This window comes from Oncorhynchus gorbuscha, linkage group LG16 (genome assembly GCF_021184085.1).
Source record: "Oncorhynchus gorbuscha isolate QuinsamMale2020 ecotype Even-year linkage group LG16, OgorEven_v1.0, whole genome shotgun sequence".
NCBI classification, from domain to species: domain Eukaryota; kingdom Metazoa; phylum Chordata; class Actinopteri; order Salmoniformes; family Salmonidae; genus Oncorhynchus; species Oncorhynchus gorbuscha.
The window spans coordinates 54,070,938-54,322,181 of NC_060188.1; the positions used below are offsets into that span (position 1 = coordinate 54,070,938).

At 42.9% G+C, this 251,244-nt stretch overlaps 3 protein-coding genes across 5 annotated transcripts; 2 read left to right on the plus strand and 1 right to left on the minus strand.

The window, feature by feature from the left end:
• Positions 1-76,754: 76,754 nt before the first annotated feature.
• Positions 76,755-189,607, minus strand: LOC123999771. Its single transcript, XM_046305796.1, has 19 exons — positions 189,540-189,607; positions 161,593-161,680; positions 134,009-134,110; positions 123,234-123,370; positions 99,413-99,584; positions 97,456-97,641; positions 96,921-97,056; positions 94,491-94,588; positions 90,082-90,201; positions 89,518-89,594; positions 89,013-89,188; positions 88,325-88,595; positions 84,383-84,465; positions 84,068-84,259; positions 82,588-82,688; positions 82,118-82,252; positions 79,413-79,627; positions 77,879-78,627; positions 76,755-77,328 (listed from the first exon to the last, which is right to left on the minus strand). Exons 3-19 carry the CDS (start codon positions 134,087-134,089, stop codon positions 77,270-77,272), a joined length of 2,988 nt encoding a protein of 995 aa, XP_046161752.1. The 5' UTR covers positions 134,090-134,110; positions 161,593-161,680; positions 189,540-189,607; the 3' UTR covers positions 76,755-77,269.
• A 1,313-nt stretch (positions 189,608-190,920) lies between these two features.
• Positions 190,921-198,114, plus strand: tmem218 (transmembrane protein 218). The gene is made up of 3 exons (XM_046307431.1): positions 190,921-191,586; positions 192,243-192,345; positions 197,517-198,114. The coding sequence occupies exons 1-3, from the start codon at positions 191,477-191,479 to the stop codon at positions 197,649-197,651; spliced, it is 348 nt and encodes a 115-aa protein (XP_046163387.1). The 5' UTR covers positions 190,921-191,476; the 3' UTR covers positions 197,652-198,114.
• Positions 198,115-202,817: 4,703 nt separating this feature from the next.
• Positions 202,818-235,636, plus strand: LOC123999644 (roundabout homolog 1-like). Of its 3 annotated transcripts, none has more exons than XM_046305606.1 (19): positions 202,818-203,190; positions 210,792-211,118; positions 219,614-219,771; positions 220,651-220,771; positions 221,291-221,429; positions 221,685-221,812; positions 223,494-223,609; positions 223,828-224,059; positions 224,275-224,396; positions 224,900-225,071; positions 226,641-226,841; positions 227,245-227,287; positions 228,317-228,432; positions 229,010-229,345; positions 229,452-229,553; positions 229,856-229,997; positions 230,752-230,865; positions 231,176-231,531; positions 234,066-235,636. In XM_046305606.1, exons 1-19 carry the CDS (start codon positions 202,995-202,997, stop codon positions 234,350-234,352), a joined length of 3,408 nt encoding a protein of 1,135 aa, XP_046161562.1. In that variant the 5' UTR covers positions 202,818-202,994; the 3' UTR covers positions 234,353-235,636. The 3 variants fall into 3 exon arrangements, with proteins under 3 accessions (XP_046161562.1, XP_046161561.1, XP_046161563.1); XM_046305605.1 differs by having other exon boundaries at positions 202,819-203,190; positions 230,629-230,865; XM_046305607.1 differs by lacking the exon at positions 202,818-203,190 and adding an exon at positions 204,917-206,160 and having other exon boundaries at positions 230,629-230,865.
• The last annotated feature ends 15,608 nt before the right edge of the window (positions 235,637-251,244 follow it).

Here is a 251,244-nt window from a genome sequence, read left to right on the forward strand (position 1 = left end):
AGCCCTCTGTTAATGCTCCTCACTCCCCACCCTCTCTCTTTCTCGCTTTCTTTCTCGCTTTGATTACTGCGATGTGATGTCTCATCTAGTGAGAGAATTTTCTCCTTGGTGAAGACCCTTTAGCATTTGAGTGTCGTTTGTTCACACGTGCCTCACTGTTGGCAGCGCTAGGCATCTGCCATCTCAAACATTGAAAACAACGTTAGCATTACCACAAAGTCCCTTCCAGTTAATTTGCATGTGTTTGAGTGATGGCACTAAATTGAAATGAGGATCATTTCTCTCTTTCTGACCACTCAGCCTCATCGCCTTACAAATGTAGCCAGACTCTGAAGTAATGTCTTAACTTTCTAAAATGTAATTTAAAAAAGACCACATGAGTTTAGTCACTTTTGGCTTGTCTGTTTTTTAGATATCGTCAGTAAATTTGTGGCATTGTTGCAAATAAATCAAAATGAGTCCAACATGAGTGCTTAGGGTATCAAGAAGGTGAGCATATGACAGTGCACAGAAAGGTGGTTAGTGGCAGAAAGGAAGGTGTAGAACAATCTAAACCTTTTGTCAGGATAATGTCGCCGGAGGGGGTTGCTGCCGTTTTACGGGCTCCTAACCAACTAACAAACGGTGCTATTTTGTGTGGTTTTTTGCAACTTATTTTGTACATAATGTTGCTGCTACCATCTCTCATGACCTGAAAGAGCTTTTGCATATCAGAACAGCTGTCACGACTTCAGCCGAAGTCGGTCCCTCTCCTAGTTTGGGTGGCGTTCGGCGGTCGACCTCACCGGCCTTCCAGCCATTGCCTATCCACTTTTCATTTTCCATTGGTGTTGTCTTGTCTTCCCTCACGCCTGGTTTCAATTCCATCAATTACATGTTGTGTATTTAACCCTCTGTTTCTCCCATGTCCTTGTCGGGAATTGTTTCTTGTAGTGCTTGTGCATGGTATGCTGGTGATTATCGGGTTTTGTTTGACCCATTTCATGTATTGTTCTGTTGACGGTGGTTTTATGTTGATTAAACGACACCGTTGTAAATCAGATTTACTCACCTCAAACTGGACAAAGATTTTTTTCTTAAATGAGTCCGACGCAAAGGATATACTGCTTCTCTGAGACCTAGGCCAATTCCTGTCATTTGCATCTACCATCCGCTCTATTTGCCAACGTGCAATCACTTGATCTTCGTTTGAGACTATCCTACCAACGGGATATTAAAAACTGTAATGTCTTATGGATAATATACAGTTGGCTGGGTTTTACGTGCATCAGCAGGACAGAACAGCTATGTCTGGTAAGACAAGGGGTGGGGCTCTGTGTGTCTAATAAAACCTCGTGTGGAATGTTTAATATTAATGAGGTCTCGAGGTATTGCTTGCCTGAGGTAGAGTACCTCATGATAAACTGAAGACCACACTATCTACCAAGAGAGTTTATCTATATGTTTCGTAGCTGTCTATTTACTGTATAAGGCCATACGCAAACAAGAAAATGCTAGAAACGTTGCTTCTAGGGTCTTTAATTCAGGCAAACTTAAATCCATTTGATCTCATTTCTACCAGCATGTCACATGTGCAACCAGAGAGAGAAAACCTATAGACCATCTTTACTCCACACACAGAGACGCAAACAAAGCTCTCCCTCACCCTCTATTTGGAAAATCGGATCATAATTGTATCCTCCTGATTCTTGCTTATAAGCTAAAATGAAAGCAGGAAGTACCAGTGACTTGCTCAATATGGAAGTGGTCAGATGACACAGATGCTACTCTACAGGACTGTTTTGCTAGCACAGACTCTAACATGTTCCAGGATTTATCCAATGGCATTGAGGAGTATAGCTCATCCGTCACCGGCTTCATCAATAAGTGCGTTGACGACAACGTCCCCACAGTGACCATATGTACATATCCCAGCCAGAAGTCATGGATTCGCACCAAGTTAAAGGCTAGAGCTAACGCTTTCAAGGAGTGGGACACTAATCCGGACTCTTTGAAGAAATCACGCTCTGCCCTCTGACAAACCATCAAATAGGCAAAGCAACAATACAGTCGTGGCCAAAAGTTTTGAGAATGACACCAATATTAATTTCCAAAAAGTGTGTTGCTTCAGTGTCTTTAGATATTTTTGTCAGATGTTACTATGGAATACTGAAGTATAATTACAAGCATTTCATAAGTGTCAAAGGCTTTTCTTGACAATTACATGAAGTTGATGCAAAGAGTCAATATTTGCAGTGTAACGGCTCTCTTCTATCTCCTCTGACGAAGAGGTAGAACAAGGATCGGACCAAAATGCAGTGTGATGATGATTCATGATATTTTAATGAAGGAAAACCATACATACAGAAACTACACAAATAACGAAATTAAATAACGAAAACCGAAACAGCCCTATCTGGTGCAAACACAAAGACAGGAAAATCACCCACGAAAAACAGAATATGGCTGCCTAAATATGGTTCCCAATCAGAGACAACGATAATCACCTGACTCTAATTGAGAACCGCCTCAGGCAGCCATAGACTACGTAGACACCCCACAAACCCCTAAGACAAAAACACACCACAATAACCCATGTCACACCCTGGCCTGACCAAACAAATAAAGAAAACACAAAATACTAACACCAAGGCGTGACATGCAGTGTTGACCCTTCTTTTTCAAGACCTCTGCAATCTGCCCTGGCATGCTGTCCAATTAACTTCAGGGTCCTTAATGAATGCAGCCCATTCTTGCATAATCAATGCTTGGAGTTTGTCAGAATTTGTGGGTTTTTGTTTGGCCCCCCGTCTCTTGAGGATTGACCACAAGTTCTCAATGCGATTAAGATCTGGGGAGTTTCCTGGCCATGGACCCAAAATATTGATGTTTTGTTCCCCGAGCCACTTAGGTATCACACCTGCCTTATGGCAAGGTGCTCTATCATGCTGAAAAAGGCAGTGTTCATCACCAAACTGTTCCTGGACGGTTGGTAGAAGTTGCTCTCGGAGGATGTGTCGGTACCATCCTTTATTCATGGCTGTGTTCTTACGCAAATGGTCTCAGGATGCTTTACTGTTGGTATGACACGGGACTGATGGTAGCGCACACCTTGTCTTCTCCGGACAAGCTTTTTTCCGGATGCCTCAAACAATCGGAAAGGAGATTCATCAGAAAAAATGACCTTACCCCAGTCCTCAGCAGTCCAATCCCTGCACCTTTTGCAGAATATCAGTCTTTCCCTGATGTTTTTCCTGGAGAGAAGTGACATCTTTGCTGCCCTTCTTGACACCAGGCCATACTCCAAAAGTCTTCGCCTCACCTGCCTGCTGCCATTTCTGAACAAGCTCTGTTTCTGGTGGTGCCCCGATCCCGCAGCTGAATCAACTTTAGGAGACGGTCCTGGAGCTTGCTACCAAATACTAATTGAGTGTATGTAAACTTCTGACCCACTGGGAATGTGATGAAAGAAATAAAAGCTGAAATAAGTAATTCTCTCTACTATTATTCTGACATTTCACATTCTTAAAATAAAGTGGTGATCCTAATTGACCAACCACAGGGAATTTTTACTTAGATTATATGTCAGGAATTGTGAAAAACTGAGATTAAATGTATTTGGCTAAGGTGTATGTAAACTTCCGACTTCAACTGTAAGTATGCTTACATTGCATGGATGCAATATCGGCATTGCTTGCTCGTTGAGGTTTTAGGCTGGGTTTCTGTATAAGCACTTTGTGACATCTGCTGATTTAAAAAGGTGTTTATAAAAAAATTGATTGAATTTTAGGTAATATGACAAAATATACAAATGAGGAGTAATTTGTTCGGAGGACCTATTGTTCGCTCGTGCGAGATGAATTAATGTACTTTATGTAGGTGTATAAATGCTTACATATGGTAAAAATGCAATACTGTAATTTATCGATTGTGCATTCCTTAAAGTTATTTTAAAGTGTTAACAGATTAAATATCAAAACAAGGATGCAGTGGTGGGATAAAAAGCACCTACAAGGACATTGAGGAGAAAATCTGTGTCACATCACTTACACTTTGTCACCATTTGGAGAGAAAATTAAAAGGTGCACAGAGTATAACCACCAAACATTATTTTTTGTTTATGGAACGAGCAAGTTGTTTTTTTGCGTGTTTGATTAACCCACTGGGCATTGAAATTAGGTTGTCAGCCGAGACAGTGTATTTGGCTCAACCTAGGAATTTGCTCTGGGAGGCAACAGCTGTTCTCAGGTGTTGGATATGGCGATGTGAATGCAATGGCTAACATCAACGTAGAAAAAAGGTTGTTGTCCTTAATATCGTTTCATAGAGGTGTACTTTATTGGGACAGGCACAGTAGTCTTTGCTAACTGAGTAGTGAAAAGCTTTCCAACAACTGCTGACCTGTTCCATGTGTCAAATCCTATTTTATTGGTCACATACACATATTTAGCAAAATGTAGATTCCACTTGTACTCACAATTGGCTCATTACATATTAAATCAACCACCCCTTTTTTGATTGATTTCATATGGACCTATTAGTCGTTGCCATGGGTTTAATTGAAATAAATATAATACTGAGAATTCATCAAAACACAAGGCGTCTAAACAAATGCACTGTATGTTTCTTCCTCCTTTTAGGTTCATACCGATTCACCCAAATCAGAGAACAATATGGCTGCTTAATCTTTTGCCAATAAAACATGGCCAAAGTGATACATTTGGAAAAGGATCCAGAATCTTTCCAAGGACGGAGGTTTCACAAACATGGAGATTGCTCGATCCCTCTGATCTGATGAACTCACGAAACACATGCTTAGTTTGTAAATGATGTCTGAGTGTTGGATTGAGCCCCTGGCTATCTGTAAATAAAATAAAAACTAGAAAATGTGTCTGTCTGCTTTGCTTAATATAAGGAATTTGAAATTATTTATACTTGTACTTTTACTTTTGATACTTAAGTATATTTTAGCAATTACATTTACTTTTGATACTTATATCGTATATTTTAAACCAAATACTTTTAGACTTTTACTCACGTAGTATTTTACTGGGTGACTTTCACCTTTACTTTAGTAATTTTTTATTAAGGTATCTTTACTTTTACTCAAGTAGGACAATTGGGTAATTTTTTTCACCACTGATTTCACAAAAGGGCACATGGTTAGCCTATTACCTTTTCGAAGATATAGGGATTTAATCCGACGTGTGGAAGATCCGCGTTATAGAAATGTTAAAGGTCATTTCCAATTAAGCTGACATAGTGTTTAGCATGTTGTCTTGTGACAACATCCCAACGCTGTCACCATACTATATGTCAAACAACTACTTTTTGTGGGTTTGTATCAGCTGTACAGTATGATTGACTTATTGACTTATTTAGAAGATTGCTGAAAGAAAGTGTTAACAATATGTTAACGTTATAGAACAAACCAGAAAACCTTGACTTTTAGGCAACGTAATAGTAAAATTAGTATAATGAGGACATTCTTAATCACTAAAGTTTCATATTTCGATTTCAAAGTGATAATTTGCTTAGACCACCATGTGTGACACAGGACTCAGCAATAGATTTTTATGTCTGAGGAAAGGTAATTTTTTTCGCCATTATCTGGTATTTTCTACAAGCATTCTTAAAAGGGTTCTAATTGCATTCCTAGCTGAATTCCATTTATTTTTTGTTAAAACACCTGGAGCATGTTTAATGAAAGAAATTGCTTCAGGGGTTACGGCCGTCGAAAGAAGTGTACCAAAGTGCAGCGTGGTGAGCATGCATATTTCTTTTTATTAGGATGACACCAACAAAAACAATAAACAATACAAAAATTACAGTGATGCTTAAGGGCTATGTGCCACAAACAAAGTTAGCTTCCCACAAAGAAAGGAGGGAAAGGGCTACCTAAGTATGGTTCCCAATCAGAGACAACGATAGACAGCTGTCCCTGATTGAGAACCATACCCGGCCAAAACATAGAAATACAAAATCATAGAAAAACTAAACATAGAATGCCCACCCTACATCACACCCTAACCTAACCAAATAGAGAAATAAAACTGCTCTCTAAGGTCAGGGCGTGACACAGGGGTGTTTTCTGACCTGCTTAGTTATTATCATTTGATACCTGTATTAAAAGTATTGATGGATGGTCTCCTGCACACTTACAGAATTAGTTCAGTCTATAGCCACAAGCAAACATAGTCCCAGACCTTGTCAATTCACTACAGACTCAGGGAAATGGACATGCCATCATGTCTGGATAGAGTTTATATCATTAATATTAAATGTGTTGATGATACCATTACAACCCTTTGCTTAACAACTACATTTGGAGCTATTACAGTGAGCCGAAAGTTTCATTTGGAGGAAAGGCAAATTCATATAAGGGCCTCCTCCCCCAGTAGTAATGGAATTTTCCACTTACTCATTTGGCAACATCCAAGGCTTTCATCACATTGGCCAGGTGGAAAGAGTGCGATCTGACGGGGGGATATATTTCCTGCTGTATAATTTAGAGTAAGCAAACTACTTGGGTCAATATGCATAATTCAGTAACACTTTACTTGACATGGTCATAACCATGTCATAATATATAATAACTGACATAACTTGTCATAATATGGTCAAACAACTCTCATGTCCCATATTTACACATGTTGTGACAAGTATTACATTATTTTAGGACTGGTTATGACACCTATATAAGAGTGTCAAAACCCACATTTATTCAAATGAGTTATTTCCCTGTCAAGAAGTTTCCTTTGGTTTGAAAGTTTGTTTCTTAAATCCTTTGTTGTTGTAATCAATTCTTTACAGTCATGCTTTTTTCATCAACTTGTAGCAAATACACTTTATGACACTGTCATGAAACATTATGACGAGCCTGTGCCACTTTACTTGGACTAAGAAAATACACTTTATGACCATCATAATGCCAGATCGCGTACATGCCCTTATATCAGTCTTCACTGGGGGCTCCTGAGTGGCGCAGCAGTCTAAGGCAATGCATCTCAGTGCTAGCGGTGTCACTACAGACCCTCGTTCGATTGCAGGCTGTATCACAACCGGCCGTGATTGCAAGTCCCATAGGGTGGTGCACAATTGGTCCAGCGTTGTCCGGGTTAGGGTTTGGCCGGGGTAGGCCTTCATTGTAAATAAGAATTTGTTCTTAACTGACTTGCCAAGTTAAATAAAGGTTCAATAAAATGTTAAAAATAAAGGGTGCCTTGTCCTGCTCCTGAAATCTGCTTCTGCATTCATCCCAGTCATCTGTAACAGAGCATTGTGGGAAGTGCATTTTTTTATTTTTTTATTTTATTTCACCTTTATTTAACCAGGTAGGCTAGTTGAGAACAAGTTCTCATTTGCAACTGCGACCTGGCCAAGATAAAGCATAGCAGTGTGAACAGACAACACAGAGTTACACATGGAATAAACAATTAACAAGTCAATAACACAGTAGAAAAAATGGGCAGTCTATATACAATGTGTGCAAAAGGCATGAGGAGGTAGGCGAATAATACAATTTTGCAGATTAACACTGGAGTGATAAATGATCAGGTGGTCATGTACAGGTAGAGATATTGGTGTGCAAAAGAGCAGAAAAAATAAATAAATAAAAACAGTATAAACAGTATGGGAATGAGGTAGGTGAAAATGGGTGGGCTATTTTCCTATAGACTATGTACAGCTGCAGCGATCGGTTAGCTGCATGTCTGACATCAATATGTTCGCAATTACAGTGATAATTTTACATGGTCAATTTTTATTTAATTTTTTACTGTAACATAAACATACTGTTGACACGAAGGTTATGGTGTTTTGCCTTATGTGGTAGGTTTTATTCATTAAGGAGAAGTGTTTCTAAAGTTCCATGTATAACACTTGTATTTTCATCAACATTTATGATGAGTATTTCTGTAAATTGATGTGGCTCTCTGCAAAATCACTGGATGTTTTGGAACTACTGAACATAACGCGGCAATGTATACTAAGATTTTTAAAATATAAATATGACCTTTATCGAACAAAACATACATGTATTGTGTAACATGATTTCGTATGAGTGTCATCTGATGAAGATCATCAAATGTTAGTGATTAATTCTCTCTCTATTTCTGATTTTTGTGACTCCTCTTTTTGGCTGGAAAAATGGCTGTGTTTTTCTGTGACTTGGCTCTGACCTAACATAATCGTTTGTGGTGCTTTCGACCTAAAACCTATTTGAAATCTGACACTGGTGGGATAAACAAGTTATGTATCCTTAAAATGGTGTGAAATACTTGTATGTCTGAGGAATTTTAATTATGAGATTTCTGTTGTTTTGAATATGGCGCCCTGCACTTTCTCTGGCTGTTGTCATATCGATCCCGTTAGCGGGATCTCAGCCCTAAGAAGTTTTAACCAATGTGTCGGAGGAAACACCTTTCAACTGACGACTAAAGTCAGCCTGCAGGTGCGTGGCCCGCCACAAGGAGTTGCTATGATGAGCCAAGAAAAGCCACCGCCAGCCAAACCAAGACCACAATGGGCCAATTGTGCGTCGCCCTATGGGACTCACAGTCACGGCCGGTAATGACACAGCCTGGGATATAGTGACGCCACAACACTGCCCCACTCGGGAGGCCCTTGTTTCCATCACTTTTAATAGTTGTTTTAACTATCCCTAACCCTAATCTCAACCCTAACACTAACCCAGTAAATGAACCCACTCGCATGTAATAGAATAATGAGATATTCTGGCAAGTTTTTCTTACCCGAGTCCAATGAACTCATGGATGTCTCTGCATGCAGTTCAAAGGAAGTTTCATGAGCCAATGCTAACTAGTGCTAGCACAATGACTGTAAGTCTACCGGTACAGCTACCTTAATTGTAAACATTTATTTTTTTTAACCTTTTTTCTACTAGGCAAGTAATTTAAGAACAAATTCTTATTTACAAAGACAGCCTACTGGGGAACAGTGGGTTAACTGCCTTTTTCAGGGGCAGAACGACAGATTTTTACCTTGTCAGCTCAGGGATTCAATCCAGCAACCTTTTGGTTACTGGCCCAATGCTCTAACCACTAGGCTACCTGCCGCCTTAAAAAGTTGGCACGTCTCTTTACAGAGCTATAGCTATTAATTGAGTGTGTAGCACTAAAGCTAGCCAGCTTGCCAATTGGTTATAGACAGGACCTGAGTCCACCTGAATCCCTGTTAGATTGAAGAGAGATTTCCATTGTAAAGGCAGAGCATGGGTTCCAGATGCTTAAATCAGCGTCCACAGCCATTTATAATCCAGACAAATAATGGGCAGAGGTGCACCATTTAGTCCTGGCAGAGCCCTGGCAGATGGCTGCTCCAGAAACCCCATCTGAACACAGCACAAAGCGATACACTAATCACTTCGAACAAGTGCAATAAATATTTACAGTATGCCAGTGTGTCAGATGCTGTCACTTTTTGCACTCACTCACTCACTCACTCACTCACTCACTCACTCACTCACTCACTCACTCACACAAACACACTTCATGCTTGTTCTCTCACTCTCGCTCTTTCTCTTTATTTCCCACATACAAACACACTGTTCCTGCTTGTTAATTTGCAGCCCCAGTTAATTTGACACTTCACACTAACATTGTGTGTAAGGATACACAAGGGAGATAGGGTGAGTATCACTCACTGTCATTCCAAAGGAGTCAAATTTCAATGCAGTCTGTTTATTGCCTCTTCTTTTCTACCGAGAACCAGCATATTTAAGCTAGCGGCAAGCAAAAAATGTTCTCTCTAATTTGTGTCTGCTGAGCACAAACTTGAACATTGTGAACACTGTGAACACTCAGACATTGGTCAAGTAGGCTACTGTGGCTATTTGATCATACCAGAGTGACCTACCATCAAAAACAATGGAGAAAATATATCCAATAACATTTTAACATGGAAATAGCTGTTCTATCATTCAGCCTACAGTAGCAGACAATGTGTGGTGGCCTTCATTCCATGAGAAAAAAATAATTTAAAAAACATGCAGGTTTTGACATTAACCTCTTGATCCGCTTGTCCTTCAGACAAAATGTTGAAAATATTATTGTGTTGTTTGATGCAATAAACCACTTAACAAAATAAAATGCTTTATTATTCCAATACCACTGTTTCAAGGAATCAGATAAATTATGCTACCCTCTGCCTATTGGCTACTGTCTCAAAATACAACACTGCCCCTTTAAGACTGCCCCTTTAAGACAAAAAAAGAGCTTGTTACCCGACTTGCTATTCAAAATGTACACGTTTTGTGCTCTAGTAGGAAGAAATCACTCCCCCCATTGCTGATTAGAAATTATATATAACTGGGCTAATAACTCACTAACTAGCAAAGGATATGAACAAATGTGCACATGTGGCTACATGAAGCTCTCGCTTTGATCTCAAAACAAACGCATCTACTCACCACTGCTCATGCTGTAAACTCAGTACAGTTCAAAGTGAATGGCACAGATCCATATGGCAATGGTCTATTTGCATATACTGTAGGCCTACGGCAGCTCTGATTGGTTATGCCATGTCTGTATAGAGTAAGGGCTGAGTCATTTGTCAATGCAATAGAATCATACTCCAATGTGTCTGCCTCCAACAAAATCTCTTGCGTAGTTAGTTTTGCATATTAATTAAGTCTTGCATAGTTTGTTTTGTTTTGGTATGTTGCATTGAAACTGGCTAACATTGCGTTGATTCGATCACAATTCCCACAGTAAAGAGAAATGTTGATGTTGAGATATGTTAACTAAGGGGGAAAAGTTGAGTGAATTTCACGCATGCAGGACAACGAGCACAATTGCCTTTTTTCAATGGCTATTTGAATGCACAGAGATAGCGTCACAAGATCCTGAGGCCCATTCTCGTACAATTAATCCTCCTCCATCACTTCATGTTTCAGCATGATAATGCACGGCCTCATGTCGTAAGGATCTGGAAGTTGAAAATATCCCAATTCTTCCATGTCCTGCATACTCACAAGACATGTCACTCATTGAGCATGTTTGGGATGCTCTGAATCTAATTGTACGACAGCGTGTTCCAATTCCCGCCAAAATACAACAGCTTCGCACAGCCATTGAAGAGGAGTGGGACAACATTCTACAGGCCACAATCAACAGCATGATCAACTCTATGCGAATGCGATGTGACGTGCTTCATGAGGCAAATGGTGGTCACACCAGATACGGACTGGTTTTATGATCCACACCCCTAACTCTTTTTTAGGTATCTGTGACAAACATATTCATATCTGTATTCCCAGTCATGTGAAATCCAAAGATTAGGGCCTAATTAATTAATTTAAATTGACTGATTTCCTTATATGTACTGTTACTCAGTGAAATCTTTGAAATTGTTGCATGTTGAATTTATATTTTTGTTCTGTGTATATACAAATATACAGTGCATTCGGAAATAATTCAGACCGCTTAACTTCTTCCACATTTTGTCACGTTATTATTACGCCTTATTCTAAACACAATACCCCATAATGACTAAGTAAAAACAGTTTTTGCGATTTTTTTTGCATATGTATAAATACAACTACTGAAATATCACATTTACATAAGTATTCAGACCATTTACTCAGTATTTTGTTGCAGCACCTTTGGCAGTGATTACAGCCTCAACTCTTCTTGGGTATGACGCTACATGCTTGACACACCTATATTTGGGGAGTTACTCACATTGTCCTCTGCAAATCCTCTCAAGCTCTGTCAGGTTGGATGGGGAGCGTTGCTGCACAGCTATTTCCAGGTCTCTCCAGAGATGTTTGATTGGGTTCATGTCCGGGCTCTGACTGGGCCACTCAAGGACATTCAGATACTTGTCCCGAAGCCACAACTGCATTGTCTTTGCTGTGTGCTGGGGTCGTTGTCCCCAGTTTGAGGTCCTGAGTGCTCTGGATCAGGTTTTCATCAAGGATCTCTCTGTACTTTGCTCTGTTCATCTTTGCCTTGATTCTGACTAGTCTCCGGCCCCTGCCACTGAAAAACATCCCCACAACATGATGCTGCCACCACCATGTTTCACTCGTCTGAGTTCTTTAGGTGCCCTTTGGCAAACTCCGAACGGGCTGTCATGTGCATTTTACTGAGGACTGGCTTCACTCTGGCCACTCTACCATAACGGCCTGATTGGTGGAGTACTGCAGAGATGGTCCTTTGTCCTTTGGGAAGGTTCTGCCATCTCCACAGAGGAACTCTGGAGCTCTGTCAGAGTGACCATCAGGTTCTTGGTCACCTATCTGAGCAAGGTCCTTCTCCCATGATTGCTCAGTTTGACCAGTTTGGGAGCCAGCTCGATGAAGAGTCTTGGAAGTTTCCAAACTTCTTCCATGTAAGAATGATGGAGGCCACTGTGTTCTTGGGGACCTTCAATACTGAATACATGTTTTGGTATCCTTCCCCAGATCTGTGCCTCGACACAGTTCTGTCTCTGAGCTTTACGGACAATTCTTTTGACCTCATGGCTTGGTTTTTGCTCTGACATGTACTGTCAACTGTGGGACCTTATACTGCCAGGTGTGTGCCTTTCCAAATCATGTCCAATCAATTGAATTTACCATAAGTAGACTTCAAGTTGTAGAAACAACTCAAGGATGATCAAGGGAAACAGGATGCACCTGAGCTCAATTTCAAGTCTCATAGCAAAGGGTCTGAATACTTATTTTTGGAAACATTTCTAAAAACAACCTGTTTTCGTTTTGTCATTATGGGGTATTGTGAGTAGACTAATGAGGGAAAATTATTATTTAATCAATTTAAGAATAAGGCTGTAACGTAACAAAATGTTGAAAAAGTAAAGGCGTCTGAATAGTTTCCGAATGCACTTTCCACTTGGCACAGCCGGCAGCTCATGAGCATTAGGCTGACCAGGGGTCAACGGCTGGCCACCGGTTTTCTGATTGGCTGAGCTGAGGTGGCACAAATTCACATTAAAAGTCAAACGCACATCATCAAAGAGTTAGACCCGCTCTGACTCTGTCAGACACTCAAAACAAAAAAATATTAGGTTGTTTGCCGAAAAAGTTAGAGAAACCAAAAAAGGCCCTTAAGGTCATCACTACTAAATGTTTGAAATTAACCAATTTATTTGCTAAAAGTTTTGGTTCGGCTGCTCCGAGTGCTGTGTCTGTGAGAAATGACAGATCCTCTGCTGTAGTGCAGTCAAGGTACTGTAGGAAGAAAACAGAGAAAGACACACTCATGCACACTGACACAGATCATGTAGCCTACTACTGCCTGTTAGGCCTAATACTTTTGTCTGTATGTTGTATAATTAGGGAAGGGGGGACATTTAGACACTAGGTTAATTATAATAGCCAGTCTAACGACTTGCTAAATTTTAACACATAGTTAAGGCAATAGCCATCTACTAGAGTTGTGATCACAAGTCAACTGCAAGGCTCTCCAGAGGGTGGTGCGATCTGCACAACGCATCACTAGGGGCAAACTACCTGCCCTCCAGGACACCTACAGCACCCGGCATCACAGGAAGGCCAAAAAGATCATCAAGGACAACAACCACACAAGCCACTGCCTGTTCACCCCACTATCATCCAGAAGGCAGGTCAGTACAGGTGTGTCAAAGCTGGGACCGAGAGACTGAAAAAGAGCTTCTATCTCAAGGCCATCAGACTGCTAAACAGCAATCACTAACTCAGAGAGGCTGCTGCCTAAATTGAGACCAAATCACTGGCCACTTTAATAAATGGATCACTAGTCACTTTAAACAATGCCACTTTAAATAATGCCACTTTAATAATGTTTACATATCTTACATTACTCATATCATATGTATATACTGTATGTTATACCATCTATTGCACCTTGCTAATGCCGCTCGGCCATCGCTCATCCAAATAATTATATGTCCATATTCTCATTCACCCCTTTTGATTTGTGTGTATTAAGTAGTTGATTACTTGTTAGATATTACTGCACTGTCGGAACAGAAGCACAAGCATTTCGCTACACTCGCATTGTCTGCTAACCATGTGTATGTGACTAATAACATTTTATTATTATTATTTTAAAAATTATTATTATTAGGCAGTAGATCAGCTTAAATATTGCAGATAGATTGTGGCTTCTACCAGTGTAATTGTCTGCATAATTTCCAATCCCCCATATTATTTTCCCCTAACCCTACTTCCAGCTTATACATACTTTATACATTTTACGGACACAGTGTCACGGGACATAGTCGTGGAAATGACCGGACCAAAGTGTAGCGCGGTAAGCGTAGATTTCCATTATTTATATAAATGTAGTCAAGAAACATAGACACAACCGTGAAGCTTACTAGGGCTATAGTGCCACTGACAAAGTCAACTACCCACAAATTACAAGGTAAAAAAGGCTGCCTAAGTATGATTCCCAATCAGAGACAACGATAGACAGCTGTCCCTGATTGAGAACCATACCCGGCCAAAACATAGAAACAGAAAACATAGAAATAAAGAAACTAGAATGCCCACCCTAGTCGCACCCTGGCCTACCCAAAATTGAGAATAAAAGCCTCTCTATGGCCAGGGCGTGACACACAGTCAATTTTACATTAGTTCTCTTTTTGTTTGCTTTTAGTCCCATCCTTCAGCCTCTCCCATCTATCTCTGAAGACCATCCCGTTTTGATTTCTTGCTGCCATATATTGTTCCACTGTGCTGTCATGTTTCACAAAACCTTTCTAAACCTTTCTATTATCATATATTCAACATATTGTTTAACAATTGTCTTTAGCCAACACCATGTATTACAATTAAGGTCTATTCGGGGACTGAAGTATTTTATGAATATTTATTTGTTTCTAAATCTGTCTCTTCAGCCCAGGCAGTGAGTTTGAGCTTTAGAAACAAGTGACTCTGGTGTCAGATTACATTACATAGCTACTGCACTGAAGGCTGGAAAGTCCTGCCTATCTCCTGCTTATTTTATTGGCTGAAAGGCACTTCACATCTTGGCAGAAAGTTATGCATATGTGAGCACATGTGCACAACACTCTCAAACGAAGCACAATGCTGGAAATCTATCCACATCCACATAAACCAGTCCCAACAATGTTCTTTGACAAACACAGGATGTATATTGAATTCATATAACAGAAAGAGGGAGAAAGAGAGAGAGCCTGACAGGTCCTTAAAATGTAGCCAATGTCTACAGCCAAAACATTCAGGAAATGTCAGTGTGTGTCTCTCTCTCTCTCTCTCTCTCTCTCTCTCTCTCTCTCTCTCTCTCTCTCTCTATGTTTTCTTCAATTGAATTATATGTAGCCTAACATTTAAACACGTATCTAAAGTGGGCAGGGGGGGCAACACACTTGAAATGCAATAAAATTCCACAACTACCTAATAGACTCAAATATAAGTAATGGAATAGAGTAAGAATATATACATATAAACATTCGGATGAGCAATGACCGAGCGACATAGGTAAGATGCAATAGATGGTATAATAAAATACATTTATTTAACCTTTAAAATATAGTATATAAACTCAGCAAAGAAAGAAATGTCCCTTTTTCAGGATCCTGTCCGCAATAGGCTGTAAGAGGCTGGACTGAGGGCTTGTAGGCCTGTCCAGCCTCTAACAGTCAGGGTCTGATGTGGCCACCAGGCCTACAATCTCTCAGTCCAGCCTCTCTCTGCCTATTGCGGACAGTCTGCGTACTGATGGAGGGATTGTGCATTCCTGGTGTAACTCGGGCAGTTGTTGTTGCCATCCTGTACCTGTCCCGCAGATGTGATGTTCAGATGTACCAATCCTGTGCAGGTGTCGTTACACGTGGTCTGCCACTGCGAGTACGATTAGCTGTCCATCCTGTCTTACTGTAGTACTGTCTTAGGCGTCTCACAGTCCCTACATTGCAATTTATTGACCTGGCCACATCTGCAGTCCTCATGCCTCCTTGGAGCATGCCTAAGAAACGCACACGCAGATGAGCAGGGACCCTGGACATCTATCTTTTGGTGTTTTTCAGAGTCAGTAGAAAGGTCTCTTTAGTGTCCTAAGTTTTCAGAACTGACCTTAATTGCCTACCTTCTGTAAGTTGTTAGTGTCTTAATGACCGCTCTACAGGTGTATGTTCATTAATTGTTTATGCTTCATTGAACAAACATGGGAAACAGTGTTTAAACCCTTTACAATGAATACTTAAAAAGGTATTTGGATTTTTATTAATTATCTTTGGAGGAGTTTAGACAAAAATATTGGCATAAATGGTTAAAATGTTTTCCGTACAGATTGTAAATCTAAGGGTGGTGGTGTTGCTGTATACCTAAAAGACAAGTTCTCAGTGGTCATTCTGACTTCTGTTACTCAACCTCAGCAATTTTAATATCTGTCTTTGAACCTAAACCTTGGCTCATTTTTAAATATTGTTGTATCTTGTTCTTTTATACCTCCATCTGCTACTGTTGGCTCTATGGATTGTATTTTCAAATTGTTACCACAGAACGTCAATTCTGAGTTTGTCCTGATGGGTAATCGGAATCAGGACTGGTTACATGATATATCTAGCATTGAATGGAATTAATCTCTGATGTTGAACTAGCCTTTTCTTACTTCCACAACGCATTCCAGGAAGTATGCAATAGGCATGCCCCGTTAAAAAAATGCAGGATTAAGGGCAGAGAGAACCCTTGTTTTACTAAGGAAGTTACTAAAATCATCAGGAAAATAAATGTTATGTGGGCTAAAGCAAGGGGGACTGGTTCGGCAGATGATTGGATGGCTTTTAAAAGTCTTTGAAATATGAGTGTGGCTATGATTCGTAAATTGAAAGCAGACCACTACCTGAAATCTACTTCTGTCACGCAGGTGAAAGAGGACCCAAAAGCGACTTGGCGAAAACAGAGTCTTTAATCCAGTAAAGTAAATACAATCAAAAAACACAACTTTCACTCGAAATGACGAGGACAAACTGGAGACTCGATCTTGAACAGCAGGTGAACAGCAGGTTGCCTCGGGAAGGCACTTGAACCAAACAGACTCAGACACCTGCTCACCACGCAGCATCTGAGGAAAACACGACACGACAGGGCGATACACAAACATAGCACGGTGAATTCTAGACAAGGAACCGACAGGGCAGAAACGAATAACAAGGAGAGAAATAGGGACTCTAATCAGGGAAAAGGATCGGGAACAGGTGTGGGAAGACTAAATGATTGATTAGGGGAATAGGAACAGCTGGGAGCAGGAACGGAACGATAGAGAGAAGAGAGAGCGGGAGAGTGAGAGAGGGAGGGGGGAGAGAGAGGGATAGAAAGAGGGAAAGAACCTAATAAGACCAGCAGAGGGAAACGAATAGAAGGAGAAGAACAGGGACAAGGCATGATAATCAATGACAAAACATGACAGTACCCCCCCACTCACCGAGCGCCTCCTGGCGCACTCGAGGAGGAATCCTGGCGGCAACGGAGGAAATCAATGAGTGAACGGTCCAGCACGTCCCGAGACGGAACCCAACTCCTCTCCTCAGGACCGTAACCCTCCCAATCCACTAAGTATTGGTGACCCCGTCCCCGAGAACGCATGTCCATGATCTTATGTACCTTGTAAATAGGTGCGCTCTCGACAAGGACGGGAGGGGGGGAGGGAAGACGAACGGGAGTGCGAAGAAAGGGCTTGACACAGGAGACATGGAAGACAGGATGGACGCGACGAAGATGTCGCGGAAGAAGCAGTCGCACAGCGACAGGATTGACGACCTGGGAGACACGGAACGGACCAATGAACCGCGGAGTCAACTTACGAGAAGCTGTCGTAAGAGGAAGGTTGCGAGTGGAAAGCCACACTCTCTGGCCGCAACAATACCTTGGACTCTTAATCCTGCGTTTATTGGCGGCTCTCACAGTCTGTGCCCTGTAACGGCAAAGTGCAGACCTCACCCTCCTCCAGGTGTGCTCACAACGTTGGACAAACGCTTGAGCGGAGGGAACGCTGGACTCGGCAAGCTGGGATGAGAACAGAGGAGGCTGGTAACCCAGACTACTCTGAAACGGAGATAACCCGGTAGCAGACGAAGGAAGCGAATTGTGAGCGTATTCTGCCCAGGGAGCTGTTCTGCCCAAGACGCAGGGTTTCTGAAAGAAAGGCTGCGTAGTATGCGACCAATCGTCTGATTGGCCCTCTCTGCTTGACCGTTAGACTGGGGATGAAACCCGGAAGAGAGACTGACGGACGCACCAATCAAACGACAGAACTCCCTCCAAAACTGTGACGTGAATTGCGGGCCTCTGTCTGAAACGGCGTCTAACGGGAGGCCATGAATTCTGAATACATTCTCGATAATGATTTGTGCCGTCTCCTTAGCGGAAGGAAGTTTAGCGAGGGGAATGAAATGTGCCGCCTTAGAGAACCTATCGACAACCGTAAGAATCACAGTCTTCCCCGCAGACAAAGGCAGACCGGTAATGAAGTCTAGGGCGATGTGAGACCATGGTCGAGAAGGAATGGGGAGCGGTCTGAGACGACCGGCAGGAGGAGAGTTACCCGACTTAGTCTGCGCGCAGTCCGAACAAGCAGCCACGAAACGGCGCGTGTCACGCTCCTGAGTCGGCCACCAAAAGCACTGGCGAATACAGAGTCTTTAATCCAGTAAAGTAAATACAATCAAAAAACACAACTTTCACTCGAAATGACGAGGACAAACTGGAGACTCGATCTTGAACAGCAGGTGAACAGCAGGTTGCCTCGGGAAGGCACTTGAACCAAACAGACTCAGACACCTGCTCACCACGCAGCATCTGAGGAAAACACGACACGACAGGGCGATACACAAACACAGCACGGTGAATTCTAGACAAGGAACCGACAGGGCAGAAACGAATAACAAGGAGAGAAATAGGGACTCTAATCAGGGAAAAGGATCGGGAACAGGTGTGGGAAGACTAAATGATTGATTAGGGGAATAGGAACAGCTGGGAGCAGGAACGGAACGATAGAGAGAAGAGAGAGCGGGAGAGTGAGAGAGGGAGGGGGAGAGAGAGGGATAGAAAGAGGGAAAGAACCTAATAAGACCAGCAGAGGGAAACGAATAGAAGGAGAAGAACAGGGACAAGGCATGATAATCAATGACAAAACATGACAACTTCAGCCAATTTAAATAATCCATCCAAATCTTGGCAAGTAGTGAAAGGTTTGGAGTGCAAAAAAATGATACACAGCTTCCCAAATAATTTTTGGTAGACACACAGATTGTAACTGAGAGAACCTCCATTCTGAAAGCCTTGAATCAGCATTTTGTTTAGATGCAGGCAGTTTATTTTTAAAAGGTCAAAGGTATAATTGAGCCCCCTGTGAATTTACCTGACACCCCTGTGCACTCCTTCACCAGGTTCTCCTTTTCATCCTTCTCTGTTTCAGAATTGTGTAAAGCCCTGACAGAAATTGATGGGAAAAAATGCCCTGGCCCTGATGAACTAGACCCCCGCTTCCTACACCTAGCTACAAACATCATTACTCCCCCTTACCATGTATTTTTAACCTCACACTTGATGTTAAGGAAATCCCCAAGTTATGGAAATCTGCTTTTGTACTGCCTCTCCTGAAAAGGTGGAGATCCTTCGCTACAACTATCGACCCATATCAAAATTGTCTGCATTGTCAAAGGTACTGGAGTCCTTAGTTAGTCAGCAGCTAAAGGCCTACTTCCAAGAAAACAACCACCAACAAATCGAATGCAACCAGGTTTTAGGTCTGGCCACAGTATTGTTTCAGCAACATTGAAGGTTTTAAATGACATCCGCTGTGCTCTTGACAAGAAGATACATTGTGTGTCTGCCTTTATTGATTTGTCGAAGGCATTTGACACTGTGGACCATGCTGTGTTAGTGCAAAGGTTAAAATGCTGTGGAATTACTGGTCATGCTCTAGATTGGTTTATGAATTACCTATCAAATCGTACACAATGTGTAATGGCGGATGGTTGTAAATGTGAGTCCATAGAGGTGTGCTCAGGTGTTCTACAAGGTTCTATTTTGGACCCACTGTTGTTCATTTTGTATATCAACAACATTGGGGATCTTATTGAAACAACAGATGTTAATTTTTATGCAGATGATACTGTTCTTTATTCAAGTGGTAGTAGTTTAACTTTAGCTTTTGAAAATTCCCAAAGAGCATTTAACATCATACAACAGAATCTGTATGATTTAACACTGGTTCTAAATTCAGGTAAAGCAAAATGCATGGTATTTTCAAATACCAGACATGTTACCAATCATGTCATTGCTACATTGGCTGGACATACTAAAGAGCAAGTCAAAGTGTACACATATTTGGGTGTGTGGGTTGATGATAAGCTGAGCTTCACTGTGCATGTAGAGAACTTGATAAGGAAGTTCAAGCTGAGAATAGGTTTTGGTTTTTCTTTGGAGGCCAGGAAAGACCTGGTACGATGTACATTGCCGACAGTTTAGATTTTAGTGATGTTATATATATATACTGTTATCAGGTCTCAACCACAACAATGGCAGTACTTAATTCAGTGTACCATGCAGCCCTTAGGTTCATTGCAAATCAAAAACATCTAACACATCATTGTGATCTCTACGGTGCTGTTGGCTGGTCGTCATTGATCTTGCAAAGGCTTAAACACTCATATACAGGCCATATTAGGTAAAATGCCTCTGTTGTTTTTCATTGATACTGATTGTCTTTGCTAAGCCATTACAATTATAACTGGCTATACTGATTTCACCATTTACCATAATGAGATAAAAGTTTCAATGCTATGTATCATTATTTATTTGTAAACTTACCATTAAAAAGTACCATGATGATTGAGTGTCCACATAGCTGTACCATTATATTTGCACTGCTACTGAGTAAACCTTTAATTGTTCTCCACTATTCCACCTGCTAAAACCTCCCCCCATCCCAAGTTGGGTTGTCGTCCCAGTGACTGGCAGACAACCCCTGTGAACCTGGATCCTAGGGCCTTTGAGATATTGGGACCCGTCCTTTAAAAAGAGCACACAGTGCTACCTAAAGAGCACAAGCAGATTAACAGCCAAAAGCATTTCCAACACCCTCACCTCTATTGTATTGTATACTGTTATTTAAATAAATATTCAAGATTATTTTTACATTTATATATCTCTTATTTCCACAATTAACAAATAATATGCATAATAATGTAGGCACTTAAAAATCATTTGTATTAAAATGTATATAAATAAAATAAATACTAAAACATACAATCTATCTGCAGTGAAGCCGCTCAACATTTACATTACATTCAGACATCCAACAGACCCCCATCCAGAACAACCTACAGGAGCAACCAGGTTCAAGCACCCCGCCCAAGAGCATGTCAACAGTTCTCCCACCAAGTCAAAGACGGGGACCAGAACCAGCGACGTATCATGTGCGAATGTGTATACAGTTGTAGCTGTTAGAGAAGGCATGCAAAATTGAGCAAGAATGGGGAGATCTGCTTAACCAATGTCAAGTCCTAGCTGATGGAGCTCAGATACACCCCCCTACCCTGAAACACACACACGCTGGTCCCCCATTGTGACCATTTTCCCAAGCATCTCTGGGCAGTCATTTTTTTGTATTATTTTGTTCCGCCAGGGCCACAATAATTTTCCCGCTTCTCGGATTGTCTGTGTGTGACCCTCTCCCCATGGGTTACTGCAGCTAGTGTTGCCAGCACTGCCATTACCTGGGTGGGAGTCTCCACCGGAATTCCCACAGGCTAGTTACAAGGTCGTCAAGGTTCTCAATAGCAGCTTTCAGAAATTCCTTGTATATTATGCTCACCCACCCGGGGTGACCAACCCTGCTAGGCATTCTCAGACTCTTGAGGGGGCGGTGCTGCTTTCGTGGGTCTCTGACCATGTTTTTCTTTCTGTCTTGGCTGGAAATAGGCTAGTTGCAGTAGGCCTTTAGTGTGTGGGTCGATCAGGTGGGTGTCTAGGGTATGGCGTTGGCGACCGTTCCATCATGATAGGACAATAAATAAATAGACTCGATTTGTAATGCATTTTAAAATGTATATCCCATATCTGCACCGATTTGAAAACTCGGTCACAACGGTCACAGGCACACATGGGCCTGCATTTGCAACCATTAACTCACCACACTATTCCAATCAGAAAATCATATTCACCCGCTCATACATACATACATACATACATACATACATACATACATACATACATACATACATACATACATACATACATACATACATACATACATACATACATACATACATACATACATACATACATACATACATACATACATACATACATACATACATACATACATACATACATACATACATACGTACATACGTACATACGTACATACTGTGCCTTCTATGTCCTCTGTTTTCTTTGTTTTTATCTCTACCATGTTGATTTCTACCTCATTTCGGGCTTTTGAGTACTTTTGTGTTCCTGTTCCTAATATTGGAAAATGTATTATTTCAATAATTGTCCTTTCTTCTATAGCTCTCTTATCTATAGAAGTACTATAAATAGAAAATGTTGAATACTATCTTGAATGGTGTAGTGTATATGTAGTTAATTTCTTAATCAATTGTTGTATTTTATTGTTGTCCTGTTTTTTATTACATACCCTACCATGGATAGTATTGTTACATTATTTGACTTCTCTATTGGAACTTTGTATTATTTACAATATCCATGGCGTAGTCTTGGTGTCTCAGAACAGTTGGTTATCAATGTACATTTTATCAGCCAGGAGAGCTACATGTTTCCCTTTTATTCTACTCACTTTGAAGAGTCGGTACAGAACTTTGCGCCGTTCTGCAATTTCATTCAGGAACTGTTCATTCATGCCTATTTTCGCGCCAGCGAGTCTAGTATTGCATATTTATTGATTACTCCATTGATGGATTTAGAGCTTGCAAGAAAGGCATTTCACTGTATTTGTGCATGTGACATTAAAACTTAATTTCAACCACCTAATATAAAATGTATGTTGAATTTCATATTTGATTACACATATTTAACCTTGTTTCAATGTAGTAAAAGGGTATGTTTCAATCTGGTTCCTTCGATACACATCTGTCAAAAGGGATTTGTCTGGGGACTTCGAGTGCCATCCGGACCGGAATGATGGAGGCTCACATGTACGCCATATCATCTTAAGTCAGGTCCTATCATGCATTTATTTATGACCTTGTCCTTGTCTGGACAGAAATCCAATCAGCTTTCTGAAGGTTTCATCTCAGCTTTGCCTCATTTCATGTGAAAAAGTACAAAAAGTCACAGAAAGAGATTTGGAGTGAGAGACAGAAAGAGAGAGGTGCAATAATAATTGTTGAAATATACAACACTGGTGCTCATTTAAATATTTTTAACTGTTATTTGTGCATGGAGCAATAATGGGTTTCACCTCAGTAATTATCTTCATAAATAGAATAATGTCTGGGTGTCAAAATGTGGTCACCTTAACAACAAGATGTTTGTGGTGGGTCAAAATAGAGTCATAAATGAAAGGGAGATACCTAGTTAGTTGTACAACTGAATGCCTTCAACTGAAATGTGTCTTCCGCAATTAACCCAACCACTCAGAATCAGAGAGGTGCGGGGGGCTGCCTTAATTGACTTCCACGTCTTCAGCGCCCATGAAACTGCCTTGCTCCTGGGCAGATCTTTACCTTGTCAGCTCTGAGATTTGATCCAGCAACCTTTTGTTTACTGGTCCAACACTCTAACCACTATGCTACCTGCATTTTAAATTAATAATTTTAGTCCTCTGTATAGTTTCTATGTAAGCTATCAGATAATTAAGTATCATCTCTGCATTGTGCTAATGGGCTCGATCTCCGATTGGCCACACAACATTCCATTCATCTATTCACATGGAATAATTAAGTGTTAGCTTGGTTTACCCCTAATTAAGTAATATTCACCCCTGGATAATCTGTATGTTAAACTGGTTCGGACTCTCCAGTCCAATTATACTGTTAATCTGGCCAACTAAATGAATCACTGACTATGCTGTAAATGCAATGCAATGCAGTTTTCCCTTATATGTGAAAATGCTTTAAGCACCTGGAAAAGTGCTATATATTAAAACCATTAGTTCAAATATAATTGCGAGGAGATTAATATCAGCCAGTGACGTTTTAGGGCAGTGCATCATATAAATGCCTCATCATGGCAGGGTAAAACATGGCCACGGTGACCCAATATTATGTTAATGTTGCATCAGAGGCCTGACCTTGCCTGGTTACCTCATTTGTTAAACTTACACAGGAATTTTTGCACCTGTGTGGGGCACTAAAAGGTAAATGATAGAAAACCTGCACACGGTTGAAGGAATAGGGTAATGGGTCAAAAAGGAAGCTTAAAAATGTAATCTCTAGGATATGTAAATATAAAGAGTCCTTCATGTCTATGAAGTCGTGGGGTGATTAAATGATGTATCACATTTTAAGGTATGACCCAGGTGCAGACAGTGTTGAAGAAACAGAAGTTTATTATTTTAACAGCGGCAGGCAAAGGACAGGTCAAGGCAGGCAGGGGTCAATAATCCAGACAGGGTGTATGGCACCGGAACAGCAGGAGTCAGGTCAGGCAGGGGTCGGTAATCCAGAGAGGAGGCAAAGGTGCAGGCAGGCTCAGGGTCAGGGCAGGCAGGAATGGTCAAAACTGGGAAAATAGAAAACAGGGACTAGAGTAAAGACAGGAGCAAGGGAAAACACTGGTAGGTTAGAACGAATAAAACAAACTGGCACAGACAGACAGAAAACAGCTGGGGAAATGAGTGTTTTCCTGAGTTGCAAACAGGTCCATCTGTACAGGTGCATCTAAATATATACATACTCTGGACACCGACATTGCTCGTCCTAATATTTCTCTATTTCTGAATTCCATTCTTTCACTTTTAGATTTGTGTGTATTGTTAGCTATTACTGCACCGTTGGAGCTAGGAACACAAGCACGTCTCTATACATACAGAGCATTCAGAAAATCTTCAGACCCCTTGACTTTTCCCACATTTTATTACATCACAGCCTTATTCTAAAATTGATTTCATATTTTTTGCGAATTTATATATTAAAAAAAAACTGAAATAGCACATTTACAAAAGTACTCAGACCCTTTGCTCAGTACTTTGTTGAAGCACCTTTGTCAGCATTTACAGCCTTGAGACTTCTTGGACATGACGCTACAAGCTTGGCACACCTGTATTTGGGGAGCCTTACCATGAGCGGTTCCTCCTCAATTAAGGTGCCACCAACCTGTATTTGGGATGTATAGAAATGATGGACAGTATGTGGATAGACTATATAGTATATCTGAATAATCCATGGATAGGATAGTATATGTACAGCAATAGTTGAAAAGGATGGACTTGACTAGAATTCAGTATATACATTTTAAATGGGTTAAACAGTATGTAAACACTATTAAAGTGACCAGTGTTCCATGTCTGTACATAGGGTAGCAGCCTCTAAGATGGATGGTTGAGTAACTGGGTGGTAGCCGGCCAGTAACAGTGACTAAGTTCAGTTCACCAGTCCGACAGTTGAAGTCAGACGTTTACCTACACCTTAGCCAAATACATTTAAACTCAGTTTTTCACAATTCCTAACATTTAATCCTTGGAAAAATTCCCTGTCTTGGGTCAGTTAGGATCACCCCTTTATTTTAAGAATGTGACATTTTGGAATAATAGTAGAGAGAATGTTTGGTTTCAAATTGTATTTCTTTCATCACAATCCTTGTGGGTCACAAGTTTACATACACTCAATTAGTATTTGGTAGCATTGCCTTTAAATTGTTTAACTTGGGTAAAACGTTTTGGGTAGCCTTCCACAAGCTTCCCACAATAAATTGGGTGAACTTTGGCCCATTCCTCATGACAGAACTGGTGTAACTGAGTCAGGTTTGTAAGCTTCCTTGCTTGCACATACTTTTTCAGTTCTGCCCACAAATGTTCTATAGGATTGAGGTCAGGGCTTTGTGATGGCCACTCCAATACCTTGACTTTGTTGTCCTTAATCCATTGTGCCACACCTTTAGTGTATGCTTGGGGTCATTGTCCATTTGAAAGACCCATTTGCGACCACGCTTTAACTTCCTGACTGATGTCTTGAGATGTTGCTTCAATATATCCACATAATTTTCCCACCTCATGACGCAATCAATTTTGTGAAGTGCAACAGTCCCTCCTGCAGCAAACCACCCCCACAACATGATGCTGCCACCCCATGCTTCATGGTTGGGATGGTGTTCTTCAACTTGCAAGCCTCCCCCTTTTCCCTCCAAACATAACAATGGTCATTATGGCCAAACAGTTCTATTTTTGTTTCATCAGACCAGAGGACATTTCTACAAAAAGTACAATCTTTGTCCCCATGTGCAGTTGCAAACCGTAGTCTGGCTTTTTTATGGTGGTTTTGGAGCAGTGGCTTTTTCCTTGCTGAGCGGCCTTTCAGGTTATGTCGATATAGGACTCGTTTTACTGTGGATATAGATACTTTTGTACCTGTTTCATCCAGCATCTTCACAAGGTACTTTGCTGTTGTTCTGGGATTGATTTGCACATTTTGCACCAAAGTACGTTCATCTCTAGGAGACAGAATGTGTCTCCTTCCTGAGCGGTAAGACGGCTGTGCGGTCCCATGGTGTTTACACTTGTGTACTATTGTTTGTACAGATGAACGTTGTACCTTCAGGTGTTTGGAAATTGCTCCCAAGGATGAACCTGACTTGTGGAGGTCTACAATTTATTTTCTGTGGTCTTGGCAGATTTCTTTTGAAATACATCCACAGGTACACCTCCAATTGACTCAAATGATGTCAATCAGAAGCTTCTAAAGCTATGACATAATTTTCTGGAATTTTCCAAGTTGTTTAAAGGCGCAGTCAACTTAGTGTATGTAAACTTCCGACCCACTGGAATTGTGATACAGTGAATTGGAAACAGGAGACAAAGGGCTGTGAGATATGGTTTCATTCTAGACACAGGAAAGGTAGAAAGTATACAGAGTGTACAGGGCAACAGAGGACAAACAGCAGAGGGCCTAATGATCTGCGTGGGGGAAAGGTCTCAGCTTCAGGGGTGTAGCCGCGGGGCTATAGCGGCATACCAGCGCATCTGGCTTGACCTTCTTGGATACCTGTCGGTGCTGCAGAAGCGAAGTTGCCCGGGCCTTAGTGAACCCCTCCTGGAGGTCCTGGTACTCCGCGGGGCTGGCAGAGAGGTCCGGGGCAATTTCCATGCCCCCAGGAAGATGTCCCAGGGCAGGCAAAGCTGACTTCACGCAATGAGTGTGGCAGAACAGGCTCAAGCCCACAATGGCACCAGTAGACCAGTCAATCAAGGGATTGTGTCGCAGGAGCCAAGAGAATCCCAATACCACAGGAACCTGCCGAGACTAATTTCGCAGGAATTGGATCATCTCGCTGTGGTTCCCTGACACTCGTAGCTTGATGGCGGTGATATGGTGGGTGACCAGGCCTACAGAGTGTCCGTCCAGCGCTCTAACATCCATGGGAATGGAAAGAGGTTGAGTGGGGTGCCCAGCTTGACGCCAGGATGACGTCCATAAGACTCATATCGGCCCCCGAGTCCATGAGTATCTGGAGTGACTTGGACTGGTCCTCCCACCACAGAGTGGCATGGAGAGGGGGGCGAGTAAGGGGAGAAGCAAATTTGTGCTTAAGACCCACCATAGTACTCATTACTACAAATGAGATAGGTCTCCTGAAGGGAAAGGTAGACACATAATGACTGGCAGTACCGCAATACAGACACCTCTGGGTTTTAAGTCTGTGTACGCGTTCGGCTGGAGACAGCCGAGCACTGCCAAGTTGCACCGACTCAAAAAGAGGTAAATCGTAAGTCTTCCTAGGCTCTTGCAGGAACTTAGGTAAACTCGGATCCTCCCGGATCCTCCCGGGTGCTTCTGGAGTTCATGAGATGCAAAGTGGAATCCTTGAGTGAGCGATTGGAACTGCATTCAGAACTCTTCTCCCTCCTACGTTCCTGTAGCCGTCCATCGATCCGGATGGTTAAGGCGATGAGTGAGTCGAGATCCATTGGTAGTTCCTGGGCTGCAAGCTTGTCCTTTACTTCCTCCAATTACTTCCTAATTCCAGCCTCCAGACTGTGTAAGGGCTATTTGACCAAGAAGTAGAGTGATGAAGAGCTGAATCAGATGACCTGGCCTCCACAATCACCCGACCTCAATCCAATTGAGATGCCTTGGACTGCAGAGTGAAGGAAAAGCAGCCAACAAGTGCTCAGCATATGTGGGAACTCCTTCAAGACTGTTGGAAAAGCATTCCAGGTGAAGCTGGTTGAGAGAATGCCAAGTGTGTGCATAGTTGTCAAGGCAAAGGGTGGCTACTTTGAAGAATCTCAAATATAACATGTATTTTGATTTGTTAAACACTTTTTGGGTTACTACATGATTCCATATGTGTTACTTCACAGTTCACTATTATTCTACAATGTAAAACTTTTGACTGGAACTGTGTGTTTTTTAAAAAGGCAGTAAATGAGGTTAAATGAACTGTTTCGTTGCCAGACAAGGCTACGCTGACAGCCAGTTGTAGCAGTAATAAGGATTCACTCCATGCTGCTGAAAAGGAAGCTCTGCTGTTGAGACAGCTTTATGTGGGCCTTACATTTTGTGGGAAGTATTTGCCACTGTTATACTGTAATGCATGTATTGTTTAGTGTTGTGTAAGTGGCTTTGCTGGCATGCATAAAAAACAAACAAGAAATGTTTTTTGATTTATATGCTAACATCGCCACTGCAATTAAACAATCTATGTAGCCCAACATAGATTTCAGCACCCAAAGAAAAGCTTCCAGTTACACAGGGTAAACATAGGTACAAAGTAGGTGTTAATAATGCCAGTATCAGGTGTGAAGGTAAGACCCCGATGCAGACAACGTTGAATTAACAATGGTTTAATAATCCAACAGGGGCTGGCAATAGACAGGTCAAGGCAGGCAGGGGTCAGTAAACCAGAGGTGAGGCAATTATACTAGACAGCAAGCAGGGTCAGGGTAGGCAGAGGTCAATACTCTTTGTGGTCTGTGTTTGAAATTCACTGCTCGACCTTACAGATAATTGTATGTGTGGGGTACACATACAATTCCAAAACATGTTAAACACCATTATTGAACACAGTGTGAGTCCATGCAACTTATTATGTGAGTTAAACACATTTTTACTCTGGAACTTATTTATGCCATAACAAAAGTGTTGAATACTTATTGACTCAAGAGATTCCAGCTTTCATTTTTAATTCATTTGTTAAACATAATCTAAAAACATTATTCCACTTTTCCATTATGGGGTGTGTAGGCCAGTGACAAAAAAAAACACAATTTTATACATTTTCAGGCTGTAACACAACAAAGTTAGGAGAGTCAATACTCTCTGAAGGCACTGTACTGTATATATGGACAGAGTTTAGTTTACTTAACAAACCAAACCCGAATCCTAACCATTAGCTAGCATGCCTAAACTTATCCTATACCGCAACCCTAACCATTCTCTAGCAGGCCTCAACTAAACCTATACCCCACTCCTAACAACTCGCTAGCATGCCTCAATTGAATCCGTAGCGTTGATGATCTGCTCTGTAGAGCAATTGGAATTTCCGATTGATGTTTACTGTAAATGCAGTCTCTGCGAATGCAGGAACACTGACTTTACATTTCTGTCATGCTGTAGCACAGGTCCTCAGCGGTATGTATTGAATTGAGCCTTAATTAACCTCTCTCTGTTGATGAACCTGGCTATATGCATGTACTGTATGGGGTCTGACTTGAAACTATGGTTAACAGGCATTTCTTCAGGGTGTTATTTGTTGTTGATTATGCTCATCCAAAATTAATGTGGAGGACTTGTAGAAGTGCAGAGTGGGAGGGGATGTCTAGGACAAAATAATGACCACTTTTCTCCACATACTTCAAACTTTCCTTTTCGCCCTGGAAGAACTTCAACTACTTTGCCAATGAATAAATAATGGTCTAGAGAGTTCTGCTAAATATTACAGAGTCATTCATTCTGGCCAAGGGAAAGAAATGCAATCTATTTCTCAAATGATCAATTACCCCTTGTAATAGGTTATTGTTTTATGGCTTACTCCCAAAAGCCCGGATATTAATCTAAAACAATAGTCTATCAGCGGGATTTAAATTAATTATTGGTGCCTTTTATTAACAACCATGCTAATTTCCCCTTCTCTTGGCTGTGATAACTCACGTGGAACAATGGCCTCTGTTCTTAGAGCAAATACTGAGGAACTGCCGTTCGCTCATATTCCATTCACTAACAAACCACTTAGTGTTGACATTTCAACCCAGTTCTTCTAGTCAAATATGTTCATTTAATTTATTGTTATTTTCCATTTCCTTCTCATTGGAAGTCCTCAACGATGTGCTTTACAAGAAATGGAAGGCCCCACAAATATGGTGAGACTTTGTGCTGTGCCAAAGTTTCCAGAACTAATAGTACCAGGGGGAGATTATGTAAACAAAGCATAATAAGAAGGAATAATTAAACATATTAATTACTACGGCAGATAGCTTTTGGAATCTTACCCATCGAGATAAAGCAGTATTTGGTTGCTAAAGCCTGCAGTAGAACAACTGAGTTGTGTCACCAAGAGCAGACTGATAGAGTGAACCAGGAAACAAGTCAAAATACTGGTTCCTCCAACTCAAAAACAATATGATGAAGGACAGGCAATATGGTGCCAACTCCACCCAGCCTATATATCTAGTCTTCTGTCAAACTGATTTAACTTGACAAGGGATTTCAGATCAGGTAGTATATACAATATTGAGTTGCTGTGACCAATTGGTACAATTTTGATTCCCTAAAGCATATACTTCCCAGTCAAAACACTTTGCACATATATTATGACAAAATGCTGTTTGTTTTGGCCTTTGGCTCTTCGTGAGCACAAATCTTTTTGTGGAGGCAAGTCTACGTGCCTTCGTAGGTGATTGGTTCAATAGTACTACTCCTAGAAGGAATGGGTGGATTCGATTATGCTGAGCGACCAGGCACCGGTCAATGGGCAAATGGAATAGCAATCTACGCCGCTCGGTCATGTTTTGAACATGGCATCATCGTCCAGAAACCTACAACATCTATTTTCCATAAAATATATTTGAACTTTCAAACTGGTATTCATTGGGAAGGCAGATAAAGTGTTTTTATAAAAATCAAATCACTTTTGTATGTGAAAACACAGAATCCTACTCATTACCAAGTGCTTAATTACGTAAATTTTGTTTTGAGCTAACTCTGCCTTGGGCTTTGAACGGGGCGGGCAGTGCAAAACACACCTACCCAGGCACCCAGTCCAGATTCATCGGAATCCCCTCAGTCGGAACTATGGACGGGATTCTTCAATGAAGTGTTTGTTGTCGTTCAATGAGAGACAACTAGATTTCATGCAATTTTCTTCACTCGAGAAATACTCCAAACATCTTAGATGTAAATTTGCGTGACTAAGACCTCCTTGGCAAAAAATGAATGACATGTTTCTTGTTCTATTTTTAGGAAGTGTTATGTCTGTTGTTGCTACGGTGGCTCAAGAGGGACAAACCAACAGTAATATTGCTGCTTTTTTCTAGTTTTTCAAGGCAAGGTCTTGAGGACGTATGCAAGCACAGACGTTCACTTTGCAAAGCCGAGGTCTGCTATGAACAAAATGAACCTATGTATGCGGACGCTTTTATGTTTCCATAAAATCTCATTTTAAGCAGGAAGTACCTAAAGCAAACAGAACAGACATATTACCGGAGTGGTAACATGGCAGTGTGACTGCAGAGACTGTGCACCATTATCCAGGCCTCCAACAAATGTGCACAACTGCGAAACCCTTTTGTTTGTATGTTTAATTGGTAGGTACATAATAAAGTTGTATTGATTACACCTGTCCAGTCACAGAGATTCCTCCTTTGTCTACCCCACTATATGGCCTTATAGGCCTTAGCCCAAATATATTGTTGATGCTTTTCATATCTTTACTATCATTAAGGATCAAACTTCAGGTTATCCACACAGCCAAAGATCTGGCCAAGTAGAGATTCACCAATACTGCTTCATATGTACATGGAAAAGAGTGTGTCAAGTCATTGACACCTACTCAACAATATAAGCTGGCAAGTCGCTTAAAGATACAGTCCCAGTACAGTCTTTATACTGATATTTCGCTTGTTTGATTGCCTTGCGGAGGGAATAACTACACTGTTTGTATTCGGCCATATTCCCAGTCACCTTCCCATGGTTAAATGCAGTGGTTTGCACTTTCAGCTTTGCGTGAATGTCACCATCTATCCACGGTTTCTGGTTTCTGGTTCCCAGTGCCATCCGTTTTGTCACCAAAGCCCCATATACTACCCACCACTGCCACCTGTACGCTCTTGTTGGCTGGCCCTCGCTTCATACTCGTCGCCAAACCCACTGGCTCCATGTCATCTACAAGACCCTGCTAGGTAAAGTCCCCCCTTATCTCAGCTCCCTGGTCACCATAGCATCTCCCACCTGTAGTACACGCTCAAATCAAATCAAATCAAATTTATTTATATAGCCCTTCGTACATCAGCTGATATCTCAAAGTGCTGTACAGAAACCCAGCCTAAAACCCCAAACAGCAAACAATGCAGGTGTAATAGCACGGTGGCTAGGAAAAACTCCCTAGAAAGGCCAAAACCTAGGAAGAAACCTAGAGAGGAACCGGGCTATGTGGGGTGGCCAGTCCTCTTCTGGCTGTGCCGGGTAGAGATTATAACAGAACATGACCAAGATGTTCAAATGTTCATAAATGACCAGCATGGTCAAATAATAATAAGGCAGAACAGTTGAAACTGGAGCAGCAGCACAGTCAGGTGGACTGGGGACAGCAAGGAGCCATCATGTCAGGTAGTCCTGGGGCACGGTCCTAGGGCTCAGGTCCTCCGAGAGAGAGAAAGAAAGAGAGAATTAGAGAGCATATGTGGGGTGGCCAGTCCTCTTCTGGCTGTGCCGGGTGGAGATTATAACAGAACGTGGCCAAGATGTTCAAATGTTCATAAATGACCAGCATGGTTGAATAATAGTAAGGCAGAACAGTTGAAACTGGAGCAGGAGCATGGCCAGGTGGACTGGGGACAGCAAGGAGTCCTCATGTCAGGTAGTCCTGGGACATGGTCCTAGGGCCCAGGCCAGTTGAAACTGGAGCAGCAGCATGGCCAGGTGGACTGGGGACAGCAAGGAGTCATCATGTCAGGTAGTCCTGGGGCATGGTCCTAGGGCTCAGGTCCTCCGAGAGAGAGAAAGAAAGAGAGAAGGAGAGAATTAGAGAACGCACACTTAGATTTACACAGGACACCGAATAGGACAGGAGAAGTACTCCAGATAAACAAACTGACCCTAGCCCCCGACACATAAACTACTGCAGCATAAATACTGGAGGCTGAGACAGGAGGGGTCAGGAGACACTGTGGCCCCATCCGAGGACACCCCGGACAGGGCCAAACAGGAAGGATATAACCCCACCCACTTTGCCAAAGCACAGCCCCCACACCACTAGAGGGAAATCTTCAACCACCAACTTACCATCCTGAGACAAGGCCGAGTATAGCCCACAAAGATCTCCGACACGGTACAACCCAAGGGGGGGAGGAACCCAGACAGGCCGACCACAACAGTGAATCAACCCACCCAGGTGACGCACCCCCAGGGACGGCACAAGAGAGCCCCAGCAAGCCAGTGACTCAGCCCCCGTAACAGGGTTAGAGGCAGAGAATCCCAGTGGAAAAAGGGGAACCGGCCAGGCAGAGACAGCAAGGGCTCCAGCAGGTATATCTCTCTAGTCACCCCCAAAACCAATTATTTCTTTGGCCGCCTCTCCTTCCAGTTCTCTGCTGCCAATGACTGGAACGAACTACAAAAATCTCTGAAACTGGAAACACTTATCTCCCTCACTAGCTTTAAGCACCAACTGTCAGAGCAGCTCACAGATTACTGCACCTGTACATAGCCCACCTATAATTTAGCCCAAACAACTACCTCTTTCCCTACTGTATTTAATTTATTTATTTATTTTGCTCCTTTGCACCCCATTATTTTTATTTCTACTTTGCACATTCTACCACTGCAAATCTACCAATCCAGTGTTTTCAAATCAAATCCAATCCAATTTTATTTGTCACATACACATGGTTAGCAGATGTTAATGCGAGTGTAGCAAAATGCTTGTGCTTCTAGTTCCGACAATGCAGTAATAACCAACAAGTAATCTAGCTAACAATTCCAAAACTACTACCTTATAGACACAAGTGTAAGGGGATAAAGAATATGTACATAAAGATATATGAATGAGTGATGGTACAGAGCGGCATAGGCAAGATACAGTAGATGGTATTTGAGTGCAGTATATACATATGAGATGTGTATGTAAACAAAGTGGCATAGTTAAAGTGGCTAGTGATACATGTATTACATAAAGATGCAGTAGATGATATAGAGTACAGTATATACATATACATATTAGATGAATAATGTAGGGTATGTAAACATTATAATAGGTAGCATTGTTTAAAGTGGCAAGTGATATATTTTACATCATTTCCCATCACTTCCCATTATTAAAGTGGCTGGAGTTGAGTCAGTGTGTTGGCAGCAGCCACTCAATGTTAGTGGTGGCTGTTTAACAGTCTGATGGCCTTGAGATAGAAGCTGTTTTTCAGTCTCTCGGTCCCAGCTTTGATGCACCTGTACTGACCTCGCCTTCTGGATGATAGCGGGGTGAACAGGCAGTGGCTCGGGTGGTTGTTGTCCTTGATGATCTTTATGGCCTTCCTGTGACATCAGGTGGTGTAGGTGTCCTGGAGGGCAGGTAGTTTGCCCCCAGTGATGCGTTGTGCAGACCTCACTACCCTCTGGAGAGCATTACGGTTGTGGGCGGAGCAGTTGCCATACCAGGCGGTGATACTGCCCGACAGGATGCTCTCGATTGTGCATCTGTAGAAGTTTGTGAGTGCTTTTGGTGACAAGCCAAATTTCTTCAGCCTCCTGAGGTTGAAGAGGCGCTGCTGCACCTTCTTCACGATGCTGTCTGTGTGGGTGGACCAATTCAGTTTGTCTGTGATGTGTACGCCGAGGAACTTAAAACTTACTCCCCTCTCCACTACTGTTCCATCAATGTGGATAGGGGGGTGTTCCCTCTGCTGTTTCCTGAAGTCCACAATCATCTCCTTAGTTTTGTTGACGTTGAGTGTGAGGTTATTTTCCTGACACCACACTCCGAGGGCCCTCACCTCCTCCCTGTAGGCCATCTCGTCGTTGTTGGTAATCAAGCCTACCACTGTTGTGTCGTCCGCAAACTTGATGATTGAGTTGGAGGCGTGCGTGGCCACGCAGTCGTGGGTGAACAGGGAGTACAGGAGAGGGCTCAGAATGCACCATTGTGGGGCCCCAGTGTTGAGGATCAGCGGGGTGGAGATGTTGTTGCCTACCCTCACCACCTGGGGGCGGCCCGTCAGGAAGTCCAGTACCCAGTTGCACAGGGCGGGGTCGAGACCGAGGGTCTCGAGCTTGATGACGAGCTTGAAGGGCACTATGGTGTTAAATGCCGAGCTGTAGTCGATGAACAGCATTCTCACATAGGTATTCCTCTTGTCCAGATGGGTTAGGGCAGTGTGCAGTGTGGTTGCGATTGCATCGTCTGTGGACCTATTTGGGCGGTAAGCAAATTGGAGTGGGTCTAGGGTGTCAGGTAGGGTGGAGGTGATATGGTCCTTGACTAGTCTTTCAAAGCACTTCATGATGACGGAAGTGAGTGCTATGGGCGGTAGTCGTTTAGCTCAGTTAGCTTTCTTGGGAACAGGAACAATGGTGGCCCTCTTGAAGCATGTGGGAACAACAGACTGGGATAGGGATTGATTGAATATGTCCGTAAATACACCAGCCAGCTGGTCTGCGCATGCTCTGAGGGCGCGGCTGGGGATGCCGTCTGGGCCTGCAGCCTTGCGAGGGTTGACACGCTTAAATGTTTTCCTCACGTTGGCTGCAGTGAAGGAGAGTCCACATGTTTTAGTTGCGGGCCGTGTCATTGGCACTGTATTGTCCTCAAAGCGGGCAAAAAAGTTATTTAGTCTGCCTGGGAGCAAGACATCCTGGTCCGTGATGGGTCTAGTTTTCTATTTGTAATCCGTGATTGACTGTAGACCCTGCCACATACCTCTTGTGTCTGAGCCGTTAAATTGAGATTCTACTTTGTCTCTATACTGACGCTTAGCTTGTTTGATTGCCTTGCGGAGGGAATAGTTACACTGTTTGTATTCGGTCATGTTTCCGGTCACCTTGCCCTGATTAAAAGCAGTGGTTCGGGCTTTCAGTTTCACACGAATGCTGCCATCAATCCACGGTTTCTGGTTTATGTTTTAATGATTGCGATGGGAGAGACATCTTCAATGCACGTTCTAATGAACTCGCTCACCGAATCAGTGTAGACGTCAATGTTGTTGTCTGACGCAATACGAAACATATCCCAGTCCACGTGATGGAAGCAGTCTTGGAGTGTGGAAACAGATTGGTCCGACCAGCTTTGAACAGACCTCAGTGCGGGAGCTTCTTGTTTTAGTTTCTGTCTGTAGGCAGGGATCAACAAAATGGAGTTGTGGTCAGCTTTTCCCGAAAGGAGAGCGGGGCAGGGCCTTATATGCGTCGCGGAAATTAGAATAGCAGTGATCCAAGGTTTTTCCAGCCCTGGTTGCGCAATCGATATGCTGATAAAGTTTAGGGAGTCTTGTTTTCAGATTAGCCTTGTTAAAATCCCCAGCTGCAATGAATGCAGCCTCCGGATAAATGGATTCCAGTTTGCAAAGAGTCAAATAAAGTTTGTTCAGAGCCATTGATGTGTCTGCTTGGGGGGGAATATATACGGCTGTGATTATAATCGAAGAGAATTCCCTTGGTAGATAATGCGGTCGACATTTGATTGTGAGGAATTCTAAATCAGGTGAACAGAAGGACTTGAGTACCTGTATGTTGTTATGATCACACCACGTCACGTTAACCATGAAGCATACGCCCCCGCCCCTCTTTGGGTTTTTTTGGGTCGCCGGCTGGGATCCATTCCGTTGTCCTGGGTGAAAGGCAGAACACAGGATCCGCTTCGCGAAAGTCATATTCTTGGTCGTACTGATGGTGAGTTGACGCTGCTCTTATGTTCAGTAGTTCTTCTCGACTGTATGTAATGAAACCTAAGATGACCTGGGGTACCAATGTAAGAAATAACACGTAAAAAAAAACAAAAAACTGCATAGTTTCCTAGGAACGCGAAGCGAGGCGGCCATCTCTGTCGTCGCCGGAAGTTCCAATATTACTTGCTATATTGTATTTACTTTGCCACTATGGCCTTTTTTGCCTTTACCTCCCTTATCACACATCAATGCAAAGTGGGCATTCCCCTGGCCCAGATGGCTACCCAATCGAATTGTACAAGTTTTCTGCTAAACTGGCAGCCCTCCTGTTTGAAATGTTCAAAAACGACCAGGGCCAGGGTGTTTTACCCAATCCCTGACAGAGGCGTCGATCACACTTTTGTTAGAACCCGCAAAGATGGCTCATACAGACCGAACTCACTTTTAAATGAAGATGTAGAAATAGTAGCGAAATTGCTTGCCTCTTGAATAGAATCCACTTTGACAGACATCATATCAACGGATCAGACGGGGTTTATTACCGGTTGCCACTCCTTTTCTAACATTTGACATCTGCTTAATGTCATACACTCTCCTGCATCTTCGGACGTTCCTTAAATTCTTGTTAATCTAACTGCACTGTCCAATTTACAGTAGCTATTACAGTGAAAGAAAGGAGATGAGAGTGCAATTTTCAACATGAAAAGCTATTAATAAACAAATTAGGCACATTTGGGCAGTCTTGATACAAGATTTTGAACAGAAATGCAATAGTTCATTGGATCTGTCTAAAACTTTGCACATACACTGATTCCATCTAGTGGCCAAAATCTAAATTGCACTTGGGCTGGAATAATACATTGTGACCTTTCTCTTGCATTTCAAAGATGTAAAAAGAAATGTAAAAGAAGGGTTGTTTTTTCTTTGTATTATATTTTACCAAATCTATTGTGTAATATTCTACAACATTCCATAAACTTTAAAGTGTTTCCTTTCAAATGGTACCTGAACCTCGGCAAGACGGAGCTGCTCTTCCTCCCGGGGAAGGACTGCCCGTTCCATGATCTCGTCATCACGGTTGACAACTCCATTGTGTCCTCCTCCCAGAGCGCCAAGAACCTTGGCGTGATCCTGGACAACACCCTGTCGTTCTCAACCAACATCAAGGCGGTGGCCCGTTCCTGTAGGTTCATGCTCTACAACATCTGCAGAGTACGACCCTGCCTCACACAGGAAGCGGCGCAGGTCCTAATCCAGGCACTTGTCATCTCCCGTCTGGATTACTGCAACTCGCTGTTGGCTGGGCTCCCTGCCTGTGCCATTAAACCCCTTCAACTCATCCAGAACGCCGCAGCCCGTCTGGTGTTCAACCTTCCCAAGTTCTCTCACGTCACCCCGCTCCTCCGTTCTCTCCACTGGCTTCCAGTTGAAGCTCGCATCCGCTACAAGACCATGGTGCTTGCCTACGGAGCTGTGAGGGGAACGGCACCTCAGTACCTCCAGGCTCTGATCAGGCCCTACACCCAAACAAGGGCACTGCGTTCATCCACCTCTGGCCTGCTCGCCTCCCTACCACTGAGGAAGTACAGCTCCCGCTCAGCCCAGTCAAAACTGTTCGCTGCCCTGGCCCCCCAATGGTGGAACAAACTCCCTCACGACGCCAGGACAGCGGAGTCAATCACCACCTTCCGGAGACACCTGAAACCCCACCTCTTTAAGGAATACCTAGGATAGGATAAGTAATCCCTCTCACCCCCCTTAAGATTTAGATGCACTATTGTAAAGTGACTGTTCCACTGGATGTCATAAGGTGAATGCACCAATTTGTAAGTCGCTCTGGATAAGAGCGTCTGCTAAATGACTTAAATGTAAATGTAAATGTTAAATGGTACCAATAATATGTATATCCTTGGTTCTGGGACTGAGCTACAGGCAGTTAGATTTGGGAATTTTAGCCAAAAATTTGAATAAAGGGGATAATCCTTAAGAAGTAATTGGCTCTTTAGATGCGGAGAAGGAATTTGACAGGGTAGAATGGGAATATATATTCTCTGTACTGGGAAAATGTGACTTTGGTGCAAACTTCCTTTTCTGGTTCCGACTGTTGTACTCATCACCCAAGGCATCAGTACTTACAAACAAACTTTGTTCACAGTATTTCCCATTATCAAGGGCCACACACCGAGGATGTCCAATGTTCCCTCTGTTATTTGCCCTGGCGATAGAATCCCTTTCTATAATGCTAAAGGACACACCCTCAATACGTGGTATCTACAGATGGGGACTAGAACACAACGTTTCCTTGGATGCAGATGATATATCTCAGACCCTAAAGTGTGTGTCCCTAATATAGTGGACCTACTAGGTAGGTTTGGTGTGTTTCAGAGTTATAAATTGAATTTCTCAAAAAGTTAATGTTTTCCTATTAATGAACTAGCATTATAAAATCCACGGGATACTATTCAATTTTCTATGTCCAAGACTAGCTTTAAATATTTAGGGATCAATATCACCCGTAGCTTGTCTTCCCTCCATGACAAGAACTTTATTCCCCTGATTAGCAAACTTAAACTGGACTTTCAGAGATGGAATATTCTCCATTTTACTTTAGCTGGAAAAGTTAATTGTATCAAGATGTGTGTGTGTATATATATATATATATATATATATATATACTGTACACACACACATATTATATTCTACTGTATTTTAGTCAATGCCACTCCGACATTGTTCGTCCTAACATTTATATATTTCTTAATTCCATTATTTTTCTTTTAGATTTGGGTGTATTGTTGTGAATTGTTAGATACTACTGCACTGTTGGAGCTAGGACCACAGGTATTTCACTACACTTGCAATAACATCTGTTAAATATGTGTATGTGACCAATGAAATGTGATTTGATTATGGACACTCCTCTTATGCCCCACTCAGTCTTATACAGTTTAAAAGGTACTTCATCGTATCCATTTCAGTAAGGCCAGATTGTCCAAATTCTACCCAAATATTGATGGTACATGTGACAGGTGTAAAAGCTTCTTGGCGGACTTGACTCACATATTCTGGTCCTGTCCCCAAATCCAGGGCTTAAAAACAAAAGTGTCATCGTAAGCTCATGATTCAAGTTTTTCTTTCAAATCCACAACTTGCGTCCCTCCACAGCCTCATAGAGGATCTAGATATTTGATCTACCTCTCTGGATTACAACCAAATTATGATGTGTACTATATTATGTGTTGGATCACACAAAAAAAAGAGTAGTTTGCCAATAAAATGATGGTGAAGTGGACATACTCCATATTCATATCCCAAAATAAAGAAATTATCTCACTACAATACATTTTAATAGAAAGCTAAATAGATAAATAGATAAATAAATAAATAGATAAGATCTTGCTACTTTGTGGAAGATTTTTAACACAGGGGACACTTGAAGTCAATCTTAAATAAATCATTGTTTATTGTCAGTGCACTGGAGAGTCTCCAACCAACTCAATGCACCATAGTACACATGTCAATCAGGAGATATCCTGGACAGACCCAGCAGTTGTCCTATATACGGCTATACACAGGTAAGTTATATTTGCATGATTTATCATAATTAATTTATCATTACCAACAACTCACAAATCTGCTCCTCTCTAAGCTGAGACCTTGATACTGAGATATTGTTTGCTTGTTCTCAAAACATGGTCTGGGCATACTGCCCAATTGCAGCTACTGATAAGTGAGGATTTGTACAGTCGGCTACTTGCATGAACACAGAAATTGGTTTATAGAACAGCACATGAATAGAACACAGGAATTACAGTAGGATGAAAAAGTATGTGAGTCCTTTAGAATTACCTGGATTTCTGCATAAATTGGTCACAACATGTTATCTGAGTTTCATCTAAGCCAGAACAATAGACAAATAGTCTGCCTAAACTAATAACACACAATTATAATTTGTTATGTCTTTACTGAACACAGCAAGTAAACATTCACAGTGAGGGTTGGAAAAAGTATGTGAACCCATGGATTTATTAACAGGTTTACCTCGTTTGGCAGCAATAACCCTCGTTTGGTAGCAACAGTGCTGAAATCTCTACATTTATAGACAATGTGTCTTACCGTGGACTGTCTTTTAGAGATACTTTTGTAACCCTTTCCAGCTTCATGCAAGGCAACAATTCTTAATATTAAGTCTTTGTTCAAGGCATGGTTCACATCAGGCAATGCTTCTTGTGAATAACACATTTTGTGAGTGTTTTTTTATGGGGCAGAGCAGCTCTAACCGAAATCTCTAATCTCGTCTCATTGATTGGACTCCAGGTTAGATGACTCCTGACTCCAATCAGCTTTTGGAGAAGTCATTAGCCTAGGGGTTCACATACTTTTCCAAACCTATACTGTGAATGTTTAAATGATGTATTCAATATAGACAAGAAAAATACAATAATTTGTGTGTTATTAGTGTAAGCACACTGTGTTTGTCTATTGTTGTGACTTAGATGAAGATGAGATCAAATTGTATGTCAAATTTATGCAGAGATCTAAGTAATTCCAAAGGGTTCACATAATTCTTCTTGCCACTGTATTTATAAGAAAAGCACAAACATAAAAATTCCCATTACACTACCATGGAAAGGCAAATACCTGTCTATTTGTGGAAAAATCACCCTGATTAACTCTTTAGTCATATCCCAGTTTACCTATTTGCTTATGGTCCTGCCTACACCTAATGACTTGTTTTTTAATGGAGATATCCCTAATTTTCTCCTACGTCTTGGAAACTCGCCGTATTACAACAATAGCTATAGGCTGACCACAACGCTCGCGTTGCATGTGCGAGAGTTGCAAAATAAATGTAGAAATCTATGTTATTCAATTATTGCATCCACACTGCTCGCGTGCGTCAACAAGCTTCTGCGTTGCCATGGGCTAAAATAGAAGTCCTTTCTATTTCTGACGCAGCTCCCGCTGCAAGTCCTGCCTCTCCCATCTCCTCATTAGTTTATAGAAGCAGGTACCCACGTGCTATCTCCTCATTGGTTATACCCACGTGGGTGATTGAAAGATTAACTGTGTTGCCGGTCAGTGTAGTAATACTATGAACGTTTAGATGCCAATCACCATATAAGTTCAAAGATGAAAAAGACTTGAAGGAGGAAAGATGACTGGAAATGTTTCGGTTGACCGTTTTATGAGTGGAATAATTGTCGGAGTAGAGGACTTTGTGCATTTCAGGTAAAATAACAACTCAATGTTTATATCCCAGGACAAATTAGCTAGCAAGTGCAAGCTAACTAGCTAAATTGCCATGAATGTTTAATGCTTTTCGACCTGTTCCCAAGTTAATGTAATTGGTTCAGAGTTTGTTTTGATATTTTAACCTGCGTGTCGTGATTGCGTTTGGTATAGGGGGACAAAATAAATGTATGCACGATGGCATGCGATGGCACACGCGCTCAGCCAGTTTGGGTTCTGTGTTATTTTCAAACAACTCTCCCCCTCTCCCCCTCCCCACCCCCTTTCTCAACAAGTCTACAGTCACTCCCCTTTGCATGCTCTCTCCCTTTCATTCTAAAAGGTGTGGATTTGCTTACATAGACATAGCTAGCCAGCCATTCCATACAGCTACAGCAGCAGACTACTAGCTAACCACTGGACACATATAATGTCGAGTGAGGAGGTGAAATATAACGTTCAACTCACAAAGGTATTTGTATTGTAATACCATATGGCAACGTTGTGCAATTTGTCAAGTGTCCATGTTGTGTTCTGTCGGGCCCCTTGCTAGCATTGCTTAAAGTTTCATAAACCAAAGCTAGTTTGACACAATTGCAGCTACAGCTAGCAACAGAAAATGGTTTAGTTTTATCCAATTTGCAATAAAAAGTAGTGTTTGAATTGGCTTTGAATTAATCGTAGACCTTGACCATACATACTGTATGAGAAATATCACATTCTGCCTTACTGATAATAGGCTATGTGTGCATCTGTTCATTCACAAATTCCTCATCAGAGAGCTGGATGATGCAGACAACAGGGAGGTGGTGAGGCTGATGTTTCAGCCAGAGCCAGGGTTGTTTTTGATGTCCTAGATATTTACCGGTGACGGAATGGTGAGCCACCACTCACACATGCAACTTAGTGCACCTGTGGCAACTGCAGGGAGATACCTTCAGACAGAGAGAGGAAGTGTTACGGTCAGGGACCAGACCTCTGTGTAAGCCAGCTGCCACATTTCACCCATTACTGCCTAGACAATGGATATTTACATTTGCACATGCGGTATATAGTTGACGTGTTGGCAGTGGTGTGAGTTTGTGATGTAGTAGCATGAAAACAGAGCTATCCCCGCCCGCATGGTGCCGTTGTTACAGGAAACAGGATTGTCACCCCCGTATGTTGCCCTTGGTGCAGGAAACAGAGCTACCCCCCCCCCCCCCGCATTGTGGCCATGGTGCAGGAAATAGGATTGTCACCCCCGCATGTTGCCCTTGGTGCAGGAAACAGAGTTGTCGTCCACAGGTCCTGTGGTTGGAGAATCAGGGACAAGAGAGAGCGCTTGGGCATGAGGGAGCGTGCGTGAGAGAGCTAGACTGTAAACAGCAGAGTAGTCAGCTGCTAGCTATTTGTAGATAAACAGATGCAGTAGCAGGGACAATGTTTTTTTACATATGTTCTACAGAACAAGCATCATCATCATTAGTATTGGATCTGGATCAACTCGACCCGAAAAGAGAAGTGAGAAAAAGAGGTAAGTGTTGGGGGTCGCAGACGACTTGCTGATTCCAGCCTGAGGAGCTAAGATGCAATGTGAACATGATCAAATGCAAGTTAAACCTTAGCAACCAAGAAAAATGCTCAACTGAGAAATGGCTAAAACAGAAACTCAGAATATAACCAGATCAAAAACATATATGGTCGAGAACCTTGTCAGTTATCACCTAACAAGAAATAAAATATGTATGTGCCAGCCCAGACATAATATACACCCCTAGAGGCAGGTAGAGCCCCATGAACACAGGGATGGGAGGATTAGAGGAGGGTAAAGAGGCCAACAATATATTGTATGGGAGCTATGGCTGACAGGTGGTCCGGGTAAGATGTAGCAGCATAGGTGGATCAATGGATCTAGCTGTGTAAAGACCTCTATAGATTTAATCTGAACTGTTTAAAGGTCCACTGTCATCACATGATCAACCCATTCAAATAACCTAACATGTACACCACTGATCACAATCTAAATCAAAATAAGGTTCAGGTTTGAAGCAAGGGGTTTGAGGAGGGGGATGGTATGCTCTATGTTGTTTCAATAGGCTAGAATCAGGTTGTCACTCTCGTATTTTGTCTTCTAACCCAATGATTTGTTGCCAAGTTGGGATGCGTGATGTCACTTTTTGTGAAGAGCCTTTTAGGAGGAGCTGCTTGACAATTTGCACGGGGCAATCGTGTTATGATGTTGGGGCTTTAATTAAGTAATGTGCTCTCAAAGTAAGGCCATGTTTACAGAGCAGCCAGGGAGGACTCCCTCTCGTTGGTTGATAGTGGGGTCTTTAGAGGTACAGCAGCAGGGGTCTTGGTCCATTATGGGCTTTACTGTTAATCTAGAGATGTATTCCAACAGATAAGTCAGACAAAAATGTAATTCTTACTTTGAGGGGCAAATCATTCTGTTGTGCAAAAAGCCACTTTCAAATTCTGTCATTGTAATGTACTTGGTGTATAACGGTGTGTCTGTGGGTCGTTCCCTGGCTTTCTCACGGGGTTGCTGAGCTGGAGGAGGTTTCTGGAGCTCTTGCATAGTCTCAAAGTTCACCCAACGCTAGGGGGTTGGGAAAGAATGAGGAATGTGAATGTTTATTATATCGATACTGTGAAAGGATAAAAATACAACTATTCATTGACTGCATAGGTATCATCTCCTACAGGCTTTGTTTTAACTCACTCTGAGGTCTGATATCTACCTGATATTCCTGCTTTCAGTTTTTTACTTACCTAGGCCTCTTCTCACTTGTGATTGCGCAAGTCCCTCAGTGGTTGGCCGAAGAATAAGGGGTAGGTGTCCAAGTCTTTTAGGGTCTTTGGCCCTCTGGGTTCTTCTCCTTGGCATCTCGCCAACGGATTCCAGCCTCTTCCTCAAAATAAAAATTACTTTCAAGGACATTCAAGGACATTTAGTAAGGTCACAGATGTTGCAATCTGAGTACAACAGAACTAATATGGTTGTGCATCACCTCCCTCAATGGTTTCGAGAAAGGAGATTGGATGGTTTACAATACACTGCAAATGCACTTAGAGGTTCCTGTTTTACATTCAGTGGCTAAATATTTGTTGCATCCCATGTCCTTGCCTACTTGTCAACCGTATGGTAGAAGAAGGTCCAGGGTCACTCCCATCGGACCCTCTTCTCCAATAGGTTTCTCAAAGGAGGCCAGGAGAAGAGGTTGTAAGCAATTCAGGAAATATTCATTTAGAAAGACTGTGTTTGGCCAATGTGTGAGTGCGAACGGGTGTGTGGGGCAGACTTGAAAAGTTATGTTGTTCTAAACTTCCTTCTCTAACCTATCGACTTCAAATAGAGTGGGGACTTACATCTTGGTTCCATCTGCGTTCTGCCTGGCTGGTCTGTCCTTGTGAAAGTTGTAGTCTAGTGCTGCCAGCAGTGTTCTGGCCTCAGACTGGTGGTGAAAAGGAAAAACGCTTGCTGGCGTACAGCAGAATATGGCTCTGGTAGGACTCAAGATCAGCTGTTGATCTGTAAAAAAAGAAGAAAAAAAGAAAAAAGGACACAGACAAGTCATAATGAATGCATCATGAAATCAACTAAATTGTAATCTTCCTTTGGCTGTGTGCATGTCAAACATCACAGTAATGCAGGGTTCCCCAACCATCTCCTCTGTGACCAATAGACCAATATTTTTATACATGTTCTGGTGGTCCCTGAGGACAGTAGTGCAGTAATGGATAATGGACCATTATCTGTAACCAATTCCTAAATAGGGGGAAGGATTCTTGAGAAAGTATGTAACCCACCTGAAGTTCAGGTATTTATGAAGATCCTTCAGCCACCTTGTGTTGAGGACAATGTGTGTGAGAACCTGATGTGCTGGAGAGACATTTTTGATTCATTCCTTGGTGTAGTTGTCCCCCAGGCAGTCACAATGTCCCAGTGTCCATGTGTGTTCATTCACCACATGGTGAATACCTCTCCACAGATCCTGAAACATACAATCGCAATGGCAATTACAGTCTGGCCTGTAATAGTAAATCGAACAGACACAAGAGTTCAGAGTGCAGAGTTCTGCTGCTTTCTTTATTCTGAAGAATGTATTTTTTTCTCTCTTGTTCAATTGTCTATTTTCTTGTTCACACTTTAAGACATTCACATCAAACAAGTGCACACTTTAAATAACACAACATAAATCCACTTTACCTAAAGCGTAATTCAAACATGTTTCACAAATGACCGTGTCTTACTGGATGATTTCACATGAAAACCACAATGTATTTCACATTCATACACTAGAAACACATATATGAAGACAAAAAAATAACTGAATGTTTTTCTATATATGGATACCAATTGTCACGTTCTGACCATCGTTCGTGTGTGTTTTCCTTGTTTTAGTGTTGGTCAGGACGTGAGCTGGGTGGGCATTCTATGTTGTGTGTCTGGTTTGTCTATTTCTATGTTGGGCCTGATATGGTTCTCAATCAGAGGCAGGTGTTAGTCATTGTCTTTGATTGGGAACCATATTTAGGTAGCCTGTTTTGTGTTGCGTTTTGTGGGTGATTGTTCCTGTCTTTGTGTTTGTGGCACCAGATAGGACTGGTTTGGTTTTTTCACGGGGCTTGTTTTGTAGATTGTTGTATTTTCATCTTTATTAAAGATGTACAAAACTAACCACGCTGCATTTTGGTCCGCCTCTCTTTCACCAGAAGAAAACCGTTACACCAATATAGAAAACTGACAACAATATATTCAGCTTCAAGATAGAAGCACCTCCATAAATTGTCTCTCTCTCATGCACCCGCACTGTCTGCACTAAAAGTCCACTCTCCAGACTGAGCATGCTCAGCCAGTTTACCAGCTCATGAGCACAATTTTACACAAAAGTAAGCTACACAGTAAACATAGTCTCTGTGACTTGAAAAACAAACTCAGAAATCCCTAACGTGATTCTTTATAAAAATCTCCAAGACAACATCCAGTACAAGTAAGCTACTCAGTAAACATAGTCCCTGTGACTATGTGAGCATATACTCTCACTCATTGTAAATCACATTCTTCTCTCACTCAGTTTGACACAAAAACAACACAAAACCTTTCCTAATGTGATAAAACCTTGACAAAGTTGTTAAATAGAATGTTATTGGGAGTTCTGTTACAGTAATAGTAAAAAGAACGGACACAAGTTTACGTCTTATTGTCCACAGTGCAACATCGCAATCTATTGGTCTGATGGACTACTAATGCTAAATCATGCAGATTATGGTTTAGGTTTAGTCTATCTAGATTCATCAAGACAAAAACAAACAAATTGGTAAAAAAATAATAAAGGGGTGTCTATTTTTCATGACTTTGTTTTCAACCCATTACACTCCCCTCCTTTTGATGTCTCCTGGCATCTATTTGTTTGTCTGTCTATAGTCAAGTCAATTTATAGTCCGTGTCTAGCATGTCCAAACAAATGGTGTTCCTTCGTGCCAGTAACCTCCTTGTAACACTAGATAAGTCATCGTGTTTCCAGGCATCATGTAATAATTAAGCACAACTGCATTTGCTCCTTGTCTCCATGACTGGTATGACGGTTGTCCCAGACTCTCATTGCTAAACATTTCTCTGGGCCTTCCAGTTCACGTGGACCTTCTCGCAGGTAGAACTAGAACAACATCTTGCAACTTTGTTGGGTTCTTGTCACTGTTTCTGGTTCGAGGTTGAACAGTAGGTCGATAGGAAGGCGTGGGGCTCTGCCATACAGGAGGAAGAATTGTGAGTATCCTGTTGCCTCGTGCCTTGCCCAGCTCAGTGACATTTCTTCATGGGCAGAGATCATTGTTTCGACAGCTTTTTCTTTTACATTCATTTCATCACTCAGCAGCACACTGAGATTGACACCATCAGTCTGTTCACTGTTTTCTCTGATGAGTTCCTCTAAGACATTCAACCCTTGTAGTGGACAGTCTACACAGCTCTGACTAACTAGCATTGGCACTTGTATGGCCATGTTTGTCACGTTCTGACCTTTATTTCCTTTGTTTTGTCATTATTTAGTATGATCAGGGCATGAGTTGGGGTGGGCAGTCTATGTTTGTTTTTCTATGATTTGGGGATTTCTATGTTTCGGCCTAGTATGGTTCTCAATCAGAGGCAGGTTTCATTAGTTGTCTCTGATTGAGAATCATACTTAGGTAGCCTGGGTTTCACTGTTTGTTTGTGGGTGTTTTGTTTCTGTGTTTTTCACCACACGGTACTGTTTCGGTTTTTGTTCGTTTCACGTTTATTGTTTTTGTATCAGTTGTGTTCATGTTGAGATTTTCTTATTAAAAGAACCATGGACACTTACCACGCCGCATATTGGTCCTCCGATCCTTCTCGCCTCTCCTCTTCAGATGAAGGTGGAAAACCCTTACAATGTTCCGATCTTTACTACTCAAAAGCTCCAGGGACACTTCGATCCAAAGGGGACAGTAGTGCAGTTTGCTGCAGTCACGTGGAGCCGGCCTTCAGCTAACAAAGTCTCAAGGGGTTGGATGTCAACACTTGGCAACGCGTTCTCTACCCAGGCCCTCACTACAGTGTTAACCTGTTGAGTTGATGTTCCTGTGTGTGGACGTGTAGCTGGTTTCTCTGTCTTCACACAGTTGATTTGGAGTAGGGATGTTTTGTTTGCAGCAGTCACTGTCTGTCCCTCGCCATCGACCTGGACCCGTTTCCCAACGTCTGTCTTGTTAGGCAGCCGACAGCTCTATGTCCTTCTTGTCCACAACGTAAGCAGTGAGGGCAGCTTTCAATTCCCTGCTGGACACAGTCTTGACATTTACCCTTTGTGTGGGCCCTGTCTGTCGTCGTTGTTCTGGATGGTGGTAAAGAGGCATATCTCGGTGCCTCTCTTGTCGGTGCTCTGGAGGATAGGTGATGGGCATATCCCTGGGCTTCACCTCTTGTGTGACCTCCGGAGGGTGGGGGATGTGTGTACCCCTGGGCCTCACCTGCAGCAGGTTTAATATTTTTTCTCCAGGTTTTAAGCCAGTGCATTCACTGTTGAGGTCAGCTCCTGGATGGCTGTGTGATTGGCCTTCACTTCACCATCAACCTGAGTGGGGGAAGAATGGTCACAATGTTCACTGTCCCCTTGTTGCTGAGTTGACATTTACTGATCTGTGTCTAGCACTGCGACCTAGACGTTTCTGTCTATCTGCTTCCTCACTGGCTGATTGTGTTATCTGCTCGAGGATTAAGTTCGCCGGTCACACTACAATCAGAGGTATATTTCTTGAGGTCATCTCTGATTTTAGTATATTTTTCACTGAGCCCCGGGTAAAGTGTGTTAAGGAACACCCTGTACCAGCTTCTTGTCATAGTCAAACTCATCACCACTCTGCTGTGATGTGAACTGTTCACTCTGTTTGGGCCCCATGAGGGCTACATCAGTAACCCTCATCAACCCAGATACCTGTTCTGTAACCAGGTGTGCTGCATGTGCTGACCCATTGCTCACAGTGACTTTGGTTGTTGATGTGTTGTTGTCGGTTGGTGTACTGTCATTGTCAACCAACCTCTTTTGACCATGGGTTTTTTATTTTATTTAATGCATCATATTGCCATTGTACTATGGTAATGCACAATTAATAAATATGGTATCATATGATAATTATTGGTACCATTTAACATAATTGTGCGTTACCATGGCACAATGTATAATGCAGGTTAAAACCATGTTATTTCCATGATCCACATCTACCATGGTGTAAATTATGCAATACCATAGTATTATTTAGGTGCATAGCTGTACCCTCATACTTCAAAACTGAAACCATGGTACATTTCCAAGATTCAGATTTATACCATGGTGTGAATGACACAATACCATGGTAATATTTAGGTACAATGGCAGTACCATGGTAGTATCATCAAACTTCAAAGCTAAAACTATGGTACATTTTTGTAAAGGTAACATTGAGTTGCACTCCTTTTGCCCTCAGAACAGCTTCAATTCGTCAGGCCATGGACTCTACAAGGTGTCGAAAGCGTTCCACAGGAATACTAGCCCATGTTGACTACAATGCTTCCCACTGTTGTGTCAAGTTGGCTGGATGTCCTTTGGATGGTGGACCATTCTTGATGCACACAGGAAACTGTTGAGCGTGAAGAACCCAGCATTGTAGTTCTTGACACACTCAAACCGGTGCGCCTGGCACCTACTACCATACCCCATTCACAGGCACTTAACTATTTTGTCTTGCCCGTTTACCCTCTGAATGGCACAAATACACAATCCATGTGTAAATAGTTTTAAAGCTTTTAAATCCTTCTTTGACCTTAACTGAAGAGGATTAAACAGGTGACATCAATAAGGGATCATAGCTTTCATCTGAATCCACCTGGTGATGGAAAAAGCCGTATAAGTTTTTTTTAAATTATATTTGACTTGTCAATGTAAATCCAAATGTGTTTTCCACGTAGATTTCACCTCACAATAGGTTGACAAATGATGTTTAAAAAACATGGATTTGTGTTAACAGTGGGATATAAATTCCCTTCCTCAAGGATATGCAGATGTGTAAATCAAACACACTTCTGGAAGCACAGAAAAGCCACCATCTGCAATGTGTGAGGTACATTGACTTGCGAAAGTATTCACCTCCTTTGACATTTTTCCTATTTTGTTGCCTTACAACCTGGAATTAAAACTGATTTTTGGGGGGGGGTTGTATCATTTGATTTACATAACATCCCTACCACTTTGAATATGCAAATTATTTTTTATTGTGAAACAAACAAGAAATTAGACAAAAAAACGGATAACTTCAGCGCGCATAACCATTCACCCCCCCAAAGTCAATACTTTGTAGAGCCACATTTTGCAGCAATTACAGCTGCAAGTCTGTTGGGGTTTGTCTCTATAAGCTTGACACATCTAGCAACTGGGATTTTTGCCCAATCTTCAAGGCAAAACTGCTCCAGCTCCTTCAAGTTGGATAGGTTCCGCTGGTGTACAGCAATCTTTAAGTCATACCACAGATTCTCAATTGGATTGAGATCTGGGCTTTGACTAGGTTTAAAGACATTTAAACCACGTGAGTGTTGCATTAGCAGTATGCTTAGGGTCATTGCCCTGCTGGAAGATGAACCACGGGCCCAGTCTCAAATCTCTGGAAGACGGAAACAGGTTAACCTCAGGAATTTCCCTGTATTTAGCACCATCATCATTCCTTAAATTCTGACCAGTTTCCCAGTCCCTGCTGATGAAAAACATCCCCACAGCATGATGCTTCCACCACCATGCTTCACTGTGGGGATAGAATTCTCGGGGTGATGAGAGGTGTTGGGTTTGCTTCAGACATAGCGTTTTCCTTAATGTTCAAAAACCTCAATTTTAGTCTCATCTGACCAGACTACCTTCTTCCATATGTTTGGGGAGTCTCCCACATGCCTTTTGGCAAACACCAAATGTGTTTGCTTATTTTTTTCTTTAAGCAATGTTTTTTGTCTGGACACTCACACAGCTCTGTGGGGTGTACGGCTTAAAGTGGTCCAGATACTCCAATCTCTGCTGTGGAGCTTTGCAGCTCCTTCAGGGTTATCTTTGGTCTCTTTGCTGCCTCTCTGATTAACCTGTTAAGTCGACCCTCTACCTTTTCGAACATTCTGTTAAAAATCGCGCAACATTTCAGCGCCCTGCTACTCAGGCCAGGAATATAGTATATGCATATGATTAGTATGTGTGGATGGAAAACACTCAGACGTTTATAAAACTGGTTAAATCACGGCTGTGACTATAACAGAACGTGAGTTTCATCGAAAAGTGCAGGAACATCTGATCACTGAAAATGGAAATAAATATCCATCCGCGACTTCAAAGAATTGTTCAAAGTGAATCGAATTACATGAGACCGAGGTTTCAGTGCCTACAGCTTCCACACGTTGTCTAGAGTCTTGTCATTTGATTCGCAATTGATTCTTGGTATAACCAAATCAAGGGAATCGATTCCCTCCGGTCTCCGACCGGATGTTTTGGTCGAGCTCTCTCATTTTTTTGAAACAGACACCTATAGAATTGACATCGCCTCCTGATGAATTTTATCGCTTATTAACGTGTACTAATACCTAAAGTTGCATTACAAAAGTATTTCGAAGTGTTTTGTGAAAGTTTATCGTCGACTTTTTGAATTTTAAAAAATGACGTTACGTTATGAAACGCTATTTTTTTCCGTTTATCACACAGTCTTCATAGATCGATATCTAGGCTATATATGGACCGATTTAATCGAAAAAAAGACCCAATAGTGATTATGGGACATCTAGGAGTGCCAACAAAGAAGATGGTCAAAGGTAATGAATGTTTTATATTTTATTTGTACGGTTTGTGTAGCGACGACTATGCTAATTATTTTGTTTACGTCCCCTGCGGGTCATTTGGGGTGTTACATGCTATCAGATAATAGCTTCTCATGCTTTCGCCGAAAAGCATTTTATAAATCTGAATTGTTGCCTGGATTCACAACGAGTGTAGCTTTAATTCAACACCCTGCATGTGTATTTTAATGAACGTTTGAGTTTTAACTAATACTATTAGCATTTAGCGTAGCGCATTTGCATTTCCAGAGCTCTAGATGGGACGCCTGCGTGCCTGGTAGGACCAAGAGGTTAATGCCCTCTCTGCCTGGTCCATGAGCTTTGTTTGGCAGCCCTCTCTTGGCAGGTTTGTTTTGGTGTCATATTCTTTCCATTTTCTAATAATGGATTTAATGGTGCTCTGTGGGATGTTCAAAGTTTCTGATATTTTTTGTAACTCAACCCTGATCTGTACTTCTCCACAACTTTGTCCCTGACCTGTTTGGCGCTCCTTGGTCTTTGTAGTGCCGCTTGCTTGGTGGTGCCCCTTGCTTAGTGGTGTTGCAGACTCTGGGACCTGACACTTAGATTGCACACAGGTGGACTTTATTTAACTAATTATGTGACTCCTGAAGGTAATTGGTTGCACCATATCTTATCTAGGGGCTTCATAGCAAAGGGGATGACTACATATGCACGCACCACTTTTCATTTTTTGACAATTTTTTGAAAAAAGTTATTTTTTTATTTTTTGAAATCCAAATAAAAATCTATTTAAATTACAGGTTGTAATGCAACACAATAGGAAAACTTTTGCAAGCACTGTAAAGCCTTAGTCTCAGCACAACAAAGTCAGTGTATGGCCAAGATCCCATTAGGGTGGCATGTCCTTAGGCAATGGTGGCGTGGTAGTATGGCAGTGTGTGCAGAAGTGACCTCTTTTTCCATGTGGAACACCCCTCTCTGGTGGTGAGGAGGAGAAATGCATTTATCATCAAGCGCTGGGTGATATGTCCCATAGTTGTTGTGGAGAGTGTGTGTGAGTCAATATTATAACAAAAAAAGTAAAACTGTTTGTAAGACATGTCTGTATCCTAACTTGAGATTGGTGCCCAAATCTTCCATTGACACCAATGCAGGATTTATGCAAACATCAAAATTCTGCATGCATATTTCAAGTTAGAATTCAGTCCCATAATGAGCTCATGAAATGCCTATTGCTCTAAATAAAAGAGGAAAAGTTCATGGTTAAATTGGATACTAAATTATTATGGCTTTACGCAATGACTTCAATAAAGCATTATTGTACATTGTAAACACATTCACATGCATCAAAAAGACTTGCAGCAACAGTAACAGAGGCAAAGTGTTTGCCAACGTATCTGTCTCCCTTTATCAGCTTGAAAATGTCACCTGTTTGACCCTCTTTAATGTGTGCTTTACTGAGAGCTTGCTTTACACAGAGATTAACTAGAGTCCTGTCCCAAAACTCATAGTAAAATGTATGAATGTCTGATAGATAGCAATGGGGAGTATTTGAAATGGTTGAAAATCCCAATAATGGCAACCTTTAAAATTAATCCTGTCAGGCTAGAATGACCGAATGTGAGCATGCTTCCCAGAGGACAATATCACAACCATTACAGGCATACTTTCCCAAGCCCCTATCAATGTAGAACATTTTTCAAGAAAGCATTACTGTTGGACAGAGGCAAAATCATTTCAGGACAAATATGCTTTTTGTTGAACTAATGTAATTTAGCTTGAAGAGGATAGTCCCTGGCGTCCCTGATCATAGCCTGGCACAACCAATTGATGCTTATGTTAATATATTGGATTCAATGGTAAAATATGAGTGTCACAGGGTTAATGCTTATGCCAATACATTGCAGTCAATGGGAACATTTAGCATATTTCTGACCGGGGGACCATCATGACCTGGGGGCCACATTCGGTCTCCAACATAGTCCGGAGGGCCGCACTGATAATTGGTTATATTTCCTTGCCATCAAAATTGGCAAAAAATAGTCCTCTATCCATTCTTTACGGAATATTCGATGCTCCCTGACCGTCTAGTGATTGTTAGCGAACTGGACAGTCAAGAAACTGCTTGAATATCCAAAAAGAAGTATTCACACCCCTTAATTTTTCCACATTTTGTTGTGTTAGAGCCTGAATTTAAAATGGATTACGTTTAGATTCATTTTTTTCACTGGCCAACACACAATACCCCCGAATGTTAATGTGGAATAATATATATATATGTTATATATATATATATATATATAACAAATTAATTAAAAATAAAAAGCTGAAACGTCTTGAGTCAATAAATTCAGCTTAAAGCTTAAAGTTCAGGAGTAAAAATTTGCATGACAAGTCACATAAGTTGCATGGACTCTGTGTGCAATAATAGTGTTTAACATGATTTTTGAATGACTACCTCATCTCTGTACCCCACACATACAGGACGTAGAATGTATGCACACATGACTGTAAGTCGCTTTGGATAAAAGCGTCTGCTAAATGGCATATATTATTTATTATTATTATTATATTATCTTTAGGTCCCTCAGTTGAGCAGTGAATTTCAAACACAGTTCCAACTACAAAGACCAGGGAGGTGTTCCAATGCCTCACAAAGGGCACTTATTCGTACATGTATATATAAAAAAGGCCTTTGAGCATAGTGAAGTTATTAATTAATTACACTTTAGATGTTATCAATACACCCAGTCACTACAAAGCGACAGGCGTTCTTCCTAAATCAGTTGCCGGAGAGAAAGGAAACCACTCAGGGATTTTACCATAAGGACAATGGTGACTTTAAAACAGTTACAGAGTTTAATGGTTGTGACAGGAGAAAACTGAGGATGGATCAATAACATTGTAGTTATTTCACAATACTAACCTAATTGACCGAGTGAAAAGAAGGAAGCCTATACAGAATAAAGCCTATCCAAAACATGCATCCTTTTTACAAAATGTCACTAAAGTACTGTAATACTGCAAAAAAATATAGCAAAGCAATTAACTTTATGTCCTGAATACAATGTGTTATGTTTGGGGCCAATCCAATACAACACATTACTGAGTACCACTCTCCATGTTTTCAAGCATAGTGGTGGCTGCATCATGATATGGGTAAGCTTGTCATCGACAAGGACTGGGCAGTTTTTGGGGATAAAAAATGTATGTAATGGAGTTAAGCACAGGCAAAATCCTAGAGGAAAACCTGGTTTAGTCTGCTTTCCACCAGACACTGGGTGTCACAGACCCCTCAAGAACGTTCATTATGCACACCTGGACCCTATTCCCGATGATTAGTAATTGTATAAGTGTGTCCTTGGTTTACCAGTGTCCTATTGTGACAATTTCCATTGGTGTGTGTGAGTATCTGTGCTGTGTGTTTTGGCTTTCGTGCCATTGTGGATTGCACAGATGATTACGGGTCTCGTCCCGTGTGTTAATCATCGTGTGCTTGTGTTATTTATTCAAGGTGCTCCTCGCTCTTTTGTTTGGGTTTCAACTGTCATGCCCTGATCTGTTTCACCTTTCCCTATGATTGTCTCCACCCCCTCCAGGTGTCGATAATTTTCCCCAGTGTATTTATCCCTGTGTTTCCTGTCTGTCTGTGCCAGTTCGTCTTGTATGTTTAGTCAAGTCAACAGGCGTGGTTTCCCCGTACTCCTTTTCTATTTTCTTTTGTCAATCTTCCCGGTTTTGACTACTGCCTGACTCTGGACTACTTTTCTGCCTGCCTGATCATCCTGCCTGCCCTGACCTTGAATCTGCCTGCCCTTCGGTACCTGTTTTGACTCTGAACTGGTTTTGTCCTTTTGCCTGTACACAAACATTCTCTTCCCTACCCCTTTTTAGATGGATAAACGTTGTAAGACTCCAACCATCTGCCTCCTGTGTCTGCATCTGGGTCTCGCCTTGTGCCTTGATATAAAGGCTGTGTTTTGTATAGTGTTTGTTTGGTTTTCGTTTACATGGCACGCTATAATTTGGGTCCATAAAAACCCCTATTACGCATTCCTGTGCCTGACTCCCGATCCCTTTATACCAATGTGACACGGGGATATAAATGCACCTTTCTGGAGGACAATAACCTAAAACACAAGGCTAAATCTTCATTGGAGTTGCTTACCAAGAAGACAGTGAATGTTCTTGAGCGGCCTAGTTACAGTTTTGACTTAAACCGTCTTGAAAATCTATGGCAAGACTTGAAAATGGCTGTCTAGCAATGAAAGCAATCAATGTGACAGAGCTTGAAGAATGAAAAAAATAATATTGGGCAAATATTGTACAATCCAAGTGTGCAAAGCTCTTAAAGACTTACCCAAATAGACTCACAGCTGTAATCGCCACCAAAGGTGCTTCTACAAAGTATTGACAGAATACTTATGTAAATTAAGTAATGGCAGTGGTGGAAAAAGTATCCAACTGTCATACTTGAGTAAAAGTAAAGATACCTTAATAGAAAATGCCTCAAGTAAAAGTAACCCAGTACAATTCTACTTGGGTAAAAATCTAAAAATATTTGTTTAAAATATACTTAAGTATCAAAAGTAAAAGTATAAATAATTTAAAAGTTCTTATAATAAGCAAACCAGATTTATTTATTCACAGAAGGCAGGGGCATACTCCAAGACATCATTTACAAACAAAGAATTTGTGTTTCGTGAGTCCGCCAGATCAGAGGCAGTAGGGATGACCAGGGATGTTTGGTTGATAAGTGCGTGAATTTAACTATTTACCTGTCCTGCTAACCATTAAAAAATTACTTTGTGGTGTCAATGTAAATGCGTTCATCCACCTCTGGCCTGCTCGCCTCCCTACCACTGAGGAAGTACAGCTCCCGCTCAGCCCAGTCAAAACTGTTCGCTGCTCTGGCCCCCCAATGGTGGAACAAACTCCCTCACGATGCCAGGACAGCGGAGTCAATCACCACCTTCCGGAGACACCTGAAACCCCACCTCTTTAAGGAATACCTAGGATAGGATAAGTAATCCTTCTCACCCCCCCCCTTTAAGATTTAGATGCACTATTGTAAAGTGACTGTTCCACTGGATGTCATAAGGTGAATGCACCAATTTGTAAGTCGCTCTGGATAAGAGCGTCTGCTAAATGACTTAAATGTAAATGTAAATGTATGGAGTAAAAAGTACAATATTTTCTTAAGGAATGTAGTGAAGTAGTCAAAAATATGAATAAAGTACACACATCCCCAAAAACTACTTAAGTAGTACTTTAAAGTAGTTTTACTTATATACTTTACACCACTGGATAGTGACAAGACAAAAGATTGAAGTGCCTTTGAATGAAGTATGGTAGTAGGTGCCAATTGAGTGTGTCAAGAACTGAAACGCTGCTGGGTTTTTCACGCTCAACAGTTTCCCATGTGTATCAAGAATGGAAGCATTGGAGTCAACATGGGCCAGAATCACTGTGGAATGCATTCAACCACCTTGTAGAGTCCATTCCCGACAAATTGAGGCTGTTCTGAAGGCAAAAGGAGGTGCAACTCAATATTAGAAAGGTTCCTAATGTTTTGTAGACTCAGTGTACTTCTACTCTATAGGCCTACTGCATTGGAATACCCTAGAGCAGTCTTTTCAAACATCTCCTTAGGGACCCCCAGATGTTTCACATCTCATATAACGTAGATTCCATTATGACTGATTGTTTTACATACGTTATCAAATCGAATCAAATCAAAGTTTATTTGTCACTTGTGCCGAATACAACAGGTGAAATACCGTGAAATTCTTACTTACAGGCTCTAACCAACAGTGCAATTTTTAAGTTGAAGAAGTAAAAATAAAAAAAGTTATTAGGTGAACAATAGGTGAGTAAAGAAATAAAAATAACAGTAAAAAAACTGTGAAAATAACAGTAGCAAGGCTATATACAGTAGCAAGGCTATATACAGTAGCGAGGCTATATACAGTAGTGAGGCTATATACAGTAGCGAGGCTATATACAGTAGCAAGGCTATATACAGTAGCGAGGCTATATACAGTAGCGAGGCTACATACACACACATACATACAGGCACCAGTTAGTCGGGCTGATTGTGGATGTATGTACATGTAGGTATGGTTAAAGTGACTATGCATATATGATAAACAGAGATTAGCAGTAGCATAAAAGTGGGGTTGGCAGGTGGTGGGTGGTGGGACACAATGCAGATAGCCCGGGTAGAAAATGTGCGGGGGCACCGGTTGCTCGGGCTAATTGAGGTAGTATGTACATGAATGTATAGTTAAAGTGACTATGCATATATGATAAACAGAGAGTAGCAGCAGCGTAAAATAGGCGTTGGGGGAGGCGCACAATGCAAATAGTCCGGGTAGTCATTTGATTATCTGTTCAGGGGTCTTATGGCTTGGGGGTAAAAACTGTTGAGAAGCCTTTTTGTCCTAGACTTGGCACTCCGGTACCACTTGCCATGCGATAGTAGAGAGAACAGTCTATGACTGGGGTAGCTGGGGACTTTTACAATTTTTTGGGCCTTCCTCTGACACATCTGGTGTAGAGGTCCTGGATGGCAGGCAGCTTAGCCCCAGTGATGTACTGGGCCATACACATTACCCTCATTACCCTTTTGAGGATCTGAGGACCAATGCCAAATATTTTTAGTTTTCTGACGGGGAATAGGCTTTGTCAAGCCCTCTTCATGACTGTCTTGGAGTGTTTGTACCATTGTAGTTTGTTGGTGATGTGGACACCAAGGAACTTGAAGCTCTCAAACTGCTCCACTACAGCCCTGTTGATGAGAATGGGGGCGTGCTCGGTCCTCCTTTCCTGTAGTCCACAATCCTCTCCTTAGTCTAGGTTACGCCTCAGTGTTGCTTGCCTCGAAGCGAGCATAGAAGTGATTTAGCTTGCCTGGTAGGCTTGTGTCACTGGTCAGCTCGCAGCTGTGCTTCCCTTTGTAGTATGCAATAGTTTGCAAGCCCTGCCACATAAGATGAGCATCGGAGCCGGTGTAGTACGATTCCATCTTAGCCCTGTATTGACGCTTTGCCTGTTTGATGGTTCGTCAGAGGGCATAGCAGGATTTTTTATAACCTTCCGGGTTAGAATTTCACATCTTGAAAGTGGCTTTTAGCTCAGTGCGAATGTTGCCTGTAATCCATGGCTTCTGGTTGGGGTTTGTGCGTACCATCACTGTGGGGATGACGTCCTCGATGCACTTATTTATAAAGCCAGTGACTGATGTGGTGTACTCCTCAATGCCATCGGAAGAATCCCGGAACATGTTCCAGTCTGTGATCTCAAAACAGTCCTGTAGTTTATCATCTGCTTCATCTGACCACTTTTTTATAGACCGAGTCACTGGTGCTTCCTGCTTTAATTTTTGCTTGTAAGCAGGAATCAGGAGGACAGAATTGTGGTTGGTTGGATTTACCAAATGGAGGGTGAGAGAGCTTTGTACCCGTCTCTGTGTGTGGAGTACAGGTGATCTAGCATGTTTTTCCCTATGGTTGCACATTTAACATGTTGTTAAAAATTAGGTAGAAATGATTTAAGTTTCCCTGCATTAACGCCTCCGACCACTAGGAGCGCCACCTCTGGGTGAGCGGTTTCCTGTTTGATTATTTCCTTATACAGCTGACTGAGTGCGGTCTTCGTGCCAGCATTCGTCTGTGGTGGTAAATAAACAGCCACGAAAAGTATAGCTGAAAACTCTCTAGGAAAATAGTGTGGTCTGTATTTTATCACAAGATACTCTACTTCAGGCGAGCAAAATCCAGAGACTTCCTTAGATTTCGTGATCCAGCATTCGTTTATAAATATGCACAGACCCCCCCCCCCTCTCATCTTACTGGAGCTCACAGAAAACAAGTTTCCAAACCACATATAAAGTAGATTCCATTATGACTGATTGTTTTACATGTGTTATACATTCATCAAGAAGTGACTGATGTCACAATTCCAATTTATCACACCTTTTTGCCTCTAAACACTGATAAAGGCATAATATGAAACTGGAGTCGGGCTCATGAATACACCAGTGTTTCCTAATAAAGCAACTCTGATTGTTACGTGTCAAACCTGCCGAACCCAGGTTTTTTGACATGACCTTAACCGGGTTCTTGCCCTTACATGGCACCTACTTAATTTCCTTTAGAGCTCCTGTTCTGTTATCAATCAATGGGGGTCAGGCGAACGCTGAAAGAGGGGAGAGGGAAACATTCTCACGTTTCAGAGTCGTGCTAAACAGCTGGTGGTATTTGAGTCACGGCTGTCAACTGTTGACTGACTGCAAGGTCAGATTATTTTCTTACACACTAACCAATAACTGACGTGCTTTGCTTTGACACTTGAAGGCACCTCAGCTGCCGCATGCTAATGCTTGAGTCACAAAGTGTCTGGTGTTCTGGCAGGTGAGGTGAGATCGGGGGTAGCATAGGCTTTAAGATTTGACATTTAGAGGGGAATTTTTACTTTGCCCATTAGGGCCACTGAGTTGTTGGCACATGTACAACAAACTCCTCTCTGATACATTGAAGGGTTAACAAACAACAGTTTTCTGTACTCACTAACTACTGTAGTGCTGAGTTATCATGACATGTTGTGTGTCTTTGAGTTTGTTTTGTGAGTACCCCAATCACTTCTTTACCTTGGGGATCTGTCTTAATTTAGCAGTTTCCTGGTAACAAGGTGAGCTGTAACGATTTGGTCAGGAGCTTGGAGCTGGAGGTCACTCCGGTTCCCCCATCCTCTTTCCTTTCCTCACCCCAACTGTTATAATAACGGATTAAGGAATCATTACAGCGATCTAGCTGTAGCAACAGAAAACAGTGACCGAGTGCATTCGCCATTGGAATCCTCATTCAACATGAAGGCAGCATCCATCATTCCCATATGCTCGTTATTATCCCACTCTCACTGCCGACCTAAAACATCAATCTTAATTGGATATTAGCGTGACCGCTTGCGACGCTCGCCCCCATAAACCATAGATCATTGACACACACAAAAGCAACAAACAGACGATGAGAGAAAATAATTGGCCAGCATTATCCCCTCTCAGCGTCGATGGATCGCTTGCTCTGTGTTGAGGGAGGAAGGGTAGGCCAGAGAGATTTGGCCTAACATTAATTGTCTAATGGCACTCATTCAATCAAATGTGTTTCAAGCAAGTGTTTGGTACAATGTGGTTGTGCTGGTATACTGCAAGCTGTAATAGAGTATGTGCCGCTACATCGTCAGAAAATAATCAACTGAACGATCATTTATGTTTGTGCTCAGTGGGATCTGGCTCTATAATATAATGCTTGTAAATGTATAACATTTACACACACACACACACACACACACACACACACACACACACACACACACACACACACACACACACACACACACACACACACACACACACACACACACACACACACACACACACACACACACACACACACACACACACACACACACACACAATAACATGTTGTTCCTCACAAGTTATACTTATTTAGTTTGGATAAATATCAAAACAAGCTCATCCGTGATGCAAGATGCAATCCTGAAGCCTTAGAAACCAACTTGCATCATCCTCCCTGTTACACTCAACTGTAAGTAATACAAAACAGAAATACCCATAATGACCATATCTTTGTCCATTTGGATCAATGAAAAAAATGCATTTTATAACCCCAGAAAACATCAAGCAGTCTTCTATCTCCTCCTCTTCTGTAGCACACTGAGACTCCCCACCTGGTGTTTCGGAGAAGAAACTCCTAATGATCCATCTTTTATAATTGGACTTTCACAGGTGCACTTGTCCACGGTTGATGTTGCATTAGTTATTCACCCACTTAACTCCAAAAGAGACCCATTCTGTCAAAAAGCCTCCAGGCAACCTGTTTCACTTTTTGTCTTCCATGAAACGAATGATGTTATTTGCTGTGTCGCCCTGATATGTGTTCCTTCATAGCTGTGTGACTGACATGCAATGCTGTGACTGGCATCTGGATGAGCACAGCTTGCTTTGCCGTCTTCGGCGCTGTGTATTGCGATCCATTGTCCGCAGACCCAGTTGGCATGGAAGACGAATTTCATGAATTTCTATCTTTGCTCTCTCTCTCTCTTGCTCGATCTACCTCAGCAGTGCACCATGTCAGTCTTTCAGGGGTTGTAATTCTGCATGGTTTTGTTCCTTCCTGAACAGTGCAACTGTTGGCCCAGAGAGTTCTCAGACCTGGTTTCCAAAGTCCATATGAGTCGCTTATTTTAATGTCTAGAGCAAAAACCAGCAAACCCCGCGACTGTCAAGAATGTTTTAGAAATGACCTTTCTTCGTTTTTTTTTTAAATTGACTCTAACCTCCCTGTGATAAAGGGGAAGGACAGTGTGTGTTTGAGAAAGGAATGACAACTGTTACTTTCTTCTTATAGCTCAGATTATATTCAGTCCTAGAAAGAAGTAGAATGCACAATAAATACATATTTGCACATATGATCTGTGTATATATATCAGTAGAAGGGGGGTATTTTATTTTATTTAACCTTTATTTAACCAGACAACTCAATTGAGAACCTATTCTCATTTTCAATAACAACCTGGCCACGAGGCATAACTTTGCAAAATTGAACAGGACAAAACAAAATTACACAACAAAATGAAATAAAACACACTATATAGGCCTACAGAGGAAAGGTACAATTCATCAAATATACAACAATGAGAAATATTCACAGATTTAATGATCAGCAGGTAGATTGAAGAGATAACATGCTCAGTTAATATGTTGTGGTGGGGTGAATGTGTCCCCGGGGCAGAATTAGTTTGACTCCCTTGCCTTAACCTGTCACCATTTGTAAGGTTTTTACATGAGTTGCCCAGAAAAGGGATTGATTTCTCTGTAGTTCCAAGTCGATGGTTTGTAGATGTTCAATAACTTTCAACTAACTACTGACCTTAACCCTTATCCTAACCCTAAACTTAGCCCCTATACGTATTTAGTCAGCCACCAATTGTGCAAGTTCTCCCACTTAAAAAGATAAGAGAGGCCTGTAATTTTCATCATAGGTACACTTCAACTATGACAGGCAAAATGAGAAAATAAAATCCAGAAAATCACATTGTAGGATTTTTCATAAATTTATTTGCAAATTATGGTGGAAAATAAGTATTTGGTCACCTACAGACAAGCAAGATTTCTGGCTCTCACAGACCTGTAACTTCTTCTTTAAGAAGCTCCTCTGTCCTCCACTCGTTACCTGTATTAATGGAACCTGTTTGAACTTGTTATCAGTATAAAAGACACCTGTCCACAACCTCAAACAGTCACACTCCAAACTCCACTATGGCCAAGACCAAAGAGCTGTCAAAGGACACCAGAAACAAAATGGTAGTCCTGCACCAGGCTGGGAAGACTGAATCTGCAATAGGTAAGCAGCTTGGTTTGAAGAAATCAACTGTGGTAGCAATTAATAGGAATTGGAAGACACAAGACCACTGATAATCTCCCTCGATCTGGGGCTCCACGCAAGATCTCACCCCGTGGGGTCAAAATGATCACAAGAACGGTGAGCAAAAATCCCAGAACCACATGGGGGGACCTAGTGAATGACCTGCAGAGAGCTGGGACCAAGGTAACAAAGCTTACCATCAGTAACACACTGCGTCGCCAGGGACTCAAATCCTGCCGTTTAAAAGTTTGGGGTCACTTAGAAATGTCCTTGTTTTTTAAAGAAAATACATAGTTAATGTTGTAAATGACTATTGTAGCTGCAAACGGTAGATTTTTCATTGAATATCTACATAGGCGTACAGAGGCCCATTATCAGCAACCATCCCTCCTGTGTTCCAATGCCACATTGTGTTAGCTAATTCAAGTTAATCATTTTAACCTGTTGCGACGAGCAATCCCATATCCGGGAGCGTAATTATAGCGTCAAGCTCATTACCATAACGCAACGTTAACTATTCATGAAAAACACAAATGAAATGAAATAAATATATTGGCTCACAAGCTTAGCCTTTTGTTAACAACACTGTCATCTCAGATTTTCAAAAAATGCTTTTCAATCATAGCTAAGCCTAGCATTCAGCAGGCAACATTTTCACAAAAACAAGAAAAGCATTCAAATAAAATCTTTTACCTTTGAAGAACTTCAGATGTTTTCAACGAGGTGACTCTCAGTTAGATAGCAAATGTTCAGTTTTTCTAAAAATATTATTTGTGTAGGAGAAATATGCTCCGTTTTGTTCATCACGTTTGGCTAAGAAAAAAAACGAAAATTTAGTCATTACAACACAAACTTTTTTCCAAATTAACTCCATAATATCGACAGAAACATGGCAAACGTTGTTTAGAATCAATCCTCAAGGTGTTTTTCACATATCTATTCGATGATAAATGACTCGTTGCAGTTTGGTTTCTCCTCTGTTCAAAATGTAAAAATGCACGCACCTGGAGAATACGCAATAGTTTCGAAGGAGGACACCGAGCGGACACCTGGTTAATGTAGTCTCTTATGGTCAATTTTCCAATGATATGCCTACAAATACGTCACAATGCTGCAAACACCTTGGGGAAACGACAGAAAGTGTAGGCTCATTCCTTGCGCATTCACAGCCATATAAGGAGGCATTGGAACACAGCGCCTCCAAAATCTGGCTCACTTCCTGTATGAAATTTAATCTTGGTTTCACCTAAAGCATTATATCTGTGGCACTCACAGACAATATCCTTGCAGTTTTGGAAACATCAGAGTGTTTTCTTTCCAAAGCTGTCAATTATATGCATAGTCGAGCATCTTTTCGTGACAAAATATCTTGTTTAAAACGGGAACGTTTTTCATCCAAAAATGAAATACTGCCCCCAGAGGTACAAGAGGTTAAAATGCAAATTGATCATTGGAAAACCCTTTTGCAATTATGTCAGCACAGCTGAAAACTGTAGTGCTCATTAAAGAAGCAATAAAACTGGCCTTCTATAGACTAGTTGATTGTCTGCAGCATCTGTCAGGACTTCTAACGAAGTCGATGCCTCTCCTTCGGGCGGTGCTCGGCGGTCCATGTCACCGGTCTTCTAGCCATCATTGATCAATTTTTCATTTTCCATTGGTTTTGTCTTGTCTTCCTACACACCTGGTTTCAATCCATCCATTACCTGTTATGTATTTAACACTCTGTTTCCCTCATGTCTTTGTCAGGGATTGTTTGTGGTTCAGATTTCGTGTTGTTCGTATTGGTGCGCGACGGGTCCTCGTACCCACTTTGTTTTATATTATTCATAGTTTTGGAGTTATGTTTTGTTTACAGTCATTAAACAACTCCATTTCATTAAGTTTGATTCTCCTGCGCCTGACTTTCCTGCCACCTATACACACTACTCTGACAGCATCAACATCTGTGGCTTTGATTACAGGCTCAAAATGTCCAGAAACAAAGAACTTTCTTCTGAAACTCATCAGTCTATTCTTGTTCTGAGAAATGAAGGTTATTGCATGCGAGGAATTGCCAAGAAACAGAAGATCTCATACAACCCTGTGTACTACTCTCTTCACAGAACAGCGCAAACGGGCTCTATCCAGAATAGAAAGAGGAGTGGGAGGCCCCCGTGCACAACTGAACAAGAGGACATGTACATTAGTGTCTAGTCCTCAACTGGCAGCTTCATTAAATAGTACCCACAAAACACACGTCTCAACGTCAACAGTGAAGAGGCGACTCCGGGATGCTGACCTTCTAGGTAGAGTTGCAAAGAAAAAGCCATATCTCTGTCCAGTGTCTGTGTTCTTTTGCCCATCTTAATCTTTTATTTTTATTGGCCAGTCTGCAATATGGCTTTTTCTTTGCAACTCTGCCTAGAAGGTCGCCTCTTCACTGTTGGTGTTTTGCAGGTACTCTTCAAAACAAGGACATTTCTAAGTAGACCCCAAATTTTTGAACGGTAGTGTATGTATATATATTTATATATAAGCGCTACAGAAATGTTCTTATTATTTATACCATGGCATTGTTGAATACTTGTTTCTGATTGGCTTGAAGGGCATTCTATAGCATGCATTATTTTCCTTCAAACAACGGGTGGGTCTCATCCTGAATGCTGATTCATTAAAACCGCATTCCAGCCGGTGTCTATTTAACAAGTTACCACCAGCTACATTTATGATGTTTACTCTGGTCCATCTCACTGTGCAATCCACTGTCTCATCAACCCTGCCAGGAAATGTATACACTTGATCTTCACTATAAAAAGCATACAGACATTATCTCCCATTTCTTTTAGACTAGCATTTGGTTTTCAACAGCAGAGATATGTATAAACCTTGCTGTCTGCCTCTCCGATCTTTTCAATATTGAATTGCGAACTCCACCGTCCCATATAAAGCGATTGTGTCTGATCGAGACAGACAGCAAATTGAGCTGGTTGTCATAGCAACATACACATCTTTTTTTCAGTTGACTGGCTAAATTGATCCTTTGTTGCGAAAACTAAAATGGATGAGTGGAACATGACTATGGATGAATGGGGAAAGAGATGGCAATAATACCCAGTCATGCAGATTTGGGGTATATTGAATGACCTAGAGAAAACCCACAACAACAAAAAAGACAATTAAGAAAGCAAACTGGGCTGTGTGGTGCTTCGAGGGCTGGCTAGCAGAGAATAAAAAAGTTGTTGACTTCAAAACAGTCACTAAGGAGGGGTTTAACATCCTCCGACAGTTTTATGGAAATGAACGACATGGGAAGGAGGATGAGTATTGCAGAAGTAGCTACCTGGCACCTGAGATACCTGGCACCTGAGCTACCTGAGTAAGCTCAACTGGTTTATAAATGACCGACTCATTGGCCGTAGCTGGTGCCTTATGAAGGACACTGAATATACCACCACCACAGCTAAGGCGGCAATGAAAAGATATCACAAACAGCCACCCTCCCATCACCGATAAGGACATGGCCCAGCTCCAAAACTCCCAATCTCTGAATCCCGGTACACCAAGTGGTCTGGTCCAGAAAGTGTGGTTCGACCTCCAGTTACATCTGGGTCAAATAAGAAAAGCCCAACTCATTCCTCGTAAAAACAGACGAGAACGATCTAAGGTATGTTGTTCATAGCCAGTTTGTATTATTTCTAAGTTGCACTCGTAATTAAGCTACTGGAAAACATTATTATAACAATGCATTCTCCCTTTCAGATACACCACTCTCGCATATAATGAGGCCACAAAGAATCATCTAGACCCAAGGGAGAGGGGCAGGGAGGCCAAGAGGGGATTCATGTTTTGAGCAGCTATGCCCGGTGGCGTCAGGAGAGGAATATCTATCGAAATGCCCGGAGAACACCGTTGCATTTTTAAATCCACCCAAGGAGAGGAGAGTGTATCGGAGACTCGATCTTGTACACATCAGACTCGATGGGCATGAACTATTTGGCAGCACTTCTACCCAAGATCTGCAGGGCAGCGGGAACAACTACATACACAAATCACAGCATCAGGACCACGAGAGTCCAGGAACTGGAGGGAGATTTATGTGAGGGAGATTTATGTCAGTGAGTGGGCACCGGTGTAAAGGTTCGCTCCATAGCTACCTGCGTCCTTCACTGACAGACAGAAAACGCTGGAGCAACATCCTGGCCAAAAACAAAGAGAACAATACAGCACCATCAACACCCAAAAGGCTGAAGCAAGGCAGCAGAAGTAGTAACACAGACTCTGACAGATATTTCAACCAATGCGCCATCCAGGGGAATGTACATAAATAAATACATGTGATGTACGATAAGTAGCTATAGCTATGTCAGCTGTGGTGGATAACAGAGGTGAATGTACAGTTTCATTGACTCAAATCAGCTCATATGAATGTCATGGATTGTCTTTCTTTGTCTGAACAGTGTCCTGAAAAGAGAGCACATTTTCTCTGCCAGGCAAAGTTGTGCATCGTAAGCACATTGTTATGGATGTATCCAAATGCATCTAACCAGAAAACTGCTTAAACAAATGCAAATGCAACTACTTTGCTGTTATTCTGGCTGCACCTTTTGATGTGACTGTAAGTTAGCCGTCGTTGGCTAGCTAGCAAGCGAGGGATAAGAACGTTGCCAGCCAGTACGGCAATGGAACATTTAGAATGAACGACTGGGTCGCCTCTATAGATACAGAACAAAAAGACTGAAGAACTGGGCCGCATCTCTAGCCTAGGGTTGCCAACTGTCCCGTATTAGCTGTGAAGTCCCTTATATTGCACTAAATTGGTTTGTCCCATATGGGACCTCCCTTGTCCCATATATTCACCCAATCACAGTATAGCATAAACGTGCCATTTCCTGCAAAGTCATTTCTGTTGTTGTTCATTCGGTTTGGCATATTAAGGAAATATGGATAAACCCGTCAGTGGTGACTCGACGAAAGCTTTCTGTACTTTATGCCGTCGGGACTTCTCAATTGGCCATGGAGGGGAGAATGACCTAACTCAGCATGCATCTACAGAAATGCACAAGAAGGCCACGCTAGCTAAGGCACGCCTGCGATCTGCTGTCAGTGGATATTGAGACAATTGTTTTAAAGATCCAAAGCCACTTGTCAGTATCTGCTTCCCAAAGAGAGGAACTGCTGGCATTTTTTGCCTTTGTTGACATGGAGTGGCATGGAATTCTGCAACATGTTTGCACATGATGGCTCTCTCTTCATCCAGCGTCGATCGTCTCCTGCAAAGCTGACCAGCTCTTACTTCATTCTTCAGGTCCCTTGGGGAGACCTGTCCTGTGGCACTGAAGAGTATTTTTGAGTATGAAGAAAAACGGAAGCTGCTGAGATTTATCTGTGCTTTTTCCACAACATGGGGTGTGTTTTTGACCAACTCGTAAAAAAGCTGGAGGAAACAACGCTCTGCATCACAGATGTTTACGAGGAAGTCCAAAAGTTCAAAATGACGATGCTTCAGCAGAAACAGGAAGATAACAGACCAAGCAGCTGATGGACAAACAATTGTCAGCACAACGGTCCAAGCAGCAACAGGACTTTGTGAAGTTCTATGACACTGTCATTACAATACATTGACAAGTGGCTTGATTTCTCACCAAAACAATGTAATGATGAAACTGAAACCGATTGTCCTCTATGAGGAGCTCTCCTTCACTGACCTGGAGCAGGTGGGTGTTGCCCTCAAAATGACAGAGACAGTCAGTATGGACCAACTCTAATAAAGAGTTTTGTGCTAGCCTGGAGGAGATACAGAAAGCCAGACAGGATACCACAAAATCCACCAGTGAGAAGTGGGTGGCAGTTTTCCAAAACCTAAGGAAAGCCAACTTGATCAACATATTCAGGATTGTCTCATTTGTCCTCGGTGTGCTCGGCTCAAATGCCTTTGTAGAGAGGATTTTCTCTCTGATGACCATTAAATGGTCAGACTAAAGAAACAGATGCAGCACGGAGCTGATCAAAAATGAACTTCAAACATCTGTGAACTGTGACTTGTCATGTAATGACTTCTCTCTGGCTATGCAAAAGGACAAAGGACTGCTTGAATCAGTCAAGAGCAGCAAAAATAAGTAGACTTGGTGAGTGACTCATGTCCCTCTTTTCCTCTTATGCATTTTCTTTTGTTGCTGTGAAGGTCCAAATTGTGATTTCTTTGATCATTTATTTTGAGGTTTATTCACATAAGTTTACATAATGATACAGTTTTAGTAAAGCTATAGACTAAATTGAATATACAAATGTTTTGCCTTTCCAATTGAATAAGAATATGAACACTGTATATTTATGATCTAATCAGGTCATTACAATAGCTACAGTAGTTGCCTTGGTAACCGAACAAACTGACTTGCTTACCAAACCATCAGTCCTACTGTAGCTTGCCATTATGAAAATCTAATTCAACAAGGCCAATAATGTTTTCAATTCTAATTTATCTTTCAAAAGCAGCTCAAACATAGAACATGTAAGAATGAACTATTGCCATTGAGTTCTACCGTGCAAATGTACAATGTGTTAAATTTAAGTGATAATGCCCTCGAAGCCTGTGTTTGGAGGATACATTGGCACGGTTGTTGTTCGTCGAGGGCCTCCAAACCGTGCAAATATATCCTCCAAACACCGGCTTCGAGGGCATTATTATCACTTTTATACAACGGGTTACCAACATATTCAAAATAATGATTGACATATTTTCATTAAAAACGTTAGATTGATGAATTTTTCATGCTATTTCATCCTTCCACAAGATATAGTCCCAACACAAATCTAGGGTTGCTAGTAGGGTTGCCAACTTTCTCACCACCAAATAAGGGACAAAAGGTGGCGTGCCAGTGCATGGTGCCACAGCGGTGTGGGCATGGTGTTGTGTGAATAAACTTGCTAGCTACTTCAGTGGATGTTACGTAGAATGTATGCACACATGACTGTAAGTCGCTTTGGATAAAAGCGTCTGCTAAATGGCATATATTATTATTATTATATTATGTTTCTAGTGGCAAATGTATTAAATTATAGCCATGGTATAAAAGGGATAATCAACTCCGGGCTCTATGCGTTCTCTGGAAAATAATGCAATTCTGTGGAAGGTCAGTTGCACTCCGCTAGCGCTTTGTGGAACACATCTTCCACGTCTTTCATTGTTTTCTATGGAACGCATAGCCCCTTGTTGATTATCTCTTACATGTACCTAAGTGCCTAATGGTAAAGATAACAGAGTGTACAGTGCATTCAGAAAATATTCAGAGCCCTTGACTTTTTCCACATTTTGTTAAGTTACAGCCTTAATCTAAAATTGATTAGTTTTTCCCCCTCATCAATCTAAACACAATACCCCATATTATGGGGCCCATAATCACGAAGAGAAAACAGTTTTTAAAAAACATTTTTGCAAATGAATACAAAAAATATTAAATCACATTTACATTAGTATTCAGTCCCTTTACTCAGCACTTTGTTGAAGATCCTTTTGCAACGATTACAGCTGCAAGTCTTCTTGGGTATAACGCTACAAGCTTGGCAAACCTATATTCGGGGAGTTTCTCCCATTATTCTCTGCAGATCATCTCAAGCTCTGTCAGGCTGGATGGGGATCGTCGCTGCACAGCTATTTTCAAGTCTGTCCAGAGATGTTTGATCAGTTTCAAGTCTGGTCTCTGGGCTGGCCACTCAAGGACATTCAGAGAATTGTCCGGAAGCCACTCCTGCATTGTCTTGGCTGTAATGCTTAGGGTCATTTTCTTATTGGAAGGTGAACCTTCGCCCCAGGTTTTCATCAAGGATCTCTGTACTTTTTTCCGTTCATCTTTCCCTCGATCCTGACAAGACTGCGAGTCCCTGCCGCTGAAAAACATCCCCACAGCATGATGCTTCCACCATCATGCTTCACCATAAGGATGGTGCCAGGTTTCCCCCAGACATGACGCTTGGCATTCAAGCCAAAAAGTTCAATCTTGGTTTCATCAGAACAGAGAATCTTGTTTCTCATGGTCCCATTGCCACAGAGGAACTCTGGAGCTCTGTCAGAGTGACCATCGGGTTCTTGGTTACCTCCCTGACCATGGCCCTTCTCCCCCGATTGCTCAGTTTGGCCAGGCGGACAGCTTTGGGAATAGTCTTGGTGGTTCCAAACTTCTTCCATTTGAGAATGATGGAGGCCACTGTGTTACTGGGGACATTCAATGCTGCAGAAATGTTTTGGTACCCTTCCCCAGATCTGTGCCTTGCCACAATCCTGTCTTGGAGCTCTACGGTCAATTCCTTCGACCTCATAGCTTGGCTTTTGCTCTGACAAGCACTGTCAACTGTGGCACCTTATGTAATCAATTGAATATACCACAGGGGACTCCAATCAAGTTATAAAAACATCTCAAGGATTATCAATGGAAACAGGATGCATCTGAGCTCATTAGCCTACCTCTTTCTCTATTGTTGCTACATTCCTTCCTAGCTTAAATAAGTAAATAAAATACATTTAGTTTAATAAAAGAACATACGCTTAGTTGTCTGTCATTCTAATGACATCCTTGAATAGTATAGGACTATAATTATATGCAGAAGGCTTTCACTTCTTTTCTTCACCAAGATTGAATGGTTATGGGTCTAAATATATAACTGCTAGCCTACCACCGTCACACGTTCGCTCTTCTTTCAAACTACACGTGAGTTCTAATGGCTGCTGTATTTAACGTTCAGCAAAAAAAGAGCTTGCTTCCCTCTTCGAATAGTCTAACGTCCAGCAAGCTATTCTAGTCGAGTGTATGACCATGTGTATAGTGCAAAGGGATTGTTAGCGTGCATAAATGATAAGGATGTTTATTATGCAGGGGTTTTTACTGTGCGTTCCATGGTGTGACAGTCACAACGTGTCAGTACCAAAAGGCAATAGGGATCTTTAGGGATCATACTCCTGCGGCTATGGCTGCACAACTAACTTATTGACATATTGGCTGAGTCCCAAATGAGCCTGTGGGGCCTAGTCAAAAGTAATGCGCTATATAGGGAATGGGGTGCCATTTGTGACACAACCTATGACAGAGTCTCTGCAGGATATCTGACATTGCAGTGCAAAATGCCATTGCAGCACTCCTCCCTCCAAACCACATTGGGCAGCAACAATATGATTCTTTATTCAACTCCTAAAATATCAATCCTGGTTTCCCAACCCTGGTATTTATCTATTCTTAACCCTATAAATGAGTGAATGTGGAATGTGCAAATTTTGGTTTTGAATCACAGTCATGATTGGGTGTAGGAAGATATCATTAATTTAATATAATTGTATGACACATAACAAAGTGGAATCTCAATTCAATGGCTCAGACACAAGAGGCATGTGGCAGGGTCTACAGTCAATCACGGACTACAAGAAGAAACTCAGCCCAGTCACGGACCAGGATGTCTTGCTCCCAGGCAAACTAAATAACTTTTTTGCCCGCTTTGAGGACAATACAGTGCCACTGACACGGCCTGCAACGAAAACATGCGGCCTCTCCTTCACTGCAGCCGAGGTGAGTAAGACATTTAAACGTGTTAACCCTCGCAAGGCTGCAGGCCCAGACGGCATCCCCAGCCGCGCCCTCAGAGCATGCGCAGACCAGCTGGCCGGTGTGTTTACGGACATATTCAATCAATCCCTATACCAGTCTGCTGTTCCCACATGCTTCAAGAGGGCCACCATTGTTCCTGTTCCCAAGAAAGCTAAGGTAACTGAGCTAAACGACTACCGCCCCGTAGCACTCACTTCCGTCATCATGAAGTGCTTTGAGAGACTAGTCAAGGACCATATCACCTCCACCCTACCTGACACCCTAGACCCACTCCAATTTGCTTACTGCCCAAATAGGTCCACAGACGATGCAATCTCAACCACACTGCACACTGCCCTAACCCACCTGGACAAGAGGAATACCTATGTGAGAATGCTGTTCATCGACTACAGCTCGGCATTCAACACCATAGTACCCTCCAAGCTCGTCATCAAGCTCTAGACCCTGGGTCTCGACCCCGCCCTGTGCAACTGGGTACTGGACTTCCTGACGGGCCGCCCCCAGGTGGTGAGGGTAGGCAACAACATCTCCTCCCCGCTGATCTTCAACACGGGGGCCCCACAAGGGTGCGTTCTGAGCCCTCTCCTGTACTCCCTGTTCACCCACGACTGCGTGGCCACGCACGCCTCCAACTCAATCATCAAGTTTGCGGACGACACAACAGTGGTAAGCTTGATTACCAACAACGACGAGACGGAGGTGAGGGCCCTCGGAGTGTGGTGTCAGGAAAATAACCTCACACTCAACGTCTACAAAACTAAGGAGATGATTGTGGACTTCAGGAAACAGCAGAGGGAACACCCCTCTATCCACATTGATGGAACAGTAGTGGAGAGGGTAGCAAGTTTTAAGTTCCTCGGCATACACATCACAGAAAAACTGAATTGGTCCACTCACACTGACAGCGTCGTGAAGAAGGCGCAGCAGCGCCTCTTCAACCTCAGGAGGCTGAAGAAATTTGGCTTGTCACCAAAAGCACTCACAAACTTCTACAGATGCACAATCGAGAGCATCCTTGCGGGCTGTACGGCAACTGCTCCGCCCTCAACCGTAAGGCTCTCCAGAGGGTAGTGAGGACTGCACAACACATCACCGGGGGCAAACTACCTGCCCTCCAGGACACCTACACCACCCGATGTTACAGGAAGGCCATAAAGATCATCAAGGACATCAACCACCCGAACCACTGCCTGTTCACCCCGCTATCATCCAGAAGGCGAGGTCAGTACAGGTCCATCAAAGCTGGGACCGAGAGACTGAAAAACAGCTTCTATCTCAAGGCCATCAGACTGTTAAACAGCCACCACTAACATTGAGTGGCTGCTGCCAACACACTGTCATTGACACTGACCCAACTCCAGCCACTTTAATAATGGGAATTGATGGGAAATGATGTAAATATATCACTAGCCACTTTAAACAATGCTACCTTATATAATGTTACTTACCCTACATTATTAATCTCATATGCATATGTATATACTGTACTCTACATCATCGACTGCATCCTTATGTAATACATGTATCACTAGCCACTTTAACTATGCCACTTTGTTTACTTTGTCTACACACTCATCTCATATGTATATACTGTACTCGATACCATCTACTGTATGCTGCTCTGTACCATCACTCATTCATATATCCTTATGTACATATTCCTTATCCCCTTACACTGTGTATAAGACAGTAGTTTTGGAATTGTTAGTTAGATTACTTGTTGGTTATCACTGCATTGTCGGAACTAGAAGCACAAGCATTTCGCTACACTCGCATTAATATCTGCTAACCATGTGTATGTGACAAATAAAATTTGATTTGATTTGACAATAAATATATGTGTGGTGTGTAAGAGGAGAACAATCTAGTATAGAGTTAAAAAGTTTAAGCATTCAAAATGTCAGGGAAGACGAGCTCGACAAATGTTTCTACTGTTAATTACAAAAAGTGCACAGGTGCAGCAAATATTTCTGCACAGATTGCTTACATTTGCACCTTTGCATGTGTGACTAAGTCAAGCATTTTTTGGAGAGTGAGCACATTTAATCACAGATGTAGGATCTTCATTTGATCACCCTGTTGCAGGGGAACTTTCCTGCAATGCAAAATCTAGTGTATTTGATGTTTAAGTTTCCCTATCAAACCCTACAAAAATGTCCATTCATTATAATCGTTCCTTATCCACATAATAATTCACATTTCTAATTTATTTTCCTGCTTGAGCAAACTGCCACAAATTAAGATCCTGCTTCTGTAACTACTCACAGTTTTTCTATTTATGAGGCAATTAATTTGCAATATGATTCACTGGTGGTAAGGAAAGGTTTCCACCTCATTAGTGATCCACCGAACATCAGAATGTGCTACAGCAGTTGGACAAGAAATGTTTCACTCACACGAGCTGTTTAACACAACAGTCATAAAAATAACTTTATTCATTACATTTGTATCTGACATAGAGCATATCAAATGTTACCTGTAGACGTTTCACAGATAGAACTTTACCTTCTGACAAATCACAAAATCTAACAAGTACAGTACATAGCATATCCATAAAGGACAAATAGGAAATCTGTGGTGGAAATTAAGTTGAGTCCCAACGACCCAAAAGCTTAGTCATACATCAAAAAATGACATCGCTCAACTCAACCACGCTTTTCATTCTAATGGAGGCTTTTTGGAACAATTTCTCTGAGTACAGAACACCGTCCCTCACTTCTCTCCAGGGTTAAGTCTTTTTTAACTAATCTTCTAAACCTAGCTATACTGAACAAAAATATAAATGCAACATATAAAGTGTAGTTTTATGTTTTATGAGCTAGAATTAAATATCCCAGAAATGTTTGAGTCACAAACAAGCTTATTTCTCTCAAATGATGTGCACATCCCTGTTAGTGAGCATTTATACTTTGCCTATATAATCCATTCACCTGATAGGTGTGGCATATCATGAAGCTGATTAAACAGCATGATTATTACACAAAAAAAAGCCACTCTAAAATGCAATTTCGTCACACAACACGTCACAGATGTCTCAAGTTTTGAAGGAGCATGTAATTGACATGCTGACTTCAGGAATGTCCACCAGAGCTGTTGCCAGAGAATTAAATGCTATTTTCTCTACCATAAGCCACCTCCAACATTGTTTTACAGAATTTGGCAGTAATTCCAACCGGCCTTACAACTGCAGACCCCATGTAACCACTCCAGCCCAGGACCACCACATCCGGCTTCTTCACCTGCGGAATTGTCTGAGACCAGCCAACCAGACAGCTGATGAAACTGAGGGGTTTTATGTCAGTAATAAAGCCCTTTTTTTGGGGGAAACACATTCGGATTAGCTGGGCATGGCTAACCCATGGCCGCACACCTGCCCAGTCATTTGAAATCCATAGATTAGGGCCTTAAACATATTTAAATTGACTGATTTCCTTATATGAACTGTAACTCAGTACAATCTTTGAAATTGTTGCATGTTGCGCTAATATTTTTGTTCAGTATATTTTTCCTTCATCCACATTGATTGGTGTCACATTGATGTCCATTGGTGATTTAGTCATTTTTACATGGTCCAGTCTCCTTCAACTCATGGTACCCCTGGTGGTTTGGCTCTGTAAGGAGACAGAGAGGGGAGTTAGGAGTGGAAAGAAAACACATTGTACCTGATCTCTTGCAGTATTTCCTAATAAAATCCTCTTTTAGAAGAATAGGCTGTCTGGTCATGGGAAAAACTCTCTAATAGTTATTTATATTAGGCCTACTGGCATAGTAGTTCAACAATTAAAATAAACCATTTGTGTACAATTAATATTTGTGAAAAGCATATCTGTATCAAAGCTACTGAGAACATATGGTATATTCCAATGTTCCCTAAGTGTGGATGGAAAAGTTTATATCAAACCTGCTATCTCAAGTCAAGTCCATTATTACTTTTGCCTCCTCATTTAATATTCAATAAGAGTATAGTGGCTATTCAATGAAAACTGCTTACACCACCATCCGGTACTCAGTCAAAGTACTGGAGCAGACTATTTCATTTCAGCTTCATCTGCAGTCTTGCAGTGATTCCTCATTTTATCATTTTCTCAACATCCCAAACGATATAGACGAAGAAGACCACTAACAGAATACGTTTGAGAGTGTAGATAATAGTTATGGTACCCAGACTCATATTCTCCTCCACCAGTGGCCTGGACTCTGTGCAATTGACAGCGTTTCCCCGGGCCGCTCCTAAGATGGTCATGATGTCCACCAGGTTGAGCTTCCCTTCCTCCTGCAGCTCCTCCACGTCCTCCTCCAACTCCTGCGCCATCTCGGCCCTCTCCTCAATCTCCTCCTCCGTCAGCATCCTCACACCCTTCATGCCATTACCCTTCCCGATCTGCGGGGGTGCCAGCGAGCATATAGCCCTCAGTCTGCCATAAGATTGCAGGTGCACCACGTTAGCGCGCAGAAACAGTAAAAGAACGTTGAGGTCGTTGAGCGGGCAGCCCAGTTTGTGACCACTGTTGAGGCCCAATGCGGGGAGAACCTCATACACCGACAATAGAGCCGTATCCCAGCAGAAGAGGCGGACCAAGCTGAACAGCACGATAGGCACCAGCAGGACATAGATAGCGCCGTTAGCCACGCTAATCACCTGGAAGACCAGTTGGCCGGTCATCTTGCACTGGACCAGCTCGGGAACCCAGTTTTGGTCACGCAGCAGGCCCGTGCGGACGAAGCAGCTGAACTCGTCCCGGAGGAAGGCGGACAGGTGGAAATAGACGAGGTAGAGGCAGGAGGCCGACATGAAGGTGAGCAACAGGAAGCCGCGGAGAAAGAGCATGCTGACCAGGAAGTAGGAGCTCTGCTTGCTCTGCATGTACCTCTCCAACAGGGGGTACTCGAAGTAGCGCTTCCTCTTGGCCCTGAAAGAGACCATGAAGGAGATCGGGTTAGAGGACAGACGGCTCAAGCACGCTTTCATGTTATTGGCTCTGTTGTATGAAAATGGAGGTTGTATGAGCATCTAAGGCATTAATAGTATTCAAGATTTAAATAGTCAATAACATGACTGTAGTTGAAGCTAAACCAGTGTCTTGTTTTCAGTTTCCATGGGAATAACAAACACCCGGGAACGTGATTGCTACTCAAACGTCTTCAGAATCATTATAGACATCAATTTAAAGGTGTGCTTCCCAGCAGGTAATGTTTGTGAATATATTATGACCACATTTTGTGAAGTTTTTGTTCATTTGGGTTTTTTTCGGCTGTTCGGGCTCACAAAATCTGTTCTGGAGGCAAACCAGAGACAGTCAGTCATTCAAGGAGAACTCTTTTTTTGATTCACAATTTTTTTCATTGATAAATACTGGACCAAACATCTTAGTTAGATGTAAAATTGTGCAACTAAGATCTCCTTGGCAAAAACAGCTACATTTATGACAGACTTCTTGAGTTATCATACATTAAGTCTGACTATTTTAAGGAAGTGTATACTGGCAACGGCTTCTCAAAATGCACAAACAGTACTTTTACTGCTTTTTTCTCATTTTTCAAGAAAATATATTTTAACGGAGTATGCAAGCACACACGTTAGTTGCCAGCCAAACTGAAGCAGGCTAACACCTTAAGCCTGTTGACTTCCCCTCTTCCCCAGTCCAAAATCCTCCCTCTACCTGCCTAAACAAATCTCTGCCACACCCACTCTCACCTCTCAAGCTCGGCTTGGAATGTGAGGGGGTTCTGGGTGTTCTGTCGCATCTCCAGGATGCTCTGAGCCAATCGTATGGAGCGGTTGTAGGACTTGTCCAGCTCATCAATGATGAAGAGCAGGTCAGAGCCCAGCGATGGCATCACGAGGAAACGCCAGATGAGGGCAGGCAGGTACATCAGCATGGTCATAGCCAACAGAGAGTAAGGGAAAATCTGGGAGGGGGGGAGAAAGAAATGAAGAGAAAGGAAGGGGATCGGAGAGGTAGAGGGTAAGAGATGATGACAGAGAAAGGATAAAGAGTGAGAGAGAGTGAGGTGAAGAGAAGAGAAGGAGAAAGGGAAAGAGTAGGAGGGAGAGAAGAAGAGTAATTTACAGACTACATTTTAAATGTTTAATGAGAAAGATTAATTACTTTTAATGGATGCTCTTTAATGTGACATTAAGGAAGCAAGAGGCACTTTCCATTCAAAAGTAATGATGGTTAGTGTACAAAGTAATGGTAAAAATCCAATGCTATCCCTATCGCTCTCTATATCTACTCACAACCTCGCTTAATTTTGTAGTGGAAGAATGAGAGAAGGTGATACTCGCGACTGGTGACTTCCAGTCTCCATTGTCATGTTTGGATTGTTTCAAGAGTTCATAAAGAACTACACATTTTGATATGTTTCATTGTACTGTAAGTGCTATGGATTTATTGTTACAGTGAAGCAAGCTGTTTTATTTTGTTTATCGGATGGCAGATAGTTTTAAGAGGAGCGCTCTTATCATTTAAATTGAGTTGGTTAAATTTCGAATCTGGGTTTGCTCCTGTCTTATGTTATTACTAGCAGGAGTGCAAAGAAATGCTAATTCAGGTTGGGCATGAGTTTCTGCTTGAATTTGGTTAAAAGGGCAGTACATTTTCTCATATTTTGAGAACTTGCTACCAAGCTCCTGTGTGTATCACTTAGTAAATGTATAATTTATTTCATGTACACTGTAATTGTTTGAGTGTCAATTCTTTAGTAACTAAAAAATCCTATTAGTTGAATTGAGTAAATGCATTCCTCGTTTGAAGGAGTAATTATTTGATTGACTATACACTTATAATTTAATACATCTATTGGTAGTTGCTATTTACACTATACACTACACATGATTGGGTACCACCTTGACATCTCTGATCTGCTTGCCTCAATAAATTATTTCTAGAACATTGGTTGTCAGGATTAGCTATGTGTATCTAATCTCTTAAAAATGATATGACGGTGAAAGTTAGACACATGTTCATTGTAGTCTTACTGAGAGGTGATGTAAAAGCTTGCTACCTTGACTAGATTCCTCCAGAAACGTACACGGCCTGTTGCCTTTTATTCACGTAATATTGGAGTCAGATTGATTAATGTAGTTTCTTATCGGTCCTTCTGTAGCTCAGTTGGTAGAGCACGGCGCTTGTAACGCCAGGGTAGTGGGGTCTCCCGGGACCACCCATACGTAGAATGTATGCACACATGACTGTAAGTCGCTCTGGATAAAAGCGTCTGCTAAATGGCATATATTATTATTATTATTATATTATTATATTATATATTATTATATCCGGCATAATTTCTACATTTTGGTTGGATCATTTCCACACCCTTACAAATGGTGACCTCATCCGGTTGATGGGAATTTCCGTGACACTACAATTTCCCACAATGAAACACCTAAAACGGTGTACTGTGCTACGTCAGAAACACACACACACACCCCCTCTGTCACGACTTCCGCTGAAGTTGGTCCCTCTCCTCGTTCGGGCGGCGTTGGGCAGTCGAAGTCGCCAACCTTCTAGCCATCGCTGATCCTCTTTTCCTTTTCCTTTGGTTTTTATCTTGTCTTGTATCACACCTGGTTTCAATCCCACCAATGACACGTTGTGTATTTAACCCTCTGTTCCCCCTCATGTGTTTGTCGGTGATTGTTATTTGTGTTTGTGCACGTTTGTCCGGACGTGTGTAGGGTATTGTGCCCATTTGTTATATTTGTTATGTTTCCCGGTGAGTTTTTGTCCAATAAACTGCGCCGCTGGAAACACAGTTTTCTCTCCTGCGTCGGACTTCTCTGCCGCCAGGACACACCCCCCTTACACCCTCACAAGCTTGTGACACAGCTCCTCATCAGCCGCTTCTGAACAGACTGCCCACCAGAATGCACATCAAAATATACCAATGGACACAGCACATGGCTAACTCCATCATTATACCCATGAGGTCCATGTCTTACTTGGACAGCCCAGTACTGATAGAACCTCTTAATACATATTTTTTAAACCCTTCTAAAAGTGCATGTCTGAGCTTTCAAACGAGTTGTTAATGGCCTCAGTAACAGAAACCTCCGATTGTTCATGTCTTGTCAAAGTTTAACAGCGTTCGGTCTGGAGAAATCTTTAGATGTCCCTTTCAAAAAGACATTCGGTTTCTCTCTTAAGAATGTATTGCCAGTGCATATTTTTGAATTGGGAATCTTCCAACAACATTGCCAAATACAGGTATAGCCCACAAAATGCCTCCGGTATACCATTGACTTCACCCACTTATTTTACACGGATGTCATTTATCACCTGACAAAGAGCAACTATTTACAGTAGTTTTATGACATTTTTTCTCCAATTCCTGTGCCACATTAAGGTGTGTGCAATTGTCTCTCGTTCGAGCATGACAGAACACAGCAGGCCTTACCTTGTGCACCCAGAGGGATCGCTCCTCGAACTTTCCATCTGTGTCAAACTCATGGTGCATCAGGGAGTCCCAGCAGTACGTGTCAACATAGGCTGCCTGCCTGGCTGTGAAGTTGTTAGGTGGGAAACAGCTGATCTGCCTATTTTAAGCTCAAAAATTGCCTGGCTGTGAAGTTGTTAGGTGGGAAACAGCTGATCTGTGGGCCTACAAGAAAAACAAATATAGATTTGAACTATTTTAAGCTCAAAAATTGCACTGGTCACACACCGCAGAAAGAGAGAGAGAGTTTCCATAACGTGCCTTAAAGCTTTTCAGAAGGTTCCCTTTTCCAGAAGCAGAAAGGTTAGCCCTAACAAATCGAAATCATATGCTTCTAAATGGAAACTTTTAAACAGGGTGGTATTACCCTCCTAATGTGTGGGTCTTTTTCAGAACAAGCCCTGCCCGTTCCACCATACAGATGGCTTTACCACAGAGTGGGTCCACACCCTTCCTTTCAGCCCATCTCCTCTACAGCCGTGCTGGGAGTGCAGGGCAGGGCGACAGGCAAAGGGCCACTTCAGAGAAAACGCTGAAATAAACACAGGACACCCTATTTTTATACACAGACTCCAAATCTCCACATCTGCGAGAGTCTCCTAAAATAAGCCAACCCAACCATCCAGTTGCTGACTGGGCATGCAGTGTTATGGTATTACAGATAACTGTACATGGATGGGTTACATGCAGTGTTATGGTATTACAGATAACTGTACATGGATGGGCGTTTGTGCGTGTGTGCGTGACACTGAGATAGCTGGGGACATGCTGTGTCCAAAATGGACGATGTACTACAAGACCGTCAGGTTACAAGGGAACACAGACGGCAACAAAGCATGTTCCTTCTACCACTGGGCGACAGTTTGACAAAGAACCCCTATTGCCATCCATATTTTGCTTGTTACCCATTGTACAACAAGGGATCCTTCTCACCCAGCTATTTGTAGCTGTGGGCAGAATTCTTGGCTCCTGCAGCAGGTGCACACAACAGAGACAACGGAGACACTGCCAACCAGACAAAAGAGGAAGCAGACAACAAACCAAGCGAGATAAGGAGAACCAAGAGCCATCAACCGTTCCTAGTCTGTCCCTCGTTTTGCAACATCTCCCAGTTAATTAGCATATCATTTCATTTGACTTCGATAGAGAACTGCAAAAGGAGTAGGTTGCCAGTAATTATCAGGCAACACGGCACTTGCGAATGCTGCTCTCAGTCATCCTCCTGCCAATTAACATCTGGAACGGCTGATTATTGACCAGCTCGACGGGAAGACGATCGTTAGCTCAATGTCAATGAAAGGAAATAAACTTGCCTGTATTTACCCTGTTCTGTGTGCCACTATCACACACATTGTTGTGTTAGTATTATTGTTGCAGTTGACCATGGTTGGGGTCCAGTACATGTCAACTCAAGTCAGAAAACAAATGGAAATGATATGAATACATTGAAAGAGACCTTATAATTCATGAAAATCGTTACAATGAACCTTTTGAATAGTTGATAGAATTGTCTCCTTAACCCTTAAACTACAACCAGGTCCGTTTGAATATCCAGTGCCCCATGTGCCCTCCATTCACAAAAGTGCTGTGCAAACAATGGTTTGTGACTGAATCTGAATCACTACCTCCCTTGACTAACTAAACACAGATTCTCACGCCCGTACAGTAAAGGGAAAAAGGCAAATGAGAAGAGACTAGAGAGAGACATGTGAGTCAGAAAAAGAAAATGGAGGAATATTGACCCAATGATGCAGTGGACAAAAGAGGCATGAGAAAATAGCAAAAATAAACACAGAAAAGGGAAAGAGAGGAAAGGAAATAATATCAGAGAATGTAACAAATGTGATTTGCCGCTAAACAAGAACTAGAAGAGAGCGAGAGAGACGGAGAGACAGACAGAGACAGACTGACCGATGGAGATTTCGCGAGCGAAGGCCATGGACACCAGCAGCAAGGGCAGCCCCACGGACACAAACTTGATGACCCTGTCGAGCGGCAGCTCCAGCTCCAGGTGCCCGATATGGCTGCCCCCGGCGCCGTCCCGGAGCAAGGCATCCGACAGCATGGCCTGCGCGGCTGCATTAGCGATGGACATCTTGACGCCTAGAGATGTACAGGGAAATGTTGGATTTACTCCCAACTGAGTCCACTGAGACCTGGGAGAACTGAGTTTTACACTAGTAGAGAAGGTTTTTCGTTGTTGCATGGGCCGGATTAAATCCAGACTGGCAAACAGAGTCCACTGAGACTTTATAGCACTGAGCCCTAGAGCATGAAGGATTTTAGCATGGGGCGGAGTCCCGTCCCAACTGGCAACCAGGAGCTCCTGGGTTGGAGTGGAACCAGGAGTTCCACTACTATTATAGTCTTGATATCCAATCTGAGAAATAAACTGTTTAAATTTAGCTAGGAAAGCCAGTTAGGAACAAATTCTTATTTACAATGTCGGCCTACACCGGCCAAACCCGGACGACACTGGGACAATTGTGCTCCACCCTATGGGACTCCTAATCACAGCCGGTTGTGAGACAGTCTGGATTCAAACCAGGGTGTCTGCAGTGACGCCTCTAGCACTGTGATGCAGTGCCTTAGACCGCAGCGGCACTCGGGAGCCCCAAATAAAACTGGTATTCAATGTGTGAAGTAATCATCGTAACTGTATGCGAAACTATGGCAAAGGATGAGAAGAGAAAATAGTTTCTCAGATATTTTTCTTCAATTGACAATACTGTAAATACCAAACATGCATCAAAGTACCTTAAACCATTGGTATAAGTACCACTTATTCTACACATCTCTATCTCCCTAAATATCAACAGCCTTTCAATCATTTCCATTACACATCTTCTCCAATACAATGATAAACAGCTTCCATGTTACCGTCAATCCGCTTGCTCTTTCCAGTGACCAGTGACTGCAGGATGGAAATCCAGTAAGGAAATGCAGTGAGACAACTGAACCAAACGCCTCTCTGAAGACCAGAGCTGTGTTGGCGAGGCCCTTAAGTTGTCCGGGAGGGCCCTGCAATATGACAGGCTGGGACTGGGCTGGCCTGGGTCCTGGGTCTATGGATCTAATTACTGCTGCTGTATGCTAGTGCCCAGATGGCAGTGGTGTCTCCGCAACTCCACAGATGGCAGTGGGCTGGCTGCTGTGTGGTGAGGTGTGTCTGGGGTGGGAGGAGGGAGTGGCGACTGTGTGTGTGTATCTGTACTTACGTGTGTGTTCACGCTCGTGTGTGTGCATATGACACACTGCCCAGCCTCTTCACTGAGGTCCCAACCATGCTCGACTGCCATGGCAGCAGCCCACTTCAAACAAGACCCAAGCGCCAGTGGCTTTTCCTGTCTCTGTCATTTCCCCTCTTATTTATACCTAAGGTTGGCTCCAGAACTGCTGCTAGCATAAAGTATTGAGAATGGTAGTTACAGTTAGGCCCTGTCTGCTACAGCTATTTCAGTGCTGCTGCTAGGATGGATAACTTCAGAGGAACTGAATGACTGGTAACTAGTGCAATGTACAACAACTTGCCATACCACAACTACCCTAATGGCAATCATGGAATGCTTGGTCATATGCAGTCCAAATACAGATACAACGATTTTAGGAATTTGGGGTATTTTATTACGTGTGTGTGTGTGTGTGTGTGTGTGTGTGTGTGTGTGTGTGTGTGTGTGTGTGTGTGTGTGTGTGTGTGTGTGTGTGTGTGTGTGTGTGTGTGTGTGTGTGTGTGTGTGTGTGTGTGTGTGTGTGTGTGTGAATGTCTGAAATCAATGTATAGCGGCCATCTACAGAAGATCCTAGACTTGTATCATATTCAGCAAATGTTTTTTGATGCTCTCTACTTACAGTACATGGGTCACCCAAATGTAAAGGTGGGAAGACATGTGGGTGGTACTCCAGCAAGACCAAATCACAGGTTTGATTAACAACCAGAGGGTGGGAAAATAGAGACATGACAAGGACATGTGGGAGGTTGCTCTACATTGAGGCCGTTTAGTCTGAGCTTCATCTGTAATTTTGTGGATAACTGTGGTTATTGTCTCATATAGAAGTGGTCTTTCTTGTTTGAAAAGCAGAGGCCCAGTGTTGGGTGACTGTCAGCATGCAACAGGTACTGTGGCTTGGGTGAACTTTCCTGACAGGAGTAATGGTGTAAGATTAAACAATGCGCAACAGACACAGATTCAGGACAATTTATGTGGGGTATCTTTAGCCCTTTAACAGTGTGCAGTTGTTTTTGATGTAATTTGTACTATTTTGATTGTAATACCCAATCTGGCCACAGGGAGGAGAGGTAGGCCTGTAACGATACTCACAAAAGTGTCTATAGTAAGCTGATTGAGGCTGCCCTAATATACACACTGTGTGTGACCACTGGCATATGCACACACTTCCTGCCTCAGAAAGGATACTCAAACTTGAAGCTTTATCTATTTTAATTATAAAAAAATGTCTATTGAAACAATAGATTATGACAACAATGTGCACAAACCAAAATAATGAAATCCCTATTGTCACTTGTTCTGGAAGAAACATTTAAAAAATAAGCAATCAAGAATATGTATAATTAAGCAATAAGGCACGAGGGTGTGTGGTATATGGCAAATATACCATGGCTAAGTGCTGTTCTTAGGTGTCTGGACACAGCCATTAGCCGTGGTATATTGGCCATATACCACAAACCCCTGAGGTGCCTTATTGCTATTATAAACTGGTTACCAATGTAATTAGAGCAGTAAAAATAAATGCTTTGTCATACCCGTGGTATACCACGGTTGTCAGCAAATCAGTATTCAGGGCTCGAACCACCCAGTTTATAATGAAGAACATACTTCACAAAGACCAATCTCAATGAACATTCAAGAACAGGTTTTTCTTTTCTAGACATCACATCGGATAAAGGGTGGCTTAATTTTGTGGATTTCATTTAGCATAAAAGAGGGTTGAAAATAGTTTTCACAGTTTCTTCAAATCCTTAACGTAAAACATAGAGAATCGTTTCAGGAATTTAACTCTTCCCTTTAAATATGCAGGCTGTCCCTTTAAATTGTCTTTTTCTTGCAAAGGTTTTCACTTAAAGATGTTAGCTCTTTGAACTGAGGATTCAATTCCATTTCTCTCCATGTCGGTATGTTTTTCTTGAACTCATCGAGACACTGTTACTTTGTAATGTGAATCCTCAATGTGAAATACAGTGTTTCTTTCCAGTCTTGAGATTTTGTCACCTTGATTGGCCATCAGTAACTTCGATAACTCGGATTCACTCAAGCGTTTTCTCAAGTGCAAGACCTCCAGACCATCACAACAGTTACTTTGTGCCTCCTACGAAGGAGCCATTTGAGCCGTCTTCTGAAAGCTGTCAGAACATTGTTTATAAATATGCAAGCCTTCAGCAATGTAACGCAGACGTCAAAACATCTAATATACATACTTTGTGCAGTTTTTGCTCTTGGCCTCAAAGAATTAAACGTTTTTTTTTTTAAATCATGCCCCGAAAACATCCATTTTGTTGCAGCGGAAAAATCGCTCGTCATCAACATTGTGAAAATGTGTGTGGAAAACATAATGACAACATCGTGTTTATGGAGTCGATCTGAAACGGACTAAGGCTTGGATGATTCCAAAGCATGGAACCCAACGTGAGGGCCAGGTATAGACCTACAGTACAAGTTCACAATCAACTCACATACAGCAACTCATAGTTGTCGTTGTTTTGTCAGTAATAAAACATAAGAGGTTTGGGGTGACCCACTAGTCCACAGAGCATGGTGTCCATTCTAGGACACACAATTTATGGTGACCATTTTAGGACAACTTCAGACCCCTAATCCTCATATAGGATCTTCCTTCTTAAGAGTTCTGATGGGACGGATCTGTAGTTTCTAGACAGACATCCATGGTAGAAAAAACAAAAGGCCCATTCCAGGTGTGACTGTTGCCTGAATCTAGGGGCTGGTCAGGGGTCAAGATTGAATGGAGGTGTGGTTTGTGGAGGAAAGTATGGTCTGAATCGTGTTCATTAGGGCACCCGTAACAAAACAAATTTCTTAGTGGAGAAATCCAGGTAGTCCCTTTCTGTCTCAGTCTGTTTTCTTCTGTTTTGGTGACTACTGAACACAACCCAGGTGTCAAAAGGTCACATTGTCCTTTAACACCTCTCATTACTCTAGCCCCTCTCTATGCTCCATGCCCAGATCTCTCCTTCCTCCGCCGCCAGATATACGTCTCCCTCCCTCGCTCTCTTCCTCCTCCTCATCTTCCTCTTCCTCCTCCATAACTTCCTCTTCCTCCTCCTCCTCCTCCTCCTCCTCCTCCTCCTCATCTTCTTCCTCTGTGCCATCCATGGAGTCGTCGGTTCCACCCAGCATTGCTTGCTGCATGGCCAGGGTGGCTGAGTCAGAGGACAGGGGCTGGAGGCTGTCCAAGCCTAAGGGGTCTGTATGAGGAGAAGGAGAAGCAGGCAACGCAGGGTTTACACACTAAGAAACACACAAACTTGACATAACAGCCTCCGATAACTGCCTCCGATTCTATATCCCTCTCATCAAAGTATGCACTCATTCACCCCCCCCCCCCCAACCCCCTAATGCGATTAAAAGGAATGCACTGGTCTAATGTGGTGGAATCACTATAGCCCATGCCAATATTCAATGTATTGTATTGCTTTTAAATCCACGAGGATGAGTGCGCACACTATCTATGCAGATTGATGCAAAATTATTACCTTGATAAAGTAGGTTGAAATAACAAGGAAACTATGTTGAAATATCAAAGAGAATCATGATGACTCAACCATTCTTCAGCCAGAGTTTTGAAACAGGCAAATAGACATTGACATGGTTTAGGGACGTACTGTCAGCGTTGTTAGAGTGAGGTCCATGTGTCTGCAAGACGCCAGCAACAATGGAGTCTGGCCAGAAGCGCTGGGTTGGACGGTGTTGGGACTTCATCTTCTTAGCCTTGGGAGCTGGGTCTGGGTTACTGGCATCCAGCATGGGCTGGAGGATGCGCCTGCGAGCGTTGATAAACCTAGAGAGAGAGAAAAGAGGGGGGGGGGGGGGATGCAGGGGGAGAGAGGAATTGGAGGGGTAAAGGGAAAGAGACAGTGTGAGAGAAACATAGACAGACCTTTTTTTCTCTTTAAGAGTGTTGTACTCTATGATACTGAGAACATTTCTAGACCAGTAGATGGCGCCACTATGTTGTGAATCACCATCAGGTGATAAAGCATTGCACTGAAGTTTGAACTCATCAACATTCACACTGAACATTCAACATTTCTATTGATTTCATCCATACTTTTAGCCAGCTGATTTTCATCTCCTAGTGCATTTGCAGTAGTAGTATTACAATCTTACCAGTTGTTGACCTGTAATAATGTCAGATTTGTTTGTCCTGCAATCTGTCTTTTCTCGTCCTCTGTTGGGTAAGGATGCTACACAAGGGAATGATTTAAGATATTTAGGAAGCCATCAGTAAAGTTTAAGGAATTTCAATTAGTTGTTTTGTGAATGAAGAGTTCAAACTCTCCCCTCACCCCTAAACTCTCAACTTCCCTAAACCTTTGACCCATGCCCCAACACCTTGTATTCTCAGGCCTTGGCCAGAAACAATCCTTAGCCCCTAAATCGAATTATTCATAGCCTATCTGTGGGAGTGGAACTACCATATTGCTTATACCTATTCAATTAATTCATGGAGATATTCAATTCATTAATTCAGATCACTACAAGTGCCTACGGGGTAGAAGCTATGTGGGTTGTTTCTGGATGAGGCCTTCAGTCATACACAGCTACAACCCTGACATTATTAGCTCTAAACCCTTCACCCTGATTTTAACAATAACTTTCTCTATAGCTTAACCAAAGGAATAGGGATGAATATTAGCTCTGTTGCTACTGTAACTAATGTTGCTAGCTCACCATGAGATGCTGAAAGAGCCAGGAGCGCATGATGTTGGTGGCGTGCTTGGGCAGGACCCCTCTCTTGTTCTTGTGCTTCTTGTCATCACTGTCCAAGAGTGAAGCCAAGTCCAGGTTTACCTTGGATGGAAGAGAGGGATGGAGAGAGGGATGGGGTGTTATTGTTGCCACGGTAACAAAGAGACAGTGCCAATTATCCATCTCTTTGGCAAGGGCAGAACCGCCCTCTTCACCATCGCCATAGCAACCGAATTTGAGTAATGATACTTAAAATAAAAGGCGAGAAAGGAACGTTGATTCACAACACCCTTGACTCAGAGAAATCTAGGAGGCCGGTTTGATCTAGCTGAAAGAACTACGATGGGAAATGTGCCTAGAAAACCTGGCAAATTGTGCAAAAACAAGAAAGTACAAGTAGATAGCTTGTAACAAAAACTTTGGCTTTGATAAGAGTTTTGTTCCAACTCCGTGGGTGGTTGAGAAAATTATGAAAAGGCACTTATTCAAGAAATCTCAGATTTTTGTTTTACAGTATAGTTGGGTGGGGAGTACTCAGTGGCAATTAACTAGTTTAAACCATGTGCATGCACACACTGGTGTCAAGAAAACACAACATGCATGGGCGCGCATACACACACACACACACACACACACACACACACACACACACACACACACACACACACACACACACACACACACACACACACACACACACACACACACACAAAGACTAATGGTTCTCTATAGCTCAGTTAGTAGAGGATGGCACTTGCAATGTGTCTGCTAAGTGGCATACAACATTTAAAAAAGGCATATACAGTGGCATGAGATCACTATGCATGAATTCCAAAATGTCTTTAATCTAATATTGTTCACCTCTGGTCCACACACAAAATACATATTTCCTATTTCCATTGGCGCAAACAGTATCAAAGTGAGGATCCTTCATTCATATTTAACAACCCATTTGCAATGCCTAAAACACTTTCGAGGCAAAAATATGAAGATTCAATCTGGACCACGAATAAATTGGCAGGACAAAATGCCTGAATAGATAAATAAATATACTCAGCTAAAAAATATTCTTAATAATTTCATGCAGGCATTGGAAAGTCATGAAAAAGGAATGGCTTCCAACTGATTCTGATATACAGTGCCTTCAGAAAGTATAAAAAGGATCAAAAGATTTAATCGTAATTTTTTGTCAATGATCTACACAAAATATTCTATTGTGATAGTGGAAGAAAACTGTTTTTTTTTTGCAAAAGAAAACATGAAAAATAAAACACAAATATTCAGTATCTTGATTAGATAAGTATTCAACCCCCTGAGTCAAAACAAGTTAGAATCACATGCGAGTGTTTCTGGGTAACTCTCTAAGAGCTTTGCACACCTGGATTGTACAATATTAGCACATTATTCTTTCAAAATTCTTCAAGTTAATTGTTGATCATTGTTAGACAGACATTAAGTATTGTGATAAACCTTTGAGCTGATTTTAGTCAAACTGTAACTAGCCCAATCAGGAACATTACATTTTGTCTTCGTAAGCAATTCCAGGGTATATTTGGCTTGCATTGTAGGTTATTGTCCTGTTGAAAGGTGAATTTTCTCCCAGTGTCTTTTGGAAAGCAGACTGAACCAGGTTTTCCTGTTTAGCTCGAAACAGATTATTTTCTATCATAGAAAATTCCCTTGCCAATGACAAAGAAACCCATAACATGATGCAACCATTTCTTTGCCACATTTATTGCAGTTTAACTTACTGGAATTAAAAATAATTTGGGGGGGTTTGTATCATTTGATTTACACAACATGCCTACCACTTTAAATATGCAAAATATTTTTTATTGTGAAACAAACTGTAACGTTCGTCGTTGGGAGAAAGAGAGAAGGACCAAGGTGCAGCGTGGTAAGTATTCATTATGCCTTTTATTAATGAAAACGAATACTCCGTCAAAACAACAAAATGGTAAACGAGAATGACACGAAACGAAACAGTCCTGTCTGGTGACATACACAAAGACAGAAAATAATCACCCATGAAACACAATAGAAAACAGGCTCCCTAAATATGGTTCTCAATCAGGGACAACGATTGACAGCTGCCTCTGATTGAGAACCATACCAGGCCAAACACAGAAATAGCAAATCATAGAAAAACTAACATAGACAACCTACCCAACTCACGCCCTGACCATACTAAAACAAAGACATAACAAAAGAACTAAGGTCAGAACGTGAAACAAACAAGAAATAAGACAAAAGAACAGAAAACTTGAGTGTGCATAACTATCCCCCCCAAAGTCAATACTTTGTAGAGCCACCTTTTGCATCCATCATTCCTTCAATTCTGACTAGTTTCCCAGTCCCTGCCGATGAAAAACATCCCCACAGCATGTTGCTGTCACCACCATGCTTCACTGTGGGGGTGGTATTCTGGGTGGCCCTATTTTGGCACGTTTGTTGTGGTGCCGTATTCTTTCCATTTTTTATGGGTTTAATGGTGCTCCATAGGATGTTCAAAGTTGCTGATATTTTTTTGTAACCCAACCCTGATTTGTACTTCTCCACAACTTTGTCCCTGACCTGTTTGGAGAGCTCCTTGGTCTTCATGGTGCCGCTTGCTTGGTTTTGCCCCTTGATTAGTGGTGTTGCAGACTCTGGGGCCTTTCAGAACAGGTGTATATGTACTGATATCAAGTGACAGATCATGTGACACTTAGATTGTACACAGGTGGACTTTATTTAACTAATTATGTGAGTTGTTTTATATTTGTATTCTGTACAGGCTTCCTTCTTTTCACACTGTCATTTAGGTTATTATTGTGAACTAACTACAATATTGTTGATCCATTCAAAGTTTTCTCATATCACAGACGTTAAACTCAGTAACTGTTTTAAAGTCACCATTGGCCTTATGGTGAAATCTCTGAGCGGTTTCCTTCCTCTCCGGCAACTGAGTTAGGAAGGACGCCTGGAGTGACTGGGTGTATTGTTACACCATTCAACGCGTAATGAATACATTCACCATGCTCATAGGGATATTCAATGTGTGCTTCTTCTTCTTTTTTACCCATCTACCAATAGGTACCATTCTTTGTGAGGCATTGGAGAACGTCACTGGTCTTGATGATTGAATCTGTGTTTGAAATTCACTGCTCAACTGAGGGACATTACAGATAACTGTATATGTGGGGTACAGAGATGATGTAGTCATGTTAACCACTTTTATTGCACACAGATAGTCCATGCATTTTATGTGACTTGTTAAGCACATTTCTACTCCTGAACTTATTTAGGCTTGCCATAATAAAGGGGTTGAATACTTATTGACTCATGACATTTCAGCTATTCATTTTTAATTCATTTGTAAACATGTATAAAAACATAATTCCACTTTGACATAATGGGGATTGTGTGTCATGTGACAATTAAAAGAAAATGTAATTCATTTTAAATTATGGCTGTAACACAACAAAATGTTGAAAAAGTCAAGTGGTGTGAATACTTTCTGAAGGCACTGTAAATATATGAAACACACACACACACACACACACACAGCATAAAATAAGCCTTATTACAGGTGCAGCTGGGGTGTCACGTGGAAATCCCTCCCCCTATCCCCCTCGGCCCTGGGAATTTGTGTTCCGGAAAAGCGGGGTTGAATTAATTGGCGGCACCAAGCCGGGGTATCATTACCGGGAGCTTGTCGGTGATGTAGCTACGGGGCTGCACTCTATTCCCAGACCACGTGTAGAGTGCCGCCTCGGCTGGGTCCTGGGTATTCACTGAGGCCGCCGCTGTCTGTCAAACACAGAATTACCTGCCTGGCTGACACTGTGGCTTTCTAATATGCCTGCAGAGCAGAGCACCCCACAGTCTACTCCGTAGGCGAGCATACGGGTGGTCTGACAGTCTGACTCAAATATTGACCACCTATGTGAGGTTCTTCAGGGCATGGGGATTGCAGGAGTTTAAAGGGACATGCACTCGCAAAATCTGACATTAAGAGCTTTCATTGCAGGTGTGTTGGACTTCAAATTAAAATAATCAAGTCACTTGTTTATTGTACAAACATTTTGTCAAGGAGGAAATGTTAGCACATAGGCAAAAGGCTGAAACGTTAGCATAATAAACAAGTGATACCTTGCAAAAACAGTGTGCTGAAATGTCATAAGTTTACCAATGATATGTTAGCTATTACACTATTACTCTAATATAGATTTCACACTGTCGTAACATGTTCATAACAGAGAGGCCCACCACTTGATGACAGCTAATGGCAAGCACAAACAATGATATGCATGACAGTGAGAGTATTTGGAGTTGTTAGACATGATCCATCTCTACATCTTATGGCAGAAGAGGCAGGTAAATGCTAGAAGAGCAGCTGACGGCCTCACCTGTGAATTCTGGATCTGGATGGTCCCCTGGGAGAGTCCCTGGGTTAACACCTGCCCTTGCGACGTCACCATGGCAACCGGCTGATACAAGGTGCCACCTGAGGGGATAATTTGCGGTCATAAGAGTCGAGTGGCTTCTTCTTCTGTGAAAAGCAGTCGGCCTTGCACCATTTCGGCTCGAGAGCTCTATTATCTAACCCTACCAAAACAATAACAACAACAACAACATGTAAACAAGTAAGGCAAAAGCACATCGGTGCGAATGAAGCACGAAAAGAAAAGCTGTATTCTTTCATGAGTTGTTCTTTTGCTACTAATTAGCACTAATTTTGATTCTCTAATCACGGGTATTAATTTGAGCTTTGAATGTCTTACGATCAAAGAGAAAGATGGAATGAGATTATTATTCTGAGTTGAAAGGGATTTCTGGAGGGCAGGGGTAACATTTCGCTGTACATAATAACAAGAAACCCAGCCACACTTTTGAGTGATATACACTACATTACCAAATGTATGTGGACACCTGCTCGTTGAACATCTTGTTCCAAAATCATGGGCATTAATATGGAGTTGGTCCCCCTTTGCTGCTATGACAGCCTCCACTCTTCTGGGAAGGATTTCCACTAGATGTTGGAAGATTTCTGCGGGGATTTGCTTCGATTCATCCACAAGAGCATCAGTGAGGTTGGGCACTGATGTAGGGTGATTAGGGCTGGCTCGCAGTCGGCGTTCCAAATCATCCCAAAGGTGTTTGATGGGGTTGATGTCAGGGCTCTGTGCAGGCCAGTCAAGGTCTTCCACACCGATCTTGACAAACCATTTCTGTATGTACCTCGCTTTGTGCTCAGGTGCAGTGTCATGCTGAAACAGGAAAGATCCATCCCAAACTGTTTCCACAAAGTTGGAAGCACAGAATTGTCTAGAATGTCAATATGTGCTGTAGCGTTAAGATTTCCCTTCACTGGAACTAAGGGGCCTAGTCCAAACCATGAAAAATAGCCCCAGACCATTATTCCTCCTCCACCAACCTTTACAGTTGGCACTTTACATTGACAAATGTAGTGTTCTCCTGGCATCTGCCAAACCCAGATTAGTCCGTCGGACTGCCAGATGGTAAAGTGTGATTCATCTCTCCAGAGAACACGTTTACACTGCTCCAACGCATTTCCGAGTCCAATGCGAGTCCAATGGGGGCGATCTTTACACCACACAAGCCGATGCTTGGCATTGTGCATAGTGATCTTAGGCTTGTGTGCAGCTGCTAGGCCTTGGAAATCCCTTTCATGAAGCTTCCGACAAACAGCTCTTGTGCTGACTTTGATTCCACAGGCAGTTTGGAACACAGTAGCGAGTGTTGCAACCTCGGACAGACAATTTGTATGTGCTTCAGCACTTGGCAGTCCTGTTCTGTGAGCTTGTGTTGCCTACCACTTCACGGCTGAGCCATTGTTTCTCCTAGAAGTTTCCACTTCACAATAACAGCACTTACTGGGGCAGCTACGCAGAGGAGAAATTTTACGAACTGACTTGTTGGAAAGTTGTAATCTAATGGCGGTGCCACGTTGAAAGTCACTGAGCTCTTCAGTATGTGTGTCACGCCCTGGCCATAGAGAGGCTTTTTATTCTCTATTATGGTTAGGCTAGGGTGTGACTAGGGTGGGCATTCTATGTCATTTTTTCTATGTTTTTTATTTCTATGTCTTGACCTGGTATGGTTCTCAATCAGGGACAGCTGTTTATCTTTGTCTCTGATTGAGAACCATACTTAGGTACCCTTTTCCCCCACCTGTTTTGTGGGAAGTTATCTTTGTAGTTGTTCAGGGCACAGAGCCCAAAGCTTCACGGTTGTTTTTTTGTTCGTCGTTTTGTCGGCGTCATTTTTAAATAAAGTTCAAATGTACGCTTACCATGCTGCACCTTGGTCCTCAACTCATTCCAACGACGATCGTGACAACGTGCCATTCTACTGCCAATGTTAGTCTATGGAGATTGCATGGCTATGTGCCCAATTTAAAAAAAAACTTGTCAGCAACGGGTGTGGCAAATTTGTAGGGGTGTCCACATACTTCTGTATATATAGTGTAGAACACCTTCATTAACTCAAAATGTATTTCCATAATTATATGTCAACAGCCTCCATTTGACGTAGGATATGATGTGACCTACCAGCAAGCAGTTGCTGAAATAATAATAGATAAATACTTAATGCAAAACATTGTGGCTAAAACTTCTCTCACCCTAATGTTGTTTAAATTTTAAATGTTGTGCATGCAGGGTAGAACACTTTGTACAATTTGTACATACACTGCAATTGTTTCTACCTATGTCACTACAATGTAGAGGTATAAAGGACACTTGTTGTATGATGTAATATCAGGGAAGGTGAGGTACCCATAGAACTGGGTTGAGGAAGGTGGAAAGGCTTCTCACCTGACACCACCTGGGAGTTGATGGTAGTCATGGCAATGTTACCCTGTTGCAGGGTCCCGGTGGGCATCATGATGCCCGAGGAGTTGACGGAGCTGGAGACTGATGTCATGGACGGAGAGGATGTCTGGAGGAGGTCCTGGTGAGGTCAGAGGTCATAGGAAGAGAAGGAACCAGTAAGGGTGTTGAAAAGGGCCGTTCAGGATGTACATACGACTAATACAATTTGAAACTTGAAACATGAAAGTACTGAATGTTGCGGATAAAAATGCCATGAACAGAGCTGATTTCTTAGTGCTACATGTAGGAGACATATCTGTTCTTCAAAATGTATTTCTATCCATACGTTACACAATGTACTAGACTAATTAATACAGCTCAGATGTTTGGACACAAGTATAATGGTCTTTCAGAAAAACACTAAAACATAAAAAACGCAGTTGGCTCCTTCAAAGTGCATACCAGATACACTATGTTTAGAGTTTGTACGTATGTGCATGCGTGCACCAGTGCGCATATGTGTAAGTGTCCGCATTACCTGCTGCAGGCTGAGCGAGGTGTGCGAGGGCGAGTAGGGCCCGCCCAGGTCATTGCGAAGCAGGTTGTCGCTGTGCATCTTGGTCTTGAGGCAGGTGATGTAGCGGTTGCAGAAGTCCTTGCAGAGCTCGTTGACCTTCTCCAGCTCCAGAAGGTGGATCCTCAGCACCTGGATGGCCTTCACCATCTCGGGAGGGAGAGAGAGAGAGAAGAGGAATATATGCAAGCTCAATGATTGGGGAAGGAAGGACGCTACATGCTAGCCTGAATGTTAGTCTAGATTGGCTCAACTTCAGCTAGCTCTATTGTTGATTTCTCCAATTTTAGAAAGGTGTAACCTTAGCAGACCTATGTTCAAATGCATTTGTATTTGAGTATCTGATAAAAAATATATATTTTTGGTGTGTATTTCAGTATTTACAAATACACAGCCAAAATCATGTACTTTTATTTGAGTATTTGAACGGTTATTTGATCAATTGTATTTAAGAGAATTTTCAAATACATACTTCAAATACTATTTTCAAATATCTGGATAAATGCATGGGAGTGTATTTGAGGCAGTGTATTTGAATTGTTCAAATACTTTCCAAATGTATTTCCAAATACATCAACATTTTCAACTTCTTGTCTTTTCAAATAAAAATATATCTGAACACTTACTTCAACTGTATGTGAAAGTATTTGAGATATTTGAAATAGTATTTGAACCCAGGACTGAACCTGGTCACCTGGACGGCCTTCACCATCTGAGAAGAGAGAGGCAAAGCCAGCAGGCTCAATGACTAGGGAAGTAGGCTACATGCTAGCCTGAATGCTATGCTCGCTCAACACTGGCTAGCTCCATGGTTGCCTTCTCCAGTTTGAACCAAAGGTAAATAATAATATTGTTTCTGGACAGCCCCCTCATGTGCCTTACAAATTATGTGCTAGCCCTAGTCAGTCTCTGAACGTTCTAAGATAGCCCTTGACATAACACCTGCTAATCCATGAGCCCTCTCAAAATCCTTCACTATGATCCAAACTTTGTCCTTTTTCCAACCAGGCTTCTCCTCCCAGTGCTCACTCCCTCAAAGTCAGCATTCAAGGGCACCAGAATGGGGCGGAAAAGTGCTTGGCCAAGGAGGAGATAAATCTGCCAATTAACTGCCGCTTGTTTAATCGGGAGCCAAGTGCCATCTCGGCCAATCAGCTTCAGCATTACTGTCCTGTGGAAGAGTTAGTGTGTGCCAGGGCCAGTCCGCGACCGGCACCTCGTAAAGCACACAGATGCGGGGTTAATTGACTGCCGCACCACTTGTCGGCCGAGTACCCCCATAATGATGAGAGCCGACCTTCCATCTCTCCCTCTCCCCAGCCACCTTCCCTATTTCTCCTAATTTCTAATTACTGCTAGCTGTCACGGAAGTGTGGGAGGGAAAGATCATGAGGGGGGAGAGTGGGAAAGGGGAAAAGAGAGAGAACGGGTGAATATATAAATAAATATTCAGAGAGACAAAGGAGATGGAAGGGAAAGGGGTAGATGTGTCTGCATGAGAGAGAGAGAGAGAGAGAGAGAGAGAGAGAGAGAGAGAGAGAGAGAGAGAGAGAGAGAGAGAGAGAGAGAGAGAGAGAGAGAGAGAGAGAGAGAGAGAGAGAGAGAGAGAGAGAGAGAGAGAGAGAGAGCTAATTGATAGTCTAGAAGAGAGAGCCATGTACATGTAGGAAATAAGACAACTTGATATGAGTGGGAAATAAAGCGTATGTGAAAGGGATATGTAATGACTGCCTCCACCAGTAGAGGAAGCAAGTCATCCTCAACATTAGTAAGCTATGTTAGACGGTTGAGATACTTCTTCAACCTGAGGATGCCGTTAAGACTATTGAGGTGCCTCCTCAATGAAGAAGTCATGCTAGACTATTGAGATACTTCAAAGCCACATTAGATTATTGAGATGCCCCCCAGGCAGGGTACTAACCAGGTTGTCCAGGTCGGGGTCCTCGCTGAAGAATGGCTTGTGGTCCTGCTCCTGCTGATGCACAAAGTTCTCAATGTCCACATCGAAGCTGGCAGAGGTGATGCACTCAGAGCCCTGGGTGGCCTGCTCACACTTCTCAAACAGCAGGGCCAACAGTGGGAATAGGGGATGTCTGGAAGGATAGGAGAATACAGGAAGTAATTAGACTTTATAACTGCTCTGGCTGTATCTTGATTGCCATATAAGAAGTAGTTCCAGGTGCAAAGATTTTTTTTTAAACTCTGTTTGAGAAGAGGAAATGTTGTTTGTTATGGATACTGCTCTCACTGTATCGGTATTTGTGGTATGTGTATCATGTTTACAGTCTGAGGTCGACAATGCTCCTTTTAAATGCAATGTTCCTGAGTTCTCTGAAACCACATTCACAGTAAAGGCTCAACTCCAAAATGACCATTAAATGGGAAGACTGAAGTTTGATGTTTTGTTGTGCATTGTGTTCGTGATACAGTATTGTTGTACTGCAACAATTTTCTATGTCTTGCACCCAGGAAGCGCATAAGCAAGTTCACTTGATTGTTAACTCCACTGACAAATGCAACAGACAAAGCAAACAGTACGACACTGAGATGATCTACTGCACACCCAGTCGCCAAGCTCAGTAAAGGTGCAGGAGTAATCCGCTGGGCACACACTGGTTGAATAAACGTTGTCAATGAAATGACGTGGAACCAACGTGGAATAAATGTTGAATTGATTTCTGTGCCAAGTGGGAAATGCATATGATTGAGTGAAAACGAAGCCTCCACACACTTCAATCAGATGCAATTAAAACGCTGAAATTGCGTCTGATTGAAGTGCACGCAAACTCCCTTTTCACCTCCTGACAAGCAAAACAAAATATCACTGTGTTATCAATAGTTTGGATTATTGTTGCAAAAGTCCCAAAAAAATCTTGCTTCTGATTCTGTAAATCTTCAAACCATGAATTCTGAAAACCTGGGGCTTTTGGGAGTTCTTGGAATTTCACAACCCTAGTTTGGGATCGTTTTCTCATATTCCCTAGGACATTTAGTTCTGGTATGAATCAATATGAAGATGACGTTAAGTAGTGATGATATGGTCCATTGCGAAAACAGTGAATGTCACCTACATTGTTACCATCTGTCTTTTATGGCCAATGTCACAAAGGTCAGACCACTCAGTAATATGGTTCAATGATCCATCTGCAAATCCCCCTCTGTTTAGTATAGTAGCTCCAACTTCTGCAACTCAGGCAATAATGCCTGTTCAATGTTAAGGAGCGAATATACAGTATATCAATGAGTATCAATGTTTTGTCAGAATTCAGAGTTGGACAAAGTTTATGGATACTTGCGTAGAATTAACTGGACAGGACTAAAACAGAGAACAATAGCAAATAGAATAGAAGATAAAAACATCTTAATCCCTCCTTAATAATCATACAAATGCCAGGAAAAAGCCTTTGAATGTGCAAAACTATTCAAACACTAAGAAGCACTTCATCAAGCACACTATAGTACCAATAACCTTTATAGCTTTGCGTATTTCATGTTGTAAAACCCAAAATAGCAGAGGCACCTCATAACATGAAACAACATGACAATTCATTAAAATCTCCCCAAAAAAACATGACCTCCCTGCATCTGTCTCTGTACTAAAGTGGTGTGCGTGTGTTTTGTGTGTGTTGGTCTGTGCCTACGTGTAAGCATGCATACATCCATCCATCTGCGAATGTGCACGCGTGTGTGTGTGTATATGTGGCGTGAGAGAGTAGGTAGGTAGGGGGGAAGTGGGCATGCAGCACACGGGGCTACTCTAGGATGCTGGGAGAGTGGGCCCCTGCTCTGGCTCTAACCCATGGCTCGCAGCCTTTAATAGCCCACTATATTAGACTCTAATCTGCCTGATCCCAATTTAATGCGGCTCCCTCGGCCAGACGTGAGACGAATACTAAACAGGCGGCCATGCGCAGAGCGCTGAGCTGCAGTCCCCCCGGCCTCATTCACGGGGCGTGCGAGAGAGAGAGAGGGAGAGAGAGAGAGAGGGGTTCGCTATAAGTGCCAACTACTTCCTCCCTCTGAAACCGCACACAGAGGAAGGGGATGAAGGAAAGAGAAGATAGAGGATAGGAGTGGGGGGGGGGGCAAGGGAGAGGTGCTGGCTGCAAAGGGGTAATATGTTCATCGTGGCTTGTTTTTCAGGTCCTATGCTATGGCAGGTGTTCAATTATTTAACTTGCTGGTGATCTAACGCACAGTTCAGACGACGAACTTATGGTGAGTGGAACTGAATAGAAATGAAGAGCGGGCTGGCACGGTTGAGAGCTTTTCATGACATACTGATTGGTTTCATACAACCGATCTCAACACTACAGTTGGTTTTGGGTCGAATTGAGGCATAACGGCGACCTCTTCTGTGCTAAAGAACCGACAAAGTTTATTGCACTAAAAAGGTAAAGACCAATCGCATAACTGTGCAGCGCAGGTGTTAATGTTTGAAACTGAATATGATCGGTTAACGGTGTCGCGGTTAACGGTATCTTCAGATTTCAAAACTCCCTTTAACTAAGGAATCACAAAGCGTCTTCTCATCCCTAAAATAAACCATGAGTTATGTTAGCGATGGCGATATTACTGTGCAGCGCAAACGTTCTATTTTCTCCCGAGATTGCAAAGTAATTCATATGTTGATGTAGTGCCCATCCGTTATGAATGCTTCAACCTCTGTGTTGAGAAGTCATGTTTTTACCGTCAATTGCTGGTTCAAAGAGCACCGAAAACTATACTAACCATGAATATAAGCCTTTTAGCATTTCTGCCACCACAGAAACAGACCCTGGGTCTGTTCTAATGCGTCTACATGTGAATCGAAGGGAAAAATAGTCTTTTCACGCCATTCTGGTTGGTGGGCGATGCTATACATAACGGTGGGCGTAGATTTCAGTGGAATCCACACAGTATCGAGAACAAGCCAATAATTTGCTCATGTTCGGATCTTTTTAACACACTGCTAAGCCATAAAGTACAGTTTGGCTAAACTTAACTACAGTAATGGATGTTGCAGTTTGATCAGGGAGCCCCAAAGATGAAGTAAACAAATGTAAATCGTTGAATTCACATTTATGTTTGCTATTTCATGCAGTCACAGAATAGAAAGATGCTAAACAAAAGAAAATCGCATTGTTTGAAGTTGAGAGATATCACTCACGCAAAGTAACGAGACTGGTTGTGTAAGTATGCCTCCAGGATAATATGGTAAAGTTGGTCTCATGTATAGAACCCCAAGAAATAAATACGATTTTTCAAAATCCATCCGATTAGCAGTTTTTAATGAAGCCAGCAATGCAAATAATTCATCTCAGCGATTGGCAGGTATTATTGCATGTTGACTAACCAATCACAGTGAAATTTGATTAAATCTCACATACATTGTTACCTTCTGTCTTTTATGGCCACACACATCAGTTGTCTATATTTAATTCAGGTAAATTTAGTAGATTGACATTGTTTGTTGGCTAGCAAATAGGGGCCGCTGTTTTGGCATCAAATGAAGATAGATAGAGAGGTGATTCCAAGTGGTGCAGCGGTCTAAGTCACTGCATCTCAATGCAAGAGGTGTCATTTCAGTCCTTGGTTTGAATCCGACTGGGATTGGGAGTCCCAAAGGGTGGCGCACAATTGGCCCAGCATAGTCCAGGTTTGGCCGGCGTAGGCTGTCATTGTAAATAATAATTTGTTCTGACTTGCCTAGTTAAATAAAAACATGAATTCGGAGAATGGGGTATAATTTATAGCGACCAAAGTAAGTTGTACTTCAAAAAACCAAGGCACTCTTGTGGAAAAGTTCAAAGGCCTTTATTTTAGTGGCTATTGAATAGTAAAAAAAAAAATTCAATACACCAACACGTTGCGGCTCACAGGCCTTCTTCAGGGAGCATAGCAGTGACGGGTGAAATTAATGACCAGAAATTAAAGGGGAGTGGAGAATATTAACCAATAGATGAAGAGAAAATTAAGCAAAAGTATGCACTAATATGAAAGTGCATTTGTAAACTATAAGTATTAACCCACCATAGTTTAAGTTATGAATGAGGTCCCAGGCGGAGGGTTTCCAGTTGAAAGTGCATGTGCATCGGACAGTCCTTGAGCTTTGAAAACCACGGCCACTGTAATGTATACCACCGCCCACGGAGTGAAGAGAGTTTGTCCCAATCCGAGGCCATGATTGTGCTTCCGTTGTGGGTGTTGTAGAGAAGCAACCTTTATTTGCATGCAATTAACATATATCAATATGCATGACCATTCCTCCCGACACTGGGAGCACTGCTCTGGCGCGCTGTATGAAACAGAGGTGTGCTTAACCCATTCCACGCCCAAAGAGCAAACTATTGTCAAAGGTCTGACGGGGTGAACTACCACTGCATGGTTTCAGAAAGCACTCTATCCACGCTCTTCCAAAGAGTATTTTTTAGTTTGGTGAGGCGATGGAGCGGTGAACTAGGGCTAAGATATCTAAGTGTTATAGACAGTCATTGTCTTATGATAGTAAAAATAGGTCCAAGTATTGAACTAATCTAAAATGAAAACCCAGATAAATATAGGAATTTATCATGTTATTGATTCCAATAGAAATGTTTGTTCCCCCTTCCTCAGTAGTGCTTTCTGTAAACACACAGACAGGCGCACATGCACACGCGCACGCACATGCAAACGCACACGCACACACACACACACACACACACACACACACACACACACACACACACACACACACACACACACACACACACACACACACACACACACACACACACACACACACACACACACACACACACACACAACTGATGTAATGGAGATATGATGCCTTGGGGCTTATTCTCATAACCCCGGAGCATTATGGGTACACAATAGGTTTTATTGGCCGCCTGGCCCACACCTACAACACCACAGTAAGAGAAAAACGGTTCTTCTCCACAATGGGTCTGGATTTGCATCCCTTGCCGACAATCCATAGAATGCGAACATATTGTGACCATTCGGATTGGTCCTAGAATCTGATGGGTTGGGCCAGAGCTGGCCTACATGATCAACTTTGATACTCTGATTGGTTAGATTTGTTAGAGATGATCCAATCGCTGATTAATTTGTTTTGTACGACACTCCTCATTTTGAAGTCACACAAACAACTTCTCGGATGGCAGTTTCAGACTGAATGTATGTAGCAATTGATAGAGCAGCGGAATTCAGTTCAGGGTGAGTTGTCAGGCAAATAAACAATAGCAGTAATTACACAATTTAATCCTTATTTTAGATGGATTTATTAAATGGTAAGGCTCCAGGCACATAACCGTCATGGACCTTTTGCCTCGTTTAGGATATTTTCCCTGGTTTTGGACTTTTTACATGGTTCTACGTTCAATCAGCTGCTCAGGTCAGTGCAAATAAATGTAGGCCTACCAAGTAATAAACATGAAAATATTTTCTCAGTTCTATTGAATAATGTGTCACATTTTGTTTCCCTTGATTTAATGGTCACTATTTTGGTACTTCTGTATGCCTTAACCCAAGCTGTGCAAATTCGGAGCATTTAATTTCTTATTCTCATAGCTTGAATGGAGGCTACACAGTTTCATGCTTAGGGAACAGACAGTGGTAGATCAGTGAGTGGATCGGACTTCGGTGAATGCTGTATAAGTCTTTCTGATACTAAGGATGTCCTAATATGGACACCATTTAGCCCCACATCGAGAACACCAAAAAAAACAGCCAGTCTCTATCTGCAGTGCGACGGAATGGAGAAGGCCGACGGGGGGATCGTTACCCGGGCCATAAAAGAGCCATTTAAAGGACGGAGGGAGTGAGCGTGGAGTCAGTCAGCACAAAGTCTCTCCTCCTGCACCAACCGAGCCACGACAAAAACACCCCACCGAAATGGTCCTCCATGAATCACACTCGCACGATACGTGTTCACTTAAACATTAAGGTTGGGGAATGGTTATGAAAAACCTACCCTTTATCTGCAGTATCATACGTGAATCAAAGGCATGGGGGTGCATCTGAAATGGCACTCAATTTACTATATTGGCACCCTATTCACTATATAGTGGTCCAAAGTTGTGCACATAGGAAATAGGGTGCCGTATCGAACGGTACCATGCTCGGATACTAATTGCGTGTTTGTGGCCTTGCTGTCATTAGCAAGGGCGTATGCCTTCTGAGTTTCTATACTTTCGCTTATCGATCTGTACTTATAATTGTGGGGACTTATTTATGCCTAAGGTCATTTTTCAGTCCTCCCTCCATATACAATGGAAGTAAATCTGTAAGCATAAATACCTGTAGTACCTGTGGTAGAAAAAAAAATTCAGAAAAACCATGTAAAATTAAAGTGTTTCCGTAATTGGACAAAAGGTGCCGCCCCTCAAGAGCAACCATGTTTTGATATTCCAATTTTGTTCTCTGCCACTGTTTTTGTTGGGGAGCTTTTGGCAACCCACCCAGGGGGTGAAGAAGGTTAGAGGAGGGGGTGGCTCTATCTGTGTGTTCACCGTGTTTGCCATTCTAATCAGTCCTGCCATATGCCCGGGCGCTTTATTAGGACCCAGTTTGTGGTAGGAACCACGCTGTGTCTGCTCTCGACAAGGCCCTCTCCCCCAGGCTACATGTCTGAAGCACACCCTGTACACATACACGTGCACACACGCAAGCATGCACACTCACACACAGTGAGTTTAACGGCAGCCCATCTCTCTGCCTCCTCCTTTTGCTCTTTTACTTCCTTCCTTCTGTCTTGTCCTCCCACCTCCCTTCTGTATTTCTTCCCACTATTTATTTCTCGGTCTCTCCTATTCTCTCTTTTGCTCTCTTTCTTCCCTTGTCCATCCCAGGGGAGAACGACTGAAAGTTCAAGGCCGGCATTGTTACCAGAAAACAGGATCTCCTAATTTTCCATAGTGAATGGAAAAATGTCGATCTTCGCAGTTAACCTTTGTGTAAATAAAATAAAAATTCAAAGACAATCATGTTAACAATAATTGCTTCTAATACACCAATGCATGTTCTATAACTGATTATTTTAAGATCACACAGAGGAAGTTATAAGGATAATTGGGTTGCTAATGGCAGCCTGCATATCCCGGTCGGCCTTCAACTTTAGATACTCAATGAGAGGGGCAGCACTGAGCTGGCCTGTAACGCCACTTCCTGGAGTAGCTCCAACTACACATGTTATCTCTCCATGAGACGCCATCTTATCCAACTTCATTTGGCTTCAATGTCCTATTGAGTCTTCACATAGGAATGAATGGTGTCACATTATCGATGGCTTACTGATTGGTGCTGATAGAGATGGCAGCTTCGCTTCTAGTCCTTAGGAAACTGTGCAGTATTTTGTTTGTTTTGTTATTTTGTATTATTTCTTACATTGTTAGCCCAGAAAACCTTAAGTGTTATTACATACAACCGAGAAGACCTATTCGATTACAGAGAGACGTCAACTTACCAGCACAACCAGCACTACGCTTTGTCCCAAAGCAGATCATTTGTCTGCGCCTCCCAGGGCATTTGAACTGATTCCAGAGGCCGACCCAAAACACAGCTGGAGGAGAAGGTGCCAGAGTGGTCTTGTAGTAAGGCTTCGGATGGGCGCACACCACCCACCGCTTCTGAGTATATTACTCGCTAATGTCCAGTCCCTAGTTAACAAAGTCGATGAAATCAGGGCAAGAGTTGCATTCCAAAGAGATATCCAGGATTGTAACATGCTCTGTTTCAAGGAAACATGGCTATCTGGGGACATGCTGTCGGAGTCCATACAACCAAAGGGATTTTCAGTGCATCGCGCCGATGGGAATAAAGATCTCTCCGGTAAGAAGAAGGGTGGGGGTGTATGTTTCATGATTAATGACTCATGGTGTAATTGTAACAACATACAGGAACTCAAGTCCTTTTGTTCACCTGACCTAGAATTCCTCACAATCAAATGCCAACCATATTATCTCCCAAGAGAACTCTCCTCGATCACAGCCATGTATATCCCACTGCAAGCAGACACCAAGACAGCCATCAAGGAACTTCACTGGACTTTATGCAAACTGGAAACCATATATCTTGAGGATGCAGTTATTGTAGCTGGGTATTTTAACAAAGATAATTTGAGAACAAGGCTACCTAAATTCTATCAGAATATCGATTGCTCGTATCGTACACAAGCGAGACCCTCCTACAAGGCCCTGCCCTGCCCTCCTTTTAGAAAATCTGACCATGACTTGTTGCTCCTCTCCTATAGGCAGAAACTAAAAAAGGAAGCGCCCGGGCGTAGGTCTATCCAACGCTGGTCTGACCAATAGGATATGTTCAGGTAGCCTCAGATAATAACATTGACGTATATGCTGACTCAGTGAGCATGTTGTACCCACTGTGACCATTAAAAACTTCCCTTACCAGAAACCATGGATTGATGGCAGCATTTGAGCAAAACTGAAAGCCGTATTTAATCATGGCAAGGTGACTGGAAATATGGCTGAATACAAACAGTGTAGTTATTCCCTCTGTAAGGCAATCAAACAAGCAAAGTGTCAGTATAGAGACAAAGTGGAGTCGCAATTCAAAGGATCAAACACGAGACGTATGTGGCAGGGTCTACAGACAATCACGAATTACAAAAAGGAACCCAGCCCTGTCGATGGACATCGACATCTTGCTTCCAGACAAATTAAACAACTTCTTTGCACGCTTTGAGGACAATACAGTGCCACTGACGTGGCCCGGTACCAAAGACTGTGGACTCTCCTTCTCCGTGGCCGATGTGAGTAAAACTTTTTTACACATGTTAACCCTCGCAAGGCTGCCAGTCCAGACGGCATCCATACTGTAGTCGCGTCCTCAGAGCATGCGCAGACCAGCTGGCTGGTTTGTTTACGAACATATTCAATCAATCCCTATTCCAGTCTGCTGTCCCCACATGCTTCAAGATGGCCACTATTGTTCCTGTTCCCAAGAAATGTAAGGTAACTGAACAAATTACTATCACCACGTAGCACTCATATCTGTCATCATGAAGTGCTTTGAGAGACTAGTCAAGGATCATATCACCTCTACCCTACCTGTCACCCTAGACCCACTTCAATTTGCTTACCGCCCCAATAGGTCCACAGACGATACAATCGCTATTACACTGCCCTATCCCATGTGGACAAGAGGAATACCTGAACGTTGTTCATTGACTACAGCTCTGCATTCAACACCATAGTACCCTCCAAATTCATCATTAAGCTTGAGACCCTGGGTCTCGACCCCGCCCTGTGCAACTGGGTCCTGGACTTCCTGACGCGCCGCCCCCAGGTGGTGAAGGTAGGAAACACTATCTCCAATCCGCTGATCCTCAACACATGTGCCTCACAAGGGTGCGTTCTCAGCCCCTCCTGTACTCCCTGTTCACCCACGACTGCGTGTCCATGCACGCCTCCAACTCAACCATCAAGTTTGCAGACGACACAACAATGGTAGGCTTGATTACAAACAATGACGAGACAGCCTAGCAGGGAGGAGGTGAGGGCCCTGGGAGTGTGGTGTCAGGAAAATAACCTCTCACTTAATGTCAGCAAAACAAAAGAGATGATTGTGGACTTCAGGAAACAGCAAAGGGAGCACCCCCCTATCCACATCGATGGGACAGCAGTGGAGAAGGTGGAACGTTTTAAGTTCCTTGGTGTACACATCAACGACAAACTGAAATGGTCCCCGCACACAGACAGTGTGGTGAAGGCTGAAAAACCTCAGAAGGCTGAAAGAATGTGGTGCACAATTGAGAGCATCCTGTCGGGCTGTATCACCGCCTGGTACGGCAACTGCACCGCCTACAACCGCAAGGCTCCTCCCTCCAGGACACCTACAACACCCAATGTCACAGGAAGGCAAAAAAGATCATCAAGGACAATAACCACCCGAGCCACTGCCTGTTCACCCCGCTTCCATCCAGAAGGCGAGGTCAGTACAGGTGCATCAGATCTCAAGGCCATCAGATTGTTAAATAGCCACCACTAGAGCACAGAGAGGTGGCTGCCTACCTACAGACTTGATATCTTTGGCTTTAATAAATGGAACACTAGTCACTTTAATAATGTTTACATATCACGCATTTCACATCTCATATGTATATACTGTAATGTATACTGTATACTTCACTATCTATTCTTTAATAATTATTGCATCTTAGCCACTCTGTCACTGCTCACCCATATATTTTATACATTTACATTTACATTTAAGTCATTTAGCAGACGCTCTTATCCAGAGCGACTTACAAATTGGTGCATTCACCTTATGACATCCAGTGGAACAGCCACTTTACAATAGTGCATAAATCTTTTAAGAATAAGGGGGGGGGGTAGAATGATTACTTTATCCTATCCTAGGTATTCCTTAAAGAGGTGGGGTTTCAGGTGTCTCCGGAAGGTGGTGATTGACTCCGCTGTCCTGGCGTCGTGAGGGAGTTTGTTCCACCATTGGGGGACCAGAGCAGCGAACAGTTTTGACTGGGCTGAGCGGGAACTGTACTTCCTCAGTGGTAGGGAGGCGAGCAGGCCAGAGGTGGATGAACGCAGTGCCCTTATCCCTCACACTGCCTCCTTAAACCATAATATTATCCCAGTCCCTCACACTGCCTCCTTAAACCATAATATTATCCCAGTCCCTCACACTGTCCCCTTAAACCATAATATTATCCCTCACACTGCCTCCTTAAACCATAATATTATCCCAGTCCCTCACACTGCCTCCTTAAACCATAATATTATCCCTCACACTGCCTCCTTAAACCATAATATTATCCCTCACACTGACTCCTTAAACCATAATATTATTCCTCACACTGTCTCCTTAAACCATAATATTATCCCAGTCCCTCACCCTGTCTCCTTAAACCATAATATTATCCCAGTCCCTCAAACTGCCTCTTTAAACCATAATATTATCCCAATCCCTCACACTGTCTCCTTAAACCATAATATTATCCCAGTCCCTCACACTGTCTCCTTAAACCATAATATTATCCCTCACACTGTCTCCTTAAACCATAATATTATCCCTCACACTGGCTCCTTAAACCATAATATTATCCCTCACCCTGTCTCCTTAAACCATAATATTATCCCTCACACTGTCTCCTTAAACCATAATATTATCCCAGTCCCTCACACTGCCTCCTTAAACCATAATATTATCCGTCACACTGTCTCCTTAAACCATAATATTATCCCTCACACTGTCTCCTTAAACCATAATATTATCCCTCACACTGTATCCTTAAACCATAATAGTATCCCTCACACTGTCTCCTTAAACCATAATATTATCCCTCACACTGTCTCCTTAAACCAAAATATTATCCCAGTCCCTCACACTGTCTCCTTAAACCATAATATTATCCCTCACACTGACTCCTTAAACCATAATATTATCCCAGTCCCTCACACTGTCTCCTGGTTTTGTTTTACGAACATATTAACCATAATATTATCCCAGTCCCTCACACTGCCTCCTTAAACCATAATATTATCCCAGTCCCTCACACTGTCTCCTTAAAACATAATATTATCCCAGTCCCTCACACCGACTCCTTAAAACATAATATTATCCCAGTCCCTCACACCGACTCCTTAAAACATAATATTATCCCAGTCCCTCACACCGACTCCTTAAAACATAATATTATCCCAGTCCCTCACACTGTCTCCTTAAACCATAATATTATCTCTCACACTGCCTCCTTAAACCATACTATTATCTCTCACACTGCCTCCTTAAACCATAATATTATCCCTCACACTGCCTCCTTAAACCATAATATTATCCCAGTCCCTCACACTGTCTCCTTAAACCATAATATTATCCTTCACACTGTCTCCTTAAACCATAATATTATCCTTCACACTGCCTCCTTAAACCATAATATTATCCTTCACACTGTCTCCTTAAACCATAATATTATCCCTCACACTGCCTCCTTAAACCATAATATTATCCTTCACACTGTCTCCTTAAACCATAATATTATCCCAGTCCCTCACACCGTCTCCTTAAACCTAATATTATCCTTCACACTGCCTCCTTAAACCATAATATTATCCCTCACACTGCCTCCTTAAACCATAATATTATCCTTCACACTGCCTCCTTAAACCATAATATTATCCCACACACTGCCTCCTTAAACCATAATATTATCCTTCACACTGTCTCCTTAAACCATAATATTATCCCTCACACTGCCTCCTTAAACCATAATATTATCCTTCACACTGTCTCCTTAAACCATAATATTATCCCAGTCCCTCACACTGTCTCCTTAAACCATAATATTATCCTTCACACTGCCTCCTTAAACCATAATATTATCCCTCACACTGCCTCCTTAAACCATAATATTATCCTTCACACTGTCTCCTTAAACCATAATATTATCCCTCACACTGCCTCCTTAAACCATAATATTATCCCTCACACTGCCTCCTTAAACCATAATATTATCCTTCACACTGTCTCCTTAAACCATAATATTATCCCTCACACTGCCTCCTTAAACCATAATATTATCCTTCACACTGTCTCCTTAAACCATAATATTATCCCAGTCCCTCACACTGTCTCCTTAAACCATAATATTATCCCAGTCCCTCACACTGCCTCCTTAAACCATAATATTATCCTTCACACTGCCTCCTTAAACCATAATATTATCCCTCACACTGTCTCCTTAAACCATAATATTATCCCTCACACTGCCTCCTTAAACCATAATATTATCCCAGTCCCAGTACTTATATATTCTCATCCCATTCCTTTACTAGATTGTGTGTATTAGGATTTTCTGTGGAATTTGTTAGCTATTAGGTTTTGCTGTGGAATTTGTTAGATATTAGGTTTTGTTGTGGAATTCTTAGATATTACCTGTTAAATACTGCTGCACTGTCGGATCTAGAAGCATACGCATTTCACAATAACATCTGCTAACCATCTGTATGTGACCAATACAATTTGATTTATCCATTCATGTATACAGTCATTGTTGGTCCATCCTCCCTCCATCACCTGCAATGCGGGATAGATGGGCAAAGCCAGCACAGGGTGTAGTGTCTGCGGTATGTGAGATCTGAAGTGTGTGTGCGTGCATGCGTGTGCGCATATCTGCCTGCGTGCTTGTATTCTCTGTCTCTGTCACAGTCCAGTTGTAGAGAGCAAGTGGGCTCATGGGAGACGGAGGCAGATGGGCTGGTGTGTCACCTTCCTATCATCAGAGCGTGACACTTTCATTGATCCAGTTAAGCCAGTGTAATCTTTTAATGTTACTCATTTCAAGTTATAGTTTGTATTCACCATTCAAACTGTCCAGGCCGTTTAAATCTATTCAGTCATATCAGCTGTGGTCGTTAATGTTCCTGTGATTAACAATATCGAAAGATGCTTACTTCCACAGGTACCCAGTTCTCTGTATCCGTAACAATATCAAAGTTAAAATCGCTTGAGAAACTCCCTCAAAAATATCCTGCAGCCCTTCCTCTCTCAACCTTCTCAGTCAAGTCAAACGGCGAGGAACCAAGCAGAGATCAGACTGACCATGCCAATAAACCACTGGGCTCTGACACAAACACCTTTTAGCCAGCCCGCTGAACTCTCGAAGGGAAGCCTTTTTTTTAAGGAACACGGGTGGCTAGCTTTGCGCCATCAAACAGCGCTGGGCGTTAAGGATGGTGGGAGCGGTCAGACGGGAGACAAAATAGCGGTGAGAGCTTCACAGCGGTGAAGGTAAACAGACTTTATGGTGCATTACGGAAGTCTGTGCGCAGACATCCTGCATGCCCCATCCCAGGGCACTGTCAAATTAAAAGTGTTCCCATAGTGTATGATACGGAATGTCTCTGCCTCGCCGCTGCGCCACTTTGCTCTGTGGATGCACACACGTGTGTGCTCGCTAACACACAAACACACACACATACCCTCTCATTCCTCGCTTCCCTGTGAATCCGTCCACCCACTGGAGTTCAATAAGTGGCAGCAAACACACACTTCAAATTGCATTTGTCACATGGTGTAGTCTTTGCCATGAAATGCTTACTTACTAGCCCTGTCCCTAAAATGTAGAGTTAAAAATTAAGAAAATGAACAAACAAAAATAGAATAATAGTAACACAATAAATAACAATAACGAGGCTATGTCTCGGGCGGATCAGCATTAGCAGGTTTCAGCCAAGACCCACTACGGTTTAGAGAGACACACCACATACAGGGCTTTGGACTGCAATTTAGACCCATTAGAAATAGGATGGCACCAAGGTCAAAGGGTGAAAATAAAAGTGTTATAGCATGTAACGCTGTTTGCTTTCCATTGAGGATGTATGACAAATATGGGACTTTTGTGTGAAACAGAGTTGTGGTTCATTTTGTCAACCATTATGTACTGTGCCTTCAGAAAGTATTCATCTCCCTTGACTTATTCCACATTTTGTTGTGTTACAGCCTGAATTCAAAATGGATTAAAACATAATTTATTTTTTTTACAAACATATACCCCATAATTTTTTTTATTTTACTAGGCAAGATCAAATGAATCATCCTTTATTTGTCAGTGCGCTGGAGAGGTTCAAGCTCTGTAAAGTTGATTGCTGATCATTGCTGTACAACCATTTTCATTTTTTGCCATCGATGTTCAAGCCGACTTAAGTCTGTCGTCTTGGTAAGCAATTCTGGTGTATATTTGGCCTTGTGTTTTATATTACCTTCCCGCTGAAATATGAATTTGTCTCCCAATGTCTGTTGGAAAGCAGATTAGCTGATTAGCAGATTAGTGATTAGCTCTATTCTGTTTCTTTTTATCCTAAATAAAACTCCCAGCCACCACCATGTTTGAAAAATATTGAGAGTGGTGCTCATTGATGTGTTGTGTTGGATTTGCCCCAAGCATAACACTTTGTATTCAGGACATAAAGTTAATTTCTTTGCCAGTTTGTTTGCAGTTTTACTTTATTGCCTTATTGCAAACAAGTATTTTGTACAGGCTTGCTTCTTTTCACTCTGTTTTTATTCTGTACAAGCTTCCTTCTTTTCACTCTGTCATTTACGTTAGTGCTGTGGAGTAGCTACAATGTTGTTGATCCATCCTCAATTTTTCCTATCACAACCATTAAACTGTAACTGTTTTAAAGTCACCATTGGCCTTGTAATGGGAATTGTAATTTTTGTGCCTTTTCTTATAACTAATGTATGCATTTTATTCATGTGCTGTTCTAATAAACAATTTCTGTGTTCATGCAAGTGACTGACTTAACGAATCCTCACTTATCAGTATCTACAATTTGGAAGTACGCCCAGACCTTGTTTTGAGAACGAATGAAAGATTTCTCCGTTTTAAGGTCTCAGCATAGAGAGAAGAAGCCTCGTGAGGTATTGGTCTGTGACATGTTATGAACCAGTATTGGTCAGTCACATGAATGAAACAAAATGGTAATGATTAATTAATTATGCTAAATCATGCAAATATAACTTGTCTGTGTATAGCCATATATAAGACAACTGCTGGTACTTCCCATGGGGAGCTCCTGATTGACATGTGTACTATGGTGCATTGAGTTGGTTGGAACCTCTCCAGCGCACTGACAAATAAAGGATGATTAATTTAAGATTGACTTTGAGTGTCCCTGTGTAAGAATTTCCATGACCACCTCATGGTGAAATCCCTGGGCAGTTTCCTTCCTCTCCGACAACTGAGTCAGGAAGAACGCACGTATCTTTGTAGTGACTGGGTGTATTGATACATATATTATGGGGTCTTGTGTGTAGGCCAGCGACATAAATACATTTTAAATTCAGGCTCTAACACAACAAAATGTGGAAAAGCACTGTAGATTTCAAGTTCACTGCATGTATTTTAACTTCTTAATGTACAGAACATTTTCTCAATATACCCACCCATGAAGGTGGAAGTAGTTGCCACATTGATTCTGTGAGATACTGTGTGTTCCTGTTTTCCTCGTGAAACAAGCAAACAAACAGTTCATCTAAGTTTTACTACTGTTTTACATATCAAAACAAAGTAGCTAAAATCTCCCCAACCAACATTTCACTTACAAAGACGTACACAACAAATAAAAAATATGCCTCTCGTTCAGCCTCCATCAGTTGGGCATAGTGGAGAGACCTCTGGAAAACAGACCGCCTGCTAGCTCGCTAATAAGACAAGCCCAATCTAGCGCTTCTTCATCGGGAGCTTCGTAACTCGTTAGGCTAATTACAGCTATCACAAGTTGATTCCGCCTGTAATAATTAAGCGACGACTCGTCAAAGAGAATAGAGGAGCTAGGCAGGTTCTCCGCGCGCAACAAACTCACTATCCAGGCCATTAGCGAAAAGAACTGACGTGTGCACAAACATTAATAAGCGAGAGATGCTGCAAACTTCCTGGATAAATTACAGGGATGCTAATTCAAACTCTGGTATCACTTTGAAAACTTTCCAACCCCCCAAATGGCGGCGGAGAATTGGAACAGTGCGGAACAGGGGAGGAGCAGCTATTTTTGGATTGAGAATGTACAGAGAATGCATCATTGACAGTAGTGGGAGGGAGTCGAGACAATGGCTTTTTGGAGGCTACATTTGACTCATTGAACACATGCTTTAAAGTTGCGTATCAAGTTGCGTATCTTTTATTAATTATAGCACAGCATTTTGTCATCAAGGCCATCCAAATATAAAAACAAGCATTCTGTCTTTAATCCAAGAAGGTTTCCAACATGTGTTCATCAATTGGCACAAACAGAATATGTTAATTTCTTATTTGATTTAACCCACAATATATCTGTCGAGTTAGCTTTTGTCATTGCAGCAGCATGTGTTGTGTGTTGTGCTGCCGCATGGTGTGAGCACACTGCAGGAGATGATCAATAAAGTGGGAGACAGGAAGCTGTCTCCTCCGCCTGTGGATGTTTAGAATGTTGTAAGGACATTTGGAAGTGTCAAAGAGGAAGAAAAGGCAACGTTTTGAAGCCCCTTTTTGCTTTCAGTTTGATATCCTTCAAGTGGTAGGGTTAGCGGTCTGTGTGCGTGTGTGTATGTGTGCATGAATATACTGTACGTGTGTGTGTGTGTGTGTGTGTGTGTGTGTGTGTGTGTGTGTGTGTGTGTGTGTGTGTGTGTGTGTGTGTGTGTGTGTGTGTGTGTGTGTGTGTGTGTGTGTGTGTGTGTGTTCATGTGTGAGTTCATGTGTGTGTGAGTTCACGTGTGTGTGAGTGCGAGCCCGCCTGTGAGCCCGCCTGTGAGTGTGTTTTCAGGAGGGACTATAATGAGTGAACAGGCAGCGTGAGCCTGGGGCTAAGTGTCTTTTCCAGTGCCCACAGCCCCTCTCAGGCTGGCTGCTCACATCAAAGAGAAGCCTTGTATCTCAGAGGAGCTTAGAAATTCTGCCCCAGGCTTGGCGAGGCCTTCACAGCACTCGCCTAAGGGGCCTGAGCCGGCCAACCATGGGGCCGAGAGCACACTCAGACAAGAGCAGTGGATAACCACACTAGGGGAGAGCCAAGGAGCCAGGGCAGTGAGCCGAACAAAGAGCATGCAGTGTCATCATAGAGTTTGCTGAAGACTGTATTGGGGGGAAGATGTATTTTTCTTGGTAGCACAAAAATAGCGGTTTGTTGCTGGAGCATGATTTCTCATTGGGAGATTGCTAAACATATTACACATTTCTGTGTTCTGTGAATAATTTTCTTCATTAACAGATAATAAAAGCCCATTATGAAAGTACATTATCTTCAAGTGATGAGTTGGGAGAGGAGGATGTTTTTCAAAATGTATGTTTAGTTTTCAGTTGGCAGCAACTGTCATGTTTTGTCATTGATTATCATGTCTTGTCCCTGTGCTTCCCCTTCTATTCGTTTCCCTCTGCTGGTCTTATTAGGTTCTTTCCCTCTTTCTATCCCTCTCTCTCCCCCTCCCTCTCTCACTCTCCCGCTCTCTCTTCTCTCTATCGTTCCGTTCCTGCTCCCAGCTGTTCCTATTCCCCTAATCAATCATTTAGTCTTCCCACACCTGTTCCCGATCCTTTTCCCTGATTAGAGTCCCTATTTCTCTCCTTGTTTTCCGTTCCTGCCCTGTCGGATCCTTGTCTAGAATTCACCGTGCTGTGTTTGTGTATCGCCCTGTCGTGTCGTGTTTCCCTCAGATGCTGCGTGGTGAGCAGGTGTCTGAGTCTGTTTGGTTCAAGTGCCTTCCCGAGGCAACCTGCTGTTCAAGATCGAGTCTCCAGTCGGTTCTCGTCATTTCGAGTGAAAGTTGTGTTTTTTGATTGTATTTTACTTTACTGGATTAAAGACTCTGTTTTCGCCAAGTCGCTTTTGGGTCCTCTTTCACCTGCATGACAGAAGGATCCGACCAAGGAATGGACCCAGCGACTACAGACGCTCGTAACACTGCCGTCGAGATCCAAGGAGCCATGCTCGGCAGACACGAGCAGGAATTGTCTGCTGCTCGCCATGCCGTGGAGAACCTGGCCGCTCAGGTTTCCGACCTCTCTGGACAGTTCCAGAGTCTTCGTCTCGTGCCACCTGTTACTTCCTGGCCTGCCGAGCCTCCAGAACCTAGGGTAAATAACCCACCTTGCTACTCCGGGCAGCCCACTGAGTGCCGCTCCTTTCTCACCCAGTGTGAGATTGTGTTCTCTCTCCAACCCAACACATACTCTAGAGAGAGAGCTCGGGTTGCTTACGTCATTTCACTCCTTACTGGCCGGGCTCGAGAATGGGGCACAGCTATCTGGGAGGCAAGGGCTGATTGCTCTAACAAATACCAGAACTTTAAAGAGGAGATGATTCGGGTTTTTGACCGTTCAGTTTTTGGTAGGGAGGCTTCTAGGGCCCTGGCTTCCCTATGCCAAGGTGATCGATCCATAACGGATTACTCTATTGAGTTTCGCACTCTTGCTGCCTCTAGTGAGTGGAACGAGCCGGCGCTGCTCGCTCGTTTTCTGGAGGGACTCCACGCAGTGGTTAAGGATGAGATTCTCTCCCGGGAGGTTCCTTCAGATGTGGACTCTTTGATTGCTCTCGCCATCCGCATAGAACGACGGGTACATCTTCGTCACCGGGCTCGTGGAAGAGAGCTCGCATCAACGGTGTTTCCCTGCTCCGCATCGCAACCATCTCCCTCCTCTGGCTCAGAGACTGAGCCCATGCAGCTGGGAGGGATTCGCATCTCGACTAAGGAGAGGGAACGGAGGATCACCAACCGCCTGTGCCTTTATTGCGGAGTTGCTGGACATTTTGTTAATTCATGTCCAGTAAAAGCCAGAGCTCATCAGTAAGCGGAGGGCTACAGGTGAGCGCAACTACTCAAGTCTCTCCATCAAAATCCTGTACTACTTTGTCGGTCCATCTACGCTGGACCGGTTCGGGTGCTACATGCAGTGCCTTGATAGACTCTGGGGCTGAGGGTTGTTTCATGGACGAAGCATGGGTTCGGAAACATGACATTCCTTTCAGAGAGTTAGAGAAGCCTACGCCCATGTTCGCCTTAGATGGTAGTCATCTTCCCAGTATCAGATTTGAGACACTACCTTTAACCCTCACAGTATCTGGTAACCACAGTGAGACTATTTCTTTTTTGATTTTTCGTTCACCTTTTACACCTGTTGTTTTGGGTCATCCCTGGCTAGTATGTCATAATCCTTCTATTAATTGGTCTAGTAATTCTATCCTATCCTGGAACGTTTCTTGTCATGTGAAGTGTTTAATGTCTGCCATCCCTCCCGTTTCTTCTGTCCCTACTTCTCAGGAGGAACCTGGCGATTTGACAGGAGTGCCGGAGGAATATCATGATCTGCGCACGGTCTTCAGTCGGTCCCGAGCCAACTCCCTTCCTCCTCACCGGTCGTATGATTGTAGTATTGATCTCCTTCCGGGGACCACTCCTCCTCGGGGTAGACTATACTCTCTGTCGGCTCCCGAACGTAAGGCTCTCGAGGATTATTTATCTGTGTCTCTTGACGCCGGTACCATAGTGCCTTCTTCCTCTCCGGCCGGGGCGGGGTTCTTTTTGTTAAGAAGAAGGACGGTACTCTGCGCCCCTGCGTGGATTATCGAGGGCTGAATGACATAACGGTTAAGAATCGTTATCCGCTTCCCCTTATGTCATCAGCCTTCGAGATTCTGCAGGGAGCCAGGTGCTTTACTAAGTTGGACCTTCGTAACGCTTACCATCTCGTGCGCATCAGAGAGGGGGACGAGTGGAAAACGGCGTTTAACACTCCGTTAGGGCATTTTGAGTACCGGGTTCTGCCGTTTGGTCTCGCCAATGCGCCAGCTGTTTTTCAGGCATTAGTTAATGATGTTCTGAGAGACATGCTGAACATCTTTGTTTTTGTCTATCTTGACGATATCCTGATTTTTTCACCGTCACTCGAGATTCATGTTCAGCACGTTCGACGTGTTCTACAGCGCCTTTTAGAGAATTGTCTCTACGTAAAGGCTGAGAAGTGCTCTTTTCATGTCTCCTCCGTTACTTTTCTCGGTTCCGTTATTTCCGCTGAAGGCATTCAGATGGATTCCGCTAAGGTCCAAGCTGTCAGTGATTGGCCCGTTCCAAGGTCACGTGTCGAGTTGCAGCGCTTTTTAGGTTTCGCTAATTTCTATCGGCGTTTCATTCGTAATTTCGGTCAAGTTGCTGCCCCTCTCACAGCTCTTACTTCTGTCAAGACGTGTTTTAAGTGGTCCGGTTCCGCCCAGGGAGCTTTTGATCTTCTAAAAGAACGTTTTACGTCCGCTCCTATCCTCGTTACTCCTGACGTCACTAGACAATTCATTGTCGAGGTTGACGCTTCAGAGGTAGGCGTGGGAGCCATTCTATCCCAGCGCTTCCAGTCTGACGATAAGGTTCATCCTTGCGCTTATTTTTCTCATCGCCTGTCGCCATCTGAGCGCAACTATGATGTGGGTAACCGTGAACTGCTCGCCATCCGCTTAGCCCTAGGCGAATGGCGACAGTGGTTGGAGGGGGCGACCGTTCCTTTTGTCGTTTGGACAGACCATAAGAACCTTGAGTACATCCGTTCTGCCAAACGACTTAATGCCCGTCAAGCTCGTTGGGCGTTGTTTTTCGCTCGTTTCGAGTTTGTGATTTCTTACCGTCCGGGTAGCAAGAACACCAAGCCTGATGCCTTATCCCGTCTGTTTAGTTCTTCTGTGGCTTCTACTGATCCCGAGGGGATTCTTCCTTATGGGCGTGTTGTCGGGTTGACAGTCTGGGGAATTGAAAGACAGGTTAAGCAAGCACTCACGCACACTGCGTCGCCGCGCGCTTGTCCTAGTAACCTCCTTTTCGTTCCTGTTTCCACTCGTCTGGCTGTTCTTCAGTGGGCTCACTCTGCCAAGTTAGCTGGTCATCCCGGTGTTCGAGGCACTCTTGCGTCTATTCGCCAGCGCTTTTGGTGGCCGACTCAGGAGCGTGACACGCGCCGTTTCGTGGCTGCTTGTTCGGACTGCGCGCAGACTAAGTCGGGTAACTCTCCTCCTGCCGGTCGTCTCAGACCGCTCCCCATTCCTTCTCGACCATGGTCTCACATCGCCCTAGACTTCATTACCGGTCTGCCTTTGTCTGCGGGGAAGACTGTGATTCTTACGGTTGTCGATAGGTTCTCTAAGGCGGCACATTTCATTCCCCTCGCTAAACTTCCTTCCGCTAAGGAGACGGCACAAATCATTATCGAGAATGTGTTCAGAATTCATGGCCTCCCGTTAGACGCCGTTTCAGACAGAGGCCCGCAATTCACGTCACAGTTTTGGAGGGAGTTCTGTCGTTTGATTGGTGCGTCCGTCAGTCTCTCTTCCGGGTTTCATCCCCAGTCTAACGGTCAAGCAGAGAGGGCCAATCAGACGATTGGTCGCATACTACGCAGCCTTTCTTTCAGAAACCCTGCGTCTTGGGCAGAACAGCTCCCCTGGGCAGAATACGCTCACAACTCGCTTCCTTCGTCTGCTACCGGGCTATCTCCGTTTCAGAGTAGTCTGGGTTACCAGCCTCCTCTGTTCTCATCCCAGCTTGCCGAGTCCAGCGTTCCCTCCGCTCAAGCGTTTGTCCAACGTTGTGAGCGCACCTGGAGGAGGGTGAGGTCTGCACTTTGCCGTTACAGGGCACAGACTGTGAGAGCCGCCAATAAACGCAGGATTAAGAGTCCAAGGTATTGTTGCGGCCAGAGAGTGTGGCTTTCCACTCGCAACCTTCCTCTTACGACAGCTTCTCGTAAGTTGACTCCGCGGTTCATTGGTCCGTTCCGTGTCTCCCAGGTCGTCAATCCTGTCGCTGTGCGACTGCTTCTTCCGCGACATCTTCGTCGCGTCCATCCTGTCTTCCATGTCTCCTGTGTCAAGCCCTTTCTTCGCACCCCGTTCGTCTTCCCTCCCCCTCCCGTCCTTGTCGAGAGCGCACCTATTTACAAGGTACATAAGATCATGGACATGCGTTCTCGGGGACGGGGTCACCAATACTTAGTGGATTGGGAGGGTTACGGTCCTGAGGAGAGGAGTTGGGTTCCGTCTCGGGACGTGCTGGACCGTTCACTCATTGATGATTTCCTCCGTTGCCGCCAGGATTCCTCCTCGAGTGCGCCAGGAGGCGCTCGGTGAGTGGGGGGTACTGTCATGTTTTGTCATTGATTATCATGTCTTGTCCCTGTGCTTCCCCTTCTATTCGTTTCCCTCTGCTGGTCTTATTAGGTTCTTTCCCTCTTTCTATCCCTCTCTCTCCCCCTCCCTCTCTCACTCTCCCGCTCTCTCTTCTCTCTATCGTTCCGTTCCTGCTCCCAGCTGTTCCTATTCCCCTAATCAATCATTTAGTCTTCCCACACCTGTTCCCGATCCTTTTCCCTGATTAGAGTCCCTATTTCTCTCCTTGTTTTCCGTTCCTGCCCTGTCGGATCCTTGTCTAGAATTCACCGTGCTGTGTTTGTGTATCGCCCTGTCGTGTCGTGTTTCCCTCAGATGCTGCGTGGTGAGCAGGTGTCTGAGTCTGTTTGGTTCAAGTGCCTTCCCGAGGCAACCTGCTGTTCAAGATCGAGTCTCCAGTCGGTTCTCGTCATTTCGAGTGAAAGTTGTGTTTTTTGATTGTATTTTACTTTACTGGATTAAAGACTCTGTTTTCGCCAAGTCGCTTTTGGGTCCTCTTTCACCTGCATGACAGCAACTGTCTATTCACTTAATTACTCTTACAAGGATTTCCTAATTGTGATACTGCACTTGAAAAGATCATTCCTTACACATTATGTACCACACAATAAGTTACACAAAACCTAGTGCCCTGGAGAAAGTACAGAAAACCAACCATCATCGTGCTCAATCTTACCTTAGCATTGTGTGTGTGTGTGTGTGTGTGTGTGTGTGTGTGTGTGTGTGTGTGTGTGTGTGTGTGTGTGTGTGTGTGTGTGTGTGTGTGTGTGTGTGTGTGTGTGTGTGTGTGTGTGTGTGTGTGTGTGTGTGTGTGTGTGTGTGTGTGTGTGTGTGTGTGTGTGTGTGTGTGTGTGTGTGTGTGTGTGTGTGTGTATATATATATGCCTGTTTGTGTGTGTGAGTGTGTGAGTCCATGCAGGAGTGGGTGCGTGCGTCTGTTTAAAAGTGTCCTGGTTCTCAAAATCTCCTCAGGGGGGTTTTGCCTTACCACTTTTTGGAGAGCTTAGTTTGAATTAACTAACAGAGAGAATGTACAGTATATAGCACAGAAAATGTACAGTATATTGCACAAATGTATGCTTTGAGACCACGTCTTACCTGTAAACGGCCCGCTTATCTGACTCCAGCTGGGCCTGGGGGTCAAGGGTCACATTGATGGGGGTATTCCCAGTTTCTGAGGATGCTGAGATGTGGACCTGTTGGGCCTTGGAGTTCTGTTGGGTGGTGCCCGTCATCTGAGGGCAGAGCAAACAGAACCACAGTGAACTTCAATACATAGAACGGTAGGCCTGGTCCCAGATCTGTCTGTGCATTAGCTAACTCAGAACCACAGTTAACTGCATAGACTGGTAGCCTGGTCCCAGATCTGTTCATGCAATCAGAACCACAGTCAACTACATACACTGGTAGCCTAGTCCCAGGTCTGTATGTGCATTAGTCCTCTTCTGGCTGGGCTTTCTACTTAGAAAACTGGTTTTGTGTTCCACTATCTCATCTCTAGCAGGCACACACACACACATTGTCAGATACTGTGAACTACATGAGAGTGGATAGACCACCAGCTTGATTTTTCCGCATGGCCTATGAAATATGTGTGTTTTATTTTGATGTGATGGTCTGGATGTGTACAATGCATCTCTTCAATCGTGTCGATCCCCTACCCCCACCTCTTTCTCCTTCTCCCACCCCATCCCCTCCTCTCGTCTCCTTTTCCCCCTCAGCCTTTGGAGAGAAGGAAATGGGTCCTCCATCCCCCCTGTGTTGGTTTGGGGAGGAAGCATCTTAATCTCGGCTCCAAATGGGAAATAAATTAGCTTCTTCACACTTAACTAGCTCTCATTTGCATTTTGTTGCCTGCACTGACTGTGGCTTGGGAGCTCTCCCCTGTCACTAATCCTCTGGGCGGAAGGAGGCAGTGGTAGAGTGGAGACAGGGAGGGGGATGGTGAGGCTCTGATTGAACCTGCTCTACTTCCTTCTCTAGGATACTGCTTAGTTAGGATAAGGTTAACCTGTTACTCCTACCCCCTACTTTTTCGAACATTCTGTTAAAAATCGCGCAACATTTCAGCGCCCTGCTGCTCATGCCAGGAAAATTGTATATGCATATGATTAGTATGTGTGGATAGAAAACACTCAGACGTTTATAAAACTGGTTACATCACGGCTGTGACTATAACAGAACGTGCGTTTCATCGAAAAGTGCAGGAAAATCTGATCACTGAAAATGGAAAAATATATCCATGCGCGACTTGAACCCATTGATAAAGGTGAACCACATTTAATGGGGCTGAGGTTGCAATACCTACAGCTTCCACACGTTGTCTAGAGTCTTGTCATTTGCCTACTATTTGTTTCTTGGTCAAACAGACAAGGCAGCGCATTTCTTCCGGTCTCCGACCGAATATTTTGGTTGAGATTTACCCGGACATTATTTCCAGACGGACAGCTAAAGAATATACTTCGCCTCGTGATCAATTTGATCGCTTATTAACGTTTAATCATACCTAAAGTTGCATTACAAAAGTATTTCGAAGTGTTTTGTGAAAGTTTATCGTTGACTTTTTTTATTTAAAAAAATGACGTTACGTTATAAGACGCTATTTTTTTTTGTTTATCACACAGTCTTCATAGATCGATATCTAGGCTATATATGGACCGATTTAATAACAAAAAAGACCCAATAGTGATTATGGGACATCTAGGAGTGCCAACAAAGAAGATGGTCAAAGGTAATGAATGTTTTATATTTTATTTGTGCGGTTTGTGTAGCGACGACTATGCTAATTATTTAGTTTACGTCCCCTCAAATCAAATCAAATCAAATTTTATTTGTCACATACACATGGTTAGCAGATGTTAATGCGAGTGTAGCGAAATGCTTGTGCTTCTAGTTCCGACAATGCAGTGATAACCAACAAGTAATCTAACTAACAATTCCAAAACTACTGTCTTATACACAGTGTAAGGGGATAAAGAATATGTACATAAGGATATATGAATGAGTGATGGTACAGAGCAGCATACAGTAGATGGTATCGAGTACAGTATATACATATGAGATGAGTATGTAGACAAAGTAAACAAAGTGGCATAGGTAAAGTGGCTAGTGATACATGTATTACATAAGGATGCAGTCGATGATGTAGAGTACAGTATATACGTATGCATATGAGATGAATAATGTAGGGTAAGTAACATTATATAAGGTAGCATTGTTTAAAGTGGCTAGTGATATATTTACATCATTTCCCATCAATTCCCATTATTAGAGTGGCTGGAGTTGGGTCAGTGTCAATGACAGTGTGTTGGCAGCAGCCACTCAATGTTAGTGGTGGCTGTTTAACAGTCTGATGGCCTTGAGATAGAAGCTGTTTTTCAGTCTCTCGGTCCCAGCTTTGATGCACCTGTACTGACCTCGCCTTCTGGATTATAGCGGGGTGAACAGGCAGTGGCTCGGGTGGTTGATGTCCTTGATGATCTTTATGGCCTTCCTGTAACATCGGGTGGTGTAGGTGTCCTGGAGGGCAGGTAGTTTGCCCCCGGTGATGCGTTGTGCAGACCTCACTACCCTCTGGAGAGCCTTACGGTTGAGGGCGGAGCAGTTGCCGTACCAGGCGGTGTTACAGCCCGCCAGGATGCTCTCGCTTGTGCATCTGTAGAAGTTTGTGAGTGCTTTTGGTGACAAGCCAAATTTCTTCAGCCTCCTGAGGTTGAAGAGGCGCTGCTGCGCCTTCTTCACGACATTGTCAGTGTGAGTGGACCAATTCAGTTTGGCTGTGATGTGTATGCCGAGGAACTTAAAACTTGCTACCCTCTCCACTACTGTTCCATCGATGTGGATAGGGGGGTGTTCCCTCTGCTGTTTCCTGAAGTCCACAATCATCTCCTTAGTTTTGTTGACGTTGAGTGTGAGGTTATTTTCCTGACACCACACTCCAAGGGCCCTCACCTCCTCCCTGTAGGCCGTCTCGTCGTTGTTGGTAATCAAGCCTACCACTGTTGTGTCGTCCGCAAACTTGATGATTGAGTTGGAGGCGTGCATGGCCACGCAGTCGTGGGTGAACAGGGAGTACAGGAGAGGTCTCAGAATGCACCCTTGTTGGGCCCCCGTGTTGAGGATCAGCGGGGAGGAGATGTTGTTGCCTACCCTCACCACCTGGGGGCGGCCCGTCAGGAAGTCCAGTACCCAGTTGCACAGGGCGGGGTCGAGACCCAGGGTCTCGAGCTTGATGACGAGCTTGGAGGGTAATATGGTGTTGAATGCCGAGCTGTAGTCGATGAACAGCATTCTCACGTAGGTATTCCTCTTGTCCAGGTGGGTTAGGGCAGTGTGCAGTGTGGTTGAGATTGCATCGTCTGTGGATCTATTTGGGCGGTAAGCAAATTGGAGTGGGTCTAGGGCAGGGGTGTCAAACTCAAATACCCAGTGGGCCAAAATGTAAAACCTGAACAAAGTCACGGGCCAACATTGAACAAATTAACCTTTTAATATGGACCCAAACAAGTTTTGCTTTAACATTGAATATGGAACAAGCATCGCTTATTACCATACAATATATAATTTAATAGTGGAGACATGCAAAATCGAATTTCAAATGAAAAAACACATCAATGGCATTCATTTATTAAATAAATAAAATGTAAATAAAAATTGTATGCCTCTTTTCTATTTGCAGCCTTCTGATTTAAATACCAAAATAATCTTTTTCCACTGGCTAATAATTTTACAAATAAAATGATAATAAATCAATCAACCATTCAAGCCCATGCCTTGTAGCAAGAAAAAGTGCATAAAGAAAACGTTAATTATTGCACACTGGTATAATCTGATGTGCCCAAGGCAGATACCTGGCATCTCTTCTTGGATGCTAGTTCATCAATGTCTGGGCTCAAGCCCTGAGCAGAAGAAATCCTCAGTATCGAGCGAAGATGTTCATCAGTCAGACGTCTCCTGTGAGTTGTTTTGTTCATCTTCATCGAGGAGAAAAGTTGCTCGCATAGATAAGTGCTGCCGAACATGGAGAGCATCTGAGCAGCTTGGGTGCGGAGCTGAGGCATTGTGTCAGGGATGAACCGTGGAAACTGTGCGGCGCCCACAGCATCATACTTTGACTTCAGCGTGTCGTTGCACTGGAGTTCAATCAGCTCCATTTGGATGTTGGTTGGTGCATTTTCCACATCAACTGCGAAGGGATTACTAAGCAGTTCAAACTTGCATTTCTGGGCATCGAAGTCGGCAAATCGCCGGCTAAACTCAGCCGCGAGAACACTGAGTTTTTCAGCAAACTGTGCGCATGGGAACACGGCGGTAGAAATCTGCGCTTTTATGGATTGGCAACAGGGAAAATGGCAAGGGTTTCCTTGCAGCATCTGATTCTCCCACAGGCACAGTTTAGTTTTGAAGGCCTCACTGCAGCGTACATGTCTGTGATGATGCGCCCCCGCCCCTGAAGTTGCAGGTTCAGCGCATCGAGATGGCTCGAGATGTCACAGAGAAAGGCCAGCTCACACAGGAACTTTTGCTCCCGGAGCTCTGCTGTATCCTTCCCTTTGGTTTCCAGGAATTGACATATTTCCTCACGCAGCTCGAAACATCTGTTCAGTACTTTTCCTCTGCTTAGCCATCTCACCTCTGTGTGATACGGCACGTCTGCGTATTCCGAACCACACTCCTCCAGAAAAGATTTAAACTGGCGGTGATTTAGACCTTTGGCTCTTATAAAGTTAACTACCTGTGTTACTGTGGTCATAACATGTTCCATCTTTAGGGCTTTGGCACACAGTGCTTCCTGATGTATGATGCAGTGGTAAACAGTTAGCTCACCTGCACAGTTCTCTTCCCGCATCTTCTCCCGAACCATGCCCACCAGTCCACTCTTTTTACCGCACATCGCTGTCGTTAATCCAACGAGTTTATCCCACGGCAGCTTTATTTCAGTTACACATTTGGAAACCTCCTCAAAGATTTCCTTTCCTGTGGTTGTGCCATGCATTGATTTGAATCCTAATAGCTCCTCCGTAACACACAGATTTGAGTCCACTCCACGGATGAAGAGTGACAGCAGAGCAGTATCAGATGCATCGCAGCTCTCATCCACAGCGAGGGAGAACGCAACAAAATCTTTTCCCTTTTCCATCAGCTGGTCATACAGATTGGTGGCAAGATCACATGTGCGATCAGCTACTGTGTTCCTACTCAGGCTCACGTTTGAAAATGCTTGTTTTTTCTCTGGGCATACGAGGTCACAAACCTTCATCATGCACTTTTTCATGAACTCTCTGATCTCTGCTGCCACTATATAACTAGCCTTTACAGCAGCCTCGCTTTGTGATGTGGCTTTTTTAAACATATTCTGTTGTAAAACCAAACTTCTTTTCATCTCCTCTACTTTCTGGCTCCTTTGAGTCATGTCCAGGTCCTTGTATTTGTCATGGTGTTTCGTTTCATAAAAGACAAACAGGTTTGTCTTTTACATATGTAAACAGATATTCTGCCTCCCACTTGTCCAGAAAGCTCCTGTTTTCTGCCTTTCTTTTCGCCATTTTTGGGAAGGGTTAGCTCGCTGACAGTTGTAGCGTCTATGTTGCTATGACTACTGTCACAGAGGAGAAAGCGTTTCTGGGTCCTGTCCTGATTGGCGCGCGAAAATAGCAGAGCATTATGGGATTCGTAGTATTAGTGGTGAATGCGCTGTATAATACCGGCGGGCCAGCTCTAGTAGTAATTTGGTATTGTCTCACGGGCCAAATATAATTACCCCGTGGGCCAAATTTGGCCAGAGTTTGACACCCATAGTCTAGGGTGTCAGGTAGGGTGGAGGTGATATGGTCCTTGACTAGTCTCTCAAAGCACTTCATGATGACGGAAGTGAGTGCTACGGGGCGGTAGTCGTTTAGCTCAGTTACCTTAGCTTTCTTGGGAACATGAACAATTGTGGCCCTCTTGAAGCATGTGGGAACAGCAGACTGGTATAGGGATTGATTGAACATGTCCGTAAACACACCGGCCAGCTGGTCTGCGCATGCTCTGAGGGCGCGGCTGGGGATGCCGTCTGGGCCTGCAGCCTTGCGAGGGTTAACACGTTTAAATGTCTTACTCACCTCGGCTGCAGTGAAGGAGAGACCGCATTTTTTCGTTGCAGGCCGTGTCAGTGGCACTGTATTGTCCTCAAAGCGGGCAAAAAAAGTTATTTAGTCTGCCTGGGAGCAAGACATCCTGGTCCGTGACTGGGCTGGGTTTCTTCTTGTAGTCCGTGATTGACTGTAGACCCTGCCACATGCCTCTTGTGTCTGAGCCGTTGAATTGAGATTCTACTTTGTCTCTGTACTGACGCTTAGCTTGTTTAATAGCCTTGCGGAGGGAATAGCTGCATTGTTTATATTCGGTCATGTTACCAGACACCTTGCCCTGATTAAAAGCAGTGGTTCGCGCTTTCAGTTTCACACGAATGCTGCCATCAATCCACGGTTTCTGGTTAGGGAATGTTTTTATCGTTGCCATGGGAACGACATCTTCAACGCACGTTCTAATGAACTCGGACACCGAATCAGCGTATTCGGCAATATTTTTATCTGACGCAATACTAAACATGTCCCAGTACACGTGATGGAAGCAGTCTTGGAGTGTGGAGTCCGCTTGGTCGGACCAGCGTTGGACAGACCTCAGCGTGGGAGCCTCTTGTTTTAGTTTCTGCCTGTAGGCAAAATGGAGTCGTGGTCAGCTTTTCTGAAAGGGGGGCGGGGCAGGGCCTTATATGCGTCGCGGAAGTTAGAGTAACAATGATCCAAGGTTTTACCACCCCTGGTTGCGCAATCGATATGCTGCTAAAATTTAGGGAGTCTTGTTTTCAGATTAGCTTTGTTAAAATCCCCAGCTAGAATGAATGCAGCCTCCGGATAAATGGTTTCCAGTTTGCAAAGAGTTAAATAAAGTTCGTTCAGAGCCATCGATGTGTCTGCTTGGAGGGGATATATACGGCTGTGATTATAATCGAAGAGAATTCTCTTGGAAGATAATGCGGTCTACATTTGATTGTGAGGAATTCTAAATCAGGTGAACAGAACGATTTGAGTTCCTGTATGTTTCTTTCATCACACCATGTCTCGTTAGTCATGAGGCATACGCCCCCGCCACTCTTCTTACCAGAAAGATGTTTGGTTCTGTCGGCGCGATGCGTGGAGAAACCCGTTGGCTGCACCGCATCGGATAGCGTCTTCCCAGTAAGCCATGTTTCCGTGAAGCAGAGAACGTTGCAGTCTCTGATGTCCCTCTGGAATGCTACCCTTGCTCGGATTTCATCAACCTTGTTGTCAAGAGACTGGACATTGGCAAGAAGAATGCTGGGGAGTGGTGCGCGATGTGCCCTTGTCCGGAATCTGACCAGAAGACCGCTACGTTTCCCTCTTTTTCGGAGTCGTTTTTTTGGGTCGCTGCATGCGATCCATTCCGTTGTCCTGTTTGTAAGGCAGAACACAGGATCCGCGTCGCGGAAAACATATTCTTGGTCGTACTGATGGTGAGTTGACGCTGATCTTATATTCAGTAGTTCTTCTCGACTGTATGTAATGAAACCTAAGATGACCTGGGGTACTAATGTAAGAAATAACACGTAAAAAAACAAAAAACTGCATAGTTTCCTAGGAACGCGAAGCGAGGCGGCCATCTCTGTCGGCGCCGGAAGTTGCGGGTCTTTTGGGGTGTTACATGCTATGCTATCAGATAATAGCTTCTCATGCTTTCGCCGAAAAGCATTTTAAAAATCTGACTTGTTGCCTGGATTCACAACGAGTGTAGCTTTAATTCAATACCCTGCATGTGTATTTTAATGAACGTTTGAGTTTTAACTAGTACTATTAGCATTTAGCGTAGTGCATTTGCATTTCCAGATGTTTAGATGGGACGCCTGCGTGCCAGGTAGGAGCAAGAGGTCAAAGGGCAATTCTGGCACTTTTCAACCTCATATGTGACTTGTGTCAGGTAACTAGGCATATGTCGCAGGTCACTACATCACAGGAAAGCCATTTGAAAGTAAACTTTTTATTACTGTCAAACTGCGTTTTTTGGCAGAAATGCCCTCTGGAACATGTGAACTTTCATGTGCCTTAATAACAAACTTGTCTGCCATTTGTTAAGCAACAAATAAAGTGAGCAACCTTCCCGCTAGCTATGATTGCCTGAGATAATGAGTGGGCTGGACATGCCGAGAGATCAGTTCGGATTGGTCAGCAATATAGCATGCTTCTGTCTATTTGAGCTGGTCAGTATGTTTAGGTAATCCTGTCTAATGCATCTATTTTGAAAAAAATATCACGTAGTAGAACTGCATAAGTGTTTCTCTCCACTTGCTGGAGGATCGAGTTTTAAAATAGACTGACGAGTTTCAGAAGAAAGTTATTTGTTTCTGGACATTTTGAGCCTGTAATCGAACCCACAAATGCTGATGCTCCAGATACTCAACTAGTCTAAAGGCCAGTTTGATTGCTTATTTAATCATAACAACAGTTGTCAGCTGTGCTAACTTAATTGCAAAAGGGTTTTCTAATGATCAATTAGCCTTTTAAAATTATAAACTTGGATTAGCTAACACAACGTGCCATTGGAACACAGGGGTAATGGTTGCTGATAATGGGCCTCTGTACGCCTATGTAGATATTCCATAAAAAAATTCTGCCGTTTGCAGCTACAATAGTCATTTACAATATTGACTATGTATTTTCTTTTAAAAACAAGGACATTTCTAAGTGACCCCAAACTTTAAACGGCAATGTGTATATATATATATATCTGCACACACTGCAGCAGGGATTTTGGCCCTGTATGCACTCCTCCATACAGACCTTCTCCAGATCCTTCAGGTTTCGGGGCTGTCGCTGGGCAATACGGACTTTCAGCTCCCTCCAAATATTTTCTATTGGGTTTAGGTCTGCAGACTGGCTAGGCCACTCTGGCTGTGGCTGTGTGTTTCGGGTCGTTGTCATGCTGGAAGGCCCAGCCACAACCTATCTTCAATGCTCTTACTGAGGGAAGGAGGTTGTTGGCCAAGATCTCGCGATACATGGCCCCATCCATCCTCCCCTCAATACGGTGCAGTCTTCCTGTCCCTTTTGCAGAAAAGCATCCCAAAAGAATGATGTTTCCACCTCCATGCTTCATGGTTGGGATGCTGTTCTTGGGGTTGTACTCATCCTTCTTCTTCCTCCAAACACGGCGACAAAAAGCCCTATTTTTGTCTCATCAGACCACATGACCTTCTCCCATTCCTCCTCTGGATCATTCAGATGGTCATTGGCAAACTTCAGACGGGCCTGGATATGCGCTGGCTTGAGCAGGGGGACCTTGCGTGCGCTGCAGGATTTTAATCCATGACGGCGTAGTGTGTTACTAATGGTTTTCTTTGAGACTGTGGTCCCAGGTCATTGACCAGGTCCTGCCGTGTAGTTCTGGGCTGATCTCTCACCTTCCTCATGATCATTCATGCCCCACTAGGTGAGATCTTGCATGGAGCCCCAGACCGAGGTGATTGACCGTCATGTTGAACTTCTTCCATTTTTGAATAATTGCGCCAACAGTTGTTGCCTTCTCACCAAGCTGCTTGCCTATTGTCCTGTAGCCCATCCCAGCCTTGTGCAGGTCTACAATTTATCCCTGATGTCCTTACACAGCTCTCTGGTCTTGGCCATTGTGGAGAGGTTGGAGTCTGTTTGATTGAGTGTGTGGACAGGTGTCTTTTATACAGGTAATGAGTTTAAACAGGTGCAGTTAATACAGGTAATGAGTGGAGAATGGGAGGGCTTCTTAAAGAAAAACTAACAGGTCTGTGAGAGCCGGAATTCTTACTGGTTGGTAGGTGATCAAATACTTATGTCATGCAATAAAATGCTAATTAATTACTTAAAAATCATACAATGTGATTTTCAGGATTTTTGTTTTGGAGTCCGTCTCTCACAGTTGAAGTGTACCTATGATAAGAATTACAGACCTCTACATGCTTTGTAAGTAGGAAAACCTGCAAAATCGACAGTGTATCAAATACTTGTATATATATATAGGAGTTAAGTTTAGGGTTAGGATAAGGGTTAAGGTCAGTAGTTAGTTGACAGCTATTGAACATCTACAAACCATCTACTTGGGACTACAGTGAAATCATTCCCTTTTCTGGGCAACACATGTAACAACCTTACAAATGGTGACAGGTTAAGGTTAGGTAGATATTCCATAACAATTCTGTCGTTTCCAGCTACAATAGTCATTTACAACATGAACGATGTCTACACTGTATTTCTGATCAATGTGATGTTATTTTAATGGACAAAAAACAAGGACATTTCTACGTAACCCCAAACTTTTGAACGGTAGTGTATGTGAAAATGGGGCGTTTCTATGAACTGTGATTAAAAAGATACGAGGAAAAGTTTTTTTTAAATGCCTTGGCAGCAGCTAAAAGGGATCCCTAATAAATATCAAAAATCTTACAGCGTTTGAAAATCAATGTTTTTGAAATGTTTTAACTTAGCGTGACGTCATCGGGTATAATTATTTACTTTACATATTTTTTCTACAAAACTAAAAAAAGCAGCGTTTTCACACTTATTGTGTTGGAGATAATGACAATGGTGGATTTGACCTGTTGGTCTAAGGTTGACATTGAGGTAGGGTAAACTGCTCCTAGATCTGCAGTTAGGTCTAGCCTATACTTTTACAACAATGTTTGTTAGGAAGTGCATTTGACTTAAGACAAATAAAAAACTCTAGAATGTTTTCTGCAAGGAATTTTCAATTGATTATTTACATTCTAATCCTATTTCCTTAATTGATTGAAATAAAAACAGCTTTGACCCCAACCCTGAGCTGACTACTAGTGGTGTACTGACCTGTTGGCTCTCCTGGTACGATGGTGGAGGAACGCTCTGAGTGGCCATCATTGTTAGTGCTGGGGACACATGTTGCATCATGGGACAGATTCACATGGAGACCTGCAGGGGGACACAAACACACATAGTGTTAAGAGTACATTATCACCCCACGAGTGGCACAGTGGACTAAGGCTGTGCCACTAAAGATTCAGGGTTCGAGTCCAGACTCTGTCGCAGTCGGCCGCGACCGGGAAACCCATGGGGCGGTATACAATTGGCCCAGCGTCGTCTGGGTTAGGGGAGGGTTTGGCCGGCAGGGATGTCCTTGTCCCATCGCACACTAGCGACTCCTGTGGCGGGCCGAGCGCAGTGCACGCTGACACGGTCGCCTGTTGCACGGTGTTTCCTCCGACACATTGGAGCGGCTGGCATCTGGGTTCAGTGGGCACTGTGTTAAGAAGCAGTGCGGTTTGGTTGGGTTGTGTTTCGGAGGACAAGACGGCTCTTGTCCTCATCGATGAGACAAGACTGTAACTACCAATTGGATACCATGAAATTGGGGTGAAAAAGGGGTAAACATGTTTTTTAAATAAATGAGTACATTATCATTTAAACATCAGGTGTTGGTCTCCTGAGTGGCGCAGCGGACTAAGGCACTCTGAGTGCAAGAGGTGTCACTACAGTCCCTGGTTTGAATCCAGGCTGTATCACATCCGGCTGTGATTGGGAGTCCCAAAGGGTTGCGCACAATTGGCCCAGTGCCATCTGGGTTTGGCTGGGGTAGGCTGACATTGTAAATAAGAATTTGCTCTTAACTGACTTGCCTAGTTTAAAAAAAGATATATATATATAAGAAGTGTCTACTTGCTGGTCCAGGGTCAGGCCCTGTATTCATAAAGCATCTCAGAGTAGGAGAGCTACAGTTATGCTTTGTAGACCATGATGAATAAGACTACATTGACAGGGGGGGACATGATCCTAGATCAACACTCCTACTCTGGGAAGTGTTATGAACACCCAGGTATTTACCTAATCAGCTTTAGTGGGTGGTTTATCCGTGCCACTTTCACTTTTACCATGCTTGGTGTGTTTCTATGTTCACTGATCAAAAGTATAAAAACAACATGCAACAATTTCTAAGATTTTACTGAGGTACAGTTCATGTAAGGAAATCAGTCAATTGAAATATATATATTAGGCCCTAATCTATGGATTTCACATGACTGGGAATACAGATATGCATCTGTTGATCACAGATACTTTAAAAATCAATCAAATCAAATGATATTAGTCACATGTGCCAAATACAACAATACCTTACAGTGAAATACTTAATTACAAGTCTCTAACCAACAATGTAGTTTAAAAAAATATGAAAAAGAATAAGAACTAAAAGGAACAAGTAATTAAAGATCAGCAGTAAAGTCAATGTGCGGGAGCACCGGTTCGTCAAGGTAATTGAGGTAATATGTACATGTAGGTAGAGTTATTAAAGTGACTATGCATAGATAATAACAGAGAGAAGCAGCAGTGTAAAAGAGGGGGTGGGGGGGGCAATGCAAATAGTCTGGGTAGCCATTTGATTAGATGTTCTGGAGTCTTATGGCTTGGGGGTAGAAGCTGTTTTGAAGCCTCTTGGGCCTAGACTGGCACTCCAGTACTACTTGCCGTGCGGTAGCAGAGACAACAGTCTATGACTTGGGTGGCTGGAGTCCTTGACAATTTTTAAGGCCTTCCTCTGACACCACCTGGTATAGAGGTCCTGGATGGCTACCCTCTACCCTCTGTAGTGCTTTGTGGTCAGAGACCGAGCAGTTGCCATACCAGGCAGTGATGCAGCCAGTCAGGATGCTCTCAATGGTGCAGCTGTATAACCTTTTGAGGATCTGAGGACCTACGGCAAATCTATTCAGTCTCTTGAGGGGGAATAGGTTTTGTCGTGCCCTCTTCACGACTGTCTTGGTGTGGTTGGACCATGTTAGTTTGTTTGTGATGTGGACACCAAGGAACGTGAAACTATCAAACTGCTCCACTACAGCCCCGTAGATGAGAATGGGGGTGTGCTCGATCATCATTTTCCTGTAGTCCACATCATCTCCTTTGTCTTGATCAGGTTGAGGGAGAGTGTGTGGATCAGAAAACCAGTATCTGGTGTGACAACCATTTGCCTTGTGCAGCGTGATACATCTCTTTCGCATACAGTTGATCCAGAAAATGATTCACTTGCTGTACAGTATGTACTATGCATCTTGTGTTGAGAATGAGTGCGCAGCAGTTGTCTGGTTTATGACTGCACCAGACAACCGCCAGGTGCTGCTATGATTTCTCTCTCTCTCTCTCTCTCTCTCTCTCTCTCTCTTACACTCTCTCTCGTAAAATGCTAAACTACATAGCACCTCACAAAGTGAAAAAAGGGGACCTGCAATATTACTGTTACAGAACAGGTGACATTATAATAACACTTAACAATATAACACACAATAAGGGATCAGTGCCCTTGTTTTCCTCATGTAGTGGATGGTAGGTTGTAGTTATGAAACTAAGCCAACCAGTGTCCAATTAAAGCTCCAGTCGGTGGACTAATTACTATTGTCCAGAACTGGAGAAGTCCCGCAGGGTTTTGTACTGTACCTGATGGAGTTATAGGGTCTCTGGAGTTAACACACACACATGCGAGAAAACACATACACGTCTACACACACACACACACACACACACACACACACACACACACACACACACACACACACACACACACACACACACACACACACACACACACACACACACACACACACACACACACACACACACACACACACACACACACACACACACACACACACACACACACACACACACAGACACGATTCCCATGTAAGGCACAACATCAGTGAAACAGCATGTATAGTCATGAGCATGAAGGGCCCTTTGGATGGTAGGGTATGAATCACATTAATTGCTGGTGTGGTTACAGGAAGATTGGGAGCGGTACTGTGGAATAGATGATACAGTATTTGTCATGCTTACTAAGAAGTCTGAACTTGGCAGGTATAATTGTTAACAGCCAGAGAGGTCTAGGAGTTAAATCAGATTGAGATTATGAGTCATACCAAAACACGGCTCGACACAGGGAGTCGCATTGGACTGAACCATTTCAACTCTATTTTACAGGCAGAAAGGGCACGAACAGGGCACAAATACCCATGCTTCCATGCAAATAACTGAGACATTGTAAAATGTACTATAAAAAACAGCCATACAGATGTAGGATCTCAATTTGAGCCAGTTTGCCACAGTAGGAACATAATCTTGCAGCAGCAGGAAATGTGAATTATTATGTGGATTATAATTACGCCTAATGGACATTTTTTGTAGGGGTTGATACATGTGTTCTAAGGGAAAATCAAATAAAGTACAAACTTAAGAAGCATTTTTAATGTCACGCCTTGGTCATTGTATTTTGTGTTTTTGTTATATGTTTGGGTAGGCCAGGGTGTGACATGGGTTTATATGTTGTTTTCCTATTGGATTATTTGGGATCGCGGCTGATTAGGGGTGTTGTTAGGCTTGGCTGCCTGAGGCGATTCTCAATTAGAGTCAGGTGCTTATCGTTGTCTCTGATTGGGAACCGTATTTAGGCAGCCTGAGTTTCGCTTTGTATTTCGTGGGTGATTGTACCTGTCTCTGTGTTGTAGTCACCAGATAGGCTGTAATTAGTTTCACGTTCCGTTCTGTTGTTTTTGTATTTAGTTTCAGTTATTTCATGTACCGCGTTTTCATTCATTAAAGTCATGTGTAACCAACATGCTGCATTTCTGTCCGACTCTCTTCTTTCAACAGACGAACGCCGTTACATTTAAACCAAAAATACACTACAAGTTTAAAATGTCCTGCATTACAGGAAAGATCTTCTGCAACAGGGGGGTCAAATTAAGATCCTACATCTGTATATTATACCCAGTCACCATTTCCATAAAGAATGCCCCTGCTCTACTCTGAATAGAAACAGTGTCTTTGAGTTTGAGGGGACACAAGTGCAAAAGACAGCACAAGGACCCAGGAAGTCAGACAAGAGAGGAAGTGGTGCGGACGGCTTCTCATCTCTCCCCCAGACACAGACAAGGAGACACAGATGACGGGCGCGCTCCACCAGTGAGCTCATCCCATCCTATCCTAGGACCCGGCCTGGCACCAACGTGTGTGGAAAAGTGCCCCGGGAGGCTCTAAAACACAACCACCCGTCAACTCAGCCAGCCCCCCAAATAACTCAACACAACATCTTGCTAATGATATTATTAACCCTCTATCGACACCTATGTCCACCAAATGGTTCGCAGCTCACCTCACATATTCTAAGGTATTTTTGTACAACCACCCCCAGAATGGATCCTGGCTCTGAAATTGCACATTTTAGTTAATCTGATGAGCTCTGGTCCAAATCATACAAATTGAGGATGATGGGTGTGTGTGAGTGTGATTTGTATACTGATTTCTCTTCCTGGCTTGTGTTCTCGTTCCAAGTGGTATCACCTAAAAGGTATGTCCCCTTTTATTGGTCCTTATTTTAATTGCAAATGCAGGGTTGGTAATTAAATGGAAAATTACACAGCAGGAACATAATCTTGCAGCAGCAGGAAATGTGAATTATTATGTGGATTATAATGAGGGTAGCCTAGTGGTTAGAGCGTTGGGCCAGTAACCTAAAGATTGCTGGATCGAATCCCTAAGCTGACAAGGAAAAAATATGTCGTTCTGCCCCTGAACAAGGCAGTTAACCCACTGTTTCCCGGTAGGCCGTCATTGTAAAATAAGAATTTGTTCTTAACTGACTAGCCTAGTTAAATAAAGGTTGATATAAAAATGATTTTTTAAATGAATAAAAGATAAAGCAATTCCAATTATTGCACAGTATTTTAAGTGATCTATCAAGTCTCCCATTCCTCAAGGAATGCAGTAGGCTACCTAACACAACCACATTACATGCACCCGTAAATACACACACACACACACACACTCTGGGGGACAACCAAGTGGTCAATTAACAAGAACTGTATTTTTATCAGGTCAAATATAACACCCAAGTGGACGACAAAACATTCCTTGTAGAATGGTAGGGACATATTTTCCCCTTTCTCAAAGCACCACTGGTCAGTACCAGTAAGTAATTCCACTTTAAGACCCTCACTGGACCAACTATGAGGAATATGGCTACACCATAAACCACTAAGTACGTGCCAGTTGTTTGAGGACCCAATGTAGGAAAGGTTATGTGTTTAATTAACAAAGAGCACACAGCAAATATTTCCATTCTGAAGCATACAATTGGCCTACATCATATTGACACAAAGCCTGTCAGTGGCCTAACCACAGTTTGACACCATTACCCTTGGTATTGATAGAAAATCCATATCCGGTCACATTTGATGTGATTAAGTCCAAAACCATCCACACTTGACTTAATCACATCACATCTTACTGTATACCATCCACACCTTCTCCAATCCAACCCTTTCAGATCTGTGATTACTTAAAGGAAGGTAGGAAGGAACGAAAGAAGGATGCATTGCTGAGGTATTCGAACAGGGCCCATGTCTAACTATGTGGCAGGAACGTTAATTTCGATCGGTGAGCCTTAACAGGAGGCCTCCTGCTCCCTGAGAGCCCTGGCTGAGGAAAGGTAAAAGATGTCATCGATAATTCTTGACATGACCTCGGACAACAATCGTTAGCTCCTGGTTCCAGGCTATTGATGAGGCTGGCTGGGGAGGGGGAAAGCACCACAGTGTCAAAGCTGCTCATTGTAGCTGGCTGGCTCTGAATTTCTCGGTTTCTGCAAACAGATAATAGTGTCACTCTCTCTCTCTCTTTCTCTATCTCGTTTTCTCTAACACTTGCGCTCAAACACGTACACACACCACCACACACTCATTCCTGTTCCTCTTTTGATAAGTCAGATTTCTACCAAATATCAGCCGCGGTATTTAAACAATTAACTCCCCCACCAAAAACAAACAGCTAAATAAGAAGTGTTGGTAAGAAATTAGCCAGAATCTTTGAAGTGCAAAGACCTCTCCAGTGACATGTCTGACACACAGCGATTGGGCACTCTTGAACACAGCTCTGCTATGTTTCCAGGCAAACAGAAAACAGGTGATGCCTGCAGTCAAGGGAATGTGATCAGATGAGTGTTTACAGCACACACACTCCATCCGAATACTCTCACGGGTGGCTTTACACAAAAGTCGGGTAAGGAAGCCATGTGTTTGAGGATGTTGCACGAATCTTTCTAAGCACACACATACTGACAAACTATCAACAGCATAACACAGGTTGACTTCAAGATTGATGCCACACATGCTGCACAATGCCTGACTTAGAGACTGATCCCCGTTGGTTTTCTCAGTGTCCGATGTTAATTAAGAACATGTCTGAATGTGGCAGTTTAATATTGATTTTGAAGTTTTGATCTCAATTGCGCATTGAGGATCATGAAGGAGAAAACCACTGAGAGACTACAACCACAACATTTGCCTGAGCCAAAGGGCTGCCCTCCCCTTTCCATTTTCTCAATCCCGTTACCAAGTTTCCTGGTTACAGACATGACCTGGAAATGCAATGAATAACATTTGCTTCGGAGGTGACACGTAGTCCAAATATCATGCATCTTAATGTCCTAAGTCATAGCAATAACACAGATGAATATGGGTATCCAATTACTGCTCATTCTTAGAGGTAGATTTGCAATGCAAAAGGTAAGAGGAGATGAGGCCTTGGTGGGTATTCAACATGTGAGAGAGAAGGGCTTGGCAGGAGGTAATGAGGTTTTTTGCACACACACACACGCTTACACACTTACAAAATCGTACACATGCACACGCACAGAAACACACATCCCTTCGGTATAACCAACGTCATGACATATAAGTGGGCACCACACACACATACCCCACACCGTACAGCCCGAGGCGGGTGGGCCTAACAGCGGTCCTCCGGCCTCATAGCCCCCGGGCTAGGAAGAGGCTCACATCACGGGGCCTAGCCTTCTTCAGCCTCTCCTCCTTAGCATTCATCCTATTACCATTCGAAAGTCACACACACAACATGTGGGGGTAATACCTAAGAAGCCCAATGTGGATGGTTTTGATGCTGTCGCTCGGTGAAGAACGATCATAGACATTGTTATAGACATAAGCTCAGCAGAGGTCACTGCACAGATACTGCTGAGGGAGAGACTATGTTGCAGATTGATTTGTTTTGTCTTCACCCCCGATGGTGAAATTGTATTGATGAATCCAGCAAAGAACTGTAGAAGTTAATTAACTAATGTCTGACAAGTTTGCATAGTGCAATAATGTCCATTGAATTTTGGGTAACACTATCTATGAACCACCTGTTTATAATGCCACATAGTGCAATATAATGCTTCTTATAAGCATTCATAATAGCTCACAGCTAATTTGAACACTTTTTATGAATGCATTAAGGCTATAGATTCATTCATGCATCAAACAAAAAGCATAATGCATTATAAAGACGACTAGGTCCTTATAAGACCCTATATGAATGTATGAGTGCATATAATGCAGTTATAAGTCCAAATGACCTTGAATGATAAATGCTACTTCCTAGTGACATAGTTCTTTAGTAGATTTTGTGATAATGTCCTTCATACATTTAAATGTGCCACATAAACATAAAAAACACCCTACCATTTCCCAGGAGTATTTTCCGTCCATATACAACAGCATCAGTCGCCCAATCTGACTCCAATTCTTGTTTTCTTTGTATTTATGCAAATGATTGTTTGGATATTACAGATTCAGATGTGATTGCATTCTGTCCTGCTTTTTAAAATTAGATTAAAGATTCGACTATGGATGTTGATGAGACTACTACAGTGTGGTGAAATTTGTGTAATTCCCTAAAGGCAAATGGTTCGCATGCAAATAACCTTATTAGCATATCTAAAAGCTCTTATTATAATTAGGTTGTTTTTTTCTAAATAGGGTACACATTACCCTGGGATGAAAAGGAGAGGAATATACATGTTTCGCACAAAATTGCAAAACCTAAAAACTGGATAAAATCTGGATAAAGTGCAGACGCGTTCAACAGGGTAAATAATTCACGAACGTTAGCTAACATTAACAATAATAATTTATTAGATTTATATAGCACCTTTCCACCTACAGTAGGTGCTCAAAGTGCTTTACATAGTCTGAGGTGAAACACTCACCTCTTCCAACACCAATATGTAGCACTCACTTGGGTTGGGTGATGCACGACAGCCATTTTTTGTGCCAAAAAGCTCACCACACACCAGCTATCATGGTGGAGAGGTCAGGAGTTATATATTCTTATTAAAAATGAGAGGGTGATTAGGTGGCCATGATGGAATGGGGCAAGGTGTGAAATTTAGCAATGATACCGGGGTTAACACCAATACTCTTACAATAAGTGCCATGGGATTTTGTATGACCACAGAGAGTCAGGACACCCATTTAAAATCCCATCTGAAAGAAGGCACCCTACGCAGGGCAATTTCCCCTTCACTGCCCTGGGGCATTGGGATCTCCTTAGACCAGAGGAATGAGTTCCCCCTACTGGCAAGAACACGTCTGCCATGATGACCCTCAACACTGGGGCCCCTCAGGGGTGTGTAATTAGTCACCTCCTGTACTCCCTGTTCACCCACGACTACGTGGCCTAACACGACTCCAACACCTTCATTAAGTTTGCTGACAACACAACAGTGGTAAGCCTGATCACCGACAACGTTGAGACAGTGTGGTGCCAGGACAACAACCTCTCCCTCAATTTGAGCAAGACAAAGGAGGTGATCGTGAACTACATGAAAAGGCTGGTAGAACAAGCCCTCATTAACATCCACGTGACTGTAGTGGAGCGGGTCAAGACTTTCAAGTTCCTTGGTGTCCACATCACCAACGAACTATCATGGTCTTAACACACCAAGACAGTTGTGAAGAGGGAATGACAAAACCTATTCCCCCTCAGGAGACTGAATAGATTTGCCCCAGATCCTCAAAAAAAGTTCAACAGCTGAATCATCGAGAGAATCCTGACCGGTTGAATCAACCCCTGGTATGGCAACTGCTCAGCATCTGACCGAAAAACGCTACAGAGGGTAGTGGGACGGCCCAGTACATCACTGGGGCCAAGCTTCCTGTCATCCAGGATCTATATACTAGGCAGTGTCAGAGGAAAGCCCAAACAATACGATTTTCTCTGCAAGCGCACGGCCAGCGTTACAGGAGCTCCAAGTCTAGGACCAAAAGGCTCCTTGACAGCTTCTACCCCCAAGCCATAAGACTGCTGAACAATTAATCAAATGGCCACCGGAATATTTACATTGACCCCCCCCCCCCCCCATGTATTTGTTTTGTACACTGCTGCTACTCGCTGTTTATTATCTATGCATTGCCACTTCACCCCTACCTACATGTACAGATAACATCGACTAACCTGTACCACCGCACATTGACTCGGTACTGGTACCCCCTATTTTATTATTTGTAACTTTAGTTTATTTTGGTAAATACTTTCTGAACTCTTTCTTGAACTGCACTGTTGGTTAACCTCTTGAGTGTAGGGGGCAGTATTTTGATGTTTGGATGAAAAACGTACCCAAATGAAACTGCCTATTTCTCAGGCCCAGAATCTAGAATATGCATATAATTGTCAGATTAGGATAAAAAATACTCTAAAGTTCTAAAGGAAAATCCAACCAGGAAGTGCTGTTTCCTGAAACCTCTCTGTTCCATTGCATGCCTTCCCTCCATTTACAGGGATATCAACCAGTTTCCTTTCTCTATGGCTTCCACATGGTGTTAACCTGTTACTCCTACCCCATACTTTTTCGAACATTCTGTTAAAAACCGCGCAACATTTCAGCGCCCTGCTGCTCATGCCAGGAATATAGTATATGCATATGATTCGTATGTGTGGATAGAAAACACTCAGACGTTTATAAAACTGGTTAAATCATGGCTGTGACTATAACAGAACGTGCGTTTCATCGAAAAGCGCAGGAAAATCTGATCACTGAAAATGGAAATATATATCCATCCGCCACTTCAACCCATTGATAAAGGAGAACCACAATAAATGGGGCTGAGGTTGCAATAACTACAGCTTCCACACAATGTCAACAGTCTTGTCATTTGCCTAGGCTTTGTTTCTTGGTCAAACGAAGAAGAGACAAGCCATTTGTTCAAGTCTCCGACCGGATATTTTGGTTGAGATTTACCCGGACATTATTTCCAGATGGACAGCTAAAGAATATACTTCGCCTCGTGATCAATTTGATCGCTTATTAATGTTTACTAATACCTAAAGTTGCATTTCAAAAGTATTTCGAAGTGTTTTGTGAATGTGTATCGTCGACTTTTTTAATTAAAAAAAATGACGTTGTGTTATAAGATGCTATTTTTTTCCGTTTATCACACAGTCTTCATAGATCGATATCTAGGCTATATATGGACCGATTTAATCGAAGAAAAAAAACAATAGTGATTATGGGACATCTAGGAGTGCCAACAAAGAAGATGGTCAAAGGTAATGAATGTTTTATATTTTATTTGTGCGGTTTGTGTAGCGACGACTATGCTAATTATTTTGTTTACGTCCCCTGCGGGTCTTTTGGGGTGTTACATGCTATCAGATAATAGCTTCTCAAGCTTTCGCCGAAAAGCATTTTAAAAATCTGACTTGTTGCCTGGATTCACAACAAGTGTAGCTTTAATTCAATACCCTGCATGTGTATTTTAATCTAACCCTAACCCTAACCCTAACCCTAACCCTATTTTAATGAACGTTTGAGTTTTAACTAGTACTATTAGCATTTAGCATAGTGCATTTGCATTTCCAGATGTCTAGATGGGACGCCTGCGTTTCAGGTAGGAGCAAGAGGTTAACAGTCTTTAGACATAGTTTCAGGCTTTTATTCTGAAAAATGAGCGAGAAGGATCACATCGGGTCAGTGGATGGCTGGGTGCCAGCAGAGTTTTGCATGCGCAACAGCTTGGAGCAGACATTTTCTCTCTCTCTCCTATTGAAAAAGCTACGGTCCGGTTTGAGATATTATCGATTATTTATTGTGACCTGAGGATTGATAATAAAAAACATTTGACATGTTTCTACAAACTTTACGGATACTATTTGGAATTTTCCTCTGCCCCGTCGTGACCGCTCGAGCATGTGCATTTCTGAACAAAACGCGCCAACCAAATGGAGGTATTTTGGATATAAAACAAATCTTTATGGAACAAAAGGAACAGTTATTGTGTAACTGGGAGTCTCGTGAGTGCAAACATCCGAAGATCATCAAAGATAAGCGATTCATTTTATTGCTTTTCAGACTTTCGTTACCAACCTACTTTGCTGCTAGCTGTTTAATGTTTTGTCTGCTGAGAGAGATGTTCTTACATAAACGCTTGTTATGCTTTATATTTTTTAAATCTGACACACCCGGTGGATTAACAACAAGCTAAGCTGTGTTTTGCTATATTGCACTTGTGATTTAATGAAAATTAAATATTTTTAGTAGTAGTTAAATTTGAATTTGGCGCTCTGCAATTCAGCGGATGTTGACGAAAATGATCCCACTAAACGGGATGGGTGCGCCAAGAAGGGCTTGTAAGTAAGCATTTCACGGTAATGTCATGTTTTGTCATTTATTATCTTGTCTTGTCCCTGTGCTTCCTTCTATTCGTTTCCCTCTGCTGGTCTTATTAGGTTCTTTCCCTCTTTCTATCCCTCTCTCTCCCCCTCCCTCTCTCACTCTCCCGCTCTCTCTTCTCTCTATCGTTCCGTTCCTGCTCCCAGCTGTTCCTATTCCCCTAATCAATCATTTAGTCTTCCCACACCTGTTCCCGATCCTTTTCCCTGATTAGAGTCCCTATTTCTCTCCTTGTTATTCGTTTCTGCCCTGTCGGTTCCTTGTCTAGAATTCACCGTGCTGTGTTTGTGTATCGCCCTGTCGTGTCGTGTTTTCCTCAGATGCTGCGTGGTGAGCAGGTGTCTGAGTCTGTCTGGTTCAAGTGCCTTCCCGAGGCAACCTGCTGTTCACCTGCTGTTCAAGATCGAGTCTCCAGTTTGTCCTCGTCATTTCGAGTGAAAGTTGTGTTTTTTGATTGTATTTACTTTACTGGATTAAAGACTCTGTTTTCGCCAAGTCGCTTTTGGGTCCTCTTTCACCTGCATGACAGGTAAGGTCTACACGTGTTGTATTAGGAGCATGTGAAGCATGTTTTATTTGAACACCACTTCGAGCAGCATCTGGTCTCCATCCAGGATCGACTCTGCTTAACTACAGAGGCAAGCCAGCAGTAGGTTGCAGGGTTAACCTAAAAAAGGTTTGTCACTGTTACAGTGCCTTGCGAAAGTATTCGGCCCCCTTGAACTTTGCGACCTTTTGCCACATTTCAAGCTTCAAAAAAAAAAGTTTGAAATATCCAATAAATGTCGTTCCACTTCATGATTGTGTCCCACTTGTTGTTGATTCTTCACAAAAAAATACAGTTTTATATCTTTATGTTTGAAGCCTGAAATGTGGCAAAAGGTCGCAAAGTTCAAAGGGGCTGAATACTTTCGCAAGGCACTGTATTTGACAGATACAGTAGATCAAAGGTCTATTTGTTTCTTCAGTGGCAAAGCTTATAGGGAAAATATAACATACTATTGGAATATCTAGCAGGTGAACTATGGTATAAGAATAATTTAATTCCAGAGCCCTGTTGATGACACCAATCAAAATAGGCAGATTATTTCAGAGTAGATTGCCATTTTCAATCAAACTTCCTGTCCACCAAAAGACATTCATGCATTAGCCAGCCTAATAAAGACCATCTAAATGGTGTTCTTTGTGTATTGACATTATTTTCCAGGTGAATCCTTTCTGTTTTGAAACATTTAGGCATGTTTTTTCCTCTCTCCCTTCCTCCCTTATAGACTTTCAAATCCAGTCAAACAGCACTTTGAGGGACTTCCATTTGGAGATCTTCAGTGCATCCTCCTACACACCGCATAGCTTTCATTCTGTGAGTTGTGCTAAGCCGGCTCTGAATGTACCAGCATCTTGATGTTATTAGCCCGATGCAGGGCCGAGCAGGCAGCGTGTCCCGCGGTTGACACACAGCAATCGCATTTCCTCCCTAAGCTGATAAATATCGGAATATATAAGGCTGAAAATTCTGCCTGAAATTGGAACTCCTGAGCTCGGCGAGAGGAGCGTAATCTTCAAAAGTTTGCTGTCTTCAAATCATTTCCGTGGCCCTCTCTCTCTTCTTCTTCTACTCTCATGTTCACAGGCGATACGCAGGTTGTAACATTGTGTGGCTTATCTGCTATTGCATCTGCAAGGCCATTTTAAAATGGATACCTCCTTATCGGTAGACGTGTGAGTGAGCGAGGCCACAACTTCAGGTGGTGGTGGTTGTGGTACATGACAAATACTGTAACTGAGTGACATGGATGGTATAATACACGTGGGCCCTACCTCACAAACCTGTCCTGCTGTTCAAGCTTCATAATTGAATAAAACAAATATCCATCATATACATTTTTAGAATTGAATGTGATTCAAACAGTGGCGGGCGGTGTCATTTAAAAAAAATGTAAATAATATGGGCCTTATTTCTATTACATCATATTGGATGACTGTTATTCATATTCCATGCACCCAGCTCAATATAGTATCCATAGTTTCAGCCTACTAGATGATACTCAAATGTTCCCTTTACCCATCATGAGGTTGCTACAATCTAGCCTACAAATAAAAGTTTACAACATAGGTGAACAGGTCAAGAGAAATTAAAGTAATGAAGGTGACAGACAGTGACACATTCAATACCGCCTTGTACACTCTTGCCTGAATCTAGATGATCTAGGGTGTAATCATTAGTCCAACAGTTGCAAACAAGTTTCCATTGGACAAATTCAGGTTTGTGTATCCCCGTTTCGTTTTGTTTGCTTCTTTAAAGAAAAGTTTTTCAACAGAATCAAAACACTCCTGATCACACGCAAACACAGAACTAGCAGCCACATAAACCGCATGATCACTTTGCTCATTGTATATATAATTCCTTCTTGCATCTACACTCTCTTCCTCTCACCTTTTCCCTTCACTTGTGGACTTCAGTGCACAATACAACAGCTGTCTGTGACCAGGCAAAAAAAACTTTCCAAGCCAAACTTTCATACCATAACCGCTAACCACGTGTTATGCACTGCAGTGCTAGCTGTAGCTTATGCTTTCAGTACAAGATTAATTCTCTGACCTTTTGATTGGGTGGACAACTTGTCAGTTCAAGCTGCAAGAGCTCTGATAGTTTGGAGGAAGTCCTCTGGAAGTTGTCATAACTACTGTGTAAGTTTATGGAAGGGGTCTCCTAGGTTTTGTAATGTTTAGCTTTTTTATTCACGATAAAAATGGCTATTTTCCCAACACCTAGGCTTATCCACTAGCTTTAAAACAATCAGTCTGGATCTTAAGCACTTACAAATCCATAACATATTGTACAGTATGAATTGGAATTTGTAACATACCATGAAATATATTTTTTTAAATAACATATTGTACAAAATGGATGATGTAGTACACAATTGTGCACAATTTTCTGGGACCTGTTTTGCCTTAAGCAGTACTTTCAAAACTCCTGGTGGAAATCATACAAAATCTCTGGAGAATTACTTTCAGGGGAGTGTCAAGGCCGTTGAAAGAAAAGGACCAAGGTGCAGCGTGGTGAGTGTACATTCTCTTTTTATTAGAAAAAGACGCCGAACAAAACAATAAACACTACCAACCAAACCGTGACGCTAAAGGCTATGTGCCATAAACAAAGTCAACTTCCCACCCAGAAAGGAGGGAAAGGGCTACCTGTCACGTTTTACCAAGGTGGGTGGAATCAGGCGCAGAGAGCAGGTTTCAGTGATTTGACAGTTTATTCTCCGGCGCACAAAAACGACGGTCAACCCAACACACAGGGTGAATAATCCAACACAGGATCAAAACAGACCGGAGAATAAAATACAAGTACTCCACCAAATGACATGAATACAAAAAACAATCCCGCACAAAACAAGGGCGGGACAACCTACTACAACCTACTATAAGGATGCTAATTAAACTAAAATACACACAGGTGAAACTAATAAGACAAAACCAACAGACAAACGAAAAAGGGATCGGTAGTGGCTAGTAGGACGGTGACGACGACCGCCGAGCACCGCCCGAACAGGCAGGAGAGCCAACTTCGGCGGAAGTCGTGACACTACCTAAGTATGGTTCCCAATCAGAGACAACGATAGATAGCTGTCCCTGATTGAGAACCATACCCAGCCAAAACATACAAACACAAAATCATAGAAAATGAAACATAGAATACCTACCAGAAATCACACCCTGACCAAACCAAATAGAGACATTAAAAGGCTCTCTGACAGGGAGCATGACTCTGTGTCCCGTGCCCTTAGTTCAACTTCAAACACCTTCAGACAACAGCATTTAGAGTGAATATTACGTATACAACACCTAACATTGACACCGAGGGTAAATCAAGAGTTTGCAAGGTTGACATGAGTTAAATGAATGGCCAGTGCCATGCCATGCCATGCCATGCCCTGCTTGGTGCCACTGGAGGGTGAGGGCACATTGTGTAGAGGTATTGGCAGGCATGTGGCAGTAGAGGGGAAGATTAAGAGCACCTAGTCATCTGCATGCAGAGGATTCCATCTCTCTATCCTCCTTCCATCCCTCCCCCCTACAAAGGACAAGGGAAGGGGAATATTTGAGGGAGCGGCGGGGGCTAATGAGTGGGGGGATTATCAGGTGTGGGGATGTAGAGGAGGTAGAATGGTTGGGATGCACAGCTTTGATCGTCAGCAGATTCCAGGTGGAGAGGGTTTGAGGCCCCCTCGTCAGGGTCTGGATGAGCCGCCGAGGGGGTCAGACTATTATAGCAGGTGGAGGAACCAGGGCAAGGTGGATGACATGTGTGGAGGCGGTAGGGAGAAAGACCTTCACCCCATAAGGGTGTTCGTAGGCAATGTGTGGTTGGACCCATGAGGAAACCGAAGGATAACCAATGCTTGGTTGAGCTTAATGAGAGGGTGGTCCACAAAGTCTTAAAACTGTCTGAAAGATAGCTAGGCTACTGAATATGCTAGCTAATTGAGATCCAGTTCATGCATGCTCCCTTCAAAATGATTGAAAAGTGAATAACTATTATCCCTATATACAGTTTCATTCCTTGCAACAATGAACCACTCCCCTCACTTTCTCTCTTAATCCAGATGTATTTCTCCTGTAAAATGGAAATCTGATAACTGTCCCCAAGTATTCCCAAGGGCCTGGTAATTACGATATCGCTTGCTGATACAAACAAAAAAAGCACACAATTCAAATGATCACAGTGGGTATGCCATAAAGTTGAAGAAAGACAAACAGTGTCAGGGGCACTTGGAGAGCATGGAGAGCCGTCTAGAACACAAACCAGGCAATGGGGAAGAAAGAGACAATAAAAACTAGGCCAGAGCTCTGAAATGAGAGGGGCGAATAATGAGGGAGACGCTGGTGTTTGCTGCTCTTGGCACCGACAGCTGATGTTTGTCTTTGTGTCGGGGAAGGAGCCCAGCCGAATGGAATCCTTGGAAACACCAAACAATCCAATATTACATTTCCTCTCTCAAATGCCACAGGGAGCGGAGGGGAGCATGTGTGGGGTGATGAGGGAGAGAGGGGGAGTGAGAAAGGCAGAACTAGAGAAAAAGAGAGAAAGGGAGTGTGAGAAAGGAAGAGACACAGTAGATTAAGAGAAGGTAAGAGATGAAAGGAGCCAGATGGAGATATATAGAGAGAGAGGAGAGAGCAGCCAACACCAGAGAGAACAGAGACATTGGGGACTCAGTATTACCAATGCTGTTTTAAAATGGGAAAAAATAGAAAATGCACTTTAGAACTGAACAGGCAAGTTGCTGCAGGTGCATCAACAAGTTCCTTTGGTATTTTAACTAGAAATTGTCCACAAATGTAGCATTTTAAAAGCATGATATATTAAATAAAGTTCCCTTTAATATAGACCACATGGAAAAATCAGCCCCAGCCAAAAGGACATCTGGAGTGCATTAGAGCTCTGAGGACATTGGATCTCCCCCGAGCGGCAAGGCTGGATGGGTGGCCCACTGCAGACCCATTTTAGCAACAGGCCCGACCCTTTGTGATTGATAGGGGGCCTGCCTGGAGGAGTCCCCGCACACTTACCACTCACACACACCGCACATGCCACACACTGCACACACTAAACACTCAAGTACAACATACCTCATACGCCACATTATATGTCGTCGGGTTCATACATGTAGTGTAAATGTAGTATTATATTTATCACTCACATAAGTGAACACTGCAAATGTCCGAAAGTGTGAAGTTAATATTCATGGGCACTTTGCACACAGTTAACACTTTTAGAGTGTTGCACATATCACTCATTGCCAGATTCCCGAACTCTCAAAACTCATGCACGCACTACAACACGCATAACTTGAAAGAATTTGACAGTATTATTACAAAAATGATTCGATAGATTCTTTACAAAGTTGCTACACTTCATTTTGTAGTCTTAATCTAAATTATACTGCACATTGCGACATTTTCTGTTTACAAGCAAACTTCCCGTTTAAGTGATGAACGCGTATCCTCACATCAAAAGCCCTGTAGCAGTATAGCTATACACTGATGTTGGGAACTTGACAAACTTAACAATGAGTGAATGATGACCATGAAAACACACAAGACTGATGGGTATAGCTATGCTCAATAAGCATATTATTCTAGCTCTATTGGTGATATTTTACCTCGCCTCGCTATCTTGCTCGCTAACCAATCCTCCGATGACAGCTGCCATGTTGTAGGCACTAACCATCTGACTACGTATTTGTTAACTTGCAGTCCTTGCAGAAAGAAACATCCATTTCACGTGAACACATGGGAAGTGTTCCAAAAAAACATGTTTCCATGATCTTATGTGAAAATGTGATCACATGATCTTGTGTGAAAATGTGATCACATGAGAAGTGTTCCAAAAACAGATGTATTCACCTGATTTCAGATTGATTGATTTAACGTGAAAACAGGTGAAATTCACATTAAATGAATTTTCCGCATGTGAAATAATGTGTTTTTTTTCTGTAAGGGAGAAGCTGCATATCTGAAGTTGTATTCAATCCAATGTAAACAAGTCCATTTCTGATGTCTTTTAACAACGAGGCCAAGAAATGGGTCTATACTCTTGACTAGAACTTGACTAGAACTTGGGGGGGGGATCATCATTCTCTCCATATGGAAGCAATGTGAAATGATGTGAAATGATGTTGTTAAACAACATACAACTGCTTCACTTCCAGATCATCATCATCAGCATCATTTATGTTAGTTATTCTTAAGATATTTTTAATATACTGTGTATATGTCTTCCCTATACGTTTTCAGTATTCTTGACAGTGAGAAAATAATATTTTTTTCAAAAAGTTCAAAAGAATCCCCTCATTTCATAGAAATTGCCATCACTTGATTTGCCATTTCAAATCAATTGCAGCATCGGCCCAATTCACAGGAACCTCTCAGTGGCGTGCCACACACCACACAGACGAGGTTGATCCATATTTCACGTTTGAATATAAGATGGAAACGAAAGATCAGCCTCCATGCCAGAAGATGGGGGGAGAGTCAGACCGAGACAGCCCGAAAAGAAAGGGAAGAAACAGGCGACATTTAGAGTAAATGGCATCCAAAACCCTCTCCAATTATCTTTGCCAGCCACGCCAGCGAGACTGACTTAATTAAAATGACTTGAGAGGGAGGGGAGCGAAAGGAGCCGCCAGTGATTGAGGGGGCAAGGCGGGTATGTATCAGCGACGAGCACAAAGCTTGGGCGTCGGGCGACTGCCGACCACACTCCCTTTTCAATTCTGACATCAAAAGAAAATAAAGAAATCATAATAAAAAAGAGAGTCCTTGCCGTTTGGAGCCATGTAATTGCACTATTCAAATCCAATGTTTTTATCATCGTTCAGATATTCTATAGAAAAAATGTATTTATACACAAAAAAAGAGAGAATAAAACTGATTTTTATTCCCCCTCCAAATCCCCCATAATCCTGTTGTCTTTCTGCCTCTGACGGTGACCTTTTTGCAGGGAGCCTGTTACCATAGAAACCCCTCCATTCTTTGTGAATTTCTGTCACCATTTAGGCAAAAGTGGTGACCTTAAGGTAAATAACAAGCATTACGTTCCCCTCGTCTAAATCAAGTGTTGTTTGTGTGTCTTACTTTCTATATCGAGCTGCAGGTGACGCGTGAGGGCCTCTTCATTTAGAACGGAACAATAATCTTCTGACAATTGTTCATGTACCATAACAATAGACGATTGGATTCGCAATTTCCTTTTGTCTTAAACTGATTTATGATTATCAGAATGTCCATGCCAAGTGTTTCTCCATTCAGGTAAAGTAAAGCCCTGGTCAGCAGCTACAGTGGCTCAAGTGGCACCACATCTTGGTTAACACCTGTTACTCTTTCTGTTACTGTTTCTATTGTCTCCTCTGCTGATTTGAATCTTAACTCTATTTAACAAAACCCTACTTAGAGATGTTGTACAGAAGGATGGTGTGTGGAGGTTTTATTCAAAAGTTTTTGTATGACCACAAACATAGACTCAAATTCACAGGTTGATGGCCATTGCCTACCACGGTGTAACTAGCTTTGATGTGGTCTGCAGTTTGAGACTACAGTGTAACTGTTAGAGCAACAAACGTATCTGCACCAGCTGAATTCAAACAAAATAAACGTACTTGCATAAAAAGCTATGTTTATTGAACTACAACCTATTATGAAAGAGCATGACTTTTCTTGGAATAGAGCTTGCTCAGTGCAGTGTTTAATATAACAAAAATACGTTTTAGCAAAGGGATCAGGTTTTTGTTCTAATCACCGATGGTCAGAGTGTTGTATACAAGCCGGCACCCAATAAGTACCATTTTTTACGTTCTGCATATAGTGTTTCAGTCATTCAAACACTGCCTCACTGCTTGTGGGGAATGCCTGAGCTCGGTGAGGGGTTGAAGAGAGAGAGAAAGAGAAAGAGAGAAGGAAGGGTGGGAAGGAGGAGGAGGGGGTTGGGTTAACATGACAACCACTGTTTTGGCCAGGATAAAACCAAGCTTCTCTCTCACCCCTCCCTCCTCTCCTCATCCTCTTTTCCTCCTTCCTCTCCCTATCTCTCACTCCCTCCTTCCTATTCAGCTCTCACTCTTTCTCCCTATCTCCGTCTCCCCACTTGGGGAGAGTCGCATTCCCCTGAGTTGAGTTCAGAGGCGAGCCGGAGCGCAACGCTCCTCTCAGTGGCAGGATTGTTCTCAGGGCTCTAGATCCTCCTCCGGTTGCCGTGGAGACCTCCATACCACAGCACTGACCCTGGAGGTTTGGGTCTGTTTTCCTCCAAGCAGGAGATTCTGGCAGCTGGAGGACAGCTGTTACTACCAGGGCCAGGCGTCAATCAGCTCCAGGCCTACAACCACCCACAACAAACACTGGGTACACACACTGAGTACACTGTCTTGTGTTGATGTAGTAAATCTTTTCTTAATCCTATTTTCTTAAAACTGCATTGTTGGTTAAGGGCTTGTAAGTAAGCATTTCACAGTAAGGTCTACACCTGTTCTATTCGGTGCATGTGACAACTACAATTTGATTTGATTTGAAACATTGAAATGTTCAATTGTCTTTTGTCTTTTGAGGATGAAACGTGTCATTTTTCACCACAAACAGATGTATCTTGTAATTGGGTTGTCTTTTGTGCAAATCACAATTTCTCACTTCCTGTGAATGGACTTAGTAGCCTTAATACTCAGTGGGGACAGAATGGAGCAAAGTCAGATTAGAAGCTAATGTTCAGTTCACAGTATACATTACACACGGGGTCTAAATGCTCCTGTAGGTGAACACTATTCACTGTGTAATAGATTTTGGCAGGACCCTCTTACAGAGGAGTCAAACGGCACATTGGGCTGAATCCCACAGCAGGACAAGCGTAGCGGCATTAAGATGGTGCAGAGGATTAAAGTATGGGCAACTGATCCTCAACTGCAAGCTGCAATATAGCTATTCCTATAGGGGTTCTCTAAAACGGTGGACCAGCTTCACATGCATACCAAGGGCAGACTGATGACAGACGAGGGCATGTTCATATCTATTGCATGGGCATCACTACCAAACACATACATACTGTATACTGTACATGTCTGAGTTGGAAAACATCTCAACACATGATGGATCACATTGCTGTATATCGGCAGTGATTGGCTCTCACTCATCTCCACTCCATTCATTGCTGCTGAAAAAGCTATTCTTGTCGCACTTTGCATGCCCTCTTCTTGAGTTGAGTACTTTCCTTGTTTCTGAGTGCATCAAGCCCTGCCATATCCCACACTGCACAGAAGCATGAATACTACCCCAGTCTCAGTGCAGCACTTTGAATGCTTTAACTGGGTATAACATCTGTCTGTTAGTTTCACCAGTACTCTTTTTGAAATGAGTTAATATATTAGTTAGTATCTATTGTACACATAGGTGATGAAAACATAAACTGTAGACTTGGTATTGATCTGCTTAACATCCCAGAGATAGATGATTGCAAGTGGGCAAGTGCAAGTGCTACATAATTCAAGCCTAGAATACATTTGAACAACAACGACATGCAAACATTCTGAAGAAAACAAACATTTTACTATCAGTCAAACACCAAAAAAAGTCTAGAAGCCCACAGACTTCCTATAAAAGCTTCCACCCTTCAGGCCTGCCTTATCGTTCAACAACGCTCCAACATTTGTCTCTTTCTCCTGTATATATGTTTTACAGGGATGGGGTAGGGATTGATGCCAAGGTTTGAATTATAGAGAGTTTCGCTGCTTCTTTTTTCTTACCAGGGTAAAAGTGCAATGCAGCCTACGCAGGGAGCCACGTTGCAGAGTCTTTTGGCTCTTCCTCTCCATCTGTTTTGTTTTCTTTCCATCGTCCCTTTTTGATGAGCTGGGTCTTCAGTCCCCCCAATAAAATCCCATTAGCTCTTAATGAAGTCGGGCTCGCAGCCTCTCGGCCTCACCTCATTTAGCACGATTGTCTGGTGGCCATTGGCATGGAGGCAATTACAGCCGCGCGGCGAGAGTAATTGGATATGCCGACAGGGGCCCCAAGAAATGGGGAATAAATAAAAAAAATATTCAAACTAATAAGCTTCCATTCAGATGGTGGTATAGCGGAAGGAAGGGGTTGTGGCTAAGTTAAATCAACATAATTAGGGTTGCTGGGTTGGTGGGGAAACGAGAGCAGGGTTGGGTAGCTAGCAGGGTGAGGAGATGAAGGGGTTTCACTGGGGGATGATGGTTGAGATGGCAAGAACGATGGGATGGGAGATGGAGGGGTAGCTAGCGTGCTGCTAACGCTAATGGTGAAGGGCATACGGGTGAACTCAAAAAGGTTGTAGGAGTATATATTATAGGCGTAAGTCAATTTGTTTTCTTTTTCCGTTTTGTCTAAATATTATATTTTTTCGTTCCATTATCGAAATGACAGCTAAATCGTTTCATTTCTTAGGAAAATGCCCTTATCCCAGGCGGCACCCTAGGCTCACAGATTCACAGATTCTCCACTAATACGGCATGATATTTACAGAGGTGCCGGTTCAATTGGTTTCTCTAGGGTATACTGTGCATTCGGAGAGTATTCAGACCCCTTGACTTTTTCCACATTTTGTTATGTTACAGCATTAGTCTAAAATTGATGAAATAAAAAGTTTTCCCTCATCAATGGGTGTTTCTACAACTTCATTGGAGTCCACATGTGGTAAATTCAATTGATTGGACATTATTTGGAAAGGCACACACCAGTCTATATAAGGTTCCCCAATTCACAGCATGTCAGAGCAAAAACCAAGCCATGAGGTTGAAGGAATTGTCCGTAGATATCTGAGATAAGATTGTGTCGAGGCACAGATCTGGGGAATGGCGAAAAAAAACATATCTACAGCATTGAAGGTCCTGAAGAGCACAGTGGCCTCCATCATTCTTAAATGGAAGAAGTTTGGAACCACCAACACTCTTCCTAGAGTTGGGGGAGAAGGGCCTTGGTCAGGGAGGTGACCAAGAACCCGATGGTCACTCTGACAGAGCTCCAGAGTTCCTTTGTGGAGATGGTAGAACCTTCTAGAAGCACAACCATCTCTGCATCACTCCACCAATAAGGCCTTTATGGTAGAGTGGCCAGGCGGAAGCCACTCATCAGTAAAAGGCACATGACATCCTTCTTGGAGTTTGAAAGACACCTAAAGGACTCTCAGACCATGAGAAACAAGATTATCTGGTTTGATGAAACCAAGATTGAACTCTTTGGCCTAAATGCCAAGCGTCACGTCTGGAGGAAACCTGGCACCATCCCTACGGTAAAGCATGCTGGTGGCAGCATCATGCTGTTTTTTAGCAGCAGGGACTGGGAGACTAGTCAGGATCGAGGGAAAGATGAACGGAGCAAAGTACAAAGATTATTGATGAAAACCTGTTCCAGAGCACTCAGGACCTCAGACTGGGGCGAACAGGACAGTGACCCTAAGCACACAGCCAAGACAATGCAGGTGTACCTTCGGAACAAGTCTCTGAATGTCCTTGAGTGGCCCAACCAGAGCCCGGACTTGAACTCGATCAAACATCTCTGGAGAAACCTGAAAATAGCTGTGCAGCGACGCTCCCCAACCAGCCTGACAGCTTGAGAGGATATGTAGTGAAAAATTGGAGAAACTCCCCAAATACAGGTGTGCCAAGCTTGTAGCGTCATACCCAAGAAGCCTCGAGGCTGTAATCGCTGCCAAAGGCCCTTCCACAAAGTACTGAGTAAAGGGTCTGAATACTTACGTAAATGTGATATTTCAGTTTCGATTTTTATACATTCGCAAAAATTTCTACAAACCTGTTTTTGCTTTGTCATTATGGGGTATTGTGTGTAGATTGATGAGGAAAAAACTATTTAATACATTTTAGAATAAGGCTGTAACGTAACAAAATGTGGAAAAAGTTGAGGGGTCTGAATACTTTCCAAATGCACTGTATATTGGAATTCCTTGTGGGATTGGAAATGCCAGCCTTCACTATTTAATTGTCTGTAAAGACAGTGGGAGGTGTCAAGTGCTTCAATCTAAAATAACCTTAGTTGCCTCATCTGAGAGCGAGCATTTCAGATGTAGTCTGTTTAATGAGGTTGGCTTCCATCTCTGAATTTCTATGCTAACCTTGCTATTCATGTGTTAGATACTTCATATGTTAGATACCATTTGGTCAACAGGATACTATACACAAGGAACTCATGGGAGTCCTAATGGCATTTCTTAAACAGTTGTAAGGACACATCTAAACATAAAACACAAAGCTTTGATTCCAACAATGCTAAATTATCTGTAACTAACATCCACCTTTGAGATGCTTGTCATTGGCCACATGCTAATGCTAATGCTAAATCTAACAATACAATTCCCTACCACCATTTATGTTGTCCTCCTCAATAAAAAAGGGGAGAAATGAGACAGCGGACTTCACACTGGAGAAATTAAATGAATTGAATGAATTGAAAAATAGAGAACATTGGAATCCAGTACTCTTGGCACATGGCGAGCCCCTCTTGGTGCCAGATGCCTGGGCATCTCCCCCCCCTCCCTCCCTAAGCTGAGCGACAGGTGGCAGAAACATGATCACCAAGCAAAGGCCTTCACCAGGGGCACCTCCGCCAGAACCGAGCAGCCTACCCACACCCTCCACAATGGGGGTAGAGGAGGCAGAGGACTGGATAGAACCAAACCCAAGAGGGAGTTAGAGGGATGCAGCCAGGGAGTGGGAGAATGGAGGAAGGAGGTGGTTACAATGGAGCCTTTGGCAAGCATCAATGCAGAGAGACTACAAGTCTATTGTGGGCGGTGTGCTCCTACAATAGTCGGGGAGTGTCTCCTGAGGGGGCATCCACCATAGCAGGGTCCCTCCAAGGCAGGGCCCCTACCAGGCATCGCCTATGTTTATACCTGGCCCCACCTGGTGACACTTCCCCTAAAACCCAAAAACACACAGAGATACAATGCAGGTTATTGAAACCCATTTTATATTTTATGTAGTTTTACAGGCTCTATCTTTGTTAGAAATGATGACAAAGGGACCTAGAGAGGAAGACAATGTTTGTATTTTTATGTGTCTATCCATCATAGATGTCACGTTCTGACCTTAGTTCCTTTATTAAGTCTTTGTGTTAGTTTGGTCAGGGCGTGAGTTGGGGTGGGTAGTCTATGTTCTTTTTTCTATGTAGTATTTATGTGTTTGGCCTGGTATGGTTCTCAAACAGAGGCAGGTGTCGTTCGTTGTAGCCTGTTTTCCCCATTTTGGCTGTGGGTGTTTAATTTTCTGTTTAGGGTTTTCTGCACCTTACAGGACTGTTTCGTTTTTTTTTTTTGTTTATTCACGTTGTATTTTGTACGTTTTGTATTTCAGTGTTCAGTTAATAAAATCATGAACACGTACCACGCTGCTCTTTGGTCCACACCTTCTTCCACCAACGGTCGTTAAAATAGAATTGTTCTATCATTGGTCATGATACCGGGAAAGCATATAGCAATGTCTAAAGGTTTCATATTAATCCATCCAGACCGGTGTGGATTGGGTGGACAGCACAGGAGGTTGGTGTCACCGTAATTGGGGAGGACTGGTTCATAGTGATGGCTGAACACAATAAATGGAATGGTTATCAAACTTAAACACACGATTTCCATGTGTCTGATACCATTCCATTTACTCCATTCCAGCCATTATTATGAGCCATCCTCCCCTCAGCAGCCTCCTGTGGGGGACAGCTGTGTTTATCAGGATCATATACTGTAGCTGCATGATCGCTGCCCATTCATTGGTACATTTACATTTAAGTCATTTAGCAGACGCTCTTATCCAGAGCAAATTGGTGCATTCACCTTATGACATCCAGTGGAACAGTCACTTTACAATAGTGCATCTAAATCTTAAAGGGGGGGGGTGAGAAGGATTACTTATCCTATCCTAGGTATTCCTTAAAGAGGTGGGGTTTCAGGTGTCTCCGGAAGGTGGTGATTGACTCCGCTGTCCTGGCGTCGTGAGGGAGTTTGTTCCACCATTGGGGGGCCAGAGCAGCGAACAGTTTTGACTGGGCTGAGCGGGTACAATAACAAGGTGATGTCCAGGAAGGGAAAGAGCTAGGTAGCCATGGACAGTGTTCATAAGAGACTATCATCTCATGGATGCCATTCCATTGAGGAGAGACAGTGGTACCTGGTGAGGATGGCTGCCACTTCCCTAACACAGAGGCTAGGTTAAAACCTATAAGGATTATCAGAAGTACCAGAGCAACACAACCCTTCTCTCCTCTCCCCATGACTTTGGAATGAAAATGTTTATTAGTCTAAAAAGATCTATACAAACAAACACTCCGCGCGACAGGGTGAGATGGCAGCTCCAGCCAGGAGGAGATTTAATTAGCGAAATCTCGTTAGGTCTAACAAAATTAAGTGTAAAACAATCCTCGGCAGGGCTCCAAAGAATCCATACAGGAGAGGAGAGGAGGGAGGATGCAGCGGCTGGAAGTGATTAGGGCCAGGAGGATATGGAGACAGGCAGTGCCAGTGCACCGTTGTTGTGGCGGGAAATGGCTTGGAATATCCAGCTGCTTTTGCACTCAATTAAAGAGACTTCCCTCTCTTTCTGCCCTCCAACCCCTCCAACCCCCCCTTCTCATCCTATTCCTACTACAAAATGAGTTCACCTCCCTGTTGTCTGTCATTATAGTGTCACAGTAAAGCCCTCGTCTCGAACTCTCGCCACAGCTTCACTTAGAAGTCATCAACTCCAGTCAATTCCATCCTGGCCAGCTCAACCAATAAAGACACAAATAGTGTTTTTAGAGTGTTAGAATCTAACTGCTATTAAAACATGAAGGCGGAAAAGCAGTATCCAAACTTTGGGCAATAAACTCCCTGCGAGAAGTAAAGTCAACTTAAAAAGTCAAATTGGGAAATACAACTTAGTCTGCGGAATTAGGAAGAGGCCTTAAATGATTGACGTCGATCTAGGTCAACCGAACCGCAACGGAGTTGAGTCAATCAAAGAGACTTACAGTAACTACTCTTGCATGGTAGTTTTTTAAGGTAGGAGTTACACTTAATTGTGTGCCCTTAGTCTTAGCCTTCATCATGGAACGATAAAAACACTTGGGAGTTGGATCTGAAGAAGCAGCTTGACAGTATTAGATGTACCAGATGTGCTGCTAAGATGTGTTGTTAACACCCCATTAGTTAGTCATGCGTATGTGTATAAAACACATGCCTAAAGACTACACTTAGGCTCTCGTTAAATACACCTCTTGTTTAATGGTGCTGTAAACAAACAGACAGTATGTAAACAGTAACTTGAGTGAAGAAGTCTTGAAGTCTTGCTTCCCTATTTCAGATCTGTGAAAAGGTGATGGGAGAACTTACAGTTAGTTTGCCCTCGGCAACACAGCAGCAGTCTATGTTGTTGTCGTCTGCTCTTCCACGCCTTAGTGTCCGGTCCTCCACACAAAGTCTGCAAAAAACAGGGAAATGTTGCTGTGTGAGTAAACATGTTTAAAGTCAATTTTTAACATATCCCACGTACTGTACACAAAATAAGGCAAAATCAGAAAAGTATTTGTCATTTCACAATGTTAGTGGTCTGGGTTGTTTTCTTATGTTTACAGTATTATTGGCATTAAAATACCACCATATAATGAGTGTGAATAGAGTGGTGAGGAGAAGCAATCTACCGTGTCTAGAAGCGACATCACCATTCATTTTCTGCATTCAGGTTCACTCAAACATCGTTTTAAGCTTTGTTTTACTACTGACAGTTACAGCTGATTTCAGAATTGTATATCGATTCTCTCTTTAAATATTTGTCATCTGATTTCTTTGTTTCAGTCTCTGAATTGTTTAATTAAACATTTCGCTGCCAGCTCCAGATATCAGGGCATACAAACTATAATCTATGTCCTGAATTAGCCAAGTGGGCATGTGCGCCCAGCTATATCATGAGTAAGTGCTATCCGGGATACGTGGGACGTCTCTAACCTAATCCTAACCTTAACCCCCACCCTTATCCTAACCATAACCCTTACCTAACCCTAAACGTAACCATTTCAAATGTTAACTTCAATGGGGTAGGGACGTCCCAAGGAGCCCGGATAGCACTGACCCTAAATCCTGTCCCGAGCTTGTTTTCCCTTGCTAAAATAGATGGCTAGCTGAACTATAGCTGTGTTCGAAAACAAAATAATTTCAAATTCCACATTTCTTAAGCCAACCAGATGGAATAATTGTCTTGTTTTTTAAATTTATAGATAGTCAGGAGCACACTCCAACACTCAGACATAATTTACAAATGAAATATGTGTGTTTAGTGAGTCCGCCAGAACATAGGCAGTATGGATGACCAGGGATATTCTCTTGATAAGTGCGTAAATTGGACCATTTTTCTGTCCTGCTAAGCATTCAAAATGTAATTTTGGGTGTCAGGGAAAATGTATGGAGTAAAAAGTATATTATTTTCTTAGGAATGTATTAAAGTCAAAGTAAAAGTTATCAGAAATATAAATAGTAAATTAATGTACAGATACCCCAAAAATCTACTTAAGTAGAATTTTAAAGTAGTTTTACTTAAGTACTTTACACCACTGGCTAATGTTGGCTAGATACTTCTAGACACAAATGAGAGAACACCTCACTGAATATTTTACTCGCCCTAGCAGAGCTAGTTAGGCTGTTTTCATGTTATCCATGTGCTGCTGGAAACAATTGAATTACGCTTTTTTTGTTGACGTGTACTGACACCGGGCCGTACCTAACAATTTATCAGCCAACATAACATGTAACGTAACTTATTTGAAAAGTAATTTATTTATTACATTGCTCAACATTTTGTTAACATTTGTCATAATCACTTAAAGCAATGAATTTGTAACAGCTCTCGTTGGACTTCGGCTGCATATTTTCCAACATTTTCTTCAAATAAAATAAAAAGTTGTGAAGCCACGCCCAATTTCTGAAGAATTACATTACGGGCCTTAAAAGTACGGAAAAAGTGTCTGCTGCATGTATACTTCATACTTCACATGTATACTTCATTTGGTGAATTCTAGAACAACATCCGGGAACTTTTGGCATACTAACTATATCCATACTATGATAAGCATACTATATACTCAATTCATTTCAAATAGTATGGTTAGTGTCACCAATAGTATGGTTAGTGTCACAAATAGTATGGTTAGTACGGTTAGTATGAGTACTTGAGCTAGTTTTCGCCATCATTGTCAAACTTCAGAAATACTGCACCCTCAACTTCAAAACTCCTTTGCTAGTTATACAATCATGTAACTAAGAAAATTGCTGGAAAGAAACTTGACTTATTGTTTTGTTGATTAGTCATGACTGGTTCGACCTATCTATCGTGTCGAAAGACAATTGTGGCAAATGATACCATTGCTACTTAACGAGTATCCAAGTTCAGTTTTGAGATCCACCGGTTTCAGTGGCATAGGGTTAGCTAGACATATCTGACTGATCTTGGAACTATGACAACAAGCAGCCTCTCCTCGCTTGGCTCAATGGAAGATGTCGTGATTTTGCCAACACAGACAGATATGTACACAGTCTTGTACCCTTAATCGTTCTTAAACTAACTATCATATTTGTTGATTTAGGTCGTCATTGTGAATAAGATGTTGTTCTTAACTGACTGGCCTAGTTAAATAAAGGTTCAATAGAAAATATGTATCTGACTTTATTAGTATAATGAGTAATCCAGGAATGTCACAAGTAAATTGACAAGAGAAAACCTGAGAAAATATCAACTCTACAGAGCACCAATGGCTACAATGAACGGCTAATTTACTTCTGGCCACGAAGGGCAACGTTAGGGTCTCACAACTCTATATGTCGAATATAGAATATCTTGGCTGCAAGTAGCCTTAGTCTCTTTTTAGACATATTCCTTTGTGCCTAGTACCTCCATGGGCTCCTGGACTCATTTCAAGGAGTTCAGGTGCAGTGCAGGAAGTCAGTATGCACATGTAACCGATTTAAGTTCAATCTTCCATTTAGGATTGGACACCTGATCTTTCGCTTGACCGGCTAGTCATGTATCCTGTCAGTGGGAGTGTGCTGGGCTTCCCAGCAGGCTAGCAACTCCAGCTGCTACCTGCTAACACTGGAGCTCTGAACAGCGAATGTTTACCAAGACCTGCACTGCTCAATTGGGACTGTGTGTGAGGTATAGGCTAGGGAGCTTGGAGACTGGATATTTAACAGACAGGGGGAGGGGGGATGTACATACTGCAGCAGTTACATGGCTTTTTTGTTTCCTTCACTGCAAGACCACTAACAAGTTAATTAAATGACTGGATAGGATTCCACCATACACCCTTTTGCATCAATGTATAAACTCATTTCAGACCAGTGCTCATGAAAGTAAACAGGGAGAGTAGGCTTTTTTGTGGGAGGGGAGGGGGCTATCCTCTAGCCTGGGTTGTTCACTTCACCAACACAACAGTCACCGAAGGAAGATCAGGGGAGGTGGAAGGGGAGGCATTTCTAAGGTTTCCTCCAGCTACAAAGAAAACATTTTAGCCTGGTCTGTAATCCCTCTGGAAGCTTCCCCCTAAGCTCCGCGACCAGCAGTGGCCTTCCTCTCCAGCCGCTCAACCCGGGCTGGCCTTCCTGTTGACGTCAAAGTGAATTAAAGCGGGCCGAAGCAGCAGCGGCTCCCCCCGGGGGGCTGGAGGGCTAATCACTGTGTTCCTCGCAAACCACAGAGGAAGCATTAGCATTCCTGGAGCAGCAGACCACCACACCAGCCCCACTAAGGCCTGTCAGCCTGGTCGGCTGGCTGGGCCCCCAAACAGACACAGAGAGGAGAGAGTGGGCCTCTCTGACTTGGGGGAGGGGGAGAGCGTTAGATTTTCCCACATTCAGTCACTGTCTTGGTCTCGGAGTCTCAAGTAGTCTGGCATGTCGCCTTGTGCAAACAGTCCAGGCCTAGCACACACACACTCACACACATGCACACACAGTCCCCCAGTCTAGGAATTCTTCATTAAATTGAACAGTGGGAGGATGGGGCGCTGCTCTCGGGTTACATTTTGACTTGATTAAAGCTGAAGGAATTGGACATGGCAGCAGTGCTACCCCATGACAAGTTATTGTGCTTCCTGTGAGTTTTTATCGCAGCCCTGTACAATATTTGTTCTCGAATAATGGGATGCGCTCGGCTGCGTCGAACTTGTTTTCGGCCACGCGTTACGAAACAATTCAGCTCATTTGCTCAATTTGTTTTTTTTTACAATTCACGTGGAGTACAGGCAGTTTATTTTAGTTTCAGGCAAATATGTTCAGAGAAGATATAGTGTTAATCTAGGTAATGAATATTCACTAAATATCCTATAATCGTACACAGACTCAGTACACATTGGTATATTCCAGATGGACCTCTTTAAGATCCACAAACTCTCCTCTTTGGAAGAGGAAGGTCAAGGTGAGCAGGGTGGACCAAAGGACTCATTTCCCACAATCCCTTGCCAGCAATAGCCCCCAGCTGTTCAAAGCCTGCAATAACAGCTGCTCAGAGGTTTAGTGCTTCATGTTACTATGACAACAGTGGACTGATTCATATGCACAGTCTCTCTGTTCTAATAACGAAAGTGACATTATGCCATAATTTAATTTCCATAAAACACAAGAAAGGCGAGCAAGGTTTTTCTACACAAAGATGCAGGGCATGAAGAAGCCAATTCATTTTGGATTCATTTTGGAGTTCTGTAGCACATGCACCCAAACTCAAAAACCCGTTCCCCACAAACTTCACACCCCACACTTGCAATAAACACCAAACAGAATGTAACTGTATCTATAGAACTAACAACATATAAAATCCTTACAGAGGTTTCCACACACACACAATGGGACCTAAATATTATGTCATGCCCTACAGCTGTACAGAATATCACACAGATCACTGTCAAACAGGATGTACAACAATGATACCATTTTCTTTCCACTGGCCAAACAGGAAGTGAGGTCATTTGGCCATCTTCACTGGGGATTTCTATAGGGTGCTGATGCTATAAGAAATGCAGAATAGTACTTCCACATTTACAGTATAAAGCCTATAGATGACATAAATAATTCAACTCTTTCAACTGTCTTTTATAAAAAGCTATTATACCAATATGTCTCTACCACTTTTCAGAAGGTAATATAGCACAACTATTTATTTGGTCATTATTTCAGGGATGTAACTTATTTAGGCCACAATCAATAGCAAAAATCAAGAATGCACACATGACTGTAAGTCGCTTTGGATAAAAGCGTCTGCTAAATGGCATATATTATTATTATTATTATTATTATATAAGAATTTGACATAAGACCAACCCTTACCGTGCAAAATATATACTCTTTCACCATCACAGACACAGGTTATTTTGAAACACGCACTACGTTTTCTATTTTTTTATTTTACCTTTATTTAACCAGGTAGGTTAGTTGAGAACAAGTTCTCATTTACAACTGCGACCTAGCCAAGATAAAGCATAGCAGTGTGAACAGACAACAACACAGAATTACACATGGGAGTAAACAATAAACAAGTCAATAACACAGTAGAAAAAAAGTCTCAATAGATTGTGTGCAAAAGGCATGAGGAGGTAGGCGAATAATTACAATTTAGCAGATTAACACTGGAGTGATAAATGATCAGATGGTCATGTGCAGGTAGAGATACTGGTGTGCAAAAGAGCAGAAAAGTAAATAAATAAAAACAGTATGGTGATGAGGTAGGTAAAATGGGTGGGCTATTTACCGATGGACTATGTACAGCTGCAGCGATCGGTTAGCTGCTCAGATGGCAGATGTTTAAAGTTGGTGAGGGAGATAAAAGTCTCCAACTTCAGCGATTTTTGCAATTCGTTCCAGTCACAGGCAGCAGAGAACTGGAAGGAAAGGCGGCCAAATGAGGTGTTGGCTTTAGGGATGATCAGTGAGATACACCTGCGGGAGTGCGTGCTACGGGTGGGTGTTGCCATCGTGAACAGTGAACTGAGATAAGGTGGAGCTTTAACTAGCATGGACTTGTAGATGACCTGGAGCCAGTGGGTCTGGCGACGAATATGTAGCGAGGACCAGCCGACTAGAGCATACAGGTCGCAGTGGTGGGTGGTATAAGGTGCTTTAGTAACAAATGGATGGCACTGTGATAAACTGCATCCAGTTTGCTGAGTAGAGTATTGGAAGCTATTTGTAGATGACATCGCCAAAGGAGGATCGGTAGGATAGTCAGTTTTACTAGGGTAAGTTTGGTGGCGTGAATGAAGGAGGCTTTGAATAGAAAGCCGACTCTAGATTTGATTTTAGATTGGAGATGTTTGATATGAGTCTGGAAGGAGAGTTTACAGTCTACAGAAGGAGTGTTGTATGGCATTGAAGCTCGTTTGGAGGTTAGATAGCACAGTGTCCAAGGAAGGGCCAGAAGTAGACAGAATGGTGTCGTCTGTGTAGAGGTGGATCAGGGAATCGCCCGCAGCAAGAGCAACATCATTGATATATACAGAGAAAAGAGTCGGCCCGAGAATTGAACCCTGTGATACCCCCATAGAGACTGCCAGAGGACCTGACAACATGCCCTCCGATTTGACACACTGAACTCTGTCTGCAAAGTAGTTGGTGAACCAGGCAAGGCAGTCATTAGAAAAACCGAGGCTACTGAGTCTGCACTTAACATTGGGAACAGCACAGAATACATTTGCATGTGTTTAGGAGTCATTCTAAGCTCAATATTGAGGACTATTACTAGGTCAGTACGGCCAAGGCTTTGTTGTTTAAGGATAAGAACTATAGAATTCCAGGGAGATTTGGATGACAATGGTAGGTATTCCCATAGGGGTAACAGTACACTCCTTGGCATCACGAGGGGTTTACCCCAACGTTTAACGAGCAAGCAGCTAATAATAGGCAGATGTGGCAGACAAAGCAGGACAAAGAGGACATAATATACACACACCGCACGACAACATATCCACCCTTAAATGCACACACAAAACAATAAACACATGTGTATACAAACACACACAGACACTGATCCTTATACAGTTGCTAGGGAAAGTCTACACAACCCTTGCAGTCTTCACATTTTGCTGCCTTAAAATTACTTCTAAAAAGGGATCACATTAGATTTTTTCCCCCTACCGATCTTCACAACCTATTTCACATTTTCAAAGTGAAAGAAAACTAATATAAAATGTTTCAAATGAATAAAAAATATACATTTGTATGTCTTTACACCCCAGAGTTAAAACTTGGTGGAAGCTCCTTTGGCAGCAATTGCAGCTATGAATCATTTTGAAAAAGATTATACCAACTTTTCACAAGTCTTAAGGGCCCCTACAATTGTTGGACAGCAATATTCAAACCGTGTCTCTGATTTTCAAGCAAATTTAAGTCAGGACTGAGACTGGACCACACATGGCTACTCTTGGAAAGCCATTCTGGTGTGCCTTTGGCATTAAAATGTGTAATTGTCCCACTGAAAAGGTCCAACTTTACCCCATGGTTAGATTTTCAGAAGACTGAGGCAGCTTTTCCTCTAACATGTTACCTGGGCTTTGTTCCTTTCATATTTATTTTGATCCTGGCAAATTCCACAACAAAACTTGAAAATACAGAGGATCAAATAACATTGCATTCACTCCACATAACTAGACAAAGTTTGAATATTGCTGTCCATCAATGATTCCCAACAAAATGTACTGAGCTTGAGCAATTTTGACAAAAACAATGGATATATGTTGCCCTAAGAGTTTTGCAAAGTTTGTTGAATCGTATTCAAAATTATTGGCTGCCAAAGGTGCTTCCACCAAGTACAACTCTGGGGTGTGAAGACATACACAATCAAGACATCTTTGTTTAAAAAAATGTATTAATGTGGAACATTTTCTAGAATATTTTTTTTTACATTGAAAGCAAGCTGTGCAAGTGGTGTGTAGACTTTCACTCAGCACTATCCACTATCTGTACTTTATATCTACAAACAAATGCAAGTGAACACCAAACAACACATACAGCACCAGTCAAAAGTTTGGACACCTATTCTTTCAAGGGTTTTTCTTTATTTGTACTATTTTCTACATTGTAGAATAATAGTGAAGACAAACTATTAAATAAGACATATGGAATCATGTAGTAACCCAACAAGTTTTAAACAAAGTCTTCATAGTTACCACCCTTTTCCGTGAAGACAGCTTTGAACACATTCTCTCAACCAGCTTCATGAGGAATGCTTTTCCAACAGTCTTGCCAGAGTTACTACATATGCCGAGCACTTGTTGGCTGGTTTTCCTTCACTCTGTGGTCCAACACAGCCCAAACCCTCTCAATTGAGTTGAGGTCAGGTGATTGTGGCAGCCAGGTCATCTGATGCAGCACTATATCACTCTCCTTGATCAAATAGCCCTTACACAGCCTGGAGGTGTGTTGGGTCATTGTCCTGTTGATAAACAAATTACCCCTAAGCTCAAACCAGATGGGATGGCGTATCGCTGCAGAATGCTGTGGTAGCCATGCTGGTTAAGTGTGCCTTGAATTCTAAATAAATCACAGACAGTGTCACCAGCAAAGCACCCCCACACCATCACACCTCCTACTACATGCTTCACGGTGGGAACCACACACACAGAGATCATCCGTTCACCTACTCTGCGTCTCACAAAGACCAAAAATCTCTCATTTGTACTCATCAGACAAAAGGACTGATTTCCATCGGTCTGTTTCTTGACCCAAGCAAGTCTCTTATTCGTATTGGTATACTTTAGCAGTGGTTTCTTTGCAGCAATTCGACTATACTAAAGTGTTAGCAAATTGATATCCTTATTTTCAATGGTGCATGTGCGGATGTAGAGGGTAAAGCAAAAGGTGTCGGGATGAACCATTTGAAAGTCAAGTTGAAGAGATATGAGCTTTGGGGTGTGGTCACTGGTCAGTCAGTATGCCCTAATGCAGCGCAACTGTAAATGACTTCCATTCTATATTTTCTAAATGATTTTCCTCTAAATACTTTACTGTTATATTACATATGAGGAGAACTAAATCATTCCTCAATCTAGTGTTTAGAAATACTGTTTACACTAGCCATAACTAAGGCCTTTTGGCTAATAAGACAAAACAACTTGACCCTTTAGTCCCAGATGATACATGTCCATTTTACAATCTGTGTCAATCCTATTTCATGATATGAAAATGCTATTAAAATGCCACATGATATAACATGTCCTAAGGCATATATGCAGTTTATTCTATTCCATCACTCCCTCCCCAATGTAATAAAACTGAAGGAGCTCACTTGCTACCGCACATAACTCGTATGATCTGAACCATGCTCCTCTGCCCCCATGGGCCTTGTTGGGTCGGCCTCTTATGCATCATATGCTCTTTCGCTCATACTGGAGCTGAGCACCAGAACAACCTGGCTCCCGGCCAGCCAGCCCAGGCCCCAGCCCTAACCCCAGTCCCTCAGCCTCAGCTCTATAGACGTAGCACCAGCCCCAGCACTAGAATGGAGCTCCCAGACCCATGCCCATCCCAATAGCCCCCAGACCCATCCCAATCCCAATAGCCCCAGTCCAATGAGCCCTATCCTCAGCCCCATAGTCCCAGCCCAATAGCCCCAACCAAATCCCTAGTCCTAGTCTCAGCTCCAACCTATCAGCCCAGTCCGGGCCAATCAACACTTCCCCCTGCTCAGACATCTAAAGACAAGCTTCCTGTCTAAGGACTATGGGAAAGAGATCCGGTGAGTGCGGGGGGGGGGGGTCTGAGGGAGAGGAAAGGATGGATAGGGGTAACAGAGGGGAAAAGACTGAGGCACTGAGCTTTCAGCAGATTCCTCAGGCTTGGGGATGGATTGGGTGGATGGTGGACGGACCCTCCCGTAGAGCACAGTAGGCTGGCTGATCTAATGCACGTAGGGGGACACTAAAACTATCTTCCCCTGGTGGAATCTTCCCTCTTTTCGGAGGGTCAGAGACAGACATGCCTGTTTCATATTCCTTCACTGGGCCTCTGATGAGCCCACAATTTCTCCCAGAAGTTCATTTGTTGTCACTCTGTCTAGCAGAAGGGAGCGCGAGCAGAGGGAAGAGGGAACATAATGAACTTGGCAGAAGAAGGGCAAGATCCTGAAAAGTCAAGACAGTGCGGAATTCCCCGTCAGTGTCTGAAATCAGGCTTGCTGGCTGACCTTTAGCCTGTTTTTTCCTCTCTCTCTCGCTCTCTCTCTCTCTCTCTCTCTCTCTCTCTCTCTCTCTCTCTCTCTCTCTCTCTCTCTCTCTCTCTTCAAGTGGAAAAGAAAAGGTTAACCCTTTCTGAGGCACATTGCAATCGGGGGCTTCGCCAGGCATTTGTATGTACAGAATAGATGTGTGTGCATAATCTAGTTAATCCATTTTCTATGCAAGACGTGCATGCATGATCTAGCCAACTTCACCAGTTTTCTCCATCTGAATATTCTGTTTAGATGCAGTTCATGAAGTGGGTTGATACTCTTTCATTTTTCTGTACAGGGGTCAATATTTTAGGATGAATATTTTATAAGAGATGCTGGTACTCAAGCAGTAGAAAATTTGAGTTGCCGACTCAATAATTCAAACTCTGGGTAGATGTATCATGAATGTGCTTGTCTGTTTGTTTCTGAGGACATGATGTATTTAAGAGAGCAGGGAAAGCTGAGAGGTGCGCTGCAATCTGTATTAAATGTCTATAACAGTTTATAAATACTACCACAGCAGGGCGTCAGTGGAACCAGGGACAGCAGCCAGCCTGTTAAACACACACACACACACACACACACACACACACACACACACACACACACACACACACACACACACACACACACACACACACACACACACACACACACACACACACACACACACACACACACACACACACACACACACACACACACACACACACACACCAGGGGACTCAAGAGGAAGGTACAAGTGATCCTCCACCATTCTGCACTTTACTGGGGACATTTCACCTCCAGTAAAGCTGCACTGACAGACAGTTCCACAGCTCCATCTAAGCACTGGTCTCGGATCAGTTTTATTTTCCCAGTTACCTAAACATAACCATTACTATTAAACAAATACACCTGACCCCAGATCAGCACTCAGAGGCTACAATGTCCATTTACACCATACTGACCCTGGACGGCCGAACCCATGGAGAGGGCCAGGTACTCACCACAGAGAAGGGACCTTGACCAGACAGACCCCGAGTACCAGATATAACTGCTGTCTGTGTGGAAAGGATTCTCTCCTCACCCTGCTAGACAGGGCCAGACTAAAGCATTTGGGGCCTCTCATTGGCTAGAATGTTCCCATCTGATCTCGCCTCCTCCTTTCACCATTGAGGGCATGGAGCAGTTTATTTTTTTTGCTGTTTTATAGCTCATATTTTGTTCAGATTTCCCCATTTATGTAGTTTGAAAGCAAATGTTCTACTATTCTACACATTTTTCTATGAGGCTGAGAAAAAATGTTGCAGTTTTAAAGGTAACTTCCTGCAATTCTACATATTTTACTATCATATGCTATCTGGCGGCCCCCTGGAGGTCGGGGGTCCGGGGCACGTGCCCTGCATGCCCGTCCAGTAATCTGGCCCTGCTGCTAGGCCTTGTCATTCTAGCACAGACATGGAAGCGGGCCACAGACACTCTAGCTGCTGTGTTCAACCCCACACCAGTCGCTCTACACTACACAGCAGCTGTTTATATCTATCTTTTAGAACAGAGCTGTCATCAACCTTTTCAGGGACACCATTATAAAGTTATAGAAACAGGAGGGGCTGAGGTCAAGTGGAAGATGGAAGTCAGGGGTTCACCACTAGGTGACATAACTGGTGTTCTCTAGTGCCACACAATGGCACCTTTTTTGAACCCGCCGTGGCTCCTTATAGGTGTTGTGTTTCAACTCTGACCTTACGATTATTGGGGAAGCATGTTGATTGGTCACTGTCTTTAGAATGATATGGTGGCACAGATTGGCAGTTATGTGGTTATGACTCTGGTAAACTCACTGGATCAGCCAATGGCATTATGTTAACGTTCTGATGTGACTAGTCTCTTATGACAGACAAATTGTAAGGACCAACACCGGAGATGAGAATCAGGTTCGGGAAGTCAACATTTAATCAGGCAACAGACAAAGACCAAGACAAGAACAGCGTCAGCATACAGGTACAAAACGACAAGCAACAATGAATGCTGAAGCAGGGAAAAGTTGTGGGGAACCAGACAGATATAGGCGAGGAAATGACAGAGGTGATTGAGTCCAGGTGATGTGCGTGACGGGGGGAAGGCAGGTGTGCGTAATGATGGTGGCAGGAGCGCGTAATGCAGGGGCGCCTGGCGCCTTCTAGCGCCAAGGATGGGGAGCGGGAGCAGGCGTAACAGAAATTAAATATTTTGACAGAATAGATTTGGTTCTGGGTGTTTAGATGATGACATGACAGACCCGTACAGGGCCATGTTGGTCCAAACTGTCCAATCAAAGGTGATAAAAGTATTTTGTTACAGTGAGTTGGTGGTGGAGCGGGTTGCAGATAGGTTATAAACAGGTTGCAGTGGGGTTATAAACACACTGTATGTATACATGGTCTCTTATGGCCATTGAACAGTCATATAGTTGCTCAACAAAGCAGCCAGCAAAAACCTCCACAGTCATCTGGTTATCAGTGTTTTTTGTACTATTCATTAGGGGAAAGCAGGGTTGGAGTCAATTCGATTTGAAGGCTGTCAGTTCTGAAGTGATTAGAATACAACATTCTGAATTGGAAAAATATTGAAATACATACCTTCTACTTTTCAGTTTGTTGTGAAGTAATTCGAAATCAATGCATTTTTGTCAATTTATTGAATTGTAATTTCAGGTTACTTTCTGAATTGACTGCCTGTAATTCTAATTGCCCCAAACCCTGGGGAAAATGGACAATTTAACATAATAGAGGGTGAAAAACATTTCTGGACTCTGTTTATTCCTGTACAGGATTAATCCAGTCATGCATGACAAGATGAGGACAGTGCAGAGAGATCAAACAGTAGCTTCAATTCTGTTTGACGAAAGCTGTTATCAGCAGCTCCAAAATCCCAAAATGTCTTGGCCTGATAGACCTCTACAGAGAACTGTACACTTCCTTCCTAAAAACACGAACATGTCTGCTTTAAAAAGTCAGTTTAGCGTTAAGCCACTGGGCCTTAACTTGGAAAGAAGTTCCAAACCTGTATCAAAACCATACAGTTCTTTGCATCGCAACTTCCACAGGCCAGAGCGGAGCTATCAATACATAAAAGATCAAAAGACTCTTTCCTTGTGAATGGAGTGTAGCACATCTGTGATTTAAAATCGACTAAGATCTACCAGAAACAAGAATTAAATCATGTCTATCGCTACTTATGCTCCTTGCAGTATTTCTTTAGCATCTTTTTGCATTTGCTGGATCTTCCAAAAAGAAGAAAGTATAGAGAAAGAAAAAGGTAAAGACATTGCTATTTAACTGTGTTAAATTTGGATCAGTAACTCTCACTTTTCAGGGACAGCGGGAACAATAGGATCGTTAGAAAAGCAAAGCTCATATCGCAGCACATATCCTAACATATGAATTACCCGGCACACAGTTTGAGTCTGTTTATTATGCATGAAATAATCTAATGTGATGACTGCAATAATTATGTGCACACATAATAAGACAAAAGAGTGGTAACAAATTATAGACAAACGATACCAAATGGGATTAGTAGTTGTAGTGAAGAAATGCTCAATGAAAGACTAGGTTGAAAATGAGTACTCCCACCAAACACGGAACATTAGCTACGATTCCCAATAAGTTGCAGTTAGGGGTTTTGCTAACATTAGGATGACCACATCACAAACATGTTTCAAATGAAATATCCTTGGAATGTTCTAACATTCACTAAAATGTTCTACACAAAATCTGTAACAATCACCACAGAATGTTCTCATTAGGTTTCTAGGTCATGTAATAACACAATGTACCAGCAATGTTTTCCCATCATGACAAACTTGGCTTTGTGAACATTATAGGAATGTCCTGTGCAACCAAACTTAAACATTGTATGAATGTCATCACAACTAAGCATATTACGTGTTTTGGGAACCTATCTCTTGTAATGTGCCCACACTGTTCCCACAACCAAATGAAATGTTTGAGAACCTCTTGTCGAATTCCCAAAATGTTCCCACAACACAAAGAAACATTCTGGGAACCTTTAACGAGCAGATGAAATGTGTTCTGGGAACATTCTTGTAACATTGGGTGAATGTTTTTTGCACCCTAAAAGAAACGTTGTAGAATCATCTGCACAACTGGACAGTTTTAATGTTTTGGGAACACACAGTATGTTTTGTGATATCCCCACAATGTTCTCACCAGACTTTTCCGACAACCTAATGAACAATTCTGGGAACCTTTAAAGATAGGATTAAATGTGTTCTAGAAAAGTTCTTGCAACATCAGGGGAATGTTTTTTGCACCCTAAAAGAAACATAGTAAAATCCTCCACACAACTAGACAGTTTTGGAGTACTGGGAACATATCTTTTGTGATGTCCCCACAATGCTCCGACCAGACTGTTTCCACAAACTGGAAACACTCTGGGAATCTTTAAAAAACAAATTATTGCAACATCAGGCAATGTCTTTACACAAACATCCTGTAATCATCAGCACAACTGGAAAGTTTTTGTGTTATGAGAACATTTGCCGCAACCTAATAAATGTTCTGGGAACTTTCACAAAACCAATTTTGTTTTTCTGGGCTGTCTCTACATACTACTATAGATAATGGACTACCAAGCCTGAATTAACGTCTAGAAAATGTCTGTACCACGATACTCGTTCCACAGGGATGCTGGCCCATGTTGTCGCCAATGCTTCCCACAGTTGTGTCAATTTGTCTGGATGTCCTTTGGGTGGTGGACTATTCTTGATACACACGAGAAACTATTGAGCATGAAAAAAGCCAGCAGCATTGCAGTTCTTGACACACTCAAACCGGTGCGCCTGCCTACAACCATACCCCGTTCAAAGGCTCTTAAATCACCCACTGAATGGCACACATACACAATCCATGTCTCAATTGTTTCGAAATTCTTCAAAAATCCTTATTTAACCTGTCTCCTCCCCTTCATCTACAATTATTGTGGTCCTGTAAGGCTCAGTTAGTAGAGCATGGTGCTTGAGCATGGCGCTTGCACCGCTAGGGTTGTGGGTTTGTTTCCTGGGGCCACCCATATGTAAAATTACTGCAAGTTGCTTTGGATAAAAGCGTCTACTAAATGGCATTTATTATTATTATATTACTGATTGAAGTGGATTTAACAAAAGACGTCAATAAGGGATCATAGATTGCACCTGGTCAGTCTATTTTACGGAGCAGGTGTTCTTAATGCTTTGTACAGTCAGTGTGTATGTAATATTGGGCTTTAAAGGGTTAATTTATTACTATGAAGCAACCCTGATGAGACATTTTGTTTTTGTTATCTAAAGACAATAGTAAATGTCTATTCATTTTAACATGAAATAGTTCATTTTATTGTATGTTGATAATTACAGAATAGCTGGAAAATAGGAACTGGGGCCATTGTTTTAAGACACATAAAGACTTGAGTGGAATCAAAAGTGTTCTCTTTATCTCTTGGTACAATGGGTAACATGTACAATGAAACTACTAGCATCCTTTTGTCGCTAATTGCTCTGTGTGCAGATTCCTTTAGAGTCTGATATGATAATCCCAAGAACACACACTACTTCCCAGAGCCTCTGCATCCACTTGATAAATCTGCCATGTTCTTGTTTACAATGTGACTTGAAAGGCAACAACTTGATGCCCTGGGCCCCTCAAACGTAACAAATGTGAAAGGACATAAAATAAGAAGTGGCATGTGTTGTTTGGAAAAGCCAGTGGGAAGTTAGATGTGAGTTGAGTCATAAAAATGCAACCATTTCAGAACTGAAATGTGGTTAGCCTAAAACGTCTTACAAACACACATCTTTAATTCACAAAAGGTGTGTGTGTGTGTGTGTTCCACTGCAAATTCAAGGCATAAAAATCCCCACATCTGTACACAGTCATTTAATTTACCTTTGACTGCATTTAAGGTTTGGATTTCATATTAAATCCCTGACTTTACTACATTTCAAGCCCGAATTAAATTCCTGGACACAAAGTTCAATGGGATCTCCATAAACATGTCACTAAGCATTTCCTGTTGAGGAGTGAAAACCTGCACTGTGTAAAAGTTGCCCTTACACACAGATCTCTGATCAGCTTACTGTCCCAAAAGCCTAGCCTTATTCATTAGAGGTTATGGATGCAAAACTGACCTTAAATCAGCATTTAGGACCTACAGTACTTCATACTATTTCAAAGAAACCTTCTCCTTAATTACAAATCAACACGGCCCCCTTGGGCTTCAGCCTTCCGGTGATAAAGGAGCAGGGTCTGACACATGGCTAGGGCTAAACATGATCTTCTTGCAGAATCATTGAAAGAGCAGCAAGATTCAGACATTCCCAACCTATACTGCAGAGCAACTGGCCAAAACATTACATTTTCACATTAGTCATGTCACAACAAACCTACTTCGATTCTCTACAAGAAATGGTATTTGAAGAGGAATCTTGGAAGAATACTCTGTGTCTTAACGAGGGAAGCAGCTGACGAAAATTCCAGACAAAATTTAAAAAATGTATTGAAGAACAGAATCGAGCCGAACTGAATAAAAGTTAAGTGCTAAGGGGTTGACTCTCAATGCAATCCTGTAGCTTTAAAGTTACAGTATAACATCAATGTTTTGGGGTGTGAACAGGAGAGGGAAAAGCAATGACTGGGAATAGAGCAGATATGGCCGTCTGAATGAACTGTGCACTTTCCAAGTTGACAGCTTATCAATTTTGGTTTTAAAAATCCTTGGGCTCCCCCGAGTGGTGCAGAGGTCTAAGGCACTGCATCTTGGTGCTAGAGGTGTCACTACAGACCCTGGTTTGATCCCGGGCTGTATCACAACTGGCCATGATGGCGAGTCACATAGGGCGCACAATTGGCCCAGAGCCATCCAGGTTAGGGGATGGTTTGGCCGGGGTAGGCCATCATTGTAAAATAAGAATTTGTTCTTAACTGACTTACTTAGTTAAATAAAGGTTAATAAAATAAAGGAAAACTGTGTATGAATAGCCAGCAGTTATCTGATGATGCACTTCTCCAACCTATACAGTAAACCAATGTTAGTTATTGCAGAAAGAGACCTTCAAAGGGTATTAACTTCTCTGTTTTAAGATTACGTAACATCATGGGAAAAGGTACACAAACTCCATGTTATACAACAGTATATTTCAGATACTTAAAGGTTGAACAATATGTCAAATAAGGATAGTATCAACTATCAAGTGTAGTGAAGGTCTACACACTCATTGTACTCGTCACATTTTTCTGCCTTCAAAATTTATTCAATTTTTTTTTCCCTCCACCTTTTCAAAGTGAAAGAAAAAATGTCTTCATACCTCACAGTTAATACTTTGGGCTGAAATTACTGCTGTAAATAATTTTGAATAAGATTCTACCATATTTTGCCTGTGCTTATCTCCATTCTGTTTATTTTATCCTGAAGTCCTTAACGATTACAAGCAGATCCAAAACATGATGCAGCCACAACTATGCTTGAAAATCTGGAGGGTGGTACTCAGTAATGTGTTGTTCTCACAGGTCAGAGTTTATTCCTGGAGTGTACTACCTTTGGTTGCCACTGGAGAGCACCCGTGGGTTTCCTCTAGTATCCAGGTGACCCTGATTGGGCTAATTGGGGTCACCTGCTGGATGACTATTTAGGTTCCTCTGTGGACTGGGCCAGTTGCTCAGGTCTCATGTTTTGTTCAGTGTTCTTGTGTGCCCTTGCTTTGTTGTTTTGCTATGAAGACCTTAAGTAAATATTCTGGAATTACCCTTAACTCTGCCTGCTGTGATTCTCTGTGCCTGGGTCCAAGTTTGCACTAGCACTATTGTCACAGTAGACCTGAGCTGCAAAATGGACCCAGCAGAGATTCTTCAATCGTCCGAGGGACACTCCAAGCTCCACCACTTACGGTCGGCTCTCACTAACCATGGATCAGTGATTGGTCGCCAGGAGGCGCGGCTGAAGACATTGTCGGAGGATTTAGTAATTATTGTGTTCACTCTGTAGACGCGACAGACGGGAGAAACTGCTGCTGCACCTGTGGTGGTTTCTAACCCTCCACTTCCTACCAACCCATCATCCTCCTCCCCTCGGGAGCCTCATCTCTCATCACCGGAGCGCTATGAGGGACATCCTGGGAGGTGTCGTGGGTTCCAGCTCCAATGTTCGCTGGTCTTCGAGCTAAAGGTATCAACGCTTCCCACCAAGCGTTCCAGAGTGGAATACGTCATCTGCTTGCTCTCAGGACGGGCTCTGGCCTGGGCGATGGCCATCTGGGAGCAGCAATCAGACATTTGTTTCAATTGGCAAAGCTTCACCCATGAGATGAGGAGGGTTTTTGATCACCCCATCAGTGGCAGAAATGCTACTCAAAGACAGGGCAGCTGGAGCGTAGCTGATTACGCCATTGACTTTCGGACGCTCGCTGCTGAGAGCGGTTGGAATATACAGGCACTTCACTCAGTCTTTCTGAACGGACTCAGTGAGGTTCTCAAGAATTAACTGGCTTCCCGGGACAACCCTGACACTCTGGAAGAGCTTATCGTTCTGGCCATCCGGATTGACAACCGGCTTCGGGAACATCGTCATGAGAGAACGGAGGGGTCCTGAACAATTGGTTCCAGTGTTTCGGGGAGTCGACTCTTCACTGCCGTATGCTGGGCCTGCTTGTCCTGTACCCCTTTAGGGTTCTCAATTCGACTATGGTCCTCCTTCATATCCTTCAGAGGAGTCGATGCAATTGGGAGGCACCAGACTTTTAGCTCTGGGGAGTCAGATACAGATCTCCGGTCTGGAGAGTCAGATACAGTCTCCTGCGGCCAATACGGTAAGCACCTTGCTTCTGGACAACCTGTGGTGGGACAAGGAACAGTTGGATATTCCAGCTTTCAAAGACTCTAGGGCTGGTTTCTGAATCACACATTAGCTCGCCAACAAAGGCTGCCTCTCACTAAGCGGGACACTCCGTAGTCGGTCACTGCACTGGATGGTCTAGCAACTCACCATGCCTTACGAACTACGAGTTCTGGATGACCATGTGGAGCTTATCCAGTTACATCTGGTGGACTCTCCTGAGCTTCCCCTGGGTCTTGGACATCCATGGCTTTCCACCCATAATCCTCAAATTGACTGGCCTTTGGGAAGAGTTCTGGGATGGAATCCTTCATGCCAGTTCACCTGCCAGCAACTCTCTCCTCACCTTTCCAGTCCTGCTTGTCTGGAGACATCCGATCCTCCTGTTCTGCTGGCTGGGAATGACAAGCCCGATCTTTCCCGCGTACCTCGGGATTATTGGGATTTGGGTCAGGTCTTCAGCAAACAAATGGTCAGAAAACGACCTCCTCACATGCCCTACGATTGTGCCATTGACCTGTCCGGCACCACTCCGCAGAGAGGAGGGCTGTATTCTCTCTCAGGTCCAGAGACTGCAGCCATGAACAGTTGTATTGAAGAGGTGCTGGCGGCAGATTATATTTGGCCACCATCTTCACCTGCAGTTGCAGATTTTTTCTTTGTTGGTAAGAAGGATGGGGGATATCGCCCCTGTATTGATTACTGGGGTTTAAGTAACATTACAATCAAGAACCGTAATCAGGTGACCCTGATTGGGCTAATTGGGATCACCTGCTGGATGGTTATTTAGGTTCCTCTGTGGACTGGGACAGTTGCTCAGGTGCCCTTGCTGTGTTTTGCTATGAAGACCTTAAGTAAATATTCTGGATTTACCCTTACCTCTGCCTGCTGTGTTTCTCTGCACCTGGGTCCAAGTTTGTACTAGCACTATTGTCACAGTTGTATTGGATTTGCAAATGTTTTGGAATATTTGTATTCTGTACTCTGTCAACTAGAATAGTATTGTGGAGTAACTACAATGTTGTTGATCCATTTTGTTGATCCATCCTCAGTTTTCTCCTATCACAGCCATTACACTATGTAACTGTTTTAAAGTCAACATTGGCCTCATGGTGAAATCTCTGAAATGTTTCCTTCCTCTCCGGTTAGGAAGGACGCCTGTATCTTTGTTGTGACTTGGTGAATTTATACACCCTCCAAAGTGTAATGAATAACTCCACCATGCTCAAAGGGATATTCAATATCTGCTTTTTATACCCATCTACCAATAGGTGCCCTTTGCGAGGCATTGGAAAGCCTACAGTGCCTAGTCTTTGTGATTGAATCTGCGTTTGAAATTCACTGCTCGGTTCAGGGGCATTACAGATAATTGTATGTGTGGGGTACAGGGATGAGCTAGTCATTCAAAAATCATCTTAAACCCTATTATTGAACACAGAGTGAGTCCATGCAACTGATTGTGTCTTGTTAAGCAATATTTTACTCCTGAAATATTTAGGCTTTCCATGACAAAGGGGTTGACTACTTATTGACTCGAGACATTTCAGCTTTTCATTTTAAATGAATTTGTATTTTTTTTGGTGAAAGAAACATAATTCCACTTTGACATTATGGACTATTGGGTTTAGGCCAGCGACCCAAATCTCATTTTATTCCATTTTAAATTCAGGCTGCAACACAACAAAATGTAGAAAAAGTCTAGGGGGGTGAAGACTTTCAGAAGGCACTGTATATCCATTGTTTTTGTCAAAAGTGCTGAAGATCATTACATTTGGTTGGAAATCATTGATGGACAGCAATATTCAAACCAGGACTGAGTTAGATGTCAGATGAAAACCTGCCTCAGTCTTCTGAATACCTAACCCTGGGATATAGTTATATTTTTCAGTACAGCAATAACACATTGTAATGCCAAAGACACACCAGAATGGCTTTCCAAGAGGGGTTGAGTGTTCCCATGGGTCCAGTCTCAATACTAACTTTAAATCTGCTTGAGTTGAACATTGCTGTCCATAACAACATTTTATGAGCTGGTAATACAGTATGTCTCCCTAAGCGTTGTGCAGAGTTGGTAGAATCTTACTCAACAAAAATGTACAGCTGTAATTGCTGCCAATGGGGCTTCCACCAAGTATTAACTTTGGGGTGTGAAAACATACACAAGACAGCTTGGTATTTTATCGTTATTAATTTCGAAAATGTTCTATACTTTTTCTTTCACTTTGAAAATGAAAAAATCTAAATGAATCCTTTTTAGATTCAATTTTTAGGCTGCAAAATGTGATAGCTGTGAAAGGGTTGCACTTTCACGAGGCACTGTATATGTTTACAAGATGGATTTCGAGAATAGCTTACTTCCATCCCTAAAATAGACTGAGTCAACGAGTTCAGCTTGCACAATGCACAGAACCATGGAATCATTGGCTCAAATTCTAGAAGAGGTAGCTATAGAGGGGCCTAATGTTTTTGCCTAGAACCCCTTGAATCACCTATGTCAAAGCTGAGAGGAGCTGGAAGCTTTACAGTCTCCCTGCGGCCAAAATGCCTTAATGCATTATATTACAGTGATAAAATGGTACTCCTTAAAGTATTTTGGAGAGTCAAAGTCTAGTAAAACATAAGACATAACATTACCAGGGAGAAATGCACTTCCAGTAGTCGACGTTCATATAAAATCATTGCGCTTTTACAGTAAGGGGTTGGACACATTGAGGAAATCATTTGTGGTATTACCACTAAAACTCATTACAATAAATGATTCTGATGTCACCGTTTAAGCAATGCTTTCAGTCCATTAATGCAGTGCTTCTGCTATAACAAAGCCCATGAGAAAAACGTCCTTGATTTCCTATGTCAGACGTTGCATCTGACTTTTGATAATAAACCTCTATGGACCCCGTAGGGAGAACAAAAACAAGGTGCACAAATAGATTTGCAGGAAGGGAAACTTAAATATCGACTAATGTTAAAAAGCTAGGAGGTGGGGGTACAGAGGGAAAATGTTGTCCTCCAAACCAATGATATCCTGTAGAACAATGCTTTGAGAAATACACAGGAAATAGAAATGTCAGAAAGGAATGAGTGATGTCATTCCAGTAAACTGTGAAAGATGGCACTAAAGCGATTGCATCCATTCAAAGGAGCTTTATACTGTTTTTCCAAGTACAGTCTACTACTGTATGGTGCCAATCATCAACATGAGGCAATGGACAAACCGGATTCCATCAAGACAATTTCAGAATAAACTCCCTATTTTGGCACGTGGCTACAACCACTATGGAGAAACTCTCTCCATGTTGTTTGCGTCTCAGCCAACGTTTTGTAACACAACTGGTCGAAATTTCCAGCCAACTCGACAATGACACTTCACACCCCAAAACTAATTGTGGGAATATGAATGGTTGCTCTAGCTGCAGCTTGAACCAAAAGGGTATAAGATTTTTAAGCAACTTTAGGTTTACCATTTTTGCCCATACATTTATGTATTTTCTGAGAATGGAGAACACAAATATGCAGCAGCCATAGCGGTTTTACCTCACCCTGCTCAGCTGCTACTAGAATAAAATACATTCTGGATTTAGTGGCAGACTTCATATTTCTCTCTGTAAGGCTGTGTTAATTTATTCGAATTATCTGCATTCCACCAGAGATAAGAATCAAATAAGTTTCAGGTTTGCAGTCCTGTCTTTAAACACAGGATAAATAATAAGCTGCTGTTAATTTATTTAACTTTTGATCCTTGAATAACAATAATCATTGCAGTCTAAATACAATGTTGATTTTGGTTTGAATAATAACAATAATAACAATAATATTGTAAAGATGTTTACATTTACTTGAAATTAACTTTGTTTTGAATTGTATAATATAACATTGACTGTAATCTACCAAACTATAATTACCCCCGCTTCAGCTAAACACAATTAAAACATCAGCATTCTGTTTTGTGAGTTTTGTTTAGTTTCCAGAATGTCTTCCTGTTGCTACTTCATCATTCTAAAAAAGGGCAATAAAATCAAAGTGCTGATGCTAAAATCATTAGCAAATGACTAAAACCTTTGTTCAATGTTATTTTATGCTGTGCTGTTTTATAGTTATACAGATTTCCAACCATGAGGGTTGTCTGGACAACCTCTATAGAACCATATAGACCTGGCCTAGTATTTGGTGATCTGTTGATTTTGGAAAGCGTGTCATTAAAGTCATAGGAACAAAACCTGCTTGTTACTATTCAGCAGTAGTGGCTTTGGAAACATCCTCGAAAACATCTTGGAGAGTTCTAATGCATTTTCATGACCACGTATATTTTCTGTCCTTCTGCAGACTGAGCAAGTTGCAGCCAATAGCACATGACACAAACAATATTGAGGATCGTTAAATACGCCCATCGCTCCTCTCGGAGCATAAATCAAGCAAATCCGTTTCCTCTCCGTGTCAGTCCCCGGTGACGGACTTAAGAGTAAGAGCGATGCCCATGCTGCATTAGAGGGAGAATGGGTCGAGGGGTAAAGTATAAAAGCATGCAGGGTCCTCCTTACACTGAGCCATCGGAAAGCTAAAGCAGGCCTCGTCATTCCTCAGGAAAGCAATAGGGATCAAGTAGGCTTAGTGCCTGGCCGGTGAGGACCTCTGATGTAGGTGCCACAACATGCATCCCAACTGCTCGAGGTGTGCTGGTGTGCTTCACTTTTGAGGCCTGTGCTGCAGAGAAAAAGGCCCAACTTGTTGTGAGCTCCAAAGAGATATACTGTACCTACCCAGCAGACTAAGTCCTCATGAATTATACCAAACAACATGCATACTTTAGGGTCTCTCTCTTTCTATCGCTTCATCTGACTGCTAACAAAAAGATTAAATGAAATGGGCCTTTTCAGGGCCTGTTCCAGGCATAAGCGACATACGCGGTGTGATCAAAATAGGGGGGGTGAGGGGCACACACACGACTCAGTCGGGGTTTCAACTTACTATTGAGAGTAAGAATAGTAGAATACACCAGGTGCAATTGTTCGGAATTTGGTTGTGCATCAGCGGTTTTTCTCTTGTTATGTCAGTCACAGACAGTCACTTAATTATCGGTTTTAGCAAACTATTTTTTTGATTGGTAGTTAGTCTTGCCAGCTATCTAAACTTGTAGTTATCATGGCCGAATGGGGGCCCAGATCTCCAGGGGGTCCCCATTGATTTTGTTAGTCATTCTCACTCAGATATCATATTAACATGGCATAAGTCATTACAAAATGTGTAGAATTGCAGGAAATGTTATTTAAATCTGCAAAACATTCTCTCTACCCCATGGCAAATAGCGTAGAATTGCAGGTTATTTTCTGTAAAACTGCAAATGTATTTTCTCTGACCAATGGGAAAATGAGTAGAATTGCATGAAATGTGTTATAAAATTGCAATGTTTCCTCTCCACCCTATGGCAAAATGTGTAGAACTGCAGAAAACCTGCTTTAAAACACTAAAGTATTTTGCCGCGGGATGGGGGTGCCCCAACCAAATCTCGCTTAGGGCCCCCAAAAGAGTAGAGCCGGCCCTGGGACTATTAGAATGAGACCTGAAATGCATTGATGATATTCACAGAGAAAATTATGTATTTGTTACTTTGGCAATATGAAGGAGGTGGTATTAGGTGCTACGGCAAAGAAAGAGCAGCCATTTGCATATCGCTTCAATTTTCTCAAACGCTTTATGGCCATACATAAATGCACAAATTGGTTAATAACAGATGCTGTTCTTGCTCTGTTTATTTCATTCATTTAGTGCAACTGAATCACTTTATTAGTGATTATCCTCTAAAAGCTGCAGGAGAGCACAGCATCGCACCTAATAATGTAATTTACCCATAAACTGGGGAATGGGAATATGCAAATAATGTATGGGTGTTCGGTATCTGCAGTTTTGCCCCTGGGCTGCTTGTCCCATGACACAAATCATCAATTAGGATCCCAGCAGGGCTTTGGAGCATCTAAATCATGTGTGTGTGTGTGTGTGTGTGTGTGTGTGTGTGTGTGTGTGTGTGTGTGTGTGTGTGTGTGTGTGTGTGTGTGTGTGTGTGTGTGTGTGTGTGTGTGTGTGTGTGTGTGTGTGTGTGTGTGTGTGTGTGTGTGTGAACAGCTTCAATGTGTCTGTACATCTATTGGAGGCATGCAACACCTTTCTTCCACGTAAAATTCCATAATTTGGAGTGTTGTTGATGGTGGTGGTAAACGCTGTCTCAGGTTCCGCTCCAGGATCTCCCATAAGTGTTAAATTGGGTTGAGATCTGGTCACTTATCTCCATGGCATATGGTTTACATCATGCTCATCAAACCATTCAGTTACCAGTCGTGCCCTGTGGATGGGGGCATTGTCCTCCTATGGAGGCATACCCATGGTAGCCAAAATAATGGCCTGCCCAGCATTGTTATACATGACCCTAAGCATGATGGGATGTTAATTGCTTCATTAACTCAGGAATCACACCTGTGTGGAAGCACCTGCTTTCAATATACTTTGTATCCCTTATTTACTCAAGTGTTTCCATTATTCTGGCAGTTATCTTTACAGCGCATATATTATATGTCATGTCTACAATCACTTGGCATGTACATTAATTCATTTCTAACACCATTAAAAAAATAAGATGCAGATACAGATAGCTGGGAGGGGGACTGATGGGAGGTATGTTTTCTTCAGGTGTGGGGGAGGGGGCTTCTGGGTTGGATGGAAAGGGGGATACGGCGGGTGGATGGCGACTGGGGGGGGGGGGGGGTTGGGGTTATCTTTGTATACATTTTTTGTATTGTTTTTTTGTACCTGTAAACCGCCCTCTGAAATAAAACAAATCGTTTATATCAGATGCAGGGTTTTACGTAAAGAATGCCTCAACTACTTTGACTAAATAAAATAATAACAGATGTCCAAACATTGCAAATGGATACATATTGAACTCATTAGTATGGCATGACATGATAGTGAATCAGAACTCCCTATGCCTTTTTATACATTGAAATTTCGTGAGGGAAAGACAAAAAACCTTAACTCTTTATAATCTACATGGCAATAAATTGAGGATACACGACTGAAGTGAATTCCAAATTATGTGGAAACACTTTGAGTGTGTTCTTGTCAAATGCCTAGCCCACTAAAAGCCCAATTCTGGAACAAACAAGTCATCTAAAATAGAAAGTAGCGACTGGGCAATGAATCGTGCCACACAAAGAGAGCCAATGTTCAGTCTGGAGAGGTCTTGCATGGTATGCCTCAGGATTGAAAAGCAAACATTGGAGTCACTGTGATGCTGACAGCCACAAGCCATTCACTTTAGACAAATCACCCTCTGTATCCCTATTTAAAATATAGAAATAATAAAGTGCCAAACTGAATCTATTTTTGATAGACATGGATTACATGCTGACAAGGGCAATGACATGTATATTACAGTACATTATATTACGCAATTTCAGATTAATGCAAACCAAATCACTTATGGGAAAATTCATTTAAAAAAGTATAATCAAATCCAATAAGATAAAATCTAAAAGGTCCAATGCAGTCGTTTTTATCTCAATATCAAAAAAAATATTGGTAACAATGAAGTACCTTGTGATTGTTTTCAATTAAATTAGTAAAAAATAAACAAAAATAGCTTCTTATCAAAGAGCAATTTCTCAAGCAAGAATTTTACTAAGACTGTCTGGGAGTTGTCTGAGTGGGGAGGGGAAAACTGAAAACTTGCTGTTATTGGCAGAGAGGTTTGCACCGCTCTTTCTTATTGGTCTATTAACTTTACAGCATGCCGATGTCACCAGGCAGGCAAAAATTCCGTCCCACCAAAACAGGCTGATATTTCAGGCCATCTTTTCAAACAGCTCTTACATTAAAAGGGCACAGTACTATTACAACCTCATAGTGTGGAAACATATATAGAAAACACGGGTATAGAAAATATAGAAAAACACATTTTTTTTATTGCACTGGACCTTTAAAAACGTTTTGCCATGCTCAGGCTATTACAAGATTTGACTGACAAATCATTACCAGTCTACATGCTTAACTATGGCATTTGTATTTTAGACCAATTACGAATGATTAGGCTACAAAGACTGACTAGCATCCCACTGGGTACACGCTGGTTTAATCAACATTACTTCCACTTCATTTGAATGAAATTACGTTGAAACAACTTGGAATAGACATTGAAGTGATGTCTGTACCCAGTGGGATAAAGCTTAACCACCATATGTGCCATAAATGCAAAATAATGCACCCCAATGGTCTTCACTGAAATATACCTTTAATGTAGCCCATTTGACACACATAAACCATTTTGTTGACATCCTTTCATACACTTATATTTATTTCACATACATTAGCAACTGTGGATTTTGGATAGCCTGTAAGTGGTGCAAAAAAGCACAGTATAACCTAAAGTTAGTCGTAGACTATTACTTACTTTACCTGACATTACCTGACATAGTCTGACAAAGCAAAGCGTTTGTTTGCCTTAAACAAGAGGACACATTAGTTCCACCTATAGCCTATCAATAACAAAACGCTTATGAGAAGGATAAGACCGGATACAATGCCATTTCAAGACAATCATCCAGGTGCAAAATCAATGAAGAATATACTGCAAAATCAATGAAGAATATACAAATCCATATACATGAAAAAGGCCTAACATATAGGCTATGTCAGTCAAAACATATTTGCCAATACAATTAATTAAACAAACAAATAGAAAAATGCATAATAACTTATTAATAAATCATTATTCAATAAGCGTGATACATTGTCACGCGTGGAAAGCGCGTTCACGTGCGCAGTGTCTAAAATTGTCTTGTGCAGTCCTTCGATTATTCTCTCAAACAAAAACATTGTTCTATTCTCCATATCCCTTACAAACACCTCGCAAACACCTCGCAAAACGTGCCCTAAATGCCATTAACAGAAACAGAACCAACATATTTTATTAATCCATACGCTGCATCAAGAAAAAAACATCCAGTCTTCCCATCCAGTACAAAAATGTATCTCCCTTCTCTGTTTCTTTCTTTTCCTCTCCTCCCTCCCTTTCACACACGTTCTCCCTCCTCCCCTCTCTCCCTGTCTATCTTGCTCTATCTCTCTCCCGCTCTCTCTCCCTAGCATGGCCCTGTCTGTATGAATAATGTGCTGCCTTTTGTAATGAGGGCGAGGGGGAAAAAAAGACGCTGGAGTGTTAGCCTGCTCCATGCTCTGACATTGAAAATGAATGACAGCTTACCTGAATGCCAATCTTCATCAGACTGACACTAGGCTGACAACACAGCCTATACTCCCTTGCACAAACTGTGACGTCTGCCATGTAAGACCCCTCCCACCCCCCCACACACCACCCCACACCTCCCCTCCCCTCTGGCTCCTCGTATCCCCCCTCCCATCACCTCCACTACTCTCCCTCCAGTATTACCACACAAACCCCAGCACTGCGCATCTATTCAAATCGTGGAGTCTGCCGCCCCCCTGTCGGCTCATATTAAAAATTACCGTCAGACAAGCAACTGATATGCTACATTCATTGGAAACATTAGCAAACATTCCAGTTTTCCAGTATGAGGATGGATACATTCTGTCACTTCCTAATGACGCAGTGATGTAAAGTACTTAAGTAAAAATACTAACTTAAGTCGTTTTTGGGGGGGTATTTGTACTTTACTTTATGATTTTTATAAAGTTAACGTTTACTTTTACTACACTACATTCCTAAAGAAAATAATGTACTTTTTACTCCATACATTTTACCTGACACCCAAACGTACCCGTTACATTTTTAATGCTTAGCAGGATACCTATCAAGAGAACATCCCTGGTCATCATCTCTACTGCCTATGATCTGGCAGACTCACTAAACACAAATGATTCGTTAGTATAAATAATGTCTGGTTGTTGGAGTGTTCCGCTGGCTAAAATCATTTTCGAAAAGTAATGTCTGGTTTACTTAATATAAGGAATTTTAAATGATCTATACATTTACTTTTGATAGTTATGTGTGTTTAAAACTTTTACTCGAGTAGTCTTTTATTGGGTGTCTTTCACGTTTACTTTTTACTTCATTTTCTATTAAGGTATCTATACATTTACTTTTGATAGTTATGTATGTTTACAACTTTTACTCTAGTAGTCGTTTACTTTTTACTTCATTTTCTATTCATTTTCTATTAAGGTATCTTAGTGTGACAATTGGATACTTTTTTCACCACTGCAATGATAACACACCAGTTAAAAAGTGCTTTATTTATCAAATTATTCACAAAGATCTATTATCCCAATGTTACAGTGGCAATAGGCGGCAGGTAGCCTAGTGGCTAGAGCGTTGGGCCAGCGTTGAGCGTTGGACAAAGTAAAAACTTGTCGTTCTGCCCTTGAACAATTAATAATAATAAAAAAATGTCTTATTAGCTATAAAATCAGTGACTGGCAAAATGTCTGAAAAGCATTCTAGTTGCCCACTGGTAAAATCAACATCACGTTAGTTGGATTTATTGTGGTTAAGCATTCAAAGTTAAAGCATCATTGTTTGTTGTTTATGGCAACCAAGAGAGCGTGCACAATTTCAGATGCTCCTTCTTCTTGAAATACACTACACTTCCCAGCACTCTATTCGGTATTAGTAACAACCACATTGCCAGGCTGCTTCTGTCCTATGACATTGAAGTTTATTTGCAACCATTGGATCCAGCTGCTAGTTGTTATACAGTTTGCACGCAGGCGATAGTATAGAAGTGATTTCGTGCAAGTTCTGTTTGCGTTCAGAAATCCATTTTTTGGTGTTGTGGGTTATCACGAGCGGTCTCAAACTTTGAGTTATTTGGAAAGCAAGTTATTGAATCAGCACGCGCTCACAGGCCTGGATGTTGTGTTGAGTGTACGAGCTAGCTATTTAGCTAGGTAGCTAACTTTACTGTCGGGTGCAAAATGCGACGTCTAGAGTTCTAAACGATGCAATTCGCATTCTAGGGTGCAACTTGTTTTACAGAAACTCAATTTAACGCAATTAGCTTTGCTTAAGCTGAACAACAGCGCTAGCTAACGCATATAGCTACGTTAGCTAGCTAGCTCACTTGAATCTCCTCAAGACGTGACTGTGAGCAGCTAACTAGCTCGCTTGAATCTCCTCAAGATGACTGTGATCAGCTAGCTAGGTTAACCCTTTGGTGAAGAATGGCTGGCACGGTAATGGGCGTGGGCACTGGGGTTTTCCTCATTGCTCTTATCTGGATTGTGGCTCTCGTGCTCGGGATGATCCTTTTGAGAGCTACTGGACCAACTAAGTAAGTTACCGGTAGTTGTGTATACATACATACATACAGGCCTAGCTAAATAGGCTACCTCAACACAGTTTTTACACATTATCTTGTGCAGACATGATACCACACTGTACATTTGCATTGCCCCGAATAGCCTGCTTCTACAACCGCCATGCCAAGAGGTGAAATCACAGGTTCATAGGTGTATGCTGCACTGGCTGTTCCAACATTAAATCCCTGGCTTACACTTTTGTGGTTTATACTGTACATTATGTATTTCAGAGGGATTATAATGTATTTCAGAGATCACATCAAATACTACATGTTTTATACAGATGTATGGCTAGTCCAGGGCCGTCTACTGTTATTCGACTTTAGATCAGCCTGCTATTTGCACGGTTACTGTCTAGGTCAGATGTTTCTGACGGCGACTGAAATGGTTATGTCAAGATTTTACTCTGAGAAAATTAATTGACTCACTAAAACGTGTAAAAAGGGGTTAGTTTACTGGTTATACATATTTGATTGGGCTGATTGATGTTGATTGCAATGACCGTGGCCTATTTTGCATTAGTCCTAAAGAACACACAATCAAAAGTGATTGATTACCAGTCAATATATTTGAATAATACAATTTGACCCCATATGATATGAATGATATCTGTATTGTTTTTTAACAGGTTAGGCGTCATCCCTGTCTTCCTGCTGGCCTTCATTGCCACTCTTATCCTGGTGTTCTTCCCCCGCAGCTCAGAGACTCCATCACCATTCAAAGACATCGAGGTAATGTAATCCAGCATAGAGGCAGCCAGCTGCAGAAGGCTCTTGGGTGTCAAAGTTTCTCTTTAGAAGTGGGAGCCACTGGTGTAATGTGTTTTCTAATATTGATACTCAACTAGGGATGGGCATTTCAGATTTTTACTTGATTACTCGACTGAAAAAAACCCATATTTTTAGAACACAAGGCCCGCTCTGGAAAGAAATATATGTGCATTTATCTATAGGCCTATGCCAACAGTGCGCGACAATGGCTAATTTGTTATAACCATTATAGATAACAAATCCTAATTCATTTAGCAGACAAGACACTCTTATTTCCCGAGCCCTTATCACAGTCTAGACACCTATTTTATAGTTTAAAAAAAAGGTAATATAATAGAATAAAATATAATATTTTTCCAAATGAAAAAAGTTGCCACTGCGACGTGATGAACATCTCACGTCTGGAACAGTTATTCTCAGTGATCATTTGAAACGGGGCTGTATTTGGCGAGTTGAAAGCCTATTTTCTTCAGGGTTACAAAACAAAATCTGTATTTTTGATATTCCGATGTTCAATTTAGTTTATTCTGCCTGTTCTTTGGAATTTTCTAAATGGATTAACAATTTCACATTGAACACTGCGTGGTGATGAATTACAATCACGACATCTGTTTGAGTAGGTCTAGGCTTAATGATTCTGATAAATATACTCTGTGTTTATCAAACTAATGTTTTTGCCTAGTTTCATTTTTGGAACCTGCCTATGTTTAGTGGGGTTATAGCTTAGGCTAGATAATTCTAAACGGCACTAGCGGTTCACAAAGGAGCCCAAGTGGAAAATAGACGGGACACAATCGTTCCAAAACTGCAACACATATCAGTCCACTTTGAATTTGTGATAAAACTGGTGTCATTTTGCAAGGAATGTTGCTTGTGTATCCCATCAGCTGGATACAGTTTTATATGCATCTATTTCTGTAGGCCTAACGGGAGCTTGTGTTTGCATGCAATTGAGTGAATGAGACACGGAGGGAAAGGGAATTTAGGGAGAAGAACTGTGTGATGCTGGGCTATTTATTTTTTTTGGGGGGGGGGTGCCCCGTAAATGCACATGTGCAAATAGAACACTAGAGTCAACGCAAATTAGCTTACTCTTCAAGACAACAAGTTGATGCTGTTGCTATGCAACCTCTTGCTAGCTAGTTTAGCATAACAAATTACTATTTAGACATTTTACAACTTTGTGTGTGATCCTAAATTCAATGTGGAGTGCCAGTGTGCGCTCGTAAATTCAGAGCTTTGTCAGATTGTCTGTTTTGTAAATTCAGAGTGTTTCGCACACGGGAGGCTTGGGCCGAGAAGTTGATTTTGAGCATTCTGAATTTATAACAGCAGTCAAGGACCCAAGCTAACGTCGGCTAGCTTGCTAGCTACTTCCAGACAAATGAGACCACACTGATAATTTTACTCGCCCTAGCAGAGCTGGGTAGGCTGTTTTTATGTTTTCCAAAGCGTTGGTGACTGTAACTGTGCTGCTGGCAACAATTTAAATATGCTTTTTTTGCCAACGTTTACTGACACTGGCCATATTCAACGGGTGTTGAGCGCTCGTAAATTCATTATTCTGGGCTCTAGTACACTCAGACAAGAGTGCTCTGAAATCGGAGTAGATAGCCAGAGCGAATTTACGAAAGCACCCAAATGTCCATTGAGAACGCACCATGACTATACCATTTAGCTAAGCAAAGAATGACAGGAATAATCAAGTCAATAAACGTTGGGTAGGTAGATAGCCTATAGTTAATATACTGGCAAGTTTGATGTATAAGTAGCCAAATAACATGGTTTGTAAGGACAGTGTAGCTAACAAATTGTCAGCCAGCATAACGTGTAAGGTAACTTATTTGAAAAGTCATTACTTTATTACATTGCTCAACATTTTCTTAACATTTGTTATAATTAGTTAATGCAATTAATTTGTATCCACTCTCGTTGTACTTCGGCTGCATATTTTCCACCATTTTCTTCAAATCTGAAAACGATGTGAAGCCACGCAAATTTCCTGAAGAATTTCATTATGGGTCCCAAGTCCTTTGTGTGTATACTTCATATTTTTGCAAATTTAGTACCTCATCTGGTAACTTTTGGTATACTGACTATATCCATACTATGACCAATAAGCATACTATATACTCAATTCACGTCACAAATAGTATGGTTAGTATGAGTATTTGAGCACAGCTACAGACATCTGCCCCATTGAATCATGTGCATAATTTTTGTGTCATTATTAGCTAACTATGAAGGTCTATGGAATATGAATAGCCTATTGCGCTCATCAAATGATTCCCCTGAACAACACAGAGGGATTTGTCCCAAACAAGTAAACTGCAACCCATTTTTTTTTTGTCATGGTGGCTTTTGTTTTGTGGCCCATGTAGATTATGTAGGCCAAGCAGAGTGGCCTGTTGGCCCTGGCTGCAGAGCTGCAGTCAGAACATGTGGTGGTGTGTTTGTCATAAAGACCTGGTCTGGTTTATCTCTCCCCAAAGGCAGCGCAGCACAGACAGACCACAGCGCTTGCCTTTCCTGCTGCGCTGTCTGAGCATGGGAAAACCAGAAGTACAAAGAGGCATGGACTGTGTCTCATAGGGTTGCAAAATTATGGGAACTTTCCATAAATTCCCTGGTTTTCCAGAAACCCTGGTTGGACGACTGGATTTCCTGCTTATTCCCTCTCGATTTCGGAAATACCAGGGAATTTATTGAAATTTGCAATCTAGTCTCAAATGACACCCTATTCCCTATTTTAGTGGACTGCTTTTGATAAGGCTTTGTTCAAAAGTACTGCACTATATAGGTAATAGGGTGCAATTTGGGCCGTAGACATGGTTCTGTGCCTGTTTTCCTGTTAGTTTAGGCCAATGTGCAAGATCAGCTGACACACAGACCCGATGGATGAATCAGGCAATATATTTTCGACGATGTATTCATTATGGGTTCTGTTTTTTATGTGAATAAATTCACAATTTGCTGCTCTGTCATACTTTAAAAATCTATTTTTCCACAGAAAAGTGTTAATGTATTTAGGTTTATATAGTGAAATATTCATTGACTTTTAAATTAGTTTAAAATCTTAGGCATGTGTAAAAAAAAACATTTCTATTGATTTTAAAAGATGATTGGTGGAGTGCATAATTTCTAAAATAAACAAGCGTAGCTAAAATAGGTTTAATTCGGCTGATTGCACATTGTAATTAGTTGTCAATAGTCTACAACTGGTGTACTAAACGATTACTACATCAAAAACCATACAGTTCGGTATGATGTAGCCCAAGCCTATTGAAACACACAAGGGCAGACCTATTACACATGCAATTTGCTTGTAGAAGGTGGTCTTATAGAAGAGGCTCAACCAGTTATTCCTTACCACAGAGATCCTATTAAATTATATGTGACTTACCTCTGAATAACTAGCTACTGTGTGTGTGTTACTAAGAGATTGTGTGTGTGTGACCGACCACGATAATGTGTGAATGTGTATGCATGTGTCTGTGTGTGTGTGTGTGTGTGTGTGTGTGTGTGTGTGTGTGTGTGTGTGTGTGTGTGTGTGTGTGTGTGTGTGTGTGTGTGTGTGTGTGTGTGTGTGTGTGTGTGTGTAAGAAACGGCTAACCTCTTGCTGTTAAACAAAAACAAAATATCACAGTGCCAATTAGGCCGGCCCCAGACAGGGCCTCCGTACCGAACGGCTCGATGCCACATTAATAAAACATGGGCCCCAGCTCTGGGCTCCGCTTGCTGGCTAATTGGCAAATTAGAAAATGAGATGCGTTAAATGAGAGAACACTGCATCCGCCAGAGACAATGCCCCCCACCCCTGCCCCGAAGCTCCCACCAAGGCCCCAGTATCCTATCTTTAGTCAGCAGTAGGTTGTTACCGCCTCGTAATATTTGGCATCTGTACGGTGGAGCAGGTCTTCAGGGAGTTGGGTCTTTTGGTTAGTCATCTCTTCCACTCCTCCCCCCAGGTCCTTCTGTTTTGTTCCAACAGGCCTCGCAGTAAAACCAACAACTGTCCAAGTGTAACCTTGTATCTAAGTCATGGGGGCCCCCAGTTAACACACACACACACTGGCTGGAAATTGTATTGACCAAGATGATGGAACACAGTACTATTGACTCATCTGTGAATTATGTATTATATTAAATGAATCATATTAAGTGTAGTTAGTGTCTCTTTGAGGAAGGTTGGTCATAATGCATTCAATCATTTTATTTTGTGATTTGAATCATTTGTATTTTTGCCATTGTTTCAACTTACCTAAGTGTTTAGTTTTTTGAGCCATTTCAAGTGGATGATGTAACAAGTGATCATATTGTATACATTGAGAGTGATCATTATCTTTTAAGATAAGGCCTGTTATTACTCGCATCATTATTGACAAGTCTCTTGCCCTATCATGTCCATTTATTGAACGAGGCCATGTTTGCTTGAGTACATTATAGTTACTGCCTGAAACGTGTACATTTATAGAGCAACACGGGTCATGATCTACTAAGTCAAGTCAGACACTACCAAAGTCCATGTTAACATTTGGCTTAAACATTTGGCCACTAGTGAATTAAGTGTGAGGAGAGAAGCCTGCCTTGCCTTCCCATTTCCCTCCAGCCCTGATTACAGTGGCTCACTTGTGACATCTGTTGGAAGAAAGAGGAATTAGGATAATTAAAACACAAGTTACCCATTTATCAGATATACACAAACCATCATCGATCCTATCTAACTCATTCATCATCCATCTGGACTTTGATCTACACTGAACCAAAATATAAAGGCAACATGTAAAGTGTTGAGGGGGGAGGCTCATATTATGAGAAGAGTACTGTTAGTTTGGCTTAGTCTGTAATAAAGCCCTTTTGTAGTGAATAACTAATTCTGATTGGTTGGTCCTGGCTCCCCAGTCGGTGGGCCTATGCCCTCCCAGGTCCACCCATGGCTGTGCCCCTGCCCAGTCGTGAAATCCATAGTTTAGGGTCTCATTTATTTATTTAAATTGACTGATTTCCTTATATGAGCTGTAACTCAGCAAAATCTTTGAAATGGTTGCATGTTGTGTTTTTTATAATTTTGTTCAGTATATTTGGTCAACCAATGAATGAACATAACAACCCTATCTCTCTACTCCCACAGATCGTAGACACTTTCTTCATCGGCCGATACGTCCTGTTGTCAGTGGCCAGTCTGGGCTTCCTGGTTGCTCTGTTTGGCCTGCTGCCACTGCATTTCCTGGAAGCCGTCTATGCCAAGCCCTTGAGAACACATTAGAGCGGAGGGGCCAGGCCAAGTTGACTCGCTAGACTGGTGGCCAGGGCCGTATGTGCAGCACTGGAGATGAGAAAAGGCCAACTAAGAGGGGCCCTAGTTAAATGGAGCACCGGACAAGTTGGCACCTGAACCAAAACACAGGCAGAGCCAATGTTTTCTCTGTGGTCAACTGTTGTGTTTGTTGTTGGGGGGAGTTTTAGGCCAACCATAATTAAAGATAGGCTAAAATGTTGCCCGGTATCTCACCCTGACATAGATTATATGTTTTGTATATAGATAGCTATTAGTTTGAATTGTAGTGGTGGGGTAGCAGTTGCATTAACGGAATGTATTTATCTCTTGGCCCTCTAAAGTTCAGAGGATAAGACTTATAGCTGTAATTTAACTGTATGTATATTTTTGACATTCACTTTTGTTTTACTGAACTTGTATATTTTTTTAACAATACAAATATTTTACAAGACAACTTCGTTAAACATTTAATTGTTGGTTATCCCGCCTACTGAAAACTAATTCCTTCGAGCAAAATCATCCAGCATCAAAATGCCACTAAAGAACTCAGGCCTAGTCCTGCTGAAGCAGGCCCTGTTAAGGATATGCATAGCGCTGTTTGTCTACGTTCAGATGCAGCCAGGTGTCTTTTTGAGTGACTTTGGTTAATTAAGATATCTTCTTTGATTACACTTCTCATAGCTGTCTGATTCATGAAGCCTCTCAAGTCAGTCAAGTAAATTGAATGAAGAGAGAACTGTCAGTAGCAATGCTGTGACATACTACGATGTGAAGTAGTAGCCCTCTCACATAGTTAAATGGAGTGAGCGTGTTCATTAACTCCAGATGCATCCTGTGTTCTGTCACATTTGCCGGTATTTAAACCAGACAGATTGGATCTGCACTCGACTACATTGAAATGTAAATTTTTCAACTGACTGATGCCGTCTTTCTCGGTCTCATACCCCCAAACAATAAAACAAAGTGGGAAAGCACAAATTCTGGTTTTGCTGTTGTCCCACAAAAAAACTTAATGCAGCATTTATTTCCTTGAACAATGGATGCTATTGTTTTTAAGTTATTTTGTTATTTCAACTCTCAGATAAAATTGCATAAATGCTCATCAGAAGTGTGCATTGTGTAGCGTTCACACGCATCTTCACTAATCCTAAAATGAGATGTAATCTCCAGGACAACATACGATATATCAAGTTTCCCTATATTATTCAGACTGCAACAAATGTGATACTGGGAGGCCGGGCCTGTAGAAGTATTGTGAAAGACATCACAAAAAATATATATTCTTGGTATATTATTGGTAACATAGCACCATGACACTAACATGTTTCCTTTTGCCCCTTAGAGGATAGTAAGTAACCTATAAGATGTAAGATGGATGTCTGCTCTCATTTCTGTCGTCAATCATTTATCTCTAATTATACCATTCTGTTACACAGTGGCGTGGTTAGGATAGTATCACCAATGATTCCACAGAGTATGATGCTTTTTGCAATCTAGGGGCTCAATTTCCACTGCTCAGCCCCTCTCTTGGCTCCTTGCAGCCCCCTATTTAAAGTGCAAAGCCTGACGGGACGTGCAGTGAAATTCCAACCAGGATGATGAAAGAGAATCTAATGAATCAAAACCAATCCTATTAGTTCCGGCCCACATCTCCACACAGTGGCCTTTTCTACACGGTCAGGCCCATCCACCACCACAGGTCCCTCTCGCAGTCTTGGAAATGGGTGGTGCAGCCTGGCATGGGATGGATCTGAGATAATTCAACACAAGGGGTATAGGTGGGGGTGGGTGGGGGGGGGGCTCCTTGCCTGTAATCGAGCATGTGATTACCATGAAACATGATCTTCGCCATAGAGTGGTATAATGTTTTGAAGCATAGTGACACTTGTTGGATAGGATTTACCTGGGAGGTATAGAAAACTAATGTGGCCTATGCGTTGAAATGTTAGCAGAGACTAGTTTATTTGCATATGTGGGGGTTGTCGTTGAAATGTACCTTTAGAAATGTTTTTCCTGCAATAACAGTTGATATTTCAAGGTCGCCGTGCAGCAGATGCCACCGATTACCACATCTTTCAGCTGCCTCAGGCTCCAAATCTGACAGTTTAGGGCCTGCGCAAGACGCACGCCCAAAGTTCTTTGCTCCAGCCAATCCAACTCTTTCTCACTCTTTCTTTTGCTTTATCCCGTTTTTTTTATTATCATTTCTGTTACCAAACTCCGTCTCTAGGGAGTGGGAAAATGGGCAGAACAAAGCGTCTGGGGGTTTGAAGCTCTTTTGGAACCTCGATCCAGAGCCTTTGTGGAGCAGCCAGCTGGACATACAAAGAGAGGGGGGGGGGCTGGAGAGAGAGAAAAAGAGAGGGAGATAGAGATGTGGGGGCAAAGAGGTGTGCAAAGCCCAGGATGTGGGAGTGGTGCTTGGTTTTGAAGCAGGGGGGGAAGGGGAGTGTGCTCCTCACTAGAGCCTGTTTTGAGATGCATTGAAGCAGAACTCCTGCCTTGCCCCCCTGCACCCTATCCTTCATCCTCCGTTCCTGGTGTAATATGGCCAGTGTCATCAAGCCTTTCCACTCTTACCCAACCTAACCCTGAAGATCCTCTATCAGTGCTCCAACATCCTGACCCATGGTTAGACCATCCCTTCCAAGCTTTTTGACAGGCGACAAGAGCCAATGGTTTAGCACTGCCGGTATTGATGATGGATATTTGATCCACTCGGCTGGCAAGTTTTCAGCAGGCCTCCGTTGCCAATTTGTTATAGGTTTCAAAAGTATACATTTTTTGTTGAGGGCTTATACAGGGGAAAACCCCCCCAAAAATGGTTGAACTGGTTCTAAATCCCTCAAAGCCTGAATTTGATTAAGGCTCCCTGTCCAACGAGTGGAACTGGGAACATCCAAACCTCCAGTGAGTCCCCTCACTACCCTGGCTTGGCTGGCTGCTTCACCATAGCTGGGAAATTAGTTGTTTTGGGAGGTAGAAATTTGCTTGGTGCAGGGTTGCCCTGGCAACTGCCGATGTATTTTTGGGGCAGAGGACTGGATTTTCTCACTGCCGACCCGGTCTCGCTCCATTACGCCCTTTGTGCGAGGCCAGAAGGTGCTGTCAGTGCCCCACACACTCTGGGACAAATCCAGAGTCCCGGGAGCCGGCGTCGCCTCTTTCCTCTTAGCCCTCTCTCAGGAGGGGATTACCTCCTCCCAGGGTGAAGACGAAGGCCCAATTTAGAGGTCAGAGTGCTCTCCAATGGCCTCTTGTCAGCTCAGACCCGACGGCCCATCACGGGGCAAAGCGTGGCTCTTCGGGGATCCCTCTGTGATTGTGGGGAGAGGTGTCCAAACATGGGCCACCTCCCGGGGAAGGGGTTACGATGTCGGGCTTTAAAAAGACTGTGGTGGTAATGATGGAGTGAGAGATGTGTTGTCTGTGGTAGATGGTCACTGTGGTCCGAAGGAAAGATGTGTGTGTGTTTGGTGGTCCGGTCAGTTCATACACAGGGAGGACAGGACATACCTGTTGGTCTTGCTTTTTGTATCAAATGGAATCCGAGTGATTTTCAATGGAAAAGCTCAATGAAGTGTTGAAGAAATGGTTAACGATGCAAGAGGTGTTTGTACTATTGACTTGGCACAGACATGTTCCTGAAATGGAATAGTGATAGCCCATTGAACTCAATCGTTAGACTTTGAAGCTGAATTCACACTGGAAAGATGATGTAGCCAATCAGATATTATAATCAGGGTGGTTTTATGAGGTTTACAGTTTGGTTAGCTATGTATCGTAATGTGTACTGCTCACTGCTAGACTAGATGCATACAGCAGAAGGTTTCCCTGAATGCATCTCCCTGCCCCATAGTGACTTTTAGTACATCAACGTCAAGTCTGTCATTGTCCATTAGCGGTTGTTGGGCACAAAGAGACAATTGTCAAGTGGTTGTTGGGATAAAACCCATGATCAGGTCTGATGTGTTAGCCCAGCATGGTACCTCTGTTACCTCTGTTCCCCCAAGTCCTCTCGTCTCCAACCAGCTGGACTGGATAGTGGTTGTTGAAACATCGGACCAGAACGTTTCGACAAGGTTGTTGTAAAAAAAAAAACTTTTGTCTGATTGTGATCGCTGATCTAAGATGATGTACGAGGGCTCATACTGTGCGAGCAGGCGGCTACAAATTTGCCTTGCTAGTTGCACTAGTGGGGGGTGGGCAATGGGGATTTGAGTTGCCTCGTTAAAGGAAGACCGCGAGTGAAAAAAATAACCCTTTGTGGCCCCTTTTTTTCCCTTTCCCTTCTTATCAAAGGGAACTGGCGTTCTTCTGGCCAGATAATTGATACGTGAGCTCCGAAAATTGAAATTGTCACCGGTGAAAATGAATTATCTACACCTCAACAAATGAGAATGCACCGGCCTTGATGTCTAGTTTTGTTCCATCTTGCATTTGGCTTTTCATGGCATATTGTAATATTCCTTGTTGGAAAAGCATGAATATCCTCCAACAAAGGCTTACCCTTTCTTGCATTGATGCATTTAGAGTTTTCAGAGAGGGTCTGAAACACTCCCTCTCCAATCCTTGGTCTAAAGCGCTATGGGGAGAAAAGGGGGGCACACCGTTAACAGATACCGCCTGCCTACTTTAGTCAGTCTCCCTTGAAAAAATGATCTCAGAACAAACCAATGGGTGGGGAGGCGTGATGCATATCCAATCCCTTTGATGTTGCGGAGTGGAGAAAGTGGAATTGTGCTGGACTTGATCAGTCAGCTGGTAGACACTTGATTAATGGAACTGATCAAGCTTTGGTAAAACAGGCTTCTCTGTATCCTCCCCTTGCCCCAAACTCTCTTCCCTTTCTCCTCCCCTTCCAGGCCTTGTTTTCTGTCCCCCTGCTCCGTGCAGAACGAATGACACATGCTGTTGGAGGAGACAGGACCCCTTGGTCCCCTTCTCTTCGCTCCTCTCCCAGTATGGGGCCTGAACTTGTTTTTCAATCATTGTTCCCCCCCAACATATTCCCCCCCCCCCCCCACCAAAAAGAAAAAAGAGGCACACAGAAAGAGAAGTGAGAGAGCAAGGAGAGAGGCAAAAAAAGAAAGAGGGAGGGAGGGAGGGAAGGAAGGGGAGCACAAAAGCCAGGGTGCAAGGAATATAAAGAAAAAACATTCTTTATAACAATCTCCAAATAATTTAACGCAGGGAGGTCTAAGAGTTGTCTGGGGAGAGACTAGCTGAGATGTGCCTGTTGGGGCTCTACCAGGGGCAGAGATTGTGCGCTAGGCACGGAGCTTTGGCGTAGAGCTGTCATCCAGATAGGGAAGACGCAGAGGCTAGAAGATGCAGGTTGGAATGTGTCTGCTCTGGGCGACCTGGCTCTATACCTGGGCGGAAGGGTCACTTCAGTGCCAATGCACCTGTCTACCTGAGCCAGGATTGGCCGAGGGGTCAAAGACACAGGTCAAGGATCATAAGGAGCATGTCCGTCATCGATTGGAGCATCGGCCTCATAGGGACAGGCCACACCGGAGAAAAGGTAAGCACCACCCTTCCTTCCCCCCTGACCTTGCTCAAATGTCTTTTGAGGGAAACCTGTACCATAGTAAAGAAGGTTTGATGAGCTCAATAGTGTTGTGGAGTGCTAATGCTATTAGCTCAGACGGTTCTCTATGTTCCACTATATCCATCTTTGGTGCAGTTCATTGCAGTATAGAAGTTGTGGAGTTAGGCTATATCATGAATTAGTAATGCTTTCCTGCTATTAGGCGTCTTATTGATAATGCATTACTGATTAGGTCATGTATATCTGATCGACTGTCGTTGTATCAAAAAATACATACTAATGAAAATTGAAATACATAAATTATCAGTTCTATATGAATTATGCAAGCTTGTCATTTGCATATGAAGTGTATTATTTCTTTGTATAGTGAGACAGCTATGCCTGCCCCAAGCTGTTATGAGAGACATTGCACTCAGCATGTGTCCCAGTGTGTGGACCAATGCGTGACATCTTTAAGATGGAAAACACACAAAAAAAAAATGTATTTGGACGATTGATAGAAAACCAGTATGAGTCGACTTGGGTCAGATTCATCCAAGTTTACTCTTGTTCCTGAATTGGCATCAAAATTGTTGAAGACCTCATTAACTGCAGCCAATAAGTTTGTTCTATGGCATTCTTCTTTCAACTTGTCTTTCGAAACAATTGTGCCTCAAACAGTTGACTTAGAACTTCTTCGTGTTTATAAAATATCTACTGGGTACATTTTTTGAAGCCATCCTTCAGCACATATTTACATTTTACATTTAAGTCATTTTTAACCCAACATCATTTCCATGCCATGTGGTTAGAGCGAGCCTTCCTTCTTCAGCCTCTCCAAACCTTTTGAACATGTCTGGAAGCTGGCCGGGGCCATCTAACCCGAGTTGTTGGATCAATATAAGCTTCCGTCACCTCGACTGGGCCTTTTTAGACCGAAACAATGGCCGGTTCTCTAAACAACACTTTATTTATGTGTTTGTTGGAGGGAATGGACTTCCATTGGTAGTTCTCCCTTTCTCTTCTCGCCATCTCCCTCCGGGAGCCCTGTTTTTACAGGATTTGGGGTAATTGGGATCAGTATCTATTAGCTCCTAAAGTTGTTTTTCTTTTCTCCTCACAGCTATGCTCAAGCCGGGCCTCCTTGTTTCTGCTGTAATGTATCACTAGGTGATGACATCTGAGTGTCTTTGTAGAAGGGTGTAAAGGAGAGATGTTGTATCCATGTTGGTTCAATTAAAATGTCTCAATTAAAACTCTAAGCGCTAAAAGAAAACATCAGAATGCATCTGTTATTCTTAAGGCCTACTCTGCATGCATCTGTAGGCTAGAGCAAGTCAAACCTCTCCATAAGTCATTTCAATCAGTTGATAAAGGCTATTGACATGAGCAGATGTTATTGTGATCGCTTCTATCTACAAAACAATTCCTAGCATTTCCCATTTTTTGCTCTGCAACGTCTTATTTTCAGATTAAATTCCACCATGATTAACCATGAGATATGACTGCAAGAGATGTAGAATGTCACCAGTTCATGAAACATGAGATGAAGTCATTTCCATGTATTGTTTAGAAGCATGGGAGCCTCCTCATTTTCTGTCGTTCCATGCAGTGTTGACAGAACTGCTGCTACAAATTGTTTTCAACAAAAAAAAGACGACCATTCCACATTTATGGCTGTATTACACGGGAGTGTACAAAACATTAGGAACACCTGCTCTTTCCGTGGTATAGACTGACCAGGTTAATCCAGATGAAGGCTATGATCCGGTATTAATGTCGCCTGTTAAATCTACTTCAAATCAGTGTAGATGAAGGGGAGGAGACAGGTCAACGAAGGATTTTTAAGCCTCAAGACATGGATTGTGTATGTGTGCCTTCAGAGGGTGAATGGGCAAGACAAAATGTTGAAATTCCTTTGAAAAGGGTATGGTGGTAGATGCCAGACACACTGGTTTGAGTGTATCAAGAACTGCAACGCTTCTGGATTTTCGCACTCAACAGTTTCCGTGTGTATCAAGAATGGTCTACCACCCAAAGGACATCCAGCCAACTTGGCACAACTGGGGGAAGCATTGGCATCAACATGGGCCAGCGTTCCTTTGGGATGCTTTTGACACCTTGTAGAGTCCATGAGATTCTGAGAGCAAAAGTGGGTGCACCTGAATATTATGAAGGTGTCCCTAATGTTTTGTACACTCGGTGTATAATCATTCAAAGAATGCAGGCAACCAAATATAAAAGCAACCAATATAGCTTATGAGGATCAACATTGCTGTAGGCTACCCGAAGTGATAACCTCAAATTGGCACTTCAAATGAGGGAACATTGAAATAGATGTAAACAGGCTTCAACGTACCCCAGATGCAAATGATCTTAGTATTCTATGAAAAAGTGTTGCATTTGAGGAAACGATGTATGTTCAAAGTAAACCACAATAGCCTATATCCTGTGTAGACTATGTGGCAGTGCTTTTATTCGTCTGCAACTATCCCAATGATGTGTTGGTGATGAAAAAGGTTGCTTAAGCTACTCATGCGACGAAAGACACATTTTCAGCCTGGGAATTAAAACGGGGGAGTGGCGCATTTTTTAGGCGGTGACTTGTTGCCACTTTGCCTAACTCTTCTATTCGCATGGTAGTCACTTGGGACTGTTGCTAATTGCATTGGTGCTCTCTTGGATTTAGATAAGGTGATAATCAATGTGTGATGGAATGGAAAACGAAACACTAATGGAATCATCTGGAAAATCTTAATCAATCTGGAGAAGAAACCTCCTCAAATGGAACTTGGATTTGAGCGTAAAACAGGAAACGCGCCACCTCAAGTGAAGTAATATTCACCAGATAGGTGAACGATGCGATAACGATTTGTTTACATACCTTGTTGACCTAACATAAAATGACGGAACAGGTGTTTATAAGAATGTTGGTAGTTTTCGCAGCTCTTGGAAACCTTGCAGGTAAGGCTGTTATTTGTATATGATACATGTAATGTACTGTAGGCATATGGTAAACATATCAGCTTTTATAGTTTATTTAATTATTGCTAGCAATTTGAGTAAATAAAGTTCATTATAAAAGTTTCCCCTGCCTATATTTCCACCCTTTTTTTCAATGGCTCTGTTATTGTGGCCTGGTTTGTGAGGCCTTGTTGAAGGAATGGAGCTCATGCTCAAAATACGTTTCTAGTGGTACCAGACACCGTTTGTTTATTGATAGGCTAAGCTTTTTAACACCAGGCTTTAGCCATATGTGATACATAGCAAATAGAGTTCTCTCCTGTTTGTGATGGTTGTTTGTTTCCCCTGCTTGCTTCAAATAATGTTCCAACTTTTCAATGGCACTTTGTTGTTCAGTAAGTAATGAACAGTTGATGTAGCCTACAGCACCCTCCGAGTCAGTCCATCTGTTTGACACAGTACTAGGCTATTGTTATTCCAATCTTTATGGAAGTGGCCATTTAGAAAATAGTATTAATCTACTCTTAAGGTTTTGTAAATAATATGCATATTATGCAAATATTTAATTAAACTGCTTTCAATTTTTCAAAAATCATTTTATGACTTAAGTGTGGGCTCTCCCTCAGGAAATAGCTTTGTCTGAAACAATGTAAAATTTGCAAGCCACTGACAAAAATGTCTTACCTCGCAATCAGGGGTAAACATATGGCTAGCCTAGTGTTAAGATTAGCTGATTGTAACACATCTGAAATCCTATCAAAATAATTTTGACAGTCTTTGAAAGCATATCATCTCGTACATGATGAAAGCATCCATCAGATAACTGTTCCAGTTGCAATGTTCATTATCAAAATCAACACAACCATATATAGCCTACCACAGCTCAATGGCCAGAGTCCAATTTTTATCCAATAGTACATAGCGCCAGTGTAAGCATCAATAGTGTTTTGACATTGCCACTCAATAAGGGCATTGTCGTCGGGGCAATAATAGCAGGGGTCCACAGCCACGCACTCAGTGCACAGGTGACAGATTTCCCTTTGAGCCCTCTTGATTGTGTTTGCGTGAAGGAATTTTGTTCTATTGTTTAGTGTGTGGGTGGGGGGGCTTGCGACTGGTTTAGCTTCCTGTCCCATACAGGACGTACAGCAGAATCCCCCCACTTCCTCCAACTTGGAGTCATCCAATACCACGGGCCGAACAATGGAATACCAATGATGCTGTCCTAAGAATAGGCATTGTTTGTTGGTAGCCAGTGTCTATGCTTGTTTGTGGTGGATGCTTTTACTTAAGTGTGTGAGCTGACCCTGAACTAGGGGCCACTCTCTGGGTGTGGTGTCTCTACTGTAAAAGCCCACTATTACTGACTCTTAAGTATACCCTTGTTCCACTTTAAAAGGGGACCACACACTTCAGACTACTTCAGGCAGAGTTTGTTTGAGACCACTTTGTCCTCACTACCTCTCCATCTGTCATTAGCCTTTGAGTCATACTGTACTACATTGTTGCTCTCCAACACAGTAAAACTTGTTTTTGAAGGTGGGAGTTGCTTATGGCATGAAAAGCATTGGCGAGACTCCCAAAGGAGATGCTTGTTACATTTACATTTACATTTAAGTCATTTAGCAGACGCTCTTATCCAGAGCGACTTACAAATTGGTGCATTCACCTTATGACATCCAGTGGAACAGCCACTTTACAATAGTGCATCTACATATTTTAAGGGGGGAGGGGGTGAGAAGGATTACTTTATCCTATCCTAGGTATTCCTTAAAGAGGTGGGGTTTCAGGTGTCTCCGGAAGGTGGTGATTGACTCCGCTGTCCTGGCGTCGTGAGGGAGTTTGTTCCACCATTGGGGAGCCAGAGCAGCGAACAGTTTTGACTGGGCTGAGCGGGAACTGTACTTCCTCAGTGGTAGGGAGGCGAGCAGGCCAGAGGTGGATGAACGCAGTGCCCTTATTTGGGTGTAGGGCCTGATCAGAGCCTGGAGGTACTGAGGTGCCGTTCCCCTCACAGCTCCGTAGGCAAGCACCATGGTCTTGTAGCGGATGCGAGCTTCAACTGGAAGCCAGTGGAGAGAGCGGAGGAGCGGGGTGACGTGAGAGAACTTGGGAAGGTTGAACACTAGACGGGCTGCGGCGTTCTGGATGAGTTGTAGGGGTTTAATGGCACAGGCAGGGAGCCCAGCCAACAGCGAGTTGCAGTAATCCAGACGGGAGATGACAAGTGCCTGGATTAGGACCTGCGCCGCTTCCTGTGTGAGGCAGGGTCGTACTCTGCGGATGTTGTAGAGCATGAACCTACAGGAACGGGCCACCGCCTTGATGTTAGTTGAGAACGACAGGGTGTTGTCCAGGATCACGCCAAGGTTCTTAGCGCTCTGGGAGGAGGACACAATGGAGTTGTCAACCGTGATGGCGAGATCATGGAACGGGCAGTCCTTCCCCGGGAGGAAGAGCAGCTCCGTCTTGCCGAAGTTCAGCTTGAGGTGGTGATCCGTCATCCACACTGATATGTCTGCCAGACATGCAGAGATGCGATTCGCCACCTGGTCATCAGAAGGGGAAAGGAGAAGATTAATTGTGTGTCGTCTGCATAGCAATGATAGGAGAGACCATGTGAGGTTATGACAGAGCCAAGTGACTTGGTGTATAGCGAGAATAGGAGAGGGCCTAGAACAGAGCCCTGGGGGACACCAGTGGTGAGAGCGCATGGTGAGGAGACAGATTCTCGCCACGCCACCTGGTAGGAGCGACCTGTCAGGTAGGACGCAATCAAGCGTGGGCCACGCCGGAGATGCCCAACTCGGAGAGGGTGGAGAGGAGGATCTGATGGTTCACAGTATCGAAGGCAGCCGATAGGTCTAGAAGGATGAGAGCAGAGGAGAGAGAGTTAGCTTTAGCGGTGCGGAGCGCCTCCGTGATACAGAGAAGAGCAGTCTCAGTTGAATGACTAGTCTTGAAACCTGACTGATTTGGATCAAGAAGGTCATTCTGAGAGAGATAGCGGGAGAGCTGACCAAGGACGGCACGTTCAAGAGTTTTGGAGAGAAAAGAAAGAAGGGATACTGGTCTGTAGTTGTTGACATCGGAGGGATCGAGTGTAGGTTTTTCAGAAGGGGTGCAACTCTCGCTCTCTTGAAGACGGAAGGGACGTAGCCAGCGGTCAGGGATAAGTTGATGAGCGAGGTGAGGTAAGGGAGAAGGTCTCCGGAAATGGTCTGGAGAAGAGAGGAGGGGATAGGGTCAAGCGGGCAGGTTGTTGGGCGGCCGGCCGTCACAAGACGAGATTTCATCTGGAGACAGAGGGGAGAAAGAGGTCAGAGCACAGGGTAGGGCAGTGTGAGCAGAACCAGCGGTGTCGTTTGACTTAGCAAACGAGGATCGGATGTCGTCGACCTTCTTTTCAAAATTGTTGACGAAGTCATCTGCAGAGAGGGAGGAGGGGGGAGGGGAGGAGGATTCAGGAGGGAGGAGAAGGTGGCAAAGAGCTTCCTAGGGTTAGAGGCAGATGCTTGGAATTTAGAGTGGTAGAAAGTGGCTTTAGCAGCAGAGACAGAGGAGGAAAATGTAGAGAGGAGGGAGTGAAAGGATGCCAGGTCCGCAGGAGGCGAGTTTTCCTCCATTTCCGCTCGGCTGCCCGGAGCCCTGTTCTGTGAGCTCGCAATGAGTCGTCAAGCCACAGAGCGGGAGGGGAGGACCGAGCCGGCCTGGAAGATAGGGGACATAGAGAGTCAAAGGATGCAGAAAGGGAGGAGAGGAGGGTTGAGGAGGCAGAATCAGGAGATAGGTTGGAGAAGGTTTGAGCAGAGGGAAGAGATGATAGGATGGAAGAGGAGAGAAGCGGGGGAGAGAGAGCGAAGGTTGGGACGGCGCGATACCATCCGAGTAGGGGCAGTGTGGGAAGTGTTGGATGAGAGCGAGAGGGAAAAGGATACAAGGTAGTGGTCGGAGACTTGGACGCATGTAGCCTAAAACGCTGACCCAAGATCAGATTGTACAGGGCCTCCCGTTACGTGAGTTAAGAATGGAAGGTCATCCATGACTTGTGTTTGTTTGTGATATTACTAGAATGGGTGTATGAATCAGTACATTCCTTTCCTTCTATCAGGTCCCAAGGGATATTAATGCAAAGTTAGTTTTTTTGAGTGTCCATGAAGTTGAAATAGTCTATCCACCTCTCATTTCATGGCTTACGGCCAGACCAGCCTGAATATGCCCGATCTCAGAAGCTAAGCTGGGTCAGAACTGGTTACTACTTGGTTGGGAGACCTCTTGGGAATATCAAGGTGCTGTAAGCTTTTTGCTCACTAAAGTATACTGTTATAAACAACAGTAATAATATCAGGGCCATTTTAAAATGGAATGGCTATTCTAGTTCCTCAAAGTGTTTTGAGTTACATGAACTTGAAATAGTCTATCCAACTCTTGTTCCATGGCTTACGGCCATACCAGCCTGAATACGCCCGATCCCGTCCTCCTCACCCCATTCATTGCTAAATGAATAGTATGCATAGTAATAGTAATAAACTATTGCCAGAGCTTCTGTGAATGAACAGATGCAATAGCCTATTTTGACAGAACCTTATTTTCTCCAACATTTCTCCATCCACTGTTTTTGTTCCCTCCAGGTTCCAGGCTGAGGGCGGAGGTAGTGGAGGTAACCCCGCTGATCGTCCACCACCCCTCAGACGTGGTGGTCAAGGTAGGCAGCCCTGCCACCCTCTCCTGCCGTGCCGAAGGCACACCCGAGCCCTCCATCGAGTGGCTCCGCAATGGCCAGCCCCTGGAGATGGACAAGCTGGACAGCCAACCCATCGTTCTGTCAGAGGGCAGCCTGTTCTTCCTCAACGTGGTCCCTGGGAGGCGGAGTCAGTCACACGAGGGTGTGTATGCGTGCGTGGCAAAGAACAGCGCAGGCAAGGCCACCAGCCGCAATGCCTCTCTCTATATCGCAGGTAAGACTGTGGGGAATTCTTTCAAACTAGATGGACATGCATTTATCTTGTCATACAATTCCTTCAGAAAGTATTCACACCCCTTGACTTTTTCCACATTTTGTTGTGATACAGCCTGAATTTAAAATGGATTAAATTTAGATTTTGTGTCACTCGCCTACACACAATACCCCATAATGTCAAAGTGGAATTATGTTTTTAGAAATGTTTACAAATTCATCAAACATGAAAAGCTGAAATATCTTGAGTCAATAAGTATTCAACCCCTTTGTTATGGCAAGCCTAAATAAGTTCAGATGTAAACAATTTGCTTAACAAGTCACATAATAAGTTGCATGGACTCACTCTGTGTGCAATAATAGTGTTTAACATGATTTTTGAGCGACTACCTCATCTCTGTAACCCACACATACATCTGTAAGGTCCCTCAGTCGAGCAGTACATTTCAAACACAGATTCAACTGCAAAGACCAGGGACTATTTCCAATGCCTCGCAAAGAAGGGGGCACCTATTGGTAGATGTGTAAAATTAAAAGCAGACATTGAATATCCCTTAGCTTAGAGCACGGTGAAGTTATTAATTACACTTTGGATGGTGTATCTATACACCCTGTCACTACAAAGATACAGGCATCCTTCCTAACTCAGTTTCCTGAGAGAAAGGAAAGCGCTCAAGGATTTCACCATGAGCCAACGGAGACTTTAAAACAGTTACAGAGTTGAATGTCTGTGATAGGATAAAACTGAGGATGGATCAACTACATTGTAGTTACTCTAGAAATGCTACCCTAAACGATAGTGAAAAGAAGCTTGTACAAAATACAAATATTTCAAACATGCATTCATTCTGTTTGCAATAAGGCTCTAGTAAAACTGCAAAAGACATGGCAAATAAATTAACTCTATGTTCTGAATTCAAAGCATTATGTGTTATGTTTGGGGAAAATACAACACATCACTGAGTACCACTCTTCATATTTTTAAGCAGGTGGTGGTGGATGCATCGTGTTATGGGAATGCTTGTCATCAGCAAGGACTAGGGAGGTTTTTAGGATAAAAAGAAACCGAATAGAGCTAAGCACAGGCAAAATCCTAGAGTAAAACCTGGTTGTCTGCTTTTCAACAGAGACTGGGAGACAAATTCACCTTTCAGCAGGACAATAACCTAAAACACAATGCCAAATATACACTGGAGTTGCTTACCATGGCAACATTGGATGTTCCTGAGTGGCCTGGTTAATTTTTGAAAATCTATGGCAAGACTTGAAAATGGCTGTCCAGCAATGATCAGCAGCCAATGTGACAGAGCTTGAAGAATTTTTAAAAGAACAATGTGCAAATATTGTACAATCCAGGGGCCTCATTTATCAATCATGTGTAGGCACATCTGTGCATAAACCATGCGTTCCACGCAAAGTGTGAGATGTGTCAATATGCATGTTTGCTTGAGAGTGTTAGTAACTTTACGCACAGCTATGACCATGCATAATGCTCAATGCCAAGTGGTGGAATAAGGGAACTTCTTGTCAAGCGTAGAATGGGGAAAATATATGTTGAACATTTAAATAAAATTGAGAGTAATAATAGTTGTATTTCCATTGTGAATTCATGAAACATATCTTGACAGTCATATAACTTGAGTACATTAGTGCATTTGTCACAATAATCATTTTTTATAAAATACAGTAATTTGTTAAATTAGAGGCACGTGTGAAAGTGAAACCATTGATGAAATACTATAAAAGACTGAGATAATGGTAAATGGCACTAGGCTGATCTCACTCTATTTGAAGATTTGGCACGCTGCATTTCGTAGAAAGCGCGTTTATAGAGACAGGTGGGATTGTTTTTGGCAGAAAGTACAGATTGGTTTTGGGAAATTATCTGATGAACCAATTTGCGAGGATTTAAGACCTACTTTAAAAAGACAAATGCATGCCATTCCAGTGCAAATCCAAGTGCTATCCACTCTCGGGTTTTGGCAACATGCACTTTTCAGCGGGAGCTTGCCGATCGGCATCTCACAACCAGTAGCGGATTTAGGTATAGGCAACATGGGCAGCCACCCAGGGTGGCAACTTGCCGGGGGCGGCACGGGGCGCCCTCACCCCAAAATTTGTAATGGTGACATTTGACTCGATCGGTTTTCCATCGCTTATTTGCAAGTCACGTCAATGATATTATGTCACTATGTGGGACTGTGGGTCAATTAAACTTGTCGGAGTGGGCGCCCTAATTCTAGTTTGTGAGCTAGGCAGGCAACTGCCTGGGAGGTCTCCCACACAGAAGTACGAGATGGGGAGGGGGGCGGGAGTAGGTTAACCTCAGGTCTCCCCACTGGAAGCCCGAGGTAGGGAGAGCGGGGGAAATCTATCAAATAGCGCACCTCTAACTTTGTACAGTACTAATGCAATTAGTAAAATTAGTCACACTACAAAATGCTACCAAATAAATCACAATTCATTCACAATACTTTGAATATATAGTTTCACAGACATATTGTTGCATTTTGTTCTGGTTTGTGTGAAATCGTTAAGAATAATATAAAACCAGTCCAAATGTATCCAAATTTGTGGACTGCTCTCAGAATTTTTCTTGCTCTTCCAGTCACCTTAGCTCAAGCAGAGAGGCCCTTTTCAAAGCTAAAGTTCATCAAATCCTACCTGAGGTCCACCATGTCACAGGAATGCCTTAGTAGCCTTGCTGTCATCAGTATTAACCATGCAATTGCTGAGCAGATGTCTTATGATGATGTAATCGATGACTTTGCATTAAGGAAGGCAAGAAAGGTCAGGGTTTAGATGGCAGTTGAGCAATTTAGTTTGTGTTTCTTGTTTGAAGTGCAGTAGTGTAATAATCATGTTCTCTTTATAAGTGTGTTATTCTATTTGCGTGATATAGGATTTGTGCAGTTTAGTGTTATGTGTGTTTGTTAGCTATAGGGTAATAGTGTAATAATTTGATCTTTTTTATTTGTATTTATATACTACAATGTGTTTTTATTTGTCTTTGTTACTTCTTTTTGATATTTTTGAGTCTTATTTTTTAATATGTTTTCAATATTTATTTTGTTTTAAATGTTACGATTATTTATTTGTTGTTCCAAATGTCAGAATAAAAATGAGTTAGTGCAGAATGGTGCTTTTTTGTTTGTTGGCGGGGGAGGGGGGGGGGGCGTTCGCCCAGGGAGCCATACAAGCTAGAACCACCACTGCTCACAACCCTCAATGTTTTGGATACAAACACCAGCAAAACGAACTGTAACATGCCATTTTCATACACCATCACACAACAGGTTGAAGTCGAGAGTTTTTTTTTTTTTTTTTTGCCAATAATGGGTTCCCAAATAGGAACGGAGCAATAGAACGCATCCACGTGACCATAAAAGCGCCATCCTAAAACGATTTCAGCTATGTCAACAGAAAAGGTTTCCACTCTTAATGTGCAGGCGATAGGTTATGTGGTGAGCAAAAGACGCTGCGGAATGTGGTGGCCAGGTGATACGCACAACTCGTTCATTCTGCAGAACAGCTATGTTGGCCTCGACGCTTACAGGAAGGAGCTGTTGAGGATGGATGGCTTATTGATGAGTGTTGCCTGCTCGTTTGAAGTATATTTGCCATTGCTAATGTACCTAATTGGCTCAATGGTCCTCTCTTTGTTGCTATGTTTGAATTTTTACTGGTCAAGCCACAACTGAGCGAGCCAAATAGAATATTTTGGTTGTACTCAATCTCTGACACTAGCACCTGGATTTCATTCTTGGAAAAGTATTTTTTTCTACGATTTTTTTGTTTGCGGGGTTGTATGTCATGGTACGCCATTTTATTTTCCCCACATGCTTTAAAGGGATGATTTTGACCATATATGGTTAATTAGGGACATTTCGAAATGCAAATAGCCTTGGTCGTGCACTGAGGCTGAGAACAATTGGTATTTATCAATGGTGATCTCCTACCGGTGTGCACTCATAGGATTGTTTGATAACTCAAACATTTTCTATGCGTATTAACATTCTAAATTCCTTTTCGTAAGTTGTATTTTAGAATAGTTCCTCCCAATATTGTCAAATGAGGCTCCAGGTGTGCACAGCTCTTAGATTTACTCCTGACATCTCAGGAGTGTGAATACTTGAATAAATGAGCTATTTCTGTATTTTTCTTTAAATAAATTGGCAAAAAAATGTGTCAAGGGTTATGAATACTTTCTGAAGGCACTGTAAATGTCAAGATACCATGCAAAAAATAATTGCACACTACGATGAAGAGAGGTACCATCACACTGTTATGGATCATGTGAGTGAAGAGACTATGTATCGGTCTCCGCAGTGTGCGGTAACTAATAAACCACTCAAGATATTGATTAGCTGAATCAGGTGTGCTAATACTGAGATGGAACCAAAACCACACAGGCTGCTCTCCAGGACCAAGACTGTGGAACCCTATGCCAGATGGATGTGAAACTGTGGCCTTAGAATACATTATATTGTCTTGGTTGTATGGCTCTTTGTGGCTCCTACATCCTGTCCCATTCACTTCCTCTCTACCTCCATGCTGATCTTTAACATTATATCAAGCTGATATATGATCTTTGAGGTCAACGGGATGCCCCCAGTATCCACAGACCCACAGAATCCTGCTCCAGAGGAAGAGAGAGCGAGATTGTCTTTGTGATTACAGAGAATAAGTAAGGGGGTCCAATGTCAATGAATACCCCCTCTCCAGGACAAACACTGTTAAATGACCCCTGACCCCCAGCCTCTGTTTGCACCCAAAACAGGGTCACCCAGAGACCACTGGATTCCTGAGCTGGATGGTATAATTAGTGGCTGATTGACTTGTTGGGGGAACTTCCCTGGAGCAGTACATTTGGTGGTGGAGCCATTGGGATAATAGACAGTGGTACTTAATTTAGATTCAGTTGGCAGATCAACAGTACTTTAGAGAACAGTAGCAGAAGGATTGTGGTATATTTAGAAATGAACCTTTTATTTATCTGGATTCGTTTCATTAAGATAATGGTGCAATCGTGACCTTTGTCAGTATAGTTGTATTGGTTAGGACAAGTAGCCTAAACAGCAATAAACCATGCATTACCGTTAATTCAAGAGTTGGACTAAGTTAATTTCCGGCTAATTATTAAGTTGAAGAATACACGTATCTACATTTGAAAGAATTCCAGCTTAAGATCATTCCTTAATATTTTGCTGAACAAAAAATTGGAGATATTCTACTAGTACTTTATGGCACTAGACCATTGTGTGTCCAAAAATGTTTTGTCTCATGATTCCATTTGGTGTTGCAATGTAATGGTATCAGTGAAGATTTAAACAGGCATCCTAAACATGTTGTAATTTATACATTCAAGGTGAAAGGCCATAGTTTCTGTCCTTTTGGATATAGTGGGAGGAAGCTCCTTAGACCTTCAACCTAAATGGTTCACAGTTACTCTTAATGATTGAGTAAACATGACTTGTTCCTGTCAAGAGGTCAGGCCTGTCTGTCATGTACTTGTGGGTATGTCACTGTAGACAGGTCAAGTTTGCTCTATGAATTGTTTAGGACCTCTGAGGAACAAACAGTACCAGTCAAAAGTTTGGACACACCTACTCATTCAAGGATTTTTCTTTATTTTTTACTATTATCTACGTTGTAGAATAATAGTGAAGACATCAAAACTATGAAATAACACATATGCAATCATGTAGTAACCAGAAAAGTGTGAAACAAATGAAAATATATTTTATATTTGAGATTCTTCAAAGTAGCCAGGCTTTGCCTTGGACAGCTTTGCACACTCTTGGCATTTTCTCAACCAGCTTCATGAGGTAGTCACCTGGAATGCATTTCAATTAACAGGTGTGCCTTGTTAAAACTTTATTTGTTGAATTTCTTTCCTCTTAATGCGTTTGAGTCAATCAGTTGTGTTGTGACAAGGTAGAGGTGGTATATAGAAGATACATTGGGGCAAAAAAGTATTTAGTCAGCCACCAATTGTGCAAGTTCTCCCACTTAAAACGATGAGAGAAGCCTGTAATTTTCATCATAGGTACACTTCAACTATGACAGACAAAAGGAGAAGAAAAAAATCCAGAAAATCACATTGTAGGATTTTTAATGAATTTATTTGCAAATTATGGTGGAAAATAGGTATTTGGTCACTTACAAACAAGCAAGATTTCTGGCTCTCACAGACCTGTAACTTTTTCTTTAAGATGCTCCTCTGTCCTCCACTCGTTATCAGTATAAAAGACACCTGTCCACAACCTCAAACAGTCACACTCCAAACTCCACTATGGCCAAGACCAAAGAGCTGTCAAAGGACACCAGAAACAAAATTGTAGACATGCACCAGGCTGGTAAGACTGAATCTGCAATAGGTAAGCAGCTTGGTTTGAAGAAATCAACTGTGGGAGCAATTATTAGGAAATAGAAGACATACAAGACCACTGATAATCTCCCTCAATCTGAGGCTCCACGCAAGATCTCACCCCGTGGGGTCAAAATGATCACAAGAACGGTGAGCAAAAATCCCAGAACCACACGGGGGGACCTAGTGAATGACCTGCAGAGAGTTGGGACCAAAGTAACAAAGCCTACCATCAGTAACACACTAGAGCTTTGGACTAGTAATCGGAAGGTTGCAAGTTCAAACCCCCGAGCTGACAAGGTACAAATCTGTCGTTCTGCCCCTGAACAGGCACTTAACCCACTGTTCCTAGGCCATCATTGAAAATAAGAATTTGTTCTTAACTGACTTGCATAGTTAAATAAAGGTTAAACATTTTTTTTTAAATAAACTACGCCGCCAGGGACTCAAATCCTGCAGTGCCAGACGTGTCCCCTTGCTTAAGCCAGTACATGTCCAGGCCCGTCTGAAGTTTGTTAGAGAGCATTTGGATGATCCAGAAGAAGATTGGGAGAATGTCATATGGTCAGATGAAACCAAAATATGACTTTTTGGTAAAAACTCAACTCGTCGTGTTTGGAAGACAAAGAATGCTGAGTTGCATCCAAAGAACACCATACCTACTGCGAAGCATGGGGGTGGAAACATCATGCTTTGGGGCTGTTTTTCTGCAAAGGGACCAGGACGACTGATCCGTGTAAAGGAAAGAATGAATGGGGCCATGTATTGTGAGATTTTGAGTGAAAACCTCCTTCCATCAGCAAGGGCATTGAAGATGAAACGTGGCTGGGTCTTTCAACATGACAATGATCCCAAACACACCGCCCGGGCAACGAAGGAGTGGCTTCGTAAGAAGCATTGCAAGGTCCTGGAGTGGCCTAGCCAATCTCCAGATCTCAACCCCATAGAAAATCTTTGGAGGGAGTTGAAAGTCTGTGTTGCCCAGCAACAGCCCCAAAACGTCACTGCTCTAGAGGAGATCTGCATGGAGGAATGGGCCAAAATACCAGCAACAATGTGTGAAAACCTTGTGAAGACTTACAGAAAACGTTTGACCTCTGTCATTGCCAAGAAAGGGTATATAAGAAAGTATTGAGATAAACTTTTGTTATTGACCAAATATTTATTTTCCACCAAAATTTGCAAATAAATTCTCTGGATTTTTTTTCTCTCATTTTGTCTGTCATAGTTGAAGTGTACCTATGATGAAAATTACAGGCCTCTCTCATCTTTTTAAGTGGGAGAACTTGCACAATTGGTGGCTGACTAAATACTTTTTTGCCCCACTGTAGCCCTATTTGGTAAAAGACCAAGACCATGTTATGGCAAGAACAGTTCAAATAAGCAAAAATAAACAACAGTCCATAATTACTTTAAGACATGAAGGTCAGTCAATTGGGAAAATTTCAATAACTTTTAAAGAGTCTTCAAGTGCAGTCACAAAAACAATCAAGCGCTATGTTGAAACTGGCATCAAGCACTATGAGGACCGCCACAGTGAAGGAAGACCCAGAGTTAACTGCTGCAGAGGATAAGTTCATTAACACGAGCAATGGACATTAGACAGGTGGAAATATGTCCTTTGGTCTGGTGTCTTTGTGAGATTCAGAGTAGGTGAACGTACACTTTTTTTTGGTTACTACATGATTCCATATGTTATTTCATAGTTTTGATGTCTTCACTATTATTTTACAATGTAGAAAATAGTAAAAATAAAGAAAATTCCTTGAATGAGTAGGTGTGTCCAAACTTTTGACTGGTACTGTATGTGGTTGTTGATGGGGCGACACTGGACAAAGGCACTATTTATTCCGTGTAAAGAATATCTGAATATTTGGAGCTGTGTGATGTATGGTAATGGTTTTGTTTTTTAAAAATCATTAGATGAGGTTATTGTAAGTCTTGCTTGTTTTTGGTGGTCAAAAATCTCATTTGTGGTCGGCACGTTTCCCAGGCAATGTTTATGAACTACAGGCTTGTAGACTAACTTTGACGTTTTCATACAATGTACTGTTATGGCATTGTGCACCAGCTTGTCTCAGACTCACTGCTTATGAATGGACCTCCTCTGTCGTGTCTTCTCCCAGCTCTCGGTGAAGACTTCCGGGTGCAGCCCGGTGATGTGGAGGTGGCTGTTGAGGAGGTGGTGGTGATGAACTGCAGCCCGCCGGTGGGACACCCCGAACCCAACGTCACCTGGAGGAAGGACGGGGTCCCCATCAACAACACTGACTCGCATTACACTGTGAGACCTCCTTAAACATAGCTACATGCTTTTTAGGGGGTTTGTATGGTTTGGAAATTGGAAATGAACACTGGGACAGTTGTCAGTCTGCATTTCATTGCAGAAAATGTATTTTCAAAACATGTAGCTTTTTCTATATTTGAATGAATTGATCTAATTTTAGTTAATTCCCAGAGGTGGCAGGAGCTGAAATTTACTGTTTTGTGTATTACTTATTTCTCCAATCCCGATGTGGTATCATCGTCCTTCTGTAGCTCAGTTGGTAGAGCATGGCGCTTGTAACGCCAGGGTAGTGGGTTCGATCCCCGGGACCACCCATACGTAGAATGTATGCACACATGACTGTAAGTCGCTTTGGATAAAAGCGTCTGCTAAATGGCATATATATCCTTTTACCAATAGAGGGCATTGTTGTACAAAAGTTTGATTAAAACCACAGGCTGCTTCATTCATTTTCCTTCTTCATTAATAAAAGAGGACCTATCATCTTGGACCAAAAATTATGATCATTTATCCTCTGCAATGGCATATTCATTGGCCTTCTGGCTAGAGGGTCAGCGCTGAGATTTGACTGTTGAGAGTTCAATCCCTGGCTGAGTCATACCAAAGACAAAAAATGGGACCCAATGCATCTCTGTTTGGCACTCAGCATTAAGGAGACAGATTGGGGGTAAGGCCCTGTGATAGACTATCGCCCCATCCAGGGGTTGTACTTGTACATCAAGATGTTCACTCTACAGAAACAGGAGATAGGCTCCTGCTCCTATGAGCCGTTTCAGCTCACACAAGCCAAGGCTTGTACAAGGCTATTTATCCTCTGCAATAAACGTTATTTATTTATTTTTTACTATATGTGATTGCTACCCGTGTGACCTATAGGCGCTGAATGGGAAGTTGATCATTGCCCCAGCCCAGAAGAATGACTCTGGCGTGTACATCTGTGTGGCTTCCAACACAGTGGGAGTAAGAGTGAGCAGGGCTGCCCGCCTTTCTGTCCTAGGTAAGATAAACCCTGATCCCATATACAGTACATCAGTGTTTTAGCAATAACCTTTTCGCACTACTGAGCCAAGCTGTACTGCGCTGGCCTGATTATGCATCCACCATTGCCTATGCCGTTCTGTATCATCACTCATTCATATATCTTTATGTACATATTCTTCATCCCTTTACACTTGTGTTTATAAGGTAGCTGTTGTGAAATTGTTAGGTTAGATTACTCGTTGGTTATTACTGCATTGTCAGAACTAGAAGCACAGGCATTTCGCTACACTCACATTAACATCTGCTAACCATGTGTATGTGACAAATAAGATTTGATTTGTTGCTGGAAATGACAATGTGAAAAGAACGGAGTCAGCACAGTACAGTTTGGGTCTGCACAACATTGTGGAAAAGGTATGTCATGCCGCTAAGAATGTTTGCTATTGATAAAAGGGATAGCATGGAATTGAATGCATAGAGGTATGATATGACTAACCACACTTTTCATATTTGTCCGTGCTTTCTCAATCCCCAGCCAAGCCGGTGTTGGTGCTGAAGCCTCAGGATGTGTCGGTGGGGACAGGGGAGTCTGCCCAGTTCTACTGCGAGGCTAAAGGAGACCCCATGCCTGCTGTGGAGTGGATCCGCGAGCAGGGCCCTCTGCCCAACGGCAGGTCTGATTCTTGCATTCAACTAAAAAAGCTTTGTCCATTAACTGTACATTGGACTAAAAACTGTCATTGACATGAGGTGTATATGTAACATTTTTTTTTAAACAATCTCTCAGCTACTCCACAGCACAGTCAGTACATATGTCATGAAAGGCAATACTTAGTATACTGTTCAATAATATGTCATTCTTTGATTTCTAGTAATTGCATGCAGTTGCAAGAGTGAATGTTGTACTGATTTCTGTGTCATGTCTGTAGGTATCTAGTGAATCCTGACCAGAGCCTCCAGATCCACTATGTGACGTCACTGGATTCTGGGAGGTACACCTGCACAGCTGTCAACGACGTGGGGGTGGTCACCGCCAGTGCACAGCTAGTGGTGGAGGGTAAGAGCGCTTAGGTTGGGCCCTCAACGCGACGTTTATGTGTTGTGTATTGGTTGAATATGTAATGTACCGTGTTTATGTTGTGTACAGCAGGGCTGTGTGTCTAAGCCAGTTTCGCCTTGGTGAAATCAAAGTTTATCCTGTCGTTCCCTATTTCCTTACAGCTAAATGTAATCAACTCAGCAAAAAAAGAAACGGCCCTTTTTCAGGAACCTGACTGTCAAAGATAATTCGTAAAAATCCAAATAACTTCGCAGATCTTCATTGTAAAGGTTTTGAACACTGTTTCCCATGCTTGTTCAATGAACCATAAACAATTAATGAACATGCACCTGTGGAACGGTCGTTAAGACACTAACAGCTTACAGACGGTAGGCAATTAAGGTCACAGTTATGAAACCTTAGGACACTAAAGAGGCCTTTCTACTGCCCAGGGTCCCTGCTCATCTGCGTGAACGTGCCTTAGGCATGCTGCAAGGAGGCATGAGGACTGCAGATGTGGCCAGGGCAATACATTGCAATGTCCGTACTGTGAGACGCCTAAGACAGCGCTACAGGGAGACAGGACGGACAGCTGATCGTCCTCGCAGTGGCAGACCACGTGTAACAACACCTGCACAGGATGGGTACATCCGAACATCACACCTGTGGGACAGGTACAGGATGGCAACAACAACTGCCTGAGTTACACCAGGAATGCACAATCCCTCCATCAGTGCTCAGACTGTCAACAATTGGCTGAGAGAGGCTGGACTGAGGGCTTGTAGGCCTGTTGTAAGGCAGGTCCTCACCAAATATCACCGGCAACAACATTGCCTATGGCACAAACCCACCGTCGCTGGACCAGACAGGACTGGCAAAAAGTGCTCTTCACTGATGAGTTGCTGTTTTGTCTCACCAGGGGTGATGGTCGGATTCACGTTTATCGTCGAAGTAATGAGCGTTACACAGAGGCCTTTACTCTCGAGCAGGATCGATTTGGAGGTGGAGGGTCTGTCACTGTCTTGGTCATTGCAGGCAATCTCAACGCTGTGAGTTTCAGGGCAGACATCCTCCTCCCACATGTGGTACCCTTCCTGCAGGCTCATCCTGACATGACCCTCCAGCATGACAATGCCACCAGCCATACTGCTCGCTCTGTGTGTGAGGTGGAGATGCTCTACAGTACTTATTGCAGCTGGTGGCCACACCAGATACTGACTGTTACTTTCGATTTTGACCCTCCTTTGTTCAGGAACATTATTCCATTTCTGTTAGTCTGTGGAACTTGTTCAGTGGAACTTGTTCAGTTTATGTCTCAGTTGTTGAATCTTGTTATGTTCATACAAATATTTACACATATTATTTACAATATTTACACTGAAAATAAATGCAGTTGACAGTGAGAGGACATTTATTTTTTTGCTGAGTCTATATCTATTTCTCCTAAGGGAACACAGGAAACTGGAATGCACAACAAAGACCATATTAGGCACAATAGTTTTTTATGACATCCGTGAATTGGCGGCGGAATTGAGTGTGGTTCTAAAGTAAACCGTTTTTAGGATCACTATGGAAATGTATATGGAGTTTAGTGTCAATTTCAGTGCCAGTTTTGTGTCAATTTCAGTGCCAGTAGGGAACTTCTATTTATGAACAGAAAATATTATTTTCTCTGAAGATTTTTCTCTCTACTTCACAGATGCCTCAAGTACCAGACAGAGGGAACTTCACAGAGAGTTGTCGGCCCTGCGCGTGGCTCTGGAGAATGTAACGGTGCTGACTCCAAACTCCAACATGTCCCAAGTGCAGTGGAAGGTACGGAGATCAGACGTCACATGAAGGCACATGTATTATTATGAAAACTGTTAGGTATTAACCTTTTGCTGAACTAAGATTGAGGTGTGTCATTTTTCACGTTTGTTCAGAACATTATTTTCATGTCACAGAGAACATTCAAATAAGGTTGTCTTTTTAAAATTTCTACTCCAGATTATCTTTTAACTGTGGCTTTCCTTTTGTTTTGTTCCTTTCAGCTCCAGTCTTTCCCAACCCAGCCACACTACCTGGATGGTTTCGAGGTCCTCTATCGCTCTCTCCTGCCCGCCAGTTCGGACTGGGTGGCTAAGAGGGTTGTACTACCAAACTTCCAAACACTGGTCGGCCCGCTCAAGAGGGGCTACAAGTATGAGTTCAAAGTGCGTCCCTACGGCAGCAGCCTGTACGGCCGGGAGAGCAACACCAGGCACCTAGGTGTACCTGAGACAGGTAAGGGTTCAAAACGGTTAGAGTTGGCTGTTATCAATTCAAAAGAAACATTTATGAAAATCTAGGTGTTTCTTTGGATACTGTAGCTCGGGAGTAGTCCAACTTTAGTGCTATTTTGTACTATGAAGATTAAAAACGACATTTTGAATCAAGATGAGTTGTGTGTATGTGGTTTTTACATCTTGTTATTTTGATGACACTCCATCCTCCCACAGTGCCTAGTGCCCCACCTCAGGCCATCTCCATAACGATGACCCCTGACCATAATGACACGGTCCATGTGACCTGGAAGCCTCCCCCCTATGAATCTCACAACGGCATCATCAAGGGATACCAGGTAAGAACAAAAAAGCCCTAAAAAGACATTTTACCTTCTCGTATCTGTGCTTGAAGAAGTTACTCAAGCACACTGGCATTCTTGTATACTCCCCAATGTGTTTTATGAAATGTTTGTGAGAATGAAAGAAATTCCTGTGTGAGTTTTTTTCTCTATGTTCAGTACCTGACATAATACATTCACATATTCTAATGAGACATTGTATTGACAGGGTGTCCTATGCAACCCTGGCCTGCAGGCTTTTGTTCAAGTGCGAAATACCTGATTAAACTAATCAGTCTTGATAGAAGTGGTTTAACTTCTGGAAGAAGACCATGATAAGTTTAATCAAAGGTGTGCTGAACTGGTACCAAAAGCCAGCTCTCCAGGACCAGAGTTGCCTATTACTCCTGCTGAAGAATCAATCACCTGAAGCACACACACACACACACACACACACAACGTTTCTCGCTTCCCTGGTTCCCTCTTTGATCTCTGAGTGTGTGTCCGTGTGTCCTGTCCAGGTGTGGTGTGTGCAGTCGGAAGAGCAGCAGTACCTGAACTGGACAGTGGGCGGTGGGACCTACAGTCTGGAAATAAGCCCTCTGTACCCAGGGAAACAGTACTGGGTCCGGGTGGCAACGGTCAACGGAGCTGGCGTCGGGGTGCAGAGTGACCCCCTTAGAGTGGTCATAGGTCAGTGACAACATGCAACGGTTATCTATGGTCAACCGAACGCAAAAGGTTATGAAACCAAGCCAAGAGGTTGAAGTTATTGTTCGTAGAGTCCGAGGCAGGATTGTGTCGAGGCACAGATCTGGGGAAGGGTACCAAAAAATGCCTGCAGCATTGAAGGTCCCAAGAACACAGTGTGAAGAACACGTCTGAAGGAATCCTGGCAACATCCCTACGGTGAAGCATGGTGGTGACAGAATCATGCTGTGGGGATGTTTTTCGGCAGCAAGGACTGGGGGACTAGTCAGGATCGAGTGAAAGATGAACGGAGCAAAGTGCAGAGATCCTTGATGAAAACCTGCTCCAGAGCACTCAGGACGTCAGACTGGGGCAAAAGTTTACCTTCCAACAGAACAATGACCTTAAACACACAGCCAAGACAACTCTGGAGTGGCTTCGGGACAAGTCTCTGAATATCTTTGAGTGGCCCCGCCAGAGCCCGTACTTGCAACCGATTTAACATCTCTGGAGAGATGTGTGCAGCGACGCTCCTCATCCAACCTGACAGAGTTTGAAGGGATCTGAAGAGAAGAATGGGAGACACTCCCCAAATACAGTTGTGCCAAGCTTGTAGAGTCATACCCAAGAAGACTCAAGGCTGTAATTGTTGTAAAGGTGATTCAACAAACTACTGAGTAAAGGGTCTGAATACTTATGTAAATGCGATATTTCAGTGTTTTATTTGTTGTTTGTTAGGGGAACATTTGGACACAGTACCTGGCAAAAGTTTGGACACACCTACTCATTCAAGGGTTTTTCTTTATTTTATTATTTTCTACATTGTAGAATAATGGTGAAGACATCAAAACTATGAAATAACACATGGAATCATGTTGTAACCAAAAAACAATTATACAAATCAAAATCTATTTTATATTTTATATTCTTCAAATTAGCGACCCTTTGCCTTGATGACAGCTTTGCACAGTCTTGGCATTCTCTCAACCAGCTTTATGAGGTGGAATGCATTTCAATTAACAGGTATGCCTTGTTAAAAGTTAATGTGTGGAATTTCTTTCCTTCTTATTGCTTTTGAGCCAGTTGTGTTGTGACATGGTAAGGGTGGTATACAGAAGATATACCTATTTGGTAAAAGACCAAGTACATATTATAGCATGAACAGCTCAAATAAGCAAAGAGAGATGACAGTCGATCATTAATTTAAGACATGAGGGTCAGTCAATCCGGAAAAGAACTTTGAACATTTCTTCATGTATGAAACGCAATCCAGGTGAAGCTGGCTAAGAGAATGCCAAGAGTGTGCAAAGCTGTCATCAAGGCAAAGGGTCGCTACTTTGAAGAATCTAAAATATTATATAAACCCCCACACAACAGAGCCTGAAATCTCCTCTCTCTCTCTCTCTCTCTCTCTCTCTCTCTCTCTCTCTCTCTCTCTCTCTCTCTCTCTCTCTCTCTCTCTCTCTCTCTCTCTCTCTCTCTCTCTCTCTCTCTCTCTCTCTCTCTCTCTCTCCCTCTCTCATGTGTTCATTTTTGTCTTGTTTTTGACTTTCCCGTCTCTCCCTATTCCAGACTCCCAGAGGTCCGGGGCCCCCCAGTCGGACAGCCCCAGTAGGGACCTCACTCAGGTCCTGGCCATGCTGAGGGGCCCAGTGTTCATTGGGAGTGTTGGCGCCCTCCTGTGGTGCATCCTGGTGATAACAGCCGTCTGCCTGTACCGCCGCCACACCCGGACTGGCGACCACCTGGGACGAGGCCACATCAAAGCTAATGGTCTGTCTGGGCAGGAATTGGGGGATAGCTTATATGTTGTATCTTTAGTATTAGCTTGGCATAGGATTTTTGGACCATGGATATGTCATGATATGCTAGTCCACTGTGCCATTATGGGTACATAATTAGCTTTAGCAGCTAATCAGGTTTTTTATTTAGCTAAAACAAGAGGTTCTGGTTATTTGATGTGTAACTGAAGGTTTCACCCCTCACAGGTTTGTATTGTAGTGGGCATGCATTCCATAGGTTGATCTGGACTCATCATTCAAGGTCAAATGCTAATATGATCAATTATATCAAGGATGGAATTAACATTGTCATCTCCAGTGTTCCTGTATAAGGTGTGTTCCCTCATTGGGAAATCAACGAGACTATAAAGTTACTATGACTCTGGATTTTGCAGGTTTGTACAGGTTGGCCAGTGAGGACCTCATCATAAAACACAGGTAGGTGGAAGATGAACAGTGTGGCTCATTGACAATTTCACTACCTTTTGTTTCGTTAAACCCAAAGTGGACAAAACATTAGGAACACTTTTTCCCTGACAGACTGGCCAGGTGAAAGCTATATCCCTTATTGATGTCACTTGTTAAATCCACTTCAACCAGATGAATGGGAGGAGACAGGTCAAATAAGGATTTTTAAGCCTTGAAACAATTGAGACGGATTGTGTATGTGGGCCATTCAGAGGGAGAATGGGAAAGACTAAATATTTAAGTGCCTTTGAACGGGGTATGGTAGTAGGTGCCAGGCGCACCGTTTTGTGTCAAGAACTGCAACACTGCTGGGTTTTTACAGCCAACAGTTTCCTGTGTATCAAGAATGTTCCACCACCCAGAGGACATCCAGACAACTTGACAACTGTGGGAAGCATTGGAGTCAACATGGGCATCCCTGTGGAATACTTTTGACAGCTTGTAGAGCCCATGCCTCAACAAATTCAATTACATTTATTCATAAAGGCCTTCTTACATCAGCTGATGTCACAAAGTGCTGTACAGAAACCCAGCCTAAAACCCCAAAGAGCGAGCAATGAAGGTGTAGAAGCACGGTGGCTAGGAAAAACTCCCTAGAAAGGCCGGAGCCTAGGAAGAAACATAGAGAGGAACCAACCAGGCTATGAGGGGCGGCCAGTCCTCTTCTGGCTGTGGCGGGTGGAGATTATAACAGAACATGGCCAAGATGTTCAAATGTTCATAACGGTCAGATGATAATAATAATCACAGTGGTTGTAGAGGGTGCAACAGGTCAGCACCTCAGGAGTAAATGTCAGTTGGCTTTTCATAGCCGATCAATTGAGGCTGTTCTGAGCAAAAGGAGGAAGGTAATTCCTAATGTTTTGTACACTTCGTGTATGCTCATGTATAATATGATCTGATCCACTATATGTGCCTCCTAGTTTTGACATTTTAACCACACCCATTACATGGGATTGATTGATTGGCTGACCGATTGATTGATCTGTGTCTCTGCAGAATGGCGGCCCCAGACTCTCCGTGGATCTCGGGTGTGTGGAGACCGACCCTGAGTGATGAGAAGTACCAGGGACTGTGGGCTCAGAGCCAGGAGAACCCTGGCTTCAGAAGGACTAGTGAGTTCTGCTTTAAAGCTGGTCTAGAATCAGTTCTACCATGTTTTTGTCATGTTGTGTTGCTACCGTGCTGTGTTGTCATGTGTTGCTGCCGTGCTGTGTTGTTCGGTCTCTCTTTATGTAGTGTTGTGGTGTCTCTCTCGTCGTGATGTGTGTTTTGTCCTATATTTATATTTTATTTTTAATCCCAGCCCCCGTCCCCTTGGAGGCCTTTTGGTAGGCCGTCATTGTGAATAAGACTTAACTGACTTGCCTAGTTAAGTAAAGGTTAAAAAAAATAAACAAAAAAAAAGTTACTCCTACCGCATTTCTTACTGTGACCAGTATGCGCTGGATAACAAAGACTGGTTCTGGACCAGTTGATTATGCAACTAACTCTGCTATTCACCATGGAAGCTCAGAACCTCTATTACGTAAGCAATACACTTGATCCATTCTGCCTCAGAATTTCTCCAATCTTAGATCGATAGATATAATTTATTTGACAACTTAAAAATACAATGCCAGCCACACAAGTGGACGCACAACATGTAACATCATCATGGGGGACAAATAGTGGTCCTCTTCTTATTCCCAGCGTTGCCCATCACAGCCAAGAAGGACCCCAGCTCTCTGGACGTGGCTGTCCCCATTGTGCCCGACAGCTGCGGTGTCTACGGGACGTTCTACGTGGACCTGACGGGTAATGGCCTCAAGACCTTCAACAGCCCTGCCCGTTGCCCCAAGCGGCCCCACTGCCACACCACCACCCCCTCGCAGCACGGCGCAGCGACGGTGTGCATCTCCCAGCCTGCCACAGTTGTCAAGACCACGCTTGTCCAGGGTGGCCAGGCATTGCCATGGAAACAGGCCTTGCCCTCGCAGCCTAAGATGGGCGTGCTCAAGGAGTCGTGGGAAAATAATTACAAGCAAGGTGATTGTCAATATGGTGTCTTCCTTGCATGGTTTTGATGTCCTTGCTATTGGCGAATGTCGATCTGTAGTTACTTTTAAGTCACAGACTTTGTCTCCTTTCCCAGATCTCCATGCGGTGAACAGCGCCCCCCTGTTGTCGTCGAGGAGCCAGGCGTTGGCTATGAGGGGAATGCCTTACAAACAGAGGCTCAGCCACCTCCCACCAGGTACTGTACTGTGTTCTTATACCACTCATACCCTAAAGGAGTTTAATGCTCAGGAACAATTGACCAGTGTATTCACTGCCCCGCAGGGTGTTTCCTTTTTGTTCTACCCAGCACACCTAATTGATCTTATCAAGGGCTTCGTAATTAGTTCTCTTCAATCAGGTGTGTTAGTGTTGGGCTAGAACAAATATGTGCACCCCTAGGGGTTCCTCCAGGAATGGATAGTACAGTCAGAACCACTGTCCTTGACGGCATTGTTTTTGTTGTGTTAACCTTGGTGCCTGTGTGTATTTTTCCTTCAGGTGGGCACTCAGAGTGCTTCAAGCCCCTGGAGTCACCCCGCCTCCTGCACTACTCTGCCTCAGCGCAGCTGGTGGACATGCTGCCACTCCCACTGCCCATGGGCGACACCACTGACACACACAGCCTCACCTCAGAGGAAGGGTGAGGAACATCCTGTTGACTACTTCCTGACACCAATTTATCCCATAACTTCTCCCATTCCCCCCTCTCTAATGAGCCACTGTGCCATGCTTTCCTCCATTTGGTTGGCCATTATAGTAAAACCCTGTGGTTTCCTGTCTACTGCTGGAGAAAATGATTGTACTTCCTCTCTGCTCTTAGCCCCGGCGACAGGGCCTCGACACGGCTCAGAGAACGGCAACCAACACCCAGCAATCAAATGCCAATTTACTTGCCCATGAATGACACGTAACAACAGTTTAAACAGGAAACGGCTCAATTCTCGTTACAGTATGACTATTCTCTTGCAAGGAATAGCACTTTTGTTAGAAGCAAAATTGGAATATCTTGTAACTATAGTACATTTAGGCAACTAAGCGTGACGAACGTACAGACTGAGACAGATCCACAGTCCCCTCCCCGATTTCATTGTGGGGGACATGCTGCTGTAATATCAAGCTAATATTTTTGGCTTAAAGACCCACTCTGTGATATAGCCATTTTGTTAATTATTTAATGATATACATTCTTGAATAATGTCACTTATCAATGTCTCATGAATTTATTTTTAATTATTGGAAATGACCATCGGACTTTTATTCATCACACCTAGATCCAGCAGGTCCACTAAGCTGACTGTAGATGCCGGATCTCTTCAGTCTGTGTGTGCTGCGTCTGGTCACCACGGCCCCCCCACCAATACTAACACCACCACCACTGGCTGCCCCTCCTATAGCTGCCTGTCCACTGCCTCCTACTGCATGTCTTTGGATGAGGAGCAGGATGCAACGATGACCTCACAGGAAGTCACCCAGTACCTGGAGCTCAGCCCCAGGGCTGAGAAGCACAGGTATGGTTGCCACAGAAACCTAGGGGTGGCGACTGAGGGAGGGCGAGAGGTTTACTGTCAGAGTCATTGATTGAGGCTTTCACGCTATCTATTCCACTACGTCAATTGATAAGGGCTTTTAAACTTAGACAACCAAAAGTATTGTCAGTAATATTTAATCTGACTTTTCTCCAAAGCCAGTAGCTAGTCTCTTTATCAGTAAAATTTTTGATATTACAAGAATAATTCTGTTGTTGCTACAGTATTGCTTTACAGGTGTTGTGAGTTTTTACTTTATTCACCTCTTTCTTACCTCACTTCCTGTTTCCAGCACCACGTTGGAGAATCCTCCCGCTTCCTCCCTATCTCGCACCTTTTCCCCCACTCCCACCCTGGGCTATATCTATGGGCCCCTCTCCTCCGACCAACTGGAGGACGGGATGACTGACGAACAGGAGCCAATGGGCCCCCGGCGGGCCCGGTTTCAGAGCACGCCCTCGTCGCTCTGCAGCGAATGGGAGGGTTCACTGTGGAACGGCTGGGGCTCGGTGTCAGAGGGAAACATGGCGTACAGCACCCGCAACAGCTTCATCAGCTCGTCGGATGGCTCATTCATGAACGACTCCAACTTTGCCCGCGTGCTCGCCACTGTGGCCGCCGAGTCCATGAGTGAAGCCTCCTTCTCAGGCAAGGGTGCTGGATAAACATTATTAAAATGTTAATTCATGTTTTAATATGGTTGCCCAAATGTAGCCAATCATCATCATACTTTAGACAGGTTATTGATGTATGTTATTCCTTCAGATGTCTTTCCACCAACTGGCACTAGATGGTGCACTATTACAAGACAATCTTAAAATGGTGCCTTGGAGTCAGATTTACATCAGACATTTCATCTGATTCCACTAGCCTCTATAGTTTGGTCATCATATACTTGCGTATGAAGATTTCTGGATGGATGTGTCAGGCTACGTCAGGGTTAGGTATTATTAATGAATTTAACGTTGTCCCTTGTATTTAACAAATAACAAACATTTTACAACTAATAAATAGAATTGCAGTGTATTCCAGTAGCTGGTGGAGAAATGAAGTTGACCCATAATCAGGCGTCACCAGTTTTCATTTGTGTCGCTTATCAGCATGCTCTGTATCCATTGGGGATGTAGCCTTACCTAGATTTAAGCAGTGGTCTTGTATTCGAGGATGCATAGATGGGCTACATGTGGGAATTGTCCGTGCTTGTGTGGCCCCTGAAGCTGACCTATGGGACAGTTAAATGTGATTGAGTTGAGAGTGTATCTCACAGACACACACAATGTAAAGAGAAAGTCTGTGTGTGTGTGTGTGTGTGTGTGTGTGTGTGTGTGTGTGTGTGTGTGTGTGTGTGTGTGTGTGTGTGTGTGTGTGTGTGTGTGTGTGTGTGTGTGTGTGTGTGTGTGTGTGTGTGTGTGTGTGTGTGTGTGTGCGTGCGCCGCGTGTGTGTGTGTGTGTGTGTGTGTGCGTGCATGCGTGTGTTGGGCAGGGGGTTGGCTCAGGATTCGGGGGATGGCAATAGGTGATTACTTAAGACCTCTCAGCAAATTAAAGGGGCTAGCGAGCCAGCATTCTCAGACTGTTACTTAATCAATAACTCTGTCCTTTTTCCAAATGTGCAGATGTCCGATTCAACTTTACTCGATTTGCCCAATTGTTCTTTAAAAAATCAATAAAATCGGTCTCATGAAAACGTCTGTTGCGTTCGAAAGGTTTGGGCTACGAACTATTATGACACCACTATGGAAAGACTCAGAAACACCATGGTGTTCTCCGTTTTGCTCTGTGACCCCCACAAGTGTCCCGGGACTCATCTGACGGTTACCCGGTACCAGATTAAATCATTTATGGAAATATGGAAGTACTTTTGTGCCAAAATATGTCAAAACAATATATATTTTCTGAGATGTAGTATATCTCCTAGATATAGGACATGCACTTCAAACCTTATTCCTTATGATTTATTTGGTCTGTTTATTTGGTCAGATTTTTTTTATTTTCAGTATTTGGTCTGTTGACCAATCAGATCAGCGCTGAAAAATACCAATTAGTGGAAAAAGTATTGCAATTGGTCTGCCTGTGTAAATGCAGACATATTTATTTATTCTTCCCCTCTAAATCAGGGACTCATTTAGACCTGGGACATCAGGGCTGTGTTTACACAGGCAGCCCAATTCTGATATTTTTTCCATTTATTGTTCTTTTGACCAATAACATCAGACCTTTTTCAGAGCTGATCTGATTGGTCAAATGACCAATTAGTGATAAAAAAAATCTGAATTGGACTGTCCCAGGTGGATGCATTTGATTGTCAGGTAGAACAGAAAACTAGTAGGCTCCAGACCTCATAGGGTAATATTTGGATACCCCTACCCTATATAGTGCACTACTTTTGACCAAGGCGATACAGCTCCGGTTAAAAGTAGTGCACTATGTAGGTCAGGTTCCCCAACTGGCGGCCTGCGGGTGGTTTTATTTGGCCCCCTAAATTTTCTGAGAAAAAAATATATAAAATGTATTTTATTTTTTATTTTTTTGGACAAAAGACTGTAAAAACACCAGGAAATCAGCTACAAAATTATTTAAATGTTGTAATTCTGTTCCCAAGAATTCCCATGCATAATAGAGAGAAAAAATGATCATATCCAAATGTAAGCAAAGTTTGAAATAGTTTTAGTCAAATATTATATCTGTTTGGGCTTCTTGTGCTCAATTTGCAGTCTACTAAGTATTTGTAAATATATTCCGGGCCCCCCGACCATCCGCATAAGAATAATTCGGCCCACGACTGAATCTGTTGTTGGGAATAGGGTGCCATTCACGTCAATGTCATTTTCCACTTTAAAAGTCATTTTCCTCTTTAATTACTGGCCAAGGGGACAATTCCAATTAAGAAGTTGGCAGGGTGATCGTGCATCTGTTTTTTTTACTGTTGATATGGTACAAAGAGACTTTCTGGCACTGTAAAAATGTGTCTCTTCTGTTACATCTCTTTTATCATGGCGTCAATTGTCATATCTCTCTTTGTATCACGGTGTCAATTGTCATATCTCTTTTTGTATCATGGTGTCATATCTCATGTATTTTGTAATATATAGTATCTCTATCGTGATGTCCGATAGTGTGACATGGTGTCATGTATCAGTGTGTGTGTTAACTCTAGTTGTGTTCTACTGTCTCCTCTCCAGACTTCTCTCCCCCGGCGTCGCCCCTCAGTGCCCTGTTCCCTCCAGCTCGAGGGGAAGAAGAGGAGTGTTTCGGGGAGCTGGACCCTATGCCCGTTTGGGACTGGAGCACAGCTTGGGTGGAGGAGATGGAGGCGCAGTACCGTGCACAGTACCCCTCTCAGGCAGCAGCCCCCGCTTGCAACACCTGGGGGCGTTGCCGTGACGATCTTCACTATGACAACCGCCGAGCCACCAGTGGGAGTAGGGGTGAAGGACGAGGGGAGGTGAGGACGACCCCACACCGATGATCTGTTTGATGATGATTTTTGGTCAAATCCATTTCAATGCCAAGACATGAATTGTATTTACTCTTGATTTGTTAAGTATGAAAAACATGAGAAAAAATGATTACATTTCGACATAGGTTTCGTTCATTATTTTTTAAGTGGTCTTTGTTTCTCTGTGAGTGCTTTACAAGTCATCAGTAGTAGTGTAACGGGTTGAAATGACCATTCAACATCTCCCGTCCAGACCACTATTGGTTACCTGAACTAGGTTTCCCACACTACCTCAGGGCAGTCTCGCCTATGAAAATAGAATTCCTAGAATGGACATATTCTATGGTGTGTCCACTGTTTTGTGTTCTCATATGACCTGGGTTGGGCTTTCCAAGAGATGAACCGCAGTGCCAAAACAAGTTTCAGTCAAAATTCTGTCATGTCATAGGTTGTTCCAAAACAAATATTTAGAGAGTGTTGTGCTTTTAGTGGCACTATTACTGTACTACAGCACTATTTTTGTCTTCCAGAATCTTCCAAGCGCTATGATCCTACTAGCCTGGTTAAAACAGACTGGTTGCACACTGGTGAGCGCAGCATTCAGTCTGGTTTCATATTAATTACAGCAAATTGAAAACTTCCGGAGCTAATTTGTACAGACCATTTACTTGCAATAGAATGGAAATATCTACGACTGATTTAATTTAAAGAACCACGAACGCTGACTTTCCAACCCATTCTCACATTCTCTTTCTTTTAATGACACTTAGTTCACACAAGACCGTTTTATTCCGTTTAAAAAAAAAAAATTATTAAATGTGCTTTTGTCTCTATACAATTTATTTTTATTTTTATGAGCGCTAACCATTTGTTGGTTGACTAGAAATTGGAAGATGTAGTTATGTTTTGTTTCAGAGTTTGTTTCATTTCTCTTCCTTTTAACGTGAAACTTAACATTGAGGGCTGAATCATCAACTTCAGATGTGTGTGCAGGACTAAATGTTTTCGCAGATCTCCCCTTGTCATCAATACATGACTTGTGTAAATATCCTATGTGTCTGACGTTAGGATTTGGCCCTATGTACCTGCTGAAATGTGCGCGTTGAGCAATAAGTAGAATATGTTTTTCACACGCTGTAAAGAGCTTCCTTCGATAAGAATAGGTTCAGTAGGACTGGACTAATATGTCTCACCCGAGATGAGGAATAATAATTCCTTTTATATACATTTTCATGCATTATTTATCATTTGAAGCTTAACTAACCCAATATCTTCTACTGTGGCCTTATTGATAATAAAACATATAAAGTCTCAGTCTGGTAAGTTCTTAGTTATGAATGCTTATTCTAGGAGATCTTTCTAAAGTAGCAGTGGACATTAGCCTAGGTACAGTACCTTTCCTGAGAGTTTCATCCTTGCCTTGCCAAACTTTCCCGTTGTTTGGCAAGACTACCAACATTTTTCTAAAGCAAAAACAGACCGGCAACCAAGCTAAATCATTGATACTTTGAGACTACTAATCTCTTCCTGTGGCTCGGGATGATCTCCTGCACACAGACAAAAAATAAACCAACTGGTATCTGACTCCAACTACATCCTGTTCAATCCAAATGTGACACTAAACCTTTTTAATGAAATGTGTAATCCAGTGGCACGTTCAACAATTCGTGTACTTGTAGAGGATGAACAACAGCAGGACAACCTGTTAGTCTTCTATAATCATAGAAAATCAAACAAAAGGAAATCAATCTCTTGATGCGTCAAGCATTTTGTCCACTCTGGTCTCGGATCAATGTATTGCCTCTCCTCATATTTGCTCAACTGTGTGTGTGTGTGTGTGTGTGTGTGTGTGTGTGTGTGTGTGTGTGTGTGTGTGTGTGTGTGTGTGTGTGTGTGTGTGTGTGTGTGTGTGTGTGTGTGTGTGTGTGTGTGTGTGTGTGTGTGTGTGTGTGTGTGTGTGTGTGTGTGTGTGTGTATGTGTGTCTGTAAATGTTAGTTTGGTCAATAGCGTCCTTGGCCAGAGGTTACTCCATTAGTTTGTATTGAGTTGTTACATAGTGTTATTCCCCATTCGCCACTACCATGAACAAACAGACAGAAATTACATTACACAACAGTGTCCTCATTTTGCCTCGTTTGTGTAGGCTACACATCCAGAAGATTTAGCCCTTGTCTCACAGTGTTCACTACCCCACGGCCATATGCTCAACATGAAAAGCCTACACCAGCTCCCACACACACACACCATCCCCCTACACACACACAAATAGTACTAGAGGGATCTGTATCACTGCGTTAGACCCGTGCCAAGATGGCAGCTTTTTATAGCCTGTTGGTAAATCCACTGACCCACATTGGCCTGGAGAGAGAGCACAGAGACAGAAGCTATGCCCCAATATCTGCCAAATAGACCTGGGTTCAAATACTATTTTAAATCTTTAAAATACTTTATTTGCTTTAGCCTGCCTGGAGTGACAGATGTGAGGTTTACACTTGGGTGTATTCTGTTGCTTCCCTTGCGGCTCAATCAAACACCGCCTGAAATTTTTCAAATAGTATTTGAACCCAGGTCTGCTTTGACACTTGTGTTATTCATCCCCACCCCCCAACCCCCCACCCCGCTTTAATCCCGTTTTTATTTTATTTTAATGTTTCTTTTTTTTACGTCATAGCTGCCATTTCACCAGGGGGATTATGCATTTTGGTCGCTGCTATCTCTAGGGAGTAGAACTTGCTTTTAATTAGAGAGAAGTAATTCAATGCTTCCTCCTGTATTTGGACTGGGTTGGCCATTTAGATATGCCTGGATTTTTTTGACAATAATATTGAGGCTCTGCTTTTGCAGAATTTATGGCAAGCCATTTTCTTACATTCCACCTCTCTGGAAAAGGCAATGCTGCTTAGCTGAATAGGTTTCAACTGAAAAGCTTTTATGTGGAATTCCTTGATTTCAAAGTATGCCCAGAACCATCTTGGCAGAGGTAAAAATTGCAACTGAAAATTGCACACTGAACAGTGACAATTATTTTATTAACTAGAAATCAATGTGGCACACATGGGCAATCCATATCCACTCTGCCATGTATGTCAATACGATGTAAGTTACCAGCTTACCCCCTTCATCACACACACTTCCACATTCACACGCAGACACACACACGCTGTGAGGGTTTGAGGGGATCACTCAAAGTGTGTCGCATTATTGGGTTAAAAAATGGTCTAACTTGCACCTACATGTCCACCAGTGGAGGCTGCTGTGGGGAGGACAGCTCATAACTGGCTGGAACGGAGCATGGAAACCATGTGTTTGATGTATTTGATACCATTCCACCTATTCCGCTCCAGCCATTACCACAAGCCTGTCCTCCCCAATTAAGGTGCCACCAACCCCCTGCGGTGTCCAATGCATGAACTTCACAAAAATCATGTGATCAAAGGTCATGAAGTTTTGACTGCAGTCAATTGCAAGTTTCTGCAGTTGCTCTTTACCACCATTCATATTGACAGGGGTGTAGGGGAGTGGGTCGAGAGCTTCAAGTTCCTCCACGTCCACATCGCTAAGGACTCATCATGGTCCAAACACACCAACATAGTTGTGAAGAGGGTACGACGACGAATCGTCCTATTGAGAAGATTTTGTGGGAGATTAGGCATGGGCCCTCAGATCCTCAAACGTTCTACAGCTTCACCGTGTGGAGCATCTTGACATCACCGCCTGGTATGGCAACTGCTTGGCATCTGACCATAAGCGGCTACAGAAGCTAGTGCGTATGGCCCAGTACGTTACTGGGCCTGAGCTCCGTGCCATCCAGGACATCTGTATCAGGCGGTGTCAGAAGAAGTCTCCAGCCACCCAAGTCCATAGACTGTTCTCTCTGCTACTGCACGGCGAGCAGTGACGGAGAGCACAAGACATAAGACTGTGGAACGGTTCATCAAATGGCTGCCCTGACTATTTGCATTGACCCCCTATTTATTTGCACTGACTCTCTTGCACCGGCTCTATGCAAACTCACTGAAATCTATCCACACACTATACTGACACGCCAACATACACAGCACAGGAGGCTGTTTAGGGGAGGACGGCTCATAATAATGGCTGGAATGGAGTTAATGGAATGGTATCAAACGCATGGTGTCCACGTCTGATGAGTTAGATACCATTTATACTGTTCCAGCCATCACTATGAGCATGTCCTCCCCAATTAAGGTGCCACCAACCTCCTGTGACACACACACCCACTACGTACGCTCACACATAGAAAATGTACACACATATGCATATTGATTCTACGCACTCACATACTCCGATATAGACACTCTTTCACATACGCTGCTGCTACTCAGTTTTTATCTATCCTGATTGCCTAGTCACTTTTACATATCTCAACTACCTCGTAGCCCTATACATTGACTCGGTAGCGGTACTCCTTGTATGTAGTCTCGTTATTGTTATTTTGTTACTATTTCCTTTTTTATTTTTGGCCAATTTTTCTTACTTTTTAACTCTGCATTGTTGGGAAAGTGCTTGTAAGTAATCATTTCACAGTAAAGTCTACACTTTACTAAAGTTTTTGTTTGACCCAATGCGAATGTGACCAAAGACATTACTGAAAGAGGAACCAACTTTGCCATGTACACTGTGGATATATATAAATTAATGTGATATTCGAGTCTCTCTCACTGATGAAATGTACAATGTACAGGTAATTGCCAAAATAAAGGAAACATCTACATAGGGCTTTGGGCCACCATGAGCCAGAACTGCTTCAATGCACTTTGGCATAGATTTGACAAGTGTCTGGAACTCTTGGAGGGATGCAACACCATTTTTCCTCAAGAAATTCTATAATTTGGTGGTTTGTTGATGGTGGTGGAAAACACTTTCTCGTGCTCCAGAATCTCCCATAAGGGTTCAATTAGGTTGAGATCTAGTGACTGATGCCCTGTGGATGGGGGAATTGTCATCCTATGGGGGATAGCCATGGTAGCCAAAATAATGGCATGCACAGCATTTTTATATCTGACCATAACACTATACACAGCTCCACTATACACGTTGTGTTACCATCAACACTTCAATGTGATGTTCACTCCTATCTACATGTACAAATGACATCAGCTGTACCCCCGCACACTGACTCAGTACCGGTAACCCCTGTAATTAGCCTTTTTATTTTATTGTGCTACTTTTTATTATTTTTTACTTTGGTTTATTTGGTAAATATTTTCTCAACTCTTCTTGAACTGCACTGTTGGTTAAGGGCTTGTGAGTAAGCGTTTCACGGTAAGGTCTACACTTGTTGTATTCGGCGCGTGTGACAAATAAAGTTTGATTTGATGTCTACCAGCTACACAGAGCCTGTTGTTTTGAGAGTGGAGAGCAGTCGAGGGGAAGAGCATCTTTATTCTATTTCCCCCTACTGTATCATATTCATTAATTATGTGTAAGTACAAAAGCTTTGGTCCAGTTTTTCACAAGTACTTATTCAAGTTTTGCTAGTGGTTGAACTAAACGATCCTCAAATTACACAAGTTGCTTTTGTTTACATTGAACATAGTCAATGTAGCTAGCTAGAGTTTCTGCCTCTTGACTTCATAAATCTTAGTAAAATAACCAGTGGTGTACAGTCGAGGCCATCTGCAACCAAAATCAACTTCAGTCTCGTGATTTCAATTCACAAGATAGAATGAATGCGCGTCAGTCATCGAGAGTTGAACCTCGATGGCTGACGTGCTTAATTTGTGACAAACCATTTACATTTACATTTAAGTCATTTAGCAGACGCTCTTATCCAGAGCGACTTACAAATTGGTGCATTCACCTTATGACATCCAGTGGAACAGCCACTTTACAATAGTGCATCTAAATATTTTAAGGGGGGGGTGAGAAGGATTACTTTATCCTATCCTAGGTATTCCTTAAAGAGGTGGGGTTTCAGGTGTCTCCGGAAGGTGGTGATTGACTCCGCTGTCCTGGCGTCGTGAGGGAGTTTGTTCCACCATTGGGGAGCCAGAGCAGCGAACAGTTTTGACTGGGCTGAGCGGGAACTGTACTTCCTCAGTGGTAGGGAGGCGAGCAGGCCAGAGGTGCCCTTATTTGGGTGTAGGGCCTGATCAGAGCCTGGAGGTACTGAGGTGCCGTTCCCCTCACAGCTCCGTAGGCAAGCACCATGGTCTTGTAGCGGATGCGAGCTTCAACTGGAAGCCAGTGGAGAGAGCGGAGGAGCGGGGTGACGTGAGAGAACTTGGGAAGGTTGAACACTAGACGGGCTGCGGCGTTCTGGATGAGTTGTTGGGGTTTAATGGCACAGGCAGGGAGCCCAGCCAACAGCGAGTTGCAGTAATCCAGACGGGAGATGACAAGTGCCTGGATTAGGACCTGCGCCGCTTCCTGTGTGAGGCAGGGTCGTACTCTGCGGATGTTGTAGAGCATGAACCTACAGGAACGGGCCACCGCCTTGATGTTAGTTGAGAACGACAGGGTGTTGTCCAGGATCACGCCAAGGTTCTTAGCGCTCTGGGAGGAGGACACAATGGAGTTGTCAACCGTGATGGCGAGATCATGGAACGGGCAGTCCTTCCCCGGGAGGAAGAGCAGCTCCGTCTTGCCGAAGTTCAGCTTGAGGTGGTGATCCGTCATCCACACTGATATGTCTGCCAGACATGCAGAGATGCGATTCGCCACCTGGTCATCAGAAGGGGGAAAGGAGAAGATTAATTGTGTGTCGTCTGCATAGCAATGATAGGAGAGACCATGTGAGGTTATGACAGAGCCAAGTGACTTGGTGTATAGCGAGAATAGGAGAGGGCCTAGAACAGAGCCCTGGGGGACACCAGTGGTGAGAGCGCGTGGTGAGGAGACAGATTCTCGCCACGCCACCTGGTAGGAGCGACCTGTCAGGTAGGACGCAATCCAAGCGTGGGCCGCGCCAGAGATGCCCAACTCGGAGAGGGTGGAGAGGAGGATCTGATGGTTCACAGTATCGAAGGCAGCCGATAGGTCTAGAAGGATGAGAGCAGAGGAGAGAGAGTTAGCTTTAGCGGTGCGGAGCGCCTCCGTGATACAGAGAAGAGCAGTCTCAGTTGAATGACTAGTCTTGAAACCTGACTGATTTGGATCAAGAAGGTCATTCTGAGAGAGATAGCGGGAGAGCTGACCAAGGACGGCACGTTCAAGAGTTTTGGAGAGAAAAGAAAGAAGGGATACTGGTCTGTAGTTATTGACATCGGAGGGATCGAGTGTAGGTTTTTTCAGAAGGGGTGCAACTCTCGCTCTCTTGAAGACGGAAGGGACGTAGCCAGCGGTCAGGGATAAGTTGATGAGCGAGGTGAGGTAAGGGAGAAGGTCTCCGGAAATGGTCTGGAGAAGAGAGGAGGGGATAGGGTCGAGCGGGCAGATTGTTGGGCGGCCAGCCGTCACAAGACGCGAGATTTCATCTGGAGAGAGAGGGGAGAAAGAGGTCAGAGCACAGGGTAGGGCAGTGTGAGCAGAACCAGCGGTGTCGTTTGACTTAGCAAACGAGAATCGGATGTCGTCGACCTTCTTTTCAAAATGGTTGACGAAGTCATCTGCAGAGAGGGGGAGGGGGGGGGGAGGAGGATTCAGGAGGGAGGAGAAGGTGGCAAAGAGCTTCCTAGGGTTAGAGGCAGATGCTTGGAATTTAGAGTGGTAGAAAGTGGCTTTAGCAGCAGAGACAGAGGAGGAAAATGTAGAGAGGAGGGAGTGAAAGGATGCCAGGTCCGCAGGGAGGCGAGTTTTCCTCCATTTCCGCTCGGCTGCCCGGAGCCCTGTTCTGTGAGCTCGCAATGAGTCGTCAAGCCACGGAGCGGGAGGGGAGGACCGAGCCGGCCTGGAAGATAGGGGACATAGAGAGTCAAAGGATGCAGAGAGGGAGGAGAGGAGGGTTGAGGAGGCAGAATCAGGAGATAGGTTGGAGAAGGTTTGAGCAGAGGGAAGAGATGATAGGATGGAAGAGGAGAGAGTAGCGGGGGAGAGAGAGCGAAGGTTGGGACGGCGCGATACCATCCGAGTAGGGGCAGTATGGGAAGTGTTGGATGAGAGCGAGAGGGAAAAGGATACAAGGTAGTGGTCGGAGACTTGGAGGAGGAGCATCTAGTAAAGATGAGGTTATTGCCTGCCTTGTGGAGGGGGAAAAGTAGCATGTTAGTAAAGATGCATTGTCGGAACTAGAAGCACAAGCATTTGCCTGCATTAACATCTGTGTGTATGTGACAAATACAATTTGATTTGATTTGATTTGAAGGTGAGAGGGTGAGGTCAAAAGAGGAGATGAGTGGAAAGAAGGAGGCAGAGAGGAATGAGTCAAAGGTAGACGTGGGGACGTTAAAGTCGCCCAGAACTGTGAGAGGTGAGCCGTCCTCAGGAAAGGAGCTTATCAAGACATCAAGCTCATTGATGAACTCTCCGAGGGGACCTGGAGGGCGATAAATGATAAGGATGTTAAGCTTGAAAGGGCTGGTAACTGTGACAGCATATGTGTTCTGCTGTATTACATTGATTTATTTTATTTGAAATTATATTTTGATATTTGTTCTACAAGACATTGTCTTGAAAAATGACATGAAATGCAGGTCTTGTAAGCCCCACAGCTGAGTATGTGTGTATATGCATATGACGGGTGTTCTCAGTTTCATCTAAAAGGCTTTGAATGAATCAGCACCTTGTCCATTTCCCCACAATAGATAGTATGCTACTTGGCTGTTTACTCTGTCTGCTGCGCTGCTACATTGTGGTTTACACAAAAAAAAGTGTAGTCCACTTGTCATTCCAATCTCCTTGCATTAGCGTAGCCTCTTCTGTAGCCTGTGAACAATGTGTCTGTCTATCCCTGTTCTCTCCTCTCTGCACAGACCATACAAACGATCCACACCACGTAGTTGCAGGCCACCTAATCTGGTGGTCCCAGCGCGCACGACCCACGTGGAATGACCAGGTCTCACGGTTTTTCTGGAACTGCCGATCTGCGGTCAACAAGGCAGAGTTCATCTCAGCCTATGCCTCCCTCCAGTCCCTATTCTTGGCAAATGGAAACATGGATCACCACAGACAACACTGCTACTCCTACTGCTGCATATACACTCTTCGTCCGCCCACGTGTTCTGCACACCCCGAGAGCTTCTGGTCAGCGGGGTGGTGGCACGGGATCCTCATCTCTCCCAAGTGGTCATTCTCTTTTTCTTACCCATCTGTCTTATCGAACTCCTTTGAATTCCATGCTGTCACAGTTACCAGCCCTTTCAAGCTTAACATCCTTATCATTTATCGCCCTCCAGGTTTGAGAGTTCATCAATGAGCTTGATGCCTTGATAAGCAAGTTTCCTGAGGACGGCTCACCTCTCACAGTTCTGGGCGACTTTAACCTCCCCACGTCTACCTTTGACTCATTCCTCTCTGCCTCCTTCTTTCCACTCCTCTCCTCTTTTGACCTCACCCTCTCACCTTCCCCCCTATTCACAAGGCAGGCAATACGTCGACCTCATCTTTACTAGATGCTGTTCTTCCAGTAACCTCATTGCAACTCCCCTCCAAGTCTCCGACCACTACCTTGTATCCTTTTCCCTCTCGCTTTGATCCAACACCTCCCACACTGCCCCTACTCGGATGGTATCGCGCCGTCCCAACCTTCGCTCTCTCCCCCGCTACTCTCTCTTCCATCCTATCATCTCTTCCCTCCGCTCAAACCTTCTCCAACCTATCTCCTGATTCTGCCTCCTCAACCCTCCTCTCCTCCCTCTCTGCATCCTTTGACTCTCTATGTCCCCTATCCTCCAGGCCGGCTCGGTCCTCCCCTCCCGCTCCGTGGCTCGATGACTCACAGCTCACAGAACAGGGTCTGGCAGCCAGCGGAAATGGAGGAAACCCGCCTCCCTGCGGACCTGGCATCCTTTCACTCCCTCCTCTCTACATTTTCCTCCTCTGTCTCTGCTGCTAAAGCCACTTTCTACCACGCTAAATTCCAAGCATCTGCCTCTAACCCTAGGAAGCTCTTTGCCACCTTCTCCTCCCTCCTGAATCCCCCCTTCCTCCCTCTCTGCAGATGACTTCGTCAACCATTTTGAAAAGAAGGTCGACGACATCCGATCCTCGTTTGCTAAGTCAAACGACACCGCTGGTTCTGCTCACACTGCCCTACCCTGTGCTCTGACCTCTTTCTCCCCTCTCTCCAGATGAAATCTCGCGTCTTGTGACGGTAGCCGCCCAACAACCTGCCCGCTTGACCCTATCCCCTCCTCTCTTCTCCAGACCATTTCCGGAGACCTTCTCCCTTACCTCACCTCGCTCATCAACTCATCTCTGACCGCTGGCTACGTCCCTTCCGTCTTCAAGAGAGCGAGAGTTGCACCCCTTCTGAAAAAACCTACACTCGATCCCTCCGATGTCAACAATTACAGACCAGTATTTCTTTCTTTTCTCTCCAAAACTCTTGAACGTGCCGTCCTTGGCCAGCTCTCCCGCTATCTCTCTCTGAATGACCTTCTTGATCCAAATCAGTCAGGTTTCAAGACTAGTCATTCAACTGAGACTGCTCTCCTCTGTATCACGGAGGCGCTCCGCACTGCTAAAGCTAACTCTCTCTCCTCTGCTCTCATCCTTCTAGATCTGTCGGCTGCCTTCGATACTGTGAACCATCAGATCCTCCTCTCCACCCTCTCCGAGTTGGGCATCTCCGGCGCGGCCCACGCTTGGATTGCGTCCTACCTGACAGGTCGCTCCTACCAGGTGGCGTGGCGAGAATCTGTCTCCTCACCACGCGCTCTCACCACTGGTGTCCCCCAGGGCTCTGTTCTAGGCCCTCTCCTATTCTCGCTATACACCAAGTCACTTGGCTCTGTCATAACCTCACATGGTCTCTCCTATCATTGCTATGCAGACGACTCACAATTAATCTTCTCCTTTCCCCCTTCTGATGACCAGGTGGCGAATCGCATCTCTGCATGTCTGGCAGACATATCAGTGTGGATGACGGATCACCACCTCAAGCTGAACCTCGGCAAGACGGAGCTGCTCTTCCTCCCAAGGGAAGGACTGCCCGTTCCATGATCTCGCCATCACGGTTGACAACTCCATTGTGTCCTCCTCCCAGCGCGCCAAGAACCTTGGCGTGATCCTGGACAACACCCTGTCGTTCTCAACCAACATCAAGGCGGTGGCCCGTTCCTGTAGGTTCATGCTCTACAACATCCGCAGAGTACAGACCCTGCCTCACACAGGAAGCGGCGCAGGTCCTAATCCAGGCACTTGTCATCTCCCGTCTGGATTACTGCAACAATCGCTGTTGGCTGGGCTCCCTGCCTGTGCCATTAAACCCCTTCAACTCATCCAGAACGCCGCAGCCCGTCTGGTGTTCAACCTTCCCAAGTTCTCTCACGTCACCCCGCTCCTCCGTTCTCTCCACTGGCTTCCAGTTGAAGCTGCATCCACTACAAGACCATGGTGCTTGCCTACGGAGCTGTGAGGGGAACGGCACCTCAGCACCTCCAGGCTCTGATCAGGCCCTACACCCAAACAAGGGCACTGCGTTCATCCACCTCTGGCCTGCTCGCCTCCCTACCACTGAGGAAGTACAGCTCCCGCTCAGCCCAGTCAAAACTGTTCGCTGCTCTGGCCCCCAATGGTGGAACAAACTCCCTCACGACGCCAGGACAGCGGAGTCAATCACCACCTTCCGGAGACACCTGAAACCCCACCTCTTTAAGGAATACCTAGGATAGGATAAGTAATCCCTCTCACCCCCCTTTAAGATTTAGATGCACTATTGTAAAGTGACTGTTCCACTGGATGTCATAAGGTGAATGCACCAATTTGTAAGTCGCTCTGGATAAGAGCGTCTGCTAAATGACTTAAATGTAAATGTAAATGTATTAGGGAAGTTGAAAAATAAATATTGTAGGCTTAGCCTATAGAAAGCTGATCCTCCTCTTTTCAGTAGAGGCCATGACTCTGTTTTCTCGCACAATTGCATAGCCTATTGAAATGTTGAGCAACATGAGCTCTCATGGAGTGTTTGATTAGGATTAGAGGGACAATAGAGTGTTGAGTACCAGACAGTTAGCTATTTTGGTAGGCTACTAATGACCATCTTCAGCATCAGAGCTTGGAGAAGCCTAATTACCACGACTAAATGGTCACGTGGAATTTGACTGTCTTCATGACTCAAGACCGCCAGTGTGGCGATAATACAGTAACCACAACAGACCTAGTGGTAGCAGAATCATGCTATGGGGATGTTTTTTAGCGGCAGGGACTGGTAGACTAGTCAGGATCGAGGGAAAAATTAATGAAGCAAGGTACAGAGAGATCCTTGATGAACACCTGCTCCAGAGCACTCAGGACCTCAGACTGGGTCGACCGTTCACCTTCCAACAGGAAAACCACCCTTAAGCACACAGCCAAGACAACGCAGGAGTGGCTTTGGGACAAGTCTCGGAATGTCCTTGAGTGGCTCAGCCAGAACCAGGCCTTGAACCCGATTGAACATTTCTGGAAAGACCTGAAAATAGCTGTGCAGCGACGCTCCCCATCCAACCTGACAGAGCTTGAGAGGATCTGCAGAGAAAATGGGAGACACTACCCAAATACAGGTGTGCCAAGCTTGTAGCGTCATACCCAAGAAGACTCAAGGCTGTAATTGCTGCCAATGGTGCTGCAAGATAGTACTACGTAAAGGGTCTGAATACTTATGTAAATGTGATATTTCAGTTTCTAACAATCTGTTTTTGCTTCGTCATTATGGGGTATTGTGTGTAGATTGATGAAGGATTTAAAACATTTTTATTTTAGAATAAGGCTGTAAGGTAACAAAATGTTGAAAAAGTCAAGGGGTCTGAATACTTTGCACTGTACACACATGATTTCAGTTTGGGCGTGTGATATAACGGTTGGAGCAGTTTATTTCGACAATATAAAGACCAACGTATATTAACAATGGCAACTGCCATGTTGAGTTGAGCCTTCCTGTTGGGAAACCACCTGAGTGTCTGACTTTCGGCTGTCAAAGATGCACCTCCCCCGACTTCACTCTTTGACTTTCCTTTACAGTCGGTTGCTTTCCCCTTACTATTCAAACACCCTCAGTCTCTTTCTCACTCTCTCTCATTCACTCACATGTTTTCTCTCTCACTCACATACACTCTCTCTCTATATATATATATATCTCACTCACATGTTCTCTCTATATATATCTCACTCACATACTCACTCAATTCAATTCAATTCAAGGGGCTTTATTGGCATGGGAAACATATGTTAACATTGCCAAAGCAAGTGAGATAGATAATATACAACTCTCTCTCTTACTCACACACATACTCTCAGTGCTGTGTGCTGGTGTCATATTGGATGTGTTTGGCCTTGGTTGGTAGTCTTTCCTATGCATTGTGTGATCAGAGCCTATAATGGATTGGTCAGACCCCCCATCAGAGCCTGCCTTCTGTTGGCCCTCTGTGACCCAGATCTGGTCTGGACCAGATTAGACAGAAGGGTCCCTCCATCTTTCTAATTTTCTCTTCTCTTCTGTTCTCATTTTCTCTTTTCTTCTCCCTTTTCTCTTCTCTTCTACTATTCTCATCTCTTCTCATTTACATTCATACATACGTCCAGTTTTCATATACTATGTTTTGACTTAACACCTTGCCACATTCTCACAGTTTTCAAAGACAGTCCAACCTACCCATCTCTATTAAAGGTCGGGTTTGGGCAAAAACACAAAAATCACGTTATAACTGATCAGTGCACCATCATATCAGGCCATTTAATGCTTAAAAGAAAATGGATGATTGCGATATTTGGCTACAAAAGTGCCATTTCTTACTGATCGCTACAGCTTCCGTCCAAAAACAAATCCTGTGAAACTAAGTCAACACATACTGGAGGAGTTACTGGCTAGCTATTGTGGCAAGCTTAGGAAATGAACTAGCTTCGTCGGTCGCGGCGCGCATTATCAGGATGGTAAAAATTGAGAAAGAGGCACAGTTGGACCGTTTTTTCATTCACAAAGTTGACCTTTAACTCTGCTCAAATATCCTCTTGACTGCATACGGCTTTGTTTGCGACCCCTTTTGCATATAAAACGTCTTCCCAAAAGACAAAAGCGTACATCTCTTCTCGGCTGTGCCATTAACATGGAAATTGGAATGTGACATTTTGGACAGGACAGGGATTTCAATGACCCACTCCACCCTATCCCCAACTCCCCATCCTCCTCCTCATCCCTCCATCTCCCTCTCTTTCTCAGACTATTCCCCCTCTCTTTCTTTAGTGGGCGTTTCTAGCCTGACACCGGCCTAATGAATGAGCAGGATGATTTATGGCAAGAGGGGAGAAAAGGAGCGAGGGAGGGGGGAGGACTTGGGAGTTTAAGGGAGTAAAGGGTCTTCCAGGATGCCCATGAGGGTGAGAGGTAAGTGGGGTGAGGTGTGAGGGTGCCGAGAGGGTCTGTGAGCTAGTATGTCAGCATATTTGTCCTCGGAGTGGATGCAGTGTTTAGGTGTACATGAACGTCAGTACACTAGTAAGGTAGAAGTACTTTTATTTCAGTCGTACATCACAGTTTTGTGTTGTCTCTGTCGAGCGCAGATATAATATGTATATGATTTGGTCTGAATATGTTAATTCGGGGCATGTGTATCATGTAGTATTTGTGACGTGACGTAGTAGTGCATCCTGATTAACTACAAAGGAATGCATTGGAGCTCCACAGGGAGTAGTCCCTTCCCCACTTCCTTATGAATTTTCCTTGATCTAGCTAGACCCAAAACACTGTCAACTCTGCAACATGCCTCGTTGTTCAAGGGCACAACAGTAGGCTACAGTACAGTGCAAAGACAACCCATTTTGTCCTTTTTCAGTTCACTACTGGGGCACAATGACAGTAGCACTAGCAGGACACTCTATGGCGTGTGTGTGTGTTTGTGTGTGTGCGCACATAAGGCACCTCAGGGTCGTGGGTGATGTCTCAGGTGGATAGAGGAGAGTTAAAAAAAAATCACTCTCTGAACTCTAGGCAAAGGCATCTGACATTGGAAATGTCGTGCTTCTCCATGCAGAGCCAATCATGTGGAATGTACTGTGAATAGTCAGAGGCTTCAGGAGGAAAATAATGAAAACATGACTTCAGCTTTTACACTTTCACTCCACCTGACAGTTCTCCCCCTAACCAAAAGTGTGTCAGATGTTTCCATAGTTACCTCAAGTTGAGTGTAAATTCTACATACTCTGTTGTGTAGAGTTAGCTTTCTGCAGTTGGAGAAATTGTTCGGTCTTGGTGCCAAATCTAACTAACTATAAATTTGGATCTGTCTAATTTTGTTTTATTCTAGTTGTACACTGTAAACATGTATTAGAAGATATTCTTATGAAACACTTTAAAGTTCAACTGCCCCTTAGAACCAACATTTCTGTTTTATAGTAGTTTTATACGGCCTATGTGGCATCAATATAAGTCATAAACATAAATTATACAGTCAAAATTCACAACAAAGTGTAAATAGGATAATAATTCAGTCTCATCCAAAACAGTTTTGTGAGTTCGTCACAATTTACTGGAGGGTTGGGATTACGATCATGCCCACTTGCGCAGTGCCCACTAACACAAGAGAAGCAGCTGTGCTGATTGCGCTCTATCATCTGTGGGTGCTCTATTCAATCATAGCAGCAGACAGTGAGACAGACATCCCATTAAGCAGTGCCTCAGACCTCAGATTCCTTATGAAACACTGCCAGACAGACACACTCTGGTAATAGATAGTGAGAAAGTTGTAAACAAATAAATGGCACTGAAGCACACACGTCGCCACTCGCCAATGACTTAGTAAGTTTATTGTGGACCAGCTGCTCAATGTGCCTGCTAGCTACCACTTGCTAGCTTCATTGAAAAACACAAAGTTAGCTAACTAGAAAGTGATTTCGGCACTGATGAACAGCATGTAGCTTGTGCTTTACAGTATTTGCGATAGTTTGACAGCTTGCAGATGTAGACATGTTATTGTGCCAAGAAATCAGTCCTAAGCGTGCAGCCAGACTTTACTGACTGGATAGACTGTATGAAGTGCACTGTCAAGTTTTTCAGGCAAATCATTTTACTTGAGAAATACTGCACTAAAGAACTTAGCTGGATGTGAAATTGCGCGACTAAGACCTCAGAAGAAACATCTAAATTAATAACAGATTTCCTGATTCATCTTAGATGAATTCTGACTATTTTAATGAAGTGGCTAAAGTGGCTAGGGGCTGGTGTGTTTACGGACATATTCAATCAATCCCAATCCCTATCCCAGTCTGCTGTTCCCACATGCTTCAAGGGGCCACCATTGTTCCTGTTCCCAAGAAAGCTAAGTTAACCGCCCCGTAGCACTCACTTCCGTCATCATGAAGTGCTTTGAGAGACTAGTCAAGGACCATATCACCTCCACCCTACCTGACACCCTAGACCCACTCCAATTTGCTTACCGCCCAAATAGGTCCACAGACGATGCAATCTCAACTACACTGCACACTGCCCTAACCCATCTGGACAAGAGGAATACCTATGTGAGAATGCTGTTCATCGATTACAGCTCGGCATTTAATACCATAGTACCCTCCAAGCTCGTCATCAAGCTCGAGACCCTGGGTCTCGACCCTGCCCTGTGCAACTGGGTACTGGACTTCCTGACGGGCCTCCACGCTGATCCTCAACACTGGGGCCCCACAAGGGTGCGTTCTGAGCCCTCTCCTGTACTTCCTGTTCACCCACGACTGCGTGGCCACGCACGCCTCCAACTCAATCATAAAGTTTGCGGACGACACAACAGTGGTAGGCTTGATTACCAACAACGACGAGACGGCCTACAGGGAGGAGGTGAGGGCCCTCGGAGTGGGGTGTCAGGAAAATAACCTCACACTCAACGTCAACAAAACT

Bases quoted from the DNA above. Each gene is read 5' to 3' on its own strand.
- LOC123999644 (XM_046305605.1), top strand. From the start codon at position 202,995: ATGCAGGTTGGAATGTGTCTGCTCTGGGCGACCTGGCTCTATACCTGG. The intron at 219,772-220,650 runs GTGAGACCTCCT...TGTGACCTATAG, and splicing joins ACACTGACTCGCATTACACT to GCGCTGAATGGGAAGTTGAT. The intron at 231,532-234,065 runs GCAAGGGTGCTG...TCTCCTCTCCAG, and splicing joins GAGTGAAGCCTCCTTCTCAG to ACTTCTCTCCCCCGGCGTCG.
- tmem218 (XM_046307431.1), top strand. From the start codon at position 191,477: ATGGCTGGCACGGTAATGGGCGTGGGCACTGGGGTTTTCCTCATTGCT. The intron at 191,587-192,242 runs GTAAGTTACCGG...GTTTTTTAACAG, and splicing joins AGAGCTACTGGACCAACTAA to GTTAGGCGTCATCCCTGTCT. The intron at 192,346-197,516 runs GTAATGTAATCC...CTACTCCCACAG, and splicing joins CACCATTCAAAGACATCGAG to ATCGTAGACACTTTCTTCAT.
- LOC123999771 (XM_046305796.1), bottom strand. From the start codon at position 134,089: ATGATGCAACATGTGTCCCCAGCACTAACAATGATGGCCACTCAGAGC. The intron at 97,642-99,412 runs GTTAGTACCCTG...CTCCCTCCCGAG, and splicing joins ACCCCGACCTGGACAACCTG to ATGGTGAAGGCCATCCAGGT. The intron at 89,189-89,517 runs GTAAGATTGTAA...CTCTCTCTCTAG, and splicing joins TTATTACAGGTCAACAACTG to GTTTATCAACGCTCGCAGGC.